This window comes from Mobula hypostoma, chromosome 11 (assembly GCF_963921235.1).
Source record: "Mobula hypostoma chromosome 11, sMobHyp1.1, whole genome shotgun sequence".
In the NCBI taxonomy this organism is placed as follows: Eukaryota; Metazoa; Chordata; class Chondrichthyes; order Myliobatiformes; family Myliobatidae; genus Mobula; species Mobula hypostoma.
The window spans coordinates 53,840,036-54,068,902 of record NC_086107.1 but is presented as its reverse complement, the minus strand read 5'-3'; the positions used below and the strand labels follow the sequence as shown (position 1 = coordinate 54,068,902).

The 228,867-nt window shown below is 40.6% G+C and overlaps 4 protein-coding genes across 6 annotated transcripts; 3 read left to right on the top strand and 1 right to left on the bottom strand.

The window, feature by feature from the left end:
• Positions 1–14,707: 14,707 nt before the first annotated feature.
• LOC134353746 (transmembrane protein 80-like) lies at positions 14,708–26,486 on the top strand. 3 transcript variants are annotated; one of them, XM_063062072.1, is made up of 6 exons: positions 14,708–14,749; positions 16,883–16,899; positions 17,780–17,873; positions 17,968–18,060; positions 23,809–24,010; positions 24,799–26,486. In XM_063062072.1, exons 1-6 carry the CDS (start codon positions 14,734–14,736, stop codon positions 24,809–24,811), a joined length of 435 nt encoding a protein of 144 aa, XP_062918142.1. In that variant the 5' UTR covers positions 14,708–14,733; the 3' UTR covers positions 24,812–26,486. The 3 variants fall into 3 exon arrangements, with proteins under 3 accessions (XP_062918142.1, XP_062918143.1, XP_062918144.1); XM_063062073.1 differs by lacking the exon at positions 16,883–16,899 and having other exon boundaries at positions 14,728–14,749; positions 17,801–17,873; XM_063062074.1 differs by lacking the exons at positions 14,708–14,749; positions 16,883–16,899 and adding an exon at positions 14,890–14,896 and having other exon boundaries at positions 17,801–17,873.
• Positions 26,487–26,623: 137 nt separating this feature from the next.
• sdhaf2 (succinate dehydrogenase complex assembly factor 2) lies at positions 26,624–35,962 on the bottom strand. Its single transcript, XM_063062071.1, has 4 exons — positions 35,827–35,962; positions 29,913–30,130; positions 28,730–28,839; positions 26,624–27,806 (listed from the first exon to the last, which is right to left on the bottom strand). Exons 1-4 carry the CDS (start codon positions 35,842–35,844, stop codon positions 27,676–27,678), a joined length of 477 nt encoding a protein of 158 aa, XP_062918141.1. The 5' UTR covers positions 35,845–35,962; the 3' UTR covers positions 26,624–27,675.
• Positions 35,963–36,004: 42 nt separating this feature from the next.
• LOC134353744 (cleavage and polyadenylation specificity factor subunit 6-like) lies at positions 36,005–115,044 on the top strand. The gene is made up of 9 exons (XM_063062070.1): positions 36,005–36,128; positions 54,116–54,325; positions 64,031–64,134; positions 75,698–75,843; positions 92,231–92,765; positions 103,400–103,515; positions 104,112–104,265; positions 110,851–111,041; positions 112,400–115,044. Exons 1-8 carry the CDS (start codon positions 36,075–36,077, stop codon positions 111,038–111,040), a joined length of 1,509 nt encoding a protein of 502 aa, XP_062918140.1. The 5' UTR covers positions 36,005–36,074; the 3' UTR covers position 111,041; positions 112,400–115,044.
• A 22,924-nt stretch (positions 115,045–137,968) lies between these two features.
• On the top strand, positions 137,969–164,483 carry LOC134354288 (fascin-like). The gene is made up of 6 exons (XM_063063213.1): positions 137,969–138,494; positions 140,681–140,962; positions 142,855–142,973; positions 157,569–157,725; positions 159,644–159,817; positions 164,278–164,483. The coding sequence occupies exons 1-6, from the start codon at positions 137,969–137,971 to the stop codon at positions 164,481–164,483; spliced, it is 1,464 nt and encodes a 487-aa protein (XP_062919283.1).
• The last annotated feature ends 64,384 nt before the right edge of the window (positions 164,484–228,867 follow it).

Here is a 228,867-nt window from a genome sequence, read left to right as displayed (position 1 = left end):
CCATCTGCCATTTCTATGCCCATATTTGTAACTGATCTATATTGTGCTGTATTTTTTGCCAGTCTTCTCCACTATCCACAACTTCATCAATCTTTGTATCATTCACAAATTTACTCTAACCCATGCACCTGCATTTTCATCCAGGTCATTTATATACATCACAACCATCAGAGGTCCCAGCACAGATCCCTGCAGAACACCAGTAGTTACAGACCTCTAGCTCGAATACGTCTCTTTAACCACTACCCTCTGCCTCCTATGTGTAAGCCAGTTCTGAATCCAAACAGCTAATTCACCGCTGACCCCATGCATCCTAAACTTCTAGATTAGCCTTCCATGAAGGACTTCATCAAACACCATACTAAAGTCCATGTAGACAACATCCACTGCCCTATCTTTATCAATCTCCCTCAACACCTTGTCAAAAATCTCAATCAAGCTGGTAAGACACGACCTGCCCTGCACAAAGCTATGCTGGCTGTCCCTCATTAGGTCAAGGGTTTCCAAATCCTCATATATCCTATCACTAAGAATTTTCTCCAGCAATTTCCCCACAACTGACATGAGACTCATCGGTTTATAGTTCCTAGAATTTTCCCTTGTTCCTTTCTCAAATAGAGATACAACATTAGCCACTGGCCAGTCCTCTGGGACCTCGTCTATGCCTAGAGAGGACATGAAGATACTGGTCAAATCCCAAAAATCTTGTCTCTTGCCTCCTTCAATAATCTGGGGTAAATTCCATGAGGCCCTGGGGACTTATTCACCTTAATACTCCTTCGTAGGCCCAACACTTCCTCCTCCTTGATCTGTAAACTCCCTAACATATTTATGTATTCAGCACTGATCTCCTCCATGTCCTTTTCCTTGGTAAATACTGAAGCAAAGTACTCATTGAGTACATCACTCACATTATCTGCATCCAAGCAAATGTTTCCCTCTTTGTCCTTGAGTGCTCCTACCCTCTCCCTAGTTATCCTCCTGCTCAATGTATGTATAGAATGCCTGGAGATTCATCTTAATCCTACTTGCCAAGAAATTTCCATGGCCCTTCTTGGCTTTCAAAATTTACTTGTTTAGTTCTTTCTGGTTTCTTTATTATCCTCATTTGCTTCATTTCATCCGAACTTCTTAAGCCTTACATACTTTTTCTTTTTAACTATATTCATCTCCTCTCTGGACATCCAAGGTAAACCACAAGGCTGTGTGCTTAGCCCTCTGCTCCCCTCACTTTATACTTAAGATTGTGGTAAGGCTGAGCACAGCTCCAATGACATCTTTAAGTTTGCTGATGACGCCACTATCATTGGTTGAATCACGAGATGCTGATGAATCAGAACATAGAAGGGAGATTAAAAATCTGGCTGTGTGGTGCTACAACAACTTCTCACTAAATGTCAGCAAGATCAAAGCACTCATTACTGACTTCAGGAGGAGGATACCAGAGTCCATGAGCCAGTCCTCATCGGGGGATCAAGGGTGGAGAGGGTCAGCAACTTTAAATTCCTTGGTGTAGGTGCCATTATGAAGATTAGCAAGGCATTGCCTCTACTTTCTTAGAAGTCTGTGAAGATTCAGCATCTCATCTAAAACTCTGACAAACTTCTATAGATATATGACTGGTTGCATTGTGGCCTGGTTATTATCCCTCAACAATCAGGCTCTTGAACTAGAGGGAATAACTTCACTTACCCCATTACTGAATATTCTCACAACTTAAGGACTCACTTTTCATTTCATATTCTTGATATTTATTGCTCACTTATAATTATTACTTTTTTCTTTCTTTTTGTATTTGCCGTTTTTCTTTTGCATGTTGATTGTTTGTCCTGTTGGGTGTAGTTTCCATTGATTCTATTATTTACTGTGAATGCCCGCAAGAAGATGAATCTCAGGGTTGTACATGGCGACATATATTTGTAATTTGATAATAAATTTACTGTGAACTTTGAAGAGGTTCAGTTGTCGCTCACTCCAAACATCAGGATGGCGAAGAAATGAGATCCTATTGACTTTGACCATGGAATGATTGTTGGTGCCAGACAGCATGGTTAGAGTATCTCAGAAGCTGCCAATCACATGGAATTTTTAAGCACAATAGTCTCTAGAGTTTACAGAGAATGGTGAGAAAAACAAAAATTCATCCAGTGAGCAACAGTTTGCTGGGTAAAAATGACTTGTTAAAATGAGAGAGGTCAAAGGAGGGCAGCCAGACTGACAGGAAGGCAACGGTAACTCAAATAACCACATAATACAACAGTGGTGTGCAAAAGAACATCTTTGAACATACAACATGTCAAACCTTGAAGTAGATGGGCGATAGTAGCAGAAGACCACATTAGGTTTCACGCCTGTCAGCAAAGAAAGGAAACTGAGGCTACAGTGGGCAAAGGCTCACCAAAACTGTACAGTTGAAAATTGGAAAAACATCGCCTGATCTGACAAGTCTCTATTTCTGCTGAGACATGCAGAGGGTAGCGTCAGAATTTGGCATAAACAACATGAATCTATGGATCCATCCTGTCTTGTGTCAACAGTTCAGTCTGGTGGTGGTAGTATAATGGTGTGGTACTGCATTCAGAATTCAAATATCACCGGCATATGTCATGAAATTTGTTGACTTTGCAGCAGCAGTACGCTGCAAAACATAATCATTGAGATAAAAAGCTGAATTACTCTTAAATATACAGTATATTCAATTTAACTATTTAATATATATGTTGTGCAAAAATAGAAATAAAAAAGTGATGAGGTAGTACTTATGGGTTCAAGGTCCTTTCAGAAATCGGATGGCACAGGGGAAGGAGCTGTTCCTGAATTATTGAGTGTGTGCCTTCACACTTCTGTACCTCCTTCCTGATGGTAGCAATGAGAACAAGGTGTGACCTGGGTGATGGGGGGTCCTTAATGATGGACCCGCCTTTTTGTGGCATTGCTCCTTGAAGATGTCCTGGATACTATGGAGGCTAGTGCTCATGATGGAGCTAAGTTTACAGCCCTCTGCAAATCACTTCAATCTTGTGCAGTGGCGACCCCCGCCCCCACCCCCCACCATACCAGATGGTGGTGCAACCAGTTAGAATGCCCTCCACCTTATGTCTGTAGAAATTTGAGTGTCTTTTGTGACATACCCAATCTTCTCGAACTCCTAATGAAATATAGTCGCTGTCATTCTTTCTTTGTAACTGCATCTATATATTGATGCCCAGGAACTTGAAATCGCTCACTCTTTCTACTTCTGATCCCTCTATGAGGACTGGTGTGTGCTCCCCCCTCTTATCCTTTCTGAAGTCCACAATCTGTATTTTGATCATACTGATGTTGAGTGCGAGGTTGTTGCTGCGACACCACCCAACTAGCTGACATAACTCGCTCCTGTACGCCCTCTTGTCACCATCTGACATTCTGTCCACAATAGTTGTATTGTCAGCAAATTTATAGATGGCACTTGAGCTGTGCCTAGCCACATAACATGGGTGTAGAGCGTGGAGCAATGGGCTAAGCACACACCCCTGAGGTGCACCAGTTTTGATGTCAGCGAGGTGGAGATGTTTCCGATCCACACAGATTGTGGTCTACCGGTGGGAAGTTGAGGATCCAGTTGCAGAGAGAGTACAGAGGCCCAGATTATGGAGCTTTTTTGATTAGAACTCCAGGAATGATTGTGTTAAGTGCTGAGCTATAGTCAATAAACAGCATCATGACATGGGTATTTGTATTTGAATTAATATTAAACTTAAACGTGGCGCTGGTTTTTCTCTCTAAGAGATAACATTATTTTGGTTCTTTCTTGTTTATCAGTCGATGGAATGTAAATACATTTTTTCCCTGAGACTTTATTGTCTTTTTCACAGGGTCACTCTACTTTTTTACTAACTGGGGGGAGGGAAAGAAAACACAGACAGACCAGTCAGCAGCTTTGAATTCTATCGTAGATCGCTTGCCTTTTTCGGGTTTCTGGGTGTGGGTGGGTGGGTTTAGAGTTAGTTTTTCCCCATTGGGTGGCTCCGGAGAATGCGTGTTTTTTGTTTGGTTGTATTCTTCATCACCGCCATCTTTGATCATCCTGCATTGGTATGTGCTTTGTGCATGTATAAAGTAGAATGAAATTATAGTATGCTGTTCAAATGGATAAATATAATAAGTTGGAATGTACGTGGTTGGAATCATCCTATTAAACGAAAGAAGACTTTTAAAATTATTAACCGATTCCAACCTGATATAATTTTTGCTCAAGAGACACATATCAGGGCGGGAGATCAAAATGGGTTTTTTAGATGGTGGAATGGTTTGCAATTCCACTCTACTTCTCAGGGTAAAACAAAAGGCATGTCTATTTTCATTAAACCTAATATATTTATTCAAGAGGATATTGAATCAGATTCTAATGGTAGATTTTTAATTGTTAAAGGAACAATCTGTAATAGAAAAGTTGTTTTGGTTAATTTGTATCGTCCTAACTTAGATGATCCTTCTTTTTGTTAAAAAAGTATTTGCTTTACTGCCTGACTTAAATGAATATATGCTCATAATGGGTGGGGATTTTAATTGTTGTTTAAATCCTATGATTGATAAGAGCTCAACCAATCAGCGACTTCCAAATTGATCCGCGTCATTTATTAATTCCTTTTTGATTGATTTTGGGTTGATTGATTTGTGGAAGTATCTTCATCCCGACAATAGAGAATATTCTTTCTTCTCACACGTTTATAAAAAATATTCGAGGATCGATTATATTATAATCGATCGCCGCTTCTTGCCTAGTGTTAAAACCTGCGAATATGACGCTATTGCTATATCTGATCATGCACCTCTGAGTTTGTCTTTTGAATTTGATGATGTCACTCTTGCCCGCCCACCTTGGTGCATGTCTCAGACATTATTGCAAAACTCTGACTTTGTCACTTTCATTGAAACCCAGATAAAAGAACTTTTTCTTTTTAATGATATAGGGGGTATGTCTAAATTAGTTATATGGGATACATTTAAAGCATTTTTATGCGGTCAGATTATTTCTTATTCAGTTAAACTTAAAAAACAAACTAAAGCAGAATTAGATAGAATTTCAAAACAAATTAAAGATTTAGATAATATTTATGCAATTTCCCCCAATACTGATTTATTTAAACAAAGGGTGGAACTTCAATCACAATATAACCTGTTATTAACTCATCCCATTGAAGGTTATTTGCTTAAGTTAAAGAGCCAATTTTATATGTCTGGAGAAAAAAATAATAAACTGCTTGCATCTCAATTAAAAATGGCTGCAGCCAAAAGGCAAATCATGAAAATTCGTAGGAAAGATGGTACCTTAGCTCAGGAATATGAGGAAATTAATAAGATTTTTCAAGACTTTAATGCTGAGCTATATAAATCTCAATGTCTGTTAGATTCCTCTAAAATGAATGCTTTTTTATGAAAGATGGTTTTTCCTAAAATCTCGGCTGAGGATCAAAAAATTCTCGATGCTCAAATTATTGAAGCCGAAATTCATAAAGCTATTTCTTCAATGCAATCTGGTAAGTCCCCAGGACTTGATGGCTATCCCGTAGATGGGTCATATTCTGCATAGAGGTCAGTCACCAGTGGGGTGCCTCAGGGATCTGTTCTGGGATCCCTACTCTTTGTGATTTTTATAAATGACTTGGATGAGGAAGTGGAGGGATGGGTTAGTAAGTTTGCTGATGACACAAAGGTTGGAGGTGTTGTGGATAGTGTGGAGGGCTGTCAGAGGTTACAGCAGGACATTGATAGGTTGCAAAACTGGACTGAGAATTGGTAGATGGAGTTCAACCCAGATAAGTGTGAAGTGGTTCATTTTAGTAGGTCAAATATGATGGCAGAATACAGTATTAATGGTCAGACTCTTGGCGGTGTGGAGGATCAGAGGGATCTTGGGGTCTGAGTCCATAGGATGCTCAAAGCAGCTGCGCAGGTTGACTCTGTGGTTAAGAAGGCGTACGATGTATTGGCCTTCATCAATCATGGAATTGAATTTAGGAGCCGAGTGGTAATGTTGCAGCTATATTGGACCCTGGTGAGACCCCACTTGGAGAACTGTGCTCAGTTCTGGTCGCCTCACTACAGGAAGGATGTGGAAGCCATAGAAAGGGTGCAGAGGAGATTTACAAGGATGTTGCCTGGGTTGGGGAGCATGTCTTATGAGAATAGGTTGAGTGAACTCGGCCTTTTCTCCTTGGAGCGACGGAGGATGAGAAGTGACATGATAGAGGTGTATAAGATGATGAGAGGTGACATGATCGAGGTGTATAAGATTATGAGAGGCATTGATCGTGTGAATAGTCAGAGGCTTTTTCCCAGGGCTGAAATGGTTGCCACAAGAGGACACAGGTTTAAGGTACTGGGAAGTAGGTACAGCGGAGATGTCAGGGGTAAGTTTTTTACTCAGAGAGTTGTGAGTGCGTGGAATGGGCTGCCAGCAACGGTGGTGGAGGCGGATATGATAGGGTCTTTTAAGAGACATTTAGATAGGTACATGGAACTTAGTAAAATAGAGGGCTATAGGTAAGCCTAGTAATTTCTAAGGTAGGGACATGTTCAGCACAACTTTGTGGGCCGAAGGGCCTGTATTGTGCTGTAGGTTTTCTATTTCTAAGATGGTGAATCTGTAAAATTCATAGCTAAAGATACCTGTGGAGGCCAAGTTATTGGGTATATTTATGGTGAAGTTTGATAAGTTCCTGATTACTAAGAGTGTCAAAGGTTATGGGGAGAAGGCAGGAGAATGGGGTTGAAAGGAAAAATAAATCAGCTACGATCGAATGGCAGAGCAGACTCGATGGGCCAAATGGCCAAATACTGCTCCTACGTTTTCCACTCAGTGGCCATCTTATTAGGGAGACCTGTATTCTTGCTCATTAATGCAAATATCTATTCAGCCAATCATGTGGCAGCAACTCAATGCATAAAAGCATGCATAGATGGTCAAGAGGTTCAGACCGAATATCAGAATGGGGAATAGATGTGATTAGTGTGACGCTGTTACAGCTCAGGGCGTCGGAGTTCAGAGTTCAATTCTGCCATCATCTGTAAGGAGTCTGTGCATCTTCCCCATAGTATCTGTGGGTTTTCTCCAGGTCCTCTGATTTCCTCCCAAAGATGTACCAGTTAGTAAGTTCATTGGTCATTGTAAGTTGTCCTGTAATTAGGCTAGGGTTAATGTGGGGTTTGCAGGGCAGCACAACTCAAAGGGCCTATTCTGCAGTGTATCTCTAAACATTGACAATGGAATGATTGTTGGAGCCAGAAGAGGTCATCTAAGTATCTCAGAAACTGATCTCCGGGGATTTTCATGTACAACAGTCCCTGGAATTTACAGGATGTGTGGAAAAACAAACATCCAGTGAGTGGCAATTCTGTGGGGAAAAATTGCCCTATTAATGAGAGAGGAGAGAGGAGAATGTCCAGACTGGTTCAAGCTGATAGGAAGGCAACAGTAACTCAAATAACTACGTGTTAAAATAGTGGTATGTAGAAGAGCATCTTTGTTATCAGGAGGTGCGAAGGAAATGTACATTGTTTAACCTCTATACTTTTCTGACTGTATGATGGAGGAAAAATTAAGTAGCTGAAAATATATAGATCTGGGACATTCCTCTGAGGAGCTCCAGCAGCAGTTTCTAGGTCAGAGATGAATGATCTTAAATAGCCATGAGCAGATTCATTTGTACTAGATTTGACATCAGCCAACGGAGACTCTCCTGGGCATTGATGTTTCTATACCAGGTCATGATTCAAAGATTCAAGATTCAAAAAACTTTATTGTCATTCTAACCGTACATCAGCTCTGCAGGGCAGAATGAGACAGCGTTTCTCAGGGGCAGTGCAATCATAACATAACAAACGCAACACTAAATAATAAACATAACAATAAATAGTAAAACACAACAGCCACATGCCAGTTAAAATCAGTTATAAGTGTCCAAAGCAGAGTCAGGTAGAGCAGCTATTTAGCAGTCTGACTGCCTGTGGGAGGAAGCTGTTTAGTAGCCTTGTGGTTTTAGTTTTGATGCTCCTGTAACATTTGCCTGATGGCAGAAGAACAAACAGTTCATGGAGAGGGTGTGAGGGGTCTTTAATGATGTAACGTATCTTCTGGAGGCATCGACTCTGAAAGAGGTCTTGGACAGAAGGTAGGGAGACCCCAATAACCTTCTCTGCTCCCCTAACCACCTTCTGCAAGGCTTTTTTGTGGACAGCATTGCAGCTGGAGTACCAGGTTGTGATGCAAAAGGTCAGCACACTCTCAACCATGCCTCTGTAGAATGTAGTTAAGATGTTAGTGGGGAGTGATGCTTGTTTAAGCTTCCTCAGAAAGTGCAATCTCTGCTGGGCCCGTTTCACAATCCCAGTGGTGTTCCTGGACCAGGTGAGATTGTCCGAGATCTGCACCCCAAGGAACTTGATGTTTTCCACTCTCTCCACTGTGGAGCCGCCGATGCTGAGGGGTGTGTGCTCAGGCTGAGACTAGTTAGGATACTCTCCAATGCCCATTTGATGTTTGCAGCTGAATCTTGCCTAACAGTTGGTAGTCACAAAAATCTGCTTTATGAGATGGTTGACTGGTCCTTTCAGTTTGGGTTTTGAATTTTCAGACAATAAGGTTTGATTAGCAGAGACAGGAGACAGCAGAGGAATAGAACTACTCTGGAAACAGGAAGCTCTTGGCTGGAAAGTAGTTGAACCCTGGTTGCTCTTTTTCCTAAGGAATAGAAAAGAAAAGTCATTATTTTTATTGTTGATACAAATGGTGTGTGGCATTGGAAAACAGATTAGGTACAGAAAAGTGCTCCTGTAGAGACAGAAATTGTGATGAGTGGGTAGTAGAAATTTCAAATATTGAGAAAAGGATGGAGGTCTAAAAATAAAAATATTAGTAATTTAAAAAGTTACGTTAGTGACAGTGGGGCAGCTATTATAAAAAAAATTGCTGTTTACAAAGACAGTGTTTGGTGCCCTGTATGCTGGGAAATTGTTCAAAGGTAATGCTGCAGAATGTTAACATCAGCTGCCTCACAGAATGGTTACAGGACAAAAGCATGACATTTAGCCCACTGAATCCACACTAGCTCCATGTATAAGCTAACCAAGTGTCCAACTCTCCTGTCCTCTCCAAAGAGTACTTAAAATTCTCCTAATTTATATCCTTACACATATTTGCCTCCAGTACAACCCAACAGCCCTGATCCCGACTACTTATTGAATAAACAAAAAAAAATCCTTCAGTCTTTTGGTTCCTTTTGCCAGTCACTATCATTCCATGTTCTCTCATACTTAACTTATCCACTAATGGGAACTATTTGTTTCCATCTATTTTGTTCGTACCTTTAATGATTTAACTATCTCTCACAATCCTCCAAGGAGAACAACCCAGCTTCTCCAGTAAATTCACAACACTAAAGTCCATCATCCGTACTATTATTATAAAAAATCTGTTACTCATTTCCCTAAAATTTTATCTTTCATAACATGTGGTGTCAATTTGGGCACAATAAGCTAGTTCTGGCCAGAACTTTGTTTATAAATGTACATTATACTTTCCTGGCTCTTAAAGCCCAGGAATCCCAAATGTTTTGACCACTTTCTAAATTTCCCTGCCACTTTGAATGGATCATGTGCTGTACATGCTGCATATTCACATTCATCTCTCTGTTCTGGTACCCTTTTAGAATTATGCCCTCTAGTTTAGATTGTCTTTGTTCATCCTTCCTATGAAAATACAACACTTCACATTTCTTGGTACTAAATTTCATCTGCCACCAGTCTATTTTTTTTATTTCCTCTTATTCTCCTCACAGCTCAATGCCTCCAAGCTTTAGAGGGTCTTCAGAAGTTAAAATTGTGTTCTGTCCATTCAAGTTCAAATCATTAGAAAAACATTGGTTCTAGTGCTAATCAAGTTCCTTATTATAGCCCGGGTAGGGGGTGTAGTGGGGACAAACTCCCACTACCTATTAAATATTCCCAATGGCGTGTGTCTCAAATAGCCTCTGACAACCAAGTCCAGCTCCTGGCCTTCACCTGTGACTTAGCTACTAAGCCTGGAGGAGCAGTTTCTATTGTTAGAAGAAAGGACAAAGGTGGGTTACTGCCACCTTAAAACCAGTCACTTCAGGCAGACAGGGCTTGTCAGCCTTGGTTGGCAGCTCATTGAGTAGAAAATCTCTGATTTCAAACCTTGCTGCCTTGCAACTCAACCCAATCATGGGGATAGCTTTGCAAGCAAGCCTTGAGGATAAATCCCGAGCTGGAGTCCTTAAGGCAGCCCTACATTGAGTTCCACACACCACTGCTGCCAAACTGTATTGGTCTCTACTGCTCCATTGTATTCATCAGCTGCGTGGAAAAGGGAGTCTGCTGCATGGGCAACAATTTTACTGTCCTGGCTTGCGTAGACAGCTAGGACACATCATCCACAGTTGACCACGATCAACACAAGAGATTCTGCAGCTGCTGGAAATCTACAGCAACACACACAAATTGCTGGAGGAGCTCTACAGGTCAGGCAACATCTACGGAGAAGAATAAACACTTGACATTTTGGATGGAGACTCTTCAGCAGGACTGGAAAGGAAGGGGAAAGAAACCAGAATAAGCAGCTGGCGGGAGGGTAAGGTGTACAAACTGGCAGGTGATAGATGAAATCAGGTGAGGGGTAAGGTATGTGGGTGGGGGAAGGGTCATGAAGTGAGATGCTGGGAGTGATAGGTGGAAGAGGTAAAGGGCTGAAGCAGGAATCTGATAGGAGAGGGGGGTGTTGGGCAGGTGAGGAGAAGGGGTAAAAAGGGAGCCAAAATGTGGAATGGAAAAAGAGAAAAGAGAGAGAGAGAGAGAGAGAGAAAGGAGGAGAAATTACCAGAAATTAGAGAAACGGATGTTTGTGCCATCAGGTTGGAAGCTACCCAGATGGAATGAGGTGTTGTTCCTCCAACCTGAGAGTGGCGTCATCAGGAACCAACGCCGACCTCTTGGGAACTCAATTGTACAAATCCCTCAAGTCAGTAAACAACCTTCATCTACATTTTATGGTTACCTAATATTCCATCCATGCTACTTTTGTCACAGTGCAATTCAGTCTTGATGACAAAGTTGCAACCAGTAATAGTAGTTTTGGAAGTCCATATACATCAATCACTTTTCTGTCATGAACCCTCTCTGTTACTTTAACAAAAAATCTCTATGAATTTAGGTAGACCACCTGGATTTTTCCTCACGTTCCAAAGACATACGGTTGGGGTTAGTGAGTTGTGTGCATGCTGTGTTGGTGCTGAAAGTGTGGCAATATTAGTGGGTTGTTGTAATATGGAGGGTTAACTTATTTGCTGATTGAACATTGTTCTGAAAGTCACTTCCACCGTGCTGGTTAATGGTGGGCCCGCTCGAGGTATGTAGCTGCCTTCCAATTGGTTAGCTCCCATGCCATGCAGAAACTGATGCAGTTTCTCATCCCAGGTCACATGCTGTGATACCTGCAACTGGTTTCCGGTCCTCAGGTGTATAAAGGTGAATGCATGTGTGTGCTCACTCTCCTTCTGTTGACTCCAGGCCACTGTAGGCTGTGAACAGCAAGCAGCAAGCAGTGCTGGAGAAACTCTTTGGAAGGTGTGTTGCAGTTAATAGGGGGAAGGGGCTTGTGTTTTGATTGCACAGCTAGTTAAGTAACTGCTTATCACTTGCTTAATCTTGTTGTATAACTTAGATGAATTTAACAAGTATATTGAATGCTTGGTGTTATAATTTCCATAGTTTAGCTGAGTTGGATGCGTGCTTGTTCAACTTGTATGTGAGTAAAGTGTTTCATAGGTTGCTCGTGAATAATAGTTGCTGTAACACCCGCAATCAGTGCCTGCTGTTTTATTTACTGAACCCGTGAATCTGCTTTTGTACAACAGTTGTCTGGCAAATCCTTGCTGGTTTGATTTTATACAAATGATGCATTTCGCTGTATGTTTCAACATACCTATGACAAATAAAACTAATCATTATTGTTAGATAATATTTGCCTTATACAAAAAAGACTTTTCCTAATTCATTTAGGTTTATCCAGTGACTGTTAATTCTGTCCCTCATTATCATTTTCAAAATACTGGTGTTAAGCTGACTGGTCAGAAGTTACTGAGTTTATCCACACAGAATTTTTAGCAAGGGTGTAACATTTGCAATTTTACAAATCTCAGCCATCGACTCTAAATTTAAAGTTGTTTGGAAGAATAGAATACAGTATGACCAGGTTTATTATTGTCACATACACTGAGAATTAGTGAAAACTTTTTGTTTGCATGAGGATGCATTTAGAGATATATCCACTTTACATACAGCTAGTTTTTCTAGAACAATCTCTTTATTAATTTAAAACCCTTCCAGAATCTCAAAAGCAACTTGCTTTCATAAATCATCAAGTCGTTTATGTCTCCCATCTCACTGTGAAGCCTGTGCTACGTTGAACACCGGGTGAATGAGTAGTCTTTGGGGTACTGAAGTCTGTGTCTTTATTTATGTTTTGCTGCACACTTGAGTGCTCGGTGGGGGGTGCTGATGCTTTTATTTTGCTGGTGGGGGCTTTGCTGCTGCTTATGCGTGGGAGGGGTTGCTGGGGGGGGCTTTGGGGTTCTAACATTTAACTGTCATTCATTATTTGGGGCACTCCTCTGTTTTTGTGGATGGTTGCAAAGAAAAAGTATTTCAGGATGTATATTGTATACATTTCTCTGATATTAAATGTACCTTTGAAACCTTTAAAACTCCAGCAACATTTCCTTTGATAACAACAGATGAATATCACTCACTATACCTCAGCTGTTTTCTTTGCCTTTTTTGGTTTCTAATTGGTCCCACATCTCCTGGTTCACTACCCAGACCCTAGTCCAGCAATGCTATATTTGGTTTTGCTGGATATGAACTGATGAAGAAAATTCTTTTGTCATTGCCATCCCTCTTGATATTTGCTTTGTCACAGCTCCTATTACCACAATGAATTTTGCATATTTCTGCAATGTTCATGCAAATGTGTTCTTTGAAAGACTTCCTACTAATTGCTGCTCTATAAAACAGTCTCAATTATATAGATAAACCTCTATTATATCCTAATTCTGAACAGATTTTATCCATAATCAGTCCAGGATATCATTTCTGTCTCCAGCACTGCAACATTCCTCCTCCTCCATTACTTCCGCTTTATTGAACATTTCCTGATAGCTCTTTACACCTTCCTCGTGACTAGGACCCCACCGCTGTACATCATCCCGGACAGTCACTGACCTTGTTTCCTCTTTCCTTCATTGGTACCATTCTCGTGATTTCTCTCAGCCCTTACCAAATCTGCACAGCCAACTCCTCCCCAAGATCCACAAACAGGACTGTTCTGGTAGTCCCATTGTTTCAGCCTGCTCTTGCCTTATGGAGCTGGTTTCTTCTGACCTTGACCATTCTCTCCCCCTTATTCAGTTACTTATGTCCTTTGCCAGCTGGTGGTGTAGTGGTATCCGCACCGGTCTTCGTGGTCCGGGGTTCGCATCTCGCCGGCTCCATGCACGCTTTCCATGCGCGCTGGGCTGAGCGTCGAGCTAGTAACTTGGCTTCGTAAAAACAGACGAATGCTAAATAAGCGGCAAGGTTGCCGCCCGATGCGCCACAAGGCGCAGGAAGGACCAACAGCTTGCATCCATGACACCTCTCCACTGCTTTGAAAATTTGCCGTTTCCTGGTCTCAAGCAACATCTCTGGTTCGGCACTTATTCATCTGGCTGAATTCGTTGTCAAATGAGACAATATTTTCTTCAACAAGTAAAAGATGTCACCACAAAATTTGTACAGGCACGAGCTACGACCGTCCCTTTGTGGACTACATTAGAAGAGTCTTTTTAATTCTTTCCAGGCACATTCCCACTACCCTTTCCATTAATTTGATGCCTTTATTAGTCTTGTACTGATCTTGAAAACTTCATTACCTTTTCTGCCAGATTCCATCCTTTTTTTCACTTTCAAGTGTTCCAGATCTGACTCTTGCCTTTCCTAGCATCTCTATGTCCATCTCAAGGGATAGGTTATCAACCAATATCTGTCATAAGACTACAGATTTCCACAGCGATCTTGACAAACCTCTCACCACCCAAGCCTCTGAGGTTTCTGATGACAAAACATCCGTAATTTTTCCTTAACCATAGATTCCTCTTCACAACTGACAAAGTTCTCAACTGTATCTTCTCTTGTGCTTACTCCTTCCTCCCTGCCAAAACAAAGATAGAATTCCTTCTGACAGCGCAAAAACTCAAGATGCTAGAAATCTGAAATGAAAATACTCAGCAGATCTATGGAAAAAGAAACAAAACATTTTCTATTGGTAGCCAATTTGAGTAACAATGGACTGTCTCAGTACCATTATTTAAAATAAAATTTATTTTGATAAAATAGATCGTTTTGAAATGAGCTTCAGGTCTGCCGTTATTCTATGGAGAATGCACCACGTTACATTACAGAGCCAGGATTAAATCTCAATCATATTCTATACTTACTTAAAAACTCATCTTACTTATCACAATAGATAAACTGTTATTGGAATTAACGAAGTGACTTGTATAAATTCTCGGAAGAAACGTTCTCCCTGTTGTTGCTGGATGAAAGATTTCATCCCTCCTCATTGCTACGGGCTCAGCGCTACGAACGTACCGTGCGGGGATTGATGGGATACTGGAGGACCATCGTCTGTTCGGGAAAATGGTGTTGATGAAAGGTGAGGTAGTAGGAGTCTTGTTGCTGTGGCAACCAACGTGATTTTCCTCTCCCTAAATTAATTTTCAATGAGATTGAATTTAAATTAAGGTTTTGTAGGAGATCTTCACGTGATTCGCGGCGACACAGTGTTTGCGAGAATAGAACCGTGTGTATATCAATCACTGTGAAATTCAGTCTGTGAAAAACTTAGGGTTTGTTTTTTTTCTGAGAAACCTTAATTGTTTTTGAGACTTATTGTAAAGTAGACATTGTGCATCTCTTCTTCACTTTCCAATCCTGTTCTGAAGCCATTAATTAAACCTTGGTTTTGTTTATGTAAATATCAGCACGGTTAGGAACTTTTACACTTACGTGGCCAAAAACCCTTCAGGTCACGAACTCCAGTCGTGTTATATCAACTAAAATCTGATACAAAGGAGATTAATTTTGGAATGTGGGGTCTTCAGTGTTACCCATCTGAATTTAGAAAAGTGGGGAAGAGTCCTACCCTATGAGACTTGTGTACTATTTAAAGCTGCTACTTAAGATTATTTCTTGCCTTCCTTTGTCTAGTTGGTGCTCTCAGAGATCAGCAGTATAAGTAGCACACAGTCTGTTTCAAATTATGAAGTCCTTTGGAATCCTTTCACCTGAACGGTATAGAATTCTGTCAGTTTTAATTAATGAACAAAAAACTCAGAGCAATGTCTCCCAGAAAATTGAATTTCCCAGCATAATTGATAATGTTTTGGTGATTCTGGAGCAAACTAGAGAGTTGTTTGGTTTTCTGTTCAACTAAAATTTCTGACATTTTAATTTTTTTTTGTTTTATTCTGTGGATTTGGAAACTTAATAAAGGAAAGATCATCCAAACCTGGACTCTGTTTTGGAATGTTAAAATTTAAATTATAACTGGTGCGGGTTTGTACACATGAATCTGCATTATTGTTTTCCTTAAATAGCATTGCATTTTCAACATTTGAATTAGTAGTATCCTTATTTGTAATATATAACCAAGTGTGGGATCCAACCAAAATATCAAATATGAAATTTGTTCCTTTTTATACCTTGTTCCTTACCAAAATGACTTTTATCCATGCAAGTCGTACGATGCTTTGGAAAGTTGGAGAGAAATTAGTTTTTGATTGCTAATGTCAAATAAATGCAAGAGCATTTGTCACTAGTTCTCTTCATCACTGCACATTTTGAGTTCACACTGGAACTGAATGTGGTGTTCTTTCAGTTAGTGTTTGGCCTCTTCATAGCAAATAACAGTTAAGCTATTATGGGAGTGGAGAGTTACACTCTGTGGTCTGTTTTATCTTCATGCCTGGGTTCAGTGGGTCAGCACAATTGGTCCAGGTGGGTATCAAATCCTCCAGCGAACCAAACTCAGTATTATCCAGTCCCTGATCCAATAGCTGAATAATCTTTCTACAGATTTACATCATCTGTCAATCTTTTGAGATTTCATACACATAACAATCCAGATTACCAAAGAAAAAACAAACAGGAGAAAATCTGCAGATGCTGGAAATCCGAGCAACACACACAAAAATGCTGGAGGAACTCAGCAGGCCAGACAGCAACTATAGAAAAAAGTATGGCTGAAAGTCCAGATTCTATATAAAAAAGATGGAATGGATTGCGTCCTGCTTATCTTTTGAAGTACTCATTCATTAGGCAAGAAATTGAAAGCCGAAATAAATCCTAATCTTTTTACAATTGGAAGAAGTTTTAGACAGGGATAAAATATACAATAAGGTAAATTGCTGATGTTCTTTACAAAGGGGCATCAAAAGAATTTATTTCAGCACCAACTTTGTTGAGGAAGCTAAGTGAAAAAGCTCAAGATAAAATAACAAAGAATTTAACATACGTTTATATTATTGATTTCATTTGGAAACAAAACACAATGAAATCAATTAATCCATATCTACCTTCTCATGGATAAAAACCCTTCCTGGAGAAAGTAAAATGATGGTGAATTCTAATGATTAAAAATTCTGCAACTACTGCCAATAGAGTGAATAATTTGAGGTGGTTAATTGAAAGCATTACTCAAGCATTGTAACTGGGTGTATTTATTTTAGTGAATTGGTACTAAATTGTAATCCTTTGTACTAACACTTAATTATCTTTTCACTTACAGTGAATTATGCTTCTGTTGTATCCTTTGGAATAAAAGTTGCCATATCCAGGAGCTGTATTAGTGCTTTCTAGTTCTGTGTTCTTGTAGCTTGTAAATGAAATGCATCATTTATTCCAGAAAGCATAAAGAGTAATTAATATGTGGGCAGTAAACAAGAATGATATTCAATATGATTGTTGTAGCTACTTGTGAAGGAGGATTTGCTCATAAGAGGATTCAAATATTCTGCATTTCAATATTGCAGTTTGTACTTGATTCAAGACATTCTTGATTGTTTTTTGCTTTCTTAGACGTCTGACCTTTCTTGTTGCTGATTTGTGGATTCAAGGGTAATGGCAGTCATACAGCATTGTGGAATATATTTGTGAGCGATTTTAGTTTTGAACTATATGAATTAAATAATCCAGTTTTTCTTCACCCTGGATGAGAAAAGGGGCATTATCTAAGTTAAGACCAGTTAACTTTGTACAGATCAAAAATTAAAACTAAACCTATCTTGATACTCAAACTATAAGTTGATTTATGCACTAAGCTATCAAAATAGGCCCAACAATTTTGAAAACTCTGCAAGTTCAGAATATAAGTGAGATAGTGGGGAAGAGCCCAGAATGCATTTGATTTTATACCTTTGCATTCTGCATTAGCAAAGATATAAAATCACAAGGCAAGATTAATTTTCTACTCTCACATTTACATTTTCAGTGCACATATATGCAGAAGAAATATTTTCTTTTGCTTAAGGAAACAGAACTTGTTGAAAAAAGTGATCAATTTTGGTAATTATCTTTTTGGGAAGCAGCTTAATTCTTAATTTGAAGATACCTGCTGAGAAAGAACTCAAGACATTGAGAATGTTGTTTTCATTGCAGTAACATACCTTAACCAGAAATTCAACAGCTTTCCTCCATCCCTCTACAGATGGTTTACTACTTAAATATATGTTATTATATATTTTATTTTCTTACCATTTTGCTAATGGTTATCTACAAAAGTAAGTTATGCACTTCCATCATATAATTACTCTCAAAACTTTCACATTTTAAACTTTGGGTTCAGGGAATTAATTCTATTTTTTTATTTTTCAGGTCAGGTTTTTAGTTTCCCAGATGGTAATCTGGCTCTTGATTTGATTCTTCTGATTCTTATGATAATTCTGGAAGTGATAAGGCTATACCATGGTAAGATGTTGTATTAAATTGTAGGTATTGTACTGTGCTATTTGATCCTCAATACAGTTAGTGATGTGAAATTTTTAGAGTTCCAACAGAGCATTTTGTTTGGAGCTATGCTAACTTGATATCTTTCAAATTCTGTGCTCTGCTTCTGTATGAAGGTAAGGAAGATGTATTCAAATTAATGTCATTGGGGACTAATTGTTTCAGCTCCAGAAACTTTCCCTGTTTCTATAGAGAAAAATTCAAGTTGTGGTACACAAATACTGATGTAATTTGGAGTTATTATCCAAACAAAATATAACAGTAATTGACACAGTAGTAGAATTAAGCCATTTGGCCCATCGAGTCTGCTTCACCAATTAATCATGGCTGATCCTTTCTTTTCCCACCCTCCTCAGCCTCACTCCCTGGCCTTCTCCCCATAACCTTTGATGCTGTGTCCAATCAAGAACCTATCAAGCTCTGCCTTAAATACATTCAACGACCTGCCCTCCACAGCTGCCTGCGGTAAAAAATTCCGCAAATTCACCACCCCCGGTTAAAGAAATTTCTCCGCATCTCTGTTTTAAATAGGCGCCCCTCTATTTTTGTTTGTAAGTAGAAACTTGCATGGTCAGTGAACACATTTCAATACACATTCATTGACATGAATTCTGTTGAAACATCCTAGAAGTGTTAAAAGGTTTTGCATAAATTAGGCTGTTAAATTAACTACATATCTATCTTAAATTTTAATAATGCAATTGGTGAATAATTTTGTCTTCAAAATTTGTATCAATTTAAAACTTTGCACCTGACAGTTTATTCTATTAGTCTTTATTGGGTCCAGAATTGAGAAATGGAAGGACGCTAATTCTCCTAGGTATACTGTCAAAAGTCTGTCTTCTCTGAATATCTATTCATTCTGTTCAAACACTAGAAAATCTTAAACCAAAATTTGGGTTGATGAACTGATTACAGGACTGGATTTCCGCAAGCGTTTTTTTTTGTTCAACAAGCAAACATTATTAAAACTAAGCTAACCTCATGCCAGCAGTTGGTATGCTGACTAGCTAGAATCATAGTCATAGAAAACTACAGTAGAGAAACAGGCCTTTCAGCCCATCTAGTCCATGCCAAACCATTTAAACTACCTGGTCCCATCAACCTGCACCCAGCCCTCCATACCACTCCCATTTTATCCAAACTTCTGTTAAACTTTGAAATTGAAATCACATTCACCACTTGTGCTGGTAGCACATTCCACAGTCTTACCATCCTCTGAGTGAAGAAGTTTCTCCGAAGTTTCCCGTTAAACATTTCACCTTTCAACCTATGAACTCCAGTTGTATTTTTATCCAGCCTCAGTGGAAAAAGCCTGCTTGCATTTACCCTTTGTATAACTCTATCAAATCTCCCCTCAATCTTCTGGATTCGGGGGAATAAAGTTCAAGCCTATTGAATCTTTCCTTATAACTTAAGTCCTCCAGTCCTGACAACATTCTTGTAAATTTTCTCTGTAGTCTTTCAATCTTATTTACATCTTTCCTGTAAGTAGGTGACCAAAACTGCACACAGTAGTCCAAATTAGGACTCATCAACATCTTATACAACTTCAACATAACATTCCATTTCCTGTGCTCAGTACTTTGATTTATAAAGGCCAATGTGACAAAAGCTTTCTTTATGACCCTACCTACCTGTGACACCACTTTCAATGAATTATGGACCTGTATTCCCAGACCCCTTTGTTTTACTGCACTCCTCAGTGTTCTATTGCTCACTATGCAAGACCTACCCTGGTTGGTCCTCCTGAAGTGCAACACCTCACATTTATCTGCAATAATTCCATTTGCCATTTTTCAGCTCATTTTTCCAACTGGTCCAGATCCTGATACAAGCTCTGATAGTCTTCCTCACTGTCCACTACAGCCCCAATCTTGGTGTCACCTGCAAATTTGCTGATCCAGTTAACCACATTATCATCCAGATCGTTGATATAGATGATAAACAACAACAAACCCAGCACCGATCTCTGAGGCACTCTACTAGTCACAGACCTTCAGTTATGAAAACTAGCATTGGCTGGCTTCTCCCGCAAAGCCTACGCCTAATCCAATTTACTACCTTATCTTGAATGACAAGCAATTGAACCTTCTTGACCGATCACCCATGCAAGACCTTGTCAACTGCCTTCCGGAAGTTCATGTAGACAACATCCACTGCCTTGCCTTCATCAACTTTCCTGCTAATTTCCTTGAAAAATACCGTAAGATTGGTTAGGCATGACCTACCATTAAAAAGCCATGTTGACTATCCCTAATCAGTTCCTCCCTATCCAAATGTTCATATATCTGGTCCTTTAGAATACCCAACATTAATTTTCTCACCACTGACGTCAGGCTCACTGGCCTACATACTGGTTTATTCATAGAGCTTTTCTTAAGCAGCACAACAACATTAGTTATCCTCCAATCCACTGGTACCTCACCTGTCACTGAGGATGATTTAAATATCTCTGCTTGGGCCCCTGCAATTTCTGCACTTGCCTCCCATAGGGTCTGAGGGAACATCTTTTCAGGCCCTGGGGATTCATCTACCCTAATTTGCCTCAAGACAGCGAGCACCTCCTCCTTTGTAATCTGTATGGGGTCTGTGACCTCGCTGCTACTTTGCCTCACTGCTATAGACTCTGTGTCCATCTCCCAAGTAAAATACAGATTCAAAAAAACCATTTAAGATCTCCCCGCCATCTCTTTTGGCTCCAAGGATAGATTGCCCTTCTGATCTTCCAGAGGACAATTTTGTCCCTTGCAATCGTTTTGCTCTTAACACATCTGTAGAAGCCATGAGGATTCTCTTTAACCTTGTCTACTAGGGTAACCTCATTCCTTCTTTTAGCCCTCTTAATTTCTTAAGTGTTCTCTTGCATTTCTTATACACAAGTGCCTCGTGTTTGCCTTATTTATTCCTACCTGCCTATATCTGCATTTATACGTAAGTGCCTCGTGTTCGCCTCATTTATTCTTACCCACCTATATCTGCTATGCACTTCTTTTTTTTCCTTAATCGGGGCCTCAAAATCTCTTGAAAATCAGTTTGCTAAACCTGTTATCCTTGTCTTTATTCTGACAGGCACATACAAGCTTTGTTTTATCAAAATTTGCCATCCTCCAATTTAGAATTTCAACTGAGGACCAGACCTAGCCTTTTCCATAATTACCGTGAAACTAATGGCATTATGATCACTAGGTGCAAAGTGTTCCCCTACACAAACCCCTGTCACCTGCCCTGTTTCATTCCCTAATTGGAGAATAAGTATGGCACACTGTCTCATTGGGACTTCTACATACTGATTAAAGAAACTTTCCTGAACACATTTGACAAACTCTATCGCATCTAGTCCTTTTACAGTATGGGAGTCCCATATGTGGAAAATTAAAATTAACTACTATAAAACTTTATGGTTTTTTTTGCAACAGTCTGCAATCTCTCTACAAATTTGTTCCTCTTAAATCCTGTGGACTATTAGGTGGTCTATAATATAGCCTCATTAATGTGGTCTTACCTTTCTTACACCTCAGTTCCAACCATAAAGCCCCATTAAACAAATTCTCCAGTCTGTCCTGAGTGAGCACTGCTGTGACATTGTTCCTGACTGGTAATGCCACCTTTTCCCCTTCAATCCCTCCCGCTCTGTCAAACCTAAAAATACAGAACCCCAGAATTCTGAGCTGCCAATCCCGTGCCTCCTGCAAACAAGTCTCACTAATGGTTACAATATCATAATTCCATGTGTTGATCCACGCCTGAGCTCATTCACCTTTCCTACAATACTTCTTGCATTGAAATATACATAACTCAGAACATCAGTTTGACCTACTTAACTTTTTGATTCCTGACTTTGAGTTCTTAACAACTTCTATTTCCACAACCACTCCACTCTCTGTTCTGGCACTCTGGTTCCCATACCCCTGCAACTCTAGTGTAAAGCCTCCCTTGCAGTACAAGCAAAGAATTTTTTAGGCCAGTATGATAAATACCGTACACCGGAAATTATTCCTTTTGGAAACCTTTTGTTTTGACACAGGCCTTTTTCAGACACCAGCAACTCCTGTCACCATGTCAAAGCAGTCCTGATGAATCATATCTTACTTTATTTTCCCCAAGTTTCAGAAATTCACAAAGAGCAGCAAACATACAGTATCTCACAGAACGCATCAAAAAGACTGAAATGGCTCTGAGAAAGCTTAGAGTGAAATGATCTCATAAGTTATCAATAGATACTGAAAATCTTCACTTGTATTCTGGAATTATAAAGGGCAACAACCTGGATTTGCTTCTTGAGTACACCTGACAATTAAAGATGTCTAACAGGATTTTTACATCAGTTGAGCAGTCTGAGAATTCAACTTTAGAAAATCTGTTTAAAGAAAACTTGGCTGTATTTTTTGCTTTGATTCAGTTACAAAGACATGAAAAATGAGAGTTGGAATAAACGGGTCTTTCTCTGATTTCTCAGATTATCAAAGGGATTGGTCCTTAGCCTCAGCCAGTCATGGTCGACTGTACATCAGCAATTTGGCTGACTGGACCATATGTCATATTTATAAGTTTGCTAATATATAAAAAAAATTAGGTGGGATTATGAATAGGAAAGAAGATGTAAGGAGGCTCATGAGAAAGTTGATGAGCTGAATGAGTAAGTAAGCACATGGAAGATGAAATATAATGTGAAAAAAACATTTTTTTGGTTGCATAAAACAGAGGAATGTATTTCAGGTGGTAAGAAATTGGTGATGCCAACATTTATTGGGATCTAGATGTTGCTGAAAGTCAACATGCAGAGCTAGCAAGCAGTTAGGGAAAGCAAATGGTATTCAAGCCTTTATTGAGAGAATGTTTCCCCTGGAAAAGGAGGCTAAAACCCAGAGTCTCAATACCAGAGAAAATATTTTGCATCTCTCAATTTTTTTTTAAATCTGCAAAAGATACAACTTTGGAATTCTCTGGCCCAGAAGCAGGGAAGGCTGAGTAATTTGAGTTCATCTGTAGACTTTTGAATATCAAGGAATATCATGACAGTGCAGGGAAGTGACATTGAAATAAAAGTGAGCAATGCTCTTGATTAACACACACAAAATGCTGGTGGAACGCAGCAGGCCAGGCAGCATCTATAGGAAGAAGTACAGTCAACGTTTCGGGTCGAGACCCTTCTTCAGGACTAACGGAAAAAAGATTTGACGGGGGAGGGAGAGACCTGAAATGATAGGAGAAGACAGGAGGGGGAAGGATGAAGCAAAGAGGTGGGAAGTTGATTGGCAAAAGGGATACAAGGCTGGAGAAGGGGGAGTATCATAGGACGGAAGGCCTTGGAAGAAAGAAAAGGGGAGGGGAGCGGAAGATGGAGAACAGGCAAGGAGCTCTTGATTATTGGCAAAACAGGCATGCAGGGCCAAATACCTACTTCTCTTAATATTTCTCAAGTTTATGAGAAGATGTTGACTATCTGTGAAGCCAATACTTGCAAAGTTATCCTTTCCGAAATAAGTTATTAGACAGTGACTGAGAGTAGAAATTTTTCCTTTTCTCAGCTGAACAAAACTCAGCTGTAACTATGACATAGCTTGAATCTGAAAAAAATCTAGCCAATTAGTGTTACAGTAAATTTCAGAGCTGCTTCAGGTTTTGCACATCATTGTTTTTTCTGTGTATAACAAGAAAAATTCTGTAACATCATAAAAGCTGGATTGATTTCCCATCATTTTCCAGGTTTCAAAGGGAATCTGACTGAAGAAGCAATTCCAATAGTTATTAACATGGTTCTGACAATTGGAAGTATGTTGTTTTCCTTGTACTACTTGTTGTGGCAGACCTATGTGCTGAGAGCGGATGTAATAATCAATGCAATCCTGCTGGTAATTTATGGATTGGAGGAAGTACTGGACATAATTGCTATTTCAGCTTTTGTAAGGTAATTTGATTCATTTGCCTTGTATCTAAGTGCATACAAATGATAACTATTACTTGTTTCCTCTTTGTTCCATAGATACCACATTTGGAAGTTTTAAAAACCTGTTGAAACCTCTTAACTATTGTCTAATTTAGGAATACCCGAACCATTCAGACAAGTTTATTTCTTCTCAGTAAAGTGAATATCATTGGTGGTATGTGATTTATGATTGGCAGATTTCCTACTGCTGTTCATGATCAGATGATTGCAATTAGAAACTTTATGTAGTTAAATAATTTGAAATGTTTCTAAAATTCAGTACAATTTTTGTGCACATGGATTACGTTCTGGAAAAACTATATTTTTCTCATTTGAATTTGGTCAGAAATCTTAATTTACCAGAAATACAGGTAAGATCTCTCTATTTATTTTAATGTATCATTTTTAATCACAACGTTTTTGTACACGTTTAAATGCTAAGAGAAGAAATTTTTTAAAAATTCTGATTTAGCATGGCTGCCAAAACAGCAAAGTGGCAACTGCAACGCATGGGTTGGAATCAGCTTGATCTAGCTCATTAGATTCCAACAGTAGAAGGACAGAGTTAAATGAAATATGTTGTTTATTGTGTGCCTTGAGAATGCTACCAAGCACAATTCATAGCAATTAAAAAAAAATCTAAACAGAATGATTGTGCATATTACTATCAGGCTAGAAGAAATTGTTATTCGGTGTCTGCAACTAGATTCACTTTGATATTAGTAGTGCTTTGAAAACTCAGTGAATTATAGTTTCTTTATTTTGTCCAGGATCTACACGTGATGTAACTGAAATGATACAGCATTCATTTCGTTTATCCACCATTCCTATCTCCTGGATGACTTTGGAGTTTGTGTCATAGGATCAACATTTTTTAATTAAACTTTTGTGGGGATATTATGTAAATATTGGTTAATATTCCTATTATGTATTTTTGTATTTTCTAATTAATCTGATAGCTGCCTCCAAGAGGATCCACAAACTTCTGAGGCTGCTGCTTTCCTCTTTTCATTCAGCATCACAAAGTGCCGCTGTTTATTCTGTATTAACTCTCAATGCACTGCTCTGCTCAGAGGCAATGTCCTTTATTCAGTGTTCTGAGGGGAAGCCAAGTGAAAAGGAAGATGGACATACATCTTAAAGCAGTGTCCTCTGCACTGAATGACAAATTGTGTTGTCAATTGATTGTGAACAAAATTTTCAATTTTATTCTTTTGAGGGAAAGTATCTAGTTTGTCATAATAAAATGAATTATAAAGTTCGAAGTTTCAAGGTACACTTATTATGTAAGTATGTATGCAGTATAAAACCCTGAGATTTGTTTTCCCACAGACAGCCACTAAACAAAGAAATGGAACCTGTTCAAAGAAAATCATCCAATCCCCCCCTACATGCAATGCACAAAAAAAAAAGCAAAAAACACAATATAAAACACCAAAATCAAACGAGTGCAGGCATATTCAGTTTGGTTCAGTTCAATCTACCGAGGTGTCGTTCATTATCTGTTGGCTGGCCCAATACTATATATAAAAAAAAGGAGTGACCAGAACCAGAAAATTATCATAACGTGAACTACAGAGTCCAATCCACAATCCTTACCCAGGATCCAGGACTCTAGCACAATCCTCCAGCAGCATAGAGCGAGCAGCAGAGAGACAGACCACTCAAACACAGGGACCTTCCTTCAGGAGCAGCAGATGAGGTACAGCCGCATGCAGGCATCTTCCTCTGACAGCAGCAAGTGAGAGGCTGGTAGCCGGTGCTGAACACCTGCATGCCTTCTGCTCTCGCCTCAATGATTTCAATCTTCCTCAACAGTTCAGTTGGCGAGATCAGTGAGAAATGGAGTTGGTCATGGGGCCATGCCCCGTCTCCAGGGTTCTTGGTCTCAAGGCTGCGTGCTTCCTCACCGAACACCCTTGGAGACAGCAAAGTGCCATATTGCTCAATCGGCCCGGAAACACACCACCAAAACACAGATCACAGGCTCTGACAGCAGCAGAACCACATTTGAAAGAAAAAGACATAAAAGAAGTGAAAGTAGTAGTTTGTTAACCGTTTGGAGGATGTCCCTCTTGGTCATGTTGTTTGCTGGCATCATCTTCTGGTTGATGGATATTAAAATTAACTTTTATAGGTGTCAATTACTGAGAAATGCAAGATATTCAATATCAAGCTTCTGTTTTATTTGGCTACAAAAAATCATTTACATTGAATTCTATCATACACAAGGACTAGCAAAGATTGAAGTCTGACTGCTGTAGTAATGATGATCATTTTGCTTTTGCATAGCGCATAGAAGTTTGAGCAGTTTGGAATCAGTCAGGATTTTGAGAGCTGATGGCAGAAGGTCTGCTGTGCTGCATCTGTATCCAACAAACATTTAGTCAAATTATGGCTATCAACCTTCCAGGATACTTGCAGTATCTTTGATTGTATTGAACTATATTCATACCAAGCACAAAGTGTGCTTATTTATTGAACAACTAGACTAAACCAGAAATTACCAATGCAGAAAGATCCACTTAATGAGAAATTTGCAGATCTTGAACTTGCAGATAAAGGTACTGAAGCAATTCACATTGCCAGCTTAGGTATAATTAAGAAGCTCGTGATACAGCTTCAACTTTTATTTTATGAATTTGCTTGTCCTAGTCCAAATGAAAGTAATAGCAGTGGTGGACATACAGAAATCTTGAACATTGCACTTTAACAGTAAACAAACACAGCAATATAGTTCCATAACCTCAATGTTCATACTTGTAATGGAATCTTGTGAGATTGGAAGGAGTTGTTCTTACAGAAACATCTGTATGATTAAATAATTTTCTCTCACTGATACTGTTAACCTAAATTTAACAAAATACTGCTACTCCATTCAATTTTATTCTGGTTAACAAATAAGGCAAATGGCCAAAGCCAGTGTTGTCTTTCATGGATAAACAACTCATTTTCCTTTCTTTTTTACCCCGTAGTTATGTGATTCTATTAATAACATTAGCTTTCAAGTACCCTGAACAGGTTCTTTCAATCTTCTGAATATTCTCCTTTTCCTAAATTCTAGTCTTGGTCAGGGCAAGAGATCTGATCATGTAATTTTTTTCCCTCTCACCCTCACTAATTTTTCATGTGGGATTGAGGAGTAATTAGGTTTAAGGATTTGCCAATTTCAATCATTCTTCTGCCAGGCTTAGCTAACCTAGGAAAGCTAATCATCTGTAACTTTGTATCACATTACCCAAATATCACACCTAACCACTCAGCTAATGAACAATGTTCAAAGAAATATATTATACTATCTTTCCAAAGATAGTCTTATTTTCAAGAGATAAGCTTAACTTTCTTTTATACACAATCATAAATTGATCTCATTCAATAATATTTATATAAATCAATTGTTTCTGACACAGAAGTATGAAGGACTCAAACTTTGATGGGGGAGTATTTTAGCTGCATGGTTTACTTTTATGTATATAATGCAGTTCACACACCACAGAAAAAAGGTTCAGTAGTATGCAATTTTGCAAAATGCTAACAAAGTGAAATTTGAATTTAGGAATTTCCGTGTGCTGCTGAGTATACCTGGTGTTTGCAAAAGTAAATCCATCTATTGTCAGTAGTTCATGTAGGGGCAATATAAACCCATTTTAATTTTTGTCTTCAAAGAGATAGTCGAGGGCAGGCTGCCCTGCTCGATGTTCCATATTACGATTTTTGGTAAATTCTTTCAGCAAAGTCATTACTTCATTATCAAATTCTGGAGGAGTCGGCTTGGTTTCTGTTTCAGTAAAAGAAAACGACGTCACAAAAATCAATTATATGGAGTAACCAAGTTTCAGAATGACAAAGGGTGACTCAGACCCAATGCCTTTTTCAACCCACAAAGAAATCAGTTCCTATTAACTATATTCTGGAGGAAAGTTAACTTAGATGATGCTTACTATGGTTCAGACATTATTGCTCCCTTTTTAAAAAAAAGTGCTACATTTGGGGTATTATTAGTAAATACCCCTGTAAAATTTTGATTCTTCATTACCTGAACAAATTACCCATGCCTGTTATTCAGTAAGTCTTGATGAAAAATGCAGATGACTATACTTTCTTGGCTTAACAGTAATGACCATAGTAGAAACTATCTCATATGAACTACTATAATTTCACATGGGCACTTAATTAATACCGCTCTCTAAAAAGTCATACATAATTTATTTTTGGAGGTGGAGGGGGGAAGCATTGTTCAGAACCATCATCACTGAAACCAATGACCTGGACATCAAATCCCAAAATCCCCACCTTCCTCTCAAAGCCTTCACGTTCTCCCTCACCCCAGGGTAATGGACAGGTTGAGTAAGATCCACTTAATTCTAAGTCCAGGCTTTCCCAGAAAGGACACATCCAGGGCCAGGAGGATGCTTACTCTCTCTTGTTCACTTTCCACATGTCAGTTATTAGGAATAGAATGTGGGTCTAGGTAAATGTGGCCAGCAAACACTAGCATACTATACATTAATTTCTAATCAATCACAACGATATTTTTCATTGGTTCATTGTTTTTCTACAGAACTCCTGTGACAGCTGGTGGTTTGCAGCTTTAGAAGGGAAAGTAAGTTGTAAAGGGCATGAAGTCACTCAATAATTGTCCTCATATCAGGCTAGAAGATGGGTGATGTGTGTAGAGTAAACAACTGTATCTGTACAAACCTGTTATCCAGTAGTAAATATCCCAATCATTGGTTGGCTGATTGATCAGTTTATCATACAAACTTAGCTGCTTCTCAGTCATTTCATTCAGGTACTTTTTTGCAAAGAAACTGAAATGTAAAATAATAAATTTCCAATTTTAGTATATGTGCTGCTGAAGCGAGCACAATAAATTTCATTCTACATATAAACTTTGGTGTTCAGTTTTAAAACACATTTCAACACTGGATGAGATTGTTAGCAACTGAGTTAAACTAACTGTAAAGTGCCAAATGTTTCTGACACCAATCAGATTAACATCTTCCCTAATAAGTAAAAGGTAGTAAAAATAGGATTCCTTGCAATTATCTGTATTTTCATTAATTTTTCTTTTTCCAGTAGCATGAAATTATTTTTTGTTTAGTACTTACAAAATAATTCATGAATTCTTGGGTAACTGTTTTTATGTTAATATCAATTTATGTAGAATTTTATATTTCAAGCAATGAAGTTCTATCACATAAATAGCTCTAAATGGTAAGTTATAGTAATCCAATTTACACAACAGATTCATCGAGGGTTTAGTCTACCCCACAATGATGCTTCTAGTTGTAAATTTGTGCTACAAATCTTTATTTTTGTTAACTGAATACAAAAATACATTGTATTTGAGGCAGTAGTACCAATAGAAAATACTTTCAGGTGAATTCAAATGTAGAAATAAACAGACTCTGCAGTTTCTCAAATGACACTCAGGTCAGAACAAGATGTGGAATGCAGTAAAATCCTGGGAATCTGCTATCAAACTATTAAGAATTCTTGATGGTTTGGCATCTGACTCACCAGGTAATACTTGCTGTACTACCTATCTGCTCACTGGACCTCAGTTCTAACACTCTTTTTTCACCTGCTGAGGCTCCAATTCTTACCTTTTCATATCTGGAAAACTAATCATTCGGTGTAACAGTTAAACACCGAATTAAAAGAGGAATGAGGTATTAAAATGAATAACATCCACTAGTCCAAAATACCTGCTAGTCCTGCCACACCAAAGTTTACAGCTTGCCAGATTTTTTTGAATGTTAGTGTATCAACTAACAAGACAGAATGGCACCAGGAAAAGAAACACAATTAGAGAACAATACCTTATCAAATCGTAACTCAATAGGGTTTATCTATCTTCAAATTTAAGGACCACTTTTACCTCAGTAAGATGCAATTCTCTAACATTCCACGCTTACGGCTCTCGTATAGCAGACGTGCTCGCTTTGTGTCCAGTGGCTCATTTGTTCGCTCTTCCCATGGAGGCAGTGGTATTTGTATGATATCTGTTAAATGATCATCAGTATCACCACGATATGCTCTGATAGGGGAAGCACCAAGTATGGCCTGTGCAACTCTTTCTCTGGTCAGGCACCAAACCTATAGAAAACAAGATGGAAAGTCTTTTAGCCTATACATATTTAATTACACTTTTAAATATACTCAGTGGCCAATTTATTAGGTACACCTATACACCTGCTCAAAAATGCAAATATTTTAAGATTTATTTTTATTGAGATACAGCATGGAATAGGCCCTTCCAGTCCTTTGAACTGTGCCAACCAGTAATCCCGATTTAGTCCTAGCCCAATCACAGCACAATTTACAATGACTAATTTAACTACCAGTCAATACATCTTTGGACTGTGGGAGGAAACCCACAGAGTCACGGGTAAAACATACTTACTGGCAGCAGCTGGAATTGAACCTGGGTTGCCAGTACTGTAAAGTGTTGCGCTAACCACTACGCCACCGTGCCACCCATCTTATCAATCACGTGGCAGCAACCCAATGCATTAAAACATGCAGACATGGTCAAGTGGTTCAGTTGTCATTCAAACCAAACATCAGAATGGGGAAGAAATGTGATCCAAGCACTGTTGACTGTGGAATGATTGTTGGTGCCAGGTGAGGTGGTTTGAGTATCTCAGAAACTGTTGATCTCCGAGGATTTCCACACACAATAGTATCCAGAGTTTACAGGGAATGTTGAAAATAACAAAAAAAACCCAGTGAGTGGCAGTTCTGTGGGTGAAAATGCTTTTTTAATGAGAAAGGTCAGAGGAGAATGGCCAGACGGGTTCAAGCTGACAGGAAGGCGACTAACTCAAGTAACCACATGTTACAACAGTGGTGAGCAGAAGGGCATCTCTGAACACACAACACATCCAACCATGAAATGAATGGGTTACAGCAGCAGAAGACCACAAACATACACTCTTGATCAGTCTGCATGCTTCTCTTTGCATTAACACACAGGTGCACCTAATAAAGTGGCTACTGAGTGTAGTCAGGTGAGACATGGGGTGGGTTAGGATACAGGCAGAAGCTTGTAAGAAGCTTTAGCTGATCATGTCTAAAAGATTTGTTGGATTCCATGACAAGGATATGGTATTCGTGCAGAGGGACTTAGGAGTCCTTGTGCAAGACTTCCAGAAGACTTCCTTAATTTACAGGTTGAGTCCGTGGAAAAGAAGGCAAATGCAGTGTTGGCATTTATTTCAAGGGGAGTAGAACCTAAAAGCAAGGAGACAATGCTGAGCCTTTATAAGACACTAGTCAGGCTGCACTTATAATACTGTATTGTCAACAGTTTTGGGCCCCATATCTCAGAAAGGAAGTGTTGTCATTGGACGGATATTTCTGGGCCTGTACTCACTGGAATTTAGAAGGACGGGGGTGGGGGGGGGGTCTCATTGAAACCTACTGAATGTTCAGGCCTAGACAGAGTAGATGCGGAAAGGATGTTTCCCATGGTGGGAGAGTCTAGGACAAGAGGGCACAGCCTCAGGATAGATGGGTGTGCATTTAAAACGGAGATGCAGAGAAATCTCCTTCGTTCGAGGGTGGTGAATTTGTGGAATTTGTTACCACATGCAGCTGTGGAGGCCAGGTCATTGAGTGTATTTAGGGCAGAGATTGATAGGTTCTTGATTTACCACGGCATCAAAGGTTACTAGGAGTAGGCCGGGAACTGGGGCTGAGGAGGGGAAAAAGGATCAGCCATGATTGAATGGTGAAGCAGACTCGATGAGCCAAATGGCTTAATTCTGCTTCTATGTCTTATAGAATATTTATTCATTTTTCACTTGAAATGCAAAAAAATCAAAACCAATATCTTCAGCAAAATTTTCCATTTTCAACTGATGATGTCACTAAAAAGTAGCCACTTTCTATTTTCTATCAAAATTTTACAAATTTACTATCAGATAATCTTGGATAGGATCCGTGTATATTTTAAACCAAAGGAAATTTACATAGTTACAAATAGTACTTTGGACTATAATTATTAATGTTGCATATATAAAAAGATGAAATAATTTGATTTATTTGAAGGAAACTTTAGATATTTCATGTAGTTTAAGGACCTGAAATTCTTTTGAACCATGCATTTCAGATAATCTCTTTAAATTTCCAGGACTCTGATTAACAGTAAAGTTACATTTTTTGGCCAAACAAGCATAATCTTGCATCACCTTGTTATCTACTAAATTCATTGCAAATAGCTTTCATAAAAATGTAGAAAAAGGATCTTGAGACTCTGGTTCAAAACCCCAGGTTTGAATGTTGAGAAGAACTTAAATGAATTTGGCTGGGAAATTTGACACAGTATGAATACAGCAATGGATGAGGCACAGACAAGTATGGAAGAAAAGTGAAGTGAGACTGGGAAAAGGAATACTAAGTAGGGATAGGGGGACAGCAAAGGTGAGGAACAGACTAATGTTGAATAAAAACTATAATGAGGAGAGAGTATACCTAGGAAGTTATTCAAATGAGATCACATAGACAAGGTTCAGAAAAATAAAAGGATACAAATCACTTTTCTGGGGACAGCTCCGGGCTTCCAAATAATCAGCAGCATATCGAGGAACAGATATGCAAGGAAAATCATAGTGAAAATATAATAGACCATAAGACATAGAAGCAAAATTAGTCCATTTAGCCCATCAAGTCTGTTGCACTATTCCATCATGGCTGATTTATTATTCCTCTCAACCCCATTCTCCTGCCTTCTTATAACATTTGCCACCCTTACTAATCGAGAACCTATTAACCTCTACTTTAAACGTACCCAGCTGTCTGTGGCAATGAATTTCACAGATTCGCCATCCTCTGGCTAAAGAAATTCCCCTTTATTTCTAAAGGGATGTCTCTGTATTTTGAGGCTGTGCCTCACAGTCCTAGATTGTCCCACTACAGGAAACATCCTCTCCATGTCCACTCTATCTAGGTCTTTCAGTATTCTATAGGTTTCAATGAGATCCCTTCTCATTCTTTTAAACTCCAGTAAGTATAGGCTCAGAGCCATCAAGTGATCCTCACATGTTAACCCTTTCATCCCCGGGATAATTATAGTAGGCCTCTTCTGGACCGCTTCCAATTACTAGCAAATCCTTTCCTCGACAAGGGGCCCAAAACGGCTCACAGTACTCCAGATGTGATCTGACCAATGTCTTATAAAGCCTCCACATTACATTCCTGTTTTTTTATTCAAGTCGTGTTAGGGATTTTAATCTTTACAAATTCTCTGCTATTAACTGCTTTAATGTAGTGGCAGGTAGGATTTTTTGAAAGTGCATTCAGGAGGACTCTAAGAGCCAGTAGATAGGCCTGTGACCGAAGGGGCAAAACTGGATCTAATTTTCGGGACAATGAGAATATTTTTGAGATACTGAGTTTCAAGATTGTTACAGAAAAAGGCAAGGGTAGATCAGAAATTAAGCTCCTGAACTGGGGCATGGCTAATATGAATATGATAGGGCACGACCTGGCAAAGGAGATTGTGGGCAGCTACTTGCAGTTAAGCTTACATGCAACCAGTGTGAGGCATTCAAAAATTAAACAGTGAGAACTCAAGGTCAATGTGTTTACTTGTGTTCCCCTAATGGTGAAAGACAAAGCTAACAAATACAAGGGATCATGGATGTCAAATCAAGGGTTGAATAAAGAAAATAAAGGTACCTTGTGCAGGTTTAGAGAACTGAAAACAGGTTAGGACCTACCAACCACAGTATAGAACATTTAGGGGGAAACTTCAAAGTAATTATAAGGGAAACAGAAAATGCCACATGGCAATGACAGGCAAGGTTATGCAAATCCCTAAGCATTTTACAATTATACAAAAGGGCAAAAAGATAAACTGGGAAAGGGAATAGTCCATTAGGAACCAAAGTGATAATCGGCAGTAGCAGAACACTACAGGCCATACGATTGACTTCAACGGCACAAAACTATTGTGCCACGCCAATGGCTTTTGGGACCACCTGGTGAAGGAAGCCATTGAAATAAAACCAGAGAAAAAGAATTTTAACAAAGATGAAGGTCTTGCTCTGAGTAAAAACTGGAATTTGATTGTAAACAAGGTGGGACAACAAAAACCTGATTGGATGGGGACTAACCAATCAGGAGTGATGGACAACAGGGGTGTATATATCATCAGACTAGATATGCCTAGGCATTATCCCTGATAAAGATTGCAGAGTTTGTCATTGAAACATCGGTGAAACCAATTATGTGCACCCAGCTGGAAGCCCTAGAAGAGTTTATTTGATGAAGGTGAGATTTCACATGAATTCTTCCTATCTGTATTCACAGTGGAGAAAGACATTGTACTTGGGAATTCAGGGGTGGGGGGTGGCAGAGTTCTACGACAAATTGCAACTGAAATTACCATTTTATGTCTTAGCAGGTTTAACGGTGGATAAATCCCTAGGGCCTGATCAGAGGGATCCAAAAACACTAAAAGACAAGATTGCTGGTGCTCTGACAAAAATTTCAAATCTTCTCTGGCCACACTGGAGCATTCTATGTGGTACCCTAATTTAGGAAGGGCAGCAAGTAATTAGAGGCAGGGTGCAGCACTGACTGTAGGGAAATAATTTTAGAAAAATATTAAGGACAACTTCAATCTACACTTGAGATGCAGTGATTGATCAAGCATAGTCAGCATAGCTGTCTTGTCTGACTAATTTGATTTTCTCCCTGAGAAGGCGATTAAGGTAGTAGTGTTGATATGCTCTACATGGACTTCAAAATGATTTTTGAATGAGGTTCCACAGGGAGATTCATCTGAAAGATTAAAAGCTCATGGGTTGAGGGCAATTTGGTAAATTAAGCCTGAAATTGCTTTGGTGATAAGAAATACAAGGTGATGTTTGGGAGTTTTTTTTTCTAAAAACTTGTGGTGATTTAATGAAGTGATCAATGCTGGGCCACTTATTGTTTCCTCTTGACAATCTGGACGAAAATGCAGAGAAGTGACAGTATGTTTGCAGTTGACACAAAGATTGGAAGCTTTGTTGATAGTGAGGAGGGTAGTTTTCAGCTACCAACAATATTGAGGAGTTGGTAAAAAAAATAAACAGGTGAAATTAAACTCTATAGGGGTCTTGTATTTCAAAATGACTAAGTCAAAAATGCTGAAGTGGTGGAATTGAGTACAAAATTTGAGGGGCAATAAGAAACCTTTCTCTTTCATAATTATGACATCATAGATTTAAGTTAAGAGATTTAGAGGGGAGACACACTGAAGAGAAGAAAATATCTAGAACTCTCTGCTGAGGCAGGGCAGATAGTGAACACTTAATATTTGGATCACCACTTGAAATACTACAGCATAGAATGTTTCTATTCTGCATGACTGAGTGCAAGACACAATTAAACTGAAATTAGGTGATTAAAAATTAATTTTTACTTGTTCGCCATTCAGTTGCTTTAACCGAATCTTGCAATAATTTATTATTTTATTTAAAAATAATAAACCTAGATTCGGCTTTTAAGGGACTGTTTTAGATTTTCTTGAGTCTCTGTGTGTTCTTGAATACTTTAGTTTAAATGTCTAGAATCTGTTACGTACTCCTTCAGCTAATCGATCTGTTAAGTATATCTATCATTTGCTTAGATAACAAAAGCGGGCGGGGGGGGGTGTGCAGGCCCGATATGTCAAAATATGAAATGTTAGTCCCCGGTGACATTCAGGTGAAATGACCCGTCAATCTCACCGTCGTTAGTGAACGGAAACTTGAATGCCAAGTCACTTTCTGAGTATTTTTGTTGTTGAAGGTTTTACTCACATTGCGCACAATCGACATTTTACACCTGTGTAGTTACAAACGTGGCAGAGCCCAGAGCAATACGAAGCAGCAAGGCCGACCTGAGACCTGATAAAAGCCGAAACCCAGCTTACTGATTCAGGACCGGAAGTGCACTGTGTCACAGGCAATTGGGTCCGTATTGCCTCCGCAGTTTGGTTCGTCCCTGAAAGGCATCCGGTTGTTTAATTGTCCCTGTTCGCGCGGTACGGTGCGGCGCGGCTGGGGGAATGGCCGAGGGAGCTGATTTAATCGATATTTACGCGGATGAAGAGTTTAATCAGGTGGGTGAGCACGAGTTCTGGAAGCAGGGGGAATAAAGAGTAGTGCAAGGGTTATGATAAGCGTGAGATTTAATGGAGTCTTGCTGGAAGAGAGTGGGCAGAAATTCAGAATCGCGGTCCAGGCCTTGGCTCGATTTCGAGAGCTTTGGATTGGAGGAGGGAAGGGGTTGTGAAGGTCCCTTGACTGGGCCGAATACTTGTATCTTAAAATCGTCTTGGAGTATGAAGATCTTTGAGGCGGAGAAATCTTTGCATGTTGAAATAACTGGGGATTCGCTTTTAGCGAGCACTTTGGGGAAAATGGGAATTGGATCTGGATTTGTTGTTGATAATTTCTCATAAAGAAATTATCTTATCGTTGGATTGTGAAGTTTAGACTTCCGGTGCTTTAAGGTTAGACATGACATGTTGATACATACTGTCGTAAGAAGCAATTTCGGAAACGAATAAAATGACATAACAGAAATCTGAAAGTAAGGTGTTGATAAAGAACACCATTTAAACCGGGATCTTAAAAAGGGCAAGAGTGGCTCAACTTCAGATCGTCACCAATGAGACGTATTTTTTAGATGATTATACGGTGTGTTAGTTTGTCTGTGTACTTGGCAGCAGGTTTGCATTGCAATAAACAGTTATTCTTGATCATTCCATACGTTGTTCAGTGTGTTCGGATGAGGCAAGAGTAGGATTTGTGGCACTAAAACTGGGGGGGAAATTAACATTTTCTTCTGAAATGAAACAAAAAGAAGCTGCAAAGTTTATATTTTGAATAATTATTTAAGAACATTATTGGTGGTTTAGATGAAGACTGTTGTACTAAAGGCAAAGTCAAAGTCGCTGTAAACAAATTTAATACCTTTTCTTTGAGGGGTGTTCTTAAGCTTGGTGCTGTCTCTAACTTTGGCCTTTGTGAGTTAGGGTTGGTAATGGCAACATTCATAAAGTTTACCATAATACTATTCCACATCAACACAAAAAAAAAAGCAGTCCAGCCAAACTCAGTTTTCCACCACTCGGTCCTTGACTCTGCAAGTCATAGCTCTTCAAGTACACGCTACATATATCAGAGAGATTTTAAAAAATGAAGAAGTCTGTTGTCTAGTAGTGCCTTATTAGGCAGCATGAGGCTTGCTTATTGAATTGAGCTGGTTCATCCATGCTGGATGTCTGTTTGGTGCAGCTGTAAGAAATATGGATGGAGGCAGGTCAGGGGAGATCTGGTTTGTGCCATAAAAGTAGCTGCCATGTGGCAATTTGAGTAGAAGTGCCTTGAATACTGTTTTTCTTTAAAGTAAGATTATAGGCAGAACATAACACCATGAATAAAATGCTGATAATTAACCATGACTCTAACCCATTGACAATATTTTTTGTTAATACTGGGTTGGGTTTTAGAATAGTACCTTTGCTTTCAAGCAAGTAATTTATCAGTAATGAAAAGAGTTGTACAATTCCATATGAAAGAAGCAATTGTAGGTTACAGGAGAGAAGTTTGGTAACTTTTTAGTTTTCAGGGATCAGCCAAGTTGATTTTAGATTTTTCTCCAGTTCTCTGTTTTACTGTGTTCTTAAGACTTAATTAATTGAAATGTAAATTGGGGTCTGTAGGCTGCCATCTGTTTTCTCAGAAGGAAATCTAAATAGGGGCAAGCAAACTGTGTATAACCATGTTTATTTTAAATTGAAGACTGCCTTAAAAAATGTTTCAGATGTCCACAGCAGGGAGATCTAGCTTAAAAATTCTTGAGCTACAGACAGAAGTGTCATGGAGATATGGGGGCATATAGAATGCTAAATTCATTTACCCAATAACATTTCTATATCTAAAGCTATTAGTACAAACATGCCTTGGTGTACAGATTTAAGATTTGTTTGTCAATTAACAACAGACTGTTCCAATTTTCTAGCCTAGACCATAAGACATAGGAGCAGAATTAGGCCATTTGGCCCATTGAGTCTGCTCCACCATTCAATCATGGCTGATTGTTTCTCCCCTCCTCCGTCTTCTCCCCATAATCTTTGATGCTATGTCCAGTCAATAACCTGTGAAGCTCTGCCTTAAGTACATCCAACGACCTGGCCTCCACAGCTGCCTGTGGTAATCAATTCCACAAATTCACTACGCTCTGGGTAAAGAAATTTCTCTGCATCTCTGTTGTAAATGGAGGCCCCCCTATCCTGAGGCTGTGCCCACTTGTCCTAGACCCCCCCCCCCCACACCATGGGAAGCATCCTTTCCACACCTACACTGTCTAGGCCTTTCAACTTTTGAAAAGTTTCAAGGAGATTCCCCTCCACCCCCATCCATCTGAATTCCAGTGAGTGCAGACCCAGAGCCATCAAACATTCCTCATATGGTAACCCTTTCATTCCTGGAATGAAGCTTCTTAAAATTCAAACAGGACAAGTTATGTCAGAAATATAATCTCAGGATTCAGCTGGCTGGGCAGCAAAGGCAAATTTATCTGAATTCCCAATTCCACCCATTTCAAACCTGCAGTACTTTGACTGACTGTAATGCCTGTTGGATGAGCAGTGTTATGGACGTGTGATGGCGATGAAGACTGTTTGGGGCTTGATAACTCTGTTACTTACAGAGAGTCTTGCATTTATATAAAACCTCCTCATGTATCTTCATATGTCATGATCACCCAAACCTTGGACCTCCGGAAATATTATAAACGGTGAAGTTTCTTTTTGTAATCTAGTTACTGGTAATAAGTAGGAAATGTGGTAGTTACTTGTACTCCCACAATCAATAATGTAACAATCTCCTGCAATACAAGAAAATCTGCAGACGCTGGAAATCCAAGCAACACACCCAAAATGCTGGAGGAACTCAGCAGGCTGGGCAGCATTTGTGGAAATGAATAAACAGCCGACTTTTCGGACTGAGACCTTGATGAAGGGTCTCGGCTTGAAATGTCGACTGTTTACTCAATCTCCAGCTAATCTATTTTTGGTAAGTTGAGTGAGGTACGAATCATGGCTGTGAAAATGAGAATAACTATCTTCAAATTTTGTAGTGAATTTATTGTTAAAGTACATAATGACACCATATACAACCCTGAGATTCATTTTCTTGCGAGCATTCACAGCAACTACAAGAGACACAATAGAATCAATGAACAACCACACCCAACAGAACAGACAAGCGAACGAAGTGCAAAAGACAATAAACTATGCAAATACAAAAAGTAATAATAATGGCAGATGAGAAGAGGTAAGGTGCCAGAGTGAGGAATGGAAGCAGTGGGGAGGGAGAGGGGGAAGCAATTAATTTTACTGGAAAGAGAAATTGATGTTCCAGCCATTAGGCTGGAGGTTACTCAGATGGAACTTAAGATGTTGCTTCTCCACCCTGAGAACGGCCTCATCGTGGCACAAGAAGAGGCCATGGACTGACATGTCAGAACAAGAATGGGACTGAAAATTAAGATATTTGGCTACTGGGAAGTTCCTCTTTTGGAGAGAATAGAGCAGGGATGCTTGATGGAGCGGTCCCCAGTTTACGATGGGTCTCAGCAATGTGGAGGAGGCCACATCGGTGGCACCGGACACCATAGATGGCCCCAGCAGATTCGCAGGTGCAGTGTTGCTTCACCTGGAATGATGTTTATGGGGCCCTTAACGGAGGCGAGGGAGGAGGTGAAGCACTTTGGCCACTTGCAGGGATAATTGCCGGGGTTGGAGGGATTGCGTAGGGGGTGGGGGGTTAGTGGAGAGGAACAAATAGACAAGAGAATTGGAGGGAGTAATCCTTGTGGAAAGTGGAGGGGGGGATGGTAAACTGTTTAGTGGTAGGATCCCTGTGAGGATGGCAGAAGTTGTGGAGGATGATGTGTTGGATGCGTAGGTTAATGGTATGGTGGGTAAGGACAAGAGGAACTCATCACTGTTGAGGAGGCAGGAAGATGGGTTAAGTGAGGATGTCAGGGAATGGAAGAGATGCGGGTGAGGATAACATCAGGGCAAGGAAAACCCCGTCCTTTGAAGAAGAGCATCTCTGGTGTCCTGGAAAGGAAAGCTGCATGCAGGGAACAGATGCTGTGGAGACGAAGGAACTGAGAAAAGAGAATAGCATTTTTACAGGAGACGTACGAACAGGTATAGTCAAGATAACTGTAGGAATCAGTAGATTTATAAAAGATGTCTTTTGACAGTTCGTCTCCAGAGATGGAGACAGAGGGTCAGGAAAGGGGAGGAAGGTGTCAGAATTGGACCAAGTGAATTTAAGTGGAGGGTTAGAGACAAAATTGATGAAATTGACGAGCTCAGCAAAGATGCATGAAGTGGAACAATGCAATCATCAATGTAGCAGAGGAAAAGTTGGTGAACATTACAGGGGAAGGCTTGGAACATGACCGTTCTACGTAGCCAATGAAAAGGCAGGTATAGCTAGGGCCCATGTGGGTGTCCAAGGCTACCCCTCAAGTCTGGAGAAAGTATTTTAGAACCAAAGCAAAATTTGCTGAGGGTGAGGACCAGATTTGTCAGGCCAGAGACTCCCAACCTCTTTTTACGCCATAGAGCCTTGCCATTAGCCGAGGGGTCCATGGACCCCAGGTTGGGATCAGCCGTGCCTGGTGGTGGAGGGGAACTACTTGGTTCTTCTACTGAGAAAGAAGTGGAGAGCTTTAAGGCAAACAACAGGAATTCTGCAGATGCTGGAAATTCAAGCAACACACATGAAAGTTGCTGGTGAACGCAGCAGGCCAGGCAGCATCTCTAGGAAGAGGTGCAGTCGACGTTTCAGGCCGAGACCTTTCGTCAGGACTAACTGAAGGAAGAGTGAGTAAGAGATTTGAAAGTTGGAGGGGGAGGGGGAGATCCAAAATGATAGGAGAAGACAGGAGGGGGAGGGATGGAGCCAAGAGCTGGACAGGTGATAGGCAAAAGGGATAAGAGAGGATCATGGGACAGGAGGTCCGGGAAGAAAGACGGGGGGGGGGGACCCAGAGGATGGGCAAGGGGTATATTCAGAGGGACAGAGGGAGAAAAAGGAGAGTGAGAGAAAGAATGTGTGTATAAAAAATAAATAACAGATGGGGTACAAGGGGGAGGTGGGGCATTAGCGGAAGTTAGAGAAGTCGATGTTCATGTTCGACTTCTCTAACTTCCGCTAATGCCCCACCTCCCCCTTGTACCCCATCTGTTATTTATTTTTATACACACATTCTTTCTCTCACTCTCCTTTTTCTCCCTCTGTCCCTCTGAATATACCCCTTGCCCATCCTCTGGGTCCCCCCCCCCCCGTCTTTCTTCCCGGACCTCCTGTCCCATGATCCTCTCTTATCCCTTTTGCCTATCACCTGTCCAGCTCTTGGCTCCATCCCTCCCCCTCCTGTCTTCTCCTATCATTTTGGATCTCCCCCTCCCCCTCCAACTTTCAAATCTCTTACTCACTCTTCCTTCAGTTAGTCCTGACGAAAGGTCTCGGCCTGAAACGTCGACTGCACCTCTTCCTAGAGATGCTGCCTGGCCTGCTGCGTTCACCAGCAACTTTGATGTGTGAGCTTTAAGGCATCCTTGATGGAAGATAGAAGTGTATAGGGACTGAACATCCATGGTGAAAATGAAGCAGTCAGGTCTAGGGAATTGAAAGTTAATGAGATTTGGGCGCATGAGAAGTGTATAAATATAAGACGAAGAGTCCTTGAAAGTGAGGCCATATGTTGTGGGAGCAGTTTCATGATGGGCAAGTGAAGTTGTCCCCTCTTTTTCAAGAGCCTATTGGTTGAGGAAGTAATAACTAACTGTTCCTGAACCTGGTGGTGTGAGTCCTGAGGCAGTATACCTTCTTCCTGATGGCAGCAGCAAGAAGAGAACATGACCTGGATGGTGATGGTCCTTTATGATGGATGCTGTGCTTTCCTGCAATAGCACTCCTGTAGATGTGCTCAATGGTGGGGAGGGCTTTACCTGTGATCGACTGGGATGTATCCCCTACTTTTTTGTAGGCTTTTCCATACAAGGGCATTGGTGTTTCCATGCCGGGCCATCATACAACCAGCTGATATACACTCCACAACATCTATAGAAGTTTGTCAAAATTTTAGATGGCATGCTGATCTTCGCAAATTTCTTTGAAAGTAAAGGCCCCTTCTGTATTGGTTTTCAAAATAACGCTATTGGATCTTTTATGTCTGTGTGGATCAGCAGACAAGGGCTCATTGAGCACTTCATAAGTAAGACAACTCTGTCGCGCTGCTTGGGTGATGCATTTGCATGTGAGCATGGGCTGGTCTTTGTAACAGATGAATTAATTTACAAAAATGTTGAGCGTGTGTCACACTTAATTTTCCAAGTGCTAGCGTCATTTTTTTAATTTTAGTAAAGGTATTTTCATTCTGATGTGTATTCTAGGTTGACAGAGGATGGAAATTCACAAGTTTTCTTCTTGAACAGCAATTAAATTTTAATTTTGGTTATACTTATTTGACCATGGCTTCTTTAAAAGGGATGAGCTAGATTAAAAACTTATACACCCCTCCCCAGGTACGCACTGATATAATTACAATGAATTTACAGCACAGGAAAAAGCCTTTTGCTTCAGTTTGTCAGTACTTACATTTTAAACAAACTTCTTCCAACCCTATTTCATCCAAAGTTATCATTATCACCCTTGTTTACAAATTTAACTTCCTTTAGTGCACTCTGCGTCTTAAGATTCTGAACCACACTTGGTTTCACCTGTTCATCATAAACTAAATTAGAAGATCAGGTTCTGGTCACCTCACTACAGGAAGGATGTGGAAACCATAGAGAGGGTGCAGAGGAGATTTACAAGGATGTTGCCCAGATTGGGGAGTATGCCTTATGAAAACAGGTTGAGTGAACTTGGCCTTTTCTCCTTGGAGTGACGGAGGATGAGAGGTGACCTGATAGAGGTGTGTAAGATGATGAGAGGCATTGATCGTGTGGATAGTCAGAGACTTTTTCCCAGGGCTGAAATGGTTGCCACAAGAGGGCGCAGGTTTAAGGTGCTGGGGAGTTGGTACAGAGGAGATATCAGGGATAAGATTTTTCGGCAGAGAATGGTGAGTGCGTGGAATGGGCTGCGGGCAACGGTGGTGGAGGCGGATACGATGGGGTCTTTCAAGAGACTTTTGGATGGGTACATGGAGCTTAGATAAATAGAGGGCTATGGGTAAGCCTAGTAACTTCTAAGGTAGGGACATGATTGGCACAACTTTGTGGGCCGAAGAGCCTGTATTGCGCTGTAGGTTTTCTATGTTTCTAAGATAAATTCTAGTAAGTACATCTTCAAAAGACAGTGCCTCAAGAAGGTGGTATCCATCATTGAAGACCTTCATCATCAGGGAGATGTCTGCTTTGTGTTACTACTGTAAGGGAGGAGGTCAGGAGGCTGAAGATCTACACTCAATGTTTTAGGAACAGCTTCCTCCCTCTGCCATTGGATTTCTGAATAACCACCTCGTTATTAGTCTTCTACACCATTTATGTATTTTTGTAACTTAAAACTAATTTTTATTTCTTTTACTGTACTGCAGTAAAGCAACAAATTTAATGACGTGTCAGTGATGATAAATCAGAATCTGAAATTTATAATTATATCTCATTTATCTTAAATGGATTTTACATAATTATTTTGGATGTTTTAAAAATTATTTTAATGTGATATTCTTTATTCACTTTTAACCAGAGCCCTAAATACGGTGGTCGTAATTTATTTAACTTATTTTTACATTCTTGGTGTTTGCTGTACAACCATAGATTTTCGTAAACCTTTGTGGTTTGTGCAGGAAGCAGTGTTATTTAATACTGAACATTCTCAGTTATATTTTTATGTTTGTGGTATTTGGAATTTCCAAGCATCTCCACAGATGCTGTGTGAATTGCTGAATATCTGCAACAGTTTCTGTTTTTATTCAAATTCTTAGCTTCTACTATATTTTGCTCTTATGTAACTATATTCTGAAGTTAATTTCTAATGGTATTAATCTGGAGTTACGGATTTTTCTTGTAGCTGGATATTCCTCATCAGATTCAGAATTTAGAATCGGGTTTACTATCACCAGCATATGTTGTGAAATTTGTAATCTTTGCAGCAACAGTACAATGCGATACATGATATTAAATAGTTAAATTATTCAATTAATGCAAAAAATAGGAAATTTAAAAAGTCATGAGGCAGTTTATGGGTTCACTGTCCATTCAGAAATCAAATGGCATGTTACCTGTTGTAATGTGGTTATTTGAGTTACCGTCAGCTTGAACCAGTCTATCCATTCTCCTCTGAGCTCTCATGAATAAGGCATTTTCGCCCACAGATCTATCCCTCACTGGATGTTTTTTATTGTTTTTCACATTGTTATCTGTAAACTGTAGAGACTGTCGTGTGAAATGCCCGTGAGATTGGCAGTTTCTGAAATACTCAAACCACCCCATCTGGCACCAACAATCGTTCCACAGTCAAAGTCACTTAGATCACATTTCTTCCCCGTTCTCTTATTTGGTCTGTACAATAACTAAGTCTTGACCATGTCTGCATGCTTTTATGCATTGAGTTGCTGCCACATGATTGGCTGATTAGATATTTGCTTAAGGATGCAGGGTGTACCTAATAATAAAGCGGCCACTGAGTGTATATTGAGATGTTTGCATCGCAGTCTATGAAGAGTTTTTTTAAAAATTCCATCAGTACAATTGGTGATGCCGCTTTGCTAATATCTGGGTTACAAGTCTATATCACCTGATGAAGTGGTAGTATGTCTATTTTATTGGTGCTGGGATTAATTTGAACTAAAAAAATTACACCCACTGTTTAAAAAAAAAACAACTCTCACATTATAGCATAAAATCTGATTTAAAAAAAAATAATAGATCGATAATGTCTCCTGGATGTAACATTGTGTAGGACGTTATGTAACATTGAATTTTGAATCTCAATTTTTTTTCATTATAATGAGGTGGGAGAATGAATGAAGTATAAGGTAAATGGTGGAAGCTGGTGTTCTTGGATATGAAAGTAAAAAGTTCTTTTCAACTTTTGATGATCTTTATATCATCTCTTTGGTATTGCTCACCTAAATAACACATGTGCTTCTAGCTCTCCAAATACCCTAAGTAAAACACTGCAGATGTTGAAATTTTGAAATAAAACAGAAAATCTTGTTTATGTCAAAGTTTGTCATGGCATGTGATCAGTAGCCATAGATATGAGCATGCAGATGCATGTAAATGCATTATTTCCCTTTTGATGTAAATATAATTGTATTACTTACAGAAAGTTGTAAACTTGGCCAGCTCCACCAGCACAAAGGACACATTTAAAAGGTGATGCCTCAAAAAGGAGGCATCCATCTTTAAGGAACCCCATCACCCAGAACTTGCCCTCTTCTTGCTACTACCAAGGAGGAGGTACAAGAGACCGAAGACACACTCAACATTTCAGGAACAGCTTCTTCCCCTCCACCAGCTGATTTCTGAATGGACATTGAACCCATGAACACTATCTCACTAAATTTTTCTTTTGCCCTCTTTTTGTACTAGTTTTTTTATATATACTTATTGTAATTTATATTTTTTTATTATTATGTATTGCTGCCATAAAACAACAAATTTCATGACATATGCCAGTGATTTTAAACCTGATTCTGATTCTCATAAGATGGTCCAAGGTGCTATAAAAATGCCTCTAGTCTTTAATGCTCTAAGTATGTGTGCAGTAAAACTTGCTTTGGGGAGTAAACTTTCTCTGCTAGTAAAACCAAGTATGTTGTTCTGTGACCTCTAAGTGCAGGCACAGCATTGTCTTTGAACATTAATCCTCCTTTCTATATTCCTTGGACAAGACACGAGGCTTCTCATTGTCTCATCAGGCCTTAACATCTGCATGTGCCAACTTCGGCCTTTGACTTTCGGTATCAACCCCAGGACTCACCGGTCACAGGAATTTCTACTCTGGACCTCAATCTTTGAACTCACAAGCACCTTCAATCCTGGGAGTGGGGGGTGGTGGGTACACACACACCGACCTGGAGGTGTCACCAGTCCTCTCCATGGGACCTGTCAAGCTTGGTCATTGACCAGGGAACCGCTGTCCATAGTGCCTCAAATCTATGAGAATCTTTTGCTGTAGAGCGCTTCGATTTGGATTCTGGCTCCTGCATCTCACTCTTTATTTACTGCCCCATCCTCTAACACCATTCTTCCCTGTCCGCTGCCCCTAAAACCATCCTTATGAACAAAAAATGACCGGTTGAGCCACTAACTCGATGGACATTGCAGCTTGGTGCCATCTTGATCACATGTTCATTGTCGTCTCAATATCAGCAAAACAAGAGCTGGTCATTGATTTCAGGAAGTGGGTGCTGCTCATGCTCCTGTCTACATCAGTGATGCTGAGGTTGAGAGCTTCAAGTTCCTAAAAGAGAAAATCACCATTGGCCCATTCAACCATCTGTACGCCACAGTCAAGGAAGCTCACTAAAGCATCTACATTTAGCATGTCCCCATCAATCCTTTCCAGTTTTTATTGATGCACCATATAAAGCATCATTGTCTTGGTGTGGTAACTGCTCTGCTGTTGACCAAAAGAAACTGCGGAGGGAGTTTTGGGCACAGCTCAGTACATCACAGAAACTAGCCTCCCCTCCATGGACTCTGTCTACACGTCACACTGTCAGCATAACCAGACCCTACCCAGCCCGAACATTCTCCTCCCCATCTCACTGGGGAAGAAGCTTGAAAGCCGAGACCACCAGGCCTGTACCCCACTATTATAAGACTATTGAATGGTTCCCTAGTGTGATGGATGGAATCTTGACCACACAATCTATCATATTGCACCTTGCTGTTCTCCTGTACTGCACTTTCTCTAGCTGTTGTACTTCATTCTGCATTTTGTTATTGATTTATCTTGTAATACCAAAAACATACCATGTCATGAATTGATCTGTATGAACAGTATGCAAGACAAGCTTATTACTGTACTTCGGTACAATAGTAACAATAAACCAATTACGGAGGGACAACCCTGATAATGGCAGTATTGAGGCATATCAGGAAGTAGAATTAGTTTGTAGAGAACTGAGAAGCAGAATGTGGTTGGAAACATGGTGGCAGTTGTCTATGGGGCCCCCAAGTGGGACACAGTGTATGTAAACTGGGCAGTTAGAGATGCATCAGGGTACCATAATAATCATGGGGAATGTTGATAATGGAAATACCAAATTAGTGTGGAGGATGAATTTGTAGACATGTTTTATAGGTTATGATTTTCCAGACATGTTGAAGAAACAGTGAAAAAAATAGCTATTTTAGATGTAGTTTTGTCCAATGAGAAAATATTAATTAAAAAGCCTGTTGTTAAGGGACCATATTGAAAGTCATTTAGTTCAGTTTGAAACTGAGATCCTCAGTTTAACCAAAGCAGATTATGAACGTATAAGATGCAAGTTAGTTTTGTAGATAGGAAAGCTAATATGACAGTAAGTGAACAGGGGCTAACATTTAAAGAATACATAAATGATAAGAAATCACTTTTTAAGCCACAGAACAAATATGGAAAGTGATCTAGACATAATAAAAGAAGCTAAAGATATTCCAACCCCATTCCACATTGTGGACTTGGTCATTCACTCAAGCACACATCTGAGGATCTGAATGACTTCACCACGGTTGTAACAGACTTCATTAAAACAGCTGTAGATGAGTGTGTACCCACAAAATCATTCAGGGTTTACCCCAATCAGAAGCCCTGGATGACCCATGAAATCCGGAATTTGCTAAGAGCCAGATCAGAGGCATTCAAGTCTGGAGATCAGGAGTACCACAAGAGGTGCAGGTATGATCTCCAGAAAGCTATCTCACGGGAGAAGTGGAGATTCTGGACTAAACTAGTATCATCGAGGGATGCTCAACAGATGTGGTGGGGTTTGAATGCCCTAACCTCCTCCAAAGTTAATTCTATCAATATGGGGGACAGCAGAGCTTCGCTTCCAGATGAGCTCAATGCCTTCTATGCTTGCTTTGACCACCAGAACAGGGAAGAACCATCGCATATCCCCACGTCTCCTGATGATGCTTTGGTTTCAGTATCTGAAGATGGGGTGCAGGCCGTTCTCAGGAGAGTGAATCCAAGGAAAGCATCTGGTCCGAATGGAGTACCTGGCTGAGTACTGTAGACCTGTGCTGACATGTGGCTGGTGTATTCACGGATATCTTCAAACTCTTGCTCTGGCAGTGTGTGGTACCCACCTGCTTCAAGAAGGATTCAATCATAGCAGTGCCCAAGAAGAGCCTGACTCGATGACTATCACCCAGTGGCACTTACATCCACAGTGATGAACTGTTTTAAGAGGCTGGTGTTGAAACAATTAGTTCCTGTCTGAGTGGTGATTTGGATCTGCTCCAATTTGCCTACCAGAGCATCAGGTCCACATAGATGCCATCTCATTGGCTCTTTATCGATTACAACTCAGCATTTAATACCATTATCCCGTCAAATCTAGTCAGTGCACGCCAAGACCTGGGCCTCAATACCCCCTTGTGCAGTTGGATCCTGGATTTCCTCACTTGCAGACCCCAGTTAGTTCAGATTGTCAAAAACATCTCCACAATCTCCATTAGCACAGATGCATCACAGGGCTGGGTGCTTAATCCCCTGCTCTTTGCTTTACACATATGACTGTGTGGCTAAGTACAGCTCCAACACCATATTCAAGTTCACTGTTGTGGGCTGTATCAAAGGTGGTGTTGAATCATCATAAGAGGGAGATTGAAAATTTGGCTGAGTGGTGTCTTCAACAACCTCTCACTCAATATTAGCAAGACCAAGGAACTGACTCTAGACTTAAGGAGAGGGAAAACAGATGTCCTTGAGCCAGTACTTATTGGAGGATCAGGGGTGGAGAGGGTCAGTAACTTTAAATTCCTCGGTGTCACTATCTCAGAGGACCTGTCCTGGACCCATCCAATAAATATTACTGCAAAGAAAGCATGATAATGACTCTACCTCTGCAGGAGTTTGCGGAGATTTGGCATGTTATTAAAAACCTCGACTAAACTTCTATAGCTGTGTAGTGGAAAGTGTGCTGACAGGCTGCATTACAGCCTGGTATGGGAACACCAATGCCTTTGAGCAGAAAATCCTACAAAAGGTAATGGATTTGGCCCAGTACATCACGATTAAAGCCCTCCCAACCATTGAACACATCTACATGAAACACTGTCATAGAAAAGCAGCATTGAACAAAAAAGGATAACTACACTCATCTATTGAGACGTTCCCATAACCAACGATCTCAATTTAAGGACTCTTTATCTTGTTATTTTATGCTCTCGGTATTTATTGTTATTTATTTATATTTGCATTTGCACAGTTGCCTTCTGTGACCTTGCTCTTTCATTGATCCTGTTTACAGTTACCATTCTATAGATTTGCTGAGTATGCTCACAGGTTAAAAAAAAAACTCAGAGTTATATGTGGTGATATATATGTACTCTGATAATAAATTTTACTTTGAACTTTTAACTGTGAAGTTCATGGCTGTAAACAAAAACTCACATCCAGACAGGTTTTAAATATCCTTCTACCATTCTTTCAGTGAGTTACAAATCACAACGATCCAAAGTTCAAAGTATATTTATTATCAAAGTATGAATACTACATAGAACCTTGAAATTTGTCCTCCTACAGGCAGCCACAAAACAAGGAAGTTAAGTCGAACCCATTTTTTAAAACAAGACCGTCAAACACCCAATGTGCAGGAAAAAACCTAAGTTGTGCAAATAACATTCAGAATTGAAGTTCATGAAAGTGAGTTCACAGCCAGTCCAGGAGCCCGTTGCTTGCAGGCCAGAGCCTCAGTTCAGTGCAGAGTGGAGTAATCCTTGTGAGCAGAGAGCGGAACACTGGTCTGTTCCTTTCCCTGACACCCTGACATTTTCAATCTGATCTGGCACTTAAATTGGCCAAACAGTGAGTCGTTCCTCACTCTTGGGCCCAGAACCCATCAGCTCGATTTGACCTGCACAGGACCTTCCCAATCTGGCCCAGCGCTTAAATCAGTAAAACGCTGGCTTGTTCTTCGCTCTCAGGCCTGGGCCCTGCCACATCAACTCTTGCTTGCCTCTGTTCTGTCGTTCTGAATTGGCTCCAATGTGCAAACATTAGCCTGGGACCTATTCCTCGATTCGGCCTATACACGCCACACCACGACCATCCTGCACATTCGAGACTTCAGTTCATACTGCTATAATGCCAGGTCAATCAGATGGTTCAAAAGCTCAACTCTGAAAGTTGCAGGCTATTGATTGCAGAGATAATTTTCCAGAAAAAGTGTGATTAATAAAGTAATTAGTAATTTCAGCAAGTCGTTGCTGTACTTCACCAGTGTCATCTTACACCTTCATCCTCTGACTGAAAATAAATGTCCTTATCTCCTTGTTAACACTTTGCTCAAATCTCTGCCAATCTGTCAATCATAATTTCTCTCCTCTGGTGTTTGCCTGTATCTTGTCTTATTGCTTGTATTACTGGTCTCACTACAATTTCCACCTTGCATCTTCTCATATTCTCTAGAAATTCTATTTTGCATGCTTGACCTAACTAATTGCCCCCTCACATGGTCTGCATCCCACCCCTCCCAAATACCCCCAAGCTAATTCTCCAAACCCATCAATTCTTAGCATAAGCAATGTTTTGGCTTAATGGTCAACACTGTTCTGATTCTTATCCCTCTTGATCTTCCACCAACATTTCCTTTCGTGTTTCCATCACTAATCGTCCTTTTAGCATTAACCTTGCTACCCTCATCTCACTTATCCCCTCCCTGCTTCCTTTTGCTCTCAGGGCTATGCCATACACTCAACACCTCCCAATCTCCTGTTTCTTCTTCGGCTCCCTCCCTTCCTCTTCCTCCCTGCATAAATCACATCACCTGCATTTTCACTAAATCATTAATGAAGGAACAACAGAGGACCCAGTGCTGATCCTTTCCCGCACACCACTAGTCACAGGCCTCCAGTCTGAACAACATTGCTCTATTATCATCCTCTGCTTCTTTCCAACCAAGCCAATTTTGTATCCAATTTGCTACCTCAATCTGGATCCCATCTTTCTAGCCTTCAGGATTAGCCTAGTATTAAAGACCATTGTCAAAGGCCTTGTTAAAAGTCAATATAGACAATGTCTACTGCTCTGCACCTGTTAATCCACTTAGTCACCTTTTTAAATAAATCAGATTGTGAAACATGATGTCCTATGCACAAAGTTGCACTATTGTAAATCAATCCCTGTCTTTCTGAAGGGAAATGAATTCTGTCTCTCAGACTCCTTTCTGATACCTTTCCCACCACTGATACAAGATTTAATCGTTTGTAATTCACTGACTTTTTTCCTGCTGCATTTCTTAAAGGCCCAGCAAAAGCTCTCCTTCAGTTTTCCAGTGCCTTGTGTTGCTACCAAAGATGCAAAAATCTCTGCCAAGTTTCCCTCTCTTGTTTCTCATAATATCTTAGAATATACCTGGCTAGGCCCCAGAGATTTCTCCACCTTAATGTATTTCAATACCTCCTCTTTCTTCCCCTTAACTCAAGCTCCTGCATCCTTCTCCATGGTAAATACAGAAAAGGAGTGTTTATTTCAGACTTTGCCTATTTCATAGATGGCCATACTAATCAAGGAGACATATTCTCTCCCTAGATTCCCTTTTATTCTGAACATACTTGTAGAACATCTTACTAGATTCTTCTTTGTCTTATTAGTCAGGGACAACTTATGACTTTTTTTTTTGCCCTCCAAAATTTCTCCTGAAGTGTACTCATGCATCTGTTATACTCTTTAAGGCACCTGCTTGATCTCAGCTGCTTGTATCTAGCTTATCTCTCCTTTTTCCTGATCAGACCCTTAATATCCTTTGTCAACTGGCTTTGTGCGTGGTAGGTCATGTTTGACCAATCTATTGGAGTTTTTCGAGGGGGTTACCAGGAAAGTGGATGAGGGGAAGGCAGTAGATATTGTCTACTTGGACTTCAGTAAGGCCTTTGACAAGGTCCCGCATAGGAGGTTAGTTAGGAAAATTCAGTTGCTAGGTATACATGGAGAGGTGGTAAATTGGATTAGACATTGGCTGAATGGAAGAAGCCAAAGAGTGGTAGTAGAGAATTGCTTCTCAGAGTGGAGACCTGTGACTAGTGGTGTGCCACAGGAATCAGTGCTGGGTCCATTGTTATTTGTCATCTATATCAATGATCTGTATGATAATGTGGTAAATTGGATCAGCAAATTTGCTGATGATACAAAGATTGGAGGTGTAGTGGACAGTGAGGAAGGTTTTCAGAGCTTGCAGAGGGACTTGGACCAGCTGGAAAAATGGGCTGAAAAATGGCAGATGGAGTTTAATACAGACAAGTGTGAGGTATTGCACGTTGGAAGGACAAACCAAGGTAGAACATACAGGGTTAATGGTAAGGCACTGAGGAGTGCAGTGGAACAGAGGGATCTGGGAATACAGATACAAAATTCCCTAAAAGTGGCGTCACAGGTGGATAGGGTCGTGAAGAGAGCTTTTGGTACATTGGCCTTTATTAATCAAAGTATTGAGTATAAGAGCTGGAATGTTATGATGAGGTTGTATAAGGCATTGGTGAGGCCGAATCTGGAGGATTGTGTTCCGTTTTGGTCACCAAATTACAGGAAGGATATAAATAAGGTTGAAAGAGTGCAGAGAAGGTTTACAAGGATGTTGCCGGGACTTGAGAAACTCAGTTACAGAGAAAGGTTGAATAGGTTAGGACTTTATTCCCTGAAGCGTAGAAGAATGAGGGGAGATTTGATAGAGGTATATAAAATTATGATGGGTATAGATAGAGTGAATGCAAGCAGGCTTTTTCCACTGAGGCAAGGGGAGAAAAAAACCAGAGGACATGGGTTAAGGGTGAGGGGGGGAAAATTTAAAGGGAACATTAGCGGGGGCTTCTTCACACAGAGAGTGGTGGGAGTATGGAATGAGCTGCCAGATGAGGTGGTAAATGCGGGTTCTTTTTTAACATTTAAAAATAAATTGGACAGATACATGGATGGGAGGTGTATGGAGGGATATGGTCCGTGTGCAGGTCAGTGGGACTAGGCAGAAAATGGTTCGGCACAGCCAAGAAGGGCCAAAAGGCCTGTTTCTGTGCTAATCTTGTCTGTTACTCCAACAAGACCGTGCTGGCCCTGAACTCTTCTTAGCTCACTTTTCAAAGTCTTGCACTTGCCAGATACCAGGAAATAGCCCTATCCAACTAATCTAGGTTAGATTTCTGGAATTATGCAATTCAATCTGTAAATAATCACAAATTACATTCCATTCCACATATCAAATTTGAGAACATTATCTTTTCTTTAATATAATAAATCTCATGTCACTTATTTTTGTCTTTCCTTTCTTGCATCTCAGCATGTGTCTCCTATTTCCTTCTAATTGGCTCGTCCTACATTCCTTACTATATCCTTTACACACATCATGCCTAATTTCAGTGACTTTCATTCCTGTATGCATCCCAGCTGCAGAATATAAAATTCTCGCATTTCAGTAACTTTGGAAGTCAAAATGAATAGAAGGTTTCCCAATTTCTGCAAGTCAACTTGCTCTTGTATTCTTAGTTTCGGTATGTATTTTTTTGGAAAAAGTTGCAATTTTTGTTATGCACTTCCTTCTCCAAATAGTAAATATCCCGTGCTGGTTTAATGTGAGTAGGTGCACATCGAACAATATAATGGTACAAGATGCATTTGAATCAGTGAAGAGAACTCCATTTAGATGTACCATTCTTTGTTACACATCTTTAATGGGGCTTCTCCTTTTAAAGAAAGACATACCTGGGAGGAGAGTATAATTATATAAAACAGCAATACTTCTGGTGCACGAAGGAGTGTATGTCTCCTACTTTATATGATTGGACAATGCATTATAAATATTGTTTATTCCACTTAATTGCACTATCCTGAATAAAATGTGTGGTTTTTCTTTCAGGAGACTGATTATGTTGCAAATGATCAAGTTGACCTTTATGACGATGTAATAGCAGCGGCCGATAGTAATAACCATGAAGATCAAAGTTATGAAGAGATATTACCACGGACACCTGGCGAGCCAAAGAAAACAGAAAACACTACCAGGCCAACTATAGTTTACACATATGGAGGCAAACGGCAAGCTGTCTATGTGGGAAACCTCACGTGGGTGAGTGAATCCGAACCTGGTGTTATTTTAATGTACATTGCTATATATTTAAAGGATGACAGCTGCATTTTGGCAGACTGAAAGGTTTCTGAATGGAGTAACTATTTTTCTGGTGTTATCCCTAATTTGCCTAGATCAGCTCAGTTTTTCTGCTTTTCATGCTTTAGGCAACTGCTTGAACATTAATGATCTCGGTTGTTCTTGCTGTTCAAGTGCACTTAATCCTATTTTGTCAAATGATTCCCACTAATTTGTTATCTGTCATCCTGCCCGTTACCTCTGAAAGCAAAGAATCTAATTCATGCTAACAAGGAGGGTGAAGTTGTTGGCTTGTGCTTACATTACACAGAATTATTTTAATTTATTTAGAGAGACAACAGCACGGTAACAGGTCTTTCTGGCCCAACTAGCCCGCGCCCCCCCTGCCCCGAGATAAAAATGTGACAAATTAACATACTAACTCACAAGTCTTTTGGAACGTACAAACCCACACAAACAACGATGGAATTGAACCCAGGTCACCAGTGCTGTAAAAGCATTTATGCTAACTGCTACACCCCCATTGTTTATTTGAAAAGTTAAATAAATTCTCCTTATCAGGAATTTATTTTCCAGCAAACATGGAAACAAGTAAAAAAAGTAAACATAATGGCCAACGGGTCCACCGAGCTGCCCTTTGTCAACATGGTGCAAAATAATATATTCACCCTTATTTTTATTTGCATTTTACTCGTACCTTCCAATCAATCACAATAAACCCCCATACTGCATCAGCTGGCAACTTCTTTCAAAGGTAATATTCCCAATATCTAATCTGTTGTATCATTTTATAAATGTCCTCTGGTGCTATCTAACTACTTGTTTCGTACAAATCCACATGGACTGTACCTAAACCCTTAATCATTTCTCAAAATCATTTTTGATGCTTTCAAAGAGTACAAAGAAAACCCTGGTCTCTAAGTCCATTATGGTAATTAAAGAGATTCCTCTGTCCTTGGGTTACTTGAGTGGCAGGTTGAAATTGTCTGTCAGGTATCTTGGCTTTGGGTGAGATCATATGAAATAAGCTACAACTGGAAAGCTATTTAGGTCAATGATATGCATAGTAATGTAATTTACACTGTCCCTACTCACTTTCTACTTGAAAATATGGTTACACCTTCCCTGAATTTTTCTTAAACTTTTCAAATTGAACTATGTTTTCTGAGGAAAGTTTAAGATCTGGGATATCGATACTTTGACTCTGTATCAGATCACAGTTTGATTAAGAACATTGAATTTTGAACAGTACAGCCCAGGAACAGGCTGTTCAGTCTGAGATGTTGTGCCACATTAACTATGCTAATGATGCCTCATTAATCGACACCTTTTGACTCACATATGGTCTATATTTTTCCATTCTCTATATATTCATGTGTTTATCTAAGAACTTCTTAATTACCTCCATCATATGTGCTTCTGCTTCCACCTCCGCCCCTTACAGCACATTCCATGCATCCATCACTGTTCTTAAAAAAAACTTACCCCATCCTTATCTTTTGAATATTCTCCCTCTCACTTTAAACACATGCTCTCCTGTATTAAACATTTCAACCATCAGTTAAAGGATACTGCCTGTCTATCAATGCATCTCATTATTTTATAAATTTCTATCACGCCTCCCCTCAGACTTTGCTATTCCAGAGAAAACAACACTAGTTTTTCCAACGTGTCTCTAATCCAGGCAGTACCCTGGTAAGCATCTTCTGCACTTTCTCCAAAGTGTTCACATCCTTCCCATAATGGGGCAACTAGAACTGAATGCAGTACTCGAGATGTGTCCTAATGGGAGTTTTATAAAGCTGCAATTTAATTTCCTAATTCTTGAACAGACTTCTTCAACTATTAAAGGCAAGCATGCTATATGCTGCTGTTACCACTCTGTCAACCTGTGCAGCTATTTTTGGAGAACAATGGATCTGGATTCCAATATCCCTCTGTACATCAGTGCTGACAAGGATCCTGCTATTAACTGTGTACTTCCCTTTTACATTTGGTTTCCTGATGTGCAACATCTCATACTTGTCTGCATTAAACTCTCTGCCATTTCTCTGTCCATAGCTGTAATTGATCTATATCCTGTTATATTATTTGGCAGTGTCCTACACTATACCGCCATCTGCAAACTTAGTAACCCACCCATCCACATTTCCCTCCAGGTCATTTGTATTTATCAAACAGCAGAGGTCCCAGTGCAGATTCCTGTAGAACACCACGGACATTGATCAGCGCCCATTGACCACTGCCCTTTGTCTTTCGTAGGCATGCCAATTCTGAATTAAAACTGTTTCATCACCATGCCTGCCATACATCTAATTATCTGGATGAGCCCACTGTGAGGGACCTTGACAAATGCCTTAATAAAATCAATGTTTTCTTTGAATAAATTAACAATATTAGCTACTCACCAGTCCTCAATGACCTTTATGGCTAGAGAGGATGTAAAGATCTTGGTCAAGAAAAGATTACAATTTGAAGTAGTGCAAAAAGAAATGTTAAAATGACAATAACAGAATAACTGCGAAGGATAGGATTATGACTCCAAGAATGTGGCAACGCCACTGGGAAGGGGATATTAAACAGGTGATTGTTTTGGGAGTCTGATGACAGTGAGGAAGCAGCTGAACGTTTGGACTTGCATGCTTTCTATTTTCTCCCAGAAGGTACAAGAGAAATAGTGGACTGGCCAGGATGGTAGGGGCATCCTTGACAATATTATTAGCTTTCCTGAAGCAAAGAACCATTGAAGATGGACTGGGTAGAAGTGACGAGCCTGTGACAGACTGGGCAGCATTTACCATTCAGTTCCATCCGTCCAGAGCTGAGCAGTTGCCTTACCAAGCTGAAATACAACACGCCAGTATACTTTCTATTGTGCATCTGTAGAAGTTTGAGAGGGTCCTAGTGGATAAGCTGTATTTTCTCTGATACCAAAGGAAGTAAAACTGCTGATGCTCTTTCTTGATCATCACATCAGTGAGGAGGGACAAAGTGAGATTGCTGGTGAAATGGTCACCCAGGTTGTCATCCATCACTGGAGCAGCTCTATTGATGAAGACAGGATTGTATACGCCCCCAGAATCCCTCCATTTCCTAAGACAGTGACTAGCACGTTATTATGAGCTAGGCTGTTCTGACACCAAGCACTATTTACCTATCTCATCATTGTTCATCTGGTCTATTTTCACTTAAAAGATCAAATTGATGCTATATCTGTCCGCATAGTCATGGGTATACAAGGAGTAGAATAGGGGTTTGAGCACATCTCTAATTTCAATCCCCAGTCCCCTTCCCATTCCAACATGTTGGTCTGTGGCCTCCACTTCTGCCACGATGAGGCCACTCTCAGGTTGGAGGAACGTTACCTCAAATATCATCCAGGTAGCCTCCAACCTGATGCACGGACATTGTTTTCTCCAATTTGCAGTATTTTTTTCCTCTAACCCCCTTTCCTCTTCTACAATCCCCACTCTGGTCCCCCCTTACCTCTTCTCACCCGCCTATCACCTCCCCCAGTGGCCCTCCTCCTTCCCTTTCTGCTGTAGTCCACTTTCCTCTCTTATCAGATTCCTTCTTCTCCAGCCCTATCACTTCCCAGCTTCTTGTGTCATCCCTCCCTTCCTCCACCCAACTGGTTTCACCTATCATCTTCTAGCTTGTACTTCTTTTCGTCCCCTCACACTCTTAACCCAGCATCTTCCCCCCTTCCTTTCCAATCCTGATGATGGGTCTTGGCTTGAAACATCAAATGTTTATTCATTTCCTTAGATGCTGCCTAATGTGTTGAACTCATCCAGCATTTTGTGTGCGTTGCTCTGGAAAGTGCCAGTGTTGAGATTCATGGCGAATGAAACATTATGAGCAATTTTAACCAACTGAGGACTACCAGTCAGAAAGATCAGTAGTGTCATGCTGTCAAGTTCACCAAAGTAAACAAAGCTTACCTGATGTGATACCCGTATATTATAAAACACAACTTACTCTAGACCAGAGGTTCCCAAAACGGGCAGTATCCCCCCTGCCTGTGGTCAGTGGGAATTTCTAAGGGGGCGATAAAAGGTAGAGGTGGGAGGGTGCTCAGTAGATAGGGGGGCAGCTGAGGGATAACTGGCTTAGTTTAAGAAATTAATTACTTATTCTAAACATTTGATCCTCAGTGCCTTATGATTGATTGCAATGATCATGTAATCACCTCATTGCTTGCTAACCCTCCATTCTCTTAGACTTTGCTTGAAGCGTGTTATAGTTGTTCAAAAGCAATGTGACACTTCTGTATTTGGCATATCATGAGCAATGTGGACTGGAGGATTTGTGTTATTTCCAGGCTCGACTCGCTTATTTAGTGCCATTCACTACTGTAGTACAGTGTTAGCTACTATGATTCCCATATACTAATCACGCAGTGATGTAATTCTTGCAATTTAGTGAATGGTGTTCAATGAGGTAAAGTTCAGAATCTGACCTTCTTGAGATATTGCTGCCCTTACCTTCAAGCAGAGCTATGATGATGTCATAACTTTCTCCTTTATTGATCACAGTGCTTAAGGTTGGATTTAAACAATAGGCAATTGACCATGCTTGTTAATCCATAGCAAAAATGGCAGAAGCAGACCAAACAAAAAAAGTGTAGACAGTATGGTGTGGAGTATCTGAAATGTGGATTTATACCAGCATTAAGTAACAAACAACAGCCAATGTGATTTTTGGAAGTTTTTTTTTCAAATGAGACAATGAAACCGTCCAGGCTCCATGACATTTGAAGAGAATACGCTATGATAACTCTGATAACTTGGCTTATTTTCAGAAACAAAAAAAACTTCAAAATACATTTACCAGCTCTTCACAGCAAAACAGTAATGGTTTGTTTGCTTCATGCAACATTTCATTGCTAAATCTGAAATGCCCCATACGATTGGAGAAGAACTGACACTGCCAGCAGTAAGGGAGATAAGTCACTAGACCAAATAATTAAAGCAATTCTGCTCAGTGACAAAGACGAATAGATGAAGTGTCTGAGAATGTGGAAGACACATTTTGCAACATACTTAGAACAACAGAAATTGCTCTGCAGTTGAATGAATCAACATTGCCAGGCAATGAATTTTTGCTTCTTGGTTATATTCGTTTCATAAAAGATGAAAGCATGGTTCAAGAATTGTTATTTGCAAGGGGACTAGAAAAAGATAAGAAAGGGGAGTCAATATTTCAGGTTGGGCAATTTTCCAAAGAGAAGGTTGTTATGCTCACTAATAGTCTTGCTTATGCAACAGATTGAGGGGTTATTACTTTATTGAAAAAAGCTGTGTAATTCACAGAAAAGAAATTGTTGCAGAAAACCTAAGTGATCAGCTGCTCAGATCATTAAGTATTGTTATCATACTGTTAAATAAAATAAAGTCCCATGCTTTTAATTCTTAACTGTTTCTAGACATTAATATTGGGAAGGAAAAACAGTTCAGACACACAGAAGTCAGGTGGCTCTCAAAATGAAACTGCTTGAGAGGCTTTTATGCGCGTTTTGAATTATTTGCAAAGTTTAATGAAATCAATCTTCAATTGCAAGGAAATGATGTGCATCTTAACAAAATCAAATCAACCATCTCCATGTTTCTGTCCAAGTTACTCTATTTATGTGCAACATTGGCCATCCTGACCTTTTCCCATTTCTGAGTCTCTGTGATTTGGAAGAGGAAGAAAGAATAACAGATGATGATCTTCAAGTGTACTGTGCCAACCTGGGTGAGCTGCATAAAGACACGTCAGAGAGATTTCAGGATCTTCTCTCAGTCCAAATTTCAGAGTGGGTAATAAATCTATTCCTGAACACTTGTAATGAGGAATTAACAGGAACGATGGAGGAAGAAATGATCTCACTACAAAATGACTCAGGTGAAGCAGAGGTTGAAAAAGTCATATTAAGACTTTTGGTTACAGAAATAAAATCACTGACTGTCATTCTGCACTGTGGAAATTTCTTTATTGCCTTTCCAACATCATATTTAGCAGAGCGCGGTTTCAGTTCAGTCACCCAACTTCTTTCAAAGCAATGAAACAGACTACAAATTACTCAACAGTGGGATCTGAGACTACTGAGTGACATTCAGCCTGATGTTGAGAAGCTGATATCACTCCAGCAAGCCCTTGCATCTCATTGAAGGGTGAAAAAGCAATGAAGTAGCGAATAGTTGGACTAATGTATGCTCTAAAATTGTTGCTAACAATTGTTATTACTGTAATTAAATAAAGAAATAATTTTATTTGTAGTTTTAAATAGATTTGAATAATGTTTGCAATGATTTGTCACTGCTTTCAATTTACAGTTCCTCTTTTCTTTCACTGTCATTGTAAATCAAAATCCTTTATAGTTTTTATGTAATGGCTAGAAAGTGAGAGGTGGGCACTGGGGATGTGGTCGGGGAGCCATGGAATTGGTAATCCAAAAAAGTTTAGGAACTACTGGTCTACACTACCTCTGCTCTATAGTATTGTGTAAGTGTTTAAGATTGGTGAATGTATTACTGGGTATGTGCGCCCTGAATCAATTGCAAAGAGTCGTTAAAAATTTCCTTGTCCTTGGTGTTGTGATACAAAAGGACATAAATTTAAAAAGTACATTTCATAATCTTAAAATTCCAAACTCTTTTTGGCAAATAATTGCCTTTTGAAAAGTTGTAATGTTAGGAAATTATGCAGCCAATTTAAATATAAGTAGCAATGAGGTACATGACAATATCATCATTTGTTTGAAGAATTAATAACTGACAAGAACACTAAGGAATTTCTATGACCTGCAGAATTGTGCTAAAGTATTTTTAGTTCCCAGAGAGGAGAGTCAGACTTTGCACAGCTTTATAAGGCATTAAACATATACAGGTAACACACATAAAAGTTGCTGGTGAACGCAGCAGGTCAGGCAGCATCTCTAGGAAGAGGTGCAGTCGATGTTTCAGGCCAAGACCCTGGGTCTCGGCCTGAAACATCGACTGCACCTCTTCCTAGAGATGCTGCCTGACCTGCTGCGTTCACCAGCAACTTTTATGTGTGTTGCTTGAATTTCCAGCATCTGCAGAATTCCTGTTGTTTGCGTTTAAACATATACAGGTACTCTATGTTCCCAAGATGGGGACTTAGACATTTGCACAACTTTATAAGGCATTAAACATATAGTGAAACAGAGGTGGCAGCAAGCATTGGAATTGGCATCATCTATAACAATAGTATATTCAAGGTAAATCTTCAAATAATGTGAAATTTATGCAGAAACTGAAGAAAAAAAACAAGAAAAGTTTTATAAATGGGGGTACATGAATAGTGTTCAGAGCAGAAATACAAACAAAATGGCAAGAAATAGTGCGTGGGAGTTTTGCCTTTTATCCACTTATCTGTGTTTTTGAATGATCAGGCAGGCAAAATGGAGATGGTCTGATGAGTTTCATCTGCACTAGGGGAAATGGGTAAGAACATTCCAGATACTCAATTCACAATCTTCCACAGCTCTCTAACTTCAAGATGGTGGCAACTGAAATCATAAACCTATAATTCTAGCACTTTTTAATGGGAGTTTACTAGAATATGCATATAACTTATAATACACTTAACTGAATGTATTATTTCTACCAATCTGAGGAGTCAGTTTAGATCATACCAGGTGAAACAGGCCCTTCAGCCCACTATATCCATGCTAATCATACGTATGTTCATCCCATTTACCAGAATTGTAGACTTGAAGGTACTTTTTTATGTCTCTTAGTGCAGCTGCTCTTCCACTCCCCGTTTCTCCCCCACCACCTCCTGCTCTTTAAATCCCATTTTATCATGTCTTCCATCCCTCTTTGAAATCACTCAAGTTAACAGTGATTGACAACCCTGGTGGAAACGAAGTAAAATCAAACCAGCGTTTTAAAAGTGAAAATTGTATAAAGCCAGTTTTGTTTAATTGATAGCTTTCAAAGAAAAATCACACACTGTTTGTGCACAGAGCTTAATGCATCATGGAAGAGATGTTATTACATTGTTTGATTCTTACGATGTAGGATTTATTGATCATGGGAGGAAATGTGGGATGAGAATTAATGATTAGTCTGATAACACAGTTTCAAATGCCAGCTGAACTTGCCTCATTTCAGATAGATTTTAATTCGTATAAAAATGATATTAATGTCCATTTTTTAAAATTCTGAAGTGATGTAGAAAATCACAGGTTACAGAAAGGAACTTGCTATTTTGTTTTTTGAATTTGTGGAGTTACAGATAAATTAAGCTGGGTGATACTGATCTGGATATGGAGTGTTGACTCGGCACTTTGTACATCAGTCCTTTTTGAAAATGAAGATTGCTAAGACCACTAACAAAGCCTCATACAAGGGGTCAGCAGTGACATCTTGTACCAGTGTCTGACTTCTAGCTCCTTTCCTGCTTTTGCTGACTAATATGTAACAGGCCAGCCAGAGGAAAATGTGATTTGCATTGATGTAGGCATTTGCAAAATTGTTACTTATAACGAATAATATTGTCTCTGAACTAAATGGTACTTTTATTCAAGATGTGCACGGGGGTATAGGATCTTGATCTGCCTTGTCAAAAAAATGCATCTTTAATTGTTATTTGTGGCTGAATTTGCATGTAGCGTTTGTTCTGACATAAATCATGGAGTTATTTCTGGTCATTACAAATCGGTGTTTGGAAAAAAAGAACTTAATAAATGAGAATAAACAGAGCACAGGGTTCTTGCAGCCTGCCTTTCAGTAATAAAATGGAAACATACTGGAAATACTGAGCAGGTTGGGCAACACCAGTGAGTGAGAGAAACGGAGTTAATATTTCACAACAATAATGCTCCAGCAGAACTAAATGAAATCAAAGATGCTTTAAGGTGCAGAGAAGGGTAATCCGTCGAGAACAAAGCTATGGGGTGGAGATAAAAGAGGCTGGGTTGCAAGCGGTGGCAGCACTGCTGAGAGAGAGAGAGAGAGAAGGATTATTAATCTCATTTGATCTGTCTGGAAGAGATGCAAATAGAATGGAATGAATGAAAACAGGGAAAAGGAATAATCAGCAAATCAGGCAACAACATATGTTCGAAGAGGAAAATGGAGTGATTATTACAAGGCATGTTCATGAGTTTCACATAGTTGGACATAGCTTGGATCCAAGCTGGTATCTACCATATAACTTTGATATAGAGGTTGTAAATAACATTTAATTAATAACGCAAACAACAGGAATTCTGCAGATGCTGGAAATTCAAGCAACACACATCAAAGTTGCTGGTGAACGCAGCAGGCCAGGCAGCATCTCTAGGAAGAGGTACAGTCGACATTTCAGGCCGAGACCCTTCATCAGGACTGGGAAGAGGTACAGTCGACGCTTCAGGCTGAGACCTTCAAAGGGTGTCGGCCTGAAGCGTCAACTGTACCTCTTCCCAGTCCTGATGAAGGGTCTCGGCCTGAAATGTCGACTGTACCTCTTCCTAGAGATGCTGCCTGGCCTGCTGCGTTCACCAGCAACTTTGATGTGTGTTGCTTTAATTAATAAACAGTGATTCATCACTGTGATGGATAATGGGATTAGACAGGCTTTTGAAATGATTGAGAAAATACTAAAAATTCTTATCCTTTGGTTATTCTTCATTAGTGTCCTTCTAACCCTTTGTTTTATTTCATTCAGTGGACAACTGATCAGGATGTGGCAGATGCTGTCCATTCGGTCGGTGTGCAGGATCTATTGGAAATCAGGTTCTCTGAAAACCGTGCCAATGGGCAATCAAAAGGGTAAGTTCATGTAAAAGTATAACTGACAATTAATCCTCAGGTCATGTTTGTAATAAAGTATTAAAAATTAAAGAGTCTTTCATGTACATTGCATCTGAACAAGTCGCAGAACTATCTCAGTGCTTCAAATGCAGTGAACCATATTTGACTCAGGGTGTCTATTGTGATACAGAAAAGGAGTGCAGGTATGTTAAGGTTCAGTAGTTCTGGGTACAGCATTCAATGGAATCAAGGCATATTTATTGAATTAGTGTTAACTGCAGCTTGACTGGCTGTTATTTATCTGCTGAAATTGCAGATCTGTAAACCAGATCATGCAAAAATGCTTGTAAATGCCAAGTAATTTAACTTGTGTATTGCTTTATTGCAAGCCAAGTCATCCTTGTGTGACAATCTTTGAATTACCTAAACAAAGAAAGGAATTACAGATTTACATATTGTAAAAATGTCTGTAATATTAACTACAATATTCAATTTTATTTTAATTTTATTCTTCCTGTTGAGTTTAGTATGCGTGCAAATTACTTCTAGTAAGATGGCAGCGTGCTTGGTCGCAGCAGCCTTTCCAGTTCCAACAAATGGTGCAAATCTGTATCGTAAACATTTTCCTTGTGATGCGAGACCCTGTTGGACGTTGATAATCCTACATAATGCAAGTACGATTCATTGGTGAGATTGACAGCGGGCTGCTTGGCCTTGGTTGTTGTGCAGACTTGCCCCTCGTGCTCTGGCGTTGCCTGTTACAACCACCCAGGGAGGAGGTGCCGGAGATGGTGTGAGAGAGAACAAGCACGACGGATACATTGGAATTTGTGCTGGGTTGCTGGCTGGCCTCTGCTGGCCAGTTCTCTTGTCAGTGCTGCTCTCTCCAGTGTTCACTCCCTGGAAGAAAAGCTCTAGTGCATCCACCTGTGGCTGGGCTTGTTCTTGTAGAAATGTGGCTCCAGGACAACATCACTTCAGGCCATGCCACTCAGCGACTTGGCCTAATATTATTAATGTGACTGTGTGTACTATCTTTTGCACCTTGGCCCTGGAGGAACAACGTTTCATTTAGCTGCTACATGTGTAATGTTGAATGACAATTGAACTTGAACTTGAACAGTCTCAAATTAGTCAGAATGCAGTCAGGTTAATCCCAAGCCATGTAATATTTTGACATGATGTGCCTTGTGCAGTGAAAGTCAGGAAGAAGGAAGAGCACTGCAAGTTGCATTTCAAATGTCAATTTGTCTGTAGCAATAACAGAAACGTTAAAAGTAGACAAAATCTTTGTTACTCATGTGATTTACAAGTCTTTGATATGATGATCAGGTTGCATATCTGTGTTTTTCCATGGCTCCACATTACAAAAAAAAGTAATTATTAATGAGTAGGCTGAACAAAGGGCACTACTTGAAAGAAAAAGGGCTGTATTATTAGAAAAGTATGCTCTTAAAGAGAGCAACCTGAGGAATAAGGTAAACTCGATTCCTTTATTTTTAAATATTACTTCTTAGATTGGGAAGCCAATATAGTTCAACCACATTATAAAGACAAATAAGAATGCAGGTGGTGGAATCAGGAACAGAAAACAACACTGGAAGGCCTGAGAAAGTCGAGCAGCATCTGTGGAACAAAGGGAAAGGAAGCAAAGTCAATGTTTTGGGTGGAAACACTGCATCAGGATTGAGGAAGAGGAAAGGGTGCATCTTCAAGGGGAAGGGCTGTTAGTATAGGGGTTGATGGATGTAACCAGATGGGAAGGAGGTGATAACCAGCTGAGGGCAGGGGATGGGGAAGGTAAGCAAATGGTGCACAAGTAAATATTTTTGGTGAGAGTGGGAGCCTAAAGTTGATAAATTCATTGTTCATACTGGAATATGAGACGTTGTTCTTGCAATTTGTGTTTAGTACCTTGGTTAAAATTTCTACTGCTACACTCTGAGGTAGTTTATATTAGCGATTTTCTGTAAAAGCAATGTGCCATACTGGAAAGTGTGTTTTGGCTTCTGCTAAGATACGGACCCATGTTGTCCAGTTTAGGAATGTGAGTCAGCCAATCAGGATCGTGGGATGTGAGAGAAGGTTCTAGAGAGCAGTGGGGAAGAGTTTTCTGAAGGACAGTAATCTAGTTTGGGGTCTCTAGCTGGGAGCTGCAGGGTGGGACAGAAGGGAAGGTACCACAGAATGCTGTTGGAAGGAGAGTCCCTGTTGCAGGAAGTGCTTTGTGCAGATGAATGGCTCCAAGGAGGAAGGGCCAATACGAGAGAGAGAGAGTGAGAGAGACAGGGGGGAGAGAGAGACAGGGAGGGGGAGAGGGAGAGAGAGATTGCTCAGATGATCTTAGAGAGAAGTTTGGAATGTGGCAGGTACTTTCACACAGACCTTTGGTCCAGCGCATAAATAAGGGACACACCACTGAATTCTCCAGTATGAGCTCCAATGGTTATGTGCACATTGGGCTGGTTTAACTGTATGGGCCATTTTCTTTTCTTTTTCCTTTTAACTGTTTGATAAAGCTGACATTGGCAAATATACTTTCTTTATAATTTTATCGGCTATACGATCTGTTATTTCTTGCCAATAATTGTGTATAGGCAGTATTTACACAGCATTCACTCAGATCGGGGTCTGTTAATTAGAACATCCCATCTGTTTAGTTGAATCCCAAATCACACCAACCCTGGAAGTACATTGTTTATAAAGGTGGCCTTCTCACCACTGAGTCCTATGGCTGTTAGCCTAGATAGCTATCGAGCTAAGTTTGCATGCAAGCCCAGTGAAAGAGTTATATGTGTTTGACCTCTCTGTAGTAATGGAGAAATTTATTTATTTGTTTGTTTGTTTATTCATTTATTTATTTATGTATTGAGATATTATGCAGAATAGGCCCTTCTAGTCCTTTGAGCTGAGCCACCCAACAACCCCCAATTTAATCCTAGCCCACCAAGGGACAATTTACAATGACCAATTAACCTACCAACAGGTACATCTTTGGACTGCGGGAGGAAACTGGAGCAAAACTCACACGTCTTGGAAAGAATGTACAAATGCTTACAGGCAGTGGTGGTAATTGAACTTGGACCACTGGTACTGTACAGCATTGTGCTAACCACTACTCTTCTATGCCACCCCAAAGAGAAAGTCAAGGACAGACAAGTCGGTGTGGGACAGCACTAGGAATGACAATGGCACGCAGCAAAAAGTTGTGGACTGGGCGCAGGTGCTCCAAAAAATGGTTACCTTGTCAACATTTTCCAGTGAACTCTACATGGTGAAATCAGGCAAAGACCAGGTGATCAGTTTGCTCTGTTGACAACAGGCAGCTCGAGCTTCTAGTTGCATGCCATTTTAACTCTCCGTCCCACTCCTACACTGATCTGTCTGAACTTGGCATTTTCCATTGTTACAGTGAGGCCAAATGCAAATTGGAAACATCACTTTGTATTCTGCTTGGATATCTTACAACTCAGTGGTATGAGCATTGAACTTTCCAATTTTGCGTAATTCAAAGGTCCAATTTAATGTCAGAGAAATGTATACAATGTACATCCTGAAATGCTTTTTCTTCGCAACCATCCATGAAAACAGAGGAGTGCCCCAAAGAATGGACGACAGTTAAATGTTAGAACCCCCAAAGCAGCCCCCCCCCAAGCTCTCCTCCCTTCCGCGCGTAAGTGGCAGCAAGCAACAATTTGCCCCCCCTCCCCACCGGCAAAAAAAAAGCATTGGCACCTGCCACCAAGCACTCAAGAATGAGCAAAGCAATAGCAAAGACACAGACTTGCAGTTACCACAAAGACTTGGTGTTTCACCCAGTATATGAAATACCGCAGGCTCGCTCTCTCCCCCTAATAAGGGAGAAAGAGGTGTCTCCGTTTTCCCATAATCCTAGCATTGTCTTTCCACAGACATACACTCATCTGTCCAACTAATTTTCTTATCCTTTTGGTCACTGTCTCCACCCCTTTGCTGTACCTGGTTCCATCTCCCCCTCTTCCACTTCCCAAATGATTCCCATTGATAACCCTACAGCATAACCTTGCCCACCCATATACTGCTATAAATTGGTAGTCTTTCCTCTCAGTCCTGTTGTAAGGTCTTGAAAAAGCTAATAAAACCTTTTGCCTCCTCAGATGCTACTTGACCTGCTGAGACTTTCCAGCTTCCTTTATTTTGTAATAGCAATTCAACCAATGCTTTAAGTTCGTTTTCATAGAGGCTTTTAGAATCCTAACAGATACAGAGAAATCTCAAATAAAAAGTTCTGGCAGTATGAGATTCCAAGTGTAACAACATGAATCAAAGAAAATCTGGAAAAATTGGAAAATACTTTTTCAGAGCAAGTTTTCAACAGCAACTTAAGGTTTTATTTATATATAAAGAATAGTCAATTACAAAGATGTCTATTATTCAGTTTAAAACAATCAGTTGGGAAGTGAGATAGATAAATGATTCCCACCCCCCAAAAATAATGTTACAACTTTATATTCCTGCTGAACTTTAGGTATTGGTAGGTGAAATAACCTGATTAAATACAGAGTGTATTTTTCTATATCGCATTGGACTTTCTTTTTCATCATGGGATCAATCTTTCTCATCATAGCTGGCTCCCCCAAGGAACTTTTATAATTATTGGCCAAATATTAATAAAACCACAATCAGACAATAATGAAGAAACAGTAGTCTTATTTCTATGTTGTCATTAATAATTTTGATTCTGTTTTCAGAGATGCCATTGTTTTCTGAAAAATGCCCTGCCTCTGGTATAGATTTATAATTACTTGTTGACTATTTCGTTCTTAATTACTATTGATTCATGTTTACAAGTAGAGCCTATGATATATGTTTGTAATTACAAAAGGTTTAGTTTCTGAACAAGAAAGTTAATTTGGAAGACTTTATTTTTGTGTATTATTCACTTATTGGATGTAAGCATCACTGACCACACTAGAATTTGCTGTACTTTCTTAACTGACTTGGTGGTGGTGAATCCCTGCCTTGAACTGGTACATTCCTTCTAGTGAAGGTGCTGTGTGTGTTAGCCTCTCACCCCTACTGGAGCATAGGCCTCCAACAACAACTCACCAGTGTCCTCAATTGTCCCTAGGTGTAGCCCATCTTCAAAGCTTCTTCTCCCAGGAATGAGGTCTTTGGAGCTTCAGCTGGTGTTTCTGTAGCTCTGGGTTTTTATGGGATGGAATTACAAGCCTTATGCTCAACCCTCCACCTATCGCAGCCAGACTTATGACCGCCCGTGGCGGAGTTCAGGTACCATATTGTAGGGTATTACGTGATGGTTTTGATACAGATTAATGTACTGCTAAGCCCTTTAAGAAGACAATTAAGATTCAGCTACATTGATGTGGGTCTGGGTTACTTATAGGCCATACTGAGTAGGGACTGTAGATTTCCCTCCCTACTAGCAGTTAGTTCAAAAGTTCAAAGTAAATTTATTACCAAAGTACATATATGCCACCATATACAACCCTGAGATTCATTTTCTTGCAGGCATACTCAATCATTTCATAATAGAATAATAACCATAATAGAATCAATTAAAGACCACACCAACAGAGCATTCAACCAGTGTGCAAATATAAAAAGAAAGGAAGAAGTATAATAAATAAGCCATAAATGTTGAAAACATATGAAATGAACATGAGAAAGGAAGTCCATAGGTTGTAGGAACATTTCAGTGATTTAAAGTGAAGTTGAGTGAAGTTATCCCCTTTGGTTCAAGAGCCTGATGGTTGAGAAGTAATAACTGTTCCTGAAACTGGTGGTGTCATTGGTGAGTCTCCTGTACTACTTTCCTAATGGTGAGAAAAAAGCAAAACCTGAGTGGTGGAGGTCCTTGATAATGGATGCTGCTTTCTTGCGACAATGCTCCGTGTAGATGTGCTCAGTGGTAGAGAAGACTTTACCCATGATGGACTGGGCTTTATCCAGTACTTTTCTTTTTTAGGAATTTTCCTTCAAGGACATTGGCATTTCCTTACAAGGCTGTGATGCAACCAGTCAATATACTGTCCACCACACAGCTATAGAGGTTTGTCAGAGTTTTAGATGTCATGCTGAATCTTCACAAACTCCAAAGAAAGTAGATGCGCTGCCATACATTCTTCATAATTGCTCTTATGTGCTGGGCCCAGGACAAGTCGCCTGAAATGATAACACTGAGGAATTTAAAGTTGCTGACCTTCTTCACCTTTTAATCCTCCGAGGACTGGCACATGGACCTCGGGTTCCCTCCTCCTGAAGTTAATATTCAGTTCCTTGGTCTTGTTGACATTGAGTAAGAGGTGGCTGTTGTGGCAACGTTGACTCAGATTTTCCGTCTCCCTATATGCTGATTCGTCAGCACCTTTGATTCAGCCTACCACAGTGATGTCAGCAAACTTGACTGACATTGGAGCTGTGCTTAGCCACACAGTCACAAGTGTAAAGCGAATAGATCGGGGGTCTGACACAGCATTGTGGTGCATATGTACTGATGAAGATTGTGGAGAAGATGATTTTGCCAATCTGAACTGACTTGATCAGTTAGTATTGAATGCCAAACTGCAATTGATGAGGAACATCCTGATGTATGCATCTTTGCAATGCTGGTGTTCCAGGGTTGAGTGAAGAGCAAATGAAATGCCATCTGTTGTGCCCCTGTTGCTCCAGTAGGCAAATTGGAGCAGATCCAAGTTGCTTTTCAGTCAGAAGTTAAGAAGTTTCTTCACCAACCTCTCAAGATACTTCCCCACTGTGAATGTAAGTGCTATTGAACAATAGGCATTGAGGCCGGTTAGACACCTGCATAATTGAAGCCTGCTTGAAGCAAGTGACTGCTGAAGATCTCAGTGAATACTCAGTCAGAGAACTCAGTGTGGCCTCCTGTATATCAGCGAAACCCGACGTAGATTGGGAGACTGCTTCGCAGAGCATCTATGCTCCATCCGGCAGAAAGAGCAGGATCTCCCAGTGGCCACCATTTTAATTCCACTTCCCATTCCCATTCCGATATGTCTATCCATGGCCTCCTCCACTGTTGTGATGAGGCCACAGTTAGGTTAGTGGAACAACACCTTATATTCCATCTGGGTAGCCTCCAACCTGGTGGCATGAACATCGATTTCTCGAACTTCTGGTAATGCTCCCCACCCACCTCTCCTTCATCATTCCCCATCCGCTTTTCTCTCTCTCATCTTATCTCCTTGCCCGCACATTACCTCCCTCTGCTCCTCCCCTCTTTTCTTTTTTTCGTGGCCCTCTGTCCTCTTCTATCAGGCTCCCCCTTTTCCAGCCCTGTATCTTTTTCACCAATCAACTGCCCAGCTCTTTACTTTATTCCTCCCCCCTTCGCATTACACCATCACCTTGTGTTTCTCTCTGCCCTCCCCCCCCCCCCACCTTTTAAATCTACTTCTCAGCTTTTTTTCTCCAGTCCTGCTGAAGGGTTTTGGCCCGAATCATCGTCTGTACTCTTTTCCATGGATGCTGCCTGGCCTTCTGAATTCCTCCAGCATTTTGTGTGTGTTGAGTGAATACTCCAGCCAGTTGAACAGCACAAGTCTTTAATACTTGGCGAGGTACCCCGTGTGGGCCGGATGCTTTCATCATTTCACCCTCCTGACGGATGCTCGCACGTCAGCCTCAGAGACTGAAATCACAGGATCATTGGGTGCTGTGAGAGTTCATGATGGATCTTCCATGTTTTGAGACTCAAAGCGAGCATAGAGGGGATAGAAGGGATCTCATTCTTCCACGTTTCAGGCTGATGGAGTCCCTGCCCCTTCCTGCCTCGCTCTGGCCAAGTCGATGTATCTTCATCCGCTTAAGCCTCCTTGCTTGAGAGTGATGTCCACTGAGTCCTTCAGAAGATCTTGAAATCTGTAGTTCATTAAGTTGCTTCAAAAGTACATTTCTTAAAGGGAAATAACATGCCGCAGATTGCAGTGAGAGTAACTCATAAGAGGTATATTTAGAAGTATTGTACATAGCCCAGAACATTGCCGTGATCCACCAGTGCCATTTTACCAAGGAAAATTTTTCAACAATCTACATGGTATAATGGCCTCTTCTAAAAAGAAAGGGAAATCCAGATTATTTTTTAGTTGAAATCAAATTGACAAGTATATTCTTGACAAAGAAAATCAGTAAACAGTAATTAATTTACATCGGGTGATAATAAAGTAGCACTCCAGAGTTTGAACCCTGATTCTGGATTATGCGCCCAGGCTTCCAAATTACTAATTCAACCATTCCATTCCCATTAATAGGCAATGCTTTAAGTTTGTGGAACGTGAACTTTTATTATGTTCAGTTTTATCACCCACAGAACAAAGACCTTACATTTACTATGTTCATATTCTTTAAGCTGATGAAAGGAAGAGTCAGTTGCTTTGCTTATTAACTACTCAGCATGGTATTGTTATTGAATAAGGCTGTGATCAAGTTTCATTGTGATGTCTGTTGTATTTGAACACCTAGTCACAATGCAGTAATAAATTTGTCTATGTGAGTTACAGATTGTAGTTATAGATTGTGAATTGTCCTCTGGTTATGTTACAGAAGGCTGCTATGATATGTGGCATTACACTACAAGAGGAAAATTGGAATCCACTCTTTTAAATTCAGGTTCCTATTACTGCCATTTAGTTTTATGTTCAGAAAGAGGCCACTTGTTTCAAACTAGTCCAGCTATTTAAGTTTGCTATTTGTCAGATAAAGCACATCCATTTTAATGAGCCAGGATATTCTGTCCTCCTAAAATTATTTGGGTTTTTCAGTCTGGTTGCTAGAACATAGTAGCAGCAGCATAATTTGTTCCGTTTTACAACAGGGAATCTGAACGCTCTGGTCCAACTAGTCTCCAGCTTCTCAACTTGATGCAGTTCTGGGGGCTTATCCCACTCTACACAAGGATGTGATTTTTTTTTAAACTAATGAGAGCTCAAAGTTATAGTTTTGAAAGAGAACTACCTCAGTGATTTGGAACAGATTTTTCCTTGAGCTACTGGCTGTTTCCAGTGACTGAAGGGACTTTGTACTTTGGAGATGGGCCACCTAGCCAAGATGGTGGCATCAGAGCCTTACAAAAATAACTTACAGGAGGTCTACCTCATCAACTTCTGGAAAAGAATAATGTTGCTTTGTTACTGCTAGGTTTCCCAACAGTGGTGTAGTTGTGGATAGAATCTTTGAAAATCTGCTGTACTGCTATTTAAGATTAGGGCCTGTGAGTGCATTCAGAGCCTCTGCTGTCTCCATGATACAAATTTCAATTTCATTAACATGGTAGCAACATTAATTGAGCTTGAGTGCATTGCCGGTGCTTCAGGAATAATTTTACCACATACTGGTAAAATGAAATTCTGCAGTTGGATATCTTGTCCCTTTACATTTAACTCTCATCCTTAACTAGCTTGTTTTTAAAATTATAATGAATGCCACAAAATTTATGTAGAAATGAAATGTTGAGAGCTAGAGCATAATTTTATTGTTGGTAATTGCACAAGAGAGCCTGTTCTTGCATTATTAGTGCTTTGTACACAGTAATCTCCCTTGTCAGGAGGATAATGTCTGATTCAGGTGATTTCTGGCACTGAATGCAATTAATACAAATTACATTAATGTGTCATAATGGAACACCAGTCTTGTGATAACTCAATGGAATAACAGTGTGATAATTTATCAAAAGCCAGGAAATCACAGCCACTTCCTTACACATCAAAGTATGGATTATCATTTTTAAAAAAATCAGCTTACCACTTATGTTCCTGAACTGGAGTCATTGACGTAGTGATATCCATTTAGTGGCTGGAAATTCATAACTTGCTTAGTGTCATTAATGTGGTACCTACTGGGAAGGAATCAAGTTGCTGTGCCACAGCTAGGTTTCCAAAGGGATTGTGTAGAGATTAGCCCTTTGAAATTCTGTTTCATGATTACTTATCTTAAGGTTGTTTGTTGTCTGCTCAGCCATTTCCATGGTGTATATTTCACTTGCATTATCGTGATAGCAATATTAATTGGCTTGTGTACATTCTATTGGGCAACATCTTCTTATGGATGTTTAAGGACTAGCTCTGCAATTGTGCATTTTTAGTTTGTTTCTTATTCAGGAATTGATGCAATTAGCCCAGTTATTGAAGTGAAAAAATGCTTATTCATTCCAAAGTGAATATTGAAAATCTGAACCTTTTTGCTTGGGAAAAATAATTGCTCTTCCAACACTGGATTTAACCTGTGCATTGACATCAGTGAATGTGAACATGAGAAGCATACTTTTTATTGAGAATTTAGAGCGGTAAATATACTAATGTTTTAAATGTGATAATTGGTGATTAAACAGATACCTTAAAAAATTAAAAGTAAAATATCATTGATGCACATGAGAAGGTAAAAGAAGGGTTGACATATCAATTGAGGAATAAAAAATGAGGCCAACAGTGACCAAATGAATAATAGTGTGCAGATCAAGAAGACCCATGACTAACTCAAGCTCTTGAGTGATTCTCTAGGACATTAGCAAAGTTCCGTCCTAAGGACAAAACTGGATTTGGCTACATTGCCTTCACAGTTAAATAATCTTGTTAAAGCGGCAGTAATTGTCTGGTACTTGCGGAACTGTAACAGAAATTGTCAGCAGTGAGTACCGGTAATATCAACAAATAAAGTAGGAGGGAGTAGTTAATTTTGCTCTAATTGAGATTAAAATGAAGACTGCTACTGTATACTTCTATACAGTCAATTTTGTCTTTCAGTTATTGGCAATTTTTGCAGAGATCATGAAAAGAACTGAACTTTATCAGATCAGAATGTAACTTGGAGTGGGGCACATCTTCCTGGATTACAGCATAGGAATATACAAAATACAATAAAAATAAACTGGAGGCTTCTGTTCTTGTACCCCACACACTGCTACCCACATTCCCCCGATTATCACAGACAGACATGCATACACATTCTTTCCTTCAGCTTTTCTCACACAATTCAAGCATTGTCTAAGTGTTCATTTCCAAGTAAGAGTTTGGATTGTGAATGTTAACAGGCTGTTAACATTAGATTGTGATGTTTTTGCGCACTTTCAACCGCTAATTTCCAGGATAGCAGTCAGAGCAAAGAACTTCTGATTATTATCTGTTGAAAGTTTTTTAATAGGTAAAAAACTGAACATGGCACAGGCGAACTAATTGGCAGGTATGCACACCAGTTTGTTTTTTCTGCTAAACTGCCCAATGCCACCTTGCAATTTCAGTTAGTACAGTTAAAGCATCTATTTGGCAAAGGCAAAATTAGTAGGAGTTACATTTGAACCAACGTCATCTGCTGAAAAAAATATATAGGTAGATAGTTCGTGAAGATTGGATAGAATTTGATTGTTCGACAAATGTATGCTGATGCTCTTTCTGACCTTTGCATGAAAATGGATTTTGGACAAAGAAAATATGAAGCTGCTGGAAGGCATGCAACACACTAATTAGCAAGAATCAGTCCCTTCAAAGTTGAGAAAAAAATCTGTAGAAATACTGTTTTGTGATGAATAATAGATTTTTTTTTCTTTTTGTCTACTCTATTTTCTGCATAGGTTTGCTGAAGTGTATCTGGGATCTGAAAGTTCTGTCCGGCGACTCATGGAGTTACTTCCACAAAGAGAACTTCATGGACAAAGACCAGAGGTCATGCCTTGCAACAAACAGAATCTCAACCAGTTTGAAGCTCAATCCAAGAAAAGTAAATCTTTGGAAATTCTACACTACATTAGATCTTCATTAACCTCTTTACAACCCTGTATTTTTGTGACACAGAGTAATACCTGCTGTAGTGGAACTGTGAATAACTCTTTCTCATCCAGATATTTCAGGCATTACTCTGGTCACTTACCAATATGTTTGATTCTATCACTGTCTTTATGCAGTAGCATATGTTTCCATTTGATTAATTTAGCACACAAAATATTAACTGCAAGTATTGTCAATAGGTAATGAACTGAACTAGTTTAATGGATACTAAATTCAGTTCTATGGCTTTGTCATATTAACAAGGACAGGAAAATCATGTTGTTTTGAAACACATAATGGAAATCGAAGCCCAAATTCTTTTGAGGTACTTTGTTTTTACTAATAAGCACCATATAGAAGATATAAATGCTGCTCTGTAAAATAAGAGAAAATCTTCATTTGTGGAATACCCTTCACTATTGGATTGTTAAATTTAGGATTGGGTGACTGTCGGGAGAATCAATCTTGGACTTGGTATTGTTTGCACTGACACCTGTCCAACAGTTTAATATGACAAATGTTTCTCTTTTCATATTTGTGAACTGTAAAGTGATTTTAAATGAATCTTTTTAAAAATTATGATGGATGGAAGGAAAGCAAATTATCTTATATTCGTTCAAAAGATTTCTTGTTGTGTTGTGCCCTTGTTGGCCTTTACCGTCAGTGTTCCCAGAGTCCATGATCTCCTGCATGTTGATGTTGCAATAAAATCTTGTGTTTATGCAATTCACTGCACTGAGGTCTATCTGTGCTGTGCATTTGAGGGGGGAAGAGAGACAAAACTCTTCACTATGGCAACTGTTGAGACTTCAAACTGATGAACAAGTGATGTCTTGCATGTTGTGCATTATTTCCTTTTACCCTTTAAGGGTTGGGAATATCTCCATCCCCAAATGCTGGAAATACCTTTTGCACCACTATAAAACATGCTGAATTTGAAATTCTATGCACAACCACAGGCTTCAGAACTACTCAGTCCAAATGGTTTTATTGGTGTACTTCATTTCAATGTTTCCTATGTTTCAAGTACTTGGAGAAGGATTAGTTTAGTCTTTCAAACACACTTTGAAAGATACTACTTTGTGAATATAATTTCTTAAAGGGTCAAGATCAAAACTGATCTCCCACTTATTTATAAATTGCATTATTTTTCTATATAGTTTCTGTACATATTTAAATTATTAGTGTTGTTGCCAATGGGAATCAGCCAGGAAGAGTTACTGAGCCCAATGGTGTGAGGAGACTTAATTAGCATGCAGTTAATTTAAGTTTCATCTAGTTTATCAGTGAAACTATAATCTGCTTCTCTGGACTTCTTTTTTGCTCCTCTAAGCTACTATGCCCCAGCCTACATACTCGCTCTCACTGCATCTTAATTGTGTGTAAATCCAAGCGCACTGCATGGTGATCTCAGATTCTAACTTGTCCTTTTCCCATACTTCAGAAATGCAGAATGGCTTATTTCCTTTAGTTTCTCTTTCCACATAAAGGCTACAGGTTTTTACATTCCAGGTTTGACTTTGCTTTTTCTTGTTTCCTATATTTTCCATCCTTGTTTGTTTTGTAATATGGGCTTTTGTGCTGTGAATGAATGCAGGTCAAATTCATGTCCAGTCACCTTATACAGAGTTATTTAAGGTGAACCTCCTGACAATATTTGTCATTGTGCTAATTCAGCTCCCTCACACTGTCAGGCTCAGTCTCTGTCAGTTCTGGAGTACTGAGCAAAATTTAGTATATTTACCCCTAGCACCAATAACAAGCTTGCCTTTTAGACTGTGTTTGTACCCGGGTGTGATAACTGTTGTATCTTTAAAATAAAACACGTTGATCACACAAATCTATTATGAGGCTTGATGATACATAATATCACAAAAATATTCTTTTTGATTTCACTTTTCAATATACTGTCTGTAGATCTGGAAATTCTGGTAAGTTGACAGCACTGCATAAAATAATCGGTAGAGATTAACCTTGTAAAAATTTTGTATCATAAACTTTAAAAATCCTGACATTAGAAAAGGTATGGACAAGTGTTGACCAACTATTAAACTGCCAGTGTTATTTTTGTTGCTGAGAATTTGACCTTATCCTAACATGTCCTGGCCTTGTGAGATGCCTGTGACTTCTTTAATTGTGTTACGAAGCAGATATCTGTTCTTCTTATTCCTAGTATTCCTATGGTATTGAATACACATTTGGTCCCTTTTTCTCCTGAAAATAAGGACTATTTTTGTGTTGGGAACTTGTTACCTGATCTTGTTACTGCTCTATTCTTGAATGTTGCTCTTAGTAGAAAATTGAAGAATAGAACTTCCCCATTGGACGTTTACTATCAATTCCTCGACTCCATTGTCTTTTAACTCTTTCCACCTTTTTTTGATTCCTCTATCTATCTCCCAGTATTTCTTTCACATTTATCTCCTGCTTTTCTCATTCTTTTGCTGCCTCTCTGTATCTGTGACCCTTCCTTCTTACTTAGACCCTTCCTCTCCTCCCCATTCCTTCCTTCCTTCTAGCAACTTTTCTCTCCTACCCTATTTCCACCTTTCAACATGTCTCTTTTCCAGCCACTCTTAATTCTCAGTCTTCCTTTACTAATTCTTCCCCAGATCAGCCCACTCTGACCTTTGTCTTCTGCCCAACCTCTTTTCCACTCTCATCATCTTTTCTCCACTGTTCCATGTCACTTTTAATACTTGCTTATCTCCTCTCTTCTCTCATTGACTCTTTTATCTCTTCTGTGTGCCCTCTTTCCTTATCCTCCTCCTGTCTTCACCAGCCTGCCTCATGTCTTGCTGCCTCCCTATCCACATGCCTCACTTCCCATACTTTCCCTCCAAAATTTTCTGCTCCCTCACGCACATCTTACATTGCCCCATTTATAACATTTCTTGCCAAACCCTTGGTAGACTTCCAGTGTTCTCCTTCCTCTACATATCTTTTTTTGTTGCCTCTTGTGAATTTTCTACTATATCCTGGGTTCAATTCTTCCAAGTACCCTCACACCTTATTAATTCTTCATTAAAGTCCAGAGAATATAGCCCTTTCCCAGATTAAAAAAAATCATAAATACAAGAGATTCTGCAGATGCTGGAAATCTAGAGTAACTCATACTAGATGCTGGAGGAACTCAGAAGGTTCAGCAGCATCTATGGAAAGGAAGGGGGAAGAAGCTGGAATAAAGAGGTGGAAGGTGATAAGAGAAGCCAAGTTGGGGTGGGGGGGAGGAGGGTGAGTGAGGAAGAGTGATGAAGTGAGAAGCTGGGAGGAGATGAGTGGAAGAGGTAAAGGACTGAAGGACATAGGAAAGTAAAGTAGACAATGCAAGAAAGGGAAGGAGAAAAGGTATTAGAGGAAAGAAGTAGGCAGATGAGAAGAGGGAAGAGGGGTGCCAGAGTGGGAATGGAGGAAGAGAGAGGAGGAGGGGGAAAATTACCATAAGTTAGAGAAGTCAATGTTCGTGCCATTGGATTGGAGACTACCCAGAAAGAACAAAAGGTGTTGCTGCTCCAACCTGAGAGTGGCCTCATTGAGGTAGAGGAGGCCACATTGGGAGCATGGGATACAGTAGGTGACCCCAACAGACTTGCAGGTGAAATGTTATCTCACCTGGAAGGACTGATTGGAGCGCTGAATGGAGATGAGAGAGGAGGTGAGTGAGCAGGTGTAGCACTTCTTTGACTTTCAGAGGTAAGTGCTAGGAGGGAGATTAGTGGGGAGGGATGAATGGATAAGGGAATCATGGAGAGAGTAATCCCTGCGGAAAGCAGAGAGTTAGGAGGGAGCTAAAGATGTGTTTGGTGGTAGGATCCTGTTGAAGATGGTAGAATTTGCAGAGAAATTTTTACCTCTTCCACCTCCCCTGTCCCAGCTACTTAGTTCGCCCCTCCCCCACCTGCCTTTCTCTTCACCTTAGGTTAGCCAACTAATAAAATTTTTGAACCTGGGACTTTTCAAACCTTTATAACCTAGTATAACAATGAAAGCAATATCTGACCTGAAATCTTGAACTGTCCAACCCCCATTCATTCCAGAAATAGTTTGTTGAATGATGTGTGAATACATTTGAATTGGTGGAGTGGAAGAAATAACTTGCAAAGTTAAAGTAAATGGAAAATACCCTGTAGTTCAATGCTCTGGACCACAAATATAATGGATTACTTCAGTCTGAAAAATGCTCCCATTCAAAAGCCTACCAGTTTTACTCATTCTCTGAGGAGCTGTTGCAGAGAAAGGACATTTTGCTGATTTTAGTGCTCATTGTTCTCCTGCAATTATAAATGAACTGACTGATCATATCATTCATTTCCATGTACATTAGCACCCATTTTGCCATTTATTTCCAGTGGCCCTTCGAGATGAGACAACAAGTTGTCATTTTTTATATCAGGGAATCTTCTACAAGTAAGTATTTAGGAATCCATATCCTACTTTTTCCAAAAACAGTGACAGATGCCCAAAAGGAAATCTGTTCTTGTAATATTGACTAATGGGTTAGACAGATAACACATTAGTAATTGCAGAAAATGCTGATGATAAGTACATACAGACTAAAGTTTGATCAGAAATGTTGATGGAATCCTCCTGTGGAGCCCAGTGATTGCACTCCTGATCATCTCAGCTAATGTGCATGCAGTGGTACCCAAACTGCTTCAATGAAGCTCAACCAACTGAGCCACAATTTTGAATTCAACATGGAGCTGTTCTCTTTCACCTTTATGCTATGCTCCACCCCTCAACTATTGAGAAACTTACCCTAATTTTGTTGAGGATATCCTTTATATCTAACAAATCTTGCATATCTGGGCACAAGAAGTTTTGCATCTGAATAAGCCATAAATAACAGTTATTAAGTTCCTTGCCAGTCAGATCTATCCTTTATCATCTTCAATAGTTCAACACCATGGTGGAAGAATTAAATGAATGAAGGTGAACTATAACTAAAGACTCTGACTTATAAGGGCAAGAACTTGTCAATTAGGTAAATGGGTGCCTCGCCAGTAGTTTCAGAGAAATAGATTTGGGGCAGCACAGTAGCATAGTGATTGTATTTGCCTGTTATGCCGCGGGCATTTAGGGCAGCAATGAAGATCCTCCATCTTTGGTGGTGGTCAGGGCTTCCTTCACCATGACAGTAGCTTCTCTGTTTTCACTACTCTCAGTCATGCAAGTCCTGAGTGGAGACTCAGGAATACCATCACAGTCAGATGTAGAAGGATTTTCATTGCTGTTTCCGTAACAGTTTTGTTTTTCCAGTCAGGGTTGTTAGCTCTGAGCTGAACCCCTGAACCTGGAGGATCAGTGGACAACTTTTAGTTTGTCCTCTACCCTTTGACCTGCTCGGCATGGGTGACCCTTCCAAGAGCCAAAGCATAAAGCCCTGACTCCAGCCAACATAGCTCTCTGGGTCATTGAGGCACGCAAGCCTCCAAACCATGACAAGTTTGTGGTTCTCTTGGAGGAGCACAGTGATTAGCATAATACTATTGGATTGTTAATGACCCAGGTTTAATTCCACCATAGTCTGTAAAGCATTTGTACGCTCTCCCTGTGACTGTATGGGTTTTCTGAGTTCCCTGGTTGCCTCCCACTGTCCAAAAATGTACGGGTTAGTAGGTTAATTGTTCACATAGCTGTAATTGGGCAGCACAGGCTTATTGTGCGGAAAGCACCGTTACCATGTTGTATCTCTGTTTTTAAAAAAAAATTCACTTGGCTCTATTTGGCATTCTGTATATTCCAAATTTTTCTGCAGACATTTTCTCATCTCACATTTTCAAGCATAATAGTCAACATATGAATCAAGAATTCTCTATTTTTGTTTCTGTTGTGCCAGGAAATTTCTTTGTAGTGTTTACTGATCAGAGTTTTGCTGGAATTTGGCCTTGCAGTTTGACCATTTTTTTTTACTGTTACCATGGCTAAAATTTTCAACATTAACATTGGCAGATTTTGCTGTTAGATCAAGATCTCATGTATAATATATACAGTGGATTGAAAAATATTCTGCCCCCAACCTTTTGGTTCACACAAATGAGAATTACAACCAGGGATTTTGATAAATCTGAGATTTTTTTAAATTTGTGAATCATCTGCTGCTTTTTCACAGCAGAGCCCAAATAAACAGGGAGGATTGTAAACGTGAAAAATTAAAAATTCAAAAATGAAAATGTCAGCAGTTCAAATGTATTCATCCCCCTTTCTTGAGTACTTAGTTGAACCACCTCTCACAGCTATTTCAGCCAGTAGTCTGTTTGGATGACTCCAGTAGCTTTGCACAACATGATGGAGCAAGATTTGTCCTCTGCCAGTAAGCTTAAACTGGGGAGGATTGTCTTCTTCCAGTTGGACAACGACCCAAAGCACACTGCCAGAGCAATCATGGAGTGGCCTCAAATGAAGAAAATTGATGTGCTTGAGTGGCCGAGTCAGTTTCCTGACCTCAACCCGATCGAACATTTCTGTCAAGACCTCAAGATTGCTGCCCACTGCCACTCCCCAACTAACCTGGCACAGCTTAAGCAATTTTGCAAGGAGGAATGAGCAAATTTTGCTCCATCATGTTGTGCAGAATTATTAGAGACTTATCCAAAAAGACTACTGGCTGTAATAGCTACGAGAGGTGGTTGAACTAACTGCTGAGCAAAGGGGGATGAATACTTTTGAACTGCTGGTAATTCAGTTTTTGAAGTTTTAGCTTTTTCATGCTTTACAATTTTCCCAGTTTTTTTGGGCTCTACTGTGAAAAAGGAAAATGTGGTTCCCAAATAAAAATTCTCAGTTAAATTGATCAAAATCCCTGGTTTTAATTCTCATTTAGGTGGACAAAGAATTGGGGGCTGGATAATTTTTCAAGGCACTGTTAGCCCTACATGGCTATCAGCCATTTAGTTATGAAAGCATCACATTATTGTTATAAACAGTGTTCCACAAAGATTACAACTTTTCTTAGTTGTATACTTCGAAAGCAATCAAATTTAATACGTAGAATGATGATATTCAGCTTCACCTCCTGCACTATTATTGTTGCTGTGCTATCTGACATCAAATGAATGGTCTTTCTTCTACTCCCATCTGAAACATCCCATTCACCTCCCCAAGTCGTCTTATGTTCAATAGGAATCTAAATCCAGTGACAGGCAAATCCGTCCCCACCACTGAGCAAATTTACAAGCACCACTGACTCAAGAAATCTGCATCCATCATCAAGGACCCCTATAATCCAGGCCATGCACTCTTCTCATTACTACCATCAGGCAGGAGGTGGATTTAGTTATGCATTTATTTATTCATTCATTGAGATACAGTGCAGAACAGGCCTTTCCAGCCTTTTGAGGCACTCCACCCAGCAACCCCTGATTTAACCTTAACCTAATCACAGGACAATTTACAGTGACCAGATCCTACTAACCAGTATGTCCTTGGACTGTAGGAGAAAACCCACGCGTTCCACATGGAGGATGTACTAACTCCTTTACAGATGACATTGGATTTCAACTCGACGCCATGAGCTGTAATAGCATTGTGATAACGGCTATGTTACAAGTTACCATGTGAGCCTTATATCCTAGGTTCAGGAAGTTATTACCCTACAATCATCAGACTCCTGAACCAGCATGAATAATTTCACTTGCCTCAACTCTGAACTGATTCTACAACCTACTGACTCACTTTCGTCCATGATATTCTTTGCATCCTCCTCAAAAACCACATCTCTGCTGCTTCAATTTTGTTTCCTCATGTTACTAGATATTGTCCAACATTCTGATCCATATAACATAACTGGATAAACGTAACATTTCAGTACTCTGAGGCGGGTTGTCATGCCTAGTTTAGTGTTGGTCAGTATACTCTTCATTCTCGTAAAGGTGTCTTTTGCCATCCCTACTCTTCTTTTGATGTCTCTACTTTCCTGTAAATGCCTGCAAGAACATGAATCTCAAGGTAGCATATGGTGGCATATACATATGTTGATGATAAATTTACTTTGATTTAATTTTGAGTCAGATTTCAAACCTTCACATCTGATCCAATACCAATATTCAGTGGCTCCTGGCCAGAATGCATTTCATAATATTGTAAAAACCTTGAAATAATGCCTTTGTCAATTCCTGATTTGATCTTTCTCATGGTCACCTCCTTATTTTTATTTCATATGACAACTTATCTAGTTCATGAGCTCGACTCTTATACACAGCGTAATTGGATTGAATAGTTTTGTCACCTTTGTCCACTGGCATGTCATCCCTAACAAATTGATTTAAAATTCTTTGCATTTATAAATCCTTTACCTAATTTCTGCCTTCAGATTTGCATGATACTCACTCCTTGTGGTTTTCAATTCTGCTCTATTGTGTGGGTTTCTGCATCCTGTCTTCTTCATAAACTTTAGCACAGCCTTCCATTTGTGCTGCCTTTACACTTGGCAATTAACAAAGATGCATCTCTGGCCATCTTCAGTAGTTCCTTAACATCTTCCTTTTTCTAATCACTTCTCAAGAACAATTAGTTACAATTTCTTCTGCATACATTCCCAGTGTTCAATCAAAATCTAATTGGAGTGTTGCTAAACCTGGATTGTAAAAACCTATTTGAAATTAAAAGTTTAAGTTTCTAGAGAGGACCAAGTACAATTATATTCTAATTTCAGCACTAAAAACCCAGGAAAAGAAATTCATAATTAAGATTGGTGCACTTGTCATTTGCAAAGAAAATAGAAAAGTTCAAATTATTATAATTTCCTTCTATCTTTGATGTATTGAAATTTGTTCAAATTTTACAATACTCAATTCTAAAATTCTTCCTGTTTATAACATTATTAAATAGAAAGTTTTAATCAAAACTTTTTTAAATCTTCATAAGCTCCCAGCTATCCCTGCAGCAAAAGTGTTTTGATGTGTCAGCTTTCCTTACCCTTCATTAAAATGCTACTTTTTGGCCATTTTTGTGCAAATCATCCTGGTGAGTATCATGGACCTTTTAAACTGTAGTTTTTCACAGCTGGGCCAATTCAGTTTTCAATTGGTGATCTTGCAGAGATGAACACAGCTAATTGCTCTTTAAATAGGGTCATTGATAGAAGTCCTGGCTAATTGCAGCATTCCTCAGTCCCACCCTCAACTTCTTATTTAATGACATAACAGTTTGTTGTTGTATATTTCATAACCAGGGTATGCTTTAATAACTCAATAGAGACAAGGAATCAATCTGAGGACTTTTTTGTCCACACTGCCTCTATAGACTTTTGAATGGTGTCTTCATTCATATTACCACTTGGATAACCATACACAAGCAAATGGAATTAACTCTGTTGCAGTGGGATAGTTATACATTTCCAAACAGTTGACTACAAAAAATACATTTGGGGAAATGACAATTTTTTTTAATGATAGGAAGAAATGTTTAAAACATGGTTTTAGAACCTTCCCTTATGGGGAAACTTAAGTTTACAGTGAGTTGTTATTGCCTCAGTTCATTTGGCTAGAGTATCGGTGATCTACTACCACATCTAGTAGAGAGTCTCCCTACAATTATGGAACGTGGTTCCTCCCTTTATGTCCACATGAGAAATTTGTTTCAGTTGTAGGAAATGGTTGAACTTCAACAAAATTTAATGCTGTTTTCAAAATAGCTTACAATAACTTTCAAGTTAGATGGATGGTTTATAAAGAATTATACTTCACTAGTACAACAGGTCTTGAAATTACAACAGATTCTTTAAGTAATTGATACTTCTAAGTATTTCACTGAGGGTGTTACAATAGATTTAATTAAAAAAAACTTTTATCATCTCTATAATTGAACCTTTTTTTGTGTCAAGTGGGAGGGGATGCTCAAAAACTGATGTGAGGATTGCAATAGTAATGAGTTATCTCATTGTTATTTTACAATGCACATATATTTTTCCCTTAAGATGTTTCATGACTTTTGAGTCCTTCTTGAGCAAGTGTTCTGATGACCTTTGAGTACAAAGATGTTATAAGGGGAGTCTGATAATAAATCTGATTCCAAAGTCCTTACTTTGATTGCATGGCATTGCTGATGTTTTTCAATATTTCCTTGTCTCATTTCTCCAAGCACTGTGTGCATCATAGTTGGTGACAAAGCTGTTTTGCCATGTATCCTTTTAGAACCCTTTCTGTGTTTTATAAAACAATCTTTCTTATCAAAGCATTGAGTCTATCTCAGATATAATCCATGGGGGAAGGGGGAAGGGGAGACTAAACATGAGAGCACAAGAGAATACTTAGATACATCTCTCTCTTTCTTTGTTTTTGCTGCTTTAAAATCTTGCTTTTTTTTAGGAAAAGATAAAGCTATCTGTTGATCTTTCCTCACCTTTAAGTAGCCTTTGTATTGTGTTCTACTGTCTCTTCCCAAACTTTCAGATTCTGTGTAGAAATTTCTATGTGCTTCAAAATGATGCTTAGGGAAAATAGACTTCAGGTGAAGCACCTATGATTATTGAAGATCTAATATAAAAGACTTTGTGTAATGAAGTGATGCAGCTTGCTGCAAAGTATTAGCTTACAAGTTCACTCCTACAAATTCTCTGTACTATTCCTCCTCTTGATCTTGTAATATATCCAACAGCAGAGTACTGCGTTATTCTCTATAAATCTAAATATCCTTAGCAAAGGTATGGAGTCATGACTGAGTCATCTGGAAGACCGAGATAATTTTAGAAACTCTTTTTGTCAAGAGTTTTAACATCGTACTTTTGAGAAACTTGCTCTGTGCTCATCACTATGGCAAGTCCAGTTTGTGTGAATTTAACTTCTGATATTCATTAACACCTTGTCTTCAGCAGTAAGAAGCAAATAGTGATTCAGCTTTGTTCTGGTATTTTATATGAAGTCCCTGAATTATTTGTGATTTTTCTAATTTCGTAAAAGAAATTTTTGTATTTGACTTTGTACTTTTGTAATAATGAACTAGCAGAGAAGTCTGGAGTGAGAAAAGAATTTCGCTTATTAAGCTCAGTGTCTTCAAAGTTTATTCTATCATAGTGATCTGCTATAGTTTTAATTGCACAAGAGAAGGCCATTCATCCTACAGCATCTCTGCTTGCTCATTGTGGAACAATCCAAACAGTCTCATTTCTTTGTTCTTACCCCATAGCTTTCCTCATGTGCTGAACCAATTTCCTTTTGAAGGAACATCATTACTTTTATTTATTAGAATTGATTTCCAGCAGTGTAGCTGAACAGGAGGAAAACTACAGGTTAATTTCTTCAGGTGACAAGAGCTGTGGTGCTTCATTGCCAATGCTGCCATTATCAGATCTGCTATCATGTCTGCCATATGCTGAATTCAGTGTCTGTGTAACTGATGTTAGTACTTCAGGACCAAACAAAGTAAGCAAGTGCAGCATTTTCACTATCTCAAGATCAAGAGTCATTGTAAAGTGATCAGTATCAAAGCCATGGCCTTTCCTTAAAATTAACATATAGATTTTCAAGTTTGACAACTTGGCATCACTTGCTACTTTTTGAAGGGGCATATGCAGAAATTTAAATCTGATCACTTTTGGGGTTGAAATAACAGTGGCAAGAAAAAAAGTTGTGAACCATTTGCAATTACCTGGTTTTCTGCATTAATTACTCATAAAATGTGGTTTGATCTTCATCTAAGTCACAATAATAGACAAACACAAATAAGAGAAAATCTGCAGATGCTGGAAGTCCAAGCAACACACACAAAATACTGGAGGAACTCAGCAGGCCAGACAACATCTATGGAAAAGAACAAACATTGACTGTTTACTCTTTTCCATAGATGCTGCCTGGTATGCTGAGTTCCTCCAGCATTCTGTGTGTGTTGCAATAGACAAATGCAATGTGCCTAAACTAGTAACATGCAAGCAATTGTATTTCTTCTCGTCAGTACTGAGTACACCATTTAAACAATCACAGTGTAGGTTAAAAAAAAATATATGAACCTGTGGGGTAATGCCTTCTATGAAAGCTATTTAGAGTCAGGTGTTCCAATCAATGAGATGAGATTGGAGGTGTGGGTTGTAGAGGTGCCCTGCCCTGTAAAAAAGACACACAAAGTCAGGTTACTGGCAGAGCCTGCTCTGCTCTAGAAAGATCTGTTTATGTGCACTGTGCCTCAATCAAAACAACTTTCAGAGGACTTTGAGAAGAAGAATTGTAGAGATACATGAAGCTGGAAAACGTTGCAAAAGCATTTCTAAAGACCTGAGTGTTCTTCAGTCCACAGTAAGAGAAATTGTTTATAAATGGAGGAAATTCAGTACTGTTGCTACTCCCCCAGGAGTGGGTGTCCTGCAAAGATCACACCAAGAGTACAACGTGCAGTGCTGAAGGAGGTGAAAAAGAACTCAAGGGTAACAGCAAAAGACCTGCAGAAATCTCTAGAACTTGCTAAAATGTCTGTTTATGTGTCCACTATAAGAAAAACACTGACCAAGAATGGTGCTTATGGAAGGACACCATGGAGGAAACCACTGTTCTCAAAAAAAATCACTGCACGTCTCAAATTTGTAAAAGACTACCTGGATGTTCCATAAAACCTCTGGGACAATGTTCTGTGGACAGATGACACAAAAGTTGAACGTTTTGGCAGAAGTGCACACCATTATGTTTGGAGGAAAAAGGGCACTGCACACCAACACCAAAACCTCATCCCAACTGTGAAGCATGGTGGAAGGGGCATCGTGGTTTGGGGCTGCTTTGCTACCTCAGGATCTGGTCAGCTTGCAATCGTTGAGGGAACAATGAGTTCAGAATTGTATTAAGGCATTTTACAGGAGAATATCAGGGTAGTGGTCTATCACATGAACCTTAGTAGAAGTTGGATGATGCAACAAGACAGTGATCCAAAAGGCAAGAGTAAATCAACAACAAAATGGTTTAGAAAGAAGAAAATTTTGTGCTTTTGAATGGCCAAGTCAGAGTCCTGACCTTAACCCAAATGAGATGCTGTGGCATGACCTGAAAAGGGCTGATCCTGCAAGGTATTCCAGAAATATCGATGAACTGAAACAGTTTTCTGTGGAGGAATGGTCTATAATTCTTCCTCACTGTTGTGCAAGTCTGATCAGCAGCTACAGGAAACGTTTGGTGGAGGTTATTGCTGCTAAAGGAGGTTCTACCAGTTATTAAATACAAGGTTTTACATTCTTCTTCCAGCCTGGACTGTGAATGACAAAACAATGTGTTCGAGAAGGACATGAAAAGTATGTTCAGGCAGATCGTGTTTGTCCATTATTGTGACATAGATGAAGATCAGACCACATCTTGGGAGTAATTAATGTAGAAAACTAGGTAGTTGCTAAGGGTTCACAAACTTCTTTCTTGCAGCTGTATATAATACGCACTGTCCTGAACAAGCCTGATGATTGTTGAGGAAGGAGGGCTGCGCCCAGGCTGGCTCCCCATGACACATGTATCTGCTTCCTGATTTAGCTCACATTCTTCAGAACTCTTTGATACTGATGTACTGCACTAAAAACTAAAAATATCCAAAATAAGTGTTGTATTGACAGTCAACAGTAAATTAAAAACCATTTTACCTTCAAAATAATCTTTAGAACAAAGAATGAAACACATACATACAGCTCCTTGAATCAATTCTACTATTCACTGAGATAATTGATGATCTGTAATATTAACTCTATTTACCTATCCTCACTTCACATCTTTGGCTGTTAAAATTACCATTTGAATTAGCAGCAACCATTCTTTGTGGTGAAGGTTCCAAACTTTTTCAAGTTATGTTTGTGTGTAGAATTTGTAAAGACCTGCTTCCTGGTTTTGTTGCATCACCTTATCCTCGACTTCCCTTCTGCAGAAGTTATTTCTCTCATCCACCTTTCAAAATCCTAATAGCTTCAATCAATCACTCCTTCAAAAAATCTATAGTCCTGGGAATATGGTTTTAGTTTAGTAACATACTGGTGAATCTGTTCCATAGCCAATTTAACTTTTATCCAGTGAAGGGCTGGAAATCTGCACAGTGTCACAGTATTGCAAGTGTGAACTAAGCAAGGACTCTGTTTAGCTGCGGTAAAGCTTCTTATTCATTTTATCCTCTATGTATGAACTCCTAATTCGCTGGGTATTTAACTTCCTTGATTTCACAGTTTAAAAGGTATTCAGATTTTATTTTTGGACTCCATAGATACCTGCCAACGGAAGTGGTAGATGCAGGTTCAACTGCAACATTTAAGAGAAGTTTGGAGATGGGCCGAAGGGCTTACTTCTGTGCTGTAGTACTCTATGACTCTGCCATATTTTGTCCTTTAAGTTAGTCTATTAATGTATTTGTAATTTCATGCTCCTGTCTGCACTACTTTCTAGCTACCTATCTTTACACAATTGGCTCTTATATATCTGTTTGATGTTATTCAATGCAAGTTATTAAATTATATTATGAACAATTGAAGTCGCAGTACAAATCCTAGAGGACATCAATTAAGTACATTCTCAATCAACTCAATTTCTATCTAATAAGGTCAATAATTTGCCGTGAGCTTTATTTTTGCCAACAGGTTCTTATGTGAAGCCATATCAAATGTCTTCAAAAAGCTCAAAAAACACTACAACAGACACTCCCTGGTACTTTTTCATGTGTTTCTTATTGGTTTGTTAATACAAATCCAAGTGAATGCTGAACTAAAAAAAGCACAACTACCTGGATAATCAGAGTTTACTGTTGAAGTAACAAGTTATTACTGTGAGTTGATGGTCCTCAGGAGTAATAGCTTATGAAAACATCGTGCTTGGTTTTTTGCCAGCATTCTATTAAGTGTATTCTACAGTTTTTTTTAAATGTCTTCTTAAAACCATAAACCAATGGGTTTACTGATCAATTAGTAAAGCAAATGGAAAGCAGGCTTGAAGGAAGCAGGGAAGATGACAAAAGAGTACAGATGCTGGGAATTTGAAATAAAGAGGAAAATACTGGGAAGGCTGCATTTTTGGAGTGAGAAATAGAGTTATTGTCCGCCTGAAACGTTACTTCTGTTTCTCTGTAAATATTCCTGGACCTGCTGAAAATTTCTAGAATTTTCTGTTTTTAAAACAATTTATGAATTCAGTGGACATAACAGAATTCCACTTGCCAAGGAAGAGGTAGATAGTATATCTTTTGGATAATTGGTTCTGGTGAGAAGTTGATAAACAGAGACCAAGAAACATTTTGTCTCTTTTGATCTTGCTGAATTTAGCATGGTAAAGATGCTGCTGTTGGCTTGCGTGTCAGTAAGGGGACGTATCTCTGGCGACTCCAGAATTCACATTAGATCTCTACATATGTATGTTAAAGGGTTGGTTTGAATTTCTGGTATTGAATAGTTAGTGTGTCTACTCTTTAGGTGAATATGTGGCTCCTTTAACAAGATATGAGAATGCTTGGAGTATATGGAACAGTAGTTGCTAAGAATTCAGTGTTTTTAGGAGACAGGAAAAAGAATTGTGAAAATTTGCATCTAAAGGAAGTAGATACTTCTGGAATGAGGAATATCAGCATATCCTAGCAACAAATATTTATTCTGTCACCTACCAAATTTCTCTTCCAAGTGTCGTTTGAAGGATCTTAAACTGCTGCAATTTTTTAAAGTTAACCTTGACGGCTGATTAAAAGTCCTGCTACCACACAACGGCCATATTAGCATTGCACAGAAATGGCTGTGAGAAAGGATAGGGCATAAAATATTTGCACTTTCCCTTGTAGAACAGAGAGTAAACCAAGGCAGTGAAAATAAAGAAATTTCAGTTACCAAAAGGTAGTATTTTTAATTTACAATAGGGATTCTTCCAATCCTGATGCAGGTTATTTCTGGAATTGGGAATTCTAGAAACAATTAGGACCTCTTCTCCACATCTGTTACTAATCTTATTATTTTGTTATACTTCGTAAAGATGTTCTTTCTGCTTTTTCAACCTATGAAATACTAATGAAATTGGAGAATAATGTTAGTTTCAATTGACTTTATAAGCAGATGATTACATACAGAGCTTCCCATTTCACCTGAAGACAAGTCCTAAATATCCTTGTGGAAAAATGGGATCAGAAATGTATGCTTTATTTTCTCCCTGTGACTGGAGGTAGCATTATCTGAGAAGACCTTGTGTTTTGAGCAACATTATAACTAAACCTCAATTGTGCCACGACGTCCTGTGGTTAGTCGCAATCTAGCACCACGTGCTAGGTAAGAGTGGTACTGCTTTGAAAGTAGAAGATCTGAATTGCTGCTTAATATTAGGCATTGTGCCATAAGTTAAATATTCTTCTTTTCTGTCATGGAAAGGGTCTCGCATTTTGGAGTATGTTTACCAAAATTGAATGCTGACTTTGTGTTTTTGCAGGACAGAATCCTCAGAGAAGCCAGTCATATGACTCAGTAAATTCTCCAGACCACCGTGATTCCCCACTGCCCCGGAGAGGGCCATCACCAGCTGAAAATGCAATTGCTGCTCCCAGGAGGGATAAGTTGCCACATTCCTTCCAAATGACTGGACGGAATCCATATGGTGAAATTCCACATGGAATTCCACCTCCAGGCCTCCTTCACCCTCACATGCCACTTCCCCTCAACTCTGGATACAGACCACCACTTCATATGCACCCCGGGCCCCTGCCCCCACCAGGCTCATTCTTAGCTCGACATGGCCACCCAGGTTCTATTGTTCCTCCATTGCCACCTGGACTCCCACCCCATCTAGTAGTGCCGCCTCCAGGTGCTGTTCCACCTGCACCTCACATCAACCCAGCATTCTTTATACCACCAAATGCCGGCTTGCCTCCATCAATTGATAATAGAGGACTCCCACCACTGCCATCGGATGCCTTTGGAAGACCACCAATGACTCAGTTCAATAGAGATGAATTCAAGCGTGGAAGGTAGGAACAGAGCAATTTTAATGCATCTCTACTTGAGCTTCATGATCTTCTGTTTTCCTTTTCATTTAATTTTCTAGCTTTATGAGTAAATGTACTTTAGTAGTATAAGCCAATTGCTGCTTCTAAAGTTCAAAGTACATTTATTATCGAAATATGTATACTATATACAACCTTGAGGTCCATCTCCTTACAGACAGCCACAAAACCAAAACCCCATTTTAAAAAGACCGTCAAACACCCAGCATGCAGATAAAAATAAGAATCGTGCAAGCAAATAACACTCAGAACTGAAATTCATGGAAGTGAGTTCACAGCCTCAGTTCAACGCAGAGACAAGTAAACCTCGCAGAACAGCGAGCTGAACACCGGCCCGTCCTTGCTTCCGGCTCAGACACCTTGACCTTTTTAATGTGGCCCAGTACTTACATCAGCCAGACAGGGGTTGTTCCTCACTCTCAGACCCGGGCTCTGCCACTTCGATACGCTCGCGGGCCCAGGCCCCACTACCTCGATATGGCCCATACCAACCTTTCTCTTCTGGCCCAGCAAACATGAGCTTGTTCCTCACTCTCAGCCCCAGGCCCTGTCACCTCGACTTTGCCTCCCCTTGGTTCTGCCACTTTGAATCGCCGCCAAGTCTGATCAGCAGCCAAACATTGGCTCACTCCCACTCTCGGGCCCTCGCGCTCCACCTCAATTTGACCCGTACACACTGCAACCATCCTGCTACTTCTACACTTCAGTTCACAACGCACAAAAAGCTAGGCTGCACAGGTGGTTCAAAGGCTCAACTCTGAAAGGGAAGTTACAGTCCGCTGATTCCAGTGATCGTTTGAGAGAAAAAGTGTGATTAATAAAGCAATTAGCAGTTTTGTTTGCTTCCAGCAAGTCATCGCTGTGCTTCACCAGTGCCATCTTAATCCTGAAGCTCCTGCTTCTACTTCTGATACCTATCTAGTGACAGTTGTTGGATTGTTTGGATGTTAGATATATATAGACAAGGGTTTGGCTGGGACTAAACTTGCAAGACTAACTTTTGTAATTAATGACCTTACTGAAAGTGCAGCTTTTAATTCCCTCTTTCAAGGTTCTAGTTTACAATTTACATATTATAGACCAAAAGGACAAAAGTTCCAGGGATTACTTAGACTCCAATCTGGGTCCATTACATTGATGTCTGTGGGTTAGTGTATGCAGCAATCTATCTGCCATGGCCATGTCCGCTCCAATAGCGAGTACACTTCAAAGGTATTTCATCGAACATCACATTGAAAAGTCATGAAGGACACTATTTAGTGCTGTCATTTTAGTATGAAAATATATTCAGGAGCTAATCATTTTTATATATAAAATATATTGCACAAAAATTCATCTTTGTAGCAGACTGATGATATCTCGGTTTGAATTTGTGGAAGCTTATTATTGGGTCAAGTTTACTGGAAATATGTAAACAATATTAACAATATTACATAATGATTGTGGAGCCAAGTCTAATAGAAGAAACCTCTCCAGATAATGAAGCTGTGCCCTTTATTTCAAAGTTGTGAGGTGAAGAGATATGTAGCTGAGTGGAGAGGGTGGTTATCTAGCATCTTTGCAACACGTGCCATGAGCTGCTTTTGATAACATGAAATGCACTTACTGCATGTTGTGAAAATTAGGTTACCTCCAATAAATTCGTGATTTTATTATCCAGCAAAATGCTGTAAATAGTGGGTGATTCGACTGGCTAATGGAGTTTAATATGGAGAAGTGTGAGGTCAGCACTTTGTAAAGAGAAATCAAAAGGCAGAATGATATCTAAATGGAGGAAGACTGCAAGTGTGTGAAGTACAGAGGGATTTTGGCATGAATCACAAAAAGCTGACAGGCAAATCCAACAAGTAGTTAAAATAGTCAAAGTAGTCAACAGGGGACTGTCTTGTCTCCCTTTCTCTTCACCATTTACACCTCAGACTTCAACTACTGCACAGAGTCTTGTCATCTTCAGAAGTTTTCGGATGACTCTGCCATAGTTGGATGCATCAGCAAGGGAGATGAGGCTGAGTACAGGGCTACGGTAGGAAACTTTGTCACATGGTGTGAGCAGAATTATCTGCAGCTTAATGTGAAAAAGACTAAGGAGCTGGTGGTAGACCTGAGGAGAGCTAAGGTACCGGTGACCCCTGTTTCCATCCAGGGGTTCAATGTGGACATGGTGGAGGATTACAAATACCTGGGGATACAAATTGACAATAAACTGGACTGGTCAAAGAACACTGAGGCTGTCTACAAGAAGGGTCAGAGCCATCTCTATTTCCTGAGGAGACTGAGGTCCTTTAACATCTGCTGGACGATGCTGAGGATGTTCTATGAGTCTGTGATGGCCAGTGCTATCATGTTTGCTGTTGTGTGCTGGGGCAGCAGGCTGAGGGTAGTAGACACCAAAAGAATCAACAAACTCATTCGTAAGGCCAGTGATGTTGTGGGGATGGAACTGGACTCTCTCACGGTGGTGTCTGAAAAAAGGATGCTGTCTAAGTTGCATGCCATCTTGGACAATGTCTCCCATCCACTACATAATGTACTGGGTGGGCACAGGAATACATTCAGCCAGAGACTCATTCCACCGAGATGCAACACAGAGCGTCATAGGAAGTCATTCCTGCCTGTGGCCATCAAACTTTACAACTCCTCCCTTGGAGGGTCAGACACCCTGAGCCAATAGGCTGGTCCTGGATTTATTTCGTAATTTATTGGCATAATTTACATATTACTATTTAGCTATTTATGGTTTTATTACTACTTATTATTTATGGTGCAACTGTAACGAAAACCAATTTCCCCCGGGATCAATAAAGTATGACTACTATGACTATGACTAAATGGCATTTTGACTTTCATTTTGAGGGGGTTTTAGTTTAAAAATAGGGAGGTTTTGTTGCAATTACACAGGGTGTTGAAAACATTGCACCTGGAAAACTGCATACTGTTTTGGTCCCTTTACCTAACTTTGGAGACAGTATAAAGAAAGTTCATCAGGCTAATTCCTGGCATGAAAGAGATTCCTGACCAACAGAGACTTAATAGTTTGGGATTGAAATTAGAGGAATGAAGGGTCATGTTATTCAAACATGTATGATCCAAAGGGAGCTTGAAAGGATGAATGTTGAAATGTTTTCACTACCGAGAAAGTCTCAAACAAGGGGACATAATTACAAGATAGAGGTCCGGCCACTCACAATGAGGAGCATAGAAATTTAATCTTGCAGAGGGTCGTGAATCTCTGGAATTCTCTGCCTCAGCTGGTGGCAAAAGCTAAATCATTAGTGGTATGTACATATGTAGTTGATAGGTTGAGGAATAGCAAGGTATGGATAAATTGCACAAAAGAGGAGTTAGGCCAGTGTAGATCAGCCATGGTCATATTATATGGTGGGGCAGGCTTGAAGGGCTTGATAGCCGACCTTTGCTCTGATTTTCTTGTGTTCTTGTGATTCACCTGAGCTTCCCTTCTGTCTTGTATTGATAGGAATATTAAACCTTCAGTAATTTGGCTTAACCTTACAAAGTCACCTATCCTTATTCTGGTAAAAATGCATTAATTGTTTTAGTCCTGTGCAGTTCTGGTTGGCATACTATAGGAGTAATGTTGTTGTGCTGGAGGAAGTGTAGAGGAGATTCTAGGATGCTGCCTGGATTAAAGGAATTTGTTAGTGGGGAGAGATTGGATAGGCTGGAATTGTTTTTCCTTGAGCAAAGAAGATGAAAGGGTGACCTGCAAGAAGGATATTTCCATGGGAGAGGTATTAAAAACAAGAGGGTATGGGTTTAAGGTGAGAAGGGGTTTTAAAAGGAATTTGAGAGGAAAGTTTTTAACACAGAATGGTTGTTAACTGCAACACACAGCAGGAGCAGCAGGTGGAAATAGATACAATCACTTCACTTAAGAGCCATGAACAGACAAGGCATAGAAGGACATGGGCCAAATGGGGCAAATGGGATTAACTTAGAAGAGCAAAAAACTGCAAATCAAGATGATCAGTAAAAACAAAGAGCTGATTATTGACCACAGGAGGAAAAAGCCAGAGGTCCATGAGCCAGTCCTCGTTTGGAGATCTCAGAGGTGGAAATGGTCAGTAACTTTGAGTTCCTTGGTATTATATTAGAGTATTTGTCCTGGCTTCATTACGAAGTGCCGTTACAAAGAAGGCATGACAGTACTCTAGGGAATCATCATCATCAAGGACCCCACCATCCAGGCCATGCTGTCCTCTCACTGCCACCATCAGCATGAGGTATTCAAGCCTTAGATCACATACTACCAGGTTCAGGAACATTTAGTACCCTACAACCATCAGTTCAAAGTAAATTTATCATCAAAGTGCATATAGGTCACCATATACAACCCTGAGATACATTTTCTTGTAGGCATACTCAATAAATCCATAATTGAATAACAACCACAATAAAATCAATGGAAGACCACACCAACTGGGCTTTCAACCAGTGTGCAAAAGACAACAAACTGTGCAAATATAAAAAGAAAGAAAGAATAATAGGTTTGCTTTATTTATTATTGATTGATTGATTGATTGAGATACAGCATGAAGTAGGCCCTTTCAGCCCTTCGAGCTACGTCGTCTAGTAGCTCCTGATTTAACCCTAGCCTAACCATGGGACAATTTACAATGACCAATTAACCTACCAACTGATTCATCTTTGGACTGGGAGGAAAACCACGTGGTCACGGGGAGAATGTACTAGCTCCCTACAGACAGTGAGTGGCGGGAGTCGAACCATTGTCGCCGGCACTGTAAAGCATTGTGCTAAGCATGATGCTACCAAAGTTTAAAGTTCAAAGTAAATTTATTATCAAAGTACATATATGTCACGTTATGCAACCCTGAGATTCATTTTCTTGTGGACATACTCAGTAAGTCCATCATAGAATAACAACCGTTATAGGATCAATGAAATACCATTTGTCTTTTTTCAACCAGTGTGCAAAAGACAACAAACTGTGAAATTCAAAAATATGTAAATAATAATAATAAATAAGCAATAAATATCGAGAACATGAGGCAAAGAGTCCTTGAAAGTGAGTCCATAGTTTGTGGGAACATTTCAATAATGGGGCAAGTAAAGTTGAGTGAAGTTATCCCCTTTGGTGCCAGAGGGGTTGAGGGATAATAACTTCCTGAATCTGGTGGTGAGAGTCCTGAGGCTGCTGTCCCTTCTTCCTGATGGCAGCAGTGAAAAGAGAGCATAACCTGGGAGGTGGGGGTCCTTGATAATGGATGCTGCTTTCCTGTGACAATGCTCTGTGTAGAAATGCTCAATGATGGGGAGAGATCTACCCATGATGGACTGGGCTATATCGACTACTTTTTATAGGATTTTTTATTCAAGAGCATTGGTTTTACATGCAAGGTTGTGATGCAGCCAGTCAATATATCTCCACCACACATCTATAGACATTTGACAAAGTTTTCGATGTCATATCGAATCTTCGCAAACTCCTAAGGAAGTAGAGGCACTGTCATGCGTCCTTCATAATTGCATTTACGTGCTGGGCCCAGGGCAGGTCCACTGCAATGTTAAAACTGAGGATTTTTTTTTAGATTATGAAGACACGCAGTCCTCTTTTATTGTCATTTAGTAATGCATGCATTAATTTAACCTCTCCACCTCTGATCCTCCTATGAGAACTGGCTCATGGGCCTCTGGTTTCCTCCTCCTGAAGTCAATAATCAGTTCCTTGGTCTTGCTAACATTGAGAAAGAGGTTGTTGTTGTGGCGACACTCAGCTATGTTTTCCGTCTCCCTTGATTCACCCTATGACAGTGGTGTCGTCAACAAACTCAACTCCAGCACTGGAGCTGTACTTAGCCACACAGTCGTGTGTAGTGCGAGTAGAGCAGGGGGCTATGCACACAGCCCTGTGGTGCTCCTGTGCTGGCTGATGGAGATCGTGTTGGAGATGTTGTCGACAATCTGAACCAACTGGAGTCTGCATATGAGGAAATTGAGGATCCCGTTGCTCAAGGAGGTATTGAAGCTTATTGATTAGCTTTGAACGGATGATGGTATTGAATGTCGATCTGTAGTCGATAAAGAGCATCCTGATACATGCAGCTTTGCTATCCAAATATTCCAGGGCTGAATGAAGAGCCAGTGAGGTGCCATCTGTTGTGGACCTGTTGCTCTGGTAGGCAAATTGGTGCAGATCCAAGTCACTTTTCAGGCAAGAGTTGAAATGTTTCATCACCAGCCTTGCAAAACTCTTCATCACTGTGGATGTGAGTGCTACTGGATGATAGTCATTGAGGCAGACTATTATATTTTTCTTAGGCACCGGTATAATTGAAGCCTGCTTGAAGCAGGTGGGTACCTCAGACTGCCAAAGTAAGAGGTTAAAGAACTCAGTGAACACTGCAGCCAGTCGACCAGCAAAAACTCTGAATGATTTTGTGGGGACAACACTCGTCTACAACTATTTTTATAAAGTACATGACAACCATGGTCTTACTCATTCAGATTGACAGATGTGACCTTGAACGCAGCCCAGTCTACCGACTCAAAGCAATCCCATAGCTGCTCCTCTGCCTCCCGTGACCACCTCTTTGTTGTCCTAATCTCTGGAGTTTTGCTCTATAGCCTCTACCTGTATGCAGGTAGGACAAGGACAGCCAAGTGATCAGATTCCCCAAAATGCAGACTGAGCATTCCTCATCTTAGTATAACAGTGCTGTAGTGTGTTAGCACCTCTGGTGCTACAGGTTATATGCTGATGGTAATTTCTTCAGGGGACAGTCCTTCCAGGTGAGGCAAAACTTCACCTGTGAGTCGGCTGGGGTGATATACTGCGTCCGGTGCTCCCGATGCGGCCTTCTATATATTGGCGAGACCCGACGCAGACTGGGAGACTGCTTTGCTGAACACCTATGCTCTGTCCGCCAGAGAAAGCAGGATCTCACAGTGGCCACACATTTTAATTCCACATCCCATTCCCATTCTGACATATCTATCTATGGCCTCTTCTACTGTAAAGATGAAACCACACTCAGGTTGGAGGAACAACACCTTATATTCCGTCTGGGTAGCCTCCAACCTGATGGCATGAACATTGACTTCTCTAACTTCTGCTAATGCCCCACCTCCCCCTGGTACCCCATCCGTTATTTATTTAAATACACACATTCTTTCTCTCACTCTCCTTTTTCTCCCTCTGTCCCTCTTCCCTTGCCCATCCTCTGGGTTCCCCCCCCCCCCCGGTCTTTCTCCCCGGACCTCCTGTCCCGTGATCCTCTCGTATCCCCTTTGCCAATCACCTGTCCAGCTCTTGGCTCCATCCCTCCCCCTCCTGTCTTCTCCTATCATTTTGGACCTCCCCCTCCCCCTCCCACTTTCAAATCTCTTACTAACTCTTCCTTCAGTTAGTCCTGACGAAGGGTCTTGGCTTGAAACGTCGACTGTACCTCTTCCTAGAGATGCTGCCTGGCCTGCTGCGTTTACCAGCAACTTTGATGTGTGTTGCTTGAATTTCCAGCATCTGCAGAATTCCTGTTGTTTGTTGTCTGCAAATTAAGAAGCCTTTTTTTGGGTCTGATCACCATATCTGGCGCGCTGGGAGTAAGCCATGTATCAGTTAAAAATGGAACACAACAATCTCTCATTTCCCTTTGATACAGCAATCTTTACCTCAGGTCCTCAATTTTGTTCTCCAGCAATTGCACACTAGCTACCAAAATACTAAGTAGAGGTTCCTCTGTGTTTCAGCCTGGCTTGCAGTCTCCACCTCCTGCCTTGCTTCCAGCCATGGCGATGAACCTGCGTCCACTTAAAGGTGTCCTATCTGCTTGCTTAAGAGTTAAGTCCGCCGAGTCCTTCAGAAGATTGTGAAATCTATACATTGCTTAAAGAGAAATTATATGCTGCAGATTGCAGTGAGAGTAATTCAAATGAAGTATATTTAGAAGTATTGTACATAGTCTGCAGAACATCACCATGGATCACTGGCGTCGTCTTGAATTAGGCTCCTGAACCGGTACAGATAACTTCACTCACCACAACTCTGAACTGATCTCCCACCCTAGAGACTCACTTTCAAGGGCTCTACAACTCATGTTCTCAGCATTATTTATTTTCTGTTTGCACAATTTGTCTTTTGCATGTTTTTATGTACCGTTTTTCAGAAATTCTATTGTATTTCTTTATTTTCCTGTAAATACTTGCAAGAAAATGAATCTCAAGGTAGCATATGGTAAAATACGTAATTTGACAATAAATTTACTCTGACCTTTGACTTTGAACAGGTTGGCATGCATGTTGTGATTTTTTGTGCTGTAAGACTCTATGGCTGTATACATCAGGGGCAGCCACCTTGAGTCTGCTGTGCCATTTATTAGTAGCAAAACTAATTCTATATGGAGAGAAATACACTCTACTTCAGGGGTTCCCAACCTGGGGTCCATGGACCCCATGGTTAATGCTAAGGCTCAATGGCATAAAAAATGTTGGAAACCCTTGTTCTACTTATATATCCATATTTTTCAATGAAGAGACTAGGTCACAAGGTAAACTGGTTGGGGAATCTAATTGCTCTGTGAGCCATAGACATGATGAACTGAAATTAACAACTCCTGTGCCATAAGTAAATCTAAATACAATGTAGTATAGATACAAGTGGTGTTGATTGAGAGAGGGCGTGGCATCTGGCGTTGGCATGCTGGAGGTGTCTGAAATTGCACAGTTTGATCTGTTGAATGTGAAGGTCAATGAGGTAGGAAATGAAAACAATAGAAACCCTATCCTTGACCTGACTGGGAATGGAAATGCAGAAACTGATGGAGGATCACCGGGGTCTCCATCCCTGCTATTTGTAACATTTACTGGTTATATGCAAAGGGCCCAAAGCATTGTTGAGGATCCCTACCACCCATCCTACAATCTCTTTGATCCACTACCATCAGGAAGAAGGTACAGGAGCATCAGGATTCAAGATTGCCAGACTGGGTAACGGACCCTGCCACCACCAGGGTCTCATCACTCGTACAGTGAACTGTTTACCTGTGCTGCCCACTACAAGCACTTTGAATTATATTTTGTGGACCCATTTGTGGTAATATTTTGTTCTATGTTCTGTATGTGATTTATCTTTTGTGGGTGCAAAGTGGTCTAGAGGAATATTGTTTCATTTGGTTGAATATATGTACAGTCAGATGACAATGCACTTGAACTTGAACCAGATGTTATGGTGGAGAGGCATCTATAGTTCAGGAAAAAGGAAAGGAGTATTGGAAGCACTGATTTGGAAGCTCTGATCAAACAAGCAGATGCAATGGAGACAGGAAGTGGGAGAAAAGTGTTAGATCTTGCATCAAGCAGGAATGGAAGCAGTGTGGCTAAGTTGGCATCTGTAATCATAGTGGAAAGTAGTCACTAACCAATTTCCAGAAATGCAGAAGTAAAATTCAAGGATGGGAAGGCTAAAGTCAGAGATTGACCTGGTGAAAGTGAAAGCAGGAATGAAACTGGCAGCATAGGTGATGAAGCTTTCAAGGAAGCAGCAACACTACAGTCTTTGATGCACCAGTAAAAGAAGCAAGAGAGATCTTGAGAAAAGCTGATAAAAGAAATATACTGTGTACCCTGCAAAAAGCTTGGACTCATGGGTTCTCACATTGATACTGTTAATGTAGAAGAAATGATAGGAGTTTAAGACAAAATTCTTCAATGTGAGAACAAGTTTAACCTGCTGAAGGAGAGCGATGATTGGGAACTTGGTTGAGCCTCTGAACAAGGAAAAGCAAAGGGCTTTTAGATTATCCTGGTGTAAGATGAAGATGCAGAGAGATCGGTCAACTTTGGTGAAAGTAAGCTGTTTGGGACCAGTGATTTAGAATTTGTTAATTCAAGGGCGTCAGTATTGTTGCAATGTTGACGCTGCTCAGTTTTGCCTATTCTCCACAGTATCACAGACCTCCCCTTAATACCAGTTTCATTTCTCACTTTTCCAATTCTTATAAAGGTGTTTGATCTGAAATGTTAACTATTTTTCCTCTCTCCATATATGCTGCCTGGCCTGCTGAGTGTATCCTACATTTTCCATTCTTATTTAAATTTTCCAGTGTCTAGTGTATTTTGATGCTAAGAAGGGAAGCCTTCAGACACACAGAAAACCAAGACTATCATCTTCATTTCTAGAGAAGAGATATATATGTAGGCATCCGTTAGTCTCGTGAGACCATGGATTTGCGCCTTGGAAGGTTTTCAGGGCGCAAACCTGGGCAAGGTTATATGGAAGGCCGGCAGTTGCCCATGCTGCAAGTCTCCCCTCTCCACGCCACTGATGTTGCCCAAGGGAAGGGCACTAGGACCGATACAGCTTGGCACCGGTGTCATCGCAGAGCAATGTGTGGTTACGTGCCTTGCTCAAGGACACAACATGCTGCCTCAGCTGAGGCTCGAACTTCAGATCACTAGACCGATGCCTTAACCACTTGGTTACGCGCCAACATGCAGAAGGGATAGGCCTGTGATAACCTAATATGCATATTCTATCTGTATATTAGTGAAATGATATAATTTATGTCTGATTGACTATATTTATATCTGTATTAATAATGAAATGCCTTGTCCTTGCCTTGTAGAGATCCCGACGCCAGTAGTCCCCCTTTGAGTGAAGCAGATTTTGAAGAGATAATGAACAAGAACCGTGCAATCTCTAGTAGTGCCATCTCCAAAGCTGTTTCCGGGGCCAGTACAGGTTAGTGATTCTTAAGCCCATTACACCCATTCCCTCAGCACGTTATTAGCTCAACACACCCTTACCTCTTAACCCGCTCATCTTAATATGGTGATCCATGCAGGGTTACTTTTTCAGATAATAATATGTCTCAATTGCAATAAAGTGGTGCATTTTGTTCAAGGTGAGGTATATAGGAACAAGAAAGGACAAAGGATGAAATTTTCCAGGAATAATATTGATAAAAGCTGTCTACTGTGTAATAGTGCTTGCCCCCAAAGGGAGAGAACACAATGATCAGGACACTATGACAGATAAGTAAAAGGTGAACAAAATAAAATCAGTTCTTCAAGCTCTAGAATATTGAGAGGATGCTTTGTGTTCCAATTAATATGTACTGTATCTCACTATACTATTAGATTTTGTTCTAATTACAATTTAATAATCATGCATCAGAAGTGCGAACCTTTGAAAATTTCAGAGCCACAATGTTTAAATATTTTTGAAACTGCAGCCAAACAACATATAGGACCAGACTATTACTTTACATTTAGCAATGTGTGAACTGGTTTAGAATCCAAAAATTGGCTCAGTTTTTCAATTTTTTTGTTATGCAGGAGACTATGGGAATGCAATCGAGACATTGCTTACTGCCATTGCCTTGATCAGACAGTCAAAAGTTGCACCAGATGACCGCTGTAAGGTTCTGATCAGTTCCCTGCAGGACTGCCTCCATGGAATTGAGTCCAAATCATATGGGTCAGGATCCAGGTATGCAGACACTAAGCATCACCTCGGTTGCTTTGGTTGAAACTAATACTGCTTATGGAAGAGGGAGGATTATTCTTGTATGACATTACACAGGTGTCATTGTTCAACAGTTTAGTAAGACATTACTTGTTTTTGGCAATCATATTTTCTCAGAGGAAGTTGAGCTAACCATGGACACTCAGTGGCCACTTTATCAGGGACCCCTGTACACCTGCTTGTTAATGCAAATATCTAATCAGACAATATGTGTCAGCAACTCAGTGCATAAAAACATGCAGACATTAGAACATCAGAAAGCTTTTGACAAGAACAGGCCTTTCGGCCCAACAAAGCTACTCTCAACTATATAACTAGGTAGTTATTCTGAAATCTCCCCTTAACCAGTCTCCACCTATGGTCCCGTGTCCTTGATGATGGATCAATTTTGTAGTAGCAGCTGGCATCCACTTTACTTATAGCCTTAATGATTTTGAATACTTCTATCATGTCTTCTCTCATTCTACATCTACTTAGCTTAAAATATTTTATTCTTTCAGCCTTCCTTCAGAGCTCATACCCTGCAGACCTGGAATGAGTCTATTCACCCTTCTCTGGACTCTCCGCAGTGCCTTCACATCCCTCACACAATGTGGAGACCAAAATCATACACAGTATTCAAGATGTGGCCTCACAAGCACATTTTAGAACTTACGGAGAATGTCTCTTGACTCAAAATCCACTGAGTGCATTATATAGGCCAACACTGTGTTTGCCTTCCTATTGCTTCTGTGCATTGTCTGGATGTTGATAGTGATGAGTCTACCAGGACACCCAAATCCTTCTCATACAGTGAACTTTCTAACTCAAGACCCCCTCATTGTATATTTATATCTAATATTTCTACTTCCTATATGTGATACTTTACATTTGCTTACATAAAAAATTTATCTGCCATTTATCTGTCTACATCTGGATTTTGCTTAGATCTAATTGTATTGGTTCCACTGCCTGAATGTTATCAGTCCGTTCCCCCTAATTTTGTGTCACGGGCAAACTTTACTAGTTTATTTGTTATCCAGATCATTAATATAAATTAATGGACACTGCTTTTCTGAGATACTGCATCTTGAAGATGTCCTGTGTACTTTGTAGGCTAGTACCCAAATTTACAACCCCCTACAGCTTTTCTTCGGTCCTGTGTGGTAGCCCCCCTCCCCCCACCATACCAGACAGTGATACAGCCTGTCAAAATGCTCTCCATGGGACAGCTATAGAACTTGTTGAGTGTATTTGTTGACATACCAAATATCTTCAGACTCCGAATGAAGTATAACTGCATCAATATGTTGGAACCAGGTTAGCTCCTCAGAGATCTTGGCACCCAGGAACTTGAAACTGCTTATTCTCTTCATGTCTGATCCCTCCATGAGGATTGGTATGTTCTCCTTCGTCTTACCCTTCCTGAAGTCCACAATCAGCTCTTTCATCTTACTGACATTGAGTGCCAGGTTGTTGCTGCAGCACCATTCCATTAGTTGGCATCTCTCACTCCTGTACGCCCTCTCGTCACCATCTGAGATTCTACCAACAATGATTGTATTGTCAGCAAATTTATAGATGGTATTTGAGCTATGCCTAGCCACACAGTCATGTGTATATAGAGAGTAGAGCAGTGGGCTAAGCACACACCCCTGAGGTGCACAAATGTTGATTGTCAGTGAGAAGGATATGTTATCACTAATCTACACGGATTGTGGTCTTCCCTGCAGAATGCCACTTTTAACATCTAAGTGTGAAAATGATCCTCTCACCATAACTTGTTGTTTTTGAGCCAATTCTGCACCCATTCACACACCTTACCCTGAATCCCTACCTCCTGTAATTTGATTATTAACCTCTTGTGGGGTACCTTGTCGAAAGCCTTCTGAAAGTCCAAGTAAATGATATCAAATTATATTGTTATCATAAATTTTATTTGTCTCTTCATAGAACTCCAGCATATTAGTTAAACATGATTTCTCCTTTCTGAAACCATGTTGACTTTCCGAACATGCCTATTCTGGGATGCCCCCCAAAGTTCCTCAGCAGGTCATCCAGCTACATGAAGATCAGAGTGGCCAAGTCAGACACAACAACGACCTCTCAGAACCCTTCCCAATAGGCAACAGAGTAAAGCAAGGCTGCGTCCTCGCGCTGACTCTCTTCACCATCTTCTTCAGCATGATGCCCGAAAGGGCCACAGAAGACCTTGATGACGAGGACAGTGTCTGCATCCGATACGGCACCGATGGCAGCCTGTTCAACCTGAGGCGACTACAGTCCCACACCGACATTGGAGCAACTCATCCGAGAGCTACTCTTCGCTGATGATGCTGCCCTTGTTGCCCACACAGAGACAGCCCTGCAGCGTATAACATCCTACTTCGCAGAGGCTGCCGAGCACTTTGGACTGGAAGTCAGCTCGAAGAAGACAGAAGTTAGCTTGAAGAAGACAGAAGTTCTCCATCAGCCCGCACCTCAGGAAGATTACCACCCTCCCCGCATTACCATCGGTGAGGTAGAGCTGAAGACAGTCCACCAGTTCAGCTACCTGGGGTTCACCATCTTGTCAGATGCCAAGATCGACAAAGAGATTGACAACAGACTGGCAAAGGCAAACAGCGCATTCGGCAGGCTGTACAAAAGAGTCTGGATCAACAAGTATTTGAAGAAAGGCACAAAGATCAGCATGTACAGAGCCATTGTACTGACCACCCTCCTGTATGGCTCCGAGTCATGGGTCACCTACCGTCACCACCTACGACTCCTTGAGTGTTTCCACCAGCGCTGCCTCCGCACCATCCTCAAAAGAACTGGCCTGTTATGAATCCTGTTATCCAATTCTATGTGCTTTCAGCACCTCTTTTTTTGTAATGTGGATATGTTACAAGACAACACCATACTCTTTCTAAATTTCCCATTTTCTACAACATTCTCCGTGGTATATACAGACATGAAATCTTTCATTTAAGACCTCACCTTATGGCAGAACAAAAATCGTAGACTAGGTAAAAGATACTTACAGAAGCCCAAAAAGGAGGGCGGTTTAGCATTGCCGAACTTTAGATTTTATTACTGGGCAATTAATATTCGTTATTTAAAATTTTGGACATGGAATTGGGACACAGTTTCAAGTCCACAATGGGTTAATCTTGATGTAAATCTGTTTCAGGGTTTTCATTAGGCTCTATTTTAGGGACCCCGCTTCCCTTTGATTTTTCTAAATTAGACAAACATATGGATAACCCAATAGTTAAATATACTCTTCAAATATGGTTTCAGTTTTGAAAATTTTTTGGATTGAATCAATTTATTTTAGCAAGCCCTATTCTATTCAATTTTCTTTTTCAACCCTCTTTTTTGGATCAAGCCTATCAAGTCTGGAAAACTAAAGGTATAATACATTTTTCTGATTTATTTTTGGATAATTGTTTCATGTCTTTTGAACAATTATCTAATAAATGTAATTTACCTAGATCCCATTTCTTTAGATACTTACAGATTAGAAACTTTTTAAATACTGTTCTTATTACCTTTCCAATTTCATATTCATCGGATATAATGGAAAGAATTCTAGATTTAAATCCTTTTCAGAAAGGTTCAATAGCAATTATTTATAATATGATAATGAAAATAAATCCAGATGTATCGAATTCAATTAAGAACGACTGGGAAAGGGAACTTAAGTTTACTTTACCTATAGAGAAATGGCAAAAAAATTTTCAATTAGTTAATTCTTCCTCTATATGCGCTAAACATGCGTTGATACAGTTTAAAGTAGTACATAGGGCTCATATGTCCAAGGATAAATTAGCTCGTTATTACTCTCATATAAATCCTGTATGTGATAGATGTCACTCTGAGATAGCTTCATTAACTCATATGTTTTGGTCTTGCCCTTTTCTGAAGAAATACTGGGACGACATCTTTGATATTATTTCAACTGTTTTGAATATTGATCTACAACCTCATCCTATTACTACAATCTTTGGTTTACCAGTGATAGAACAATGTCATCTGACCTCCTCAGCTTGTCGGATGATTGCTTTTGTTACACTAATGGCTAGAAGATCCGTATTATTGAATTGGAAAGAGATTAATCCTCCTACTACATTTCAATGGTTTTCTCAAACTATGTCTTGTTTAAATTTAGAAAAAATTAGAAGCATCATTTACTACCATTCTATTAAATTTGAAGAGATTTGGATACCATTTATTCAATACTTTCATATGTTGTAATTTGACCCTTTCCAATTCTATTTTGTTACTCCATATACGGGGAGAGGAGTGGAGTTAACGACACTAATGGTCTTATCTGAGGTATCATAATAGCCCATTCTTTTTCTTTTTTTTCTTTAGTTTAGTTTAGTTTTCTTCTAGTTGGTTTAGATTTTTTTTCTTTTGGGGTATAATTTTTTTTCTTTTTTCGTGATATTTTTATATTTTCACTTTATATTTTCCTATATTATATTTGTATTTTTTGAGATTTTGGGAGGCTCACTAATTATAGAAACATAGAAAATAGGTGCAGGAGTAGGCCATTCGGCCCTTCGAGCCTGCACCGCCATTTATTATGATCATGGCTGATCATCCAACTCAGAACCCCGCCCCAGCCTTCCCTCCATACCCCCTGACCCCTGTAGCCACAAGGGCCATATCTAACTCCCTCTTAAACATAGCCAATGAACTGGCCTCAACAGTTTGCTGTGGCAGAGAATTCCACAGATTCACCACTCTCTGTGTGAAGAAGTTTTTCCTAATCTCGGTCCTAAAAGGCTTCCCCTCTATCCTCAAACTGTGACCCCTCGTTATGTGTCAATTGAGTTTATACTTGTATAAACTATTTATCAATAATGTAATCCCAATTGCTCTGTATCTATCTTCTGTAATGTTTATGATGCTGAAATTAATAAAAGATTGAAAAAGAAAGAAAGAAAAAGGCCTCACCTTATGTGTCTCCACACATAGACGACCACATTATTTCTTATGAAGACCTAATTCTGTTCTCAATTACCCTTTTACTTTTAATATATTTACAGAATCTCTTAGGATTCTCTTAGGATTCTCCTTTATCCTACTTGAAAAAGCTGTCTCATGTCCTCTTTTAGCCCACTTCATTTACCTGTCATGTATTCCTATATTCTATTCATTGGATCCAAGCTAGTTGTATGTGACATTTGCCTCTATTTTTTCCTGACTAGAACCTTAATATCCCCCATGAATCAGGGTTCTATAATCGTGCCAGCCTAACTGGAACATGGTTTTGAACTTCCATATCTCACTTTTAAAACCCTCCCTCTTGCCAGGCGACCATTTGCCTGTATACAACCTCACCCAATCAACCTTTGCAAATTCTTGCCTAATGCAATCTTGAGTAGCATTGTCACAATTTAAGGCAAGCTTGCAGACCAGTCCTATTCTTTTCAATATCAATTTTATAAAATTAATGGAATTAATGATCTCTGGTCTTAAAATTCTCACCCACTCTAATTTCAGTCACTTGTGCTCCCTTGTTTACCAGAAAGAGGTCGAGTTTTACACCCTCTCTGGTAGATCCACCTGCATTTTGCTTGAGAGAAATTATTGGACCAACTTAACAAATTCCACCCCATTAAGGCCCTTAGCACATTAGGGGAAGAATGAACGAAAACAATTTATTATTCTAAAATAAGTACATCTTAAAATGGTGCAGTATGATAGCAACTGGAAGTCCTGGTACATGGAACACAAAAGATTAGCATTTAGATGCAGCAACTAATTAAAGTTACTGAAATGCTAACCTTTACTACAGAAGGTTTGGAGCATAAAACTATATAAATATATAAAATCATTTATGTGAATAGTAAATAACAGTGATCTCAGCACTCAACCTTTCGGGGGACCACTTTGCAGCTTTTGAGGAACCATTTTTACCTATTCCTTTTTCTCTTTTGGCGTCTAGCCAGCTTGCTGTCCAATCTATTTCTAATTTCATGTTTGCACATACTCTGACCACAATTATGAGTTTACTACGCATTTCTTCCAGAAAGGACTTCCATTAAAAGTAATTTGGATTTCAGAATACATTATATCCATTTTATTACTTCAATCAATACTTTGTATAATTTTTCCAAAGAGTTTAGTAACTTCAAGTATGGCCTTCCAATTTGAATTATGCTAACTAAGCTGTATTTGTAGTTTCTAACTTTTTAAAATTGCATTTCTGAGAAAGATTTCATGAACTTTCCCACCTTCAACTAACTTTATTATTACCCGTTTTTAATCCCCCTTTTTATATATAAGAATCATAAAAAAATTTCTGTTGGTCCCCTTGAAATTTTCCTCTTTTCTAATTGATTTACCTTACATATCTGTAATAATGTAATATTAGCAGTTTATTATCTTAACTCTGTCATACATGTCTGAATTTCTTTTAACCTCATTTGATAGTTTGCCCACTTTATTAATCTCCTTGATAAATACTGAGAGGGCTCCTAATATTCACCTTTTTATGTAATTAATTATTCTTCCAAAAAGTAATTAAGATTTGCTGCTGAAAATATTGTTTCACTACATTTGCCTTTGCAGAAAAAGAGATCGATCGCGAGACCGAGAGTATAGCCGCTCTCACGATAGAGGCCGCAGGCACAGAGAGCGCTCTCACAGTGAAGATCGACATGAAGACTATTATCGTGAGAGAAGCAGGGAACGTGATCGACATAGAGATCGAGACCGTGACAAGGAAAGAGATCGGGACAGGGAATATAGGCACCGCTAAGGTACGCTTACAAAATAACAATATTTTAAAAGCTATAATTACTTTGCTGTTATATTATAAATCTGCACCCAATTACTTGCAATGTGATGGGGGGGGGGGGGAATTCTTATTATGCAGGGATGTTAAACAGGCTGCTTTGCCCATCAGATTCCCAAAACGAGTGGTGAGGTGGCGATGTTGATGAAAGTGAAATGTTAGCCACTTCTGTAGACTTCAAAGAACTGCAAGAATCTCTAATGCTGGATCTGAAGTACATACCTCTGAAATTGCTAATTTCCATCCACTCTGCTTTAAATTTTACTCATTTGAATGGCACACCTGTAAGCTTCAAACTAGAAGTAAAGAAATTAAGGCAACACACACAAAAAGCTGGAGGAACTCAGCAGGCCAGGCAGCATCTATGAAAAAGAGTAAACAGTCGACATTTCGGGCAGAGACCCTTCATCAGGACTGGAAAGGAAGGGGGAAGGAGTCAGACTAAGAAAGTAGGGGGAGGTGGGAGGAAGAAGGACAAGGTACCGGGTGAAAGGTGAAACTAGGAGATGGGGAGGGAGTGAAGTAAAGAGCTGCGAAGTTGATTGGTGGAAGAGATAATGGGCTGGGGAAGGGGGAATCTCATAAGAGAGGACAGAAGACCATGGAAGAAAGGGAAGGGGGAGGAGCTCCAGAGGGAGGTAGCAGACAGGTAAGGAGATAAAATGAGAGAGGAAACCAGAGTGGCGAATGGTGCAGGAGAGGGAGTGGGGAGGAGCAAAGTTCAAGAAACCAATGTTCATGCCATCAGGTTGGAGACTAGCCGGATGGGATATAAAGTGTTGCTCCTCCAACCTGAGTATGGCCTCATCATGGCGGTAGAGGAAGCCATGGACTGACAAATGGGAAAGGGAAGTAGAACTGAAATGGGTGGCCATGGGGAAATCCTTGCTGAGTTCCTCCAGCATTTTATGTGTGTTGGTTTGGATCTCCAGCATTTGCAGATTTTCTCGTGTTAGTAAAATATTTACTAGTTTTATTCCCTTGTTCAGAATTTACTTACCTTGCTTGAAGGAACAAACATTTGGATGTGAATGTAGAATTGGGCTCCATTTCCACACCTTCTGACACCACCCTCCATATGATATATTCATGATCCTAAGTAGAAAGACTAAATAAGGTGGCAGTTATATGAATATCAGTTTAAATATTCAGCAAGCCAGTGGCTTCAGAGGAGTGGAAGAGTGAAGGAAAGTGGAAGAGCAGTGTAACTATTTGGAGGGTAAATACAGTATCAGTACAATAGCCTTACACCAAAACTTTCACCTATTTGATTTAATAACTCATATTCTCTCTCTTCCTCTCCTTCCTGCCATCACTCTGCAGAGGAGAGTTTTCATCTTTGTACAGATCCTGGATCAGGAGAAAAAAATTAAAAAGTCAGGAAGACATTTTGAAACGAGTGAAGAAAGGAGATGAATTCTTGGGAGAAGTGTGTGCACCAAGACCAGTGGAAAGTGAAGTGTTAGTACACACACAGTTGCAACTTCAAGAATTTCTCAAATTCCGATGGGAATAGATTTCTGGAACATACGTTGAACAACCTGTTTTCAACAATTACATTAAACATTTTATACATTCTCCGTTTCTTTAAGGGATGCTGGCTGATCAGATCTTTTTTCTAAGAGGGCATCTTCAAAAGGAGGCTGCATTTTGATTTCTGCCAAATCTTTTCATTGCTCACTGATTGCATTGAGCCTAAATTCTGCTGCGAGTCACTGGTAAAATATTTAGGGGTGAAACGTCATCAGTAATGTGCATCATCTTGGATAAACTTAAACAACTTATTTTATCAATTTGTTTTGTGTAGCCGGTATTAGTACAGATCCTCTGATCACTCATGATTTCATTGGCAGTAGCAATCAAAAGGAAATGTTCCTAATGTGAATTTCAACACTTTCCATGTTGCAAAAGTGCAGGTGAATAATGACTCTCAATGCTCTGTCAAAGAATTAATACCTAAAATTCTTTTATATTTATATAGGTTAGGGTGCATGACAATGAATTTTTTGCACCTGTGTGCCAAGAACTAGTGAAGACCCTATTTTATTAATTATATAATTATATACTGTACTCTTATCATCCAGACTGCCCCATGTGCATTGTGATGCCAATGTGGATTACGTCCAGCCAACGGGATTCATCTTTCTTTGTGATAGTAGAGTTGCAAGAATGTTTTAGTTTGTACATTTAAAATAAATGAAGTTGTTTTTTTTTAGTTTCTTTTACAAGATAATGCAGATTTTTAAAGAAAACCATTGAGGAGAGAAGCCTTTACAATTTATCACCTGCAGAATTTCATTTTTCTTTGAAGCTAAATATCTCAGATTGTCAAAATAATGTAAGTATCCTCTTTTAGTCTCTGAGTGAGTAGGTTTCCCTAATGTGACGAGCTTGGTTCTTGGAAATCCTCACATCCACGTAGCTGACCCTGGTGTTGCTTCACATTATTGTTACTTTTAAAGAGAGAAAATCTTGCTGAAATACTTTCTTTTAAACAGGTAATAAAGCAAGAAGCCATTCCTACAATTATAAATTGAATTAATTTAAAGGTTTTAGAATCAGTGGGAAAGTGTTGACAATATTTTTAGTGACTGATGATGATGATGATGATGCAGTAAGATAAATCTTCCCCTTCCTAGGAAATGAGACATTGAATTTCTTCAGCTTTTATGACCTGCATGTTAATTACAACAACATCAGCTGCAATTCTGCAACAGTGAGTTGATGTAAAATGTTAAAGGGTTAATATGGTGCCACTAAAATCATTTGGTCCTTGCCACTGTATGTTCCTGGTGAACCCGCGAAATAACATATGTCAGTGTCTCCCAATCATCTTGAATTAAAACCACACTCGTTCACAATCAATACATATTCATATATCTATCCTATAAATGACTGATTATGGGGCTGGGACTGAAACAAGGATTTTAGTTTTGCTTTCTTGTGAATTTTATAACTAAATGACTTGATGTTATTAAAGCCCCCATGGATCCTTGTAGTCTTTGTCATGTCCTCCCTTCTCTGGAAAAAGGATCACATGCCAAGATTGTGATATACTCATATGTACGATAGAGCAAATTGGTGGCAATCTAGTGGTAAGAATGAGAATTGAAGCCTCAGCAATTTGGTTCAAGGTGAATTTTTTGATTCCAAGGCTAATAATTGATGTCAGTGTGAACAGCTGTTGTCCGCACATATCCAGATTTAAAGTGACATAATTTTCAGTAATTCTAAGTAGGTCAAAGAAATGAACACCATATTATGGAATAATGTTCTTAATAATGTCATGATGGTCATTTTGAATGGTCCACAAGTTGCTTTTATTGGTGCTACTTTTGAAATTTCTGCATGAGGACTAATATAGCATAGACCATGAAGGATTTGTAAAGGACAACTGAGACTAACTAATCATCGCTGAAAACCTAGCAGCTAATCAAGTAATTCATTTCAATGTCCACCTTGATGATGTTTTGCACAGGCAACAAAATAATGGTGAGAATTTCTGAAATTTGCCAGCAAGTTTTGTGTGAAAGGTTTTTCTTTCAGGCCTTGAATTAGGCTCGACTTTCATTAAGTTGTTGATTTAATTTGTTTAGTGCTTTGGAGAGTTGGAAATGAGAATACCATGGCTGTTGTGGGACTTGCAGCTGGGTTAGCACCTGCCGGCCTGGTGCTATTGTGGTTGGTGCCAGCACTTGTGGGGAGGAAGGGAATGCACAACTAAAGCATTCCACGTAGAATTTCAATCTTTCTTCACTTGGGACAATTTTCTTTTTTAAAATGGTAAAAAAAAGTATTTTTTTTAGTTGTACCGGTTTAAGGACAAGCAATTTGTCAGTGACTTTGTATTGTGCTTGTGCGTTTACTGTGAAATTAAAAAAATAAAATTGTTGCGTGTTTTCTTTTGTAGCTTGTTACTCTGTATATTTTAGTGACACAAATACACTCCAATCTATTAAAATGTAGATTCCTGATACCGTGCCGTCTTTTTCTTTTGAAGAACAGCATATGTAGAGGAATAACCTACAGCTGAAATGCGTCTGCAGCTAACTCTACAACAATATGGTTGTTTTATACAATGGGCTGAAGTACTGGAAAGTCCAGCACTCTACGATGTGTCCAATTTAACTGCAAGTCGTGCTCACACGTCCAATAAAGTTAGGAAACTTGATCATCTAGCTTGCAATTGCTTTTAAAATTGTTTAACCTGGATAGTCCACAAGGAATGGACATTAATGTGTAGAATAGGAGATGACAGGCTGAATAACTGATTCATGGTTTATTCAACCATGACATTACAATTAAAAATGAGGACAATTGGGAAAGATAATCTCTACCAGAACTGAGAGTTTAATAAGGGGATGAGAAATGTAGCAGAACAAGGGGCTCTTTAAACACAGGAGGGAAATGGAAATGGTAGACAAGGACATAGGGATACTTGTTTTTCCTGGGTCATTCATGGGGAGATCCTGATGTAAACCTGTAATAGGCTGCATAGCTAGAGCACAGTCCTGATTAACCCCAGCAGCAAATATAAAGACAGCAAAAGGTTTATGCAGTGCCTATAAAAATTATTCACCCTGCCCCCCCAGAAGTTTTCATGTTTTATTGTTTTACAACATTGAATCACAGTGGATTTAATTTGGCTTTTTGACGCTGATTCACAGAAAAGATCCTTTCGTGTCAAAATCTTTACAAAGTGATCTAAATTAATTTACAAATATAAAACATAAAATAATTGATTGCATAAGGATTCACTCCCTTCAAGTTGGTATTTAGTAGATGCACTTTTGGTATCAATTATGGCCTTGAGTCTGTGTGGATAGGTCTCTATCAGCTTTGCACATCTGGACACTGCAATTTTTCCCTATTCTTCTTTACAAAACTGCTCAAGATACGTCAGATTGCGTAATGATTGTGAATAAACAGTCATTTTCAAGTTCATCCACAAATGCTTAATTAGATTGAGTTCTGGACTCTGACTTGGCCACTCCAATAAATTAACTTTGTTGTTTTTAAGCTATTCCTGTGTAGCTTGGGGTCATTGTCTTGCTGGAAAACAAATCTCCCAAATCGCAGTTCTCTTGCAGACTGCATCAGGATTTCCCTATATTTTGCTGCATTCATTTTACCCTCTACCTTCACAAGCCTTCCAGGGCCTGCTGCAGTGAAGCATCCCCACAGCATGATGCAGCCATCACCGTGCATCATGGTAGGGATGCTGTATTTTTGATGTACGGTGCTTGGCTTACGCCAAATATAGCATTTAGTCTGATGGCCAAAAAGCTCAATTTTAGTTTCATCATACCATAGAACCTTCTTCCAGCTGACTTCAAGTCTCTCACATGCCTTCTGGCAAACTCTAGCCAAGCTTTCATGTGAGTTTTTTTCAACAGTGGCTTTCTCTATGCCACTCTCCAATAAACCTGCGACTGGTGAAGCATCTGGACAACAGTTGTATGCGCAGTCTCTCCCATCTCAGCCACTGAAGCTTGTAACTCCTCCAGAGTTGTCATAGGTCTTGCACGGTCACTTAGTTTTTGAGGATGGCCTTCTCTAGGCAGATTTACAGCTGTGCTATATTCTTTCCATTTCTTGATGACTGACCTGCTCCAAGGGATATTCAGTGACCTGGAAATGTTCTTGTATCCATCTCCTGACTTGTGCTTTTCAATAATTTGTTCACAGAGTTGCTTGCAGTGTTCTTTTGTCTTCATGGTGTAGTTTTTGCCAGGATACTGATGCACCGGCAGTTGGACCTCCCAGAAACAGGTGTATTTTTACTACAATCCATTGAAACACCTTGACTGCACACAGGTCCCCAAAACATCTCCATTTAATAGGTTTCAATAGGTATATTTAATATCAGAGAAATGTATACAATATACATCCTGAAATTCTTTTTCTTTGCAAACATCCATGATAACAGGAGTGCCCCAAAGCCCCCACAGCTCCCCCCGCCACACATAAGCAGCAGGAAAGCAATGACTCCCCCAACCCCCACCAAGCACTCAAGCGTGCAGCAAAGCATCAATAAAGACACAGACTTGCAGCAGCCCAAAGACTACTCGTTCACCCGGTAATTCAACATACCACTGGCTCTCTCTCTCTCTCTCTCTCTCTCTCTCCCTAATAAGAGAAAAAGACGTGTCCCCATTTCACATTTATCTAATTATGTGACTTCTACAATCAATTGGCTGCACCAGTGATGATTTGGTGTGTCATATTAATGGACAGAATACTGATGCAATCAATTATTTTGTGTTTTATATTTGTAATTTATTTAAATAATTAAATTAGATCACTTTGTAGGGATCTGCTTTCACTTTGACATGAAAGAGTCTTTTTCTGTTGATCAGTGTTAAAAAGCCAAATTAACTCCACTGTGATTCCCTTACTCACTCTTCCTTCAGTTAGTCCTGACGAAGGGTCTCGGCCTGAAACGTCGACTGCGCCTCTTCCTATAGATGCTGCCTGGCCTGCTGCGTTCACCAGCAACTTTGATGTGTGTTGCTTGAATTTCCAGCATCTGCAGAATTCCTGTTGTCCACTGTGATTCAATGTTTTAAAACAATAAAACATGAAAACTTTCCAAGGGGGTGGGGTGAATACTTTTTATAGACACTGCACATCTATAAAAAGTGAATAGCTAAGATATATTTGGAAATAGATAAATCGGTCTTTTCCCGGGGTTGGGGAGTCCAAAGTGAGAGGGCAGAGGTTTAAAAGAGACATGAGAGATAACTTCTTTACCCAGAGGGTGGTGAGTACTAGGAATGAGCTGCCAGAGGACATGGCCAAGGTGGGAAAAATTACATTTAAGAGATATTTGGATAGGTACATATAGTGGTGGGGTTTAGAGTGTTGAGGGGCAAACATGGAAGGAATGTTAGAAGGAATGGTGCCATGGTACATATGGACCATCATGAGGTACTGTTAATGGATTCACAGACCATTCAGAAATCTGAAGACATGGGAATAAGCTTTCTGAATCAATGATTGAGGGTCTTCATGGTCCTATACCTCCTTCCTGATGGTAGTAACAAGAAGAGGGCATGCCCCCATTGGTGAGGGTCCTTAATGATGGATGCTGCTTTCTTAAGGTGCTGTCTCTTGAAGATGTCCTTAGTGGTGGGAAGATTGTGCCTGTGATGGAGCATGACTGCATGGCCAGATTCTCTAACACTCCATCTACACGTTTGCAGAGGATAGCACCGTAGTTCAAGTATGATGAGTTGGAGTAGTGAAAGGAGATTGAGACTTAGTAACAACCATGACAGCAACCATTCCCTCAATGTCAGTAAAACAAAAGAGCTGGTCATTGACTTCAGGAAGGTGCACATGCTCCTTTCTTCATCAGGTGCTGAGGTTAAGAGCTTCATGTGCCGAGGAATGAACATCACCAATAGCCTTTTTTGATCCAACCATGTCCACAACCAAAAAACACACACAAAACGCTGGAGGAACTCACCAGGCCAGGTAGCATCTATGGAAAAAAAGTACAGTCCATGTTTCGGGCCAAGATCCTTCAACAGAACTAGAGAAAAAAAGATGGGTAGATTTAAAAGGTGGGGAGAGGAGAAAGAGAAACACAAATTGATACGTGAAACCGGGAGAGGGAGAGATAAAGTAAAGTGCTGGCAAGTTGATTGGTGAAAGAGGTACAGGGCTGGAGAAGGGGGAATCTGATAGGAGAGAATAGAAGGCCATGGAAGGGGGAGGAGCATCAGATGGAGCGATGGGCAGGCTAGAAGATAAGGTGAGAGAGGGAAAAGGGGATGAGGAATGATGGTGGGGCGGGGGAGGGGGGAGTTATTACCAGAAGTTCAGGAAAGTGATGTTCATGCCATCAGGTTGGAGGCTACCCGGACAGAATATAAGGTATTGTTACTCCAACCTAAGTGTGGCCTCATTGCGACAGTAGAGGAGACCCAGGATACACATATCAGAATGGGAATGAGAAGTGGAATTAAAATGAGTGGCCACTGGGAGATCCCCTTCTGGTGGATGGAGCATGGGTGCTTGGTAAAACGGTCTCCCAATCTACGTCAGGTCTCACATCCAGGAGGCCACGTCGGGAGCACTGAATACAGTATATGACCCCAACAGACTCACAGGTGAAGTGTCGCCTTACTTAGAAGAACTTTGAGGCCCTGAATGGTTCCATTCCAATTTATCAATCCATGGCCTCTCCTACTGTTGCGATGAGGCCACACTCAGGTTGGAAGAACACCTTATATTCCATCTGGGTAGCTTCCAACCTGATGGCATGAACATCGATTTCTCAAACTTCCAGTAAGCCGCCCCCACTTTCACCATTCTCAATCCCCTTTTCCCTCGCTCACCTTATCTCCTTGCCAGCCCATCACCTCCCTCTGGTGCTCCTACCAACACCACCCCCCCCCGCCCCACCCCCACAACTTTCTTTCTTCCATGAACTTTTGTTCTCTCCTATCGGACTCCCCCTTCTCCAACCTTGTATCTCTTTCACCAATCAACGTCCCGGCTGTTTACTTCATCTCTTCCCCTCCCCGTTTTACCTATCAACTTGTGTTTCTCTCTCCCCTCTCTCACCTTCCAAATGTACTCCTCAGCTTTTTCTCTCCAGTCCTGAGGAAGAGTTTTGGCTTGAAACGTCGACTGCTCTTTTTTCCATAGATGCTGCCTGGCCTGCTGAGTTCCACCAGCATTTAGTGTGTGTTGCTTGGATTTCCAGCATCTACAGATTTTCTCGTTTGTGATTTGACCAAGAAAGTTCACCAATGCCTCTACTTCCTCAGGAGGCTAAAGATATTTGGCAGGTACCCATCGACCTTTACTAATTTTTATCTATGCATAATAGATAACAATTTGTTAGCAAGTTAACACATTTCACAACACATGCCGGTGATAATAAACCTGATTCTGATTCCAGAAGGCACACTCTCTTTATGAGTAATGGCTTCATAAGGTAATCTCTGCCTGTGACCAGAAGAAACAGCAGGGAGTTGTGGACACAGCTCAGCACATCACAAAAACCAGCCTCCCCTTTATCGACTCTGTCTATACTCTTGCTCTCTCAATAAAGCAGCCAACATAACCAAAAATGCCTCCACCCTGGGCATTCTCTCTTCTCCCCTCTTCCATTGGGCAGGAGATAAAACAGCCTGAAAACACATACCGCTAGGCTCAAGAACAGATTTGGGAGGCCCTCCATTGGTCAGGTTGTTGACCATGGGTGTTGCATCCTAGCTGTTGAAGTTGGTACACTAGCTGGGGCAGTATGGTGTGGAGAGCAAGCTGTTCCCCATGCAGCAGGCTCCCCCTCTGCCCACAGATGATGAATCTAAGTGAACAGTGGAGAATACAGTTTGGCATCAGTGGCGTCACAGGAGTTGCCAGTCAGCGTTGAACTCAATTTACAGTAAGATTGCCTTAGGGACTTCAAGACTGGATTTTTCCTCGTAGTTTACTCCCAAAGTCTGTAGGTATAGCCACATGGAGTGGAGGTTTGAGATCAGAGTTTTCCTTCTAAATAAGCTGCCCAACCATCTGCCCAAAAACATAGAAAACATAGAAACATAGAAAATAGGTGCAGGAGTGGGCCATTTGGCCCTTCGAGCCTGCCCGCCATTCAGTATGATCATGGCTGACCATCCAACTCAGATCGCTGTACCAGCCTTCCTTCCATACCCCCTGATCCCTTTAGCCACAAGGGCCATATCTAACTCCCTCTTAAATATAGCCAATGAACTGGCCTCAACTGTTTCCTGTGGCAGAGAATTCCACAGATTCACCACTCTCTGTGTGAAGAAGTTTTTCCTCATCTTGGTCCTAAAAGGCTTCCCCTTTATCCTCAAAGTGTGACCCCTCGTTCTGGACTTCCCCAACATTGGGAACAATCTTCCTGCATCTAGCCTGTCCAATCCCTTTAGGATTTTATACGTTTCAATAAGATCCCCCCTCAATCTTCTAAATTCCAACGAGTATGAGCCTAGTTGATCCAGCCTTTCATCATATGAAAGTCCTGCCATCCCAGGAATCAATCTGGTGAACCTTCTTTGTACTCCCTCTATGGCAAGGATGTTTTTCCTCAGATTAGGGGACCAAAACTGCACACAATACTCCAGGTGTGGTCTCACCAAAGCCTTGTACAACTGCAGTAGTACCTCCCTGCTCCTGTACTCGAATCCTCTCGCTATAAATGCCAGCATACCATTCGCCTTTTTCACCGCCTGCTGTACCTGCATGCCCACTTTCAATGACTGGTGTATAATGACACCCAGGTCTCGTTGCACCTCCCCTTTTCCTAATCGGCCACCATTCAGATAATAATCTGTTTTCCTATTTTTGCCACCAAAGTGGATAACCTCACATTTATCCACATTAAATTGCATCTGCCATGAATCTGCCCACTCAGCTAACCTATCCAAGTCACCCTGCATCCTCTTAGCATCCTCCTCACAGCTAACACTGCCGCCCAGCTTCATGTCATCCGCAAACTTGGAGATGCTGCATTTAATTCCCTCATCTACGTCATTAATATATATTGTAAACAACTGGGGTCCTAGCACTGAGCCTTGCAGTACCCCACTAGTCACTGCCTGCCATTCTGAAAAGGTCCCGTTTATTCCCACTCTTTGCTTCCTGTCTGCTAACCAATTCTCTATCCACATCAATACCTTGCCCCCAATACCATGTGCTTTAAGTTTGCACACTAATCTCCTGTGAGGGACCTTGTCAAAAGCCTTTTGAAAATCCAAATATACCACATCCACTGGTTCTCCCCTATCCACTCTACTAGTTACATCCTCAAAAAATTTTATGAGATTCATCAGACATGATTTTCCTTTCACAAATCCATGCTGACTTTGTCCGATGATTTCATCGCTTTCCAAATGTGCTGTTATCACATCTTTGATAACTGACTCTAGCATTTTCCCCACCACCGACGTTAGGCTAACTGGTCTATAATTCCCCGTTTCTCTCTCCCTCTTTTTTTAAAAAGTGGGGTTACATTAGTCACCCTCCAATCCTCAGGAACTAGTCCAGAATCTAAAGAGTTTTGAAAAATTATCACTAATGCATCCACTATTTCTTGGGCTACTTCCTTAAGCACTCTGGGATGCAGACCATCTGGCCCTGGGGATTTATCTGCCTTTAATCCCGTCAATTTACCTAACACCACTTCCCTACTAACATGTATTTCGCTCAGTTCCTCCATCTCACTGAACCCTCTGTCCCCTACTATTTCGGGAAGATTATTTATGTCCTCCTTAGTGATGACAGAACCAAAGTAGTTATTCAATTGGTCTGCCATGTCCTTGCTCCAAATAATCAATTTACCTGTTTCTGTCTGTAGGGGACCTACATTTGTCTTAACCAATCTTTTTCGTTTCACCTATCTATAAAAGCTTTTACAGTCAGTTTTTATGTTCCCTGCTAGTTTTCTCTCATAATCTTTTTTCCCCTTCCTAATTAAGCCCTTTGTCCTCCTCTGCTGGACTCTGAATTTCTCCTAGTCCTCAGGTGAGCCACTTTTTCTGGCTAATTTGTATGCTTCTTCTTTGGAATTGATAGCATCCCTAATTTCCCTTGTCAGCCACGGGTGCACTACCTTCCTTGATTTGTTCTTTTGCCAAACTGGGATGAACAATTGTTATAGTTCATCCATGCGATCTTTAAATGCTTGCCATTGCATATCCGCCATCAACCCTTTAAGTGTCATTTGCCAGTCTATCTTAGTTAATTCACATCTCATACCTTCAAAGCTCCCCTTCTTTAAGTTCAGAACCTTTGTTTCTGAATTAACTATGTCACTCTCCATCTTAATGAAGAATTCCACCATATTATGGTCACTGTTACCCAAGGGGCCTCTCACGACAAGATTGCTAACTAACCCTTCCTCATTGCTCAATACCCAGTCTAGAATAGCCTGCTCTCTAGTTGGTTCCTCGACATGTTGGTTCAAAAAACCATCCCACCTACATTCCAAGAAATCCTCTTCCTCAGCAGCCTTACCGATTTGGTTCACCCAATCTATACGTAGATTGAAGTCACCCATTATAACTGCTGTTCCTTTATTGTACACATTTCTAATTTCCTGTTTAATACCATCCCCAACCTCACTACTACTGTTAGGTGACCTGTACACAACTCCCACCAGCGTTTTCTGCCCCTTAGTGTTATGCAGCTCTACCGATATCGATTCCACATCCTCCCGGCTAATGTCCTTCCTTTCTATTGCGTTAATCTCCTCCCTAACCAGCAATGCTACCCCACCTCCTTTTCTTTCATGTCTATCCCTCCTGAATATTGAATATCCCTGAATGTTGAGCTCCCATCCTTGGTCACCCTGGAGCCATGTCTCTGTGATCCCAACTACATCATATTCATTAATAACAATCTTCACTTTTAATTCATCCACCTTGTTATGAATGCTTCTTGCATTGACACACAAAGCCTTCAGGCTCGCTTTTACAACACTCTTAGCCCTTATACAATTATGTTGAAAAGTAGCCCTTTTTGATTTTTGCCCTGGATTTGCAGGCCTGCCACTTTTACTTTTCACCTTACTACTTTTTGCTTCTACCCTCATTTTACACCCCTCTGTCTCTCTGCACTGGTTCCCATCCCCCTGTTGTGAACTAACCTCCTCTCTCCTAGTCTCTTTAATTTGATTCCCACCCCCCAACCATTCTAGTTTAAAGTCACCTCAGTAGCGTTCGCAAATCTCCCCTCCAGGATATTGGTCCCCCGAGGATTCAAGTGACTGGTTTTTAGATGCCAGTAACCCACCCAGTTTGCCAGAGGTTGCTTGGTGATGCAGCTCAAAGTTCCGGAAGGGCCTATTCTGCATTGTATCTCTAAGTAAAATAAAATATAACCAAATCTCATCTAATGATGTAGAATGTTCAAAGATCACAATGACCTTATCCTTTCTGCTGCTGACCCCTCAATGATGGTTTGTGTGTCTCACAAACTTCCCCTTCCTGAACTCCACAATCATTTCCTTGGTCTTGTTGACGATGAGTGCAAGGTTATTGTTGTGACACCTCTCAACCAGCTGATCTATATGACTCCTGTATGCCTTATGGGAAGGTTCTGGGAAACTAATGAGACTAGAAGTTACAGATGGACTGTGTCCTAGATATGGCTGCAGAGATACTGAAAGCATTGTTTGTGATCTTGAACACTCTGCTAAAGTTTAAGCAGATTACCAAACAGTAAAAGTCACCATCATCATCACGTGCCATGTCGTGTGATGTGGGCGATCAGGGTCTTTGATCATGACTGTTCTTGGCAAATCTTTCTGCAGAAGTGGTTTGCCACTGCCTCCTTCTGGCAATGCCTTTACAAGACGGGTGACCCCAGCCATTCTCGATACTCTTCAGAGAATGTCTGCCTGGTGAAAATGATCGCATAACCAGGACTTTTGATATGGACCAGCTGCTCATACGACCATCCACCGCCTGCTCCCATGTCTTCACATGACCTTGATCAGGGGGCTAAACAGGTGCACCTTGCCCACGGATAACCTGCAGGCTAGCAGAGGGAAAAGTGACTTTCGCCTCCTTTGGTGGCGACCACCTATGGTAAAAATAACACTCATAATTAAGAAAGGAAGGAGACAGAGACCTTTAGGCCAGTTAGCCTGGCATATTAGGGAAACTCTAGAAACCTTTCATAAGGAAATAATAGCAGGACACAAGTAAAATCAGTACAGTCAACCAGAATAACACGGTTTTACCAAAGAGAATTGTGGTTGACAAATTTAATAGATTTTGGTGCATAAAGGCAGCTTCTAAATGAAGTGTATTTAGGGTTTCATAAGACATTTGATAAGATGTCACATAAAAGCTAACTTCACAAGGCACTGGGTTTATTTATCACTGTGGATTGAGGACTGACTAACAGGAAAGGAAGATTCATGATAAAGGGGATGTTATTCGGTTAGTAAGTCTTCAGCTGATTGCCAGGAGATGATTTGCTGGGATCACAGCTATTTACAACCTATGTTAAATCTCCAGATGAGGAGCCTGGGTATTACAGACAGGTTTGTAGATAATAGAATGATATGCAGGAAAGTAAGTTCTGAAGAGGACAAAAAGGCCAAAACACTTCTGATGAAGGGTTTCTGCCCTGAATCATTGACTCTCTTTTTCATCGCTGATTCCTGAAATGCTGATTTTCTGTTTTTGCTTTGTAGGGACATCTGATCCACACCTGAGTTTGGTGCTTTGATTAATGCTGAGTTCTACTTTAATTTGTGCTTTGCAGCAGTAGGGTCAATATATGTAACTGAGATGATCTCCCATTTTATGTCCTCACTTAATGCCTTTTTATTCATTGTTGTTTATTCTGAACTATTAGTGAATCAAGGTTGATTTATCATTGCCTAGATTTGTTATTACGTTGTTGCTTACACAGCTTGGACTTACAAGGTGATGTAATGCAAGTAATCGATATAAATATTTAGCCAAATTTTGCAACATTTGGCCAAATATTTTAATTGTATTAATTTGGGATACTCCATTAAGATGTCTTCCAAATGCTCACCAAGTGGTATGACGGTTCCTGGAGCTAAGCAGCATTGAAGGGACACAGGTCCACAAAATTAGAAATTTCATGTTGATTCCACGTGGTACAAACATTTGTACATACACCATGGATACTGCAGTGGTGCTCAATTTGTGATCTATTGATGGTCAAGCTGAAAAGTTGATAGCCAGTGCTAATAGTGACGCCCCTTTCAGTGCTATCAAATTTTGTAGAATCAGAAGTATGTTAACGCAGCAAACTGAAAAATTGGTGTTCAAACTCAGCAAACTATAAGACCATAAGATATAGGTTGTTCATTGCACAACACCCAGTTGAGAATAGCTGATCCTTTAGTGGGCTCAACCACAAGGTGCTCTAAAGAGCCATCTCTAGGCACTCTAGAAATTCACCCTCCTGGAATCTAACACCAATCCCATTTTCCCAATCTACCTGCATATTGAAGTCCACCATGACAATTGTAACATTGCCCTTTTGGCATACGTTTTCTATCTCCCATTGTAATTTGTAGGCCACATCCTTACTACTATTTGCAGGTCTGAATTCAACTCCCAGCAGGGTCATTTTACCCTTGCAGTTTCTTATCTCTGGCAACAATGATTCAACACCTTCCGACTTTATGTCACCTCTTTCTAATAATTTGATTTCATTTTTTACCAACAGAGCAATGCTGTCCCCTCCGCCCTCTTGCCTGTCCTTTCGATACAATGCTTATCCCAGCTATAATCTTTCAGCCATGATTCAGTGATGTTACAACATCATACCTGCCAATCTGCAACTGTGCTGCAAGTTCCTCCACCTCATTCTGTATACTGTGCGCTTTCAGATACAACACCTTCTGTCCTGTCTGCACACTTGTTGATTTTGCTGCCTCTTACATTGCAACACATCCTGTTGACTACAATTTTGCCCTATCAACAGCCTCTCCTCACCACATATTGCCTCTGTTTGTAAACCAGCTACGTTATCTTCAGCACTATCATCCACTGTTCTGCATTTAAATACAGGCAACTCAGGACACTAGTCACACCATGCTCAACCTTTTGATTCCTAACTTTGTCTGAGGTCTTACGAACATCTGCCTCCACAACCTCTCCACTAATTTCAGGCACTCTGGTTCCCATCCCCTGCAACTCTAGTTTAAACCCCACTGTGCAGCATTAACAAAACTTCCTGCTAGGATATTTCCCCTCCAGTTCAGGTGTAAACTGTCCCTTCTGTACAGGTCCCACCTTCCCTGGAAGAGAGCCCGATGATCCAAACATTTTATGTACCCTCCCTCCTACTCCTTAACCACGTGTTAAACTGTATTATCTTCCTAGTTCTGGCCTCACTAGCACATGGTATGGGTAGCAATCCCAAGATCACAATCCTGGAGGTCCTGCCCTTTAAATTTAACTTCCTCAACCCCCTATGTAGAACCATGTCACTCGTCCTACCCATGTCACTGGTACCCATATGGACCACGACAACTGGCTGTTCAACCTCCCTCTTCAGAAAGCCGAGGACTTCATCTGCGATGTCCTGCACTGGAGGCAACATACCATCCGGGAATCTCGTTCTTGCCCACAGGACCTTCTGTCTGTTCCCCCAACTAATGAATCCCCTATCTTCACAGCGTGCCTCTTCTACCCCCTTCCCTTCTGAGTGACAGAGGCAGACTCAGGGCCAGAGAACTGACAACTGTGACTTTCCTCTGTGGGTCATTCTACCCCCACCCCCACCAGTATCCAAAGTTGTTGAGGGGGATGGTCACGGGGTTACTCTGCACTGGCTCCTTAACCCCTTTCCGCTTCCTGACTGTCACCCAGTTTCCTATGTCCTGCACCTTGGATGTAACTACTGTTTTGTATATTCCATCTATCACCCCTTCAGCCTCCTGAATGGTCCAGAGTTCATCCAGTTCCAGCTCCAACTCATTTACACGGTTTTTTAGAAGCTGCAGCTGGATGCACTCCTTGCCATTGTAGTTGACAGGGACACTGGAGGTCTCCCTGCTTTCTCACATCCCACAAGAGGAGCATTTCACAATCCTGCCTGTCATCCCTACTCTCCTAGCTGAGCAGATATAAAGAAGGGAATGAAAAAACTTGAGTTTTTCTTTTCTTTGCTTTCTCTGAGTGAAGCCTCTCTTTGTGGAACTACTCTGACTACGTCCACTCAGACAATGACTGCTGTGCCTGACCCTGTCTTCCTTTAGCTTGCTCTTACTAATCAATCCCAAACACTGATTGGCCACTGGTCGAAGCTCTATTACACTGCCGTGACCCGCTCCTGCCTTTTATCCTTAGGCAGTGAACCTGGTTGAAGTCCCCTCCTCTCCAAACTTCCGACATCTAGATTGGCGGCTGGTCAAAGCTCCAACGAGCTATCCCAATGAGTTCACTGATTATTCAGAATATTCTGCTTAGAAAACTCCTAAAATTATTGAAGAAAGAGGCTTCTCACTAATGCATTTTTTCCAAAGTGGATGAAGCTGGATTCTTTTGCAAATAAATGCCAAAAAGGACTTGCATTTCTCAGGACGGGAAGTCAGTGCTTGGATTTAAAACAATGAAAAACCAATTAATTTGGCTGCTTTGAGCTAATTTTACTACTACCTTAAAGTTGAAACTTCTCTTGATCTTCAGGCCAGTGGACTTCTGTGGCCTCAAAGATTATTACAACGGATATCTTCCATCGACTTCTAAGGATACATAATAAGAAAATAAAGAATGGTTGCCATCTTTAGCCAAAAGCTGGCAATTTAAGCTGCTTCAACATGGTAAGGATTGTGTTAAAGAGAATTACAACATGAATGTTCTTATTACAGTATAACCTTCAAAGCTGAAGACCTCCCCAGCAGTGATGATTTCAGTGATAGTGTGGAAGTTTGATTGTTTTGCTACCTTTGGCCATCCAAGATCTCATCACCACCTTCAATCCATTTTGTTAACTGTGAGCTTTTGACCAGTTCCTCAATGCTTCTGATGAAGATAATGATAAACCATTAATCTGGGAATATTTTGATGAACACAATATTCTCAAAGACGCTGATAAAGCATAGGAAGACATATCCTGAAGTTGTATGAATGGTGGTTGGTGTAAGTTATGGCCAGGGTGCAGCAATAACATTAGAAACTTCACAGGTATTTTACAAAGAGTGAGAAATTATATCCCCAGGTGTGTGAAAAAGACAGTATTTAAAGACCATAAGGAGCAGAAATAGGAGCAGAATTAGGAAATTCAGCCCATCCAGTCTGCTCCAACATTCCATCCTGGCTAATTTATTATTCCTCTTAACCCAACCTTCTCCCTGTAACCTTTGACATTCTTACTAACCAAGAAACTATACACCTCCGCTATAAATATGCCTAAGGATTTGGCCTCCAGAGCCGTTTGTAACAATGAATTCCACAGATTCACCATGCTCTGGCTAAAGAAATTCCTTCCTCATCTTTACTCTGAAGGGATGTCCTTGTATTCTGAGGCTGTGCCTTTTGGTCCTAGACTCCCCCACTATAGGAAACATCCTCTCCATGTTCATTCTGTCTAGGCCTTTCAATATTTGATAGGTATCAACGAGATCCTCCCTCATTGTTCTAAACTCCAGTGAGTACAGGCCCATAGCCATCAAATGCTTCCCATATGTTAACCTTTTTATTCCCATGATCTTTTTCATGAACCTCCTCAGGACCTTCTCCAATGCACGCGCAACCTGTCTCAGACAAGGGGTCTAAAACTTCACAATGCTCCAAGTATGATCTGAGCAAAGCCTTATAAAGCTTCAGCATTACATTCTTGCTTTAAAATTCTAGTTCTCTGGAAATTAATGCTAACATTACATTTGCCTTCCTTACCACTGACTCAACCTACAAGTTCAACTTACATGAGGTTTCCCAAGTCCCTATGCATCTCTGATCTGAATTTTCTCCCCACATATAGACTATGCCTTTATTCCTTCTACCAAAGACCATAACTATGCACTTCCCTACACTATATTTCATCTGCCACCTCTTCGCCTATTCTCCCAATCTGTCTAAGTCCTTCTGCAGACTCCCTGCTGCCTCAGCACTACTTGCCCCTCTACCTAGCTTTGTATTGTATGCAAACCTGGCCACAAAGCCATCAATTCCATCATCCAAATCACTGACACATAATGTGAAAAGAAGCGGTCCCAACACCAACCCCTAAGCAGCCGGCCAGAAAAGGCCCCATTTATTCTAATCTTTACCTCCTGCCAATCAGCCTATCTTCTATCCATGTTAGTATTTCTCCTGTAATAGCATGGGCTTGTTTAGCAGCCTCATGTGTGGTCTTCATAAAATCCGAATAAATAGTATCCACTGACTCTCCTTTGTCTATCCTACCTGTAAACACAAAACTCATCCTTAATAAATGACTCCAACATGTTTCCAAGTATTGAAGTCAGGCTAACTGGCTTATAATTTCCAGTCTTTCTGCCTCCCTTCCTTCTTAAAGAGTAGAGTGAAATTTGTAATTTTCCAGTCCTCCAGAACCATTGCAGGATCTAGTGATTCTTGAAGGACAACTACAAATGCCTTCACAGTCTCTTCAGCTACCTCTTTCAGAACCCTGTGGTGTGGTCCATCTGGTCTAGGTGACTTGTCTACCCTCAGCCCTTTCAGTTTTCCAAGCACCTTCTCATTAGCAACAGCAACTACACTCACTTCTGCCCCCTGAGACTAGGGGAATGGCAAATCTGGATTGGGTGATGTGAAATGGAAAAGACTTGATTAGAGAGCTTAAGGTAAAGGAGCCCTCAGAAGCCAGTGGTCATATTATGGTAGAATTCACCCTGCAGTTTGAAATGGAGAAGCTAAAACCAGTTGTATTACAGTGGAATAAAGGGAATTACAGAAGAAGCATGAGAGAGAGAATCTGGGCAAGGCTGATTGCAAAGGGACACTAGCAGGGATGCCAGCAGAACAGCAACAGCTGGAGATTTTGGGGACAGTTTAGAAGGTACAGAACAAATACACCCCAAAGAAGAAGTACTCTAAAGGGAAGATGAAGCAATCATGGCTGACAAGGGAAGTCAAAGACAACATAAAAATTAAAGGGAGGGCACATAATTTAGGAACAAATAGTGGGAAGTTAGAGGATTGGGAAGCTTTTAAAAACCAAAAGAAGGCAAGAAAAATGCAATAAGGAGAGAAAAGATGAACTATGAGGGTAAGATAACCAATAATATAGAAGTTTTTTATGATATATAGAGTTTAAAAAAAGGCGAGGATGGATATCTGACCACAGGCAAATGATACTGGCGGAGATAGAGAGGGGGAGAGAGAGAAAAAAAGAAAAAAAATGCCATCCCGGTCGCACAAGGTGCTTTGTGCAGCTGAATGGCTTCAAGAAGGAAGAACCACTGCTCCCGTGGGCGACCTGTTTGTTCGAGATGGATTTCGAACGAAATTCAGAGGGTGGTGAGTACTTTCACACAGAGGTTCCAGCGCATGAGTTACAGACAATTTCAAGATGAGCTCCAACTTAAAGTGTACATTTCACTGTTTAAGAGTAATGGGCCCTTTTCTCTCTTTCCTTTATTTAATAACTGTTCACTTAAATTAACATTTTAAAATATACTTCTTAATTGTATGCAGTGTACGATCGGTTATTTCTTGCTGAGGGCAGTAAATCACACAACAGTCACAGTGTTATAATGTGAGCATTATTAAAAGTAAGTTAATACTAATTAGGATAATGGGGGCTTACTTCCGTTCTTTTTACTTCCGGTGGGCTTTTTACATAGTGTTCCTGCCATGCCCTACGGGTTGTGAAAGCCTCTGTATATACATATCGGTTTTGACGTTCAAGATAAAGTGGTTTCTTTGGGCATGAAGTTGTCGAGTGTGCCTTTTTAAGGTAGAAGTTACCACATATTTTTTTTGATGAGGTAAACTGGTTTTGTGGACCTGCTGGCACGTTTCGAGCGGGAGCAGCAGCGCCGATAATGGGCCTCACGTTCAGTTGGCTACGTTTGGGACTGTCACTGAATTTGTGGAGTTAACGGAGGACTGGCCGGAGTATGAGGAAAGGTTGAGACACTTTTTCTGTGCTAATGGAATTACTGAGGAGGCTAAGAAGCGCTCTATTCTCCTGAGTGTGTGTGGGGCAAAGACTTACAAGCTAATAAGGAATTTAGCCACACTGTGGAAACCGGGGGACATTCCCTATGATGAACTGGTCATGCTCGTGGGGAACCACTACAATCCGAAACCTTCTGTGATAGTCCAAAGGTGTAAGTTTCACAGCCGTTTCAGGAAGCCAGGTCAGTCTGTGGCCAATTTTGTGGCCGAGCTTCGGCAGCTGTCGGAGCATTGTGATTTCGGAGCGGTGTTGGAAGACATGCTCCAGGATAGATTGGTGGGCAGCATTAATAATGACGGCATACAATGCCACCTGTTAGGGGAAACTCCACCGTTGACTTTCAAGAAAGCCTTAGAGATTGCCCAAGGCAGGGAGATGGCTGCTAATAATGTCAAGGATGTCCAGAAAGGACATGGGGGGTCACAGTCAGCGGCAGTGCACCAAGTCAGGAGGGAGACTGGTAAACAGGCAAAGCGGCTGGAATGTTTCCGGTGTGGAGAGACGCACTATGAAAATGATTGCAAATTCAAAGACACTGTCTGCCATGCTTGTAGCAAAAAGGGACGTTTAGCTAACAAGTGCAGAAGTTCAAAGGGTAAGATTAATCCTGGGCAGGGGAAAGCTCAACAGGCTCAGGCAGCCACACACCATCTAGAAGATGCAGATGAAGAGGCAGCTTGTGCCTACAACATGTTTGAAGTGGAAACAGATGAGGAACCACCTGAACCATATTATGCCACAGTCACTGTCAGGGGAAAGGACATTAAGTTTGAGATTGATTCAGGGGCTACTGCAGCGGTCATTAGTGAGGAGTCATGGGGGTCCAACCTGCCTCCCATTAGACCGTCAAAGCTCAAACTTAGGACCTATACGGGGCAGCCCATACCTCATTTAGGGGTGTTATATGTGGACATTTCAGCCAGGGGCCAGAAGGCTGAAGCCAGGCTAATGATAGCTAAGGGCAGGGGACCCAGTCTTTTGGGTCGCAATTGGCTTCGCAAAATCCGGCTAAACTGACATGAAATTAAGTATGCACACACGACGGAGGACACTCTGCAGCGGTACAGTGACGTTTTCAGGGACGAGCTGGGAACACTGTAAGGGCGTGACAGTGAAACTCCATGTCGACCCTGAGGCTGCATCACATTTTTTAAAGCCCAGGTCGGTGCCCTATGCCATGAAAGGCAAAGTCGAGGAGGAGCCGGAACGTTTACAGAGGCTGGGCATTATTGAGCCCATCCGGTTTTCAAGGTGGGCGGCTCCCATTGTTCCAGTACTGAAGGCAGACAAAACGGTGAGGATATGTGGGGATTATAAGCTTATGGTGAATCAGGTCTCTAGGCTGGAGGAGTACCCATTGCCATGGGTGGATGACCTGTTTGTGACCCTATCGGGGGTAAGCTGTTCACAAAGCTGGACACGAGCCACGTCTACCAACAGCTGCTGCTCGACGAGGATTCAAAGGAGTATGTCACAATTAATACGCACAAAGGATTATTCAAATACAATCACCTGGTGTTTGGAGTGGCGTCCAGCCTGCCATTTTCCAAAGGACAATGGACACTTTGCTGCAGGGGATTCCACACGTAGCAGTGTACCTTGATGATATTTTGATCACGGGGGCTACGGAGGTGGAGCATCTGGCTAACTTAGAACAGGTGCTGAAGAGGCTCTCAGACGCAGAGCTGCATTTGAAACGCGGAAGATGTGTGTTCCTGGCATCAAGTGTGACTTACCTGGGACACAAGATCACAGCTGAGGGGCTTTTCCCATTGAAGGACAAAGTGAGAGCTATTAAGGAGGCCCCAAGCCCTAAGACCGTCACGGAACTCAGATCATTTTTGGACATGGTGAATTATTATGGCGAGTTTCTTCCTGACCTCTCAGGGGTCTTGACCCCACTGTATAAGCTGCTTCACAATGACACTAAGTGACAATGGGGTGAAGAGCAGGAGAAAGCCTTCAAGGAAGTGAAAGAACTCCTCCATTCAGCGAAGCTGCTTGTTCACTATGACCCAGACAAGGAGATCACCCTGGCATGCGATGCCTCGTCCTATGGAATCGGGGCAGTTCTCTCACACGTAATGGAGGACCGTTCAGAGAAGCCTATTGGTTTTGCTTCACGTACCCTGACAGCTGCAGAGAAGGGATATTCACAGCTAGACAAAGAAGGTCTGGCCATAGTTTTTGCGGTCAAACGCTTTCATCAGTACCTTTATGGACGGGTATTTACAACTTATACGGACCATAAACCACTGATGAGCCTGTTCAGTGAGACTAGAGGCATCCCACCACTAGCTCTCACACTGTCAGGCTACCGGTACACTATAGTGTACAGAGTGGTTGGGGATAATGCAAACACCGATGCACTGAGTCGACCACCTTTACCTGAGACACCTGTTACTACACATGTGCCTCCAGAGACTGTGTTTACATTGGAGAGGCTGTCAGAGACACCTGTAAAGGCGACCCAGATCAAGCAGTGGACAGAGAGGGACCTAGTCTTGTCCCAAGACAAGACTTTTCTTTTACGAGGTTGGCCCAGAGTTGTGGAAAGAGAGGAACTGAGGCCTTATGCCAAACGCAAGACAGAACTCAGCCTGCAGGATGGCTGCATTTTCTGGGGGGGTGAGGGTCATTGTGCCTCCCCCTGGCCATTCACAGATTGTGGAGGAAATTCACGAGTGTCTCGGATGAAAAGCCTTACAAGATCCTACGTTCGGTGGCCAAGAACGGATCAGGATCTGGAGAACAAGGTAAAATCATGCACGCAGTGTCAGACTAATCAGAATATGCTACCACCAGCTCCTTTGCACCCGTGGGAGTGGCCAGACCACCCGGGGTCTAGGCTACATTTGGACTTTGCTGGCCCTTGTATGGGGAAAATGTTTCTTGTAATGGTAGATGCGCATTCTAAATGGATCGAAGCTCACATCATGAACATCACAGCCCCCTCAACCGTAGACAAACTCAGGCAGGTGTTTGCAGTCCACGGGTTGCCTGACACTCTGGTCACTGATAATGGCCCAACGTTCACCAGTGAGTTGTTCAGTGAGTTCATGTAGCAGAATGGCTTTCATCACATTCGGACGGCCCCTTTCCACCCAGCCTCAAATGGTTTGGCTGAGCGAGCTGTTCAGACACTGAAGGAAGGCCTGAAGCGGATGCCAGGGGACTCTCTTAGCATGCGACTTTCATGTTTCCTGTTTAAATACCGCCTCACGCCACAGACTACGACTGCCCACACTCCAGCAGAGATGCTGATGGGGCGTAGGCCCAAGTCAAGATTGGACCTGCTGTGCACGGACATGAAGGCGAAAGTGGAGAGAAAGCAGGAAAAGCAGAAGGAGGGACATGATCAACATGTGCGAGAGAGACAGTTAAAACCGGATGACAATGTCTATGTGAGAAACAATCAGCAATGGCTGCCTGGGGTTATTCTTAAGCAGAGTGGTCCCGTCTCCTATGTTGTTAAGCTGACTGATGGGCGTGTTTTCTGCAGACATCAGGACCATGTGCGCCTGCGTCATGATACCGGCTCAGAGGCAGACAGTTCCATGGAGTTTCCATTTGTGAGACAGACTATGGTGGAAGCATATCCACCAGTGACTTTGCCAAAGGGAGAGACGCTGGCAGAGGGGTCGGGGTCCCCTGAGGAGGATGAACATTCTCATGCAGATACACAGACCCCTCTCATGCCCCCAAAACCAGATCCACCCAAAACACCATCACCAGCGGTGCCTGCTGAGTCACCGGGGGTACTGCGCCGATCACAGTGCACTCATAAACCTCCTGACAGATTGAATCTTTGACAGGACAGTTTTTTTTTGTTATTAGATTGAATGTTGAATCTGTCATGTTTTCCAGGTGTTTTGTGTTGATAAACTGTTGCTGAGATACTAGTATAAGTTTTCAGGGGTACGCAAGTTAATAACACCGCTGTTTTTATTTCCTAGTTTTTTACATTTGGGGAATAAAGGGGGAGAAGTGTTGTAATGTGAGCATTATTAAGAGTAAGTTAATACTAATTAGGATAATAGGGGGTTTCACTTCCGGTGGGCTTTTTACATAGTGTTCCTGCCATGCCGTACGGGTTGTAAAAGCCTCTGTATATACATATTGGTTTTGACGTTCCAGATAAAGTGGTTTCTTTGGGCATGAAGTAGTCAAGTGTGCCTTTTTAAGGTAGAAGTTACCACACACACAAACCGGGATTTGGGTGGGCGAGACATCCCAAGCTCACGGATTTGGCGGGTCCGAAGTTGTACACGTCCCTGATATACAAAGGTGGGTTTATCACCGCTGAATCCAGTGGCTGCGAGCAAGGAGCTAGCGAGCCGGTTTTCCAGAGACGCCCAGAAAAGGGCTGGCGGGAGGGGGTTAGCGGACACAGATGGAAATAAGATACCACATGAATCATGAGACATAGGGGAAATAAAACCTTGTGTGGAAAAAGAAGTAAACAGCTTGTTGAATAATGCCACTCAAAGCAATCTAATGCCATTGATACTGCTTCAGCTGCACATTTTATCTGTTGTACATTCTTGTCCATTTGATTTTTTTTGTAAGATAACTGTGCTTAACTACTAGGCTGACAATCTTTATAGGACACTGCACCTCACAAGTCTCAAAGACTCTCTGGTACTGTTTTTCTCAATTCCCTTCCCCCAGAAATCCAAGATGGCAGTTATCTGTGTTATCTTCATTACCTTTCTATGGTGTGGAGTCCTGTTGCACTCCCCAGGTGCGATCCTGAAACAGAATCCAAACTATTTTAAGGTACTATTATAAACACTAGAAAGTCTGCAGATACTGGAAATCCAGAGCAACACAGACAAAATGCCGGAGGAACTCAGCAGGTCGGGTAACATCTATAAAAACGAATAAACAGTCGACCATTTGGGCCGAGACCCTTCTTCAGGAATGGAAAGGAAGCGGGGAACACTGTCCTTTAAGCTACTGTTGGTGCATTGATAACAACAGGTGAGGATCATCCAAATGGAATGCTTTCTACGGTGCATCAATAACAATTCGTGACGATCAATCTGGATACACCAGATTTCTTTAGCCTCCCGAGGAAGTAGAAGTGTTGGTGAACTTTCTTGGCCATGGTGTCGCCATAGTTGGCCAGGACGGGCTATTTTTACGGCCGATGATCACTCAAGAATTTGAAGCTCTCAACTCTCTCAACCTCAGCAATATTGATGTAGACTGGTGCATGTGAACCTCTGTCTTCAGCAGTGTAAGAATCTCCAGTCTCCTTAATCATGCGGCCAACCAGGAGTACAGCCTAACAAAGAACACTCAAAATAAACAACCCCATTAAGATGGAAGAGTGATAGAGTTTTTCTTTGTAACTAATCCCTCCTGTGACTGATGTGAGCAAATGTCTTTATGCCACCAGCTTATTCCCTGCCAGTTGACTCTGCTGATACCGAAAAATCAATATTGTAGCTTGTCAGGTCACCTGGGGAAGGGGGACAGAGGCTCACTGTGGTCTAGAACAAGCAAGATAAACATAGCTAACAGTAACTAGTTAACATCACGGTCCATTCAATTGATGGCCCTTCATTCACCCAAGTTTCTGATCTCTGCTGCATCATTTTTGGTAAATGCTAACTACAGGTCAATAATTTCTCTCAAGCTAAGAATGTGAATTTAAGCGAGAGAGAAACGGGGCTATCTTTTTTTTGTTAGCTGGAAGAGAGAGGCAGAAATATAAAATCAACTGGCAATTCATGTCTTTTCCAGTAGTTTAGTAAGCAAGCATAATGGGAAAAATATTTTAAATTATCATTTCCTTTGGATGTGGAAAGCTTTTCTAATCAGCTATTTTCCAGCTTAGTTAGCTGCATAACTCGCAATTCTGTTAAACACTGGGAAAAACTTGACCTTTTTTTGAGGATTTCTTTTTCTCTTATTCTGATGTACCGCTGCAGCAACATCAATTGATTTAATGTTTTTGGGATAAACAAGTTATCTTTTCATCTGGGACAGAATAAACTAAACCAAGGTTTTTATTTGGAAATGTATTTTCTTTGAAATGCTGGAATTCAGAAATATTTCCTCGATGACAGTTTGTCATGCATCACAACCAGTGATGTAACAATCTTTATGTAACAATCACGGTGATTTTTTACCCTGATAATGTAATAAAGGTATGTTCTGTCACTGTAGCTGCCCTGCTCCAATTCACTGACGATGTCACAGAAGTACAAAATACAACACTGTAGTGGTAACATCTGTAGTTGTAAACAAAGGAAGATGGTTAATAGAGTGCTTTCAGTTGGACTGATCAACTCAGCCCAGAAATACTTGACAGCAGAGAACTTCAATTTCAAAGTCAATGCAACTAGCACAATCTTGAAGATAAAACAAATCTGGACTTTAGAGTTTTTGGAGGAAAATTCCTCTACGGTTTACATCAGAAGCTTTCTGACAAGGTACTTAGGTGGAGATAATAATGGGAAGATCACATGTAATTGGGAGGTTCCCAATCCTTATAACAAGTTCGTGATTATTACACATCCAGATGGCAAAGTCTCCTTCCAGTCGGAGGAGACGAAACGTTACTTGGGAGGTGCAGAGGACAATATCACTTGTTTTGCCCAGGCAATTACAGAAAGTGAGAAATGGGTGGTACACCTTGCCATCCATCCCCATATTAATATGTTCAACCTGGGCAAGAAGAAATACCTACGTTATGAAATCAATGAAAATGCGGTACAGTGTGACAGCGAATTACCCTGGGGTCGAGACTGTGTTATGACTCTCATCTTTAACTTCAGAGGTACAAGAACTAATAAAAATTTTTAATATTCTTGACACTATATTATATTCTGCATTATAATGAGAGGCATTGATCGTGTGGATAGTCAGAGGCTTTTTCCCGGGGCTGAAATGGCTAGCACGAAAGGGCACAGTTTTAAGGTGCTTGGAAGTAGGTACAGAGGAGGTGTTTTTTACTGAGAGTGGTGAGTGTGTGGAATGGGCTGCTGGCAACAGTGGTGGAGGCGGATACGATAGGGTCTTTTAAGAGACTCCTGGATAGGTACATGGAGTTTAGAAAAATAGAGGGCTATGGGTAACCCTAGGTAATTTCTAAGGTAAGGACATGGTCGGCACAGCTTTGTGGTCCGAAGGACCCATATTGAGCTGTAGGTTTTCTATGTTTCCGTAAAGATCCACAGTCTCCTCTAGCCTTCTGCCACTGTGGATCTGATTGATGTAAGGGCACATGAGAAGCAGTGGCTAAATCATCTGATGAAGGGCCTCGGCCCGAAACGTCGACTGTACCTCTTCCTATAGATGCTGCCTAGTCTGCTGCATTGTGTTGCTTGAAATTCCAGCATCTGCAGATTTCCTCGTGTTTGCGGGCTAAATCGTCTGCTGATTTTATGTTCTCCCCACTGTTCCTTCCACAGGTTCTCAATAGTGTACTCGAAAACATTCTGTGAGAAAGAATTCCAGGCAGGAGTGTCTGATGGCCCTGAAATATTTTTGCTAATTTTTTTTCAGTTTATTTTCTTTGAGCGCTCAGCTTCGAAGGACTATATTTCTTCCAGCTCTAGTGTGATTATTCATTCTCGTATTTGGAGTCAGCAAGGCTTTCAATGATGAATCACATAAGCCTGGCATTGATGTTTTCCGCTCAGAGACAATGGAGCTGGAACTCAGCTCAGAAGCAGTGACGCCATTTGCAGCAATCACATTACCGTGATTGAAATAACTATTTGCATTGAATCTTTAATGTAGCAAAACATTCCAAGGTGCTTCACAAGAGCATTATATAGAAAATCTGACACTCAGGTATATGAGGAGATATATTGGTCAGGTGACAAAAAATTTGGTCGAAGTGGCAAGTTTGGGGAACAGGAGAGGTAAAGAGACAAAGAGGTTTAATGGTAGTTGTTATGTTACATTGCTATTTAATTATATTTATATCTGCATTTGCATAGTTTGTTTATAGTTAACAGTTCCTGATGTTTACAGGTTACAATTATTGTTCTATAGATTTGCTAAGTATGCCTGCAGAAGGCTCAGGGTTGTATATGGAGACATGTATATAGTCTGATAATAAATTTGACTTTGACTTTGTTAGTTCAAAATGTTGGTAACTAAAGATGTAGTTGCCAGTAATAGAACAAAGACAAACAGGGTGCGTAAGAGGCCAAGTGTGGGAAGCATACAGCAGCACAGAAAACTTGCAGAAGTTTGTACAAAAATGTGATAATTGAGGTATTTTGAAGGAGAATGGGTAGGAGGAGGTGGACAGGGAGATCCCAAAACAGATTTAACCAGAGGAAAGTCCTGAATTTGAACTGTTGCTGGATTGGTGGTCAAACAGAATTGTTGGGTTAAGGATAAGCAGAGCCCGGTGTGAAGCCCAAGAGGAGTTGCAATGTCCTGAATTGGGGCGGTTTAAATGGAAATAACAAAAATATTCATGAGGTGAATAAAGTGCAATTAAAAATTCGGAGGAGACCAGGGATAGCAGCAGTAACAGAGTGCAAAGTTTTTGCAGTTGATCTTTTGACTGTGATGGCATTGAGAAATTGGAATAAAACGAAGGTGGTCTTACTCAGTCAGACTGTAGAGAAAAGGCCTTGGAGATAATGCTGCGGCCAATGACTCTGAAGGCCATACACGTCTTGAGAGGGATGAGGAGGAACAGTATATGATAAACATAATTACACTGGGCATAATTTGATGAATATCACTTATATGCTGTGGTAAGATTCATATATGGGCATGATTTAAGAAAAGACTACTTGTTCAAGAGCTCGGAACAGAAAAGATGAATGGCTAAAAGGGCAGTATAATTAAGAACAAGTATTTTGAAGAGTGATTTCTATCAGAGCAATAACATAATTGTTGCTGATGATAACCAGTGCACACTTAAAATATTACTATGATTTATAATGTTTAAAATTTGGCATGACATAAGGTTTTCTGGCTTTCATTTTATTCTTTAAGAGAAGAAATACAGTATAAGAACGAGTGGTGGAGATCTTATTGGCTGCAGTGGCAAGCTCGAGGCATGCCAGTCATCAAGGACCTTATATACACCAGAGATAAGGTGTGGAATGTTTTGCTTGAAAGACTCTGAAGGAAGGTTTTTGAGTGGAAGGGAGTGCTATGTTAGAACCTTCAAAACTGACAATCCCAGCATGGATGAATTCTTCTCTGCTGACCCAAGCCCTGGACAAGTCACCATTCGATCATTGTTAAACTGCAAATATGTCAGTCTTAGACCAGGTAAGAAGCAAAGGAAAATGTGACATCAAGAAACATGACGAAAGCTTTCTTAACAAGTTAGATGTCAGGTGTGGAGATTATTAATTATTTTAGTTTCTCCATTAATTTAAGGTTAATGTTCCTCCTTTTGTAACACCAACAGAGCAGAACAACGTAAATGCTTGTAATTTGGAAAGAAAATATAACATGCTGGAATATTATAGAAAATCAGATGACAGTAATTCAAGTTAATATTTCAAGAGCAGAATTTTAAAAAATTTAAATATTTCTGGTGGTACCCCAGAACCAAACAAAATATTGTTCTAAATCAGCAATTGTTAATAGCTCAATATCCAATCACCATCACTACCAGATAATTCCATGGAGAGCTCTTCTCTGAGGCATTTATCCGCCACAAGCATTTTTAGAGAGACTTTTGATAATCCCTGTTAAAATTCAAAGCTGTCCTGGTCGTGTGCAACAAAACAACTGATATAATTGACCATTCCACTCTGTGTAGTAGTTATGCTGAACTGTTTCAAATACAAAAGGACCTTTGAGGAGAAAGAAGAGTACAGTGGGAATAAAAATTCAGTACTTGACAAGTTTTCTTGGCATTATATTTTCCAAACCTATTTATTCATAGGATGTAAATGGGGCTGGACTACTGACCACTTCATTAATTATATATCACCACATATCCTTAACCAGTATGATTTAATCTACAGCATCTGGATCCCCAAATATAATTATAATTCAAAGCAAATCAAATCAAATCAAGTTTAATTATCATTCAGCTATACATGGATACAGCCGAATGAAACAGCGTTCCTCTGGGGCCAGGGTGCAAAGCATACACAGCATATTCATAATAGCATGCAAAAAACCCATGCAAAAGATAAACACTTACATAGCCCCAGACATGTCCTGCAGAATGATGGCACAGTTCCCACACAGCAATCCAGCCTGTCATTCCACCAATTGAACACTTGAGGGCAGCACTGATGGGAGAGGCCAGCCCCCAACCAAGCACGGATGCCACTCTGTACTGCTTTTGGTGTCTCTGATTTACATCTCCTCCAGACAGATCAGCTATAATTAGCAGGACTTCACTGTCCTTTTAGTCAGTATCCTCACCACCTGCATCATTTAGTCTTTAAGGATCTTCCCACTGCAGACATTCCCTTTGCCCTCTGCAGCTTGAGGCCTAGTCCTAACTACAACCAAGGCTACACAGCTCCCACGCCACCTGTCACACCATCAAACAAGGGAAGCAGACCTGTGGCATCTTACATTATCAATGTCAAACAGGGTCTTGCGATCACAAGGGAAACATCCAAAGCAATCACCCACAGTTACACTGCATGCCACCTTTGCACACCAACTCCAGTGTTTCCAATGCAGCTCCTCTGAACCCAACCTAGTTCATCTGATATGCTGGCCAGCTCCTCCAATTAATGAGCAGCTTATTGATGGTGTAAGCCTGCAGTACTCAAAGTTCGTGGAGTCCAGTATTGTCTTGCGATCATAAAAATCACATTTATCAAAGAAAAAAAAACATCTTTGGTTGGCCCCCGAGAAGCCGTTGCATCCGAATGTGTTACCATCTTACCGGAAGTGCCCCCTGCCAAGTGCTTTTTACTTGAGGATCCTAATTCTGGAGATATCTCATATTAAATGCATTGTTAATAATAGTTCCAGCAAATGTATCCATCTACACAAGTACCTTGCTGCACTTCCAACTATCCTATGGTTTTTTCTGCTGATTATACATGTAGGATATCAGCTCCTTAAATTACTACCCAATCTTTTAGTAGAATAGAAGGAGAGAACAGTGGTTTGAGTTTACATTTAGAATTGCATTTAGATTTCATGTAAATTTTCACTAAAATGCTACAGCAATCCTTTGATAGGTGGCAATGTCTATGCTCATCGAACACAAGTGAAAGATACCGAGATCTTTCAGATAACCATCAATAACACGACCAGAAAAGCTTGTTTTCGTGGTATTTCAAAAGAATACCTTTCAGTGGTAAGTAATAACATACAGATCTTCAGAACTGGTTGATTCAGAAACTTGTGGGTAGAGTTAAGTAACTGCAAGGGTAAAAAGATCCTGATGGGAGTTACCTACAGGCCTCCAAAGAGTATCCAGAAAGTGGGAGATAGAAAACACATGTCAAAAGGACAATGTAATGATGGACATGGAGGATTTCAATACGGAGCTAGATTGGGAAATTCAAGTTGGTGCTGGATCTAAGAGAGAGACTATTAAAATGACTTTTTAGAGCAGCTTGTGCTTGAGCCCACTAGGGGAAAGGTTATTCTGGATTGAGTGTTGTGTAATGAACTAGATTTGATTAGGAAGCTTAAGGTAAGGGAACCTTTCGGAGGCAGTAATCATAATGTGATAGAATTCCTCCTGCAACTTGAGAGGAGAAGCTGAAGTCAGATGTAACAGCATTACGGTGGAGTAAAAGGAATTACAGAGGCATGAGAGAGGAGCTAGTCAAAGTTGATTGGAAGGGGATACTAGCAGGGATGCTGGAAGAACAGCAATGGCTGGAGTTTTGGGGAGCAATTTGAAAGGAACAGAATAGATACATCCCAAAGAAGAAGTATTCTAAAGGCAGGATGAAGCAACTGTGGCTGACAAGGGAAGTTACAAACAACATAAAAGCAAAAGAGAGGGCATATAATAGAGCAAATATTATTGGGAAGTTAGAGAAATGGGAAGCTTCTAAAAACCAGCAGAAGGCAACTAAAAAGCCACGAGGAGGGAAAAGAAGAAATACAAAGGTAAGCTAGCTAGTAATATCAAAGAGGATGCCAAAAGTTTTTTTCAGATATATAAAGAATAAAAGAGAAGTGAGAGTAGATATTGGACTGGTGGAAAGTAGTGCTGGAGAGGTAGTAATAGGGGACAACACTAGCAGAATGCTGGAGGTTCAAGAGCGTCGGGGGAGTAATTACTTTTGCTAGGGAGAAGGTGCTTGTGAAGCTGAAAGGTCTGAAGATGGCTAAGTCATCTGGAGCAGATGGACTACACCCCAGGGTTCTGAATGAGGTAGTTGGTGAGATTGTGGAGGCATTGGTATTGATATTTTAAAAATCACTAGACTCTGGCATGGTTCAGGAGGACTGAAAAATTGAAAATGTCATTTCACTCTTTTGGATACTAAGGAAACCAAGGAGTACAATTACTATGTTGGAAAACGGTATTGAGGCGGAAGAGTAGCAATGATCTCATGATAAGAAGTGAGAGAGACAGAAGAAAGGAAATTATAGACCAGTTAGCCTGACCTCAGTGGCTGGGAAAATGTTGAAGTTAATTGTTAAGTATGAAGTCTCAAGGTACTTGGAGGCACATGATAAAATAGGCCAAAGTCAGCATGGTCTCCTTAAGGGAAAACCTTGCCTGTTAAATCTGTTGAAATTCTTTAAGGAAATAACAAGCAGGATAGACAAAGGAGAATCAGTGGATGTTGTGTACTTGGATTTGCAGAAGGCCTTCGACAAGGTGTCACACAGGAAGCTGCTAAACAAGAAAAGAGCCCATAGTATTACAGGAAAGATGTTAGCATGGATAGAGAGTAGGCTGATTGACAAGAGGCCAAGAGTAGGAATAAAGGGAGCCTTTTCTGGCTGGCTGCCTGTGACTAGTGGTGTTCCACGGTGATCGGTGTTGGGACCGCTTCTTTTCACATTATATGTAAATGATTTGGATGTAGGAATTGAAAGCTTTGTGGCTAGGTTTGTGGACAATGCCAAGATAGGTGGAGGAGCAGGTAGTGTTGAAGAGGCAAAGATGTTGCAGAAAGACTTCGACAGATTAGGAGAGTGGGCAAAGAAGTGGCAGACGGAATACAGTGTTGGGAGGTGTATGGTCTTTCACTTTGGTAGACGGAGCAAAAGCGCGGACTATTTTCTAAATGGACAGAAAATTCATATAACCAAGGTGCAAAGGGACTTGAAAGTCCTTGTATTGGATTCCCTAAAGGTTGGTTTGCAAGCTGATTCAGTGGTGAGGAAGGCAAATGCAATGTTAGCATTCATTTCAAGAGAACTGGAATATAAAAGCAAGGATGTAATTCCTGCTTTATGAGACACTGGTGAGGCCTCAGTTGGAGTATTGTGAGCAGTTTTGGACTCCTTATTGAAGAAAGAATGTGCTGACATTGGAGAGGGTTCTGAGGAGGTGTACAAGGAAAATTCTGGGAATGAAAGATTTATCATTTGAGGTGCATTTGATGGCTCTGGGCCTGTACTCGCTGGGATTTAGAAGAATGAGGGGGTCTCTCATTGAAACTTAACGAATGGCCTAGATAGAGTGTATGTGGAAAGGAAGTTTCAAATTGTGGGGGAATATATGTCGGACCAGAGGGCACAGCCTCAGAATAGGGCGATGTCCATTTAGGCTGAGATGAGACAGAGATTTAGCCCAGAGGTTGGTGAATTTGTGGAATTCATTGCCACAGGTGGCTGTGGAGAGTGTAATTAAGGCAGAGGTTGTTAGGTTCTTGATTAGTCAGGGAGTCTTGATTAGTCAAGGTTATAGGGAGAAGTCAGGACACTGGGGGTGAGAGGGAAAATGGATCAGTCACGATGAAATGGCGGAGCAGACTTGTTTGGCTGAGTGGCTTAATTCTGCTCCTATCTCTTATGGTCTTATGTTGAAGAGTGTAGTAACTATGTGTAGACTGGGTATAACTGGACAAATTTGAGAGTTTTTTCATTCCTGCTTGAATCCTTGAACTGTGGGATTTAAAGGATTAGAAAAGATATCCAGGTTTTGGCTAGTTGTTTAAAAGAGCTGAATTGATGCCAATCATGAAGTGCCTGCATTACAAGTGTGCTATATGTCCTGTTTTGTGGCTGATGTACAGTATAATGGTTTTTATGTTCAACTGGTACATGTATTGGTGGGGTCTCAATTGCCTTAGTAAATTGTGTCATGTGAGTCACTATTACAAAATTGTATGGAATGGACCTACGTTTACTTCAGAGTCAGTGGCTACAATTCCATGTTTTAAATTAAAAACAGGAAATTCTGGAGCTAATCAGCATATCAGACAATATCTGCAGAGGTAGAAACAGAGTAACGTTTCAGATATTGTGAACACAGAAAAATTAGAAACCAAAGATATTTTAAGGTGCAGAAGGCAAAGGGAAAGTGTGATGGGAAGATCCATAAACTCTGAACGATGCAGGTGGTGGTGATACTGGCTAAAAGCACAGTGAAGACTTGCTAATTATAGCTGATCTGTCTGGAGGAGATGTAAATAGGACATGAAAAGAGACAGAAGATAAAAAAAATAGTGCAGGTACTGTGACATTAAAAACACTGAAAATCTGAAATGTAATAAATTCTGGAAATAATCAGTTACCATTATGTGTTGACAGTCTGGCCAGTTCTAATACAAAGACTGGTGATCGGAATTTGTTGAATCTAGTGTTGGGTGCTGATGGCTGCAATGTGCCAAGATGGAAAATGAGACACTGTTCCTCAAGCATGTGTTGGGTTTCCTCGCAGTAGTGTTAGAGGCCAAACACAGAGTGGGAGTGGGATGGAAAATTAAGCCAATAGGGCGCTAGAAACTCAGGGTTGTTCTTGTTTTGTGAGGCAGTGACCAAATTTGCATTTAGTTTCTTCAGTGCAGTGGAGATCACATTATAATCACCAAATACAGTACACCAAATGGGAAAAACAAGTGAATCACATGGGAAAGTAGGTGTTGATGGATTTTGGAGCGTGAGGGAATGGTCCCTTTGGAATGCTGAAATGAGAGAGAAGGGGAAAGTGGCATAATGTTGCAGACATTGGAAATTACAGAAGATGAATCAATGATCGGGGGGCTGGTGACATGGAAGATGAAAACTAGGTGGGAAGTTGCTCAGTGGGAAGCAAGAGGGAGAGAGCATATAAATATCTATTGCTCTTCAAACTATTATTGCTCCACATAACTTATTTCTTCCCAACTTTGCTCTATTTTTTGTCCTCTTCCTACTAAGAACCATGACATGTGTCCAGGCTATACCTGTCTCTTTGTGGGAAAATCCTCTGCCTCCCTCACCTCTTTTCTCAGCATATTGATAGTTGCAGAGAGCAGTTACCTGTTGCTGTGTGGAACATGAAAACTTCAACAATTTGTTGCCAAGCTCTTCCCTGATCATAACGTCTATCTCTGATTCTTCCTTTTCCTCTTACCTTCATCATGAGGATAGCAAGACAATTCCACAAGCTTCCACTGATATCTTGACTACACTCCATCCTAATTCCCATAAAGACTCAATTGCATTCTCCCAGCTTCTCTAGCACCTGCTTTAAAGATGACACTCCTCCATACCATCACATGAGGTATTTTTTTCCTATCTGTGATTTGTCCTCCACCATGATTCCCAAGACCCTAAACTGTGTATATTCTATTTCCTATTCTTCTGCTCTCATTTCCTTGCCTTCCATTCCACAGACATTCACATTCAACAGACCATCTTCTGCAATTTTTTTTTCATCTTCAACATGATACCATCACCAGACACATCTCTTCCTCCCTTGGCCTTTCACAATTCTGAAGAGGACATCCTTTCTGCAATTTCTTGACTCACTCTTCCACCTCCACTAACCCCATTCTGCTTCTTGCAAAACCATCTCTTGTAACAGCACTAGGGAAAACATTTGCCTTTCTAACTTTTCCTTTCCTGCCCTCCAGGGATCCAAACATACTTTCTGAGTGAAACAGCAATTTGTTTGTATCTCTTGCAATCATGTACCGTATTCAATACTCAGGAATTTGGAGAAAAATGTATAGGTGACCACTTTGCAGAATATGTCCAGTGTCCAAAAGGTTGGCCTTGACCTTCCAGCTGCTTATCACTTTAATTCTCCATTCTATTTCTGTCTTCTCTCTCTCTCTTAAGTCTGTTGCAATAGGAAGAGGATATAATTTTCTGAATAGCACACTACAGCAGTGAATTCAGTAATTTCAGAAAAGCAACGTTTCCAGTTTGTGAGAGAACTGGAAAGGTCATTTATCTGTAAGCTCAGCACAACTTTTTTTCTTTCTGAACATGCTAGCCGACTTACAAAATATTTTCAGCATTTTCTGTTTTTATTAATTCAGCATTATAGCCAAGCTGTTGAAAAAAATTCCCTCTTGTCCATAAAAATCTTCATTATTCTTTTGACTATTTTATATGCTTCCAAAATATATTTCTGTCAAATTTTAAATTGACATGTCTTCTTATCCTTTATTAGGTCCTCATATCCTCCATTAATTTTTCATAGCATGCTCTGAATGTAATCTGATTTCATGTGTATTATGTTCCTGTTGGTCACGATCATCCATTTTCTCTTTTATCAAACTTCTATCTTCTTCTCCTGGGAGCTCAGACTTTCAAGTTTTATCTTGTCCTGGTAGTGCATGCACCCTGAAGGCCTGTTATTGACAAGTTACTGTTTTCCCTGTCTTACTGTGATTCCAGTTGACTTGTGTTGGACTCTTTCACAGACTACTACAATTTTCTTTATTCAGGCCACCACTTTTGACCCTTTGCATAATTACTTTAAAGATGTATGAAATAATCAGATCTAAGACCAAATGTTCTCCTATATTATTCCCCTGAATTAGATACCATAAGACATATGAACTGAATTAGGCCACTCAGCCCATTGAGTCTTGCCCTCCACAGCCATTTGTGGTAATGAATTCCACAATTCACCACCCTCTGGCAAAACAAATTCCTCCTCATCTCTGTTCTAAATGGACATCCCTCTATTCAGAGGCTGTGCACTCTGGTACTAGACTCACCCACTATAGGCACCATCATCTCCACATCCACTCTCTTTAGGCCTTTCAATATTTAATAGGATTCAAAGAGATCCCCCTCATTCTTCTAAACTCCAGCAAACACAGGTCTAGAGCCATCAAACAATCTACATACATTAACCATTTCATTCCTGGAATCATTCTCATGAACCTCCTCTGTACCCTTTCCAATGACAGCATATCCTTTTAGGAAAGGGCTCAAAACTGCTCACAAAAATCCCAGTGTAGTCTGACCAATGCCTTATAAAGCCTCAGCATTATAATGATTGATTTTGTATTCTAGTCCTCTCAAAATGAATGCTAATGTTGCATTTGCCTTCCTCACCACCAACTCAATCTGCTAGTTACTCTGTAGGACAGGGGCTCCCAACCTAGGGTCCACAGACCTCTCAGTTAATAGTAAGCGTCCATGTCATTAAAAAAGGTTAGGAACTTCTGCTGTAGGGAATCTTGCACAAGGACTCCCAAGTCCCTTTGCACCTCTGTTTTCTGAATTTTCTCCCCGTTTAGGAAACAGCTTACATCTTTATTCCTTCTATCAAAGTGCCTGACTAGACACTTCCCTGCCCTATGTTCCATCTACCATCTCTTTGCCCATTCTCATAATCTGTCCAGGTCCTTCCGAAAGAATCCCAACTCCCTCATCACTACCTGCCCCTCTACCTTCGTCTGTGTTGTCTGCAAACCTGGACACAAAGCCATCAATTCTGTCATCCAAATCATTGACATATAATGTGAAAACAAGCAGACTGAACACTGAACCCTGTGGCACACCACTAGTCACTGGTAGCCTTCTAGAATAGGCCCCCTTTATTCCCACACTTTGTCTCCTGCCAGCCAGCCAGTCTTCTATCCATGCCAGTATCTTTCCTGCAATACCATTGGGTTTTATCGTTTTTAACAGCCTCATGTGTGGCACCTTGTTAAAGGGCTTCTGAAAATCCAAGTAAACATAATCCACTGCCTCTCCTTTGTCTATCCTGTCTGTTACTTCTTCAAAGAATTCCAGCAAATGTGTCAGGCAAACTTCCCCTTAAGAAAACCATGCTGACTTCGTAGAACATAGAAACCTGCAGCACACTACAGGCCCTTTGGCCTACAATGTTGTGCTGACCATGTAACCTACTCTAGAAACTGTCTAGAATTTCCCTACCACATAGCCCTCTATTTTCCTAAGCCCCATGTACCTATCTAAGAGTCTCTTAAAAGAGCATATTGTATCCGCCTCTACCACTGTTGCTGGCAGTGCATTCCACGCACTCACCATTCTCTATGTGAAAAACTTATCTCTGACATCGCCCTGTACCTACTTCCTCATGCTAGCTATTTCAGCCCTGAGAAAAAGCTTCTGGCTATCCACATGATCAATGCCTGTCATCATTTTATATACCTCTGTCAGGTCACCTCTCATTCTCTGTCACTCCAAGGAGACAAGGCCAAATTCACTCAACCTACTCTCGTAAGGCACGCTCTCCAATCCAGGCAACATTCCTGTAAATCTCCGCTGCACCCTTTCTAAATTATCCACATCCTTCCTGTAGTGAGGTGACCAGAACTGAATACAGTACTCCAAGTGGGGTCGAAGGTCTTACATAACTGTAACATTACCTCTCAACTCTTGAACTCAATCCCACGAATGATGAAGGCCAACACACCATACACTTTCTTAACAACACTGTCAACCTGTGCAGCAGCTTTGAGTGCCCTATTGACACGGACCCCTAGATCTCTCTGATCCTCCACATTGCCAAGGGTCTTACCATTAATACTGTATTATATTCTGTCTGTGTGTTTGACCTACCAAAATAAATCACCTCACACTTATCTGGTTGAACTCCTCTGCCACTTCTCAGCCCAGTTCCGCATTCTATCGATGTCCTCCTGTAACCTCTGACAACCCTCCAGATCATCTACAATACCCCCAATTTATGTGACATCAGCAAACTTACTAACCCATCCTTCTACTTCCTCATCCAGGTCATTTATAAAATTCACAAAGAGGAGGGGTCCCAGAACAGATCCCTGTGGAACACCACTGGTCACCGTCCTCCATGCAGAGTATAAACAACTACACTTGGCCTTCTGTGGGCAAGCCAATTCTGGATCCACAAAGCAAGGTCCCCTTGGATCCCATGCCTCCTTACTTCTGAATGAGCCTTGCATGGGGATCCTTATTGAATGCCTTGCTGAAATCCATATACACTACATTCCACTACTCTACCTTCATCAATGTGTTTTGTTACAACCTCAAAGAATTAAATCAGGTTCATAAAGCATGACCTGCCCTTGACAAAGCCATGCTGACTATCCCTAATCAGATTATGTCTCTCCAAATGTTCATAAATCCCTCCTCTCAGGATCTTCTCCATCAACTTACCAACCACTGAAGTAAGACTCACTGGTCTATAATTTCCTGGGTTGTCTCTACTCCCTTTCTTGAACAAGGGAACAACATACGCAACCCTCTAATCCTCCAGTATTTCTCCCGTCCCTATTGATGATGCAAATATGAATGCCAGAGGCTCAGCAATCTCCTCCCTCACTTCTCACAGTAGCCTGGGGTACATCTCAAACCCAGTGACTTATCTAACTTAATGCTTTGCAAAAGCTCCAGCACATCCTCTTAATGTCTATATGTCTTACTTTGGCCTACTTTATCATGTTCCTCCAAATACCCTGAAATCCCATCCTTAATTGGTCGTGGATTTATGGAATTTGTTGCCACATACAGCTGTGGAGGCCCAGTCATTGAGGGTGTTTAAGGAGGAGATTGATAGGTATCTAATTAGTCAGGGTATCAAGTGATATGGGGGAAAAGCCAGATATTGGAACTCGATGGGAGAATAGTTTGGCTCACGGTGGAGTGGTGGAGCAGACTCGATGGGCCGAATGGCCTACTTCTGCTCCTTTGTCTTGTGATCTTAATAATGGGCTCCAACATCTTTCCAACCACTGAAGTCGAGCTAACTGCCTATAATTTCCTTTCTCCTGCCTTCCTCTCTTTTAAAAGGGTGCAGTGACATTTGCAATTTTCTAGTCTTTCAGAACCATTCTAGTGACTCTTGGAAGTTCATTACTAATGCTTCCACAATCTCTTCAGTTTACCTCTTTCAGAAGCCTGGGGTGTAATCCATCTGGTCCAGGTGACTTATCGATCTTCTGATCTTCCAGCTTTCCAATCACCATCTCCTTAGTAATAACAATGGCACTCACATCTGCCCCCGACACCCCCAAATTTCTGGCATACTGCTAGTGTCTTCCACGGTGAAGACCGATGCAAAATACTTAGGTTTGAGTTCTATTTATTTGTCCCTCTTTACTACCTCTCCAGCATCATTTTCCAATGGTCTGAACGCCACTCTTGTCTCTCTTTTACTCTTTATATATCTGAAAAAAACTTTTGGCATCCTCTTTTATATTATTGGCTAGTTTACCTTATAGCTTTTTTGTTGCTTTCTGTTGGTTTTTAAAAGCTTCCCAATCCTCTAACGTCCCACTGATTTTTGCTATATTATGTCATCTCTTTTGTCTTTGATTTCCCTTGTCAGCCACGGTCCTCATCTTCCCTTTAGAATACTCCTTCATCTTTGGGACATATCTATCTTGCACCTTCTGAATTGCCTCCAGAAACTCCAGCCATTGCTGTCTACCTTCATCCTTGCTAGTGTCCCCTTCCAATCAACTTTGGCCAGCTCCTCTGTCACGCCTCTGTATTTCTCTTTACCCCACTGTAATACTGATACATCTGACTTTAGCTTCTCCCTCTCAAACTACAGGGTGAATTCTATCACATTATGATTGCTGACTCCTAAGGGTTCCTTTACCTTAAGTTCTCTAATCAATTCCAGTTCATTGCACAACACCTAATCCAGAATAGCTAATCCCCTAGTGGGTTCAACCATAAGCTCCTCTAAAAGACCATCTTGTAGGCATTCTACAAATTCCTCCTCTTGGGATCCAGCAACAATTGATTTTCCCAATCTATCAGTATACTAGAATCCCCTATGACTATTGTAACATTGCCCTTTCTACGAGCTTTTTCTATCCCCCATTGTAACTTGTAGCCCACATCCTGGCTACTGTTTGGAGGCCTGTATAGAATTCTCATCAGGGTCTTGCAGTTTCTTATCTCTACCCACAAGGTTTCTTCAACATCTGATTCTATGTCAACTCCCTCTTAGGATTAGATTTCATTTTTTACCAGTAGAGCCACACAACCCCTCTGCTCAGCTGCCTCTCCTTTTGATACAATCTGTATCCTTGGACGTTAAGCACCCAACTATTATTTTCTTTCAGTTATGACACATTGATACTTTATATTTTATTGTCACCAAACAACTGATACTGGAACGTACAATCATCACGGCGATATTTGATCCTGCGCTTCCCGCACCCTGGATTACAAATCGATAGTAAATATTAAAAATTTAAATTCTAAATCATAAATAGAAAATAGAAAAATAGAAAGTAAGGTAGTGCAAAAAAAACGAGAGGCAGGTCCGGATATTTGGAGGGTATGGTCCAGATCTGGGTCAGGATCCGTTCAGCAGTCTTATCACAGTTGAAAGAAGCTGTTCCCAAATCTGGCCGAATGAGTCTTCAAGCTCCTGAACCTTCTCCTGGAGGGAAGAGGGACAAAAAGTGTGTTGCTGGGTGGGTCATGTCCTTGATTATCCTGGCACTGCTCCAACAGCGTGCGGTGTAAAGTGAGTCCAAGGATGGAAGATTGGTTTGTGTGATGTGCTGCGCCGTGTTCATGATCTTTTGCAGCTTCTTTTGGTCTTGGACAGGACAACTTCCATACCAGGTTGTGATGCACCCTAGAAGAATGCTTTCTACGGTGCATCTATCCAACAACATCATACCTGCCAATCTCTAACTGCAGTACAAGATCATCTACCTTATTCTATATACTGTGTGCACTCAAATATAACATCTTCAGTCCTGAATTCATCACCCTTTTTGATTTTGCCCCCAAGTTACACTCCAGCCCATCCCACTGACTGCAATTGTGCCCTATCATCTGCCTGTCCTTCCTTACAGTCTCATTACAGTATACCAACTGCCCTATTCTCAGCCCTATCACTCCAGATCGCACCCCCCTGACAAATTAGTTTTAATCCTCCCCAACAGCTCTAGCAAATTTACCTGCAAGGATATTGGCCCCCGTTATACTCAGGTGTAACCCATCCTTTTTTTTTATTGGTCATACCTTCCCCAGAAGAGATGCCAATGATTCAGAAATCTGAAACCTTGACCCCCTGCATCAATTCCTCAGCCACTCAGGACTGAGTGATCTGTACTATCATTCTATTCCTGCCTTGACTAGCATGTGGTGCTGGGAGTAATCCAGAGTCACTACTTTGGAGGTCCTGTACTTCAGCCCCTTCATTAACTCCCTATACTCACTGTGCAAGACCTCTTCCCCTTTCTACTTAGGTCATTGGCGCCAGTGTGCACCACAACATCTGGGTACTCACCCTCACTCTTGAGGATTGTCTGCAGCTGCTCTGAGACATCCCGGACCCCAGCACTTAGGAGGCAGCACATCATCCTGGTTGCTCCTTCGCAACTGTGGGGTCTCCTGTCCATCTCCATAACTATCGAGTCTTCCATCATTATCATTCTGCCTGAGTTCACCTTTCCCTGCTGAGCCTCAGTGCTACTGGCCTGGCTGCTCCTGCTGTGCATCACCCCAGCAGTAATCAAAGGGATATACTCGTTGCTGAGGGGAATGGCCACAGGGGAACCCTGCACTGGCTGATTACTCCCTTTACTTCTCCCAGTGGTTATCCCTCTACTATCTGAAACCTGCGCACTCTGGGTGTGACCACCTCAGTAAATATCTCATCTATGAGATCTTCAGCCTCATGAATGGTCCTGAGTACATCCAGCTCCAGCTCCAGCCCCAGGTCCATGACCTTATCTGTCAGGAGCTGAAGTTGGGTGCACTTCCTGCACATGTAGTCATCAGGGAGACCATTAGGTACCCTGCGATCCCACATCTTACTGGAGGAGCGTTCCACTGCCTTAACTACCATCCTGCCCGCACTTGTCAAGCTTAAATTCCAACTTCTCAAACTTAAGTTCTAGCCTGAGCCTGTTCTCACCCAAGCCTGGCCACTCTAACGCTGTGCACTCCATCCGTGGCCACTCCACTTATACCTCGCTTCATTTTAATGGCCCCTGCTGAGTGGCTAAGAGATCATTATGATTGCAGCCAACCAAAGAGTTCTGCAAGTTCCCAGGCTCTTCGTATTATCCGCAAACTTGGCCACAAAGCCACCAATTCCATCATCCAAATCATTGACATACTTTATACTATATTGTCGCCAAACAATTGATACTAGAATGTACAATCATCACAGCGATATTTGATTCTGCGCTTTCCGCTCCCTGGATTACAAATATTAAATTTTAAAAATATTAAAAATAGTAAAAATTAGTAAATATTAAACATTTAAATTATAAATCATAAATAGAAAATAGAAAAATGGAAATTAAGGTAGTGCAAAAAAACCGAGAGGCAGGTCCATATATTTGGAGGGTATAGCCCAGATCCGGATCAGGATCCTTTCAGCAGTCTTATCACAGTTGGAAAGAAGCTGTTCCCAAATCTGGCCGTATGAGTCTTCAAGTTCCTGAGCCTTCTCCCGGAGGGAAGAGGGACAAAAAGTGTGTTGGCTGGGTGGGTCGTGTCCTTGATTATCCTGGCAGCACTGCTCCGACAGCGTGCGGTGTAAAGTGAGTCCACAGACAGAAGATTAGTTTGTGTGATGTGCTGCGCCGTGTTCATGATCTTCTGCAGCTTCTTCCGGTCTTGGACAGGACAACTTTCATACCAGGTTGTGATGCACCCTAGAAGAATGCTTTCTACGGTACATTTATAAAAATTAATGAGGGTTTTAGGGGGCAGGCCAAATTTCTTTAGTTTTCTCAGGAAGTAAAGGTGCTGGTGGGCCTTCTTGGCAGTGAACTCTGCTTGGGTGGACCAAGTCAGGTCATTTGTGATATTGACCCCGAGGAACTTAAAGCTTTTGACCTGTTCCACATATGAACTGGAAAGAAGCAGTCCCAACACTGACCACTGCGGAACAAAGTTAGTCACTGACAACCAACCAGAAAAGGCCCCTTTTATTCCCACTTTTTGCCTCCTGCCAGTCAGCTAATCTTCTACTCATGCTCGTATATTTCCTGTCATACCAAGGGTACTTATCTCATTAAGCAGTTTCATGTGCAGCACTTTGTTAAAGGGCTTCTGAAAATGAAGTACAAAACATCTATATAGATTCTTCTTTGTCTATCCTGCTTGTTATTTCCGCAAAGAATTCTAACAGATTTGTCAGGCAAGATTTTTCCCTGAAGGAATGCATGCTGACTTTGACCTATTTTATCATGTGCCTCCAACTACCCTGAGACTTCATTCTTAACAATTGACTCCAACATCTCCCCAACCGCTGAGGTCGAGCTAACTGGCCTATAATTTCCTTTTTTCTGCCTCCCTCCCTTCTTATTGTGAGGTCATTGCTTCTCTTCTGGCTCAATACCATTTTCCAACATTATAATTGTACTCCTTGCTTTCTTTAGTATCTAAAAATTTCCTGTTCAGTCACTGTGCAATCACTGACCTCTACAGCAGAGAACCCGAGACATTGACAAGACACAGAGGGCAAGATTTTCTCCTCACTATAATCCTAAGTACCAAACCCTTATTCTATGACAGTGAAACCTCAGTTCCAGCCTACCCTCTCAGAAAGTTCTCTTACCAAAGTCTTGTCTCAATGGAAAAGTCAGCAGAGGAATTGTGAACAGTTTTCATTTCGAAAACAAAGGGAAACCTTTTCCATGCCAGAAGAGTCAGAAGACAGACTGCATAGACTTAGGGTTGTTGCTAAAAGTACCAAAGGAAATAATATGCATTGTGGTTGTCAAGTTTATCTTTTTCTTTATATGAGTAAATCCGTAATATTTGTTTCCTCCAGTCCTTGTGTACCACACTCCACTCTGGCACCATTGGAGGATAGTGGTTAGGGTTTCTACTATTACTTATCTCCGCAGCTCTGATGCAACCATTTATGCTGAGAGACATTTCTACCCTTCGGCAATGGTAACTCCTCTTACCATGAACTTTGCTAAGTACTTGAAGGGAAAGTTTTGAAGAATAGAGTAAAAGACAGAGCTCGCTCTTTCACTGGCCTAGGATAAGTGCGAATTACTTCCTGCTGTGCTTTATACTTTTACTGTGATTTGCAACTTAACCTTGTAATGTTTCTTACTTTAAAAGCCCACTGAGTTTCTTTGCATAGTTGCAGAAGTCTCTGAATAACTATGAACTGCCAATGATGTTAGTTTCATACCAAAATCTCAATTTAAATAACTAATTATGAATAATGCCTAAATGTGCATAGGGAGGCCAGTGTGGAGTAATTGCCAAGTCAGGTGGTATAAGGAAGTTAGATTCATATACATTAAAGACATTCAGTAATATGGTATTCCTGCATAGCTGGAGTTCTGGGATTGACACAGTGCCTCTGAGCTACCCAATACTTTCTGGGATATTAGACAAAGACAGAATTAAGCATGATTATGAAGTCCATTATCATATTATGGTGACAAGCAGTCATTCCAATATTCAGTGTCTTGGTTCACACAAGGATTAAATACTTGAGGGAGGCTTTAAAGCACTGACATACACTAGATGTAAGTAGTACCTCCAAGGGGCAAGAAAAATGTTTTCAAATTTTGAGTACAATTGTGCAATCAGACCCTTACATCAAATGATCTTTTAAAAATTTCTTAAGGGTCCTCAAAATACAATTATGACAAGTCCAATTCTGACTGATGATTGTTGGTTTAATATCATGTACAATGGACCTAAGGTGACTATAAAGACAGGAGATGGAAAACTTCTGAGCACAAAGTCCACTGGGCAGCTTGTAGTCGGATACTCTGCAGCTGGTGAGTTACAATTTATTCATTCATTCAGTCCTGTCCGTAAATGGATAAATAGATATATTAATAAATGTTTGAATATTTCTTCTCTGATAGACTGGTGGGAAAAATATTGCCAGGGTGCTCAGAACAACGGCTAATTGGGATGATTCTCAGTATGTGATGCTCTTGTCTGGTTGACTCCAGTAGTAGCATTTGGGCATATATGACAAATGGTACATTAATTAGGAGGAAAGAGCCAAGTTCATTTGCAGTCAGAGGGAGTGCTTGTACTTTCTCATATAACATTCAGTGACACAAATATAAACTCAAATTTAATTCAACAGTATGATGACTTTCATGGAATTTTTTAATAGAGGATTAGAAAACTTTTGGAGGTGGGAATGAAGGTGTGGTTAACAGGTTAATTGTTAAACCTCAGAAAGTGATGTGATGATGTTTGAGGATGCAGGGGTGCCAGAGATGGTACGGGAAGGAGGCACACTGTAATCCAGTGAAGAAAGTATAGTGCGCGGAAACTGAAGGGTAGAAGAAGACTGTAGAATGTGACTATGAAGCAATTTTAAATTGAAAGCAGCAAATTCTTTGTCAGTTGATGGAGAACCAACAGAAATCTACAAAGACAAACAACTAGTAGAGGGTAGGATATAACTTTTCCCTCAGGATTGGACTCATTAGCATCTTGAACTTTTCCTGCCAAGGCTCTCCCCACTGGGAAACTGGATATCCTAATTCCAATTTAATTTTCCTTTATGTTTCCTCCAAGTCAATACAGGCAGCTTGCATTAGTAACTTACTAACAGATACTGGAACAAACTTTTACCTTTGTTGTTAAGGCAAAGTTTAACAAGAATGGCATCACATGAAAATTGTTAATTACGCCTAATTTGAAGAGTTTCTGCTGGGACTCCATTTTATCCACACATACTACCCAGTTATTTTAATGGAATAAAAAGTTTATTGCTAGCTGTGATGAGCACAGCATACCTACATTGATATCAACAGGACATTGGCACCTCAATGTGGCCCCACTGCTGCAGCCTCCTCCATTAACTTTGGGATACCCATGGCTTGGACATGATTACACTATTCTATTTCTTCAGAGGGTCTCCATTTGGAGACCAGTGTGCCATTACACCACCTCCATTCTAACCCAACTCACTCCCACACCATTCGCCGATTTATTTCCCCTCATTATCTACAGACAGGTAAGAGTCTTGCAGACATTTGGTCAAAAAGACCCTTGCTCTGAAGCAACCAATAGGGCTAATGTCAATAAGGAGTCTGATAATGGAATGCTCCCCAGATAGGTGCAGGAGTTCATCATTGACGGTGGTTGGTGGTTGGTATCCATTTGTGTCAAAGGACAATGGGTGATGGTGATCATCTTCACAAGCCAGGGTGGGAAGTATGGAGATCCTGAGATGCCAGCCTCTGGGCCTCACCAGTGTAGTCCAAAGGAAAACTTATGAAGCAATATGCTTGGCACCAGCTTGGCTGTAGGAGCTGCTGGATGGATGTCTAATGAAGTCCAGTTTAATGACTGAAATATTCAACCAATATTTTAGTTTGAATAGACTACTAAGGATGGAGCACCTGAGAGAATCAAAATGATGCAGCACAGAAATTCATCCCATTTCTATGAATATCCCTGTTTTTTAAACATGCTCTTCCAAATGATTCAACCTCAAGTATTGACTCAATTTATTTTGGATGTTATGAAGGAAGTTGTTTTTGCCAGTCCTGCAGCCTGTGCTTTCTAATTAACAACACACGATTGAATAGAAAACTATCTTCCTCATGCAACCATGAACAGAATAGGAACAAAAATTACAACTAAAAGTTGCTCAGCAGCTAATTAAATGAAGACTCTTCATTAAAACTGGAGGTTTTGATGATTGTATTATGATGTATTGGTTTTCAGATAATTCTCAAGAATTCATTATGAAACTCGTGAACCGACCACTCCTAATATTGCAAAGTGATTTTGGCTTTGTGGGATTTGGTTCTGGAACACAAAGGTTAGATGGAAACAAGCCTATGTATGAGGCAAGTAGGATGACTTCTGATGAAGATGGCTATTACCAATTCAAACTTGGTAAGTTTATTAACTGTTTATTTAGTGTTAATGATCCTTTTGGATAAATTGTAATTGCTTTTAGATTTGCAACACAGCTCTAAATAAATCCATGATTAAATTATTTTTATTTTCTAATCTTTCAATCTTATATTTTTACTTCTGTGATGGCTCTCGTAATGTTACGAAGACAGACCTCCTTGAAGAACTCAGCCAGTCAAGCAGCATCCGTGGAAAGATTTTGGTCAGTGACCAACTTTACAGATTTCTAATCTTCCACTTACCCTTGACTTCTGAGAAAGGGTCAGTGATATAAAATTTTCCTACTTTCAGTTTCTACAGAGGCTGCTTGACCAGCTGAATACTTCTGACATCTCTGTTTCTATTTCAGATCCAGCACCTGCATTTTCATTTGTTTCCCTTGCAAAGAAACAGTTTTGTGAGGGTGAGCTACCCTCTGGTATATATCCAAATGACCTTTCTTCCTTTATTATCCCTGTAGACAGTTCAACTGTGCAATGTACCATAATCAAGTCTAACATCATGGTCTCTTGATGATTTTCAGCTCACCTCCAGGTCTTATGCACCAAATAAGATGAAGAATCTACTGAACCAAGGATAGTGAAAAAATGAAAACATGCACTTGCAATTTAAAGAATCATGACTGTTAGACTACCCTCTCCAATAAAATGTATACCATATAATAAATCTGTAAGATAGATCTTAGTGATACATAGAAACATAGAAACATAGAAAATAGGTGCAGAAGTAGGCCATTTGGCCCTTCGAGCCTGCACCGCCATTTATTATGATCATGGCTGATCATCCAACTCAGAACCCTGCACCAGCCTTCCCTCCATACCCCCTGATCCCCGTAGCCACAAGGGCCATATCTAACTCCCTCTTAAATATAGCCAATAAACTGGCCTCAACTGTTTCCTGTGGCAGAGAATTCCACAGATTCACCACTCTCTGTGTGAAGAAGTTTTTCCTAATCTCAGTCCTAAAAGGCTTCCCCCTTATCCTTATCCTGATGAAAGCTGTAATGAAAGCTTTCAAATACAGCATTAATGTTGAAGTAACTCCTTTTGGAATTGTTCCACATGGCTTGAAATTTTCTGGTTAAACTGATTATATTAATATATTTTAGGATCAGAATTGCTTTTCACATCTATTACGCAATTACTTTATTTTACTACATTAAGAATACAACAAGCAGATGGGCAAGATGAGCTGCTTGAATGGTTCGGCATGGACTAGATGGCTGAAGGCCTGTTTCTGTGCTGTACTTTTCTATGACAATGGGAGATGGACAAGATCATTTGTCAGGATGGTTTTGAGGACTGAGAGGGGAATTAGAGTTCAGGTTAGAGTTTTGGGACAGAAATGTGGGGTAGTTACAGGTCTAGGCCTCCACTCTGTGTTCAACAGCCAGGACGAAAGACGTCCATGGTCAGATGCTGGGCCGGCTGACCAGCGAAGAAGAGGGCTGGTGACATACTCCGCTCCCCACCCGCCCCAGGTCAGTGAGTTTTTGGTGGGTTGTGGAACTGGTGTTCTGTGTGAGCTGGAGGTACAAGGCTGGTGACCCCCCAGGTACGCAAATCGGTGAGCCTGGAGTCCGAAGCCTAGTGTTCGGAGTCACGTCATCAGTGAGTTCGGAGTTCGGGTCCTCATCCACCATCTTCATTCATTGTCGTTGGCAAGTCCTGGAGTCAATGCTGAAGACTGTAACACGAAGGTCCATCAGAAATCCAGAAGTCACGGCGAATTCACTGGGGAAGATAAATGCCTATTTTCTGTGAATACTCGAATCTATTGGAGATTGGGGAACGAGGACGGCATGTCCTGGGGTTGGAGGACTGTGTGTGCATTTGGGAAATATGAATGGGCAGACACAAGGAAATCTGCAGATGCTGGAAATTCAAGCAACACACACAAAATGCTGGTGGAATGCAGCAGGTCAGGCAGCATCTCTAGGAAGAGGTACAGTTGACGTTTCGGCCAAGACCCTTCATCAGGACTAACTGAAAGAAGAGCTAGTAAGAGATTTGAAAGTGGGAGGGGGAGGGGGAGATCCAGAATGATAGGAGAAGACAGGAGGGGGAGGGATGGAGCCAAGAGCTGGACAGGTGATTGGCAAAAGAGATTTGAGAGGATCATGGGACAGGAGGCCCAGGGAGAAGGAAAAGTCGGGGGGGGGTGGAACCCAGAGTATGGACAAGGCGTATAGTCAGAGGGACAGAGGGAGAAAAAGGAGAGAGAGAAAAAGAATGTGTGTATATAAATTAATAAATAACGGATGGGGTACAAGGCTGAGGTGGGGCATTAGCGGAAGTTAGAGAAGTCAATGTTCATGCCATCAGGTTGGAGGCTGCCCAGATGGAATATAAGGTGTTGTTCCTCCAACCTGAGTGTGGCTTCATCTTTACAGTAGAGGAGGCCGTGGATAGACATATCAGAAAGGGAATGGGATGTGGAATTAAAATGTGTGGCCACTGGGAGATCCTGCTTTCTCTGGCGGACAGAGCGTCACTCCTCCTCTGCTGTAAAGATGAAGCCACACTCAGGTTGGAATGTGTGGCAACACTTGTCAGCTGCCTCCGGCACGTCCTTGGGTTTGTTGGTTGTTAACGCAGAAGACACAGTTCATTGTATGTTTCAACGTACAGTGGATTCTGATTAATTAGGCCATCGCTTAATCGGAGCAGCTAATTATTTAGGACAACATTTAAAGCACAAAAACTTGTCAAGAAAATTACTGTGATTCACTTTGTTTATTTGGAACACCATGCTGCTTAACTGGGGCAGGAAACTGTTGCTGAATGGGGTCTAACTAGTTTCAGTCATGTGCATTTATGTGGCTGTTAGATGCCACAGCATGCTTAGAGCGAACAGTTTTTAAATAACATCAGTTGCGTGTGTTCGTGTTCAAAAAGCAGTAATCTTTGCCACTGATCACAGGTAAGAAATAAACAGCAAGACAATTTAGAACTGTTTTGCTCACTGCAGTTTCAAGCATTAAGGCTGCGAGATGCCAGAAACGGCTGGGAGTGAAAATAAAACAATTTCACTACAAAGAATTTGAAGGTATCAACAATCATCTTGAATGTTACAATGAAAATGAAGATTTTGACAATGCAATCATTGATAGCATTGTATGAAGGCAGTCCATTATCTGCACTAGGTGTCTGAGCTTATTTTGTTCATTGCACACACTGGATGAATTCCTCCATCAATAACTATTAGGAACTAATGCAGTTTTATAGTACTTTAGTAGTATTGATAGTGTTCTGAATGTCATTTAAATACTTAATTTGTTACTCAGTTTGTCTTTTTTATACCGTTTTAACTATTTCTGTGAAACTTTGGCTAATTCAGGCAGCTGCCTAATTGGGCCAAAATGTACTGGCCGCAATGTGTCCCCATTAACCGGAATCCACTGTATTATGAGATAAATAAATCTGAGAAGTAAGTAACTGCAAATGCTGGAATCCGGATCAAAAATTAAACTGCTGGAAGAAATGAGCAGCTCAAGTAGCATCAGTGCATCCAAAGAGATGGTGAGACCCACCATCTGGACCAGGTGTGGAGGAGAGGTAACTGGTATATAGAATTTGGGGAGACAAAGGCTGGTACGTGGTCGGCAGAACTAGCTTTTGAGGGAGGCAAGGTCTGATGGGCTGATGAGGCAAGTTGAGGAGAGGAGAGGGAGTGTTTTAGATAGAGGTTGGTAGGTGGCAGGCAGAAACATGAGAAATATAGGGTGGAAGAATAGAGAAAGAGACGGAGCAGATAGGTGGAAGCAGATAAGGAAGGGATGTTGAGTAGATCATTGTCTATTTCTTTGCTGTTGTTCTTCTTCTCGTGTTTCCAGATAGACCAGGTTGTGGTAAGCCAAAACCATATTCCCAGACTATTTCAAAGAGGATTTCCTTTAGTGTTATTAATTTTATCCCAGAAATATTGTAAATGAAAATAAATATGAAAAATATAACTTTTCATTCTTAATCATTTAACTCCTTTCTCTTCTTCCCCAATGCATGGAATCTTGGTTTGTTCCTATTCTGTGCTCCTTCTTCTGTATTTATCTTTTTCTGGAATTTGAAAGCATCTCCTCACATTTTCCAACTGAGACAAGGCATCAGGCATCACTGAAAACAGGGCTCATCATTCCTAGCAATAGAGGAGTCCTTTTTTAAAGCTGGAAATGTTCTCTCAAAGGACAACCATGCAAAGGGGCAATGCAATGCTGGGCAAGTTGTTCTAGATGAAACTGCCACCTGATACTCTAGGCATGAAGTCATCAAGAGACATAAATAAAGTAGTCCCTGCATAAATTGAGGGTTATTTGATCATTCTGACAGATCCTTTATATTAGGTGAACATTTTAAAATCCTCAGTTAAGACTGCTCAAATGACCTTTTCATTGTGTTAAATCCCAAGCTGACAAATGTCTGCTTCTTTCTGTTCTGGGTCAGTGTCCACAGACAAGTACTGGGAAATGGATAAAGATGGCTACATCACTGGTACAGGAGAGCAGCCAATCAACTTCATTATCCAGCTGGTCGGTTCGAATGTGCTGATCCTCAAGGCGCCCAATGGCAAGTACGTGATAACACAACAGAGAGGAGAATTCAGAGCAATAGGGGAGGATGCCAAGTCTGCCTCAATGTTTCTTTATTAACCAGCTTTGGATCTGATCTTGAAAGAAAAAACAAATGCATTAAAACCCTGTAAAATCTATATGAATAGCTAAAATAAATTATATATGTTATACTTTTAGATCTCATTCTTTGTTTCTCTATCAGCCGTCTTCAGGATAGGCATCCGAATCAATCAGTTGCTTTATAAGACAACTTTTGAAAATGGAGAAACCACATTAGAGATCTAGATTTCCTGTCTAAATTGTACTTTCAAAGCAGTTGTCATGAAGTTGAATTTGTAGCACATGAAACTAAACTTGGATTTACAACACTCAGTGACATATAATCACAGTGCTTGTGTTACTTAAAAGAGCAATAGGAGATAAGGAATTCCTATTGGGAAAGTCTACAAATTAATTAGGTAGGAAATAGCACAAACATGCTCATTTTAATAAAATTAAAGTATACATTTAAATAATATACTGCCAGCTTGGGGATGTTTCAAGGAATAACAACACTGAAGATAACTTTGGAATAGATATTGAAGAAACACAGAAACTGTATTTCTGATTGTAAGATGAAGACAAATCTAAAGAAGGACCTAAAATGGACCCATTAAAGGTAAGAGCAGGGATATGCAGATGAGATTTCTTACAAAATATCAAAATAATTATTTATTAGGAACTGGAATAGACAAAATATATATTGCCTAATGAGAGAGCTTGTAAAGTTCAAGAGTTGGCAATTCCACCTTTATATTGTTAAAGAAATAAAGATTAAATCCATTTAGGTTATATCCCGGAAAGCAATCTTGAAGAGCAAAATCATTTTCAGAACACTACAGTATCTCAAATGGAGAAAGTTGTTACTGTGAGGTGAGATGAGTGTCATCCTTTGTAAGTGAACAAATCATGAAGCTAGATAATTATGAAGTAGGTTTGGGGACTTTAAGGAGCCACAGAGTTATAGAACAATGTAGCTGTGGTAAACCATGTATATGTTGTAACTGGGTTAACTGTCTGGACACGCCCCTCTGCTGACTGCCCCTGTGGCTCCTCCCACAGACCCCAGAGTAAAGGTGATTTTGCCTTGCCCCTCCCCCTCAGTCTGGGGGCAGACACTCAGCATGGAAGTCGTATCTTACTGCGAATAAAAGCCTTTCAGTATTTACCCTACTTCAGTCTTTTGGAGTTATTGAAGGTGTTTCAGTAGCATAGATGCCGACCCCTTGAGCCAACAAGTCCATTTTGACTGTGGTGCCAATCCAGCTAGACCCAATTAATGAATGCATCAGGAGGTGAGATTTTATAGACCAGAAAATCTGAGATTTAAATAATATTCAGTGAAATCAGTTATTACTTTAAGGGGAAAAATTATCTCATTAAAAGGCAATGGCATTGTTAAAGATAATGGCAAACGAATTGCAACATACAAGGCTCTCCTTCAATGCAATTCTTTGTGATGAATCATCATCATCAGGTGCCGTGCCCAGTTTGAGCTTTGCCTGCCATGGCCCACTCCTGTTTCAAGTCAAGTGGAACAATTTACTGGTATTCATTTCCAGTTCTCTGGCTGCTGCCTCCAACATCATTTGTCTTTGCCTTCCTTTTGCTTTCTTCCCTTCAATCTTTCCCATAATTACCGTGCATTCTAACTCCTCTTTCCTAATCACATGTCCAATGAAGTTACGTTGCCTTTTCATGATCTCATACATTATTTCTCTTTTTGTGTTTGCTCTGTTCGTGACATGCTCGTTAGATATTCGTTTCGTCCATGATATTCTTTGCATCCTCCTCAAAAACCACATCTCTGCTGCTTCAATTCATTTCCTCATGTTACTAGATATTGTCCAACATTCTGATCCATATAACATAACTGGATAAACGTAACATTTCAGTACTCTGAGGTGGGTTGTCATGCCTAGTTTAGTATTGGTCAGTACACTCTTCATTCTCGTAAAGGTGTCTTTTGCCATCCCTATTCTTCTTTTGATAGGGATGTGATTCTTCTTTTGAATAGGGATGTGATATCGTGATATTTTTTAATAGTGAAAACTAATGAAATGCAATCTTAAAAAATCTTGAACATTTGGAAAGGCATTTTAGACCCATAGCAATTTGTACTCGCAGTATCATCAAGTGAAAAACATACATCATGGATTCAAAAAGCATCATCCATACTTTCTATTGCTTGATGAAATGAGGGATGTAGCCACATGGAAGACAACCTGCCCTTTTAGTCCTATGTATTTACAATCGCTACGCACAGCTTACTGAATTTAACAAACGTGTTAACCCACAAAAATTCCAGCAGGAGGCTCCTAGTCTCTGGGAACGAGACGCTGCATCAACCACAAGTGGTAGAGTCAATCCGTGACGCTGCGCCGCCTGCTGGCCGGAGGGCCGCCAGCGGCCGGTCGCCGGTCTCAGGTGTCCGGGCAACCAGAACGCGCACAGCGGAGCGCGGCCGGCGGCTGGCGGCTGGCGGCCATGGAAAGCCCTGCAGGTAAGGGCACTAGTGTCACACTCTCAAAGGAAGAGGAATTAGGCGAGGTCCTCAGTGAGCCAGCCTACAATCACGATGAACCGAGCAATGGATCATTTCTTAGAATCGCTTAAAAGTTATTAAATTGTCAAATATTTATACTGAGGAAGAGGAGGGGTGTTTTTTCGGAGGTGAGGGGCGTAGTTGCTGTGTTTCAGAATCACAAACATGTTTTTTTTTGCTGTTTTAAGCGTCCGACTGACTGGAGCAGTATTAAAACGGGGCCATATTATTTTTCTCTGCACTCTCTCCAGCTCCTAACTTCTTCCTTTCTCCAAAAACGTTTCCTCGTGTTTAAGAAGTCCAGGTTCTCCCAAATACTTTGCATAAGGAGCCGTTCTTTCGCGTATGGTTACGCAAACAACTATTGCACAGTGTTTAGTCTCATTCCGAACTCTGCAAAGTATATACTTGTGCAAAGCAAGACTTGGCTGATATGTGATGCGTGAGATTTTCTCCATTTACTAATTGGTCCAATAAGACAAAGTAGAATGACTTTCCCTTGACATTTAAAGAAATTACCATTGCTCAATCACCTGTTATTAGGGTCAGAATCAGGTTTATTATCACGGACATATATGGTGACATTTGTTGTTTTGTGGCAGTCGTACAGTGCAAGACCTAAAAGAAATTACCAAAAATTACAATAAACAATAAAATAAATAGTGCAAATATGGAATAATGAAGTAGTGTCCAAGTATCTGATGGCAGAGCAGAAGAAGCTGTGCCTAAAATGTCGTGTGTGCGTGTCATCTAGCTCCTGGACCTCCTTTCCAATGTTAGTAATGAGAAGATGGCATGATGCCACCATCTTGAGGCACTACCTTTTGAAGATATCATCATTGGTGGGGAGGCCTGTGCCCCGCCATGGAGCAGGCGGAGTCTCCAACACCCTGCAGTCGTTGTTCATCCCGTGCCTTCACACTGGCAGTGATATAACCAGTCAGAATGTTCTCCATGCTACATCTGTAGAAATAAGCATTTCTATGGAATTGACATTTTCTGTGGAAAAGTGAAATAACAACAGAAAAGCTAGAAAAACTCACCAGGTTAGGTATCGATGGAAAGTAAAACAAAGCTAACTTTTCAGATTGAAGAACACCTAAAATCTTTTGGATGACTGCTTTTCCAATAATCCTAAAATAGGTTCATACAGTACAACTTTGATTGGACTGATTGACACTAATCTACCATTCCAAACATTCATCATATGGCTGCAGAGTGTACCATTAACAAGATTCACTAGACCATTTAAGCAAAGCTTTGCCCAAATATTAATTTCCATTGTATTGATGGGCAGCGTTAATGGGTACTTCGGAAGATGGCCAGTTGCAAAATTTTTCTCCACTCTCACCATATCCTGAATTGGAACAATATTACTGCTGGTGTGTTCTCACTGGGTCAAAATTCTGGAACTGCCATAAGGTGGGATTGTGTTCAACCCTTGTAGCAGTTTAAGAATCCTTAACAATGGTGAAGCTCAGTATATCAGTAAAAGAGAAAAAGCTGAAACAGTTTCAACCACACGGTTCAGTGGATGGATCCAGTTTGTCTCATTCTCTTACTGCCTTACACATGCTAATTTGATTCACTTCACGTGATGCCAAGAAATGGCTGAGAGAACTGGATACAGCAGAAGCAATGATTTCTGACAACGTTCCGATTCTCAAGCCAAAGACCTGCTTCAGAGTAGGTTACATCGCTAGCATAAATATTAACAGAAGATAATTGAAATACTCAGCAGGCCAGCCAGATCTGTGGGAAGACAAACAGACTCACGTTTCAAGTCGTAGACCCTTCATCTAACCACAAAGCAAAATAGCTGTATTTGTTCAAGGCCAATCATTCCTGACCACGGGTTCATCTAGCAAGTGTCCCTAGTTTCAACTATTTATGGCTGCATTATCAGTTATCTTTCCATGCCTCTTACCCCTCCTTCAGCTATGCACCCAAGCCCCATTGAGCCAGTTACTGGAATGTACACAGATGTGTGGTCAATTTGCAAATCCATTCACAACTCCTCAACTAGTGAAGGACCCTGTGCCTACATGAAACAAGATCCGGACAGTCACAAAGCACTGGAGGAACTCTGCACGTCAGGCCGCACTGATGGAGGGGAATAAACAATAAATGTTACCAACTCCTGATGAAGGGTCTTGGTCACTAATGTCCACTGTATATTTCCCTCCATAGGTGCTGCCTGACTTGCTGAGTACCTTCATCATTTTGTGCGTGTTGCTCTAGATTTCCGGCATCAGCAGGTTTTTTTTTGTGTTTAAGATCTGGACAATATTCGGGCATGTGGCAATTAACATTTGTAAGTATCAGGCAATGATCATCCCTATACAAAGAGAATCTAACCATGTTTACTTGATGATCATTACATTATTTTTACTGAATACTCTATCATCGACATCTTGGAGATCACAGTTACCCAGAAATTTAGTTGAATTCCCACATAATCCTGGGGTTACAAGAACAAGTTAGAGGTTATGAATCTATTGAGTGACTCAAAGCAGAACTCACTATGAATATAATGGGAATACTTTCCAATTGTCTAGATAAGTACAGCTCCAGTAACGTCCAGCAATCTTGCAGAAATCTAGGGACATAAGGAAGCAATTTGCCATCATGTTCATATCGGTCAAGACTTTTAGATATTTGGCTTATTTCCCCTTCCCAGATCTTCATCTTTAGCCTTTTGGCACTTCACTTCTACAGATGTACCGTGGGGAACACTCTAACTGGTTGCATCATTGTCTGGTGTGGAGGGGCCACTGCAGAGGATTGGAAAAAGCTGCAGAAAGTTGTAAACCCTGCCAGCTCCATCATGGGCACTAGCCTCTCCAGCACTGAGCGATGCTTCAAAAAGGCAGCATTCATCAGTAATGACCCTCGTCACCCAGGATGTGCCCTTTTCTCATTGCTACCAGCAGAGAGGAGGTACAGGAACCTAAAGGCACACGCTGAATGGACAATGAACCCATGAGCACTACCTCAGTGTGTTTTGCTCTCTTTTTGGAATACTAATTAAATTTTTTTAATATATACTTCATATTGTAATTTATATTTTTATTATTCTATATTGCATTATACTGCTCCTGCAAAACAACACATTTCATGACATATGCCAATGATATTAAACCTGATTCTGAAATTAATTCACCCTCTCCAACACTAGCATTCCATGATTACAGCATGTGGTGTTGACTGTGTATATAACAGCAGCTTCCCAAAGCATTTCCAACAATGCCTCCCAGCCTACAACCATATAAAAGGACAAAAGTGGCAAGTGAGAACGCCTGCATTTACTTCCTCTTTAAAGTCATGTACCATAATGACTTGGTCATAGGTTGCTGTCTCTTCAACACCATTGAGTCCAGTTTGGCATTGCACAAGCTACAACCTACTGCATGGTTCTGCCTAGCCCACCTACGTTTGTCACTCCTATGCCCACACCTACCAACAGCATCTCCTGGACATCTGAGGTTCCAGCATGATTATCATTGTGACTTTCACTACAATAACCAACTCCAGCAAGCCAGTCAGGTCCCCATAGCTGACCTGTAATCAGTAAGACTCTTTTAAGCTTTGACAGCCAACCAAACTATGTCACCTGGCTGAACTGGCTGTCAAAACTATGACAATATTGCTGATCTTTACGAATATTCAAAAATAATGAGGAACAATTAAAAATAATTATACCATTAAAATGTAAAATAAAATTTCTTAAACATTGAAACTTGCAAGACACAAGAAAACATTTAGAATAATGTATCTTATTATCTCAATTAATTGAAATATATAGCCCAATTTTATAAAAGGCTGTTGTGGAAGTAAGGGAAACACAAGGGCAATTTTGAGGAAAACAGCAGTTCTCTGGTGTGTGTTGATATGTGTCCATCCCCTAACTCAGTCCAATGCAGAATGATGAAGTTTTATGCTTTAAGTATCCCCATTTCACTGTGTGGTGTACACTGCTCAATTCAGAAGATATTTCAGTTTCTTGCACTGGGGTACATAGCATAAATGCTATGCCTGTTGAAGGAACACATAGGGATGCTTCTGCAAGTGTAACGAGCAATAATAAAAACGTCTGGCAGAATCTGTGAGTTGACATAAATGTTGTTTCTGGAGATGTTTGCCAAACTGCTGCTGGGTTTTCTCTTATTCATTTTCTACCCAATAAACGAAAGTGTTAGGTTGTACCTGCCAGAATTGTTATTGTGTAAAAATGTCTCCTATTCAGATGAGCGGTGCATAGCTAACCCGGGAAATGTATCAGCTGTGCTATCGGCAATTGTGCCTGGAGGTGCTGGACTGACTTCCCAACTAGCAATGATTCAGATATGGGAAACCACTTTAAGGCAAGATTTATGCTAAAAATGCAAATTAGTATAGTTTTAAGGTGTTTGCTTTTTCATACAAGTCTCCATACTTAAAGATTAAAGCATTTAGAATCACTTGTACTGTGATACTAACCTCACTTGTCAATAAGTTTTCACACAACTTATTCCTTAAACTCTAAGAGTATTGTTTGTATTACCCTGGGTAGTGTGATATATTTTTTCAACTTGTGAATGAAGAATCATCACTTGGTTGAAGTGGTTGAGGTACCAGAAGGTGCTTGCCGTGAATATGACTTATACCTTTGAGAGGGGAAGGACTAAAACTGTTGCAAATCGAGAATGTGAACCCTATTGATCGAGCATTCAAGTGCAGGTCAGTGGAGCTAATTGCTTTCCTTCATGGAAATGAATGGCCTCTCCCTCTTAAATCATTCCAGAGTTTTAGTCCACTCCAAGTATCAATGAAAGCTAATGAAAAAAATGGTTCAGGTATCATTTACAGAAACGTACAACACAGAAAGATGTCCATTGAACCCACTTCATCCATGTCAGTCATGATACCAATCTGCATTGGATTTCAGAATTAGAATCACTTTATTGCCAGTATGTGAATCATATCAGAACTGATTGTGGTTTGGTGCCAAGAATAAAACACAGGACAATATCATAACAGACAACACAATAGTAACCAACAATTTACAAGACAATGTCAACAATCAAACTAAAATAAATATAAACATATAAACAGACTAAATAATTATCAACAGAACAAGGATAGGAGGAATGACCATTTGATGGATGTTGTGCAGGGACAGTTGGTGTATTACACCTGAGTGAGTTTTGTTGAGAATTTGGTTAGCTACAGAAAAGAAACTTCGGTGATGGACTGGTAGCATCTCCCTACTGGCAGTTTGGTGAATAGGTGACTGCTAGGATGGGTGGAGTCAGCAGTAATTTTTTTCATCTATTCAGTCTGGTAATGAACAGATCTTTGAATTTATTCAATTACTTACTATTTATTTATTGAGATGCAGTGTGGAATAGGTTCTTCCGGCCGTTTGAGCCACACCATCCAGCAATCCTCGAATTAATCCTAGCCTAATCATGGGACAACTTACAGTGACCAGTTTACGTACTAACGGCTATGTCTCTGGACTGTGGGAGGAAACTGGAGCACCCGGAGGAAACCCACGTGGTCACGGGGAGAACGTACAAGCAGCGGCGGGCGTTGAACCCAGGTCGCTGGTACTGTGAAGCTTTGTGCTAACCACTACACTACCGTGCCACCCTTAATGTTGGTAGCTGATGGCCAGTGGTCTTCCCCGCTGAGTGGGCTACTCGCTGCAACCTGGAGCCAGAGAAGGAGGAGGCAGTGAGAAACAAAATGGTGATAGAAGTGCTCACAACACCGTCAATGATGGCTGAGTAAAAGTTCACCAGGATACACCCAAAGATGTCAAGTTTTTCCTAAGCTGACATAGGAAGAACAATCTCTGCTGTGATAAGTGTAACGTGCTTGTCCCACTTCAATGTATTGGTAATGGTAGTCCCTAGGAATTTGAATGGACATGGCTTGACCATTAATTTCCAAGGGAGTTGGAGGTAGGGGGTTGTCAGTGGAAGTCTATCCTCATTTCCACTGCCCAACATCAGATGCTCAAAGATTTTCATAACCACTGAAGTCAGAGCGATTGGCCTATAATCATTAAGTCCAGTGGTCTTGTCTTTCTTGAGACCTGGAATGATTGTAGCAACTTTAAAGCAGTCAGGAACTCTGCATAATTACAGGGAGATGTTAAATGTCTCAGTGAAGACAGGTGCTGGATGATCCACACAGTGCCTTAGAGCAGGTGAGACACCATCAGGGCCTACAGCTTTCCTCATGTTCTGTATTCCAAATAGTCAGCAAACTTCTTCTTGCTTCACAGAAGGGATAGGGTGGGAGGGAGGGAGGAGGCAAGGGGAGTGGGGTTGGGGTGAAAGGGGGATGATGACATTGGAGTGATAGGAAAAGGGAGGGGTATAGGGGCTCAGCAGATCAAGATTAGAAGAGGTGAGAAGATCAAACTGGCTATAAGACTGATTGAACTGATTGGCCAAGGTGGGGGAGGGAGGACTTGGGAGTACTTCTGTTCGAAGTTAGTTATAGTTTTCTGACTTATATTTTAATGAAATTTACAGCTAACTGTGGATTAGTACTCAGGATTTTATGATTTTACCTTACAAGGATTTTCTGTTTCTCTTTTTAGATTAGGAGACCTCATCCATCTGACATGGCAGCAGTATGGATGTTTGTAATGATTCTTTTCCTTCTAATGTTGCAGCTAATTTTGTTTCCTCAAATCTGTTGTCCAGAACTGGAGAAGAGCTGGAAAAGAAAGGAACAGAAGAGCACACTGAAGAGATATTGTAAAACTGCTGATAGACTTTTCTCATCAAACTCTTTTCACCAATCTGTTGCATTAAAAACAATTAGGAAGCAGGTTTAAGCCACATTGTTGATATATCATTCATTTGGATTATGTGGTTAGTGCTTTGTTACTGATTTCTAATAATTTCTTCGGATTACAGGGAGAAAAGGGATGAAAATATTATGGTGAAGCCCTGTACAGTGATAAGGCTTTTCATGCCTTAATGAGGTCATGTGAAGTGGCCCAAGCAAGTGCCTCCTTCACTTTGAAAGAAGCAACTATGCCAGGCTGAGAATTCTGAAAATTTCTAATCACAAAACACTGTGAATAAAGCTGAGACCTGCAGGATAATTCAAACCATCCCAACACCAAAGAAAAGAATGAAATAAACTTAAAAATTACAAGACAGATAGAACTAAATCATTCTATAAAACAACTCTACCAAATGCTTTTGATCATTTTAAAACACATAGAATAATTTAAATTAGCAATCCATCTCTCTCCTCTTACTGAACTGTATGAGGTATCCAGCATCAGAATGTAGCTGACTGCCAACGGTCTCAGACAACCCACTTCATGCAGCTTCAGTATCTCTCTGTTGAGCAAAAGAAAAGGTCTGGAAGTTGGCAGGGATTATGCCTGGAAACAATTCCCGGTTCTGGATTGAGTAGATCTGGACTGTATAAGTCTGAATTGAGTAAGGCTGTGTTGAGTCACACTGGATTGAGTAAGGCTTGCTTTCACAGCCACATCTTGTTCCTTAACAAAAACTCTCCAGCTCCTACACAGATTCTACCTTATCAGCTTGAATCCACTCAAGATCACAAGTACATTCAAACTATCCAGTGTTTCACTAATCTCTGTTCTTTTTGCACATTCTCATTAATGTCATGCTCTTAACCTTTCTCTATAATTTCAAGTTAAAAGCATATTTATTAATAAAGTACATACCTCGTATATGTCACTATATACATCCCTAAGATTTATTTTCTTGTGGGCATTCACAGTAAATACACAGAAACCCAATAGAATCAATGAAAATCTACATACAAAGATAGACATCTAATGGATAAAAAAAACAAATTTTGCAAATACAAAAAGAAAAACAAAATAATAATAAATATATAAATAAGTTAATATTGAGAACGAGAATTGTGGAGTGCTTGAAAGTGAGTCCATAGGTTGTGGAATCAGTTCAGTATTGGGTTGAGTGAAGTTACCCACGCTGGTTCAGGAGCCTGGTGGTCAAGGGGTAATAACTGTTCCTGGTATGGGACCCAAGGCTCTGGTACTTCTTTCCTGATAACAGCAGTGAGAAGAGAACATGGCCTGGATGGTGGGGATCCATAATGGTGGATGCTGCTTTCCTGCGACAATGCTCCTTGTAGATTTGCTCAATAGTTTTGGAGGGCTTTACCTGTGATAGACTGGGATACATCCATGACTACTTTCAGGCTTTTGCATTCAACGGAAATGGAGTTTCCATACCAGGCTGTGAAGCAACCAGTTATATATACTCTCCACCATACATCTACAGATATTTGTCAAAGGTATAGATGACATGCCAAATCTTCACAAACTTCTAAGAAAGTGGAGGTGCTGCTGTGCCTTCTTTGTAATGGGAATTACATGCTGGATCCAGGATGATCCTCTGAAGTATAAAACACCAAGGGATTTAAAGTTACTGACCCTCTCCACCTCGAATCCCCCTGATGAGGTCTGGCTCATGGACCTCTAATTTCCTCCTCCTGTAGTCAATGATCAGCTGTCTGGTTTTACAATAGCACCAACTTACTCTGTCTCAAAGCTGTCCTAGTCTGCAGTTGCACTTTATCCTTTGCTGCATTTGTTGTTTCAACAAAATACATTTTTCTTTTCTTTCACAAATCAGAAATCTCAACAGTTTTTGAATTCTGAAAAAATTCCTCCAGGTTCTTCTAGCCCACACCTTCTGAAACCCACATTGCTCCCCAGTTGCATTCTGCTGCATTTTTCAGTCTCTCAGCTCAGCTTCCTCTGTAATTTCAAGTAATCACTTCTCAGCAGAGACTTCCTCTTCATCTCCACTGTCCCCATCCTAATTTCAAGCTTGACATGAACTCTTAATTTGTTATGGCAGGACAGATAGCTCTTCAGCCCACCATGCAGCTGTCAGCACTGTAATACTATCCCCCTTTTGTAATTACCATGTACCCTTACATATTATTCTTTCTCAATGTCCCCTTACTTTCTTTTGCTACTTAACCACGCAAATAAACTGCCATCACATCTTTGGAATGCAGGAGGAAAGTGGAGTAATCAGGCGAGAATCCGTGCAGTCGCAGGAAGAATACACAATATTCAGACCCCATTCAAACTCAGGATTGAACCCAGATCTCCGGAGCTGTAGGCCTGCGGCAATAACAGCTATACCACCATATTTTTCAGTCCTTTGCTGCCTTTGCCACAATATCCATTTCTTTGGATGGGGTCTTCACACCAGATTGTTGACCCCATTCTTGAGACCCCAGTTCGATTATACTCCTCCTTCTGGCCTCTTGTGCTCTCTGGATAGCGCTCAATGTAAGACGGACCTCCTTAATTTCTCCATTCTCCTTACTCATACAAATCTCCCCTTGTCCTCTCAATAAAGACTAATCCTGTGACATTATCATCAAGCCTGCTGAAAAGGGCGATGAAGTCATAGTTGATAATTAGATCTGATCCCTGCAGAAGCCAAATATCAGCTCTCAGATACTTCCTCAAATCTTGCGAAGAGTAATGAATTCAATATTGCCTTCAAGCCATTGTCCCCCAAACAGTTACTATTCTCATTTCATCAAGAGATTTTTCCTCCACTGCCTGTAGCCTTATTGTCCATCAATTTTGCACGATTCACTTTTACCTCTCCTAAGATCCATGAGAAGGATAGATACATTGTTTTACCCTGCTCTTGCCCCTCAGAGCTTATTTCTTCACATTTACATTTGTAATACTTCTAATGCCCTCAACCATATTGACAGTTTTGATTTCCTATCCAGCCCATCTTTACCAAAAATATTATATCCTTCTTTATATCCATCCCACGCCAGGATAGTTTGAGGCTCTTTCATTTCTTCCTTGAACTGTGAATGAATCAGCCTCCTTCCATCCTCCTCTTGATCTGACCGAACTTGTATGGAGCAAATTTTCCTTCAATCCCACCATTTTTTCAAAATGAAACATTCAGCTGTGACAACTCACTTAGGCCCAAGCTATGCTCATCTCTTCATTGAGAAGATGGAACTACACTTTTTAAAGTCTTATTGTATATTATAACCTCATCGGTGTTCCTAAAATACATCACCTCACATTTTTCAAGATTAAATCGACAATATCACATACGCCCAAGACTGCACTCCTCATAATCACAGCACCACCAATTTGTTATAACTCCTCCATTCACATTGAGATCATTTATGTATGTAACAATGAGTGAGGTGCCAATACTGTTCCCTGCAGTAGACCAATGGTCACAGATTTCCAATTGCAAAAGCAGATTAAACATCACCCTCTATCTGTTATCATCAAGCGAGTTGAAACCGTAAGTCATAGGAACAGAGATAGACCAAGTCTGCTCCGCCATTCATGGCTGATTTATTATTCCTCTCAATCCCATTCTCTTGTCTTCTCCCCATAGCCTTTGACACCCTTACTAATCAAGAACCTATCAACCACCACTTTAAATATATCCAATGGCTAGTTCTCCATAGCCATCTGTGGCAATGAATTCCACAGATTCACCACCCTCTGGCTAAAGAAATTCCTCCTTACCTCTGTTCAAAACGGACGTCCCTTTATTCTGAGGTGGTGCCCTTTGGTCCTAGACTCCTGCACTGTAGTAAACATCCTCTCACATCCACTCAATCTAGGCCTTTCAATACTCAATAGATTTCAATGAGATCCCCCATTATTCTTCTAAACTCCAGAGCCATCATACATTATCACTTTCATTCCTGAAATCTTTCTCATGAACCTCTTCTGGGCTATCTCCAGTGCCAGTGCATCTTTTCTTATATGGCAGGCCCAAAACTGCTCACAATACTCCAAGTGTGGTCTGACCAATGCTTATATAGTCTCAGCATAATACATCCTTGCTTTTATATTCTAATCCTCTCAAAATGAAATGCTAACATTGTTCTTGCCTTCCTTACCACCGACACAGCCTGGAAGCTGACCGTTAGGGACTCCTGCATGGGGGCTCCCAAGTTCCTTTGCACCTCTGATTTCTGAATTTTCTCCCCGTTTAGAAAATAGTCTACAACAATAGTCTATAACAAATGGTTCCCAAACTTTGTTAAGCCATGGACCAATACCATTAAGTAAGGAGTCCGTGGACCCCGGGTTGGGAACCCTTGGTGTACAGCTTTATTCCTTCTACCAAAGGGCATGACCATACACTTCCCTACACTGTATTCCAACTGTCACTTCTTTGCCCATTCTCCTGATCTGTCCAAGTCCTTCAGCAGACTCCCGCTTCCTTAACAATATCAGCCCCTCCACTTATCTTCATATCTTTCACAGCCTAAAACTTTGACAAACTTTGTAGATGTGTGATAAAGAATGTATTGACCAGCTGCATCACAGCCTGGTATGGAAATACCATACCATTAATTCCATCATCCATATCATTGACAAATAACATGAAAAGAAGCGGTCCCAACATCGACCCCTATGGAACACCTTTAGTCACGGGCAGCCAACCAGAAAAGGTAGTCCTAATTCCCACTCTTCGTCTCCTGTCGGTTAGCCAATCTTCTATGCATGCTGGTATCTTTGCTGTATTAACGTGGGCTCTAAGTTTGTTTAGTAGCCTCATTTGCAGCAACTTGTCAAAGTTTAGGATCCCATTTACCAAATTGTCTTAGATGACAGTGGAGTACCACGTGGGTCCTTGTCAAAGGCCTCACTGGAGTCAATTCACACTATATCAATGACAGTACTTTCAAGATCTCCCTTTAATAGACCCCTGCCGATTATCTTCAATTAATATCTGACTCTCTGAGTGCAGATTAATCCAGTTTCTCAGTTTTTCCAATAATTTCCCACCACCTGCTGTTATACTCACCAGTCCCTAATTAACTGGCTTATCTTTGCAACCCTGCTTGAATAAAATTCACTATCTTCTGTTATATTATCAATTATCTGGCATCTCTTCTTAGAATAGAGCAAATTTGGAAATTTCTGTCAGAGCCCCAACAATTTTCTTCATTGCCACCCAAAGCAGCCTGGGACAATTCTCATCAGGTTCTGGAGATTTATCCAACTTTAAACCTGCTGAACAGTTAATGCTTCCTTATTTTCAATGTCAATTTGTTTCAGAAATCAACTTTTACTGAATTCTCCAACCACAATGCCCTCTCTACAGTAAATATAGATGAGAAAGAAGTATTTATTTAAGACCTCACCCAAGTTTTTGGTTGCCCACACAGATTGTAACTTTGGGATGTACACATTCCCTGTTTACCCACTTACCCCTAATATATTTATAACATGCCTTTCACTTTCCCTTAATTTATGCCATTTAGTGGCTCCTCTTCACCATTTTAATTACTATTTTAAGATACTGTATGAAGATTCCTATTTTTTCTTAGATTCATAATCAGCTTTATCAAATATACATCAAAATATACAATGAAATGTTTCATTTGCATTAGCAACCAACACACCCATGGGTTTGCTAGGGACAGCACACAAGTGTCACCACATATTCAGAGCATACCCACAATGTTACGCAGAACAACACAGAACACAACAAGTAAAAAAACAATAACAGCAAAGCAAGACCTTTTCCTCCCTCTCTCTCAACCACCCAGACACGCAGACAGTCCGTCAACCCCAGGCCTCTGGGCCTCCAGTCCCTGGTCTCCGGGCTTTGGCCATTGGGCTTCAACTTCCAGACTTCAAATCAAATCTAATTAATATTCCAGTCACTTGATATCCAGGCTCGTTGGAGATATTGGCCTTTCCTCTTCCCCTCAGAAAATATATTGGCCTTGAACCCAGATCATTTCATATCTGAATGGCTCCCACTGGTCACACGCAGACAAAAACAAAAACAGAGCAGTGGAGGAGGATTAGACCTCTCAGACTCTCTTGACTGCCCTGCTTTTCAGTATGATTATGGCTGATCAAGGCTGGCTTCAATTCCTTGTCTAAGCCAGTTCCCCATAATCCTCTATCCTTCAATCTTTAAAATATTTATTTACCTCTTTAATATACCTATCGACCTGATCTCCACCACCCTCAGGGGCAGAGAGTTGCAAAGATACACTACATCCTGAGAGAGAAAAACAATAACTTGCACTTCAGTTTAAAAGCCTGGCCTTTATCTTGCAGCCAGCTTCCCTGGCTATATCCTCCTTTCAATCAGGTAAAGCTCCGGAACCGGATGGATTTACAATAGAATTTTTTAAGACTTTTACTGAAATACTTACACCTCATTTATGCCAAATTTTCACTGATTCTATATCGTCTGGGACCTTTCTGAAAACTTTCTATGAGGCATCAATTTCATTAATTCTCAAACAAAGACTTTAAACCCGATCGGATCTTAATAGCCATGACTATCCTCACTAAAGGGAGATTATACTGTAACTACCCAATCTTCAAAGACTAATTTACTTCCTTGTTTATTCTCCATGGCAAGGTTAGCTGCAAATACCCACTATTCAAGCAGTGGGTGCCCCCTCCCTGCCAAGAAGAAGATACTTACAGCTAACAAAGTATTTTAAAACACAGTTTATTTATTTTCATTGATACATGCTTAAATCCACACATTTTAAAAACACATTTAAGACTCACAGAGAGTGCCTATCTATAAAAAAAACTTCCAAATTTCAAACCATTTCTAACACAAAGGATTTCCAAAACACAGGTACATTTCCTGTAAGCTAAAAAGACAACAATGATGCAAATGAACCAGTCATCCTTCACAGAAATCGAAGGCAGAGGAAAGGACCCCACCTTGTGTTTCTTTCAAGCTTCTTGATGTTCTTACTCCATTCCTAATAAGCCTGAACTGCTATCCACATTTATACAGTTTTTTTTGCAACTTGGGTGATTTCACACGTATAGAGTATTTTCTTAGATACTCTTTCTACTCAAACGGTCTAAAGCTTCTTGGAGACATATGTCCCAGGTACTGACAATTTATGCTATGAAGCTAATTTCCCTGAGTATACAAATCTTCCAACTTATTAATAGATCAGTTATTGATATGCTAAGTGATTGTCTCCATCTTGTCTATAGGCTTCCTTGAACTGAATAACTTAGTCCGTGTTGTCTGTTTTGAAACTAGCCAATTTAAATAATCCATTGTTTTATACTGCAGCTCTTCAGCAGTAAGATATGTGCTATAAGCCAGCAGGTCTGTTGCTTTGTGCAGTGTTCATTTGTAAAGCTGTGCTTTCAAACTTCAAGCTTTCCATTTACATTAAGAACTGAAGACTGGCTCTTGTTACTGACCAGAAACTAAACAAAGAATTTAGTTGTAAGTTTAACTTACAACTTTTTGAACTTTACAAGTAGCAACTGCTATGTTTAAAAAGCTAAGCTTGGCAAAAAGAAATACAAGAGGCCCCGGCCAGGAAGCGAATATCCATCACACTCCAATGCTACTATATCTTTTTTTTAGGTAAGGGGATCAAAACTAAATTCCAGGTGTGGCAACACCAATACCCCTTCAAAAAAATCCTCCCTATTCTTAAAATCCAACTTTTTTGCAATAAAGGCAAACATGCCTTTTGTCCCTTTAATGGCATTTGATCTGTCTGCTAACCTTATTTGACCCGCGCACAAGAACATCGAAATATCTCAGAAGTCCATTCATTTGTAGTCTCTATTGAGATAATAATCTGTCTTTAGAACCTCTTACTTATTTTTACCATTCCCCACATTAAACTCCATTTGCCAGGTTTCACCTGATCATTCAATTTATCTATACCCCACTGCAGAATCATAATGTCCTCGTCATGGCATCCCCTTCTACCTATTTTTGTGTCATTAGCAAATCTGGCAACTTTAGACTTTGTTCCCTCCTCCAGGTCACTAAAGTAAAATAGCAAATAAGTGAGGGCTAAGAACCTGTGGCTGGAGTACTCCACTAGTTATATCTCTCTGTCCATTTACTACAACTTTCTGTTTTCTATGTAACATCCAGTTTTCAATCGATGCTAACATACTTCCACCAGTACTTTGGACATTTAACTTATACTCCAGCCTCATATGTCAGGTATTTTGTATTATTATGCACCACTCTATGGCTATGTCCACACTACGCCAGATAATTTTGAAAACAAAGCTTTTTCTCTTCATTTTGACCCTCTGTACACACTAAAACGGCGTTTTCAGCCCCCGAAAACTGAGATTTTCAGAAATGGTCTCCAGAAAGAATAAATCTGAAAAAGCCTAGTATCCGTTGCAGTGAGGGGAAATTCCAGTATTTGTTTTTTTTGAAGTTTTAAGTCCTCCTGCGCGAGAGCCAAGAGCAATTCCTTTTAAGTTTTGCTACTCTGTAACTGGACGAACTCGCACTAAGTATACCATTTCCTCTTCGCTTGTTTTCTGTGTGTCCTGCGCGTGCCCAGTAGAGGAGATTCGTCCAAATATCCGTGTTAGTGTGGACAGAGATATTTTGAAAAACGCTTAGTGTGTACGCCTGTCGTTTTTACTCGAAACCGTCGTTTTCAATATTATCCAGCGTAGTGTGGACGTAGCCTATATCACCATTCTGATCCCTCCCTATATTAGCAAGGCTCCTGCACATCCTAAGGCTTTCAAAGCCAGGGACGGGGGGATGGTGGGGAGGTGGGGTTAGTGGAGATAAACTCCCACTACCTGTTAAATGCTCCCAATGGCGTGTGTCTCAAATAATCTCTGGCAACCAAGTCCAGCTCCTGGCCTTCATGTCTGGCTTAGTTACTAAGCGCAGCGGAACTGTTTCTACTGACAGGAGAAGGGGCAAAGGCAGTTTACTGGCTTCTTAAAATCAGTCGCTTCGGGCAGATGGGGCTCGTCAGCCGTGTTGGCAGCTCATCTAGGAGAAGGAAAACTCTGATCTAAACCTTCTGTTGCCTTGTGGCTATACCCACTCAAGGGGAAGGCTTTGGGAGTAAACCCCGAAGAAAAGTCCAGAGCTGGAATTAAGGCAGTCCTGCATTCAGTTCAACGCTGACTGGTAACTTCTATAATGCAGCTGTTGCCAAGTTATATCAATCTCTGTTGTCCTTTTGGATTTATCAACTGGCTGGAGAGTGGGAGCCTGCAGCACGGGCAACTGCCCTGGCTTGACAGCTAGAACACAACGTCTATGGTTGACCCCGACCAACAGAGAGCCTTAGAAGACTGCACATCCTTTCCATTTTGGTCTGTTCTTTTAAAACCTGGAATACCGAACACCTAGTCCTGGTCACTCTCCAGCCAGTCTCCATAATACAGGAGCTACTAGATCATACCCATATGTTTCTAGCTAAGCTGTTCACTCACTTATCTGATGGCAAGTGCTGTTAAGGTTAAACCTGTTAAGGTTTGATTTTTTTAAAACAGTTTTTTGTAACTCTGGGTTTTCTCTGTGTTGCACATTTCTTTTTGCAGTTTCTGCTCCAGCCTGCCACTTTTGTCAGTTTTCCCCTCACTATTCCCTGCCATCTGCTGCACTCTAACTGAACGTCCTAGTTGGGTGGTCTTCCACTGATTCTGTTATGGTTATTATTCTGTAGATTTATTGAGAATCCCCACAAGAAACTGAATCTCAGGTTGTATATGGTGACAAATACAGTATGTACTTTGATAATAAATTTACTTTGAATTATTTTATTCTATTTAATTTAAAACCTTGTCCCCACTATTTAATGGAAAACCTTGTCCACAACCCTACAGTATGTATGTAATTACATAGTTGCTTCCTTTCCATTTTTGCCTGTCTTGTATTGAAATCAGACTTCCCCCATTTCAGCCCTTAACTTACAGCCCACCTTTGTCCCGGACCCAGCAAGGGCGTGGACCTGCAGTAATTTGCTAACCACCATAATAGGACTACAGCGGATGCAATCTTACTGGGTCTCCACTTGGCCTTGGACTTCCTGGACAACAACAATACCTATGTCAGGCTGCTGTTTATTGCTTATTGTTCAGTGTTCAACTCTATCATCCCCTCGATACTAGTCAACGAGCTTCAAAACCTGGGTCTCTTTACCTCCCACTGCAACTGGATCCTTGGCATCCTCATCAGGAAACCACAGTCTGTATTGGAAATAATATATCCTCCTCGCTGACAATCAACACAGGCACATCTCAAGGATGCATACTTATCCTACTGCTCTGCTCTCTACATTCGTGACTGTGTGGCTAGGCACAGCTCAAGTGCCATCTATAAATTCACTGATGACTCAGCTGTTGTTGGCAGATTCTCAGATGGTGACGAGGAGGTGGTGACAGGAGCAAGATAGATCAGATGGTGTTATAGCAACAATCTTGCACTCAGTATCAGTAAGACCAGGAATTGATTGCGGACTTCGGGAAGGTGAAATTGGGAGAACACACACCAGCCCTCATCGGGGGTCAACAGTAGAATGGGTGAGCAGCTTCAAAATCCTAGTTTTCAATTTCTGAAGGTCTGTATATAGCTACAATTACAAAGAAGGCATGCTAGCAGCTACATCTCATTTGGAGTTTGAGGAGATTTGGTTTGTCACCAAAGTTTCTACAGATGTATTATTCTCACTGGTTCCATCACTGTCTGGTATGAAGGCACCAATGCACAGGTTTGGAAAAAAGCTGCCGAGGGCTGTAAACTTAGCCAGCTCCATCACGGGCACTTGCTTGCCCACCATCTTCAAAACACGATGCCTCGAGGGGCAACATCCACCACTAAGGACTCTCACCACCCAGAACACATGCCCACTTCTCATTTCTACCGTCTGGCGGAGGAACAGAAGCCTGAAAACACACATTCAACGTTTTAGGAGCAGATTCTTCCCCTCTGCCATCAGATTTCTGAACAGCCCATGAACACTGCTTCACTATTTGCTCTGTTTTTGCACTGCATATTTAATATCTTTTATTTGTTATTGTAACTGGCTGTAATTTTTATGTCTTGCAATGTACTGCTACAACAAAAGAATATGTATTTCATGACATCTATCAGTGAAAATTAACCTGATTTTGATTTTTATTCTGGTCACCTCTGATTGCATCTCCTTTAACCGCCAGCTGGCCAGCACTGTAAGTATGCTTTCCACATAACACTCAGCCACTGTCATACTTTTATTTTAAAATACAGACCCTTTGCTTAATATCCAATTCAAGTAAAGAGGATAATAATAAAAATTACGATAAATGAGCTGCACCTCAACTTTTATCTGGATACATTGCAATTATTAGGACATCATATTCTTTCTCCTTCTCCATTCCTCCCCTCCCTCTCCCCCTTTTCCATCCTCTCTCTCCCTTCTCACCCCTCTCTCCCCCTCCCCCTTCTCTCTCCCTCCCCCCCTTCTCTCTCCCCCTCACCCCCTCCCTCCCCACTGGCCCCCTCTTCCCCCTCTCTCTGCCCTTCTCTCCCCTCTCTCCAACCCTTCTCTACCCCTTTTCTCCCCCTCTCTCCCCCCCTCTCTCCCCCCCTCTCTCCCCTCCCTCTCTCTGGCTCCAGTTTCTAAAATATTTGCTACCTTGACAGAACTCTCTGACAGATATTCACTCTGTTCAACCCTTTTTGCAAATTCCATTTCTGACAGAGTCCTTGGTCTCTTCTCACTGAAGTATCAAACTTGCTGAATGTTTCAGTATTATTTTGTTTCACTGTTGTATCTGGACTGTTTAATTTCCCCTATGATCTCTATGCATTAATTTGAGATTCAAGGACATTCTCTACTCCATTTCTTCATGCTTTTCTTGTTTTAATATTAATTCAAAGCAACTGAACATTGTTTAGTATAATGCTGTCTTGAAGAGGTAGAAATTCCTTGGGAAAAGGAATAGAAAAGGAGATCCTGGCCAATGAAAGCATTGTTTTTGCACTCCCTAGGTTATTTTCTCAAGCTTTGAGAGCTGGTTTTAATTATTGTTCCTTTATTCGTGGTATGTACAGTAATTGATTTTACTCAATTTAAAAAAATATATACATTTTCTAAAGTCAGCAAATAAAGGTACATGCCCTAATGATGTAAATCAGAGGCAAACACAAAAAGATTAGATTAGAACAATTGGTTGGGCTAATCCTTAAAAAAAATCTGATAAATGGGCTTTAGCTTTAGGATCAGGATTCGCTTTAATTATAACCACTTTTTGAAAATCGATTCCAAAAGCAAAATTCCAATTGGCTTTCTGATCTGTGTGGTGGAATTAAAATCTGCTTTCTGCTCTGTCTGAAGGATGCAAAAATGGAGGAGGCTAAGGATTATGCACTTTTTGAATCTCTGTGTGACACTGTCCAATCGTCACTGGTGCTACTGCAGAACAGTGTCGGAGAGGTACGCAACAGATATTTGTCTATTTATATCTTTGCAGAATGTGTTCATAAGATCTGTCTTTAATCTGGTGCTGCAATAGTGCTTGGTAAAGCCTATCTGAGAATCAGTACTGTTTTATCCTTTCCTTCTTCCCTGACATTTCCTCTGGTATGTATGTGGGATATTGATGACATTTTATTTATGAGGACTGAAGACTCTGAAACTGTCCTCACATTACCTTGACTTATTACGTTGTCAAGGAATCAAACTATCTGAAATTTTTGACACTACAGAATAATGGTTTTAATTGTTGGTGATACCTAGAGTGAAGACACCCTGTAATATGCTGCAGGACCACAGTTCAATATTTTCTGTTTCTAGTTTTGAGGGTACAATAAGCAGCTGGAGTTTTGCTACGTGCTTCATTTTCAGATCACGTGATAGCTTTAGTTTTTTGGCCACTGCAAACATTATCCAGCATCTCCCATGTAAATGCCAGGTTTAAAACAACGTTGAAGGTGCTGAATTATAACTACTAGACCACCATGGTCATGTGGTTAGCCCTGTGCTGACTTTTCTCTATTGATATATCTCCTGTGGAACTTCATCTGGAGTTACATATGAATAACGGGCACTTGGATCACAATCAGAATCAGATTCACAATTGGGTTTATTATCACCGGCATGCGATGTGAAATTTGTTAACTCAGTAGCAGCAGTTCAATGTAATACATAATCTAGCAGAGGAAAAATAATAAATAAAATAAGATAAGTAATAATAAATAAACAAGTAAATCAATTATGTATATTGAATAGATTTTGTAAAACGTGCAAAAACAGAAATGCTGTATATTCAAAAAAAGTGAGGTAGTGCCCAAAGATTCAATGTCCATTTTAGGAATCGGATGGCAGAGGGGAAGAAGCTGTTCCTGAATCACTGAGTGTGTGCCTTCAGGCTTCTGTACCTCCTACCTGATGGTAACAGTGAGAAAAGGGCATTCCCTGGGTGCTGGAGGTCCTTAATAATGGATGCTGCCTTTTTGAGACACCGCTCCTTGAAGATGTCCTGGGTACTTTGCAGGCTATTTACCCAAGATGGAGCTGACTAGATTTACAACCCTCTGCAGCTTCTTTCGATCCTGTGCAGTAGCCCCTCCATACTAGACAGTGATGCAGCCTGTCAGAATGCTCTCCACCGTACAACTATAGAAGTTTTTGAGTGTATTTGTTGACATGCCAAATCTCTTCAAACTCCTAATAAAGTATGGCTGCTGTCTTGCCTTATTTATAACTACATTGATATGTTGGGACCAGGTTAGATCCTCATAAATTCTAACACCCAGGAACTTGAAGCTTTTGGAGTAGTGGTAGTGTATTTCGCCATCACCAGAAGAGTGACATAATAAGGGAGGTCCATTAGTAATAAGATCAGTCCAAGCTAGTTCATATTTACATTGCAAGTAAATTTTGGCTGTCATTGGCAAAGTGAAAGTGTGCATCATACTGGATCCCCTTGTTACAATTTTAAACCTGGACTCAGACACGAATATGCAATTCAATCTATTTGACACATATTGAGCAATCAAGCTATTTGAAACCTTTGATATTCCTGGGTTATGGTTTTATTTGACAGTGATATCTAGAGTGAAAATATCATTGATCCATAAGGGAGGTTTCATCTAAGGTTGTTCATAGTTCTCTTAATATGCAGGTTTGTGACAAGGTGGTTCTTTTTTTTATGTAATTTGTTTTTTATTGAAGTTCATCATCAAACAAAACTTTCCATAAGATTTATTTCAGATACTGTATATAGTCATATTTGTCACAAATCACCACATAATATTTATCTGAGGTATACACTTATAGAAAGGAGAGGAAAGAAAGAACAATCAAAAGAAGCAAACTATGTTCAAAGTAGGGAGTGATCTTTTTTTTAACAACATATCCATTGATTTGTGAGATTAAAATCAGGCCTATGAGGAGTTATGTAGTTAAACCATTTTCCCAGTATGAATCAAATTGTTCCAACTTATGATTAACAGATGCTGTTATCATCTCCATTTTGTAAATGTCCATTGTCATTTCCATCCATACATTTAAAGTTGGGCCCTCCTGTGATAACCATTTCCTGGTAAGGGTCTTTTTACCAGCCACCAGCAGTATATTCATTAAATATTTATCTCTTTTCAACCATTCTTGAGGTATATACCCAAAATATATGGTCTTACTTTCTAAGGGCATTTCACATTTAAAGATGTCTTGTAAGGCAATTGTGTATAGTCTTTAGTCTTTGATAACAGGGCATTCCCTGAAAATACGATAATGGTTTGCATTTTGATTTCCACAATTTCTCCAGCAAACAGGGAGGTTACTATCATAATGGGATTTCTGAGGGGGTGTAATAAAATATCTTATCAAGTTTTTACACCCGAACTCCCTCCATTTCTGTGAACAGGTACACTTCCATTGATACCTCCATATTATTGTTCATTCTTCCTCAGATATTATTATCCCTCCTTCCTTCTCCCATTTTGTTTTAATATATGAAGTCGAATGTGTTTTAAGATTTGACAAAGCCTTATACACGCTTGAAATTATTCTATTACCGTTGTCTGAATTATATGCTTTTCTAAATGGCTCTATCAAACATGTACTTGCCTTGGTTACATTTTTAACCGTCCTATAACATACACCCAGCATCTATAAATATCAATAAAAGCCTTGTTTTTCTAATAAGTGTTCCTCTTTGAGTATTTCAAAACTGAACAGCATTCTTTCTTTCATTATATTGCAAATAGCTGTTATTCCTTTAGCTGTTCAGTCCTTAAATCTGGCATCCAGTTATTCGGCGTAAAATCCGAGTCGTATGCACACCATTTAAGAATTGCAATGTCTCTCCCTAGTTTATATTCTTTTATAATAGTTTTCCATACTTTAAGAGTCCATTTCACCCATGGGTTTTCAATAGTATTTATGTAACTTTGTAGGTTGTTATCAGCCAAAATTGCCTGTATGGGGATGGAAAGTATCCTCTCCTCAAAGTTTTCCCATTGAGCATCATATGATGGATTGCACCAGCATATCACAGCTCTCAATTGTGCTGCAAAATAGTAATCTCTAAGAGAACACAAAATAATCTGCAGATGCTGGGATCAAACCAACACGCACAGTATGCTGGAGGAACTCAGCAGGTCGGGCAGCATCAGTGGAAACGATGAGTCGACGTTTCGGGCTGGAACCCTTCGTCAGGACTGAAGAGGGAAGGAGGGGGAAGGATTTGAAGAATGCTTGTAGGTTCTGTTGAAAGACCAGTAATTTAAAAGACAAAGGGGTGGGGGAGTGGAAGCAGGGACATCATAGGCAGGAAAACAATGGGTAGTAGAAGAAGGAGGCAGAACCATGAGGGAGGTGATAGGCAGCTGGGGGAGGGGGCAGACTGAAATAGGGATAGAGGAAGGGAGGGGGAGGGAATTAACGGAAGTTGGAGAATTCTATGTTCACACCAAGGGGCTGGAGACTACCTAGACGGTATATGAGGTGTTGCTGCTCCAACCTGAGTTTAGCCTCATCATGGCAGTAGAGGAGGCCATGTATAGATATATCTGAATGGGAATGGGAAGTAGAGTTGAAGTGGGTTGCTACTGGGAGATCCTGTCTGTTGTGGCGGACGGAGTGGAGGTGCTTGTCAAAGCAGTCCCCCAATCTGCGTTGGGTTTCACCGATTTAGAGGAGGCCACACCGGGAGCACCGGATGCAATAGATGACCCCAACAGACTCACAAGTGAAGTGTTGCCTCACCTGGAAGGACTGTTTGCGGCCCTGAATAGTGGCAAGAGAGGAGGTGTAGGGACAGGTGTAGCACTTATGCTTACAGGGATAAGTGCTGGGTGGGAGATCTGTGGGAATGGACATGCGGATAAGGGAGTCGCGGACAGTCCAATCCCTGCGGAAAGCAGAGAGGGGTGGAGAGGGAAAGATGTGCTTAGTGGAAATAATTACAAAATTACAAAAGACTTACAATCTTTAAGAGAAGGTAGGCCCCATCCCCCCTTTTCCTTGGCTAATTGCAAAGTTTTGAGACAAACTCTAGGCCCTTTACCTTGCCATATATATCTTGATAGCATCTTGTTCCATTCATTGAATTGATTTTGGTTCATCTCTATCGGTAGGGTCTGAAAGAGATATAGTAGTCTGGGCAGTATATTCATTTTAATAAATTCAATCCTTGAACTGAGAGCAAGAAAAGGAATTAGGTTCCATCTTGTTATATCTTCCTTAATTTTTTTATAGTCAAGGTGGTTCTAATTGTGAACTATAGGTACAGATTAACAGTCAGTCTGAAGGCAGCAAAGGGCGTGCAATAATGTGAACTAAATCTCTTACTATTCTTTAGCATGAATCATTATCAATTAGTAATCTTTCTTTATCTCTATTCCTTTTCTACAGCTTCTTGACTTTAGGGATCAACTGATGAATCATCCTCTTCCTAGCAACCTCCTGGCTCATTTAGTTGTCACGACAGGGAGGATTTTCCACAGGTGTTGCAAACATACATATTCAAGATCATTGTATCATCTCCCACTTAAGTAATTTCTACAAGTGCATTTAAAACTGTGCAGATAGTAGCCTCTGTTGTTCATCCCCTCTTCATATGATTGTGGCATATTTTAAAATCTAATCCTGACCATTGCCTAACCACTTCTACCTGAATTATCATAATCTTAACTATGACTAATATTTAATGTTCTTGCTTCTAAGGTAAAAGATTTTGGGCTCAGATCTCATTCCAGAAAATTGAGCATTAAAAAAACTATGTTGACATTTTATTGAAGTACTAAAGAAGAGCTGTTCCGTATGACCATTTTAACTTTTATTTTGAGATTCCAACATTTTAAAGTAGAGCAGAAGTATTTTCATGAATCTGTAGTTATTGCTCAAATCAACTTCACAGAAATAGATGATCTGTTCATCTGTAAGGAGCTTACAGCAAGTTCCTACAAACAATAGTCTTGCTCTTTGTAGGAACTTGTTGTGAGGAAATTAGCTAATCTTGGCTGGACATTTTTTGATCCACAAATGCTGTTAAAATTGCTGAACCTGTTCTTCAAGGATCAACTTTATTCACCATATATATTCACATGAGCAATTCTATAAAATATGGTTGTAAGTACAGATCTGAGATAAATGTTCATAAATATGTAATTACTGGAATATATTTATAAATAAACAGTTTATTAAAATGGGTTTATGGGTTTACAATGCAAAGCAGTAACTGAAGTAATAGGAGAAGGGGTGGGGTGATCTAATTAGAGTGGTTGATTAGTTAACTGCCTGGAGGGAAGAAACTTCAAAGACAGAGTGAAGGTTTTGCTTTAATAGCCTTAGAGCACTTTCCAGAAAGAAGCTTTTGGAAAAAGCTGTTTGCATGGTGAGTAGTGTCCCAGTGATTTTTCCTACCTGTTTCCTTGTCCTGGACACGTACAAGTCTGCAGTGATAGTAGACTGCAGCTAAAGATGTTTCTGCTGATAGTTCACTATAGTTTTCATAGTTTTTGATGACGCTTCACCAAGCCAAACAGTGATGGCTGATGTGAGGATGCTCTCTATGACGGCAGTGAATGGATGAAATTGGAATTTTACTAGTTGCTGCAAGAAGGCATCCTTTGCCAAGTCTCATGTTCTCCCACGAGTTTTAGTTCCTGTGAAATAATGATATCCTGAAACCTAAATGTTGAAATGGTGCTATCTGTAGAGTGTCAATGATGAGTGGGTGGAAAGGAGCCACATTTCTCCTGAAGTCAATATGCACCTCTGGCTCAAAAAATTTCTACCGGACGGTAAGCATTGTCATCAAATGAAGCCACCACTTCTCATAGTGTGAGCTTGTAAGGCTATATTGTCAACAAGGACATTTTTATCATTATCAAATATCATGAAAAAAATTGCCTCAAAGAGAGCCTGTTTGACTCTGATGATGTTAAACATTTGTCATTTAGAGGTGCCTGTATGCTACTCTTTTCTGAAGTTGGGTTCTAAGTAAATTTCTTATCAAAGTACATATGAGTCACCATATACAATGCTAAGATTCATTTTTGTATGGGTAATCACAGTAAATACAAGAAACATAATAGAATCAATGAAAGATCGCACCAAACAGGACAGAAAACAATCAATGTGAAAAGAAAAACAGACTGTGCAAATACAAAAATAAAGAGAAGAATAAATAAATCAATAAACAAATGATAAATATCCAGAATGTGAGATGAAGAGTACTTGAAGGTGAGTCTCTAGTGATGGGGTGAATGAAGTTATCCCCTCTGGTTCAAGAGCCTGATGAAGAAGGGATAATAACTGTTCCTGAACCTGATGGTGTGGGTACTGAGGCTCCTGTACCACCTTCTGATGATAGCAGTGAGAAATGAGCATGGCTGGAATGGTGGGGGTCTTGATGATGGATGCTGCTTTCCTGTGACAGTGCCTTGTATAGATGTGCCCAGTGGTGGGGTAGTCCATGTTGACTGTTTTTTGTCGGCTTTTCCATACAAGGGCATTGGTGTTTTTCATACCAGGACGTGATGCAACCAATCAATATACTCTCCACCACACATCTGTAGAAGTTTATCAAAGGCTTAGATGATTTGCTGAATCTTCGCAAACTTCTAAGAAAGTAGATGTGCTGCCCAGCTTTCTTCGTAATGGCACTTACAGTATGTGCTGGAACCAGGACAGGTCCTCTGAAATTATAACTCCGAGGAACTTAAAGTTGTTGACCCTTTCAAAGTGGTTTGGAGAGTGTTGTTGGTGGTCAGATCAGGCTTGAGGTAAAGCCTAATGAGTGGAAGGAGATGGTAGCTGGTGAGTGGTGATGGAAATGGACCTACTGTATAGTTTAAAATGCGGATAGATAGAATTGTGGTTGTTTGAAAGAATTACAATTAGGAACTGAAAATGGCAATTTTTCTGAAAGTGTTTAATTTAGGTGCAGAGATTGACATAATTTACTTAAAAATATAGGGGTTGGGTTGCAGATCAGGACCAACATTATTGGTTTGAAGTGGGAAGTAAATCAGTTATCAAGACTACACATGGCTGGTCAGATTGGAGGGAACTGAGGATCAGGACCACTACTGGAATTATTTATTTCACTTGGCAGGATTATCTCGACCAGGGATTGGGTATTTAGGGCATAGAACAGAAGTTGCACATGGAAGATTTTAGTGAAAATGTGGAATTATCTAGCCAAGCAGGCTATGGAGGCTCAGTCATTGATAATACTGAAGCTGGAAATATGATACATCTTTTGATATTAAAGGAATCCAAGGATATTGAGTTAGCACAGGCAAGTGGAGGTAAGTTGAGGATCAGCCAATATCTTACTATATCAAAGTTCAAAGTAAATTTATTATCAAAGTACTTATATATTACCATATACTATCCTGAGATTTATTTTCTTGCAGGCATTTATAGGAAAAAAGAAGTACAATAGAATGTTGCAATAAACTATACATAAACTGAAACAGACAAACAACTAATGTGCAAAATAAGACACACTGTGCAAATAAAAGTAAGACTGTAGGTTGTAGAAGAGGTGAATGAAGTTATCGTCCTAGTTCAAGGAGCCTGATGGTTGTAAGGTAATAACTGTTCCTGAACCTGATGGTGTGGGACCTAAGGCTTCTGTACCTCCTGTCTGTATCGAGAAGAGGGCAATGGCCTGGATGGTGGGGGTCTTTGATGACTATAAGATTATATGATATCGGAGCAGAATGAGGCCATTCGGCCTATCAGGTCTGCTCCACCATTTCATCATGATGGATGCTGCTTTCTTGTGGCATCACATCAGTGATGGTATGTAGAATTTAGTTGTCTAAACTGCCATTTTTGCCCCCTTTTGTATTTTTTTCATGCAATTTTAGGCTTTTAAAATCTGAACTTGACCTAATTATTACTTTTCTTTTTCATTTCCATGATGTAAAATTTTGGTAAGGAGTCACCGATTAATATTTTAACTCTTGGGGTGCTCAAATAGATGTACTTAGATTCAATTCCTCCATTTTATGGAAAAAATAAATTGTTGGATGAGATACCAGAAAAAGGGTTTACTTTGTGATTCTATTGTTCTCTCTTACATGTACCCATTTTGTGTTTCTGACCTAGTGCTTCTGACGTGTTCGCTCCAACCACTGAGCTTGTTCGTCTTGCACGATTGTATGCTACTCCGTGGGAACAAAAGAAAGAAATCCTGGAGCACATATATGTGAATCATGAGAGGTATAGTTAGTGCATGCTTTCCACATAATGGAAAGTATTCAAGGATAATAACTCCTTATTGGCTTTCTGGATTGCTATACGGGAAAACAAGTTATCATGAACTGTGAATCTTATTCAGGACAGAAGAACCATGACTCTAGACAACAGGAGTGAATTTTAATATGATGGAGGCAAATGTTGAAGTGCCTTTCTAAATGTAGCAAAGTTAATCTATCCATAAATGTGCAGATGGGGCTTTGCCGACCCCAACCTAGCAACTGACTGCTGGAGCAACTGACTTCAATGGACAGAGTTGAAAATAAATATTTTGTATCTGTTCCCGGAAGGGAAAGTATTGTAAGTAATTATTTTAACAGAACATTTCTGCTTTTCATTTCCAGGAAAAAGCACCAGCTCAGTGTAGCACTGAGGAAATTGCAGGTACTTGATAGTCAAGTAAGTCTCCTCACATTAAGTGAATTCAAATACCAGGCACTTTGGCTAGACAAAGATAACTAGTCCTTCAAACTCAAAGCCCCATGTTGATTATTAGTTGTGCTGGAAGACAGGTCACCTCAGTCTGGTGAACATATTGGTGCTAAGGGAGACATTATTCTCTCTGTATTTGGATAACAAGCAAGACTGATGTGGGAATAAAATGCAGTAATGCTTTCTAATTACACTTGCCTTTTATTACTTCTTGGACCTATTAGCTTTGGCTAAATAATATTTGGTCTTCTTTTCAACTGTTTTCTTATAACTATTTTCATCTCCCTACATTTTGAAGAATGTTTCTCCTTTACCATAATATCTATGTAAAGTATAATAGACTATTCAGAAAATTTAAAAAAACAGATCTTTAATTACCTAAACACGAGGAATTCTGCAGATGCTGGAAATTCAACACGCATCAAAGTTGCTGGTGAACGCAGCAGGCCAGGCAGCATCTCTAGGAAGAGGTACAATTGACGTTTTGGGCCCAGACCCTTCGTCAGGACTAACTGAAAGAAGAGCTAGTAAGAGATTTGAAAGTGGGAGGGGGAGGGGGAGATCCAAAATGATAGGAGGAGGGATGGAGCCAAGAGCTGGACAGGTGATTGGCAAAACAGATATGAGAGGGATCATGGGACAGGAGGCCCAGGGAGAAGGAGAAGGTGGGGGGGGGACCCAGAGGATGGGCAAGGGGTATAGTCAGAGGGACAGAGGGAGAAAAAGGAGAGTGAGAGAAAGAATGTGTGTATATAAATAAATAATGGATGGGGTACCAGGGGGAGGTGGGGCATTAGCAGAAGTTAGAGAAGTCAATGTTCATGCCATCAGGTTGGAGGCTACCCAGACGGAATATAAGGTGTTGTTCCTCCAACCTGAGTGTGGCTTCATCTTTACAGTAGAGGAGGCCATGGATAGACATATCAGAAAGGGAATGGGATGTGGAATTAAAATGTGTGGCCACTGGGAGATCCTGCTTTCTCTGGCAGACAGAGCGTAGGTGTTCAGCAAAACGATTTCCCAGTCTGCGTCGGGTCTCGGCAATATATAAAAGGCCACATCGGGAGCACCGGACGCAGTATATCACCCCAGCCGACGCACAGGTGAAGTGTCACCTCACCTGGAAGGACTGTCTGGGGCCCTGAATGGTGGTAAGGGAGAAAGTGTAAGGGCATGTGTAGCACTTGTTCCGCTTACAAGGATAAGTGCCAGGAGGGAGATCAGTGGGGAGGGATGGGGGGGACGAATGGACAAGGGAGTCGCGTAGGGAGCGATCCCTGCGGAAAGCAGAGAGTGGGGGGAGGGAAAGATGTGCTTAGTGGTGGGATCCCGTTGGAGGTGGCGGAAGTTACGGAGAATAATATTTTGGACCCGGAGGCTGGTGGGGTGGTAGGTGAGGACCAGGGGAACCCTATTCCTAGTGGGGTGGCGGGAGGATGGAGTGAGAGCAGATGTGTGTGAAATGGGGGAGATGCGTTTGAGAGCAGAGTTGATGGTGGAGGAAGGGAAGCCCCTTTCTTTAAAAAAGGAAGACATCTCCCTCGTCCTGGAATGAAAAGCCTCATGCTAAGAGCAGATGCGGTGAGAACGGAGGAATTGCGAGAAGGGGATGGCATTTTTGCAAGAGACGGGGTGAGAAGAGGAATAGTCCAGATAGCTGTGAGAGTCAGTAGGCTTATAGTAGACATCAGTAGATAAGCTGTCTCCAGAGATAGAGACAGAAAGATCTAGAAAGGGGAGGGAGGTGTTGGAAATGGACCAGGTAAACTTGAGGGCAGGGTGAAAGTTGGAGGCAAAATTAATGAAGTCAACGAGCTCAACACAAGTCAACATCTTATATTCCGTCTGGGTAGCCTCCAACCTGATGGCATGCACATTGACTTCTCTAACTTCCGCTAATGCCCCACCTCCCCCTCGTACCCCATCCGTTATTTATTTATATACACACATTCTTTCTCTCACTCTCCTTTTTCTCCCACTGTCCCTCTGACTATACCCCTTGCCCATCCTCTGGGTTTCCCCCTTCCCCCTTTTCCTTCTCCCTAGGCCTTCTGTCCCATGATCCTCTCATATCTCTTCTGCAAATCACCTGTCCTGCACTTGGCTCCATTCCTCCCCCTCCTGTCTTCTCCTATCATTTTGGATCTCCCCCTCCCCCTCTCAAATCTCTTACTAACTCTTCCTTCAGTTAGTCCTGACGAAGGGTCTCGGCCTGAAACGTCGACTGCACCTCTTCCTAGAGATGCTACCTAGCCTGCTGCATTCACCAGCAACTTTGATGTGTGTTTCTTTAATTACCTATTATGTGGACAAGATCTTTTAGTTAAAAGTGGCAAAGAGGCTCTGAATTCAATTTTTTAAAAACATGTTATCTATTGATCCAGAGAAATTATATATACTGCAGGTGCCAGAAATCAGAAATCATGAAATGCTGCAAGTACTCAGCAAGTGAGGCAACATCAGTGGATAGAAAATTCAGGGTTCACAATTCAGGTCAATGAAAGATCAGGGTTCACAATTCAGGTCAATGAAAATTCAGGGTTCACAATTCAGGTCAATGAAAGATCAGGGTTCACAATTCAGGTCAATGAAAATTCAGGGTTCACAATTCAGGTCAATGAAAGATCAGGGTTCACAATTCAGGTCAATGAAAATTCAGGGTTCACAATTCAGGTCAATGAAAGATCAGGGTTCACAATTCAGGTCAATGAAAATTCAGGGTTCACAATCAGGTCAATGAAAGATCAGGGTTCACAATTCAGGTCAATGAAAATTCAGGGTTCACAATTCAGGTCAATGAAAGATCAGGGTTCACAATTCAGGTCAATGAAAGATCATCAACCCTTTTCTCTCCCCACCAGCCCTGTTTGTGCTGTTGAGCATTTCCTGCATTTTGTGTTTTAATTGATGCCTTTCATCAGGCTATTTTCAAATAGTTTACTCTGAAAGATAAATCAAATTATTTTATTTATGTAAGATTAACAGTTCCTTAATTTTGTTGGCTTCTTTCCTTGCACATTAGCTTATAATCAGTTGAGTGAAATGCTCCTTTTTCATTCATTTCTCATTATCGTTGGTACTTTTTAATAGATTTTATGCGTAACCTTATTTAAGACCTTTAGGTACGTATTTTTAAAATGATATTTATCATAGTATAGAACTGTATCATTGACTTAGATGCCAGGTGGACCAAAATTCTTAGGAGATCAGGCAATCCCCAATTATTTCCTAAATTTCAAATTTACCCTTATTTAAATGTGGCTAGTATCAGTCTGGTGCTGATACTGTCTACAGTAGCAAACTAGCCATACAGAATACTGAATCTTGGGTAATCTTGAATGATTCCCTCACCATTTGTCATTGCTGTATTCATTTTCTGAGAGGCTGAAAGCAGCTCCCTGTATTTTCAAAGTTAGACCCTGAAATAGTGATGATTATTCTTTTCATGGTCACAATTTCTCCTTTTTTTAAGGCCAAGTGACTTGCTCGGGAACGGCAGATCTTGAATTGGGAGAAGTTATTTTCAAAGCTAATGGTATGTGATTTTGAGTACTGTTGAGTACATGCAAATAATGCAAGTCCACAGAATAATCCTAGCTATGCATTCTATAATATTGCCATTCAGTATGTTTGCAGTATTCCAATGCTCTAATAACATAAAGCACCCAGAATTATGTTACAAACACCAAGTAAACATCTCGGGTCATTGTGCACTGTATCGATGAGAAAACTTTAGTTTTAAACTTTTGGTACTTTATCTTCACTCTGTAGACAGTGAAGGCCCATGGGAGATGGTGGAAATTTCGAGCAGAACATCTGAAAAGGAAAGGTGAGCTGAGGTGGGTGAGAGCCTGAGTACCATATTCATTCACTGATGGTTCCAGAGCAATTGTTGTTGGGATTTGCAGATCATTCTTGCTTCTGTTGCAGCTCAGAGCCACAGATGTTTATGGGGAGTCCCATTCACCCAGAGATGAGCGATAGACAGATTGACCCCAAGCAACGTGTATTAAAAGAGGCAGTAAGTGGTATTGTTTTAATCAAAGATGAAAGATTGGCAAAATTTGCTTATTCATTATCTGCTTGCTTGAGGCTAGTAATTGACACCTTAATGAAAAGCAAAAAATACTGCAGATGCTAGAAATCTAAAACAAAAGCAGAAAATGCTGGGAACACTGTTTGGGGCATCTGTGGAAAAGGAACCAGAATTAACACTTCAGATTGAAGATCCTTCATCAGAATTGGAAAAGAGAGAAAGCAAGTTACAATTGGAAATGACGGGGAGATAATGGAAACATTAAATCATTTCTTTGCTTCATTATCAAGGAACAGGCTGAATATCGGATGATGAGATGAGTAAGAACTCCCAGTCTGGATGGATTGTGTCTACGCATTTTAAAAGAAAACAGGACTGTGATAGCAGAGCCATTGCTATGTATAATTAATAATTTCAGTGTTAAAGATTAGAGTGGGATCTGGGTGATTAAAGATGATGCTGAAAGAGAGTAGAAGATCAGCCAGTATGCAGTTTAAAAGGGAACATCTTTTTAAACCAAATTAATTGATTTTTTTTAGAGATACCAAAGAGTATTGACAGTGGATATAATTGAGTAAAATTTTCAAAATGCCTTCAATAAGATAGTACACAATAGACTAATAAGTAAAGTCAAAGAGCTTGAAGTCAGGGGATAAATTTCATCATGGATTGCAAGCTAGCCTGAAGACAGTAATCTGAGAGTAGTAGTGTAGCAATTCACAACAAAAAGAAGTGGGTCATGGCATTGATCGGTTATCAGTTATGGGACTACTAGGCTATATAATTTACATTAACAATTTAAGCTTTGAAATAATGATCATAATTCTAAATTTGGAGATGAACTCAAATTAAGATTGGAGTTATCACTACTTGAAGTGAATTGCAACAAAATGAAAGAGATGTTTGCAGGATGGCAATTAATTGACAGGGATGGTACAGAAGCATAGAAAATAGGTGCAGGAGTGGGCCATTTGGCCCTTCGAGCCTGCACCGCCATTCAGTATGATCATGGCTGATCATCCAACTCAGAACCCTGTACCAGCCTTCTCTCCATACCCCCTGATCCCTTTAGCCACAAGGGCCATATCTAACTTCCTCTTAAATACAGCCAATGAACTGGCCTCAACTGTCTCCTGTGGCAGAGAATTCCACAGATTCACCACTCTCTGTGTGAAGAAGTTTTTCCTCATCTTGGTCCTAAAAGGCTTCCCCTTTATCCTTAAACTGTGACCCCTTGTTCTGGACTTCCCCAACATCGGGAACAATCTTCCTGCATCTAGCCTGTCCAATCCCTTTAGAATTTTATACATTTCAGTAAGATCCCCCCTCAATCTTGAGACCCTTCTTCTGGACTGGGAAGGAAGGGGGAAGATGCCAGATTAAAAGTGTGGGAGAAGGGTGAGGTAGAACTAGCGGTGTGCCTCAGGGGTCTGTACTGGGTCCAATGTTGTTTGTCATATATATTAATGATCTGGATGATGGGGTGGTAAATTGGATTAGTAAGTATGCAGATGATACTAAGATAGGTGGCGTTGTGGATAATGAAGTAGGTTTTCAAAGCTTGCAGAGAGATTTAGGCCAGTTAGATGAGTGGGCTGAAAGATGGCAGATGGAGTTTAATGCTGAAAAATGTGAGGTGCTACATTTTGATAGGACTAATCAAAATAGGACATACATGGTAAATGGTAGGGCAGTGAAGAATGCAGTAGAACAGAGGGATCTAGGAATAATGGTGCATAGTTCCCTGAAGGTGGAATCTCATGTGGATAGGGTGGTGAAGAAAGCTTTTGGTATGCTGGCCTTTATAAATCAGAGCATTGAATATAGGGGTTGGGATGTAATGTTAAAATTATATAAGGCATTGGTGAGGCCAAATTTGGAGTATTGTGTACAGTCTGGGTCACCGAATTATAGGAAAGATGTCAATAAAATTGAGAGAGTACAGAGGAGATTTCCTAAAATGTTGCCTGGGTTTCATCTCCTAAGTTACAGAGAAAGGTTGAACAAGTTAGGTCTTTATTCTTTGGAGCCTAAAAGGTTGAATGGGGACTTGATAGAGGTATTAAAAATTATGAGGGGGATGGATAGAGTTGACATGGATAAGCTTTTTCCATTGAGAGTGGGGGAGATTCAAAAAGAAGACATGAGTTGAGAGTTAAAGGGCAAAAGTTTAGGGGTAACATGAGGGGGAACTTCTTTACTCAGAGTGGTAGCTGTGTGGAACGAGCTTCCAGCAGAAGTGGTTGAGGCAGGTTCGATGTTATTGTTTAAAGTTGAATTGGATAGATATGCGGACAGGAAAGGAATGAAGGGTTATGGGCTGAGTGCAGGTCGGTGGGACTAGGTGAGAGTAAGAGTTCGGCATGGACTAGAAGGGCCGAGATGGCCTGTTTCTGTGCTGTAATTTTTATATGGTTAATCTTCTAAATTCCAGCGAGTATAATCCTAGTTGATCCAGTCTTTCATCATATGAAAGTCCTGCCATCCCAGGAATCAATCTGGTGAACCTTCTTTGTACTCCCTTTATGGCAAGAATGTCTTTCCTCAGATTAGGGAACCAAAACTGCACACAATACTCCAGGTGTGGTCTCACCAAGGCCTTGTACAACTGCAGTAGAACCTCCCTGCTCATGTACTCGAATCCTCTTGCTATGAATGCCAGCATACAATTTGCCTTTTTCACCGCCTGCTGTACCTGCATGCCCACTTTCAATGACTGGTGTACAATGACACCCAGATCTCATTGCTCCTCCCCTTTTCCTAATCAGCCACCATTCAGATAATATTCAGATAAAATTCAGATAAATGTCATTCAGACATTTTAATTCCACATCCCATTCCCATTCTGACATGTCTATCCACGGCCTCCTCTACTGTAAAGATGAAGCCACACTCAGGTTGGAGGAACAACACCTTATATTCCGTCCAGGTAGCCTCCAACCTGATGGCATGAACATCGACTTCTCTAACTTCCGCTAATGCCCCACCTCCCCCTCGTACCCCATCTGTTACTTATTTTTATACACACATTCATTCTCTCACTCTCCTTTTTCTCCCTCTGTCCCTCTGAATATACCCCTTGCCCATCCTCTGGGCCGCCCCCCCCACTCCTTGTCTTTCTTCCCGGACCTCCTGTCCCCTGATCCTCTCATATCCCTTTTGCCTATCACCTGTCCAACTCTTGGCTCCATCCCTCCCCCTCCTGTCTTCTCCTATCATTTTGGATCTCCCCCTCCAACTTTCAAATCCCTTACTCATTCTTCCTTCAGTTAGTCCTGACGAAGGGTCTCAGCCTGAAACGTCGACTGTACCTCTTCCTAGAGATGTTGCCTGGCCTGCGGCATTCACCAGCAACTTTTATGTGTGTTGCTTGAATTTCCAGCATCTGCGGAATTCCTGTTGTTTCCATTCAGATAATAATCTGTTTTCCTGTTCTTGCAACCAAAGTGGATAACCTCACATTTATCCACATTAAATTGCATCTGCCATGAATCTGCCCACTCACCTAACCTATCCAAGTCATCCTGCATCCTCTTAGCAACCTCCTCACAGCCAACACTGCCGTCCAGCTTCGTGTCATCCGCAAACTTGGAGATGCTGCATTTAATTCCCTCATTTAAGTCATTAATGTATATTGTAAACAACTGGGGTCCCAGCACTGAGCCTTGCAGTACCCCACTCGTCACTGCCTGCCATTCTGAAAAGGTCCCGTTTATTGCCACTCTTTGCTTCCTGTCTGCCAACCAATTCTCTATCCACATCAATACCATACCCCCAATACCGTGTGCTTTAAGTTTGCACACTAATCTCCTGTGTGGGACCTTGTCAAAAGACTTTTGAAAGTCCAAATATACCACATCCACTGGTTCTCCCCTATCCACTCTATTAGTTACATCCTCAAAAAATTCTTTGAGATTCGTCAGACATGATTTTCCTTTCTCAAATCCATGCTGACTTTGTCCGATGATTTTACCGCTTTCCAAATGTGCTGTTATCACATCTTTGATAACTGACTCCAGCATTTTCCCCACCACCGGTGTCAGGCTAACCGGTCTATAATTCCCTTGTTTCTCTCTCACTCCTTTTTTAAAAAGTGGGGTTACATTAGCCACCCTCCAATCCTCAGGAACTAGTCCAGAATCTAACGAGTTTTGAAAAATTATCACTAATGCATCCACTATTTCTAGGGCTACTTCCTTAAGCACTCTGGGATGCAGACCATCTGGCCCTGGGGATTTATCTGCCTTTAATTCCTTCAATTTACCTAACACCACTTCCCTACTAACATGTATTTTCCTCAGTTCCTCCATCTCACTGGACCCTCTGTCCCCTACTATTTCCGGAAGATTATTTATGTCCCCCTTAGTGAAGACAGAACCAAAGTACTTATTCAATTGGTCTGCCATGTCCTTGTCCCCCATGATCAATTTACCTGTTTCTGACTGTAAGGGACCTACATTTGTCTTAACCAATCTTTTTCTTTTCACATATCTATAAAAGCTTTTACAGTCAGTTTTTATGTTCCCTGCCAGCTTTCTCTCATAATCTTTTTTCCCTTTCCTAATTAAGCCTAATTATATGGTATAATACCATAAGTACAATGGAATGCTTTTTGGTAGGATGATCAAAATGTTACTTATTTATTTGGAAGGCGCTAGGTCAGGTAGGATTGAGGAACAAAGAAACCTCTAGAGCAAATATAACAACCATTAAAAGTTGCACCTTAGGTTAGCAAGGCCATAAAATAAACAGGGTGCTGTTTATTTCTAAAAAGATGTAGGGAACTTACGCTCAACCATTTCAACCCTTCATTAGATTCCACTTGGAGTGTTGTCTCCAACACTCTGTAGCCTGATTATGGAAAGGTGTTGAGGCAATAGAGATGACAGATTTGTAACATATATTTGTAACATGTGACATATACTTATCAGGAAAAGACGAACCTTTGAGAATAGAAAACTGAGGGCGACCACTGAAATGTGGAACTCACTGCCACAGTGAAGGGAAAACCATGGATCAGTCTAAGAGGAGGTTTATGGTGGAGAAGGGAATAGAGATGACACTAATTGATTTAATGAGGAAAGATGGGAAGAAGCTCACTCAAATGGAGCTAAAATGCAGGAGTTATGATTAAAGTTAGGCTTCATGACCTATTTCTGTGCTGTATATCTCATGTGATGAATAAATAGAATGCTATCACTGCTCTATGAAGGAATCCTTAAAGAGACTGGTTATCAAAGAGCATCCAGAGGCTGATACAGAGGAAAGCAATGAGGAAGAAGACAGTGATTTGGAGCAAGTCGAGGCACAAGCAGAGAGAGTAAGTCTTTCTCAAAATTTAATTTTTGCATTTTCCTGAGCAAAGAGAATAAAACTTTTATTTGTACCATTCTGTTATATAATACAGGATGTCCAAATTGTCTCACAGTCGACAAAGTATTTCTGAAGGGTATTCCCTTCAGCAATTGACAAGCTCCAAGAGACCATGAGATTCAAAGTTTCAAATTGCATTTATTCACAAAGCAAGGAGCACAAAGGAACCCAATTTAAAAATAGACCAACTTCCAGTGCTCACAGAGAAAAGAAAAAAAACACTAAACAAATAATGCAAACAATAGAAGCGAGCAACAACAACATTCCAAACCAAATTGATTCCTTAGATCCAAATCCCTGGTGTAGACCCAAAGCATTGGTGTTCAGTAATCATATTAGCAGGGCAAATCGACACAAAGTTTGCAAACACGAAGCACGGCAGCCAGAGGCAGTCTCACAGCCTTAGTGTCGCAGAGAGAGGAGCCCCCAGCCTATCTGGGCACATGTTTAAATTGTCCAAACCTTGCACTAGGACCTGGCCCTGCCATGGCAAATCAATCCAGGCCTAGATTTCGCTGCTGGAGAAACTGTTCTCAACTTCTTCAAATCGGTTCGGTGCCCAGAGCGACCCAACCTTGCCGACACCCTGCCTTCCTGTCTATCTGGGCCAGCATTTAGATTTCCAAACACCGTATTGTACCTCTGATTAGGACCCGGGCCTCGACGTGGTGAATTGCTCCGGGCCTAGAACATACCACCCAGCGATTCGCTTCGGACCTAGATTTCACTGCCGAAGAAGCCGTCCTCGATCTCTCCAAATCGGCTTGGTGCTTAGAATGATCCGCCCTCACACCTGGGTAAGCTGGACAGGCATTGGAACTCCTCCATCCCATCTACTCCCCTCCAAATTGTCCATTCCGTCCAGCACGGCTCCTACCCCCAAATGCGTCGACTTTGCAGTGCACCAGCAGGGCACATCTTGTGAATTTGCTTTGCCTTTGCTCGCCTCTTCATTGTTTGTGATGATAGTTGACCACAATTTACTTCAAAAAAAAAGTATTATTAATAACGTTTTTAATCGAATTCCTTTGCTTTTGAACTACCAGTAAGCTGTCACACGTCTTTGGTAGCGCCATCTTAAACCGGAAGTTAAATGACCAGTTAATCTGTCTTAGTTGTGTTGTTGAAGAGGTAGATATTTTGACTGCAGTACTCCCTAATCCTTTTAGACCTGTACATCAGAGAGAACAGTGAAATCATACTTTAAGGTCTCATCTAAATGTCCAAATGTTAATCACTGCAATACTTTCATGATACTGAACTGAATTATTAATTTAGATATGGAGGAAATTAGAGATGATTGAGCCAAAGCCAATAATTAAATACACTAACTTTTACAAACCTCGAGATCTTGACTTTTACTGAATTAACTCTTTTCACTTACGTGACTGTCAATGTGTTGCAAACATGTTTAGATGCTCCAATCTGGAAAGGAGGGTAGAAACCAGTTAGGGAACGCACATAAAACGTCTTTTTGCAATTATCATATAGTACTGGAATGTACACCCAGTATTGGTATTGCCTTCTGGTTTGTCAATACCCTTGTCAACTTTCACTAGGTAAGGACTATCACTTACATTGTAGAAATAATTTTTTACAGGGTACAGTAATTTGGAACTAGGAGTTGTAGAGAGGAACTTTATACTAACATTCACTTTTATGTGGACAGAACAAGTGTATTCAAGAACTTTCTCTGATCAGTAAAAATCAGCAGTGACCCATCATATTTGGATTATACCCTAAATTCTTATCCCACCATTGTCCTTCATCGAAATAAATCAAGGTTATTTCACATAGTTTATGCACTATTCCTGCACTAATTTGAAAACAAGAGCTCAGATGTTACATTTCTCTGCTGATCTTGACACAAATATTTTCATTCAATTCTGCATGGAGTTTCCTTTTTGCTTTTCTAACCTGTTCCTTTCTCTGCATTTTCCTTGGGAGGGTGGAGGTGCTGTTTTAAAGAAGGAAATCATATGGAACATATTAAGAAAGCATGGTGAAACACAGACAGAAGAGCAGGGTACATGGACAGGTGATCCTCTTCACACCAGGTAAGAGAATATATAGGAGGAGCAATTAGCGTGAGTATATATACATACATTTAACTTCTATCCATAAGGGGATACTCCCATAGTGTTACTTGTGTTTATTTTTGCCTTTACTTTAGCTGAACTTGCAGAACATGAACCCCTTAACCTGCTAATTAAAGGGACACTGATTATATAGGAAGTGTCATTATCCTTCAAAATTGCCAAGAAATAAACTTACACAGAATAAGCCTAAAACTTTTAATATACAGGAAAGCTAGAAAGCTATGAAATATATTTACCAAGCACAGTATCTAGTTCTTATGTTTCTGCGCTAGAACTGTTCTGGAAGCTCCAAAAGTTGTTACCTCAAGTTGTCCAGCTGTATACTGTTATATTAGCCACAGATACTAAACACAGTTTAAAATCGAACAGTCATTGAGTTTGGGTGTTTTCTCATTTCAAAGATAATAGTAAATTTCTGTTAAATTTCCAAATTCTGGGTCCATTATGTAAAGTTAAATACTTTGTAGCATCATTCTGGCATTGATTGATTCAACAGGAATTCTAAACTGGAGTTTCTATCTCAATTTTGCTTCTGATTTTCCAGTAATTGATTTAATAACAGATAACAAAGGCTACCATGAATTGGATGTTCATGTCTTTGAACCCAGATCCTTGATTCTATATTCTATAGTGAAGCCTTGAGATGAAAATGCTTTCTTAATATGTTCCATAGGATTTCCAGAGTTTCTTGTTCTATCCCCAGCATTCTTTATTTTAGTGGACTTTAGTCATGGGCATTACTGACCACTGGTGAAGGCCAGCATTTCCTTTTGTCAACCTTCAATTTATTTTCATTCAGATTTGGCTGCATGTCTGTGACCAAGTTTTATGGCTGCTTTGAGCAAGGACTGTCTTGCTTACTAACATATCAACAGGAGCGTCAGCAGATTCAACTTGTTCAGGACCAAGCAAGACAGAAACACAAAGCACCAAAGCAAGTCAAAATAAATGAAAGCCAACACGGTAGGATGAGGAGTCAAGTAACATTTACATACACAATATATAAATAAACATTTTCTTGAAAATAACTACTTAACTTCTCAGCCATTGTAAAATAATTTATTCCTAAGTATATCAGCATTTCCTTGATGGTTGAGTGGATAAATGTAATTTGTGTTATTCTGAAAAAGGTAGAAAATTAATACCTTGAGTACAAATTGATTATAAGCTGAAATGTCTAGAGCAAATAAAAAACATGACTTTACTGGGTGTTGGATCACTGGAAAATGACACTGAACAGGTAGTAATGGGGACAAGGAAATGGCAGATGAACTGAATAAGTATTTTGTATCAGTCTTCACTGGAAGTTCTAGGTGTCAGGGGGCTTGAAGTGTGTGAAGTTACCTTTACTAGGGAGAAGGTCTTTCAGAAACTGAAAGGTCTGAAGTTAGATAAGTCACCTGGACCAGAAGGTTTACACCCCAGAGTTCTGAAGAGGTGACTGAAGAGATTGTAAAGCCATTAGTAATGATCTTTCAAGAATCACTAGATTCTGGAATGGTTCTGGAAGACTGGAAAATAGTAAATGTCACTCCACTCTTCTAGAAGGGAGAGAGAAAGAAGAAAGGAAACTATAGGCCAGTTAGTCTGACCTCAGTGGTTGGGAAGATGTTGGAGTCAATTATTAAGGATGAAATCCCAGGATACTTGAAGGTACATGATAAAATAGGCCTTAGTCAACATGGTTTCCTCAAGGGAAAATCTTGTCTGACAAATCTGTTGGAATTCTATGAAGAAATAACAAACAGGGTACTCAGAGGGAATTGGTTGATGTTTTGTATTTGGATTTTCAGAAGGCCTATGCTAAGGTGCCACACATGAGATTGCTTAACAAGCTATGGGCCCATGGTATTACAGGGAAGATTCTAGCAAGGATAGAGCAGTGGCTGATTGGCAAGAGGCAAAGAGTGGGAATAAAGGGAGACTCTTCTGGCTGGCTGCCGGTGACCAGTGGTGTTCTGCAGGGGTCTGGGTTGGGACTGATTCTTTTTACATTATATGTCAATGGTTTGAATGATGGAATTGATAGATTTGTTGCAAAGTTTCAGAGGATATGAAGATAGATGGAGGACTACAGTTTTGAAGAAGTAGAGGGGCTACAGAAGGACTTAAACAGATTAGGAGAATGGACAATGAAATGGCAGATGGAACATAGTGTCGGGAAGTATATGGTCAAGCACTTAGAGGAAATGAAAAGGTTGACTATTTTCTAAATGGAGAGAAAATACAAATAACTGAGGCACAAAGGGATTTGGGAGTCCTTGTGTACGATCCACTAAAGGTTAATTTGCAGGTTGAGTCTATGGGGAGGAAAGCAAATGAAATGTTAGCATTCATTCAAGAGGTCTAGAATACAAAAGCAAGGATGTAATGTTGAAACTTTATAAAGCAGGAGTGAGGATATTGGGAGCAGGTTTGGCCCCCTCATCTTAGAAAGGATGTGCTGAAACTGGGGGGCAGGTTCAAAAGCGATTCAAGAAAATGATTCCAGGATTGAATGGCTTGTCATAAGAAGAGAGTTTGATGGCCCTGGGCCTGTATTCACTAGAATTCAGAAGGAAGAGGGGTGGCCTCATTGAAACCTATTGAATAGTAAAAGGTCTTGATGGAGAGGATGTTTCCTATGGTGGGAGAATCAAAGACCGGAGCCTCAGAAGAGGGGTGTTCTTTTAGAACGGAGATGAGGAGGAATTTCTTTAGCCAGAGTGGTGAATCTGTGGAATTCTTTGCCACAGGCATCTGTGGAGGCCAAGTCTTTATCTATATTTCAGAGTGAGGTTGACAGATTCTTGATTGGTCAGGGCATGAAGGGATATGAGGAGAAACCAGGAGATTGGGGCTAAGAGGAAAATTGAATTAGCCATGATGAAATGGCAGAGCAGTCTCAATGGCCTAATTCTGCTTCCATATCTTATAGACCTTCGGCTTGTGAGCAATCACCATTTAGATAGGTGGAATGCAGGATAGGAAAATAAGAAAATAAGCTATTAGACACAGCTTTCTCCAACCATTGACCAACTTCGTCTTTTTTGTGACAGCTCTAACCTTTCAATTCTGGTATTATATTTGTGAATCAATTTTGTACTTCAATCAGTGCCAGAACCAACTTTATAATATGAGGTAATGTTTCTAGGCATAAATATATTAATTCTTTAGTTTAACCTGTCTCATCACTGCATTGTGGAAGTAATGGGAATTAGGAATGAAGTTAGTTTGACGTAGAAATTGTTGTTTTTTTTAGCTTTACCATAATGAACTCATTCAACGTGTGATGTACGCTGTTGATCTGATTGTGTGTAATATGGAGTTGATGGGAGTGTGGGGTGAAAAAAGTGGGATTAATGAAGAATTAGTGTAATTGTGTGGTTGATGGTTGCCGCAGACTAGTGAGCTGAAGATCCTATTTCCATGCTGTATTTTTCTGTGACTGCAGGTTAATGAATTTTTTAGGCAAATGAGACTGGCTTAGATCAATATCTTAGTCAGCATGGATGAGTTGGGTTGAAGGGTCTGTTTCTGTGCTGTCTAACTCTATAACTCAATTAATGCTTCTGTAATCTGGCTTTGGATAGCATTTTGGAGCCTTGTGAAATGATCTATACTCTGCATGCATCTTTGTTGAGATTGCTGAATACAGTAAACTGCACAATATTTCATTGTCATCCTCTTTTGTTTGTGTAAAGTTGTAAGCTAAACTTAAATGGAGTGAAATATTGCATTGGTAATAAAATAGCCCCTGTGAAGCTAGTAATAAAATGTGAATAGTTGGATTCAAGACTTATTTAATGTAGCTTTCTTGTTACAGATTTGCCTGTTACTGTGTCTGTGTCTGGAATTTTAAAAGCTTCAGAAGCACCAAACAGTGATTTTGCAAAGTCAGCAGTGGAGCATGTGGTGAACAGGTACATGATGTGTTCCTTCCTCGTTATCTTCTAAATTGAGTCCATGAGCCTTACTTCCACAGGTGATTGATAACCTCCTTTTGAAGCCTAAAAGTGGAATGTTGAAATTGGAAGTCCAGCACTATTTTTTAATCTGATGGAAAATTGTTCTACCTGGAGTAAAGTTGGCACACTTTCCTTTCAGATTCAGATTTATTTGTCACATGAGCGTTGAAACACGTCATCTGAAATGTGTCGTTTGCATTAACCAACATGCCCAAGGATGTGGTGTGGCAGCCTGGAAGGGATCACTGCACATCCTGCTGCCAGCATAGCATACTCACCATGCTCGGCCCCACAACAGAAAATACAACAAACAACAAAGCAACAACAGCAGAACAAGCACTGTTTCTTTTCCCTGCCCATTCCCCCAAACCACACACCCATGCACATACATTGTACTCTAACCCCAAGCCAGGCCAGCTTCTTTGGCCTCCAGCCTCCTGTGGACTCACAGATTCACACACTTCAGGCCTTCAACTTCCCCAGTAGACATGCAGAGATCGGCAGACTTGGGTGCTCTAGCCACTGGGCCTTAACTTCTTAACTTACAATATACCTCCAGACTTAGATCTGGACTTCTGAAAAGCCTTTTGTTTCAGTCTTCAACATCGACCCCAGAACTCACCGACAAAATCACCCTAACACTAGACATTGAATTTTGGACACATCGACGACAGGACCCCGAATGCTGAGTCTCGAACTCTGGTCTTTGTCGACCTGTGTACCTAGGGTCACTAGCCCTCGTGCCTCCTTGCCAGAGTCCGCTGAAAATTCACTAACCTGGGGAGCCATGAGCCGTCCCTAAACCCTAACCTGACCCCATGTCCGTCCTTACAAACCTGAAAAAACAACCATGTCTAAGCCATGACCTCGTGGAGACCAGAGCTCGGTGCCATCTTGACCAAATTTCCTTATTTCAAGATGAATCCATTCCCTCATGTAATACTGCTCTTGGAATATTACAGGTGAACTTAGACCGCATTGTTCTGGGACCCCTGCCATTGGGTACAGCTGAAACACTGTGTTCTCATTTGCAAAGAAGCAATCTGAGAGGCATGAAAGAGATGTAATTCTTGGACTCTTCCCATCCCATATTGTACTTGTTTGCCCCAACGATCCCAAATCTCTAGCATCCCCCAAACTGAATGTTCTTCCCCTTCCCCTGTATAGCACCCTCACTAAGACGTTGCTGGTGTTGATCTCCCACTCTCCCGGCAACTAAATGTGCCAGATTTCCCACTCAGTCCTCCACCACACTGCTGTTGTCTCAATTCCCCAATGTCTCCCTTCCCAAAAAACAACCCAATGCCACCTCCCATGTATTCCGATTCTACCTCCATCCCAGAAAACATCCTGTTAATCTCCTTTATTACAGACCATTCCCCAACTTCACCCAAAACACAATGAAAACCTTTCCCAGTTCACCAACTCTGACTGCTGATCCTTTTCCTATAACCCCCACCACCTATTTCAGGCAAAATGAAAGAATTGGCTTCTGAAATTCAACTATGTTACATGAGCAGTTTGTTCAGCGGGAAATCCAAAGGAAATGGCTCTGGAAATGGAGCATTATTGTTTTTAATTCTAATTAATTCTCCTTAAAAGAAGTCCTTCAGTTTATGAACATTTAGAAATCTAAGATTGGTACTTTATTGCTAATTCGTCACAGTCTTGTCTTTTCAATCTTTATGACTTTGTACATTTTAGCCCTTTTTGCTTGAAGAAAAGTCTTTGCTCAGTTTTTGGTCAGATAAGAAAAGCCGTAAAGAAAATGATGGTTAATTGATAGAATTGATGTAGATTTAAATCACTTTTTCTTTTATGCCTGGGATTGTAATTTTTATTTTGCATCTTAGTGGTCAGGGGGCAAAGTTTGAAATGGTGAAGGATTCTGCTGTGGTGGAGGTGCTGCTTTTTCATGATCAGAAGGGAGTGATTGCTGATGGGGAGTTGACATTGCCACAGGTAGGCATTTGTAAACTATTGTTTATTTTAAATATAATTTACTTACTAGTACAATTATTGGCCACCGCACATTCCACTCTCTTGCATCTCCAACTCTCTAAACGAAACTTAATTTTGTAAATACATAATGTAGAATGTATTGACATGCAAGTGGAGACCTGATTGCCTTATTCTGATTTCCCCACAGGATTTGTTATTGCAACAGGAACATGTCGGCGACAGAGAAATTCAGCTTTTCACTCCTGGGCCTGCACAATCACCAACAAGAATCATTGCAGCCTTATGCCTCAGCTTTTGTGTTGAGGAGCTGGTGGAATCAATGTGGAAAGACCAGTCCACTGAGGCTTGGAGTCTAGAAGAACTTATAGTGGATGCCACAGGTAAAACTGGTTCAGGAAAGTATACAGAAATATGATGAAAACAAGAGCTCAGACTTTACTTGATCTGGTGGTTTGAAAAATGACAGGTAAGTATCACTTTCTGTGATTGTACTACGTTTACACTCACCACTTTTAACCTGTAGGTTTCATCAACAATTGGGGCTTCATTAACATTGAAATATTGAGGTCTGATTACAAAGGTTGGAACTTGGTGCTCTCTTAATTGTGAAATGTATAAATCACTTAGAATCAGAAAGAGGCCTTGGGAAGAAATCCTTTGAACTCCTCTGTCCTGGGCAGAACTGTAGGCTATCTTAACATTAGATAGTATCATAAGAAAAAGATTAGGCATATGCTATACAACGTACCCGTTATTCATCAGCATCATAGTTGATCTTCTACCTCAGTGCTGCTTCTCAGCACTATTCTCAAATTCCTTTAATATAGAATGGTTCTGAATGAACACAACAACCAGACTTCCAGCCTGTCACAGGCAGTGAAATATAAAGGAAAATTTTTAAGTCATGAAGGAAGTTGGGGAAATCCAGATGATTTCTTTAAAAATAAATAATTCAACATTTCTAATGGTTTTCTTTATAAATGAACTGCACCGTATAGTACTGAGCCGTAAAGCCACAATTATTCCAGCTTCAGTCACTAATGCCCGGTTTCCTGGGCTTACCTTGAAACAATATAGGTGGACTATAGTTTGCTTAGGTTAAGAAGAATAGCAGTAATCACCTAAATTCACCTCCCCTGCTCTTCTAGTTGGAAAATGTAGGATGAGACTGATCACAACGTTGATAATCTTCCCAGTTTAAGAGTGTGTTAACACCTACAAGTATATTTTGATACTTTATGGTGTTCAATACAAAGGAACTAGACCTACCAAGGAGCTAGTATGTTCAAGAGATGGAAAAGGAGAGTTCATACCAAATTAAATGATAACTCTTTCTTGGGTCTTGGTCTTGGCATCAATTTCACCTGTAAAGAATTGTTGTGAATCATAGTCTAGCTTCTGTATTAATTGTGGAGATGTTTTTGAGGAATAGCAGAGCTCATGCTTTCCCCTGCACATTTTATGACAACTTCTGGTGTTTAGTCATATAATCAGAAATATAGACTGTGCATTTCTCCAAAGGCGGGAGGTGGAGGAATCATCTTGTTATATTCTGAGCCTGGAGAAACCTAAGCTCAAAAGCTTGCCTGTTACAGATTTATATTTGTGTGATTTCCCCATCCCCCCCTCCCCACCCACCAGGGATAGATCTGAAGGAAACTAGCCAGGATGAGCTGGAGAAATGCCTCAGGAAACCGGAGCTAAGAGAAAGCTGTACTTCTGCCATGTCATGGGCTTCCTCTTCCATGGTAAAACCTGTAAGTGTGAAGTATAGACATGCAAGAGACATTATGGGCTAAAGGGTTTTCTCTGTGGCATTAGACTTTATGACTGTATTAAATTAATCAGTAGCGTTTTCTCTTTTTTTAAGGGGTTTGTTCCTGATGATCAAGTGCAACTATTGATAGAGGAACACAATCTCCAGCTTTCCCAACAACAGGAAATGCACCAGTGAGTAAATGGCTAATTATAAAAGGAGACATAAATTTCACATCAATGAGATTGACATTTACTACAGTAATTAGCATCTTACTTATTAGCTAAGTGTATTTGAACCAAGACATTTTGAACATTTGGAAATTGAATGCAATAATGTTTTAGAATACTAACTTTTCACCATAAGACCTGGTACTGAATCCGGCCCAGAAAGGAAATGGAGGTCTTCTCTCTATGACAGGAGATTAAGGATCTCATTTTCATCTGGGAACTGAGTTCAAATCAACTTTGTGAACAGTTCTATATTCTCAAAAGATATTTGAGCTAGCTGTTTCCCAGCTAACTACCTTCTTTCAAAATATTTTTTGCCCCAGCTGTCAGGTTGAAAGGCCAGTGAAGGTCTTCGTAAAATGAGCTGGGACAAACTGTTCCCAGTTTCCAGTGGACACAAAAACACGCTCAAACATCATTGTATTTAATGCATCTGTACCAAATTAATTGGTCATAAAACAAATGAGTTTGTGAAATATAAATGCTATTCCAAAATTTCTCTGGCATAGAGGTCAATAATGAGTGTCTTAAAACTAGTGATAGAAGGATCAGGGATAATTTCAACTATATGAATATGGGCTACCTACTATGCTGAAAGTCTCTGTAATTATAAGGGGTTTGTGTTGGGCACATGGCCAAGTGGTTAAGGCGTTCGTCTAGTGATCTGAAGGTCACTAGTTCAAGCCTCAGCTGTGGCAGCGTGTTTGTGTCCTTGAGCAAGGCACTTAACCACACATTGCTCTAGTGTCTGTGTGAGGAGTGGCACCCCACACAGACTTCCAATCTGCGCCTTGTAAGGCATGAAAATGCCCGACGCAGGCCTCTCATGGTCTGAGTCAACATTCCCTCCCTCCTCCCTCCTGTATGATATAGTGTTTTTAGTTTATTGTCAGTGCTGTACTATCTGTCATTCCTCTTGTTTCAGTTTTCAGAATTGGGTCAGTATCAGTGTCATGGTCCAAAAATTCCAATCTAATTCAGTTTTGTTCCAAACTGAAGCTCAGCACTGCAAAATGTAGCCCCATAAACACAGGAGATTCTGCAGATGCTAGAAATCTTAAGTAACACACACAAAATGCTGGAGGAACTCAGCAAGTCAGGCAGTATCAATGATAAGAAATGAGCAATCAACATTTTGGGCTGAGACCCTTCAACAGGTCTGGACAAAATATAGCCCCACCCTATCAGTTCCCACGTGTTTGAAATCCCAAGAACCCAGAATTACACCTCCTTTATCACAACCTATAAAGTTGGGAATATTTTCAAAGAGGAGGTTGTAAATGTATTCACGAGGTTAATGATGCTACAAGGGTATTGTGCTCTCAACAAAATTCACCTATGACTAAACATTTGATCAGCTGTCCCATCTTTTCCATTGATTGAGCATTGATTTTTGTCTGATTATTCATTTGTAAAATCTGCAGTTATGTTTTTGTATCAATACATATGAAAGCAGGAAATGCAAAAAATATTCAGAAGGTCAGGTTGCATCTGTTCCCGTTAATTTGCCTTTCCTCAGAATCAGGAAAGAACTATAAATAAATAAGCATTAAAGTGAAGGATAGAAGGGAAAAGACAACTGGTTGTCATGGGGTAGAAGGCTTGAGGGTATCATGCAGCAGAAAAAAGTAGATTTCAGGGTACCTGACAATCTCCCTGATACTACATCTGCAGGAAGTGCACCCACCTTCAGCTCCTGACTGACAAGGGTCACAGATGAAACTCTTACTGAGGTGGTCACACTGAAAGTGCAGGCTTCAGAGGGTAGATGGGTGACCACCAGGAGAAATAAGGGAAGCAAGCAGTCAGTGCAGGGTACACCTGTGGTCAATCCCGTCAGCAACAAGTACAGTATACCCTTTGGATACTGCTGGGGGAGGGGAATGACCTATCAGTGCACCGCGCAGCAGCCAGGCCAGTGATGCTGAAGGTGAACGGCCAGAGGTTGTGTTACACATTGGCACTAATGGGGGAAGGGGTCCTGTGCGGAGAGTAATTGGGAGTTAGGAAAGCAGCTGAAGAGCAGGACCTCCAAAGTAGTAATCCCGGGATTACTCCCTCTACCGTGTGCTAGTTAGGGCAGGAATAGGATGAATGGGTGGCTGAGGAACCAGTGCAGGGGGCAGGGTTTCAGGTTCTTGGGTCATTGGAACTACTTCTGGTCCAGGGTGTCCTGTACAACAGGGATCCCCAACCTTTTTTGCACCACGGACCAGTTTAATATTGACAATATTCTTGCGGACCGACCGACCTGTGGGGGGGGGTGGGAGGTGATAATCATGACCGGAATATAGGTGATAAGTCAATTATTAGTCACTTATCAGTGGCTAATACACTCAATTTTGTTTCTAAAAGGGTTTATCTAACGAATTTAATATTAAACGCACAGCACATATTTTCCTCACGTGAATATAGTGATAAGTCAATTATAAGTCATAAGGGGGGTTCCTTATGTCCAGTCTATTCCACAATTTAGTTTTCGTTGCATTCACTGCAGAAAACTCCACTTCGCAGAGATATGATGTTGGAAATGGAAGCAACGTTTTCAGTGCTTTCGTGGCTATCAGGATATTCAGCCTTGACTCTGATCCAGAATGCTGGCAGAGATGTTATGTCAAACATACTTTTCAGCCCACCGTCATTTGCAAGCTCGAAGATTTGATCTTTTTCCCATGCTACATGGATGATTCACCGGGGACATTCACAAATGGGTCACGGACCCATTCCTTTGCACGTCTTGGGTCATTTGTGGTTGGGAAGTAACGCTCGAATTCTGTCGACAGCGAAGATAGGTGTTCATGCACCAGCTGTGAGCCTCAGTCTCTCCCAAATTCCCAGCTAATGTTGGGAACATGTCAAATATGCCTCTGTCCACTCGCCGTCCCCACAGTTCCAGTTTGGCTGTGAAAGCAGACACTTTATCTGCCAACTTGAAGACAGTTTGTCATTCTCCCCTGAAGTGACAAATTGAGTTCACTGAGCAGGTTGAAGATGTCACACAGATAAGCGAGTTTTGCCATCCACTCCTCGTCACTGAAGTGTGCTGCCAGTGGTGACTTTTTTCCTTAAAGAAATCTCTGTAGCTGCTCTCTTAACTTAAAAACCCTGGCCAGGGCTCTCCCCCTTGATAGCCACCTGACTTCAGTGTGTAAGAGAAGGCATTTGTGCTCTGCATCCATTTCCTCGCAAAGCTGCTCAAACAGCCATGAGTTAAGGGCTTTTGCTTTGATGTGATTGATAACTTCAACAACATCACTCAATATGCTGTTAAGGTCAGGTGACATTTTTCAGCTAGCCGGCATTTCCCTGTGGGTGTGACACAATGTGTAGACTGGCAGTCAGGAGCAACCTTTTTGACTCAGGTAGTGAAACCAGACTCTCTAAGCTGTTCCAACAGTTATGCTTCAATGTCCTCCACTATGTCATCGATTCTCCGTGAAACTGTGGTAGCTGAAAGAGGAATCTGTGCCATCTTGTTAGCTGCAGCTTCTCCCAACAGTTCATGGCACATGTGCTTGGCAGCAGGCAGAATCAATTCTTCACCAACAGTGAAAGGTTTCTTAGCCTTAGCAATACGGCTAGCCACTAAGTACGATGCTCTCAGAGCAGCAGCATTTGTGGAGGTGGTGGCTCTCAGCACTTGGTTCTGTCCCACTTGCTCACGTTTTTTCCACTCAAAAAACTCTATGGGTTTGTCTTTAAGTGCAGGGTGCTTGGACTCAAGGTGCCGAAACAGTTTTGGGGGCTTCATTGCCTCATTAGACAGCTTGTCTCCACATATCACACACAGGGGGCTTGGAGCGTGCAAGTCACCGGTCGCAATAAAGCCATATTTTATGTACGATTTGTCGTATTTTCTGTTGAAGGAAGCTTTCTTTTTTTTTTGCAGTCTCAGCCTCAGCTGTCTCTGTGTTATCATCATCGTTAGACCTTTTATGTCCCCTACCACCTCTTCCAAAGAAACTCTCAAGCGACGTTTGTTTTTTACTCATCAAGTAGTTGTAGGTTAATGACCAACTGACGTCCTTTCGTGGGTAATAACCTTGTGTGCGTTCAAGTTCAACAGTGGGCATGACAGGAAATGAGGAAAGGTGCAGTTGTCTCATGTCGCCAAATCATATCGTTTCCTCGCGGCACGGTTGCACATGCTTTGCGGCCTGGTACCAGTCCGCGGCCCGGTGGTTGGGGACCACTGCTGTACAAGAGCGACGTGTTGCACTAAACTGCGGTAGTGGGTGCTGGAATGCGCTGCCTTGGGCGGTGGTAGGGGCAGGTACATTAGGAAATTTTAAGAGATGTTTAGATAGGCACATGAATGTGTGGAGAATGGAGGGATTAGTTTAGATGGGCAATTGAATATTTATATATTTGGTTTGGCACAACATTGTGGGCCAAAGGGTCTGTTCCTGGGCTGTGCTTTTCTATGTAAAACGGATGTTATTTCTCATGTCAGTCGCTTAGACATCGCAGAGGCAACCTGTTAAACCTGAAGCTGTTGGGGAGAAACATAAGGGCATCAGGAAACATTGTCTGGATCCTGGGAGGGAAGGGAACGGGTGAGGATAGAAATATTGAAAGTAGCTGCACAGTTTAGGGTCCTGTGAACTACGGTGGAGAGAATTCCTCAGATGAGAAAGAGGGAACCTAGCACTGGAAGGGTAAGTGGCAATGTCACCAAGATGGGAGAGCGATGTAAGGATTAGAGAACAGAGTGGAGTCTCTTCAAGAGGAGTAGTGGGAAGAAATGTTGTCAAGGTAGCAGTGGGAGTCATTGTTTGTCTCTCACTAATGTCCTCAAAACTGACACCAGTGCCGTCAAACATTGCTACTCCGGTGCCTAGACGCTGTGACACACGATGAGTTCATCTGCATCCACATGTCCATTGTAATTTATCTGGCATGCCCCCATTTACCCCCAAGAAAACTGCCACCTGAATTTATTATGAATCCCTTACATTAGTGGTCAGCAACCTTCTTAAGCCCAAGATCCCCTACCTCGACCTTAGTGAAAGGTAAGATCTACCTACTAACTCGTTTAGAGATAAAACAGCTCAGATTGTACTGCCAATTTGAGGCCTTTTATTTGGGCTAATTGTATTTGAATTACACAAAATATTTTTGTCAAACTTTCAAATTAATTCAAACAAGAAAACACTGTAACTAGCATATCTTTCTTTAAGAATATTACAATACTTCACACCTTTAATTCTAAGTTTCATTATTTAATTTTATTTCAACATGAAAAATGAATGAATAAAAATTGACTGTTGCACTCAGTGTGATGACTGGGGCTGAATACTAATTGCTAGTTCCCTGAAATTTGGCTCATAACTACAGACAGCCAGTCTGAGACAGTCTGTGAGGTGTCTGTCAGTAAGACAGCTCCTGTACTTAGATTTAATTTCACATATAAGTTGACCCGAAGTAGACACTGACTTTTAGTGCTATAAAACCAACGCGCACACTGCGCATTGCTGGGGCCCCATCGGTAGTAATTGCCACCAGTTTATGAATGGGGTTGTCAATTTCACGGATGTATTTTTTAAACTCATTGTAAATATCCTCACCTCTCGTTCTCTCCTTTAATTGCAAAAGAGTGAGGAAGTCCTCCTTTGTTGTAAAATCCTGGAAAGCCATTCTGACAAATACAACAAGCTGAGCTGTTTGCATTACATCCAGGGATTCATTGAATCGTAGTGAAAAATATCCACGTCCTCTGACAGTGACTCTACCCTCCTTGTCACTGTTGCAGGGCCAAGCGGTATATTATGTATTGCGGTTGTGATGTCATTTTTGTTTTTAGAGTCAATAAAAACCATCTCTGCGGTAGTGGCCATTGCTTCCTTTAATAAATCGCCATCTGTAAAAGGCTTCTTGTGTTTAGCCAAAAGGTGACTTACACGAAATGATGTTTCAATAGCAGCCTTATTTTGAGCTGCATGTTTTGTGAAAAACGATTGCTGGGCCTTCAACCCCGATTTCAGCTCAACTTTCCAGGCACGAATTGCACTCTTTGGGGGGTAGGTGTCTTTAATTTCCTGGTGGTTGGTGTGGTGGTGCCGCTCCAGATTCCCTCTTTTAGTCAGTGCTTGTGTTTGGTGGCACAACATACATACACACTTGTCTTTTGCCAAGGTAAATAGAAATTCCTCTTCCCATTCTGGATGGAATTTGTACGTTTTCACCTTCTTTCGTGGAGCCTCCGCCATGCTATCAGGATATCACGAGCGAGTGTCATATATTGATGTTTGCAACAGTCTGTACTCTTATCCAGTGGTCCCCGACCTCCGGGCCGCCAAGAATGCAGCGGTACAGCAGTGGCCAGAACGCACCCAGCACATCTTTAAGAAAAAAGCCGAAATAAACAACCTAATTAATTAGGTGCCGCCCGGCACGTAAATGTGGGCCCAGATCAGAGGCGACGCAATCGTCCTGATGAAGGGTCTCGGCCTGAAACGTCGACTGTACCTCTTCCTAGAGATGCTGCCTGGCCTGCTGCGTTCACCAGCAACTTTGATGTGTGTTGCTTGAATTTCCAGCATCTGCAGATTTCCTCGTGTTTGCGTATCCAGTTTAATTGGTCACCTTGATGCAGCACAGGCTACACTGAAAACGCAGTTCATGGTGGGGGTGCTACACACATGTGCACTGGGCAGAAAGAACGGAACTAAAACCCCGCAACTCGGAAACAATCTCTCTTTACAAACAGCTTTGTAGCAAAAGTATTGCTATATTACCATTATCCTAGTTAGTATTACTTATTTTTATAATGCCCACATTACAACAGTATTTGTGTATTTATTTTTGATTTTTTTCGGGATCTACTGGGAAAGTCTCAAAGATCGACCGGTCGATTGCGATCAACGGGTTGGCGACCCCTACCTTACATTATTATCCTCGTTTCTTAAAATCCAGTGGTCACATTGACTAGTTATTCTATTGTATTCCTTTTGTCAGGTGCAAAAAAACACATGCCGAACTTATTCAAGATCCAATGACAAAGTTTCTTTGATTTCATTAGCCTTAACTGAATGAAGCATGAGTGATTAGGCTACCTAATTAAAATCTGGCAAAGAAATCTTCTTCTGCCCATGAATGTAATAATCTAGGTTAAAATGAACTATCTCAACACATCTTAATACAAATTTTGTTATGATATTTTTAGATGAAATTTCTGTCAGAAAAATTATATGGGAGATTATGAACCTTAAATTCAGTTTTTAAAAAAATTTTCCTGCAAGAAAATATTCTTAACTGTCCTTGAAATAGAGGTACAAGAGTTGAGGAATGTAAGAGTAAGCAATAATGATGTAAAAGTGAAAAAGAGTGCAAATTGACAGCAAAGTTCAATACAATCAGTATACAGGAAAAAGCAATGAGTTGAGCTGAAACAAGAATCTTCCTCATGAAGCATAAAGAGCCAGCCTAGCATGGACCCATACAGGTTCTCCTTAACTGGAAGAATTAAGCTATTTGATGTGAGTTCAAAATCGGCAAGGAAGAGGAGAATGAGCTAGTTTTTATTCTTTCCTCCCTTTCCCCATATCTATGCATCTTACGTTGCTTTGGTGAAACTGCAGTAACTTTTCTCTGTCCAGAGATGCTGTCCACTATTTAAGGATCTTCTTCTAAGTACTTATTATTACTTTTGAGAAGCACTCTTTTATGTAAAATATACTTACATTTATTGTACTAGTCAATCAATTAGTATCAAAAATGATAGCATACATAAATAATTGTAGTAGCAGCAAGTATTGTTTGAAAGAGCTCAAAAGTTCAAAGTATATCTATGTACTTTGATACAGTAATACATTTTCTTGCAGGCATTTACAGGAAAAGAAAGAAATACAATGGAATATATGAAAAAACTCTATATACGCAGACAAAGACTGACAAAGAGCCAATGTGCAAAAGAAAACAAACTGCAAATAAAAATGCTGAGAACGAGTATTGTAAAGACTATTGAAAGTGAGTCTTTGGGTCACAGAATCAGTTCAGAGGTGTTGAGTGAAGTTATCCATGCAGGTTCAGGAGTCTGATGGTTGCAGGGTGTAATTGGATCCTAGACTTCCTGACTGGGAGACTTCAGTCAGTCCAGATCGGGAACAGCATCTCCAACACCATCACACTGAGCACGGGGGCCCCCCCAGGGCTGTGTGCTCAGTCCACTGCTGTTCACTCTGCTGACCCACGACTGTGCAGCAATACACAGCTCGAATCACATCATCAAGTTTGCCGATGACAGGACCGTGGTGGGTCTCATCAGCAAGGACGACGAGTCAGCATATAGAGAGGAGGTGCAGCAGCTAACAGACTGGTGCAGAGCCAACAGCCTGTCTCTGAATGTGAACAAAACAAAAGAGATGGTTGTTGACTTCAGGAGAGCACGGAGCGACCACTCTCCGCTGAACATTGACGGCTCCTCCGTTGAGATCGTTAAGAGCACCAAGTTTCTCGGTGTTCACCTGGCGGAGAATCTCACCTGGTCCCTCAACACCAGCTCCATAGCCAAGAAAGCCCAGCAGCGTCTCTACTTTCTGCGAAGGCTGAGAAAAGTTCATCTCCCACCCCCCATCCTCACCACATTCTACAGAGGAGGTATCGAGAGCATCCTGAGCAGCTGCATCACTGCCTGATTCAGAAATTGCACCGCCTTGGATTGCAAGGCCCTGCAGCAGATAGTGAGGTCAGCTGAGAAGATCATCAGGGTCTCTCTTCCCGCTATTACAGACACTTACACCACACGCTGCACCCGCAAAGCTAACAGTATTGTGAAGGACCCCACACACCCCTCACACAAACTCTTCTCCCTCCTGCCATCTGGCAAAAGGTGCCGAAGCATTCGGGCTCTCACGACCAGACTACGTAACAGTTTCTTCTCCCAAGCCATCAGACTCCTCAATACTCAGAGTCTAGACTGACATCTACATTATTTATTATTATATTGTAATTTGTCCTCTACTGTGCTTTTTGTCTTGTTTATTAATTATTGTACTGCCCTGCACTGTTTTGTGCACTTTATATAGTCCTGTGCAGGTCTGTGGTCTAGTGCAGTTTTTATGTTTGTTTTACGTAGTGTAGTGTAGCCTTGTGCTGTCTCACATAGTCTAGTGTAGTTTTGTGTTGTTTCATGTAGCACCAGGGTCCTGGAGGAACATTGTTTCATTTTTACTGTGTACTGTACCAGCAACTTATGATCAAAATGGCAATAAACTTGACTTGACTTGATAACTGTTCCTGAACCTGGTGGTGTGGGACCTAAGGCTTGCAACGTTAGGGCGAAGTATCAAATGGCCAACATTTTCTGGTTTTGTTGTTAAAAGAATATCATTGGTACTTTTCTCTGAAATTGCAGAAAGTAAATGAAGACCCTTCTAGAGTCTTTCAGATCATCTGTACCAGACATTCCACTCGATCATACATTCTTGACAGGTGGGTAGAGTATACAGGGATATACTTTCATATGGATGTTGTTTTATATGTTCAGATGCATTTCGATGTAAGAAGTTTAAGTTTGAGAACAGTGAAGTATAAGACCTTAAGACATAGGAACAGAATTAGGCCACTCAGCTCATTAACTCTGCTCAGCCATTTGATCATGGCTGATTTATTTTCGTTCTCAACCCCATTCTTCTGCTTTCTTCCTATAACCTTTGATGCCCTTACTAATCAAAAAACTATCAACCTCCTCTTTAAATATACCCAATGACCTGGCCTCACAGCTCTCTGTGACAATGATTCCACAAATCTGCCTCTGACGAAAGAAGTTCCTTCTCATCTTTGTTCTAAAGGGACATTCATCTATTCTGAAGCAGTGCCCTCCAGTCCTTGATTCTCCCACTATTGAAAACAACCTCTCCATGTAAACTCTATACAGGCCTTTCAATTTCAGTAGGTTTCATCGAGATACACCCCCCCCCCACCCGCCCTATTCTTCTAAACTCCAGCAAGTACAGGTGTAGAGCCATTAATATATGAGCTCCTCGTGCAATAACCCTTTCATTCCCAGAATTATTCTTGTAAACTTCTCTGGACTCTCTCCAATGACAGCACATCCTTCCTAATAATGCTCACACTATTCCTCAGCATTACGTCCTTGCTTTCATATTCTAGTCCTCTCAAGATGAAAACTAACATTGCACTTGTCTTTTTTACTACTTACTCAACCTGTTAGTTAACCTTTAGATAATCCTGCACTTTTGCAACTCCAATTTCTGAATTTGCTCTCCATTTAGAAAATAGTCTACATCTTTATTGTTTCCACCAAAGTACATTTCACGACACTGTATTCCTCTTTGCCAATTCTCCTAATCTGTCCAAGTCCTTCTGCAGACTTCTAGCTTCCTCAACAGTACCTGCTCCTCCATCAATCTTTGCTTCAGTACTGATATACAGTACATTGTTAAGTGATTTGTTGTGACATTTTGATTTTGACTAGGGGTTGTAATACCACAAAATCTGGATTTAGGGCAATCATAGTTCTCTTTGTAAAAGAGTCAAAAGTTGTGATCCCAACAATCCTTAATTTGATACTTTTGTGTCCAATTATAAGACAGAGCTGTTAGGGCCATAATATTCCTAGGTCAGGGCCTATTTTGGATGAGTTAAAGATGAGAATCTTTAGGGACAGCAGTATATCAGTTTAAAACAATGTACTTATTTGTACCTGTGACTCATACAATCAAGAATACACATTTTCAACTGTTGTCTTTCCCTGGTATTCCCTCTCTGTCAGATCATGCTTCATAATCTAATGATTTGTTTCAGTTGTTGTAATTATTAAATATTAATTAGTAGGTTTTGGCTTTGAGCCACAAATGGGTGAAGAAATCTGAATAATGTATTAAGAATTGACCTTTGTTTGAGATAATCAACTAGGAATATGGTATTTTTTATGGGAAATATGAATGGTACTGTGTATAGCAGAACTGGAGAACTCCCTGCTCTCTAGGCCAATTTTACAGCTCTTTGAAGGGAACAATAGATGGGCACTTCACTCTGATTTTTAACAGAATCTGCAAAATGCATTAGTTTTATGATCCATTGAAGATGTTTGAGCACTACATGCTGTGATTATTATTTCTTTTCGTGATGGATGAGTTAACACAAGCAGCACCTTCTTTGTTGTCTGTTCCAATCTTGAGAAACTGGTTAATTTTGTTTTCTTGAAGTAGAACTCTTTGGTCTTCCTGCCCTAGCTAATTATTTCAAGGCTTAAGGCAATCAACTGAAGAGTTAATAATGCGTCTTGAAGCATCAGGTTTTATTAACTGACTGTTTAATTTGACAGGATTGAGATGTTTGTGTTTTTGAATAGATGAGCTAGAGAAGATTCCAAGATCAGAGAATGAACAATTAACAGCTGAGAACCAGGATTATGAGACAAAGGGAGGACGGGCACTGAATCACTCTGCTCGAGATATCAGATCAGTACAAGGTGGTCCAAGACCCCCACCGAAAAGTTGAGGAGCTGGTAGTGGCTAAATCACCCAGCTACAATAAATAAAGAAAAAAAGGATTAGATAATCAGCAAGTGATAAGTTATTTTAAATATTTGTAATAATTTAAGGAAAGGGAGATTTATTTGGTGAAGAGAGAACATGAGAATACCCATTTTTAACCAGGTGCATACAAAGATGTATGCTAAAGGTCTGATACACTCAGAACAAGAGTTAATTACTTATAAGGAGAAGGGAAATAAACTTGCCTATACTTGTCATTGCATAAAACTATAGAACATTGGCAGATCCAATGAATGCTCGTAAGTTCCTCTGACACTGCGAAGCAGGATGTACTGGTGACGTGGTGCACTTGGAAAGGAGTGAGTGAAAGAGAGCAGAAGGCTTGCACCAAGGAAGCCTTTTTAATTTTTTTTATTTTATTGAGATGCAGTGCAAAATAGGCCATTCCGGCAATTCAAGCCATGCCGCCCAGCAACTCCTGATTTAACACTAGCCTAATTATGGGACATTTTACAATGACCAATTAATCTACCAACTGCTATGTCTTTGGACTGTGGGAGGAAACCAGAGCACCTGGAGGAAGCCCATGCAGATAGGAGTAGAACATACAAACTCCTTACAGCCAGCAGCAGCACAGCTCTGATAAGCTCTTGATCTGGATTGAGAACTGAGTAGTTTAATCACTCCATAATTCCACATCATACAGAAGGGGGTATTATAAGCCACTTATGTGTCATCCCTTTCTCTCAGGATGTTTCTCATAACCTAGTCTCCCTAAATTCTGCTCAATAGCTTCTAGCTTCTTCCTCTCCCTTGCACAAGTGTGAGTGTTAGTGAATGGTAAAATGTCGGGGGGGGGGGGGAGATGGTCAGCATGGATTACGTGGGCTGAAGGGCCTTTTTTCTGTGCTGTATCACTATGAAATTTTCCTGGTTCTCAGAGAGAGGCATTAACAAACTGGTGGTACTTTTACCTTACAAACTATTAAGAATGCTGCTGACAAGTACAAGGGGTGATTGATAAGTTCGTAGCCTAAGGTAGAAGGAGTCAATTTTAGAAAACCTAGCACATTTACTTTTCAACATAGTCCCCTCCTACATGTACACACTTAGGCCAGTGGTCGTGAAGCATACGGATCCCTTCTTTGTAGAAGTGGTCCTCAGCAGGGGTGATTGATAAGTTCATCGCCTAAGGTAGAGGGAGATGAGTTATTAACTTCAAACTTTCTGCATTTTCACTCAAAGAGTTGAACTGCATGTGCATGTAATGAGAGCGTCTTGGACCTCCAGGTGGTCCACAGCAATGGTGATTGATAAGTTTGTGGCCTAAGGTAGAAAGAGATGAGTTATACAGCTCTCATTACATGCACATGCAGTTCAACTCTTTGAGTGAAAATGCAGAAAGTTTGAAGTTTCTCCTCATCTCCTTCTACTTTAGTCAACGAACTTATCAATCAACCTTGCTGTGGACCACTTTCTGGAGGTCCAAGACGCCGACTTCCACAAAGAAGGGATCCATATGCTCCACGACCGCTGGACTAAGTGTGTAAATGTAGGAAAAGTAAATGTGCTAGGTTTTCTAAAATTGACTCCTTCTACCTTAGGCCACGAACTTATCAATGACCCCTCGAAGTTTATAATGCAAACATCTTTCTAATACGTGTGCTAATGGATTGTTTGCTTCCATTTTCATGGTTCACTAATACCTTCTAATATGTTGATCATTTAAGTTCTTGGCTTTGCTTGTTCCCTTCCCCGAATGTATTTGTCTGCCTCACTGTATTATTCTGTCTACTTCTCCCCATAGTGCTGCTACACGACAAAAGATTAGTATGAGTAAGAATCTTCTGCCGAAAAAGAAGCTCCCAGTGGATGTAAGTGAAAGTCAATAAAATCACTCTAAACCATTTACAATATAGGACTTTAATAATAATTTGTTTTTTTAAATGGGAGAAACAAAGATCACAATACTGTATTACAACTATTGAAAGGACAATATAAATCCAAAAGTAATCATTGGATGGGTCAACATTGAAACTGCCACACTCTTATTAAATAGCAGAGCAAACTTAAGGGGACAATTAGCCTATTTCTTTTCTTGTTTCTAATGTTTCATGTAATACACTAGTTGTTTCTAAAGCTGTGGACTACAACAGGATGAGTCACTTGAATCTCCTGGCTGAATCAGCCAAGTTTAAAGATAAGATCAGGGACCCAGAATTCCACTGCCATTGAATCTGGATACATTTCCAACTATGCTGACCTAACAACTGTTAGGAAGGGAAAAGCATTGGGAATATTGGCTCCTGGGAAAAGTTAGATAGGTGCCAAGTTGTTAACAGAGTTGCCCACTGCTGAGTAATGGAGGTATATAGAGAATAGTTATTAGCATAAAAACCTTCAAATCTGTCCCCATTTGCTCGCTGCTCCCGGTCCTAGCCCTTCTGGCACTTTGCCACACTTACATTTGATTGTTCTGTCTCTGCTGTCAGTTTCCATCTTCCACAAACTTGGAGTTATCCAGAACTTAGATGTACTTTGTGTCATTTGTACAAAATCCTTTATGGCAACCCACCAAGGCCGTAGGGCGCAGTACAGATGATCGATCACTTCACCAGTTGCCCCCACCTCTCATCGTTGTGGGTGAGTGCCTGGGTTGTGGCAAAGCTCTGTCCAGCCACTCCTGTTTATCCTGTTTGTCTGTCCTTTGTGTGATTGCTTAACCAGTTGCCAATATACAGAGACTGGCAATGTCTCACTTTTAAAATTATCATCCTTTTGGCCAAATTCCTCAATAGCTTCATTCTTTTCAGCATCAGTAATCACCCCCACACCCGTCCCATAGACCTATCTCCTTTTGAGATTTCTATCTATTCCTGTTCAGCATTCCCATTGCTAATTGCAAACAACCCTACAGCTGGCAATGAATTAGTTATGACATACCTTCTTTAAAATTTTCTCCTGTTATACATTATTTTCTTTTTTAAGACATTTGAGGACATCTACCTTTAAGAACCTAACCCTAACATGTTACATGCTGTCAATTTTTG

Excerpts from the sequence above, each read along its gene's own strand:
- LOC134354288 (XM_063063213.1), top strand. The coding sequence starts at position 137,969 with ATGGTTAATAGAGTGCTTTCAGTTGGACTGATCAACTCAGCCCAGAAA. Across the intron at positions 157,726-159,643 it reads AGTCGGATACTCTGCAGCTG|ATAATTCTCAAGAATTCATT; the intron begins GTGAGTTACAAT and ends ATTGGTTTTCAG. Across the intron at positions 159,818-164,277 it reads CTATTACCAATTCAAACTTG|TGTCCACAGACAAGTACTGG; the intron begins GTAAGTTTATTA and ends GTTCTGGGTCAG.
- sdhaf2 (XM_063062071.1), bottom strand. Across the intron at positions 28,840-29,912 it reads GAGAATTGCATCTTACTGAG|TTTCTTTGCAAAAAAGTACC; the intron begins GTAAAAGTGGTC and ends TTTACATTTCAG. Across the intron at positions 27,807-28,729 it reads TATTTACTACTGGATAACAG|AAACCAAGCCGACTCCTCCA; the intron begins GTTTGTACAGAT and ends TTACTGAAACAG.
- LOC134353746 (XM_063062072.1), top strand. Across the intron at positions 17,874-17,967 it reads GCTAATGGTTATCTACAAAA|GTCAGGTTTTTAGTTTCCCA; the intron begins GTAAGTTATGCA and ends TTTATTTTTCAG. Across the intron at positions 18,061-23,808 it reads AGTGATAAGGCTATACCATG|GTTTCAAAGGGAATCTGACT; the intron begins GTAAGATGTTGT and ends ATCATTTTCCAG.
- LOC134353744 (XM_063062070.1), top strand. The coding sequence starts at position 36,075 with ATGGCCGAGGGAGCTGATTTAATCGATATTTACGCGGATGAAGAGTTT. Across the intron at positions 92,766-103,399 it reads GATGAATTCAAGCGTGGAAG|AGATCCCGACGCCAGTAGTC; the intron begins GTAGGAACAGAG and ends CTTGCCTTGTAG. Across the intron at positions 104,266-110,850 it reads TCATATGGGTCAGGATCCAG|AAAAAGAGATCGATCGCGAG; the intron begins GTATGCAGACAC and ends TTGCCTTTGCAG.